At 42.2% G+C, this 288,358-nt stretch overlaps 3 protein-coding genes and 1 long non-coding RNA gene across 14 annotated transcripts; 2 read left to right on the plus strand and 2 right to left on the minus strand.

The window, feature by feature from the left end:
• Positions 1 to 24,214: 24,214 nt before the first annotated feature.
• Positions 24,215 to 151,508, minus strand: LOC132381535 (uncharacterized). 3 transcript variants are annotated; one of them, XM_059951023.1, is made up of 29 exons: positions 149,786 to 151,508; positions 148,274 to 149,168; positions 140,745 to 140,988; positions 137,777 to 137,881; positions 129,184 to 129,336; positions 127,540 to 127,665; positions 119,574 to 120,028; positions 114,399 to 114,513; positions 111,574 to 111,959; positions 104,395 to 104,527; positions 98,438 to 98,734; positions 97,749 to 97,973; positions 94,017 to 94,798; positions 84,754 to 84,827; positions 83,292 to 83,340; positions 81,215 to 81,376; positions 79,706 to 79,817; positions 78,511 to 78,953; positions 76,792 to 76,953; positions 66,966 to 67,077; positions 64,817 to 65,262; positions 63,288 to 63,373; positions 60,968 to 61,019; positions 57,046 to 57,204; positions 50,752 to 50,863; positions 41,633 to 41,721; positions 37,790 to 37,844; positions 35,869 to 36,006; positions 24,215 to 25,034 (listed from the first exon to the last, which is right to left on the minus strand). In XM_059951023.1, exons 2-29 carry the CDS (start codon positions 148,946 to 148,948, stop codon positions 24,220 to 24,222), a joined length of 6,762 nt encoding a protein of 2,253 aa, XP_059807006.1. In that variant the 5' UTR covers positions 148,949 to 149,168; positions 149,786 to 151,508; the 3' UTR covers positions 24,215 to 24,219. The 3 variants fall into 3 exon arrangements, with proteins under 3 accessions (XP_059807006.1, XP_059807007.1, XP_059807008.1); XM_059951024.1 differs by having other exon boundaries at positions 129,184 to 129,333; positions 148,274 to 151,508; XM_059951025.1 differs by lacking the exon at positions 76,792 to 76,953 and having other exon boundaries at positions 148,274 to 151,508.
• On the plus strand, positions 119,171 to 128,844 carry LOC132381539 (uncharacterized). The gene is made up of 3 exons (XR_009508071.1): positions 119,171 to 119,414; positions 124,346 to 124,567; positions 128,484 to 128,844. It is a non-coding gene; the product is annotated as an uncharacterized LOC132381539 (long non-coding RNA).
• A 127-nt stretch (positions 151,509 to 151,635) lies between the features above and the next one.
• On the minus strand, positions 151,636 to 190,165 carry LOC132381536 (THAP domain-containing protein 5-like). 9 transcript variants are annotated; one of them, XM_059951028.1, is made up of 5 exons: positions 189,975 to 190,165; positions 178,752 to 178,944; positions 166,421 to 167,518; positions 154,422 to 154,517; positions 153,534 to 153,669 (listed from the first exon to the last, which is right to left on the minus strand). In XM_059951028.1, the coding sequence occupies exons 1-4, from the start codon at positions 190,055 to 190,057 to the stop codon at positions 154,470 to 154,472; spliced, it is 1,422 nt and encodes a 473-aa protein (XP_059807011.1). In that variant the 5' UTR covers positions 190,058 to 190,165; the 3' UTR covers positions 153,534 to 153,669; positions 154,422 to 154,469. The 9 variants fall into 9 exon arrangements, 7 of the variants coding, with proteins under 7 accessions (XP_059807010.1, XP_059807009.1, XP_059807015.1 ...); XM_059951029.1 differs by having other exon boundaries at positions 153,535 to 153,669; positions 154,436 to 154,517; XR_009508068.1 differs by having other exon boundaries at positions 153,616 to 153,669; positions 154,422 to 155,419.
• A 44,129-nt stretch (positions 190,166 to 234,294) lies between these two features.
• Positions 234,295 to 242,095, plus strand: LOC132381541 (galectin-9B-like). The gene is made up of 4 exons (XM_059951036.1): positions 234,295 to 234,338; positions 238,931 to 239,019; positions 241,234 to 241,426; positions 241,568 to 242,095. The coding sequence occupies exons 1-4, from the start codon at positions 234,309 to 234,311 to the stop codon at positions 241,715 to 241,717; spliced, it is 462 nt and encodes a 153-aa protein (XP_059807019.1). The 5' UTR covers positions 234,295 to 234,308; the 3' UTR covers positions 241,718 to 242,095.
• Positions 242,096 to 288,358: the final 46,263 nt, after the last annotated feature.

Below are 288,358 nucleotides of genomic sequence, written 5' to 3' on the forward strand. Positions count from 1 at the left end.
AGTAAGAAACTGGAGAATGGTGCATGGGGACACAAACATATGAGTGGACGGTTTAATCACAGATCAGAGAGCAGACACTAATATGAATTAGGCGCAGGAGTCGGTCACTCAGCCCCTGGGTCTGTTCAGCCATTTAATAAGACCATTAGTGTTAGGAATGTGAACTCTGCTCTACATTGCTTCCCATCTATGGGAACAAAGGGGTGAAAGGTTATTATGTATCTATCTGCCTCCTGCTTTTTGTTCAATATTCTGCATCTACCACCCTTTGAGGAAGAAAATTCCAAAGACTTGTGTCCCTCTGGGAAGAAAAAAAAGCCTTTCTCTCCTTTAAATGGCCATTCCCTGTATCTGTTAAACACTGATCCCTAAATCGAGATTCTTCTCCAAGTGGAAAGATGATCTCCAACCTATTAAACTGTCAAAAGTTTGGTCTGGTGGGCAAAGAGAGAGGGAGGGAGATGACAGAGACAACAATTTCAGTTTTTAATCTCAGTCTTAGTGTGACTTGCAGGCTCCTGAGGGGTGATTTGTGAAAGAAATCTGTGGGAAGAATATTAATCCCTAGCCCAGAGGTTACAGGCATGTTGCATTTTGCATTTCACAGGGCAGTGCCTCACATGCCCCACCCAGGAAGAGATTTTTTTTTGCAAGTCCAGATATATCAGCAGAGCAAGGAAAGCACACATTAGCAACAGACAGAATCATGTTTCAAAAACATAATTGTGCCAGAATGTGTTCCAATTAGATTCCAACTCAATTTCCAATTATAGCTCATCCAAAACAGTGACAAAAATGGAGTTCTTCATTCTTTTCCACAGTTGATGAGCCTTGTATCCAAATTCTAAATACATAAAAACACAAAAAAGTCTCTCTGTGTGTTGATTGATTCAGAAAGGCAAACAGAACTTAGATGACTGTATGAGTTTGCAAACAGCACTGGATCACAAAGTGAGAGTGATCCAGTTTCTGGACTGTAGTACTTATGTGACGTTTAGTATAAAACTTGCTGTGTACTGGTTATTTATTTTGATAAGCCAGTAACAGGGCCAACTCTGAATGTATTCCTGGAAGTCCTATCGCATGACCATCTGCCTCGAACTTCCCTAACCCACAACACTGAAAATATAATTTTCTGTGCTCTGTATATCACCAGGACTTACTGCCTTTGGGAAGGCGAGCCAAAATTTTGAACCACTGCCTTACTTCTGGCTAAAATGCTTCCAGTAGTACCTTTGGGTGGGGGGGGGGGGGAAGCAGATTCCAGGATTTAATCTCATCACAGTTGCAAGAATAGTGATTGATTAGAGAGCTTTAACATCAATAATCCTTAGGAAACAGTGATCATAATAAGACAGAATTCACTCTGCAATTTGAGAAGGTCAAGTTAAAGTCAGATGTATCAATATTAGAGTGGAGTAAAGGGAATTACAGAGGCTTGAGAGAGGAGCTGGCCAAAATTAAATTGATTGGAAAGAACACTGGCAGGGATGATGGCAAAACATCTGTGGAGAACTACATATACCTGTCTGGTCAAGCCCCCTGCTGACTGCTCCTGTGGCTCCTCCCACAGACCCCTGTATAAAGGCAATCAAGGCCTGAGCCCGGCCTCTCAGTCTCCAGGATGTAGTATGGTGGTCACTCACTGCTTGTTCCTTCTTCCAGTCAATAAAAGCCGATATCTCGCCTTACGTCTCAGAGTGGGTTATTGATGGTACATCAACATCAATGACTGGAAGTTCTGGGAACACTTCAGAAGGTGCAGGCTCATCACAAAGAGGAAGAAGTATTCTAAAGGCAGAATGACACAACTGCGACTGACAAGTCAAAGCCAACATAAAAGCCAAAGAGAGGGCATATAATAGAACAAAAAAAAAGTGGGAAGTTAGAGGATTGGAAAGATTTCAAAAAAAGACAACTAAAAAAAAAATTAAGTTAAAGATACGAATACAAAAGTAAGCTAACCAATGATATTAAAGAGAATACCAAAATGTTCCTCAGATGTAAAAAGTGTAAATGAGATGAGTATTGGACTACTAGAAAATTATGCTGGAGAGATAGTAATGAGGGACAATGAAATGGTGGATGAACTGAATTAAGTATTTTGCATCAGTCTTCACTGTGGAAGACACTAGCAGTATGGTGGAAGTTCCAGTTCCAGGGTCATGAAGTGTGTGAAGTTACCATTACTAGGGAGAAGGTTCTTAGGAAACCGCAAAGTTCAGAAGATAGACAAGTCACCTGGACCAGATGGTGTGTACCCCAGGGTTCTGGAAGATGTGGCTGAAGAGATTGTGGAGGCATTAGTAATGATATTTCAAGAATCACTAGATTTTAGTATGGTTCCGGAGCAAAGAAAAATTGCAAACGTCCTCCACTTTTCAAGAAGGTAGAGAGGCAGAAGAAAGGAAACTACAGGCCAGTTAGTCTCACCTCAGTGGTTGGGAAGATGTTGGTGTCGATTGCTAAGGATGTGGTTTCAGGGTACTTGAAGGCACATGATAACATAGGCCATGGTCAGCATGGTTTCCTTAGGGAAAATCTTGCCTGACAGATCTGTTGGAATTTTTTGAAGAAAATCAGGATAAACAAAGGAGAATCAGTGGATATCCTGTACTTGGATTTTCAGAAGGCCTTTGATAAGGTATCACACATGAGACTGCTTAACAAGTTAAGAACACATGGTCTTACAGGGAAGATACCAGCAAGATAGAGAATTGGCTGTTTGGCAATAGGCAAAGGGTGGGAATAAAGGGACCTTTTTTTTTGGTTGGCTGCCAGTTACTAGCAATTTTCCACAGGAAAATTGGGACTGTGTTGGGACTGCTTTTTATGTGATACGCCAATGACTTGGAATTGTTGGCTTTGTGGCCAAGTTTGCAGATGATATGAAGATAGGTGGAGGAGTGGGTAGTTTTAGGGAAGTAGGGAAGCTATAGAAGGAAAGACAAATTAGGAGAATGGGTGAAGTAGCAGATGGAATACAGTTTCATGGACTTTGGCAAAAGAAATAAAAGTATAATATTTTCTAAATGGAGAGAAATTTCAAAAATCTGAGGTGAAAAGGGACTTGGAAGTCCTCATGCAGGATTCCTTAAAGGTTAATTTGCAGGTTGAGTCTATGGTGGGAAAGGCAAAAATGATGTTAATATTCTTTTCAAGAGGACCATAATATAAAAGCAAGGGTGTAATGTTATGAAGTACCGTTGAGATCTCACTTGGGAGTATTGTGAGCAGTTTTAGGCCCCTAATCTAAAAAAGGATATGCTGACATTAGAGAGGGTTCAAAGAAGGTTCACAATAATGATTTCAGGATTGAAAGACTTGTCATTTGTTGGCTCTCAGGCTGTATTCACTGAAATTCAGAATGGGGAGTGACATAGTTGAAATCTATTGAATGTTGAAAGGTCTACATAGACTGGATGTGGAGAGGATGTTTCTTATGGTCAGGGAGTCTAAGACCAGAGGACACAGCCTCACAAGAGAGGGTAATCTCTTAGAATGGAGATGAGGAGAAATTTCTTTAGCCAGAGAGTGGTGAATCTGTGGAATTCATTATAGAAGCCAAGTCATTGGGTATATTTAAGGCAGAACTTGATAGATTCTTGATTATTTAGGGCATTAAAGGATACAGGGAGAAGGCTGGAGACTGGGGCTGACAGGGAAAATAGATCAGCCATGGCGAAATACTGGAACAGACTTGATGAACCAAATGGCCTAATTCTGCTCCAAAATCTTATGGTCTTATATTTCACTATTAAGAATGATGTGCGTCTTGGAGGAGATCACTACTGATGGCTCTCCATGCACCTATTGTACTTTGGCAGTTTAATTTCAGAGTTATTGTTGGAAGAGCCTTGTTGTGAACAATGTATGTACACTCTTAAGGCTATGATGATTGATCTTGGGTGACCACAACCACCTTCTTTTGTATGAGATATCACTCTAGCCAGAGGGTTCCTGCTTTGATGCCCACCAAGTTTGGCTTTACCACGGTGCCTTTATAACACCCTCTGTGAAAAGCTGCCTTGATGTGAAGGGCAGTCACTCTCCGTGGCGGAGGGCAATGGGTGGAACCAGCCTCTGGTGTCTACAACTACTTGTTTGATTTTCATGGCTAATCTGATACTGGGCTCAGTCCACTTCCCCACTTGCTCTCCAATGCCTCTGGTTTCTCTTGAAGTATAACAATCTCTCTACATTCAAACTTGGCTTCTCGGTTCTTAAAATAGAGAATTTCAATTATCCTTCATGAGAAAAGTATCTTCATTTCCAAATTAAAGAAACCAAGGCTGTGCTCTTTTGTTATAGACCATGCACCCCACCCCTTTCCACAAGGGGAAACATCCTTATAGCATCTACCTGATCATGCCCCCTTAGAATCTTACATGTTTCAATGAATGCTCCCCATTCCACTACTATACTCAATCTCTTAAATTAACATTCACCCTCCTGCCCAAAAAGCTACCTAGAGGATGTGATTATATTCAAAACCAGGTCATGTGTACTCCTAACTCACTATGTCAAACAAAGCATTTCTCAGTAGGGAGATGCCCACTATACTTCTATGGTGCCAGAAGGATGGTTTTTGTCAAGTCTTGTAGGAACAAGTCCTCTGCCAGGTTTGGAAGGAATAATTAATTTAGACCATATGCTATTTCATCATGGCTGATCCAATTTTCCCTCTCAGCCCCGATATCCTGCCATCCTCCTGTATCTCTTCATGTCCTGACCAATCAAGAATCTTTCACCCTCTGCCTTATATATACATAAAGACTTGACCTTCACAGCTGTCTCTAGCAAAGAATTTCACAGACTCATCACTTTCTGGCTAAAGAAATTCCTTCTCATCTCCTTTATAAAAGGACACCCCTCTATTCTGAGGCCATGTCTCACCATAATCTCTCCCACCAGAGTAAACATCCTCTCTACATCCATTCTATCAAGGCTTTTCACCATTCAATTGGTTTCAATGAGGTCACCCCTCAAAACTTCTGAATTCCAGTGAATACAGGCCCAGAACCATCAAACACTAATCATGACAAGCCATTCAATCCAGGAATCATTTTCATGACCCTCCTTTAAACCCTCTCCAGTTTCAGCATATCCTTTCTAAGATAAGGGGCCAAGATTGCTCACAATATGCCGTGAAGTCTCACCAGTGCTTTATAAAATCTCAGCATTACATCCTTGCTTTTATATTTTAGTCCTCTTGAAATGAATGCAAACATATTGTACTACATTATATGGTAAGGTTTTAGTTACCTTCCGTTGGGTTTTAAAAAGCTTACTAATCCTCTAACTTCCTACTAATCTTTGCTCTATTATTGCCCTCTCTTTGGCTTTTAAGTTGGCTTTGACTTCTCATTAGCCACAGTTGTGTCAGCTAACCTTTAGACTACTTCTTCCTCTTTGGGGTGTATATATCCTTCTGAATTACTTCCAGAAATTCCAGCTATTGCTGCTCTGCTGTTATCCCTGCCAGTGATCTTTTCCAATCAATTTTGGCCAGCTCCTCTCTCATGCCTCTATAATTCCCTTTACTCCACTGTAAAAGTGATCTATCTGATTTCAGCATCTCCTTCACAGATTTTTAGGGCAAATTTGATCATATTATATGATCACTTTCCCCAAGAGCATTTTTTAGCCTTAAGCTGTCTAATCAATTTTGGCTCATTGCATAACACCCGATCCAGAATAGCTGATCTCTTCGTGGGCTCAAGCACGAGCTGCTCTAAAAGGTAATCTCATAGATGCTTTAGAAATTCCCCCCTCCTGGAATCCAGCACTAACCAGATTTTCCCAATCTACCTGCATATTGAAGTCCCCCTATGACTATTGTATGGGAAATGAATGTACAAGGGTATACGTGCTATCGTAGGGACAGAAATGTGGGCAGAGGGGAATGTGGGGTGGCTCTGTTGGTGAGGAATGAGATTCAGTTCTTTGCAAGGGGGACATAGGGTCAGGAGAAGTAGAGTCTGTGTGGATAGAACTGAGGAACAGTAAGGGCAAAAGGACCCAAATGGGTGTTGTCTACAGGCCACCAAACAGTAGCATGGATATTGGGTGCAAGTTGAATAAGAAGTTAACATTGGCATGTGGCAAAGGTAATATCGCAGTAGTTATGGGGGATTTCAACATGCAGGTGAACTGGAAGAATCAGGTTGGTGCTGGACAACAGGATAGGGAGTTTGTAGAGTGCCTACGGGATGCATTATTGGAACAGCTTGTACGAGAGCCGACCAGGGACAAGACTATTCTGGATTTAGTGTTATGTAATGAACAGGATTTGATAAGCGATCTTGCAGTAAAGGAGCCATTAGGAGGTAGTGATCATAATATGATAAGTTTTTATCTGAAGTTTGAAAAGGATAAGAGCAGCTCGGAGGTGTCAGTGTTGCAGTTGAACAGGGGAAACTATGGAGCCACGAGGGAGGAGCTGGCCAAAGTTGACTGGACGGATAGCCTAGCAGAAACAGCAGTAGAACAGCAATGGCAGGTATTCTAGGGAATAATGCACAAGGTGCAAAATCAGTTCATCCCCCAGAGAAGGAAGGATTCAAAGGGGGGAAAAGGGGCCTCAGTGGTTGACAAAGGAAGTCAGAGATTGCATAGCATTAAAAAAAAGGAAATATGACAGAGCTAAGGTGAGTGGGATGACAGATGACTGGGAAGTTTTTAAGGAACAACAGAACTTAACTGGGGAGAAAAAATGAGGTACAAACGCAAGCCAGCCAGGAATATAAAGGAAGATAGCAAAAGCTTTTTTAGGTATGTGAAGAGAAAGAAGATAGTTAAGAATAATGTTGGGCTCTTGAAGAATGAATTGGGTGAAATTGTTATGGAAAACAGAGAAATGGCATAAGAATTTAATGAGTACTTTAGATCTGTTTTCACTAAGGAAGACACAAGCAATCTCCCAGATGTTTGGATGGGCCAAGGACATAGAGTAACAGAGGAAATGAAACGGATTGATATTAGGAAGGAAACGGTGATGAGAAGACTGATGGGACTGAAGGCTGACAAATCCTCAGGTCCAGATGGTCTGCATCCTAGGGTACTAAAGGAGGTGGCTCTGGAAATTGTGGATGCATTGGTAATCATTTTCCAATGTTCCTTAGATTCAGGATCAGTTCCTGAGGTTTGGAGAATGGCTAATGTTATCCCACTTTTTAAGAAAGGAGAGAGGGAGAAAACAGGGAACTATCGACCTGTCAGCCTGACATCGGTGGTGGGGAAGATGCTAGAGTCCATTATTAAGGATGAAATAGTGGCATATCTAGATAGCAGTGATAGGATTGGGCTGAGCCAGCATGGATTTACCAAGGGTAAATCATGCTTGACTAATCAGTTGGAGTTTTTTGAGGATGTAACCACGAAGTTAGACAAGGGAGATCCAGTGGATGTAGTGTACCTCGATTTTCAGAAGGCATTTGATAAGGTCCCACATAGAAGATTGGTGGGTAAAATCAAAGCTCAGGGAATCGGGGGGAAGGCATTGACATGGATAGAAAACTGGTTGGCAGACAGAAAGCAAAGGGTAGCGGTGAATGGGTGTTTCTCGGAATGGCAGGTGGTGACTAGTGGGGTACCACAGGGCTCGGTATTGGGACCACAGCTGTTTACCATTTACGTTAACGATTTGGATGAAGGCATAGAAAATAACATCAGCAAATTTGCTGATGATACTATACTGGGTGGCAGTGTGACATGTGATGAGGATGTTAGGAGAATTCAGGGTGACTTGGATAGGCTGGGTAAGTGGGCAGATACTTGGCAGATGGCGTTTAATGTGAATAAGTGTAAGGTTATCCACTTTGGGAGTAAGAACAGGAAGGCAGATTATTATCTGAACAGTGTAGAGTTAGGTAAGGGAGAAATACAAAGAGATCTCTGAGTCCTTGTTCATCAGTCACTGAAGGTGAATGAGCAAGTGCAGCAGGTAGTGAAGAAGGCTAATGGAATGTTGGCCTTTAGTACCAAGGGAATTGAGTACAAGAGCAAGGAAATCCTCTTGCATTTGTACAGAGCCCTGGTGAGACCACACCTGGAGTATTGTGTACAGTTTTGGTCTCCAGGGTTACGGAAGGACATCCTGGCTGTAGAGGAAGTGCAGCATAGATTCACGAGGTTAATTCCTGGGATGTCTGGACTGTCTTACGCAGAAAGGTTAGAGAGACTGGGCTTGTATACGCTGGAATTAAGGAGATTGAGAGGGGATCTGATTGCAACATATAAGATTATTAAGGGATTGGACAAGATAGAGGCAGGAAATATGTTCCAGATGCTGGGAGAGTCCAGTACCAGAGGGCATGGTTTGAGAATAAGGGGTAGGTCATTTAGGACAGAGTTAAGGAAAAACTTCTTCTCCCAGAGAGTTGTGGGGGTCTGGAATGCACTGCCTCAGAAGGCAGTGGAGGCCAATTTTCTGGATGCTTTTAAGAAGGAGCTAGATAGGTATCTTATGGATAGGGGAATCAAGGGATATGGGGACAAGGCAGGAACTGGGTATTGATAGTAGTTGATCAGCCATGATCTCAAAATGGCAGTGAAGGCTCAAGGGGCCAAATGGTCTGCTTCTGCACCTATTGTCTATTGTAACATTGCCCTTTAGGCATGCATTTTCTATCTACCATTGTAACTTGTAGGTCATATCCCTTCTACTGTTTGGGAGTCCGTATATAACTCCCATCAGGGAACTTTTACCCTTGCAGTTCTTTTCCTCTATCAACAATGAATCAACACCTTCTGACCCTATGTCACCTCTTTCTAATGATATAATTTTATTATTTAGCAACAGGGCAATGGCGCCCCCTCTGCCTTCCTACCTATCCCTTTGATACAAAGTGTATCCTTGGACATTAAGCTCCAAGCTATAAATCTTCTTTCAGCCATGATTCAGTGATGCCAACATCATACCTGCCAATCTGCAACTGTGCTGCAAGTTCATCTACCTTATTCTGTATTCTACGTGCATTCAGATATAACACCTTCAGTTCTGTCTGCTTTTTACACTGCAACTCATCCTGTTGATGCAATTTTGCCCCATCAACAACCTCTCCTCACTACATCATTGCCTCTGTTTGTAAACCAGCTATCTCATCTTTATCATTATAAATCAGATGTTCCTGTGATATTCTTGCATTGAAATATTTGCAGCCCAGGACACTAGTTGCACCATGCTCCAACTTCTGATTCCTAATATTGAGGTCTTACCAACATCTGCCTCCACAACTGTTCTGGCACTCTGGTTCCCATCTGCCTGCAACTCTAGTTTAAAACCCAAGTGCAGCATTAACAATCCATCCTGCTAGGATATTAGTCTCCCTCCAATTCAGGTGCAAACTGTCCCTTCTGTACAGGCCCCACCTTCCCTGGAAGAGAGCCCAATGATCCAAAAACCTTATGCCCTCACTCCTACACCAACTCCTTAGCCACATATTAAACTGTATAATCTTCCTACTTCTGGTCTTACTAGCATGTGGCATGGGTAGCAATCCTGAGAACACAACCTTGGAGGTCCTGCCCTTTAATTTAGCATCTAGCTCCTTGAACTCGCTATGCAGAACCTCATCTGTCCTACCCATGCCATTGGTACCTACATGGACCATGACTTCTAGCTCCCACTAAGAATGCCCAGGACTCGATCTGAGATATCCTAGACCCTGGCACCCTGGAGGCAACATACCATCTGGAATTACATTCTCGCCCTCAGAACCTTCTGTCACAAATCCCTTATCATCATGGTGTGCAGTTTATCCCCCTTTCCGAGTCACAGAATCAGACTCAATGGCAAAAACCCACTGTGACTTTCCTCTGTTAGGTCATCCCCTGGCAGTATCCAAAGTGATATACTTGTTGTTGAGGAGATGGCCATAGGACTTCTCTACACAGGCTCCTTAACCTGTTTCCCCTTCTTGATTGTCACCCAGTTTCCTATGTCCTGCACCTTGGGTGTAACTACCTCAGCCTCCCAAATGATCCAAAGGTTATCCAGTTCCAGCTCCAACTCCTTAATGCGGATTGTTAGAAGCTGAAGCTGGATGTGCTTCTTACAGTTGTGTCCCTGTTAACAACTGGAGGTTCCCTGCCTTCCCAGATCCTGCAAAAGGAGCATTCAACTATCCTGCCTGGCATCTCCACAATCCCAGCTGAGCAAATATAAAGAAGGGAAGGAAAAAAACTTCACCCTGAGCTTTTCTTCCCTTTGCTTTCTCTGACTAAAGTTTCTCTTTGCAGAAGCCTCGAAGAACTAAAGCCTCAAGATCATCACTCTGACGACAGCCACTGATCCTCTTAACCTCACTCTCCCAACTTCTCCCTGTATCCTTTGATGTTCTTGCTATTCAAGAACCTTTCTTTAAATATACCCAATGATGGCCTCCACAGCCATCCATGGCAAATTCCACAAACTCACCACCCTCTAACTAAAACACACACAAAATGCTGGTGGAACACAGCAGGCCAGGCAGCATCTATAAGGAGAAGCACTGTTGACGTTTTGGGCCGAGACCCTTCATCAGGACCCTCTAACTGAAGTAATTCCTCCTGATCTCTGTTCTGAAGGGACCTTCTGTTTTGAGGCTGTGCCCATTGGACCCAGATTCCCTCACTATAGGAAACATCCTCTCTACATCTACTCTTAAAATCTTTAGCTGTGAGATTATTCCACACTGGCTTGCTATTCCTCATCTCAGCCTTACTCAGTTCTTTGATGCTTGGGTTAGCCAGATGTTAAGTGGTTTTCAGAGCTAGAACAGAGAGAGTAACTGTGCATACTATCTCTCTCGATGGGGGTGTGGTAGTGCCTCTAGTGCTCCTCATAGAACTCTATTCACTTTTCTGGGTAACAATGGCTTCCTGCAATTTGTTTTAAAATGAAAATTAAAATCCTCAGCTAAACATTGTTTGTCACTTTTCTTCACTCAATAGCAAAATTGAGATTCAGAGTGGTGTTTTTAAAAAAAATCCCTATTCACAAGATGGTGGGTCAGAATCGACTTCTCATGCCTAATAAGCACATGCACAGGTGGTGTTGGTATGTGTGGAATCACACACAGGTGACAAGTTGCCTTCTCTGAAAGACATGAATAAAGCAGATTATGCAAATTTGATAGCATCACAATTTTAGGGTTTTATTCCAGATTTATTTAAATTTCCCAGATGCCATGGTATTTATCCCTGGAAGCCTTAAAGACCAGTTCGGTAATGGTATGTGTTTGCCCTGGGCTGGGTTATTATTCTCCAAGGGCTACAGTAAAACACCAAGGGTAAATCTCTACACAGAGTTAGACTGGAAGACTTATAAAGATGGACTGAAAATGTTTGTTATGCCCTTGTCAGAGGTTTGCTTTATGCAGAATTTGGTATGGATAACTGGTCTGATCTATAAACCCTGACAATTTAACAAATACGTTAACAAATATGCCCTGACAAAAACCTACATTATGGTGCCATTACTCCTGAGGTCCAACCAAATGTCACATAACTGACAACCTCCAAGCTGACACTAACATCAGAATCAGAAATGGAAATATTGGGAAGTTGATTAACAATAATCACAATGACAATTATCACAATAATCACAATTAACAATGACCTGAATGTCTGACTTCTACATGCTTAATTTTTCCTGGAAAGGAATCAGGGACAACTTGACTAAGAAACAAAAAGAAAACACAATTCCTTCTTTATGTCATTTCATTACAACCCAGATGATACAGGAACAAACATCAAAGTGCATTATGCACTGTTGGACTAGCGTACAAGATAGAAGGGTGTTAACTGAATCTCTCTAGGAGAGTTCTCAGGAGGCAAGTGGCTAGCTGCCCAATCACCACAAGATGCAGAGAATTATCTTTATGAATAGAGGCTTGGAATACAAATGCAAGTCATTGCTTTAACTGAGTATTAAAATTCTTAGCACCACACGTTAGAACATGATGTCAGGTCTCAGAGTGGGTACGTAAACATGAGGAAGTCTGCAGATGCTGGAAATCCAAAGCAATGCACACAAAATACTGGAGGAATTCAGGTCAGGAAGCACCTATGGAAATGAATAGGTAGTCAACGTTTTGGACTGGAAATTAAGAGGGAAGACACCAGAATAAAAGGGGGGGGGGTGGGAAGGAGGCTAGAAGGTGAGAGGTGAAGCCAGATGGGTGAGAAAGGTAAAGAGCTGGAAAAGGAATCTGATAGGACAGGAAAATGTGCAATAGGAGAAAGGGGACTCGGGATGTAACAGGCAGGTGAGAGTGGAGAATAGAGGAAGGGGAAGGGGGGAAAGCAGATGTTTTCAGGGATGTGGAAATAACAATGTTATTTCTGGAACTTTAAAGATGAAAAGATTTGATAGAGTTGTTCAAAATTGAGAATGGTGGCCGTAAATAAGGAGAAACCAAAAATACATTTAAGACACAAGACACTATTGCTTCTACATCTAGACCAAAATACAACCGCAGGACCTGCAATGTTGACCATATCTTTGCCTTCTCTAATGCCGAGTTCTTCTGGCAGTTAGTTTGACAGGGAGTTTAGGTCTTAACCCCAAAATAGAGCTGACACAATGGGAAAATTTGCTATGACCTGGATTTTAAAGGCCAACAAGATAATGGAAGCTGCAACAGCTACACTGCCACAGTTGGCATCTGTTCCTATGAGTGGACTTAAAAGATTCAAGAAGAATCTTTTCCCAATTCAACTTCAGTGGATTTCTCAGATTTGATTTTTACCTTAAACCCTTGTCAGAAGGGATTAGTAGCTTTTATTTATAATATGATTATGAAGATACAACCAGAAATATCAGATAGAATTAAACAAGAATGGGAAAAAGAACTTCGATATAATATTTCAACAGATAAATGGGAAAAAATTTTACAAATGGTTAATTCCTCTTCTATATGTACTAAACATGCTTTAATACAATTTAAAATTGTACATAGAGCTTATATGTCTAAAGATAAGCTTGCTCGATTTTACTCTTATATTAACCCTCAATGTGACAGGTGTCATCTAGAAGTGGCTTCATTGACCCACATGTTTTGGTCATGTCCCACTTTACATAACTATTGGAAGGACATATTTGTTACCATTTCTTCTATTTGGAATATCGATTTACAACCTCATTTTATTACTGCAATTTTTGGTATACCAAATGAGGATGGTATTCAGTTTTCCCCTTCAATCAGACGAATGATTGCTTTTGTAACATTAATGGCCAGAAGGTCTATATTACAAAACTGGAAAGAAGTAAATCCTCCTACCACGTCTCAGTGGCTTTCCCAAACTATTTCATATCTAAGTTTGGAAAAAATCAGAAGCACTATTTTTGACTCATCAGTCAAATTTGAAGAAACTTGGGGACCGTTTATTCGACATTTTCATATGAATTAATCTGACCTTTTCCAGACCTTCTTTCTGCTTATTCTTGTTCAGGTATGGAGTTCCGGAGTTTTTTTGACACTATCACATACTTATAAACTGTTACTATTGCCCATGTTAGTTTAGTTTAGTGCTTTTTTTTTTATCAATATACATTTTCTTTTACTTATTTTTAATTCTTTTTTCTTTTTTGACAATTATTTTTGTTTTATTTTCATATATAGTTATACAGACTTGATTGATTAATGTACTTTTTTCTGTTGATGGTTTAATAGGATATTATTATCTTATTATCAATGTAATTTCAAGTCTATTGTATTCATAACCTATTCATTATTGTGTTATGTTTTTCTTTATATATATATGAAACTTAATAAAAAGATTGAAAAAAAAAGATTCAAGAAGAATGGTGGATATCATCCACATTCTGGCAAATGTTTGTCATTCACTACATAACATGAATCAACTGGCTAATGCCGAAAGCTCAATCCTATCACAATTGACTGCTTCACTGCTCACATTTCAGAAGTATTTAATTAATTGTGTAACACACACAAATTGTCTCAGGAGCTCAGTAGGCCAGGCAGCATCTACAGAAAAAAATACAGTCAACATTTCCGGCTGAGACCCTTCAGCACAACTGGAGAGAAAACACATAAATAAGGAGTCCAGAGTTATAATAGGTGGGGGAGGGGAGGAAGAAATACCAAGTGATAGGTGAAACCAGGAGGGTGGAGCTCAGAGGCTGATTGCTGAAAGAGATACAGGGCTGGAGATGGGGGGGGGGGGGGGGGGGGGGGAGTCCGATAGGACAGAACAGAAGGGCATGGAAGAAAAAGGGAGGAGAACCACCGGGGAAGGCAATGGGCAGGCAAAGAAATAAGGAGAGGAGGAAAAGGGTACTCCTCCTTCGTTCCAGAATGAAAGACCTCATCTTGAAAGCAAACGTGGCAGAGACGGAAGAATTAAGAGAAGGGGATGATGTTTTTACAAGTAACAGTCTCAATCCTCCATCCACTGCATCTAGGCTTTTCATTCCAGAATGAAGGATAAGTCCTCCTTTTTCAAAGGGGCTTCCCTTCCTCTACCATCAACACTGCCCTCAATCGTAGCTCTTCTATTTCACACGTTTGCTTCCACCTGATCCTCCCATTACCCTAACAGGTATAGGGTTCCTCTGGCCCTCACCTACCACCCTACCAGTCTTCACGTCCAGCACATAATTCTCCGGAACCTCCACAATCTTCAGTGGGATTCCACCACCAAGCACATCTTCCCCTCCTCCCCCCTGCAGGGATCGCTCCCCTAAGCGGCTTCCTTGTCCATTCATCCCTCCCCGCTGATCTCCCTCCTGGCACTTATCATTGCAAGCGAAACAAGTGCTACACCCACGCCCACATCACCTCCTCACTACAAATCAGGGCCTCAGTCCTTCCAGGTAAGGTAACACTTTACCTGTGAGCCTGGTGGGGTCATATATGGTACTTGATGCTCCCAGTGTGGCCTCCTGTATATTGGTGAGACCAGATGTAGATTGGGAGACTGCTTCACCGAGCACCTACTCCGTAATGGCCATCCATTTTTATTCAGAAGCAGAATCAGGTTTATTATCACCAGCGTGTATCATGAAATTTGTTAACTTAGCAGCAGTTCATTGTAATATATAGAAGAAAAAATTAATAAGTAAATCAATTACACTATATGTACAATGAATGGATATGTTTTTTATTGCTGCATCGATATGTTGGGATCAGGTTATGTCCTCGGAGATCTTGACACCCAGGAACTTGAAACTGCTCACTCCTCCACTTCTGATCCCTCTATCAGATCAGTACGTGTTCCTTCATCTTACCCTTCCTGAAGTTCACTATCTGCTTTTGTTTTACTGACGTTGAGTGCAAGGTTGTTGCTGCAACACCACTCCACTAATTGGTATATCTTGCTCCTGTACAGTCTCGTTTCCATCTGAGATTCTACCAATGGTTATATCATCAGCAAATTTATAGATGGTATTTGAGCTAAGCCTAGCCACACAATCATGGGTATAGAGAGAGTAGAGCAGTGGACTAAGCACACACCCAAGATGCACCAGTGTTGACTGTCAGTGAGGAGGAGATATTATCACATTATTGTGGTCTTCTGGTTAGGAAGTTGAGGATCCAAATGCTGAGGGAGGTACAGAGGCCAAGGTTCTGTAACTTATCAACCAGGACTGTGGGAATGATGGTGTTAAATGTTGAGCTATAGTCAATGAACAGCATGGTGTTTGTATTGTCCAGGTGGTCTAAGGCCGTGTGAAGATCGGATCTGACGTTGACCAATTGTGGCAATAGGCAAATTGCAGTGGGTCCAGATCCTTGCTGAGGTAGAAGTTCAGTCTAGTCATGACGAACCCCTCAAAACATTTTATCACTGTAGATGTGAGTGCTACTGGGTGCTAGTCATAAAGGCAGCTCACATTATTCTTCCTAGGCACTGGTATAATTGCTGCCTTTTTGAAGTAGGAACTTCCGCTCGTAGCAGTGAGAGGTTAAAAATGTCCTTGAATACTCCCACCAGTTGGTTGGCAGAGGTTTTCAGAGCCATACCAGGTACTGTCAGGGTCTACTGCCTTGTGAAGGTTCACCACCTTTAAAGAGAGCCTAATATTGACCTCCCAGAGATCACAGGGTCATCAGGTGCAGCAGATATCTTCACAGTTGCAGTTATATTTTTCCTTTCAAAGGAGGTATAGAAGGAGTTGAGTTCATCTGGTAGTGAAGCATCACTGCCATTCATGCTATTAATTTGCTTTTTCTACGGTTTTGCTTTTTAGAAATTAATATCTTGCAAACCCTGGCAGAGATGTCATACATCTGATGTTGCCTCCAACTTTGATTGAAATTGTTTCTTTGCCCTTGAAATAGCCTTCTGCAAGCTATACCTGGTTTTCTGGTACAGACCTGGGTCACCAAACTTGAATACCACAGAGCAAGCCTTCAGTAGACAATGTACCTCCTGGTTCATCCACGGCTTTTGGTTTGGGAATGTACAGCAAGCCTTTGCAGGCATACACTCATCCACACAGTAATGAAATAGGCAACAACTGCAGCATACTCAACCAGGTTTGAAGTTGAATCCCTGAATATAGTCCAGTCCACCAAATCAAAGCAGTCCTGTAAATGCTCCCGTGCTTCTCTTGTCCATATGTTCTTGGTCCTCACTGCTGGTGCTGCACATTTCAGTCTCTGCCTATACTTAGGGAGAAGTAGTACAGCCAGGTGATCAGATTTCCCAAAGTGAGGGCATGGAATAGTATTAGCAGCATTCTTGATGGTGGTATAACAATGGCCCAGTGTGTTGGTTCCTCTGGTATTGCAAGTGACCTGTTGATGTTAATTGTTTAGTTAAATTTTTTCAGACTGGCCTGGTTAAAATCCCCTAAAATGATGGTGAAGGTGTTAGGATGTGCTGTTTCGTGTATGTTGATCCACTGTTCAGATATCTAAAGCCTGATTGACCATTGGCCTGAAATGGAATGTATACCGCTATCAAACTGATCATAGAAATCTCCCGCAATAAGGTAAAATGGACAGCACTTAACTGCAAGATATTCCAGACCTGGTGAGCAGAATTGGGACAGAATTTGTGCACCAAGAGGAGTGGATCATGAGGCATACTCCACTTCCCATGTCAATCCATGGCCTCCTCTACTGTCACAATGAGGCTATTCTTTTTTGGAGCAAACCCTTGTATTCCATCTGGGTAGCCTCCAACCTGATGGCATGAACATAGATTTCTCCACTCCCCTCCTTTCCTTGCCAGCCCATCACCTCCCTCTGGTGGTCTTCTCCCCCCCTTTTCTGTCTTTCATAGCCTTCCGTCTCTCGTATTAAGATTTCCTCTTCTCCAGCCCTGAATCTCTTTCAGGAATCAATTTCCTAGCTCTTTACTTAATACCTCTCCTTCCCAGTTTCACCTATCACCTTGTGTTTCTCTCCTCTCACCCCACCTTTTAACTCTACTCATCTTTTGTTCTCCAGTCTTGCAGAAAGGTCTCAGCCCAAAATGCCACTGTACTTTCTTCCCCACCCCCAAAGACACTGCTTGGCCTCCTGAGTTCGTCCAGCATTCTGCGTGTGTTGCTTGGATTTCCAACATGGATGAATATCTCGTTTGTAATTAATTGCGTAAGGAGTTTTCTGGGGCAGTGAAAGGTAGGCCATCAATAAAGTCTCTTGCTTCAGTTCTTTCACATAATGCCTTTTTATACGGCAAATCTAAAAAGTTAAGGTGATGCCAAATGGCTGCTACTTTGAGCTCATCTGCAATAACAGCTTAATCTCTTTAACGTCTTTTTTTCTTTTTCAGGGTGGTGGGGTTCTATTGAGGTCCTGGTCTTCAAGTGGCACACAAATGTGTTTTTTTTTCAAATGGTAGATGAATTCCCATTTGTTTAAAGACATTCTCCAGGCCTGGCTTGGAAGTTGGCTTCTCTGGGGTGCAGCCCTGTGGACGACTGATTTCAGGCCGGTGTTGCCAACTGAGACATTGCAGAAGATGGAACATCAGGTTTTGGCTATGACGGATGTATGGACAGAGTTTTCTGTAGGTGAACGGTTGCCCACTCACTCTTTCTCTCGATGAGGAGAGAACTTGTTGCTGATTCTTGGATTGGGAACCTCAGAGTAAAAAGCCTTGCAGAAGACTGTAACACACAATTGACATTTTGGTTTAGTGTCACATGCAAATGAAGGGAAGGAAGCCTTTTCTTGTAAAATAGGACCAGATGGCATACAATGCTGATGCAGAGAGCCAGATAAAGTACTGGAATTCAGATGGTAACGGGGAGGAAAGCAGGTCTTTGTGATTCAGGGACCGATAATCAACAATGGAGTTAAACTGACAAAACAGAGTCACAGAGCACAAAAACAGCCTTTTGGCCCATATAGCCTGTATGTAACAACGCTTCGTGTTATGTTACTGAGCAGACAGTTCTTTAATTCCATTCCCTTCATATCTGCAATAAATGAGCTCATCTTAAAAATCGAACCTCAGATTTAAATTTCAAATGATCAAAGTCCCTGAACAGCTTGCAATTATGCCACGGTGCTTTGAACTTCTCCACCTCAGGAGTGCTTCTCTTACCAAACCGTTTAGTCATAAACATCTCAACTAGGTCATTCACTACGTGTACAGAAGATAAGCTTGGGTCTATAGTCCTGAAGACTAGGACCAACAGCCCAACTACTTGAATGGACAGAAGTCTGTCATTTTCCAGTCAAATCTGTCCACAGGCCATCTTTTCATTTTAAGCACATGGCATGGAATAACAAGAATGGTGCTGTAAGTGCATTAGGGATGTGAAATTAACAGGTATGACTAAAACTGAACAAATGGATTAAACATAGGGAACAGAAGTTATGTTTAAGAGCACGAAAGAGAAGGTGGAGAAGTCAAAACTTGTGATTACTAATCAGATGTTAAGCTTCATCACCTGTATTCACACACGACCATCTAACCAAATGAAACACTGCAGCAAACAGGCTTTTTAATCAGTTTGCTGTATTTACAGAGTATTCATACTAAAAATAATTCTCATCAATTGTTAGGTGATGCACCTTTCATTGAAAAATATTAAAATACAAATAACACTGGTATAACTTTACAAACAGGTTTCGATAAATTCATTAGCAAATCATTGCTTGCCATTTAAAAAAGATATCCTTTAGTCACAATGAACCACAAGATGATAGGAAAAGTTCCATTATGGAGACAAGCACTTGAACACACCATGAGTTTTAAAATTGGTAAGTCATGTTTTCTACATTTTATGAAATAACATTAAGAAAATTTTCCTCATTAGCTGTTTCAGTCATGCTCTGGAGTCTTCACAGTCCAGCTTACATCCATATTTACAGAATTCTTGCAACACAATTAGTTACATTGATAAATACCTTGTTATGTTACAATAATAAAAAAATTGCATTCACATAGCACCTAATTACATCTCCTGAATGTCTCGAGCTTCACACTTACAATTATATTGAAATGCATTGATTGTTATGTGGGTAAATAAAAGCAGCCAATTTATGTAACTAACAATGAGTGTGACACACAGGAAAGAGAGGAATGTTGGCCAGGTCAGCCTATGATCCACTCTAAAGTCTTTAAAGCATACCTCAACAGACTTACAGTACACCTTGCTTAAAGCCCTGACCGAGAAAATCAACCCCATAAACATCACTTGGGTCAGCCTAAATTATGTACTAGTTATAAAGTAGTGATTGTCCATAATTTTCTCACTCGCTAACAGTGTTAGTAACCAAACTAACACAAGCACCATTTTCCTTCAAATCTAAATGTTGTGCTCATGATTAAACAATTATTGAAATTCTAGTACTTGGCCAAACATTAGAGAGGACGGTGCACTTGTTTTTTTAAAATGGACTATGCAAGTTTGTCTCCCAACTACAGTCACTAGTACAGCACAGCAAACCCGTCCTGTGGCCCACCATCTCTGTACACACAGCCTATCCCATGGCCCACCATCTCTGTACACAACAATCTGTCCCATGGCTCACTATCTCTGTACACAACAATCTGTCACGTGGCCCACCATCTCTATACACAACAATCTGTCCCGTGGCCCACTATCTCTGTACACAACAATCTGTCCCGTGGCCCACCATCTCTGTACACAACCATCTGTCCCGTGGCCCACCATCTCTGTACACAACCATCTGTCCCATGGCCCACCATCTCTACACACAATAATCTGTCCTGTGGCCCACCATCTCTGTACACAACAATCTATCCTGTGGCCCACCATCTCTGCACCGATCATGGTACCAGTGGTTGCAGTTTATGAAAAGAAAATCTGGCCTTAAGATAAATGCAAATAAAATGGTGGCCACCTACGTGTTTGTGTAGTTTTAAATTCCATTAGCTGATCATTTAATGACTGTGTACTCGACTGTATTAGTCCTGGTAAGTTTGAAAAATACCCGACAGCAGGATTGACCGATGGAACAGGATGATCAGGAGTGGAAGGTGAGTAAAATCTTGATGTGGAGTGAAAAAAACTTCATTAAGGATGTCTTTAGTCTGCTCAAAAAGTGCAGATAATCAAAATGTATTTATTACTTGGATTTTACTATTCACTTGTTTTGGGAATGCAATCCAAAATTATTTCCCAATTAAAATTCACATATGATTAATCACTGACATAACTGACAGCTTCCATAATGGATGTGTTCACTCCCTCATCTAGTATATCAACTAAACCATCTAAAGATTAGCTTAAAAATAAAAGTATAATTGTTGAAGTCAGACCAGGTTATCTGCCACAGTGCAGATTTACATTTAGCTCTGCAGTTTAAGCCAGGTGCCCACATTTTCTCAACCTGTAATTTTCCAATCTTCACCTTTTCTGTAAGCTGCAGCAAGGTTTAATTGAAATGGAAGTGGAAAGTAACAGAGGCACCATCTGCATGAACAGAGGAAACAGCAAAGGTTTGGAATGCTATAGGTCAAAAGGGAATGCATGTGTGTGTGTGTGTGTGTGCGTGCGTGCGTGCGTGCGCGAGCACACAACACACCATTTTTGGAGTGACCATCAAAACCAAGTTAAACAAAACAAGGTTTTAATCTGAATTGAGAAACAGACAGTAATGACCAGGTAAGCTTGGTCTTACCAGGAGTCCCCCCCCCCCCCGCCCAACTTTAAAATTATTAATAACAGATTTATTTTGCATGCAGCTTTTCATGAGAGGAAATCTGAACTTAAGTAGTGTGCTGGTTAACAGTAATTTCCTCACTGCAAGAAATCACAACCAGTAACAATCAGAATTCATTTACAGACACATTAACCTGGATCATTCCATTTTGAAATCCCTGGTCCTTGCAATTGTTGGTTTTTAAATTCTGATTTCTACTTTTCTATTCTAACAAATACATCTTTCCTGCAATCAAAATATTTTCTTACTTCATGTATTGCATTCTGGTATGAATGGAATTACAATCTGTTTACTGTATTTTTGCTTTTGGAACAGGGAATAGGAATCCTTGCAGACCTTAATCACAAGTACATCCTCCCACTGGACATGGAATACTTACAAACGTTTTCTTTTCATTTACCAAAATTACAAGCCAATTCTATTACAACTGCTGTGGTTAGTAAATGAATAGATGCTGTTAAAATAAAAAGCTATTTTCTAATTAAAGTTTGCTAATTAGCCCTACCAATTTCCATTGATTAAGTTCTGCTCAAGCTATTGAAGAGAGTATTAATTTTCTATCTATTATGGACAACTAACCCTTAGTGTTATACACATTCAACCCAAGAGGTTATGGAGCCTAGGATTTAATAAATGTAGTGTTATCAATCTATTTAATGCAGCATCTTCAACATACTAGTCCCATTCAACAGGCTGAATTCTGCAGGTACATTCCAACCTGATGAATATATAACATACACTACAGAATTTCAGAAACTGTACATAGAGCCTTGATCTTCTTTCTGTACGAAAAACTCTTCAACGATACATAATGCCATACCTCTGACTTTAAAGCACTGTTAAATTAGGCAGAAAATTTCAAAAGCATTTAAACAGAATATGAAGCACAAGTGTCAGAGGTGGCTGTGCACACACACACTGTGAAAATATGCAACAGGTTGCTGGGCTATGTGGCTGCAAGGGCCTCTTCCACTCTGTATCATTAAATAAATAAAATTTTTAAAAAAGTGCCTGAGGACATTACCTCAGGGCAATGAAAGGCTGTATCATGAGGAGGTAGAACATTGGTGGCCCTTCAAATCCATTATGGCACAGTGTGAAAGTATACAGTACCAAAAAATATGCATAAGTATTCACCTATTCACCACTTCCAGGATCCATTCTAATCTGATATCACACCACTGTGTTCCCACATACTCCCCATAATCATGTCATATAAAGGAGTGGAGTTTCCTACAACTTACAGCAACAAGTGATCCTAACCAGATGTTCCAGTGGATTTTCTGGGCTGCATACTGTATGTGTGTGTATATATATAGACAGACTGGAAGCCCAGAGCACATGGACTAAATCCATGTTCCCATTTCTAGCCACTTGTTATGTTCTCTTTCAAGATTTGCCCATCACGAAGGTAATTGTCTTAAAACAGACTTTTGCAAACTGCTTAACCTACAAATGTTAAACCAACACAAAAAACTGTGGCACAAACTGAACACTCTGAAGTACAAGTGCTGGACCACGTGAGGAGCATCGTAACCTCAGCCAAGTATTGGTTAGAGAAAAAGCCTAAGCTGTATGGAGACGGCACTAATACACCCAAGTGATAAGAAGCTTATAAACTTGCTATTCACATCCAGAGTTAGCAGTGAAAACAGCAAAAGGGAACTCCTGCATCCTTGTGGATAAAAGAACACAGCATATCTGATCAGACAAGATAATTCTGGATGAGGCAACCATAGGGCTTAATTTAAATTTATTTATCCAGAATGACAGAGGTCCACTCAAATATTACAGAAGAGTGCCTGGTTTTTTCCCCTAGACTACTGTACAGGAAGTTTATTCCAGGATTGGTTTGTTCAGAATGTGGAAGCAGGGCCTAAACTAGCTCTCAGCTAGAGGACAATGAACATCCAGCACAGGAATCATGAAGAAATCTTTTCAAATCTTCTTAGAATTATAATAAAATAACTCACCTTGTAGTCAAACCAAGTGTTCACATACTGCCCCATGGTGAGAGCTGCTGTGAGTGACAAGCCTGAAGAATTACAACTTTGAAATTTTTAACTGTTTAACTTCGTTTAAGTGTAGCCCATAAATGGATAATTTGCAAAAGACCAGATATCCTCTCAGGCATTTTAACATTAGTGTAAGATTGTAAAACTTTTTTTGAAATGTCAAATACAATTGGCAAATGCTGCACAAAAGTAACACCCACACAAGGGGAAAAATAACCTTTTGTGAATGTTTTTGTGCAATATGTTCCCATGTTAAAAATGGAAGATCCAAACCTATAAGCTTAGTGAGCACTTAAAACTTGAACGATTTAACCCATATCTCAATGCTTTATGCTCAACAAATAATCCGGATGTCATGTCTTCCAGAAGTTCAGAGTTTGATGTGTAAAGTGACCCCATTCCTACAGATTTTCAATAACTTGTAGAATTAGGGCCCCCTCATTCACATTTAAAAAAACATTCTTATGGTTTATTTTTGCACATTAAATATTCACTTCAACTACTAACCTACATAGGATGGGAAGGAGCGCTGTTTCTGCTGTTTAGTATCTCCATAAATACAACATTTTGCTAGAGTCCACTTGGGATGCAGTCTTCACATAGGTTATTGTAATTTCACTGTGGTTTGATTTCCCTGCCCATATTTGCACCCAACAATCATCTTTATTGTGTAAGTACTAATATTGCAACAAGAGCTGCGGGGCTTGCAGTTCTGTCCACTCATAAGAGCTACTCACCTCCTGCTGGCAGGACAGTAAACTTGGAGGGCAGAAAAAGGAGAGCTTGGGCTTTAGTTTGGCCAAGAAAGCAGCATAGCAAGACTTTCTTGAGTAGTTTAAAAAGGTTGTGTGTAAACATCAAGTCAAATCCAACATCAGCACAAAGTGCAGGTAGCCCTTGCTATTAGTTTCATAAACTCACCTCGGGCAAACACAATCCCTAGTCATTGCTCCTCTGTCCAAAAAAAAAAGAAGTATGCTTATTGGTTTCTCAGCCAGTCTTCCATTAAGGCGTGGAGAGATCTTCAGCACAGGAGTGCAAGAGAAAGAGAGAAGACAGTAACACTTGTTTTGGTCAGTTACTTCAATCTGGACTTTTTCCTACTATTGTGTGGAATCCAGGACCAAGTAGCCTCCATTTGCATTTGCTTCATTGGCTGAATGAATATCTATGGAAGATATGAATATTTTGGGTTCTCTGACTGCATGTGCTGCTGTGGTAGAATCCATGGAGGAGGCAGAGTCCATGTCCAGTTCAGATTCCATTTGCCCCTCTTCTCCTCTATTCAGTGCTGGACCCTGCTTCAATATTTGGTCTGGCAGAAGTCTATGCAAGCTCTTACCTTCTCCAAAGACCTTTGTTGTATCTGCATATTCAAATGGAGCGATGGGAGATTCACTGTCAGAGACGGTGGAAGCCTTTTGGAAACACTGGATTAACTTGTTACCACTTTCAAACAATGTTTGTGGAACATTCTCGGAATCTTCTCGCTTTGATTTCCATACCCACGGTTTAATTGCTGCCTCCTGCACTTTCTTGGCCAGTTTTTGAAGAATATCCTGTCCCTTTGTTGATCTCATTACCTGCAACTTCCCTTTTCCTGCCAATCTTGGATCTGACTGATCTTTTGTCAGAGGGACTGTCGTACTGCCATGGCTTGGTGACATTGACCAAAACAAAGGATCCTGTGCATGCTTTGCGAGTTGACTTTCATTTATTGGCATCAACTCTGTTGTCGCTTTGAACTTCTGGCTCAATGAGTTCACATGCTCTTCTTCATCATTCACAGTCTTAAGCTTCTTGGATGCTACATTTACAGCTCTTGGTACCACATCACAAACTTGTCCGGAACTTAATACCTGCCTCTGTAGGACCACTCCCTCTCTTGATTGGGCTGGTGACTTATGCATGTAATCCTCTATGTAAACAAAAATTGAAAGAAATTTTAATACATTTTAAAGCAACAATTTTGCAGCATATTTAAAAATAGCATAAATCACAAAAAGTGGATTTTAATACCATGTCAATTATACTAATAAGAGTAAATTCAACTTAAAACTAAAAATGAGCTCCAAAAATGTTGTTTTCTTCATACAAACAGGACATTGGCAACCTCAAAAGGGTGAAGTCCACCCTGCCCCTCTGCTGCTGCTAGACAGGGTCAGAGTTGCTAGTTTCCAATCATATGCTAATATTAAGCTGCAATAGAAAGAATAACACAGGCAATGAGCACAGGAATGATTGAATAATTTTCATGCTGCAAACTGACTAGCTGTGCATGTGAAACTCACACAGAACCATCCCATTACCCACTACATTTTATTGAAGAAATTAACATACCTTTATCAGGAGAAGTTAATATGGTTTTATTTCCTCAGCTCTTTAAATGACTGCTATTGCAGTAAATAAGTTTAAAATTTTGCTACTGGGTAGACATATACTCAGTGGTCAGTTTATTAGTCATTATTCAAACTGAACATCAAAATAAAGGTGAAATGTAATCTAAATGAATTTGTCTGTGGAATGATTGTTCTTGCCAGATGGGGTGGTTTCACTATCTCAGAAGCCGAACTCCTAGGATTTTTAAAAATCTATTTATTTATTTACACACAACAATCAGAGCATAGTGCAAAAAAAAACATCCAATGAGTGGCTAAAATGCCTTGCTAATGAGAAATAAGAGGAGAAAAGACAGACTGATTCAAGCTGACAGGAAGGCAAAAGTAATTCAAATAACCACACATTATAACAATGGTACATAGAAGAGCATCTTTGAATACACAACTTGTTGAACTTTGAAGTGGATGGGCTACAACAGCAGAAGACCACGAACAATACACTTAGTGGCCAGTTTATTAGGTACAGAGGCAAAGTGGCTACTTTGTAGTGCCTCATCGTCAAGCTTTCAGTTAATCCAGTGTGTAAATGGATGCTTTGGTCATACAAAGGTAGGACACTGAAGAGTGCAGTCGGACAGAGGGATCTAGGAATACAGATACATAATTCCCTAAAAGTGCCATCACAGGTAGATAGGGTTATAAAAGAGAGCTTTTGGTATATTGGCCTTTATAAATCAAAGTATTGAGTAGAAGAGTTGGAATATTATGGTGAGGTTGTGTAAGACATTGGCGAGGCCGAATTTGGAGTATTGTGAGCAGTTTTGGTCACCTAATTACAGGAAGGTTATTAATAAGGTTGAAAGAGTGCAGAAAAGGTTTACAAGGATGTTGCCAGGACTTGAGAAACTGAGTTACAGAGAAAGGTTGAATAGGTTAGGACTTTATTCCCTGGAGCATAGAAGAATGAGGGGAGATTTGATAGAGGTATATAAAAATTATGATGGGTACAGATAGAGTGAATGCAAGCAGGCTTTTTCCACTGAGGCTAAGGGAGAAAAAAACCAGAGGTCATTGGTTGTGAAGGGGAAAAGTTTAAAGGGAATATTGGGGGGGGGGGGGGCTTCTTCACACAGAGAGTGTTGGGAGTATGGAATGAGCTCCCAGATGAAGTGGTAAATGCAGGCTCACTTTTAATATTTAAGAAAAATTTGGACAGGTACATGGATGAGAAGGGTACGCAGGGATATGGTCCAGGTCAGTGAGACTAGACAGAAAAATGGTTCAGCACAGCCAAGAAGGGCCGAAGGGCCTGTTTCTGTGCTATAATGCTCTATGGTTTTAGATGATACTGTGCTTAACTCTCTGAATTACTGTTTAGAAATTGCCCCCACATACATGGAACATAGAAATCTACCGCACATTACAGGCCCTTCAGCCCACAATGTTGTGCTGACCATGTAACCTACTCTAGAAACTGCCTAGAATTTCCATAGTTATTAGCCCTCTATTCTAAGCTCAATGTACCTATCTAAGAGGCTCTTAAAAGACCCTATTACATCCACTTCCACCACCACTGCCGGCAGTGCATTCCATGCACACACCACTCTGCATGAAAAACTTATCTCTGATTTATCTCTGACGCGCCCTCGGTACCTATTTACAAGCACCTTAAAACTATATCCTCTCACTTTAGCCATTTCAGCCCTGGGAAGAAGTATCTGGCTATCCATACGATCAATGCCACTCATCATCTTATACACCTCTATCGGATCACACCTCACCCTCCGTCGCACCAAGGAGAAAAGGCTAAGTTCACTCAACCTATAAGGTACGCCTTCCAATTCAGGCAACATCCTTGTAAATCTCCTCTGCACTCTCTCTATAGTATCTACATCCTACCTGTAGTGAGGTGACCAGAACTGAACACAGTACTCCCAAGTGGGGTCTGACCAGTCTTATATATTTGTAACATTACCTCATGGCTCTTGAACTCAATCCCACGTTTGATGAAGGCCAACACACCATACGCTTTATTAACAATAATGTCAACCTGCACAGCAGCTTTGAATGTCTTATCAACAAGGACCCTAAGATCTCTCAGATCCTCCACACTGCCAAGAGTCTTGTCATTAATATTATATTCTGTCTTCAAATCTGACCTACCAAAATGAACCAGTTCACACTTATCTGGGCTGAAGACCCTCTGCCACTTCTCAGCCCAGTTCTGCATCCTGTCAATGTCCCGCTGTAACCTCTGACAACCTCCAGGTTATCCACAACACCCCCAAACTTTGGGTCATCAACAAACTTACTAACCCAAACTCCTACTTCATCATCCTGGTTCTTTTATAAAAAAATCACGAAGAGGAGGGGTCCCACAACAGATCCCTGCAGAATACCACTGGTCACCAACCTCAATGCAGAATACAAACCATCTACAACCACCTTTTGCTGTGGGCAAGCCGATTCTGGATCCACAAAGCAAGGTCTCCTCAAATCTCATGCCTTACTTTCTGAAGGAGCCTTGTATGCAGAACCTTATCAAATGCCTAAATGAAATCCATATACAGTGTCATGAAAAAGTTTGGGCACCCCTGGTCAAAATTTCTGTGAAAAATTTCAGCTATTTCTGTGAATAGCTAAGCGAGTAAAAGATGACCTGATTTCCAAAAGGCACAAAGTTAAAGATGACACATTTCTTTAATATTTTAAGATTACTTTCACAGTTTCAAAATAACAAAAAGGGAAAAGGGCCCGAAGCAAAAGTTTGGGCACCCTGCATGGTCAGTACTTAATAACTAACACCCCCTTTGGCAAGTATCACAGCTTATAAACACTTTCTGTAGCCAGCTAAGAGTCTCTCAATTCTTGTTTGGGGGACTTTCGCTCATTCTTCCTTGCAAAAGGCTTCTAGTTCTGTGAGATTCTTGGGCCATCTTGTATGCACTGCTCTTTTGAAGTCTATCCACAGATTTTCAATGATGTTTAGGTCGGGGGACTATGAGGTCAATGGCAAAACCTTCAGCTTGCACCTCTTGAGGTAGTCAATTGTGGATTTTGAGGTGTGTTTAGGATCATTATTCTGTTGTAGAAGCCATCCTCTTTTCATCTTCAGCTTTTTTACGGATGGTGTAATGTTTGCTTCGAGAATTTGCTGGTATTTAATTGAATTCATTCTTCCCTCTACCAGTGAAATGTTCCCTGTGCCTTGGCTGGAACACAAGCCCAAAGCATGATCGATCCACCCCCCTGCTTAACAGTTGGAGAGGGGTTCTTTTCATGAAATTCTGCACCTTTTTTTCTCCGAACATACCTTTGCTCATTGCGGCCAAGAAGTTCTATTTTAACTTCATCAGTCCACAGGACTTGTTTCCAAAATGCATCAGGCTTGTTTAGATGTTCCTTTGCAAATTTCTGACGCTGAATTTTGTGGTGAGGAAGCAGGAAAGGTTTTCTTCTGATGACTCTTCCATGAAGGTCATATTTGTGCAGGTGTCGCACCACCACTCCAGAGTCTGCTAAATCTTCCTGAAGGTCTTTTGCAGTCAAATGGGGGTTATGATTTGCCTTTCTAGCAATCCTACGAGCAGTTCTCTCGGTAAGTTTTCTTGGTCTTCCAGACCTCAAATTGACCTCCACTGTCCCTGTTAACTGCCATTTCTTAATTACGTTACGGACTGAGGAAACAACTATCTGAAAACGCTTTGCTATCTTCTTATACTCTTTTCCTGTTCTGTGGACCTCATTTATTAGAGTACTAGGCAGCTGCTTAGAGGAGCCTATGGCTGCTGATTGTTAGGACAAGGTTTGAGGAGTCAGAGTATTTATAAAGCTTTGAAATTTGCATCACCTGGCCTTTCCTAACGACAACTGTGAACAAGCCCTAACAAGCTAGTTAAGGTCTGAGACCTTGGTAAAAGTTATCTGAGAGCTCAAATCTCTTAGGATGCCCAAATTTTGCATGGTGCTCCTTTCCTCCCCCCCCCACTCTAAAATTGTACAAAACAAAAATAATACACTAATCTTGCTTAAAATGTTGAAAAGAATGTTTCATCTTTAACGGTATGATTTTTGGAGATTAGTTCATATTCTACTCACTTTTAACTATTTTCAGTACCAGAAATTTTGACCGGGGTGCCCAAACTTTTGCATGCCACTGTACACTACATCCACTGCTCTACCTTCATCAATGTGTTTTGATTCTTACTCAAAGAATTCAATCTGGCTTCTAAGGCATCACCTGCCCTTGACAAAGCCAAGCTGACTATCCCTAATTAGATTAGTCTCTCCAAATGCTCATAAATCCTGCCTCTCAGGATCTTTTCCAACAACTTGGCCAACAATGAAGTCAGATTCACTGGTCTATAATTTCCTGGGTTATCTCTACTCCCTTTCTTGAACAAGGGAACAATATTTGTAACCCTCCAAATCTCTGGTACTTCTCCCATCCCTACTGATGATGCAAAGAATATTGCAAGAAACTCAGCAATTTCCTCCCTCGTTTCCTACAGTATTCTGGGGTATATCTCATCCAGTCCCAGTGACTTATCTAACTTAATGCTTTACAAAAGCTCCAGCACATCCTCTTTCTTAACATCTATATGCTCAAGCATTTCAATACACTTGCAATTCTCCAACATTCCTATTACCGCTCCCAGATTCTACCAACTGACTACCCCCTAATCACAATCTACTGTGACCAATTAACCTGTTAACTTGCATGTCCTTGGACATGAGAAGAGACCTGAGCACCCCAGGGAAACCAACATCGGCAAATTCCATTCTGTACGTATTTCACAAGTTCCACCTGTTTTTAATCTTTGAACACAGAAATCTGTCACAGCATAGCAATAAATCCTGTTGATACTCTTCCTATCTCATTACAAATTATTTTAAATAACACACAGAAAGTAGTTCAGCTTTCCTCATCAGCTTTAGGTGTGTTAAACGTTATTTGCAGCCCAGCTGACACCTCTCTGGTGTTGGTCTTGGAAATATTTTCTGGTTCAAATTCCACCCTGGTTACTTGATGCATAATCTGTGCTGACATTTTAGTGCAGAACTGAGAGAGTGTTATGTTCCCCCTCAATAGATCTTAACCATCCCATGGCACTGTTTAAGAAATAGTATAGGAATCATTACTCTCCGAACATCACTAAAGCACATTCAGTGGCCACTTTATTAAGTACAGGCAGACCCCAGGTTAAGTACGAGTTCCATTCCCGAGTCCATCTTTTAAGTCGGATTTGTACGGAGTTGGAACAAGTACATCTGGTATTATTTAGCATCAGTTAGTCAAACGTTTGTCTTAGTATATACTTTACCTTTCTATGCATATAAAACACTTAAGAAACGTATGTATTCCAATAATTAAACCACTGCGTTGCTTAATAATAATTGTAGCTTTCATCAGGGCAGCGCCTTTCACATGCTCCAATATTCTCACTTTATCCGTTATCCTTTAAAATTGTTCTGATTGTTGACCGACTGTAGCCTAACGCTTTTCCAATGACTGATGGTATTTCACCTCTTTCCAAACGCTTTATTATTTCCACTTTATTTTCAACCGCGATCGCTTCCCATCAATGGAACAGGAACACTGTGGGCAGCAGGTCCCAAGCTCTGCCAACTCCCGAGGTCCACTGGATCCTAAGGACCACCGCATTGAGACTGGCTAAATGGGACAAGTGGGGGCTGTGCTGGGTTTGGGTATTTGATCCTCCACAATATTCCGCATGGGAATTTAAACTGGAGGTGGCAGTGTTTCTTTTTACAAGGTCGGGTGCAAGCTCGACATCAACCCAGCATGGATGGTACGGGAGTCACTGGATTGACATCAACCCGGCATAGGAAACTCCATTCTCCAGCCCGGCGCTGATCTCACCACCAGCTGACTGGAACTGGGGGGTTGGGGGGAAGGACAGGGTCAGGGTGAATCTTACTCAGAAAAATTTAAGCCAAACACAAAATTAAACACTCAAGACAGTGTCAACGGCAACAACTTAAAATGGCGGACAGCGTCGCCATCCGACTTAAAATGGCGGATGACGTTCTCCTTCCTCGGTTCGTAACTTCAAGTTGTCCGTAAGTCAGATGTTCGTAACTCAGGGACTACCTGTACAGGAGCACTCAATAAAGTGGCTACCAGGGTATGTTCATGGTCATCTGCTGCTGGAGTCCATCTACTTCAAGGTTTGATGTGCTGTGTTCAGAGATGCTCTTCTGCACACCACTATTGTAACAATTGGTTATTTGAGTTACTGATGCCTTCCTGTCAGCTTGAACTAGTCTGGCCATTCTCCCCGATCTCTTAATACCAAGGTGTTTTTGCCCATAGAACTGCTGCTCACAGGATATTTTTTTGCTTTGCACACCATTCTCTATAAACTCTAGAGACTGTTGTGTATAAAAATCCCTGGAGACCATCAGTTTCTGAGGTACTCAAGCCACTCCATTTGGCACCAACAATCATTCCAGTCAAAATCACTTAGCGAGCAAACACGAGGAAATCTGCAGATGCTGGAAATTCAAACAACAACACACACAAAATGCTGGTGGAACACAGCAGGCCAGACAGCATCTATAGTGAGAAGCGCTGTCAACGTTTCGGGCCGAGACCCTTCGTCAGGACTAACTGAAAGGAACGATAGTAAGAGATTTGAAAGTAGTGGGGGGGAGGGGGAAATGCGAAATGATAGGAGAAGACCGGAGGGGGTGGGGTGAAGCTAAGAGCTGGAAAGGTGATTGGTGAAAGTGATATAGAGCTGGAGAAGGGAAAGGATCATGGGACTGGAAGCCTCAGGAGAAAGAAAGAAGGTGGAGGGAAGCACCAGAGGGAGATGGAGAACAGGCAAACAACTAAATATGTCAGGGATGGGGTAAGAAGGGGAGGAGGGGCATTAACAGAAGTTAGAGAAGTCAATGCTCATACCATCAGGTTGGAGGCTACCCAGCCGGTATACAAGATGTTGTTCCTCCAACCTGAGTTTGGATTCATTTTGACAATAGAGAAGGCCATGGATAGACGTATCATAATGGGAATGGGACGTGGAATTAAAACGTGTAGCCACTGGGAGATCCTGCTTTTTCTGGCGGACCAAGCGTAGATGTTCAGCGAAACGGTCTCCCAGTCTGCGTCAGGTCTCACCAATATATAAAAGGCCACACCGGGAGCACCAGACGCAGTGTACCACACCAGCCGACTCACAGGTGAAGTGTCGCCTCACCTGGAAGGACTGTCTGGGGCCCTGAATGGTGGTGAGGGAGGAAGTGTAAGGGCAGTGTAGCACTTGTTCCGTTTACAAGGATAAGTGCCAGGAGGGAGATCAGTGGTGTTATGAATGTGCCACAACTCTGAGGGGCTGAAGGGTACAAAGTAGCCCCCTCCTTTTCGAGAATCGCAAGATCGCTATTAATTCGGGTCTGGGACCCAGGAAATGAGAGATAGACGTCCAGAATACACAGGCTTGGAATGTGTCCTGGCCTCAGCAAGGCGGAACCCTTGATAACGGCTATTGTCTCTTGGAGACGGAATTGTGTATTGAGTACTATACTATTCATTGAAGCCCTCAAGGAATGACCAGAGTGGGCTGGTTGAGGGATTGCATCACCCCAACCTGATTGACATCCGAGACCCGTGAGTAAGGATAAAAGAGGGTCTGGGAACAACCCCTTTAGACGCACCAGGGGATATGCTAGAAATCCCGTGACAGCGTTTAATAGCGACAGCCAGTGGGGGGCTCGCGTGTGTCCTTTCCCTTTTTCTGGGATTGGGGCTTAGCTAAAGAAGAGACCCACACCAACGAAATTTCGAAGGATCGACATCATAAAAAGGAAAAGCTGGCAATTTTTAAAATCTCTCTCTCTCTCTCCAACAATTGAAAACCCAGCGGTCCCCAAAGGCTGAAGCCTGTATGAACTGAGTGACTTCTATATTTCCATCGGACAATACAGTATCCCCTAGACAACGATAGAGCTGTTTCTTATTGATTATTATTATAATACCTGCACTTTTAGATTTAGTATTGACAACGTTTATTACCTGCATGTTTGCATTGATATTTTTTTGTGTATTTTTATCAATAAATACTGTTAAAAATAGCACCATCAGACTTCAACGGACCTCTCTATCTTTGCTGGTAAGTGACCCTGTTACTGGGTTCATAACAGTGGGAAAGGATGGGGGGGGGGGAACGAGTGGACAAGGGAGTCATGTAGGGAGCGATCCCCGCGAAAAGCAGAAAGGGGGAGGGGGAGGGAAATGGACCAGGTAAATTTGAGGGCAGGGTGAAAGTTGGAGGCAAAGTTAATGAAGTTGACAAGCTCAGCGTGCGTGCAAGAGGCAGCGCCAATGCAGTCGTCGATGTAGTGAAGGAAAAGAGGGGGATGGATACCAGTATAGACTTGGAACATAGACTGTTCCACAAAGTCAACAAAAAGGCAGGCATAACTGGGACCCATACGGGTGCCCATGGCTACACCCTTGGTTTGGAGGAAGTGGGAGGAGCCAAAGGAGAAATTATTGAGAGTAAGAACTAATTCCGCTAGACGGAGGAGAGTGGTGGTAGAGGGGAATTGGTTAGGTCTGGAATCCAAAAAAAAAGCGAAGAGCTTTGAGACCATCTCGGTGAGGGATGGAGGTATATAGGTAACTGAACTCATTTCTGCATACCTTGACACTGTCTTATCCCCCCCCCCCCCCACTCCGTTCAATCTCTTCCCAGCTATGTTCATGACACTTCTCATGCTTAGAATTTTTTTCAATGATTTTAAGTTCCCTGGCCCCCACTGTCTTATTTTCACCATGGACGTCCAGTCCCTATATACCCCCATTTTTAAACAAAGGGGCTTCCCCTTCGTCCACCATCAACTCTGCTCTCAAACGCACCTCTCCCATTTCCCGCACATCTGCCCTCACCCCTTCCACCTGCCACCCTATTCGGGGTAGGGTTCCCCTTGTCCTTACCTACCACCCCACCAGCCTCCAGGTCCAACGTATAACTCTCCGTAACTTCCGCCACCTCCAACGGGATCCCACTACCAAATACATTTTTCCCTTCCCCTCCTTTGGCTTTCCACAGGGATCGCTCCCTACGCGACTCCCTTGTCCACTCGTGCCCCCATCCCTTCCAAACCAATCTCCCTCCTGGCTCTTATCCTTGTAAATGGAACAAGTGCTGCACCTGCCCTTATACTTCCTTCCTCACCACCATTCAGGGCCCCAGACATTCCTTCCAGGTGAGGCGACACTTCACCTGTGAGTCGGCTGGTGTGGTATATTGCGTCCGGTGCTCCCGGTGTGGCCTTTTATATATTGGTGAGACCCGACGCAGACTGGGAGACTGTTTCGCTGAACACCTACGCTTGGTCCGCCAGAAAAAGCAGGATCTCCCAGTGGCCACACATTTTAATTCCACGTCCCATTCCCATTCTGATACGTCTATCCATGGCCTCCTCTATTGTCAAAGTGAATCCAAACGCAGGTTGGAGGAACAACACCTTGTATACCAGCTGGGTAGCCTCCAACCTGATGGCATGAACATTGACTTCTCTAACTTCTGTTAATGCCCCTCCTCCCCTTCTTACCCCATCCGACATATTTAGTTGTTCGCCTGTTCTCCATCTCCCTCTGGTGCTTCCCCCCACCTCCTTTCTTTGTCCTGAGGCCTCCCGTCCCATGATCCCTTCCCTTCTCCAGCTCTGTATCACTTTCGCCAATCACCTTTCCAGCTCTTTTTTTTTTAGCTTCATCCCACCCCCTCCGGTCTTCTCCTATCATTTCGTATTTCCCCCTCCCCCCACTACTTTCAAATCTCTTATTACCTTTCCTTTCGGTTAGTCCTGACAAAGGGTCTCGGCCCGCAACGTCGACAGCACTTCTCACTATAGATGCTGCCTGGCCTGCTGTGTTCCACCAGCATTTTGTGTGTGCTGTTGTTTAAAATCACTTAGATCACTTTTTTCTCTCATTCTGATATTTTGCTATATACAGCTGAACCTCTTGACCAGGCTTGCGTGCTTTTATGCATTGACTAGCTAATTAGATTATTTGCATTAATGAGCAGGTGCACAAATGTACCTAATAAAGTGGCCAATGTGCCAGCATTACTGTCTGTGGGTTTATGTGAAATTTTGTTTCATGTTCCCATTTATGCAAAAATGTCTCTGTCATTGATTTCATCATGATTTAGAATGCCTCACTTCATTGTTATTCCATAATTTTTCAAATATCGAGCAAATTATTAGCATGACTTCATTAACAAACACAAAGTCCCTTTAGCTGCTAAACATGATAAATTAAAAGAGCCATCTGTCCCAACAACTGTGCTGCAATTTTGGACTGGACTGCATTTCATATTTAATTGTAACATTGAATTTCAAAGTATCTTGACAAATTCTTTAAAGCTACTGTACCTGGAAAAGTTAAATGCGTCTCCTCTTGATGGCATACCAAAGCACTCTCTGACATCAGTTGTTTGGTGCCACGTCCTTCTGGCTCTTCACCATGAGGAGGAACTGCAATTTTCTCACGGAGGAGATGAAAAGGAGTTCCTGCAACAGGTAAATTGCATTAACAAGCTAAAAATGCCATATTTAAACAATGATGATTAAAAACTGATGTACAAGAAAATTGACATTAATTTCACTGATGCTTTGTGATTACGTGATTCATCTCTTTTTATATAGCAATTCTACAGTAATTTTTGGAGTGGATGTGTTGGACGTATTTATCTGTCAGCTGATTTAATTCTTGCCTCCTTGCATCTTTAAATTTGGGCTTTTAAGTTCTCATAGTTATGACATAGATCTCTGCCTAACTTAATGTTGTCAAGTATATCTCATAATCTTAGAAAAAAGGTCAGCACAACATCACAGTGCGAAGGGTCTGCACTATGTTCCGATAAGGTGCAGTATTTTCACTCTTTACTGTTGAATGATTTCAATCCTGTTCAACACGTGCAGACAAACAAACACTGATCGGAAATAGTTTTTTTTAATGTGATCACTTGTACATTTCGGATTGCCATGGGAGCTGTCATCAGATTCATAACATATATGTGTTAAGTACTGCATAGAAAAAGAACATGAGCCTTTAGCTGAATGATACTGAGTCACTCTCTGGAGATGTTGCCTGACCTTGAGTATTTCCAGCATGTTGACATTATGCTTTAGAAGTACTGTGTTGTTCAGTTGTGACTCTGAACTCTCCAACTGCTAGCATCATACTTTTATCTAATAAGCTCCTCCAACTCCCATCTCTCAGTTGGATGCCCCTTCCAAATTATATTTAACAGCTGCATTTAAAATTCATACCCAAATTCTGACCATCATGTGGAACACCTCTACTATAGCTACCTGGTCAATCCCATTAGTTATCTAGAATGAAAAAGAACGCATCTGTTCCATCTTCCCTGTGACTAATTTTTTCGCTTTTATCCTATTTACTCTTAAAGATCTTCTTCAACATCTCTGTATCTATGAATTCTGAGCTGCTGACAATAATGGAACATGGCATTCACATTTCCCCAACACCTCTATCACAGATTCTGAACTGTTTGCAATAATGGAATATGCTGTCCCCAATTCTCCAATTTGGATATTATGTAGTATAAATTGAAACTTTGAAAACTCTCTTTATAGGCTGGGGGGAAGGGTGAGAGAAAATGAAGAGCTTTGATCCCTATGCCTGAAGCTATGATCAGGGATGTCCAAGGATTGCCAAATCACTGATCTGAAAGATTAACACAGTTTCTCTCTCCACAATCACTGCCTGACTTGCTGAATATACCCCAAACTTCCACATTCATTCAGAATTTACATGATTTTGCTTGGTCTTCAAACATCATCAGCGGTTATAAAACAGTCCAGGAAGTCAAAGTTGAGAAAATGCCATAGAAAACACAATTATATTTTAAGTGATATTTGTGTAAATAGAACAGCATATTAATATGGCAGTCTTCATTCCCAATAGGGCGGCAATTCAATTCTGAACTGTCTGGACAATCTTTTTCTAAAGACCAATTAACCCTGTTATATTACCTCTGAACAGAATTGGCTCAATAATCCTACTCCTACGTTTGAAGGTTAGTCCCAGCTAATGTTTTAGATTTTCAGGAAGGCATTTTTGTGGAATAGTGATAACTTGATCTTGAAGGGACAGGAAGTGATGCAACTTTTCCTCTTCAAGTTTCTCTTTCATTATCTTACTTCAAATAGTTTAATAGTTGGTTCTCAATCAGTATCAGGAAGATCAAAAAGAGATGTAGTTTTGTTACGTGCTACTGAAGGGTGGAGGTGGGGGGAGGGGGGGGAAGAAAAACAAGATAAATCTTACCAGCTATTGGTACAAGTGTTGATTCTTCACTAGTCTCCTTTGCAGCAGATGACAGCTAAAAAAAAAGTGCAAGTCATTTAATGTAACTGATGGTCTTTGGTTATTTTAACAGCTGAAGGTGATTCCATACCTTTTTTCAGCGATAGGCTGGTAGAGGCCGATCATTTTTATGCCAGGACAGGAGACCATAAGACATAGCAGAATTAGGCCACTTCAAGTCTGCTTCACCATTCCATCACGGCTGATTTATTATCCCTTTCAAACCAATTCTCCTTCCTTCTCCCCATAACCTTTCACACCCTTACTAATGAAGAACCTATCAACCTCTGCTTTAAATACACCCAAAGACTTAACCTCCACAGCCACCTGTGGCAATCAATTCTACAGACTCACTACCCTCTGACTAAAGTAATTCCTGGTCATCTCCATTCTAGAGGCTGTGGTCCTAGACTCATCCACTATAGGAAACATCCTCTCCACATCCATTGTCTAGGCTTTTCACTATTTGATAAATTTCAAGGTGATTCCCTCTCATTCTTCTAAAGTTCAGTGAGTAAAGACCCAGAGCCATCAAACATTAACCCTCATATGTTAATCCTTTCATTCCGAGGATCATTCTTGTGCACCTCCTCTAGATCCTCCCCTAAGCCAGCACATCCTTTCTTAGTAGGAGGCCCAAAACCTGTCTAATCATTTTTATCTTCATCAGCAGCGACTTTCCCCACCATAGTCTGCTATGTATGTTTCATTTATGAAAGCTAATAAATCCCCGGGTCCAGATGGTCTGCATCCGAGGGTTCTAAAAGAGGTGGCTCAGGAAATTGCGGATGCATTGGTAATCATTTTCCAATGTTCCTTAGATTCAGGATCAGTTCCTGAAGATTGGAGAGTGGCTAATGTTGTCTCACTTTTCAAGAAGGGAGGGAAGGAGAAAACGGAGAACTATCGCCCTGTTAGCCTAACGTCAGTCGTGGGGAAGATGCTTGAGTCCATTATTAAGGACGAAATAGTGGCACATCTAGATGGCAGAAATAGGATTAGGCCGAGCCAGCATGGATTTACCAAGGGCAAATCATGCTTGACTAATCTGTTGGAGTTTTTTGAGGGTGTAACAAGGATGTTAGACGAGGGTAAGCCAGTGGATGTTGTGTACCTAGATTTTCAGAAGCCATTCGATAAGGTGCCACATAGGAGATTGATGAGTAAAATCAGAGCTAATGGCATTGGGGGCAGGGTTTCAACATGGATAGAAAACTGGTTGGCAGATAGAAAGCAAAGGGTAGCAGTGAATGGGTGTTTCTCAGACTGGCTGGAGGTGACTAGTGGGGTACCACAGGGCTCTGTATTGGGACCACAGCTCTTTACGATTTATGTCAATGATTTAGATGAGGGCATTGAAAACCATATCAGCAAGTTTGCTGACGATACTAAACTGGGTGGCAGTGTGACATGCGAAGAGGACGTTAGGAGAATACAGGGAGACTTGGATAGGCTGGGTGAGTGGACAGATACTTGGCAGATGTCATTCAATGTGAATAAATGTGAAGTTATCCACTTTGGAAGCAGGAACAAGAGGGCAGAGTATTGTCTGAACGGTGTAGAGTTGGGTAAGGGAGAAATGCAAAGAGACCTAGGAGTCCTAGTTCACCAGTCAATGAAGGTGAATGAGCAAGTGCAACAGGCAGTGAAGAGGGCAAATGGAATGTTGGCCTTTGTTACAAGGGGAATTGAGTACAAGAGCAAGGATGTCCTTTTACATTTGTACAGGGCCCTGGTGAGACCACACCTGGAATATTGTGTACAGTTTTGGTCTCCAGGTTTAAGGAAGGACATTCTGGCAATTGAGGAAGTGCAGCGTAGATTCACTAGGTTGATTCCTGGGATGGCAGGGCTGTCTTACGCAGAGAGATTGGAGAGATTGGGCTTGTACACGCTGGAATTGAGGAGATCGAGAGGGGATCTGATTGAAACGTTTAAGATAATTAAAGGATTTGATAGGATTGAGGCAGGAAATATGTTCCAGATGTTGGGAGAGTCCAGTACCAGAGGGCATGGATTGAGAATAAGAGGTCAGTTATTTAAAACAGAGTTGAGGAAGAGCTTCTTCTCCCAGAGAGTTGTGGAGGTGTGGAATGCACTGCCTCGGAAGACGGTGGAGGCCAATTCTCTGGATGCTTTCAAGAAGGAGCTGGATAGATATCTGATGGATAGGGGAATCAAGGGATATGGGGACAAGGCAGGGACTGGGTATTGATAGTGAATGATCAGCCATGATCTCAGAATGGCAGTGCAGACTCGAGGGGCCAAATGGTCTACTTCTGCACCTATTGTCTATTAACACTTCAGATAATGAAGCAGTTAATGTATGCATGCAACAAGACTTGGACAATGTTTGGAATCAACCTAGTGGATGGGAAGTAACATTTAAATTACACAAGTGGCAGGCAATAACACTGAAACCGAGTCTAAGCACTTCCCACAATCTTCAAATCCATTCCCATGATGGTCTAGGGCTTCATCATTGACCAGGATTATTAACCTGCATAAAAACAAGGCAGGATGTTCCACAATGAATGATTTGTCTTCATAAATTATACAGTCAGATTATTGATGGAATACTGGACTGAATAGCAGCAGTATCAATGAAGAAGCCTGACCTCACAGAAAACAGCAGCTCATTGGAAGGCATTTAAAATAGTTAATGGAAAAAGATAGCACAGATTACAGTACTGAACTGATGTAGGATGAACTTTCAGGACATTAGCCAGGATCTAGGCCAGAAGGAAGGGGGAACTGCAAAGTACCAGATGACAAATGGGAGGCTTTGAAAAGGGTCACATCAAGAATCAAAGGGCACAAGAGCAACAAGTTTCTGTTAGGGTGAAGTAGACATATCACATTCAGAGAACCCTGGCTGAAGACTGGTTTTGAGGGTGCAGAAGAGATTTGGAGATGCTGCCTGGAATTGACAGCCTGAGTTATAGGGAAAGATTGGCCAGGCTGGACCTTTATTCCTTGGAGTGCAGGAGAATGAGAGGTGAAAGCAGAGAAATTTATGAAATTATGAGGGCTATAGCTAGGGAGGACAGCAATGGTCTTTTCTTGAGGGTCAAGGACTCCAAAACAAAAAGGGACAGATACAAGGGGAAAAAGAAATCTCAGAGGTAACTTCTTTACACATAAGGAAGTGAAGACCTGGAATGAGCTGACAAAGGAAGAGGTCAAAGCAGATACAACTGCAACATTTAAGAAGCACTGAGGGGAAGGACTTGGAAGGTTATGGGCTGAACAGAGACCACTGGAACTGGCACAGACAGATGAGCAGATGGACCTGTTTAATGTCATACTACTCAGACTCCACCTCCTGCAAACCACAAATGCAGTATACACCAGTAGGGTAAGGAACACACCCCGACCCCACAATCCCTAATACTCAGGAAAGCTAAAGCAGAACATATGTGAGAGGACCACTATTTAAAGGATCCTCCAAGTCATATACTATCTTCAATCACCATTCCTTCATCCTTGCTGAAGCAAAGTCCTGCAACACCCTGTCCAACAACACGATACCACATAGGCAGGTTGTTTCTGGAGGCTTGTTCATTATTGTGCTCCCAAGAGCACTCAAGGCTAGACAAAATAAAAGTGCTGATAAGATTTAAAGTTAAAATTAGCTCTGTCACATGTACATTGAAACATAATGTGCCGTTTGTGATGCCAGTACCCCCATCTCCCAAGGAAGAACAAAAACAGCCAACACAGGGTATACTTGAGAGGAAAATACTTTGCTAGACTCCATATGTATTTGTGGGTCAATTTAAGAGTAGAACACTACATACTTACAGGCTGTCCTGTAGAAAGAGTGGCTCCGTTATGTTCATAGTCCTCAGAATTCTTCTCACAACTTTTCTGATTCCTAACTTTCTTCTCAGCTGTTAACATACGTGAAATTCACAATTAGTCTGCGAAGACAGTGTTTGCACCAGATGCTGTTAACAACAATGTTCCTAAGCTTGCCTCTTGAACCATGTGGACTTAGCTGATCACAACTTTGCGATCCATGGTTCCAGAAAGTTGACATACAAGGACCTTTACTTGCACATTGGCCACCGGATTTCAAAATGTGTGCACATAGGCAAATTTTGATAGACACACACAAAATACTGGAGGAATTCAGCTGGTCAGGCAGCATCTATGGAAATGATTTAACCCTAGCCTGATCACAGGACAATTTACAATGACCAATTAACCTACAAACCGGTACGTCTTTGAACTGCGGGAGGAAACCTATGCAGTCACAGCAAAAACATTTGTAGGAAAGGAAAACTAGAGGTCCGTGAGCCAGTCCTCATCGGATGATCAGAGGTAGAGAAGGGTAGCAACTTTAAGTATCCGGAAGTTACTATTTCAGAGGACTTGTCCTGGACCCAGCATATAAATACAACTGCGAAGAAAGTATGGCAGTGCCTCTACTTCCTTAGGAGTCTACATTAAAATGAATTTCAGGGTTGTATGTGGAGACATATATGTGCTCTGATAATAAAATTTTCTTTGTACTCTATCATGCTTACTACTACTTACTACTAGCTTAAATATTAATTAACAGAGGATGAATTCATAAAAAGCCGAATAATTCTCACGACTTTGGCATAAATGTTTGTGCAGATTATCTGCATATTATTGGCTACTGAAGTTTAGAGGCTTACGCACATTGAAAGCTTGTGGACAGGCACTAAAAGTTAATGAAAGAGAACTATTTTTGCCTTCAATTAACCATGTTGCACAAGGTACCCATGAACTCACTGGTGTGTATTTATTATCATGACTACCAAAGAGTACCAGCTCACTTCACCTCAGCAAGTACAGTACAACGACAGGCTGCCTCAGGGCTTCAGTGACTACGGTTCAATCCCGACCTCAGGGGCCATCTGTGCAGAGTTTGCAAGCCCTCAGACACAATTGTTAGCATGTTTGTGCTGGTGGGCTTCAGAAGAATCAGAGTGCAAGGTGAAGTGGATGCTGGAAGGGAATTACTAAGAAGATCAAGTAGTGCAGGACTATCCCATCAGTTGCTTGATAGTAACTGAATTGGACTTATTGCATCAGGCTGTTGTGTTGTGTAACATTGTGCTGAGAAGGTGCACAGTGTGAGTGATTGCCTTGAATGTTTTTATTCTGATCGTAAGACCTTGTTGGACATTGATGACAAAGAATACTGCAAGTCTGATTCACTGGTTCATTGGTGAGAATGACAGCTGGTGAGTTGTTTTGCCTCAGTTGTGGCAAGGTCTAGGCCTGGGCTGAGGCTGCAAGGTTGTCTGTGGCAGCCAACCAGGGGAGGGGACGCTGAGGGGACTGCCTTCCAGTGTTCATTTGGTAGAACAAGCTGGACCAGGTGAACTTGCCATGAATCGAGTCATGCCACAGAACCTGGCTATATTATTTTTCTCTTTTTGACTATGTTTTTTCTGAAATAGTAACCATATGTGCTACTTGTGCTATGTGCAGTGCAGTGTGGGTTGTTGCTAATGTGTTTTGCACCTTGGTTCTAAAGATATGCTGTTTCATTTGGCTGTTATCACGTATGGCTAAATGATAATTAAACTTTAACCTTAATTGGACTGCTCAGAGAAACAGCACTGACTGAACAGGTTGTAAGACCCCATTATCCACCATAGAAAATATACAAGGATGAATTCTCACATTTTGGCCATGGTTAAAGGGGAAAGAGGAGGATAGTTGCGGTGTGAGGAAGAAGTGCAATGAAGATCAAAGTCAAGTTTAAAGTGCAGTTAAACTGTACACCTTGTATAGACAGAGGCGGAGTTAAGATGGCACTAAACAGCAACTCCTTTGCTTGCATCTTCAGAAACAGCTCTATTTCCATCTTTAATATCTTTATTTTTCCATTTCAGGTTCTTTCGAAAACCTAGAGTTACATGATGACTTCGGTTCTTTGCGGGACCTGTTCTTGGGGTTTCAGGACAGGCTGATGTTTGGCAAGCCAAGGGTTAGGCCTGAGAGGCGGCCTAATGTTCGGAAGCCTAAGATCTTGGGGCTCTGGAGATGGGTGGATCGAGGGTCTGTGTCATGGCAGGAGACTCGTAAGAAGCAACGAAATGGACTTTCTCACATCATAAACTAGCAGGTTGTTATGTCTGCAGCTCACTGTGAAAATGGGCGGGGAAGGGAATACTTCCCTCTCCCTTATTAGGGAGAGAGAAAATCATTTGGGTTGCTGAATGGCGGATGAATTGCAATAGTCTTTGGGGTATCTGCAAGGTCTGTGGCTTTGCTATTGCTTAGCTCATGCTTATGCTCGGTAGTGGGTGTGCTTTTCGTTTTGCTGGAGGGGGGAGCTGGGGGGGAGGACTTTGCGGGTTCTCATGTTCATTCCTGAGGCACTTCTCTGTTTTGCGAAGAATAAGTATTTCAGCATGTATATTGTATACATTTCTGACATTAAATTGAATCTTTGAAGCTTTGAGTTGATTGTCATATGCACAAATACATATGCGCACAGGTACAGTACAAAGGTAGGATAAATTGCATATAGAATAATTTAGTCAGGAGTCAGCGGGTGATGCTCATGCAGCGAGTACTGTTTTAGATTCGCTTTACTTTTACTTTTTTTAACCTTTGATCACCCTTATTCAACTTATTTTTACCTACACCAAAAGACTCTTGCTATTTTTTTGGACTTATCGTTAAGAGTTTATTGTGAATTTTTGAGGATATGCAATCAGAAATGTCTCTTAGATCTAAAGAACGACAACCTGGGCAGAACCCGAACGGTAACGGAAAGAAGCAAGCTCATCCGCAACGCACTGAATTAACTTATGAACTGTTTCTGGAGGTTTTGGATAAAAAGTTTCATAAACTACAACAAATTTTTAAACAAGATATAAAGGCTTTTCAAGATTATATGGTTAAGACGGATTCAGTAATTGACCAACAGCAAGTTCTTATCACATCTCTACAAGAAGACGCTCGGAAACGAGATTTGATAATTGAAAAATTGCAACAAGATTTAATTTCGACCACTAAACTGGTGGAAACACTTAAAGCCAAGAGTGTCGACTTTGAGAATCGGTCCAGAAGACAGAACCTACGTATACTTGGTCTCCCAGACAGCATAGAAAAAGGCGACCCTTCCAAATATTTTGCTCAACTTTTAAAAATTGCGTATTTCCAGATAACCCTCCGTTACTTGATCGCGCACATAGAATTATGCGTTGATCATCGAGTGCTTCAGCTAAACCTTTGGTTGTAATTGTCTGGTTTCATTACATACATGACAAAGAGCAACTTATTCGTGTGGCTCGGCGGGTAGGAATGGCTAAATTTCAGGATTACTATTTCCATTTGATAGAAGATTTTAGTCCTGAAGTAATGAAGGAAAGGCTTCTTTTTAAACCACTGATGTCTGAATGTTATGAGAAAAATCTAAAACCTGCGCTCTTATACCCTGCGAGGCTTAGAATCTCTCTGCCGAATGCTCCACGCCGGATTTTCCTTTCTACATCTGAAGCGAGAAGTTTTCTGAAGGAGAACTTCCCTACTGCTACAGACACTCATCATCTCTAATAAATGAGTGATTTTGATCGTGTAAGATGGTTTTCGATTCCTCAAACCAGATTTTGTTTCTGGCTATTGGTGTAGTTTATCCTATACTTTATATTTAATTTAAAGTGTTCTTTCGTCATATTAATCGGTCTGTTTTATACACTTTAACCAGTATGCTATATTGCTGACTATTATTTTTGTTCCTTCAAAGATGTATTTTTAACCCTTCGAAGGTGAATTCTTTTTTTATTAAGATGGTGGTTTTTTGGAAAAATATTTTTGGTTTTTTTTAAGATGGCATTATTTTTTATTCTCTCCTTCTTCCTACAATGCATTGCTTATCACAGTTTAAATATTTTTTGATTTGTTTGTGTTATAACCAGATTTATAAGCTTTTAGTGATTATATTCTTTTTGTTTTTTTTTACAACCAAGTATATTAAGAAGTGTGGTTTTAGTATAGTGATCATAATTTTTAAAGTCTGGGTGGATTTTTTTTTAATATATATCCTTTATATACTGAGTGGTCTTCCGCTGATATGGGGGTAGAGTTAGTCTCATTTTTTCTTTTCCTAGCCTTATTTTGGCATTTTCTTTTCTTTTTCTTGTGGGGGTGGGGGGTGGTCTGTTTTCTAACTCTATTTTTCTTTTATCAGCTTGTTTTAGTTTTCTCATTTGGGCTGTTTTTGAACTACAAATATGTCTACGATGTCATCACTTCCGGGTCCACTCTCTATTTTTGTTCCTCTTCCGCTTGCATGAGTTTATCATTTGGTTAACCCTTTTTATACCAAAGGGTTGATTTTAGAAATATGGCTCAGACCATCAATTTTGAGTCTTGGAATACTAATGGTTTAAACCATCCGATTAAACGAAAGAAGATTTTCAAAGTATTCCAAAGACTTAATGCTCATATCATTTTTGTACAAGAAACTCATGTGAGCAAGGAGGACAACTATCCCTTTTTTAGGTCTTGGCGGGGTCAACAGTACCATTCGAATTCGAATGCCAAAGTAAAGGGAGTTTCAATTTTTATTGACTCCTCTATTGCATTTGTCCAACACGATATCTTTTCTGATCCGAATGGTAGATTTTTGTTAATTATGGGCTTACTTTGTAATAAAAAGGTTGCTATGGTTAATGTTTATGCTCCAAATGTGGATTGTCCTGATTTTTTTAAGTCCTTATTTACTTCTTTACCTAATCTAAATGAATATAAGTTGATAATGGGCGGTGATTTTAATTGTTGTTTAAATCCTTCGATGGACAAATCTATATCTACTCAGACTTTACCCAATAAGTCGGTCACTTGAATCAACTCTTTCATGACTGATAATGGACTTTTTGATATTTGGAGATTTCAGCATCCTAAGGATAAGGAGTTTTCTTTTTTCTCACATGTTTATCGTTCTTATTCGAGAATTAATTATTTTTTTATTGACTCTTGCTTGATTCCTTTGGTAAATGGTTGTGATTATGATACTATAGCTATTTCTGACCATGCTCCATTAAAACTTTCTTTTAAATTTATGGATATAGTTCCTAATGCTAGACAATGGCGATCTGACTCTACCTTATTGCAAGATCCGGACTTTATTAAATTTATGAATGAACAGATCGACTTCTTCTTTTCAACCAACTCCACAGAAGATATTTCTTACGGGACACTTTTAAAGCATATATACGTGGACAGATTATTTCCTATTCTGTTGGTCTGAGAAAACGCATAAAGAAGGAAGCTCTTTTATTGGTTGATAAAATTAAAGAGATTGACAAGAAATATTTGATTACTCCTAGTAAGGAGCTTTACAAGCAAAGGGTTGAACTTCAAACAGAATATAGTTTATTACTTACATCTTCGATTGAAAATCAACTGATGAAGTCCAGATCTGATTTTTATATACATAGTGATAAATCGGGTAAACTATTGGCTAGTCTACTGAAGAATGTTTTGGTTAAACATCAAATTACTAAGATCCGTCGGCAAAATCGGGACTTGACAGTTAATCATGATGAGATAAATGAATCATTTCAAGATTTTTATACTTCCCTATATCATTCGGAATTTCCTCAGGATTGTGGTACCATGTGTGATTTTCTTGGGAAATTGAATTTCCCAAGATTATCACCAGAGGATCTTGCAATATTGGAAGCTGCTATGACTGATGCAGAAATTAAAGGGATTACTTCCTCCATGAATTCAGGGAAAGCACCTGGTCCGGATGGGTATACAGCAGAATTTTTAAAATGTTTTTCTGCTACTCTTTCTCCTTGGTTATAGAAGGTTTTTGAAGAAGCAATTAGATTGGGAAATTTGCCACAATCTTTTTATAGAGCTTCCATCTCTTTAATATTGAAGAAAGATAAAGACCCTACTGATTGCGCATCCTATAGACCAATATCCTTATTGAATGTAGATTCCAAGATTTTTTCCAAGTTACTTGCATCCAGGTTGGAGAAGGTATTACCCCAAATTATCTCGGAAGATCAAACCGGCTTTATTAAAAACCGTTACTCTTTTTTTAATGTTAGGAGGTTATTGAATATTGTGTATACTCCTTCACATAATATTTCAGAATGTGTTATTTCATTAGACGCGGAGAAAACACTTGACAAGAGTTGAATGGCCTTACTTAATGTGTTGGAGAAGTTTAATTTTAGTCCGCCATTTATTTCCTGGATTAAATTGATTTATCACACTCCAGTAGCCTCGGTGTTTACTAATAATCAAAGATCTCCCTTTTTTCATTTATTTCGGGGCACTAGACAAGGCTGTCCTCTTAGCCCATTATTATTTAATATTGCTTTAGAACCTTTGGCAATTGCCATCAGAGAATCACAGGATATTTCTGGTATTAATCATGGGACAGATATTCATAAGTTATCTTTGTATGCAGATGATTTATTATTATTTATTGCTATCCTGAGAAATCTATTCCAGCAGTTTTATCATTGTTGGCTCAACTTAGTGATTTTTCTGGGTATAAATTGAATCTTAATAAGAGTGAATTGTTTCCTTTGATTAGACAGGTCCCAATTTATGGAAACTTGCCTTTTAAATTAGTTAATGACTCTTTTATTTACTTAGGGATTAAAATCACAAAAAACCATAAAGGGTTATTTAAGGTTAATTTTGTACCCTTAATTGATCAGATTAAACGCTTGTTTACTAAGTGGTCACCATTATCTTTATCTCTGATAGATAGGATTAATGCTATTAAGATGGTTATTTTACCCAAGTTTTTATATATTTTTCAAGCGGTACCAATTTTTATTCCGAAATCTGTTTATTACTAATGTTGATTCAAAAATTTCCTCATATATATGGCAGAATAAAAATCCCAGGTTAGGTAAACTATACTTACAGAAGGCAAAGAAGGAAGGTGGGTTAGCATTGCCTAATTTTAGATTTTATTATTGGGCAGTTAATATTAGATATTTGATATGTTGGTTGAAAGATTGGGATGGATCTTTTAGCCCTCATTGGGTGAGCTTGGAAATTAAATCGGTACCAGGTTATGCACTGGGTTCTATTTTAGGGACTTCTCTCCCTTTTGCTCTTTTTAAATTGCCGAAACGAATTGACAACCTGATAGTTAAACATACTTTACATATATGGTTTCAATTTCGGAAATTTTTTGGGTTGACTCAGTTTGTTTTAAATATTCCTATTGTATCCAATTGTTTTTTCCACCCTTCAATTATAGACCAAGCTTATTCGGCTTGGAAGACTAAGGGATTACTACGATTTTCTGATTTATTTTTGGACAATTGTTTTATGTCTTTTGAGCAATTATCTAATAAATATAATTTGCCTAGATTTCATTTTTTTAGATATTTACAGATTAGACATTTTTTAAAAAAATACTGCACTTCCTACTTTTCCAAATTTTGTGTCTTCAGGTATTTTGGAGAGTTTGTTTGAATTAAACCCTTTCCAAAAAGGGCTTATATCAAAACTTTATAATTATGAAGATATGTTCAGAGCCCCTTTATAAGACAAAAAATGATTGGGAAAGAGAGCTTAATCTTATTATTCCTATTAAGAATTGGGATAGAATTCTTCAATTAGTTAATACATCATCTATATGTGCCAAACATTCATTAATACAGTTTAAGGTCATACATAGGGCCCATATGTCCAAGGATAAATTAGCTCATTTTTATTCTTATATAAATCCTATTTGTGATAGATGTCAATCTGAAATAGCATCTTTAACTCATATGTTCTGGTCGTGTCCGCTTTTGAAAAAATATTGGAAAGATATTTTTGATATTATCTCTGCGGTATTGAACATTGATTTACAACCCCATCCTATTACCACAATTTTTGGTTTATCAATGATGGACTCATTTATCTTCTTCCGCCTGTCGAATGATTGCGTTTCTTACTCTAATGGCTAGAAGATCTATTTTGCTGAATTGGAAGGAAATTAATCCTCCCACTGTATTTCATTGGTTTTCTCAAACTATGTTATGTTTAAATTTAGAAAAAATTAGAAGTGGTGTATTTGATACTACTATTAAAATTGAAAAGATATGGAGACCATTTATTCAATATTTTCATATGATGTAATATGACCCTGTTTCAAGCCTATTTGATTTTCCAGTTTTAATTTTATATATGTTGAGAGGATCGGAGTTGACGACACTGATGATTATGTATTCTTGTGAGATATTATAAACAGCCCCCCTTTTTTTCTTTTTCCAGTTTTTCTCTTTCTTTTTTTGCTTTTTTTTCTTTATTAGCTATTAGATTATTAGTTTAGTTTTTTTTGCATAATAATTTTTTTTCTTTTTTGTTTTTTTTTATTATATGTTATGATATACCCAGATTTACCTTGTTCATCTATATACTGTATCGTTCATGATTTGGGAATACTCATTTATACTGTAATCATTGCTTATGTATTCTTTCATGTGCAATGGAAATGTGTATGTTTGTAATCCCATTACCTATATATCAATTGTATTTTGTTGATATTAATAACAATAATAAAAAGATTGAAAAAGAAAGAAAGAATAATTTGGTCAAACCTATCACAGATCCGACAATGTCCTGACATATTGAATGGCGTCTATCATTCGGTTTGTCTGGTCTCAATGCTTCTTCAGTTCCTTTCTACGTTTGTGCAAAGTTTACACGTCTTAGCAAAATGACATCCTTGCAGTGAATAATTCGGTAAACAAATCCATCTCACATCTCTCACAGAGATACTTTTAACGTTCTGTATTGAGAAGTTTACACAATGCAATCAACGACAAACCATCACAGGCCAAGATTTATAGCATTACTGGATTAACTAAATGTAGCACAGCTATTGTATCTACAAAGTAGTTTGGTCTTTCCTAACTCTTTTAAGAATTAAAATTAAAAAATATTTATAGACTGTATACCTGAGAGGACTGAAATTATTTTTAACAACGCCTTGTGCTTTTTCATCAGCAGCTTCTTCTCCACACACAGTTTACGGCTTTGTTGACACAAATTATGGATTTCATTGATGCTCTGTGGGGAATCAACAAAATGATGTAATGAAAAGCTTGATATTAACGCTGGTGTACATCAGTGCAAGCCACAACAAAAAAAAAGTTATAACAATACAAAATGTTATAAATATCCATAAATTTACATATTTTAATATCCATAAAATTCAGCGTTTTTCTGGCTGCACGTCATTAATAATTTATGTAGATTGCCAAACTCTGGACAGCACATGAACTGTATCAGATCAATTGCAAGAATACAAGTGTGCTTGGAGCCAATTGACCATGTGGTGAATTGACTGGGCCTCCCACATGTGGAAGACGCTCTTTTTGGTGCAGGCTTTCGAGTGCTCATGTTTTGGTCTCAGTGGGTTTGGGTTCATCACAACTTGCCCAGCCTGTACCATTACCAACAATCATACTACTCTGTTGGCATTCTTGCTTCTCACATAATGAAATCAGTGCAGCAGCAGATTCTGAAACACTCCAACCAGCATCTGTATCAACACAACTTTCTGGTATTTTTGCCTATGATAATGTTATCAGCAAATATTCATCAGGAACAAGTGAGTACCAAGTGGTGTTTTCTTTCCATCACTCCTACAGCCCCTTTGACTTTTTAGTAAGGTTGGTATACATACTTTATTTTCTTATGGAAGGTACAAGAGTAACTCCAAATATCCTGACAGGCTGTATCACGGCAACTATGGAAACATGCCCAAGAATGACAAAAAGTAGTGGATACAGCCCTGTCCATCACAGGAAAAGCCCATCCACAAGGAACATTGCTACAAGAGAGCAGCATGTATCAAGGACCCCCACCACCCAGACTGTGCTCTCTTCTTGCTGCTGCCATTAGGATGGCGATACAGGAGCCTCAGGTCCCAGTTTGTCTTCTCTTGCACATTGATTGTTTGTCAGTCTTGGAATTTTTCATTGAATTAAGTTTTTCATTGAATCTATTGTATTTCTTTGTTCTGTGAATGCAAGAAAATGAATCTCAAGATTGCATGTGGTGATTACACACTGATAATAAATTTACTTTGAACTATGAAGCATCAATTATACAATTATCTGTTGGAACTTCCATTTCTACAGAAAACTAAATTTAGATATGAAGGAAAATAAAGGGGATATGAAGTTTCTACAGGAAAATGCACTGAGGCATTAAGTGAGGCAGACACGAGGCACCAACTGGCCCACTCCTAATTCTATATATTATATACTCTGCAGAAGATAAAACATCACGGCTGGCTGTGCCTGTGTGTGTATACACAAAGAGGCAGTGTCCTATTTGCAGAATGAAATGCTAATTGTTAAGTCAGTAGACAGTGCCAACAGTTCATTGCTTTGTTTTAATTGGTTTATTCTGGGTCACAGGATGTCAACTCTTGGGCTCCCTTAAACACACCAGGGGCACATTCCCCATGTTGCGAAGCTGGTCAGGTCCTCCTCTGCTGAACTCCCTGGGATCCTGTTCCCTATGCTCTCTTTAAATTAATCAGGTTCATTGTAGAAGTTATACTACTGCTAAATGTTAAAAAGTATTAATCAATATCCAATAGTCTCAAACATCTAAAGTGCCTATAAGACATATATTTAACACCCCCCAGAAGTTTTCATGTTTTATTGTTTTACCACATTGAAACACAGAGGATTTAATTTGGCTTTTTTGACACCGATCAACAGAAAAAGACTCTTTCATGTCAAAGGGAAAACAGATCTAAATTAATAACAAATATAAAACAAAATGATGTGCAAGTATTCGTGCGCCCCCCCCCCCCCTTAAGGCGCCACATCATCACTGATGCATCCAATTGGTTTTAGAAGTCACATAGTTAAAGGGGGATCTATTTTTGGAGACCTGTGTGCAGTCAAGGTGTTTCAACTGACTGCAGTAAAAATAAACCTGTATCTGGAAGGTCCAATTACTGGCAAGTCAGTATCCTGACAAAAACTACACCGTGAATACAAAAGAACACTCCAAGCAACTCTATGAAGAGGTTATTGAAAAGCATAAGTCAGGTGATGGATACAAGAACATTTCCAAGTCACTGAATATCCATTAGAGTAAGAAATGGAAAGAATAGGGCACAGCTGTAAATCACCTAAAGCAGGCCATCCTCAAAAACTGAGTGACTGTGCAAGATGACTAGTAAGGGAAGCCATCAAGAGACCCATGTTACAAGCCTCAGTAGCAGAGTCGGGAGAGACTGCACATACAACTGTTGCCCAGGTGCTTCAACAGTTGCAGTTTTATACGAGAGTGACAAAGAGAAAGCCACTGTTGGAAAAAAAACTCACACGAAATCTTAGCTAGAGTTTGGCAGAAGGCAGGTGGGAGACTCTGAAGTCAGCTGGAAGGTTCTATAGTCTGATGAAACCAAAATTGAGCTTTACGGCCAGACTAAACACTACATTTGGCGCACATCATCAAAAACACACCATCCCTACCATGAAGCATGGTAGTGGCTGCATCATGCTGTGGGGATGCCTCACTGCAGCACACACTGGAAGGCTTGTGAAGGAAGAGGGTAAAATGAATGCAACAAAATACAGGGAAATCCTGAAGGAAAACCTGATGTAGTCTGCAAGAGACATGGGAGATTTACAGACAGACAGACATACTTTATTGATCCCGAGGGAAATTGGGTTTCGTTACAGTCGCACCAACCAAGAATAGTGTAGAAATATAGCAATATAAAACCATAAATAATTAAATAATAATAAGTTAATCATGTCAAATGGATATTAAGTCCAGGACCAGCCTACTGGCTCAGGGTGTCTGACACTTCGAGGGAGGAGTTGTAAAGTTTGATGGCCGCAGGCAGGAATGACTTCCTATGATGCTCAGTGTTGCATCTCGATGGAATGAGTCTCTGGCTAAATGTAGTCCTGTGCCTAACCAGTACTTTACGGAGTGGATGGGAGTCATTGTCCAAGATGGCATGCAACTTGGACAGCATCCTCTTTTCAGACACCACTGTCAGAGAGTTCAGTTCCACGCCCACATCATCACTGGCCTTACAAATGAGTTTGTTGATTCTGTTGGTGTCTACTACCCTCAGCCAGCTGCCCCAGCACACAACAGCAAACATGATAGCACTGGCCACCACAGACTCATAGAACATTCTCAGCATCATCCGGCAGATGTTAAAGGACCTCAGTCTCCTCAGGAGATAGAAAATTTGTTTTCCAGCAAGACAATGACTTCAAGCAAAAAGCCAAAGCTGCACAGGAATGGTTTAATACAACAAAGTCTATGTCCTGGAGTGGCCAATTAGGAGCCCAGACCTCAATTCAATTGAGAATTTGTCGATTGACTTGAAAAAGGCGGTTCACTCATAATCCCCATGCAATCTGACAGAGCTTGAGCAGTTTTGTAAGGAAGAATGTGGAAAAATTGTAGGGTCCAGATGTACAAAGCTGAAACAGAGCTACATACACAGACTCAGGGCTGAAATTGTTGCCAAAGTGCATCTACTAAATACTTATGCAATCAATTATTTTGTTTTATATTTGTAATTAATTTAGACCACTTTGTAGGGATCAGTTTTCACTTTGACATGAAAGAGTCTTTTTGTTGATCAGTGACAAAAAAAGCTAAATTAAATCCACTGATTCAATGTTGTAAGAAATTAAAACATGAAAACTTCTGGGGGGGGGGGGGTGAATGCTTTTTAATGGCAATGTATGCTGGATTTACAGTTTACTGCATGGTAAACAACATTCACATAATTTAATTGGTACAACTTGTAGAGACAGAATCCAGCTTTTAAAAAAAGTCTGAAACTAGCCAGAGTTGTAATTTATAAGTCAGTTTACATTAACAATGAGATGCTACAAGAAAGTGTGTTGAGTGTAAATGAAATGCAAGTGATTTAATGGCATTGATTCTGAGGCATAGTGAAACAGACTGCAGTTTCAAGGAGGGAAGGAGCTGATCACAATGAGTCCAGAGTCCAGCAATCTACACTGAGGTTTGTATGAGAAGTTTTCCCTTTGGCAGCTTGGAACTGAAAAAAAATTGCATGCAAGTTATAGTTCTGAACCCCACCCAGCTGGCATTGAACTCAATCTGAGTCTGTGTGGGACACAGATGCAAATATTATTTTCTAGGTACAGTAAATCTTAGTGACTGTGGGAAAAGGAATGACCATCGGTTTCAGCACGTGAGGGTCACAAGGAGAAAATAATAAAAAAGGAAATGTTACATAATTCAGGGTTCAAAGACCAGATATTGGAAAGGTACAAAAACAAGGGTTGTTTTCACAACTGATATCAACTTCCCTAATATTGACTGCTGTCTCCTTAGTTCAAAAGGTTTAAATGGGCAGAATCAATTAGATGTGACAGGACCATTTCCTAACACAGTATGCGGATAGGTAGACCACAGAAGAGGCCACACTGGATCTAGTACTAGGCAATGAACCTTGTCAGGTGACAGATCCTCAGTAGGCGACAACAGAGATAGGGAGCACCACAACTCCCTGACCTTAGCATAGCCACGGACAAGGATATGAGCAAATGAAATGGGAAAATATTTTATCAGGGGAGGGCGAATTATGATGTTGATAAACCAGAAACGTAAATTGGAGAAATGCCCAGCAGAAATCTGGAAGCTGTTTAGGGACACTCGCGTGGGGATTTGGACAGATGTATTTGGCTGAGAGAGAGAAAAAAAGGATGGTAAAGGAACCATAGTTGATAAGAGAAGTGGGACATTTATTCAAGAGGAAAAAGAAAGCATACTTAAGATTAAAGAAACAAAAATCAGACAGTGCTCTTGAGATTTATAAGGTAGCCAGCAAGGAGTTTAAGAGACTGAGTAAAGAATAAGGGTACATGAGAAAAACCTTGACAAGCAGGATTAAGGAAAACCCCAAGGTGTTGAACACATGTGAGGAGCAGGAGGGTGTCTAGTGTGAGAGAAGAATACATGTTTGTAGGTGGAAGAGATGGAGGTTCTTAATGAATACTTTGCTTTAGTGTTTACCAGGAACTTTGACAAATGTGAGGTCACTGTAGAATAAGTCAACATGTTGGAGGATGTTAAAGTTAAGAAAGAGGTAGTGTTCAAACTTCTGAGAAACATTAGCATAGATAAGTCCCCAAGGCTGGATGGGATATATCCCAGGTTACTAGTGTAAGCAAGGGGAGAGGTTGCTGGGGCAATGACAATGATGGTTGCATGAAGGATGGCAAATGTTGTTCTAGGTAATCCTGGGAATCAGAGACCAGTGATTCTTACATCAGTGGTGGGCAAACTATTGGAGAAGTTTCTTATGGACAGGATTTACAAGCATGTGAAGAAGCATAGCTTTATTAGGGATAGTCAGGATAGCATTGTAAAGGGCAAATCCTACCTCATGAGCCTAACAAATTGGTGACAAAACAAACTGATGAAGGAAGAGCAGTTGATTTTTAAAAAAATAATTGAGATTCAGCACGAAATAGGCCCTTCTAGACCCTTTGAGTCTTACCACCCAGCAACCCCTGATTTACTCATAACTTAATCATGGGACAACTTACTGTGATTAATTTGGCCTACCAACCAGTACACCTTTGGACAGTGGGTGGAAACTGGAGCACCCAGAGGAAACCCACACGGTCATGGAGAAAATCTACAAACTCCTTACAGGTAGTGGTGGGAATCAAACCCGGGTTGCCTATACCATAAAGTGTTGTGCTAACCACTATACTGCCGTATGCTGTATGTACTGTGTGGTGTATGTGAATTTTAGTAAGGAGTTTGACAGGGTATGTTCATCCAGAAAGTCATGAGTCATGGGATCCAGGGAAATTTGGCTATATGGATTGAGAATTGACTTGTCTACCAAATGCAGAGGGTGATAGTAAATGGGAAGTATTCTGTCTGGATGTCAGTGACAAGCAGTGTTCCGCATGATCTGTTCTGTGAACATCCTATACAGTGCTATTTTCATAAGGTGGATACAAATTTTGTTGTCTTGCCCCATTGCCTTTGGGGATCAGATATTTTAATGCATTATCTTCCTTTGACAGTTTGAATAATTTTTTTTTAAAAAATCGACCTCTTGGTGGGTTACAGCTGGAGTGAGAAGCTCTTACTCCTTCTACAATTGCTTCATTACCAAGATGGAACATAAACCTGAAGGAAACAATAACTGTTAAGATTCTTAGCTAGTCAAAGAAATAAAAGTTATAGAAATTGGTTTAGCCAACCTCAATGAGGATGGCACGCTTTGAAACTCTCTCATCCTGGAAGAGCAGCTCCCTCAGCTCGTTGAAACGTTTCTGCATCTGTTTGCGCCATTCTCGCTCTCTCAGGGTGTGCAGCAGTGGATTCTTCCTGGTCTTCCCTAGCTCAGACTCAATGCAGCTCTTTAAAATAAACATAATATATGTTGCACAGAAATGTAAGATCACATCCATAGGCAATGTCTGTTATGCTTCTAAAGATACCCTGTTATGCTTCTAAAGATACCATACTGCACAGAAAGATCAAACTTTTGCTGAACTGCAGAGGTTAAACAGCCAGAACACTAACATAAGCACACTCAAAGTACTGAATGAAGATCTGAATCTTAAAGGTGATTTGGGAGACAACTTTTTCCACACAGGGGATGGTGAACATCTGGAATGAACTGGTTGAGGCAGGTACAATTGCAATGTTTAAGACACATTTGTACAGGTACTTGGAAAGGGAAAGTATAGAGGAAAACACAAGAGACTACAGATGTTGCAGCAAAGAAATTGCTGGAAGAACTGAACAAGTCACACAGTATCTGTAGAGGCAAAGAGACATTTGATATTTCATGTTGAGATTGTGCAGGAGGACAGCCTGGAAAGCCTAGGGGGATATACGCCTAACATGGGCAAATGGGAATGGTGTAAATAAATATGGTTAACACCAGACCATTCGGCAGAGGAGCAGGATGAGGCAATTCGGAAGAACATGGAGTCTACTCTGCCATTCCATTACACCTTGTTATCCCTCTCAACCCCATTCTCTTGCTTTTTCCCTGTAACCTTTTATACCCTTACTAATCAAGAAGATATTAACCTCCATTTTAAGTATATCCACTGATGGCCTCCACAGCCATACGTGGTAATGAATTCCACAGATTAACCACCCTCTGGCTCAAGAAATTCCTCATCTAATTTCTAAAGGAACACCCTTGTATTCTGATGCTGCGTCCCCTGGTCCTAGCCTCCCTCTCCACACTCACTCCAGCTAGGGCCTAGGCTTTTCAATATTTCATAGGTTTCAATAAGATAAAAACATAGAAAACCTACAGCACAATACAGGCCCTTTGGCCTCCAAAATTGTGCTGAACATGTCCCTACCTTAGAAATTACTAGGCTTACCTACAGCCCTCTATTTTTCAAAAATCCATGTTCCTATCCAAAAGTCTCTTAAAAGACCCTATCATATCCGCCTCCACCACCGTTGCGGGCAGCCCATTCCACGCAAATCACCACTCTGAGTAAAAAATCTTACCCCGACATCTCCTCTGTACCTACTCTCCAGCACCTTAAACCTGTGTCCTCTTGTGGCAACCAATTCAGCCCTGGGAAAAGGCCTGACTATCCACATGATAAATGCCTCTCATCATCTTGTACACTTTTATCAGGTCACCTCTCATCCTCTGTCGCTCCAGGGAGAAAAGGTGAAGTTTACTCAACCTATTCTCATAAGGTATGCTCCCTAATCCAGGCAAAATCCTTGTAAATCTCCCCTGTACCCTTTCTATGGCTTCCACATCCTTCCTGTAGCGAGGCAACCAGAACTCAGCACAGTACTCCAATTGGGGTCTGACCAGGGTCCTATATAGCAGCAACATTACCTCTCGGCTCCCAAATTCAATTCCACGATTGATGAAGGCCAATACACCGTAAGCCTTCTGAACCACAGAGTCAACTTGCGCAGCTGCTTACAAGATACTCCCTTATTCTTATATACTTCAGGGGTTACAGGCCCAGAGCCATCAAACGTTCCTCACACATTAACCCTTTCATTCCTGGCATGTTGGGATCATTCTCATGAACTTCATGTGGACCATCTCAAATGCCAGCACATCCTTTCTGAAATAGAGGACCTAAACCTACTCCCAAGACTTCTATTATGTGATGTGGGCTGATAAGGCCCATTTCTTTGCTGTATACTACAATAATTCAAATGATTTACAATCTGCATTGATTTCAAAGTGAGGTTATTTTAATTTTACACAAAATCTTCTGCTGCCCTGTGTAGATTAGGGGACCACCCTCCATTCCATCTGCAAAAAGCAGTTTCCCGGTGGCCAACCATTTTAATTTCCATCCCTATTCCCATTCTGATGTTGGTCCATGGCCTATTTTTCTGCCACACTGAGGGCAGGTTGGAGGAGCAACACCTCATATTCCATACGGGTAGCCTTCAACCTGAAGGAATCAACCCACAGATTTATCCAACTTTCAGCAATTTTTTTCTGCCTTCCTCGTTCTATAATTCCCCACTCTGGAACCTTGTAATTTCTCCTCACCAGCCCATTACCTCCCCTGGTGCCTTTTCCTCCTTCCCTCGCCCATCATCTACTTTCCTCTCACATCAAGTTCCTTCTTCTCCGCCCCTTTACCTTTTCCAATTATCACTTCTCAGCTTCTTATTTCATCCCCTTCCCCCCAACTACTAGGCTTCACCTATTACCTTCTAGCTTGTACTCCTTCCAGTTCTAATGAAGGGTCTCGGCCCAAAATGTCAACTGTGTATTCATTTCAATATATGCTGCCTGCCCTGTTGAGCTCCTCCAGCATTTTGTGTGTGTTGCAATGGATGTTCAGCATCTGCAGAATTTGTCTTTATAATTCGCTGCCCCAAAAAAAAACACGGTGAATTGTTGTCAAGAAAATCCAGCTATTGGAACTTTCATTTATTAGACAATATAAAAAGTGTATTTTTTTATTAAAGTAATAATTTTCACAACCAGCAATTGTTCAGATCTTGTATGTATGGTTGGCTTCCAAGACCTTAAAAGTATTTAAATAAGGAAAAACCTACAAATGTGTTTGAACTTATGGTCACAATACGTATGCAGCGGGTGGCAAAACAGTAACGAGAGCACAAAGGCCACAAAAAGAACGAAGGGGCAGGTTAGTTCACAAGAGGCTCTGGAGAAGTGTGGCATCTTCTGCAATAATTCTCTGCTAAATGGTCAACTCCTTGGCAGTTGCTGAGGAACTGCTTCCACTGCACTCTGAGTTCCTAGTAGGATGAACAGACGCATATGGATCTGCATGCTCTGCTGAGGTGCTGGAGATCAGCATTTTCCTTGCCCATGCAGGTCCTGGAGGAGACCAAAGTCCCTCAGTGCCTTCCTGGATACTTCTATTCCATTTACTGATTGAGCCTGGACACATTTTTTGCAAGGATGTTCTGAGACAATGCTCGACATCTGTCTTCACTGTACTTTGCTGTGATAAACTTCAATGGAGTGTAGCTGTTTCCAGTACTTGGTGTCAGATATTCAAATGATATGGCCTGCCCAATGGAGGATGGCTTAGTGTAACTAGGCTCTCAGTGTTGGGGATGCTGGCTTGGGGAGGTTACTGACATAATGCTCACTTTTCCTGTCAGTAGACTTGGAATATTTTATACAGACAGCATTGATAGAGTTTTGGGTAGTTACTGTCAGGAGCACACGTGTATCTATTTATTTATTCAGCTATACAGTGCAGAGTAGGCCCTTTGAGCCACACCAACAAAATGGATTAACCCTAACCAAATCATGGAACAATTTACAACGTCTATTTGACCTACCTGGTACGTCTTTGGACTATGAGAGGAAACTGAAGCACCTGGAGGAAACCCCACACATTTCAACGGGAGGACGCACAGACAGTATTGGAATTGAACTCCGAACCTCTACACTATCGTTATGTCTTTAAAACTACTGGCGGATAGGACTCCAAATAATAATATTCGCTGAAAATGGGAAGAGGCTGGCCACTGGGTTTATACTAGCTGGATAAGGATAATATTCTCCAATATTTTATGATTTTATCATTCTATTTTCAAAACACTTTATAAAATAAGCATCTTACTAGAATAGCCACAACTTAAATAAATACAGGACATAATTAAATCAACACTATCAGGGCTTACCCTTTTCTTGCGTGGAGCCTTATGCGATTGTGAATAATTATGAAAATGCCACCTAAACAAAATAAACGTTCAATGATTACAATGCACAATTATGGAGCATCGCAGTCATACAGCCACAGAAGACTACAAAATGGAAACAGGCCCTTAAGCCCATCTAGTCTATGCTGAACCCTTAATGTGAACAAAAGAAATGGTTGTTGACTTCAGGACGGCAAGGAGCAACCATTCCCCGCTGAACAGTGACGGCTCCTCGGTAGAGATCGTAAAGAGCACCAAATTTCCTGGTGTTCACCTGACAGAGAATCTTATCTGGTCCCTCAACACCAGCTCCATAGCAAAGAAAGCCCAGCAGCATCTCTACCTTCTGCGAAGGCTGAGGAAAGTCCATCTCCCACCCCCATCCTCATCACATTCAACAGAGGTATCGAAAGCATCCTGAGCAGCTGCATCACTGCCTGGTTCAGAAATTGCACCATCTCGGATCACAAGACCCTGCAGCGGATGGTGAGGTCAGCTGAGAAGATCATCGGGGTCTCTCTTCCCGCCATCACGGACAATACTGTTTTTCGCAAAGGCAACAGCAATATGAAGGACACCACGCACCCCTCATACAATCTCTGCTCCCTCCTGCCGTCTGGGAAAAGGCTCTGAAGCACTCGGGCTCTCACGACCAGACTATGTAACAGTTTCTTCCCCCAAGCTATCAGACTCCTCAATACCCAGAGCCTGGACTGACACCTTGCCCTATTGTCCTGTTTATTATTTATTGTAATGCCTGCACTGTTTTTGTACACTTCATGCAGTCCTGTGTAGGTCTGTAGTCTAGTGTAGCTTTCTCTGTGTTGGTTTTTTTTTTAAAAACATCGTTCAGTCTAGTTTTTGTACTGTGTCATGTAACACCATGGTCCTGAAAAACACTGTCTCATTTTTACTATGTACTGTACCAGCAGTTACGGTCGAAATGACAATACAAGTGACTTGACTTGATTAATCTGCCTAGTTCCACTGACCTGCACCCACAACCCTCCATATTCCAACCATCCACATACCTATCCAAATTTCTCTTAAGTGTTAAAATCAGAATCATATCCACCACTTGCACTGGCAGATTGTTCCATAATCTCAGTACCCTCCAAGTGAAGTAGTTCCAACTCATGTTCCCATTAAGCATTTCACCTTTCACCCTTACCCTGAGATCTCTGTTGTAGTCTCACCCTCAGTGGGAAAAAGCCTGCTTGCATTTACTCTATCTATACCCCTCATAATTTTGTATACCTCTATTAAATCTCCCTTCAATCTTCTGCATTATAGGAAATAAAGTTCTAACCTATTCATCCTTTCCCTACAACTCCTGTTCTCAAGACCCAGCATAATACTTGTAAACTTTCTCTGCACTCTTTCACTTTATTTATATCCTTCCTGACCGACTGCACACAATACTCCAAATTAGAGCTCACTGACATCTTATACAACTTCAATATAACATCGCATTCCTAATTTCAGTACTTCGATTTATTAAGGCCAATGCACCAAAAGCTTTCTTTCCAACCCTAGACATTTGTATTCCCAGATCCCTCTGTTCTACTGCACTCCTCAGTGGCTTACACTCACTGTGCAAGACCTACCCTGATTGGTCCTCCCAAAGCACAACACCTCAAACTTGTCTGCAGTAAATTCCATCTGCTCCAGAAGCCACTGCAACCTCTGATAGTCTTTCTTGCTGTCCACTAAACCCACAATCTTGGTGTCATCCACAAATTTGCCGATCCAGTTTACCATATTATTATCCATATTGTTGACATAGATGACAAACAATGGACCCAGCAATGAGGCCTGCAGTACTCCACTAGTCAGGTAGGCAATCCTATTACCACTCTCTGGAATCTCTCACAAAACCAATGTCTCATTCAATTTACTACTTCATCTTGAATGCCAAGTGACTGTACTTTATTGACCAACCTCCTATGTGGAACCTTGTGAATGGCCTGCTAAAGTTCATGTAGACAATACTTACCACATTGCCTCCAATTTAACTGGTAATTTCCAGAACAGTAAGATTGGTTAGACATGACCTACTATGCACAAAGTCCTGCTGACTATCCCTAATCAGTCCCTATCCAAGTACTTGTACACCCAGCCCATTAGAACACCTTCCAAGAACTTTCCCAATACTGATGTTAGGCCTTATAAAGAAGCCTCCTAAAAGGAGCACATCTTAACCATGACTTCTTCCAAGAACAAAGCTGTAAATGCATACACTAATTTCAAAACTTTTTCTAGAAAACAGAATGATAGCAATTGTTAGAATCTCTGCACTGACCTGGGAGGTGCACATAATTTCTCACACACTGAGAGGTCATAATCATCCTCCACCTCAAAGTCCACATTTTCACTCTCCGAATGAGTCTGCAGGGATGGTGATAATAATAATAATAATTAGGGTTACTGTATTAAGAATAGTTGAATTATCCACAACCAACTTACTCAACCAACACTTTACAGATGGACAAGTGCTCTATCCACAGCAGCTTCCTCCAAAGCAAAACTTCCTCCAGCACCCACATACACATTGGTCTAATAGGATGACATTATAACCTGTGACAATCCCTTTATCTTTGGAATTTGTTGCCACAGGCAACTCTGGAGGCCAAGTCATTAGGTATATGGGGAGAAGGCAGGAGATTGGGGCTGAAGGGAAAAACGATTAGCCATGATGAAATGGTGGAGCAGACTTTATGCTCCATATGGCCTAATTCTGCTCCTACACCTTATGGTACCAACCAACTCCAGAGCCCAAATACCAGTTTATCTGAGATCAGTGTACTCTCATCAGTCTGCACACCTCAGTTTTGCCAAGTGCCTTCATCCATCTGAAGAGGTATAGTTAACCAGTGAAAGCTGATTTTGAGGAAAAAGAGCCCTGAAGGTGGCTGCACAGATAGGTAAAGGAATGAAACCTGCAAACACTTGCCTACATTAGACTGAGCAGACTTAAAAAGTAAGGTGGTTATATATTCTAAAAACACTAGCTGGAATAGTCTGTGCATTTGTGTATGCCATGCTATAGGAAAATGGTGACTACATTAGAAAGGATGCAGTTTTACCAGGAGTTTGGCTGGGTTGGGCGTCAGTTATAGACAGAAACTGGATAGGTTGGGTGTTTTCTCTGAGGAGTGCTGGAGGCAGAGGGAACCTGATAGGGGTTTTACAAATTTATGAGTATAGGTATGGTTTGTTTGTGCGTTATGTGCCACGTCATAATGTGGGCGATCTAAGACCATGATTGCTCTTGGCAAATTTTTTCCTACAGAAGTGGTTTGTCATTGCCTTCTTCTGGGCAGTGTCTTTACAAGACAGGTGACCCCACCCATTATCAGTACTCTTCAGAGAACAGGTAGGGTAGATAGCAAGAAATACCTCCAGTAACACAGGTGTCTCATAGGTTTTGGATAAAGGATGGGATTTAAAGAGGATTTATTTTTCAGCCAAAAGATTGGTATCTGAAAAGCACTGCCTTGGGGGTAGAGGAGGCAGGAATTCCTTAACCTCTACAGCTATTCTGACAAGGACTTGAATCACAAAGGCAAAGGCGCCTATGGACCAAGTGCAGATTGAATGAGATGAACACATTACAACCCGGGCCAATCTCTTTCATGACATTAATGAGCTCTGGAACCCTAACACCAGTCTATCTGAGACCAGAGCACCCCCTTCGGTCTGCATATCTCAGCTTACTTGGTCAGTACTGACATGGTGGGCTAAGGACAGGTTATATGACTGAATGAAAATAAACCTACACCTGGATATTTTTAAGAAGCATGTTCATTTCAACAGCATCCCAATACATACCAGTATTTCCACATCAATTTCATTTACTTCATCCATATTTAAGTCGAAATCAGAATGACTGCCAAAATCAGAGCTGCCAATAGACGATGCTTTCCCTACAGAGAAGAAGGCATCTTCACCTTGACCATTACAAGCCTTTTGTCTTATTGCAGAGAGGTCATAAAAATCAGTGCTCATAACTTCTTGGTAATTCTCTTTGGTGTTTCCTTCCATCTTGCCGGTATTTAAGCTGCTGACCTTCACTTCATCTTGCTCCCATTGAATTCCTTTATCACTCTGATGTTCTGACATGTTATTGTTAATTACCGCAGCTTCAGAAGGATCACTGTTTTTACGCCAGTGAGGATCAGAAGGTTTCTGAAAGGTTAATGCCTGTACGTCAGAGGTTCCCTCTGCACTGAATTGTCCATCATCTGTCTGTTCCTGAAGTACTTGAGATCTCAAACCTACAAAAGGAAGCAGCTGATCAGATCGTCAGAACTGACCCTTCCATAATAGTTCTGGAGCACTTTAGATGTCAGGTAAAAGTCCACCACACTACCATGCATGCCAGCCATTTAAAGTTTTACGTGACCCAGCTGCTTTGTGATCACATCATTCCACACCTGCATCTGAACAGAATTCAAAGTTTCAAACAGCTGGGATGAGATTTGAATGCATACTTCTGAATTTCAAGGCCAGTTACTCCTCCAAGAGGACCACAACCCTGTTGTGGTTTAGAGGCTTGCGTGCCACAATGACCCAGAGGGCTATATTGGCAGGTCTTTGTGCTTTGGCTCTCGGTAAGGTCACCTATGCCAAACAGGTCAAAGACCAGGCTAAGTGTAGAGACTAGATTAAGAGTGGTCTACTGGTCCTCCAGGTTCAGGGGTTCAGCGCAGGGCTAACAACCCTGACAGGACAAACAAAATTATTATACGGAGACATGAAGAATCCTTCTACCTCTGAGTGTGGCAGTACTCCTGAGGTCTCCACCTAGAACTTGCATGACTGACAGCAGTGAAAACCGAGGAAAAGCTACTGACATGGTGAAGGAAACCCTGTGATGGAGGACTTTCATTGCTGCCCTAAACACCAGCGGCATAATGGGCTTAAAAAAACATGTTACTACACTGATCCTGGATTTCATTTGCTGTCACAAAGATCAGAAAGAAGGACAAACTATTTTCTTTCATTCTAGAACATGAATCTCTCTTCTTGCTCAAAATGTCGACTCTACTTTTTCTCCCCCTTAGTTGCTGCCTGGCCTGCTGAGTTCCTCCAGCATTTTGTGTGTGTTGCTAAAATTTACATGGATGATGTCAGGTCTAGAGGACTTGAGTTCTGAGGAAACATTGAATAGGTTAGGACTGTATTCTTTAGAACGAAGACAGGAAATTTGATAGTATACACACAAAATTATGAGTAGTATAGATTGGGAAATGACAACACACTTGTTCCACTGAGGCTGTGTGAGGTATTACAACCAGAGGCTATGGCATAGGGGTGAAAGGTGAAAAGCTTAAGGGGAAAATTCTTCAGTCAGAGGATCATGAGAATTTAGAATGAGCTGCCAGCACATTCTATACAAACTCGATTTCAGCGTTTAAGAGAAGATTGGATAGGTACATGGATAGAAGGGGTATGGAGGGCCACGGTTCAGTGCAGGTTGCTGGGAGTAAGCAGTATAAGTGGTTTTAGCATGGACGAGGTGAGCCAAACGGCCTGCTTCTCTATTCTACTTCTGAAAATAATTTATGAACTCACTTTCAATTACTCTGTAATTCATGCTCTCAATATTAATTGTTCTCAGTATTACCTAATTATTTATCGATTAATTGATTAGGGTGTTTGAATGCCTGCAAGAAAATGAATCTTAGGATGTACAGTAGTGCTTTTATAATAGATTTGCTTTGAACTTTGAATTCTCAAAACAAGGATTACTTCAATTTATTTCCAGCACAGCAACCCCATTGCAACCAAATGGTTTGGGCATCATATCCATGAGAACACAACAGAGTGTTATCTTCTTCACTGACTTTCAAAATGCAGTAGCACAGGACACTTACTGTGCAATCCCTCACCAAATGAGAAAAATTGTACAGTTAAAAATTACAAGAGTCTGAATTATTTCGTTACCTCACAAAGGTAAAGCAAAAGCCCCTCTTACTTGAAAGATGTGAAATTTCCGCTAGCAATTTACTCTGCTTTTTCATTAACAGTTCCTTTTCCATGGAGAGTTGATCTGATTGTATATCTAAATCGCTGATTACATTAATGGCCTGTGAAGATAAAACCGAGATAACAATGCCTGATCAAGTAGTGCCAGAAATTATCCTGTCAATTCTCTGACAGAATTACAATCCAGATGGCAAATCTACCCAACATGCTGGAGGAGCTCCACAAGAAAATTTGTTTTCAAAATGCTCAAACACATCTCCTCCACAATCCCCATCAGCACAAGTGCACTACAAAGCTGTGTGCTCAGCTCCTTGCTCTACTTACTTTATACTTATGACTGAGTGACTAAGCACAACTCCAACACCATATTTAAGTTTGCTGACAAAACCACTGCCAATTGGACGAATCAAAGGTGGTGACAAATCAAAAATAGGAGGGATTGAAAATAGAGGGGGTGGCGTGGCTTTAATGGTAAGAAATGATATTAAATCATTAGAAAGAGTTGAAATAGGATTGGAAGGTACAGAATCTTTATGGGTTGAGCTAAGAAATCGCAGGGGTAAAAGGACCCTGATGGCAGTTATCTACAGGCCTCCAAACAGCTGCAGTGTTGTGGACTACAAATTACAACAGGAAGTAGAAAAGGCTTGCCAGAAGGGCAGAGTTATGATAATTGTGGGGGATTTTAACATGCGAGTGGATTGAGAAAATCAGGTCAGCACTGGATATCAAGAGAGAGAATTTGTAGAATGTCTACGAGATGGCTTTTTAGAACAGCTTGTTGTTGAGCCCACTAGGGGATCGGCTGTACTGGATTGGGTATTGTGTAATGAACCACATTAGAGAGATGGAAGTGAAGGAACCCTTATGAGGCAGTGATCAGATGATAAGAGTTTGCTGTGAAATTTGAGAAAGAGAAGCCAAGATCCGATGTGTTGGTATTAGTGGAGTAAAGGAAATTACAGTGGCATGAGAGAGGAACTGGCCAAGGTTGACTGGAAAAGGACAACAGCAGAAAGGACAGCAGAGCAGCACTGGCTGGAGTTTGTGCGAGAAGTGAGGAAGGTGCAAGACAGATATATTCCAAACAAGAAGAAATTTTAGAATGGAAAAAGGATGCAACCGTGGCTGACAAGAGAAGTCAAAAGCCAAAGTAAGAGCAAAGCAGAGGGCATACGTTTTTAAAAGCTTACAAAAGGAAACTAAGAAGGTAATTAAGAGGGAAAAGGTGAACTATGAAAGGAAATTAGCAAATAATATCAAAGAGGATACCAAAAGCTTTTTCAAGTATATATAGAGTAAAAGACAGATATAGATATAGGAATAGATATAGTATAGTATAGATATATAATATAGTAGAGAGTAGATGTAGGACTGACAGAAAATGATGCTGGAGAAATTGTAATGGGAGGTAAGGAGATGGTGGAGGAACTGAACGAGTATTTTGCATCAGTTTTCACTGAGGAAGACATCAGCGATATACCGGACATTCAAAGGTGTCAGGGAAGAGAAATATGTGCAGTCACAATTATGACAGAGAAAGTACTCAGGAAGCTGAATAGTCTAAGGGTAGATAAATCTCCTGGACCAAATGGAATGTACCCTCGTGTTCTGAAGGAATTAGCAGTGGAGATTGCGGAGGCATTAGCAATGACCTTTCAAAAGTCGATAGATTCTGGCCTGGTTCCGGAGGACTGGAAGATTGTAAATGTCACTCCGCTAGTTAAGAAGGAGGCAAGGAAGCAAAAAGGAAATTATAGACCTGTTAGCTTGACATTGGTGGTTGGGAAGTTGTTGGAGTCGATTGTCAAGGATGAGGTTACAGAGTACCTGGAGGCAAATGACAAGATAGGCAGAACTCAGCATGGTTTCCTTAAAGGAAAATCCTGCCCGACAAACCTAGTGCAATTTTTTTTTGAGGAAATTACAAGTAGGCTAGACAAGGGAGATGCAATGGATGTTGTGTATTTGGATTTTCAGAAGGCCTTTGACAAGGAATTGCACATGAAGCTGCTAAACAAGAGCCCATGGAATTACGGGAAAATTACATATGTGGATAGAGCACTGGTTGATTGGCAGGAAACAGTGGGAATAAAGGGATCCCATTCTGGTTGGCTGCCGGTTACCAATGGTGTTCTACAGGGGTCCATGTTGGGGCCGCTTATTTTTACATTGTACATCGATGATTTGGATTATGGAATAGATGGATTTGTGGCTAAGTTTGCTGATGATACAAAGATAGGTGGAGGGGCTGATAGTGCTGAGGAAACAGAGTCTGCAGAGAGACTTGGATAGATTGGGGGAATGGGCAAAGAAGTGGCAAATGAATTACAAAATGTCATGCACTTTGGTAGAAGAAATAAATGGGCAGACTATTATTTAAATGGGGAGAGCATTCAAAGTTCTGAGATGCAACGGGACTTGGGAGTCCTCGTGCAGGATACCCTTAAGGTTAACCTCCAGGTTGAGTCGGTGATGAAAAAGGTGAATGCAATGTTGGCATTCATTTCTAGAGGAATAGAGTATAGGAACAGGGATGTGATGTTGAGGCTCTATAAGGCACTGGTAAGACCTCACTTGGAATGCTGTCTGCAGTTCTGGGCTCCTTATTTAAGAAAGGATGTGCTGACATTGGAGAGAGTTCAGAGAAGATTCACTAGAATGATTCTGGGAATGAGAGGGTTAACATATGAGGAACGTTTGACCGCTCTTGGACTGTACTCCTTGGAGTTTAGAAGAGGGGGGACCTCATAGAAACATTTTGAATGTTGAAAGGCATGGACAGAGTGGATGTGGCAAAGTTGTTTCCCATGGTGGGGCAGTCTAGTATGAGAGGACATGACTTGAGGATTACATGGCGCCCATTCAGAACAGAGATGCTAAAATTTTTTTTTTTATAGCCAAGGGTGGTGAATCTATGGAATTTGTTGCCACGGGCGGCAGTCATTGGGTATACTTAAGCCAGAGATTGATAGGTATCTGAGTAGTCAGGGCATCAAAGGTTATGGTGAGAAGGCGGGGGAATGGGACTAAAGGGGAGATTGGATCAGCTCATGATGAAATGGTAGAGCAGACTCGGTGGCCGACTTCTACTCCTTTGTCTTATGGTCTAAAATCTGGCTGAGTGGTGCCACAACAACAACTCACTCAATGCCAGCATGACCAACAAGCTGATTATTGACCTTAGGAGGAATAAAATAAACAGAGGTCCATGAGCCAGTCCTCATGGGGAGGTGTGGGGGAAAATGATCTGCAACTGATTTTCTTAGTGTTATTATTTCAGAGAATCTGTCCTGAGTCCAGCACACACGTGCAATTACATAGAAAGCACGGTAGTGCCTCTACTTCATTAGAAGTTTGCGAAGTTTCTGCATGACTCCTAAGACTTTGACAAACTTCTATAGATGTGTGGCTGCATCACGGCTTTCTATGGAAACAGCAATACCCTTGAATAGAAAATCCTACAAAAAGAAGTGGATACAGCTCAGCCCATCATGGATAAAGCTCTCCACACCAAGCACATTTATATGGAGAGCTGTTACAGGAAAGCAAGAATCATCAAGGACTCCCACCATCCAGGCCATACTCTCTTCTTGCTGCTGCTGTCATCAGGAAGGTGGCACAGATGCCTCTGGACCCACTCTACCAAGTTATTACACCTCAACCATCTCGAACCAGAAGGGACAACTTCACTCACCCCATAAATAAACTTTTCCTACAACCCATGGACTCATTTTCAAGGACTCATCATCTCAGGTTCTTAATATTTATTGTTTATTTATCATTACTTTCCTCGTGTATGTGCACAGTTTGCCTTTTGCACATTGGTTGTTGGTCTGCCTTTGTTGTGTGCAGTCTTTCATTGATTCTATTGTGTTTCTTGTACCTACTGTGAATGCCTGCAAGAAAATGAATTTCAGGCCTGTATACAGTGACATTTGTACTTCAGTAAATTTACTGTGAACAAGTCTGAAATATTTATATTGTTTACAACCTTTGTGATATGCTACGCACTACACTGAAATTCAATTAAACAGAATGACTGTTTTGCTTATAGTCTGGTCCTGTATTATTGATTACTTAATGTTTTCCTAGTGTCTGCCTTGCAGGTAACTCCAGTGAGATCAACTTTTAACCAGTTTGGGAGAATATGGGATAAATTCCAGGGATGTCTGTCCCCATACGCAAAACTGTGGGAAACAGCAGACTTTATGTTCAGCAACCATGATGAGCAAATATGCAACAGCACTTTTCAGGTGGGGAGTCTTATCTGGTTGGCTGTCAGCGACCAGTGGTGATCCTTAGGGGTCAGTGTTGGGACCACTACTTTTCACATCAGTGTTCAAAGAATTGGAAAATGCATGATTATGCATTTTGATAAAAGGAACAGAAGTGCAGACTATTATTTAAATGGGGAGAAAATTCAAACATCAGAGGTGCAGGACTTGGGAGACCTTGTGCAGGACTTCCAGAAGGTTAATTTACACATTGAGTCTGCAATAAAGGTGGCAAATGCAATACTGGCATTCATTCCAAGGGGAACAGAATATAAAAACAAGGAGATAATGTTGAGCCTTTATAAGACACTAGTCAGGTTGCACTTTGGAGTATTATCAAGAGTTTTGGGTTCCATATCTCAGAAAGAATGTGTTGTCATTGTAGAGAGTCCAGAGGAGGTTCACAAGGATGATTCTGGGAACGAAGGGAATATCATGGGAGGAGCATTTGGCAGCTTTGGGTATCTACTCACTGGAATTTAGAAGAATACCGGGGGGGGGGGGGGGGGGGTGGAGAAGAGAGCTCAATGAAACCTGCCGAATGTTGAAAGTTCTAGTTAAGGAGGATGTTTTCTATGGCAGGCATGTCCATAACTAGAAGCCACAGCCTCAAAATTGAGGGGTGACCTTTTAAAACAGAGATTTTTTTTACCAAGTCTGTGGAATGCTTTGCCACAGACAGCTGTGAAAGCCAAGTCCATGGGTATATTTAAAGCGAAAGTTAATTGTTTCCTGATTGGTCAGGGCATCAAAGGATATAGTGAGAAGGCAGGTGTATGGGGTTGAGTGGGATCTGGGATCAGCCATAATGGAATGGCGGAGCCCCCTCGATGGGCTGACTGCCCTAATTCTGCTCCTGTGTCTTAACTGAGGAGGCAGGACAATGGATTTCCTTCCCCAAGATGGAATTCAAAAACAATAGTTTCATGGCCATTATTTTGTTTAAATGATGACAGCAATGTTTTAACAGGAGCACTCAACCTCACAATGGAGGTACTGAATGAGAATCAGGTTTATTATCACAAACAGTTGTGAAATTTATTGCTTTGCGGCAGTATAGTATAATACACAAAATATTGTAAATTACAGTCAGAAATATATATTAAAATTACTTTAAATTAGTGCAAAAAGAAAACAAAAATATTGAGGTAGGGGTCATGGCTTGGTTCATTGTCTGCTCGGAAATCTAATGGTGAAGAAACATTAAGTATGGGTCTTTAGGCTCCTCTACTTCTCTGAATTAGCAATAAGACAGCAAGTCCTGGTGGTCTTCAGTAATGGATGCTGCCTTTTTGAGGCATCGCTTTTAAAAGAAATCTTTGATGGTGGGGAGACTGGTGCTCATGATGGAGCTGACCAAGTTTACAACCCTCTGCAGTGAACGAGGGTTGAAGTGTCACTGCAAAGCCACATCTGGAGCAGTATCATCTAGATTGGGCTTTGCAACCTGGGTTGTTTAATAGCATTGGTCTATGACATAAAAAAGTTTGGGAACCCCTGATTGAGATTATACGGTTTACATGAGGCTTGCAGATTTGCCTTGAAAGGACCAATAGCATGTTAAATGAGCTGCATTTTTAAACACAAGTATCAACAGCTGCACAAGGCCACAGAGATCTCAGAGGAGGTTGTTCAAATCAGAAAAGCTGGTGGAAATGATTGATTTAGAAACAAGAATGCGAACTTTAAAATCAAAGCCTTTTTGAATCAGAAGTTAAGGTGGGAAGTGGTCTTGGCTATGATATAGATAGAAGGTTAATAATTAAAAATTAGATTTATTTGACATATTTACAAACCCCATTTCCAGAAAAGTTGGGATATTTTCCAAAATGCAATAAAAACAAAAATCTGTGATATATTAATTCACGTTAAACTTTATTTAACTGACAAAAATACAAAGATTTTCAATAGTTTTATTGACCAACTTAATTGTATTTTGTAAATATACACAAATTTAGAATTTGATGGCTGCAACACACTCAACAAAAGTTGTGACAGAGTTAAAATAAGATTGAAAAGTGCACAGAATATGCAAGAAACACTGGTTTGGAAGGCTCCACATTAAGCAGGCTAATTGGTAGCAGGTGAGGCATCATGACTGGGTATAAAGATAGCTTCCATCAAAGGCTCAGTGTTTGCAAGCACCCCTTTGTGCCAAAATTCGTAAGAGAATTGTTAGTCAGTTCAAAAGGAACATTTCCCAATGCAAGATTGCAGAGAATTTGGGTCTTTCAACATCTACAGTACATAATATTATGAAAAGATTCAGAGAATTCAGAGACATCTCAGTGCGTAAAGGGCAAGGTCGGAAACCACTGTTGAATGCGCGTGATCTTCGAGCCCTCAGGCGGCACTGCCTAAGAAACCGTCATGCTACTGTGACAATTACTCGGGAGTACTTTGGAAAACCATTGTCACTTAACACAGTCCGTCGCTGCATCCAGAAATGCAACTTGAAACTGTATTACGCAAGGAGCAGGCCATACATCAACTCTATGCAGAAACGCTGGCGAGTTCTCTGGGCCCCAGCTCATCTCAGATGGACCGAACGGTGTGCTGTGGTCAGATGAGTCCACATTTCAGCTGGTTTTCAGAAAAAACGGGCATCGAGTTCTCCGTGCCAAAGATGAAAACGACCATCCTGATTGTTACCAGCAAAAGGTGCAAAAGCCAGCATCTGTGATGGTATGGGGGTGCACTGGTGCCCACGGCATGGGTGAGTTGCATGTATGTGAAGGTACCATTGACTCTGAGGCATATATTAGGATTTTAGAGAGACACATGTTGCCATCAAGGCAACGTCTCTTCCCCGAATGTCCATGCTTATTTCAGCAGGACAATGCCAGACCTCATTCTGCACAGGCTACAACAGTGTGGCTTTGTAGACACAGAATGCGTGTGCTTGACTGGCCTGCTGCCAGTCCAGAGCCATCTCCTATTGAAAATGTATGGCACATCATGAAGGGGAGAATCAGACAACTGAGACCACGGACTCTTGAGCAGCTGAAGTCTTATATCAAGCAAGAATGGACAAAATTTCCAATTGCAAATCTACTACAATTAGTATCCTCAGTTCCAAAACGATTAAAAAGAAAGGTGATGTAACACAGTGGTAAACATGCCTCTGTCCCAACTTTTGTTCAGTGTGTTGCAGCCATCAAATTCTAAATTTGTATATATTTACAAAATACAATTAAGTTGGTCAGTAAAACTATTGAAAATCTTTTCTTTGTACTTTTGTCAGTTAAATAAAGGTTCACGTGAATTAACATATCACAGATTTTTGTTTTTATTGCATTTTGGAAAATATCCCAACTTTTCTGGAAATGGAGTTTGTACATAGAAACAGTGAAATACATCATTTGTGACGACCAACACGGTCTGAGAGTTATGCTGGGGGTAGCCTGTAAACCAACACAGCACGCCTACAACTCACTAACCCTAACTGCACGTCTTTGGAGTGTTGAAGGAAACCAGAACTGCTAGAGGAAACCCAGAGAGAGAACGTACAAGCTCCTTACAAATAGCAGCAGAAACTGCATCCCAATCAGTGATCTGTGGCCTTGTAAAACATTGCAGTAGCCACTATGCTACTGTGGCCAGTAGGTAGCATGTTTATGGATTTTTAAAAAAAATGGATGTTTCTAGATGGAATAATCAGCCAGAAAACCATTGGAATGGTTAGCCAGTAAATGGAATGGGGAAGATTTATGCAGACAAACTATGGTCTGAAAATTGTAAAGTATTTTTAAAAAAAACTGTGGTCTGAGTAGAATTTGAGGTGGAAACAGGTGGTCTTAAGGTAATCTGAAGCCTCCATTATAACCAAACAGAATGGCAAGGCTGCAGTGTCAGTATCTTGTAACAAATATGCAAAGGTAAAATCGAGTGGATTCAATCATGTCACTACCTAGCTGGCTAGAGTTCCTGCTCAACTAATTTTAGACTCTTGCCACACACCTCTGCAATTCAAGAGGCATGGAAAACTGATGGCAAGTACAGGTGGAATACATTCCACTCGGCCTATTCACTTATGGCTGATTTCTATTCCCTCTTAACCTGTCTTCTTCCTTCAGCCCATGACTCTTGATGCCTTTACCACTCAAGAAACAATTCATCTCCGCAATGAATATACTAAGTGACTTGGCCTCTATAGCCGCCTGTGGCAATGAATTCCAGATTCACTCAGCCAGTATGCATGTGCAATATGATTTAGCTTTGTATGACTTTTTGATAGTGACGTAGATAGCAGAACTACTGCTTCACCATGCCCAAGAGCAGTACAGACCCTGACCTGTCTGAAGTTTGCACCTTTTCTACAGTTAATGGTAAGAGTCCACAGCATAAGAAAGGCTGGGAACCCCTGCTCTAGGTATTCTGGTTTCCTCCTACATCTCAAACACAAGCAGCTTGGTAGGTTGAATGAATGCTGTTTTCTTGTGTGTAGGTAAATGGTGAATCTGCGCATATTGATGAGAATATGGGGAGAAATAAAGGATTTATATAGATTTAGTGTAAATGGGTGGTTGATGATTAGTCCAAACTCAATGGAGGCTTGAGTTTAGGCCCTGTTTTTGTGCTGTAGGGGTGGACCACATGATACCCTTTATATTTTAGAGGCAAGTATGCAGCAACACTTACTTGCTGGCAGCCAGTGCAATACAGATGAACATGTTGTAGCTACATCTTCTGGTGGACTACTTAGCTGCTGCTGAATCAACAACTTCACCATCCTTTAATAGGATCTACTGAAGATAAAAGCAGCAGCAAATGCTATCCTGTAGCCCGCCCCAGCCACCTGAGCCACTGGTTAAGGGAAAAGCACATTTATGCAGACATTCCACCCTGCAAAAACTCATTTCATGGAGGTAGCACCATCAATTTGCGGGAGACTCCCAGAACTTCCAGGAGAGGTGGGATGTCTGCAATAGAGCAGCTCCTTAGCAGCTAGCCAGCCAGTTTAAATAACATTAGCTATGCTAACGAACGAATGACACCTGTTAAATTCACCTCAACATCTCATTTAATCCAACGTGGGCAACAGAAAAGTCACTATTGAAAACAGTGCAGTGAGCAACACCGTCATTATTTTTGACTCCTATTAGGCAGGGGTACACTTCAGTGTAGTCTGGGGTGAAGTACATTTTATATTTTCTTTTTTAGGAACACTCTCGCCTTCTCTCTTGCTCGCTCTCTTTCTCTCTCACGCACTCTCTCTGTCTCTCTCGTTCTCAAAAATTTTTTTTCCAGGATATTGTATGTAATTTGTGGACGTCAGGGAGCCACTATTAATATGCGGGAGACTCCCAGAACTTCAGGGAGAGGTGGGATGTCTGCTTATGGGGGAGGGAGTAGAGTTGGAATTGCTGTGAGAAATTCAAATTATTACACAGAAAAATAGATCAACAAATCACACTTCAAACAGCAATTAAACCATCAAAATGAAATCAGTGGTCATACTTCAAGCTCAGACAGAATGTGAAATGTTTCTTCTGTGCACAAATAAGGAAATATAGCTCAGATTTTTCCTAAACAAACCTTGAGGAGAATGGCTCCTTTTGGGGCCTTTTTGTCATTAAAAACTGTGCTCTCCAATAATTTAAACCGATCTTCCATCAAAGTGCGTGATTCTTTCTCTTCCCGTTTATGATGTGTTCCATTCCCCCTGGCTGTCCAACCAAACTTTGGTTCAACATACCTCTGGAAAAGTGAAATTTAAAAAGTGGGAAAAAGACGAGCCTGAGTGAAACCAAAGCGTTACTAAATTATGCACATTTTTGCTGAAAAATGCCCCTGCATTACCCATTCAGCTTGAATCTTTCATTACTTTTCTGGGCATTAACAGAGTAAAAAAAACTCATGTTGACTTATTACTCCGGATTCTTTGCGAACTCAGCTCAAGTGAAAATGGAGAACAAGAGGATTTTTATTCATCACTAAATCACTCTTTGCCCACCCATGTTTCATACCTCATTGTTTTCTGGTGTATTCACTTATTTTGCATGTCTCTAACTACTTAGAATTCTTTAGCTCCTTAATTCCTTTAGAATTCAGGTATGCTTCTTTTCCTGGTGGTACAAGTCTGATTTCATGAGCAAAGAGTCAAACCATTTATATGAAAATATTGTTCCACAATGTTCTTATAGGCTCAAAGGCAAATGGGATTGGAAGATGCATGGCTTACTATTGAGTGTCAGACACAAGAGAGTTTGAGCATTAAGTCAATATACACTTGACTTATTTCTCATCACATCTTATGGTCAATGGGACAGCAGTATTAATTTGTCTTTTTTCATTTAACATTGCTGTATTTTGGTTTGTTAGGTAGTGTGTTACACTGAGTGCTAGTCCCAGCATAACTAAGATCTGGGTTCACTAACATTCCACAGATGCTTGGTGACACTTTACTGATTTTACAATTCCAAATCACTTTTAATGCTTATTCTCATGATCTTGCAACTTACAACATTGCGTTTTCATGTACAAAACTTAAAAAGCACTGAATAAATGCTTCACATTAAAAAAAAATGCACTGCAGGGATTCAGGGAAAGGGCAGGAAAATGGAAGTATTGCCAGTCAAGTTTTAAGTGTCTATCAGGTCTATGTGTATAAGCTAATCTTGTGTATATACAGCCATACTCAGTTACTTGTAGATTGTGTTTTATGTTGTGCTTTTTAAATCTGCATTAGATCCAGAGTAATAATAATTTCATTTTCTGTTACACATGTTCTAAAGACTGACAATAAACAAGTTTGTATCTTGAGTTTGACAGAAGGGGTAAACACTTGATGGGTTGAGTAGGTGATACAGTCTCTGAGCTGGGCAAATCTGCAACAGTGCTGACTGCCCAGCTGGCCCCAGAGTACAACTTTACCCCAATTCACCCCCTCTCAGGTGTAAAAAACCCTGTAAGCAATACCCAAAAAGCAAGCATTTCTAGTATAGAGTTATAAAGTGAAGTTACAGTCAAACTTGTGTAGTGTCTGGCCCTTCCCTAGTCCCTACCTTCTCTTCAGATTTACTGGTTGAAAACATTACAACTGTCACAATGGGAAGGAAAGAAACAAAAGAGGCCATGCAGAAATTACAACTAAGATCAGGCTGGTACTACTTATGAATATAGGTTTCCACAATATCTTGAAAATCTTTTATACATTTTAAATTTGGGCAATAATCATTATCAATTATAGTCAAACTGACTACAATAAAATTATAAAGAGCCATTCAATTATCTATAGTTGATTTTGACACATACCTGTGTACCCATGTTAAGTTTATTCAATGCTTCCATATCAGTGCTGAAATCTGAAAAGCTACAGAACCTGGAACTTCCAGAACAATGTTCCTTTGGAGAATCAAAGGCAGAGCATTCACCATCGTTAATATTCTCTTCTTTCGCTTGAAAGGTGCCAGTCCCATCAGGATAGTCAAGCTGATTGTTATATTTCTCACTTAAGTAGTCACCAACTTTAACAGCAACTATATCATCAGAATTAGCTGAATTCATCTCGTATTTCAGAGTCACTCCAGTTTCTGCCCTGCGATCAGGCATGCCTTCCAAAGGACTACGTTCTGAATACCATTTCATTCCAAAGGAATTCTGAGAAGGGTCTCTCTCCCTTGAGAAATTCAAAGTATCTCCAGATTCAATTATTTCACCAGCTTCAACGCCGCCTTGTGTTATAGTTGGTTCCATTTCTGTTGGAGAAAACACTGCACTTCAGCTGCTGCTCATCAATTCAAGCTGATAAAGTCACAATAAAATCGATCAACTATGAATAAACAGTATATTCCAAAAAAGTTAAATTACATTGAAACATTCAGTTCATCTAGAGAAATTAAAGGATTCATTTCTGAATATTGTCTTATGGCAGCAATCCTTAAGAGATGTGCTCAAAGATAGGGAGGGCTATGCCTGTGACAGGCCCACTTTTTACAGGATTTTCCTTTCAAGGGCATTGGTGTTCCCATACCAGGCCATTACGCAACCAGTTAGGATACTCTCCACTGTGCATCTATAGAAGTTTTGTCAAAGATTCAGATGACATGCCAGATCTTCATAAATTTCTAAGAAAATAGACATGCAGGTTGTGCCTTCTTTGTAATGGGACTTACATGCTGATGCCAGGGCAGATCTTCTGATATGATAACACCAAATAATGTAAATATTACTGTCCCTCTCCAATCAGATCAAATATAAAATTGTACATCCAGGTCTCTTACCATGACTTTGATTTTTATGGTGCCAAAATTCAGAAGTTTAATGACAATACAGAAATGTCATCACCTTTCAAGCCTACACAGGGCACTCTTAATCCAAGTGTACAATCCTTAGTTTAGCCAGGGAAGGCATTCACCCTCTTTAGCCCTCTATGAATTTTGTTTCAATGGAGATCAATAAGCATATTTCACATTGGTCTGTCTGTGGAATTCAACAGAAATGGTCTTACCAGATAAGAGAGAAAGCTTCTCTAACAGAATTTTTTGTTTCCCCAGAAGGAGTTCCTTCTCCATTGTAAGATTTTTAAACTGTTTATCCAAGTTAGTGATTACATCAATGGCCTGCAGATCAGAAGCAAAAACATGAAATACAAAAACATTATCAATACCTGGTTTAAATGTTTGGTAACATTAAACAATGAACATTTATTTCTATACTCAACATTAACTTCAAAAAGTTCTGAGCAGAACTAACTGCTGGACGTGAAGAAGTGATACATCTGAATCTTCTTTCTGATTTTCCAATCCAACCCTATCATCATTTCAACATCAGACCACTTGCTGCCTTCTTGTTGCTATCTATTCTAGGATGAGTAACCCCTGTGTCTGGGTAGCCTCCAACCTGATGGCATGAACATTGATTTCTCTAACTTCCGGTAATTTCTCCCCCATCCCCTTTTCTTCAATTCTCCACATTCACTCTTACATTTTTCTCTTCTCCTCACTTGCCTATCACCTGGTGCCCTCCTCCTTCCCTTTCTCCCAGAGGGTCTACTCTCCTTAGATTTCTTTTTCTACACCCCTTTATCTTTTCCACAACTTCTTAAGTTCATTCCCCCCCCCCCCACCCCCCACCACACCTGGTTTCAGCCATCACCTTCCAGCTTATACTTCTTCCAAACCTTCTTATTCTGGCTTCTTCTCCCTTTCTTTCTAGTCCTGATGAAGAGTCTCAGCCCAAAACGTCAACTGTTTATTTCCACAGATGCAGCCTAACCTGCTGAGTTTCTCCAACAGTTTGTGTCTTGCTTGAGATTTCTAGCATCTGCAGAAACTCATGTTTATGACTTAAGCAAATTTTTATAATTTTAATGATTGTTCAGAATCAGAATTGGATTTATTACCAGTGACATGTCATGAAATATGTTTTGTGACAGCAGTACAGTGCATGGTGTAAAAAATCATTAACACGAGATTCTGCAGATGCTGGAAATCTAGAGCAACATACACAGAATGCTGGATGAACAGAGCCCGTCAGACATCATCTATGGAAGGGAATAAATAGTCAACGTTTCAGGCTGAGGTTCTTCATCAGAACTGGAATAGAAGCAGGTGTAAGTCAGAATAAGAAGGTGGGGCGGTGGGAAGGAGTACAAACTAGCAGTTGAGTGAGACCAGGTGAAGGGTAAGGTAGGTGGGTGGTGTGGGGGGAACGGGGTAAAAGAAATAAGTTGGGAGGTAGTAAGTGTAATAGGAGTACAGTGGGAGAAAGGAGAGGAGGGGATGAGAGGGAGGTGATGTGCAGGTGAGGAGAAGGGGTGAGAGAGTAACTAGAATTGGGAATAGAAAAAGCGAGAAGGGCGAGGGGGTGTTATCAATGGAAGTTTATGCCATCAGATTGCAGGCTTCCCACACAAATTTGAGGTGTTGCTCATCCAACAGTATGTTGTATCCAACATACTCATCCAGAGTACGAGTAATGCCTCATACTCTGTGCATTAACTAAATCATAAACAAACCTCATCAAGGATAACACCCTTTGAAGCCATTTGTCTGTCATCAAAAAGGTTGTTCTTCAGTATTTTAAAGCGATTTTCCATCATCTTACGGGACTCGCGTTCTCTCAAGTTATGCAATATTGCCTTCTTTCGAGCTTCACACAACTCTGTGGGCTGAAATGCCTAAGAATTGAATAAACCATAAAGAAGAAAGCTGAGCTTCCATGAGAGATCAAGTACAGTACAATGACCACATCAACTAATGAAAAAGATTCTTAGGTCAGATTCTTTATATTTTAATGACCTCAACCGTATAATTTGGAAGCTTGTGTGCCTCAATAACCTGAAGAGTTATGTTGTCTGGAGTCAGGGCTTCATGCTTTGGCTCTTGGTGGAATCATCCATGCCAAATGGGTCAAAGCGTAGAGGGTAGACAGAGTGGTCCACTAGTCCTCCAGGTTCGGGGGTTCAGCTCAGGGCTCGTAACACTGACTGATAAAGCAAAATTATTACGGAAACAGCAACAAAGAATGCTTCTACATCTGAGTGCAATGGTATTCCTGAGTCTTCACTTGGGACTTGCATGACTGACAGTAGTGAAAAACAAGAGGAAGCTACTGACACAGTGAAGGAACACCTGATCACAGATAGAGATGGAGGACCTTCATTGCTGTCCTAAATGCCAACGGCATAACAGGCATGAAGAAGACGCACAAGACCATAAGGCACAAGAGCAGATTTAGCTTATTTGGCAATTCCATCATAACCGACATCCCCTTCAACCCCTTTCTCCTGCCTTCTCCATGTAATCTTTAGCACCTTTTCTAAACAGGAACTTATCAGGCTCTGAGATAGATAGAAATATAGTCATGAGCTCTTTGTGGGATCATCCATGCCAAATGGGTCAAAGCGTAGAGGGCAGACAGAGTGGTCTACCAGTCCTCCAGGTTCAGGGGTTCAGCTCAGAGCTAATAACACTGACTGGTAAAGCAAAATTAAGATTTCTAGCACCTAGCTCATGACTTTCCTCTGGACCCTCTCTAATGCCAGATAAGGGCCCAAAACTGCTCACAATACTACAAGTGTGGTCTGACCAATGCCTTATAAAGCCTCAGCATTACATCCTTGCCTTTATATTCTGGTCCTCTTGAAGGGAATGCTAGCACTGCACTTGCCAACCTTACCATCAACTCAACCTGCAAGTTAACCTTTTAGAGAATCCTGTGCAAACTACAAATTCTCTTTGCAGCTCTGATTTCTCATTTTTCAACCCATTTAGAAAATCATCTAGGCCTTTATTCCTTCTACAAAGTAGATGACCATACTCCTGCCCACAGTTTTCCATCTGCCAATTCTTTTCTGTGACAGATCTCCTAATCCGTCTAAGCCCTTCTGCAGACACCTGCTTCCTTAACATTATCTGCACCTTCACTTATCTTTGTATTGCTCACAAACTTGACCTCAAAGCCACGAATTCCATCATCCAAATCATTGACATACAAGAGAAGTGGTCCCAACGTTAACTCAGTGAAACACCACTAGTAACTGACAGCCAACCAGAACAGGTCCCCTTTATTCCCACTCTTTCTCTCTTGCCAGTCAGCCAATCTTCTATCCAGCCTAGTATATTTCCTATAATACCATGGGCTTTTATCTTGTTTAGCAGCCTCACATATGGCACCATGTCAAAAATCTTCTGAAAATCTAAGTCAACAACACCCACTGACTCTCCTTTATCTACCCTGTGTTATTTCATCAAAGAATTCCAACAGATTTGTAAGGCAAGATTTTCCCTTAAGGAAACCATGCTGACTATGACCTATTTTATCATGTGCCTCCCAGTGCCCTGAAACCTCATCCTTAATAATAGACTCCAACATCTTACCAATCACTGAAGTCAGTCTAACTGGCGTATAATTTCCTGTCTTTTGCCTCCCTCCCTTAAAGGGATACTTGCGTTTTCCCATCCTCTGGAATTATTCAAGAATCTAGTAATCATTACAATTGCCTGCTAGTATCCCCTTTCAATCACTTTTGGCCAGCTCATCTCTCTGGAGCTTCCATTTTGCAATATAACAAAACGTTGACTTAAACTCACCTTTCTTCTAGTGGAGTGGGTGATTGATTGTGAACTCTGGAAAAATCCCCTAGAAAACAGGGTTTGCAAGTGCTTACAAAAAATTGAAAATGCTGCGTGCAATCTCCCAAAATCTTACTACAGTGAAATCCCACCTGCATATATAGCAGACCGAGTCTTACAACCAAGATTCAAGGTATCTCACATAACAGAAATGGTCATTTCTCCCCTATTACACATCACTACAGAGAGTGGAGACTGCACCAATGTGATGTGAGCTGGAGAGAAGACTACAGAGGAAGCTGTTGAGGATGTTGTCTTCCATCATTATTAATTAATTCACACGTTTAGTATTTCCCTGTTTGCTCAGTTCCCTTCACTTCACAGGCATGTCTGTTATCTTTTGTTGCATCCCGAACATGCCCCAAGCACCAGTGTGGACACCCTTGATAAATGTAAATAATTAACTAACCACTGATCAACGTGTGCTCAATGCTTTACTGTAGAAGGTGTTGTGTCAGAGAAGTGGTGCAAGCAGTACTGGGGGGTTCAATCCTGCACTCCAGTTCTAACTGGAGTTTTGAGTTCTTAGCTTTTCAGGTGCTTCAGTATCCTTCCACACCCCAGTGAAGTTTAGATTGGGAGCTTAATTGGTCACTGCAAATTTTCCTAGTGGCAGGTAAGTGCTGGAATCTGGAAGGGGGTGTTGATGGGAACGTGAGAATAAAAGGAGATATTGTTTCAAAGACTTGGCCCCCACAGCAGTCTGAGGCAATTAATTCCAAATTTCTTCCTCATCTCTGCGCTAAAGAGACATCCTTGTATTCAGAGGCCAATTTAAATAATCTGTGAAATGTGGACAGATGAAAAAAAAGTTTTGAACATCTGACTTTTAAAAAGATTCAATGTTTTGATGGCCATAACACCAATTAAAGCTCAACCAGCTGTTCAAGCTTATATCAACTGTTCTGCACCTTGTTATGCAATGAATCTACGTTACAAGGAAGGCTGGGAATCAGGTCAGCTTTATCCAGGAAATTCTCTGTACCACTATAACCTGCAAATTACTGTTCTAACAATTTACCCAGGGTGCTGCTGTCTTAATCACTAAAACCTTATGACACATATGCTCAAGGAGCCCTCATGTTCCACACAAACTTAACTTTCAATTTTGTAGTTGAAGATAAAATACAATACAACTTCCTCACATACACAAGGTTCAGGATAAATGTCATTCTCTCAGAACGTACAATGAAAATGGAAATTAAAGATTATTCTGAATGAAGAAATGTTCAATTTCACTTTCTTGGAGTACAACTCTATTGATTATTACTATGGCACTAGGCTCTCTCTTTAATGTGCCCACGATAGAAATACATCAAAATACATTACAACTCCTGATTCTTTAGCTGACTGTTGTAGGCTTATATTCACTTTATAACATACTTAGAACAAACTTTTACTGTACTTAACTGTTACTGACCTGTGAGGCACATCAGGCATATGGTCAGTTAATGAGTTTCCAAATCCAATTCGACCTCTAGTATTTGAATGAGTCTACAGGGAGGGAAAAAAAATCAATTGTTACAGGAATGGCACGAAATGACAATTGTCATTAGATGGAAAACATACTTCAAAACAACAAATGATCACTTGAAATCATGTGCTGCCACATCAAGGTACAGGTGTCCCCCGCTTTACAATTTTTCGCTTTATGCCACTTCGCTTTTACAAAAGACCTGCATTAGTAACCGGTTTTCGCATTACAAAGAGGATTTCTGCTTTCACGAAAATTTTTCCCATATAAATTAATGGTTCTATGTTTTATGCCATATTGGCTTAAGAAAAGTTTCACAGGAACACACCTTTGTAAAGGGGGAGTGGGGAGGACACCTGTACTCATACCAACACTTGAGTCAGATATTTCTCCAATTAGTCTGCCAACAGTTTGTCTAGCTTAATAAAATCTTCTAACAAATAACAACTTGCTTTTAAAATGGGTAGAAACCTTCACAGTGCTAAACCAAGAACAGCTTCCTTCAAGAGGCCCCAGAGAGTACACACAATTCTAGCATGGCTAAGTTGCAGAAGTGGAAATGGATATGCACAGCTCTAATATTTAAACTCAAAAGTGCAAATGTTGGTTTCTGTCACAGAGTACACAATTGTCTGACTGCCTGGTTCCTGGAGTTCAAGTTCCCATCACTGGCTAACTCAAGGACTGGAGCCCAAAGGTTGATCCAGCCTGAAAGCTGAAGACTGATGGCAGAGACCTGGATACTAGAGAGTGAAGCCTGTGTTTGGATTTGATGACTGTCCGTGTGTGTGGGAGGGAGGAAAGTAAGAGGGGTTGCTTTGTTGGTGTTGTTTTATTATTTGTGGTGTTATAGTGTCAGAGAACATAACAGCACTGAGAAGAGCCCTTTGGCCCATCTAGTCCATGATAAACTATTAATTTGCGAAGTACCTTTGACCTGCTCCCAGACCCTAGCCCCCTATACCCTCCCTTCCTTCCAAGTTTCTCTTAAATGCTGAGATTGAAACCACATCCACTACTTATGCTGGCAGTTCATTCCACACTCTCATCACTGAGTGAAGAAGCTCCCTATGCACTGCCCCATGTTCCTCAAACAGTTCACCCTTAACCATGACCTCTGGCTATAGACTCAACCAACCTCAGAGGAAAAAGTCCGCTTGCATGTATTTTATCTATGCCTCTATCAAATCTCCCCTCAATCTTTTACATTAGAAACACAGAAAACATACAGTACAATACAGGCCCTTCGGCCCACAATGCTGTGCAGAACATGTACTTTCTTTAGAAATTACCTAGGATTACCCATAGCCCTCTATTTTTCTAAGCTCCATGTACCTATCCAGGAGTCTCTTAAAAGACCCTATTGTATCCGTCTCCACCACAGGCACTGGCAGCCCATTCCATGCACTCACCAGTCTCTACATTAAAAAAACCTACCCCGATATCCTCTCTGTACCTACTTCCAAGCAAAAAACTGTGCCCTCTCATGTTAGCCATTTCAGCCTTGGGAAAAAGCCTCTTACTATCCACACGATCAAAGCCTCTCATCATCTTATACATTTCTATCAGGTCACCTCTCCTACGTCGCTCCAAGGAGAAAAGGCTGAGTTCACTCAACCTGTTCACGCAAGACATGCTCCCCAATCCAGGCAACATCCTTATACATCTCCTCTGCAACCTTTCTATAGTTTCCACATTCTTCCCATAGAGAGGTGATTAGAACTGAGCACAGTACTCCGTGGGGTTTGACCAGGGTCCTATACAGCTGTAACATTACCTCTCAGCTTTTGAACTAAATCCCATGGTTCATGAATGCCAATGCACCATATGCCTTCTTAACCAATCAACCTGCTCAGCAGCTTTGAGTGTCCTATGGACATGAACCCCAAGATCCTTCTGATTCTCCACACTGCCAAGTCTTAACATTAATACTATATTCTGCCATCATATTTGACCTACCAAAATGAACCACCTCACACTTACCTTGGTTGAACTCCATCTGCCACTTCTCAGCCCAGTTTTGTACCTTATCGATGTCCCGCTGTAACCTCTGACAACCCTCCACACTATCCACAACACCCCCAACCGTAGTGTCATTAGCAAATTTACTAACCCATCCCTCCTCTTCCTCATCCAGATCATTTATAAAAATCACGAAGAGTAGGGGTTGCAGAACAGATCCCTGATGTACACCACTGGTCAACGACCTCCGTGTAGAATATGACCTGTCTGCAACCACTCTTTGCTTTTCCTGAGCAAGCCAATTCTAGATCCACAAAGCAATGTCCCCTTGGATCCCATGCCACCTTACTTTCTCAATAAGCCTTGCATGGGGTACCTTATCAAATGCCTTGCTGAAATCCATATACACTAACTTTACTGCTCTTCCTTGATCAATGTGTTAAGTCACATCCTCAAAAAACTCAATTAGGCTCGTAAAGCACAACCTTCCTTTGACAAAGCCATGCTGACTATTCCTAATCAGTTTATGCCTCTCCAAATGTTTATAAATCCTGCTTCTTGGGATCTTCTCCATCAACTTACCAACCACTGAAGTAAGATTCACTAGTCTATAATTTCCTGGGCTATCTCTACTCCCTTTCTTGAATGAGGAAACAACATCTGCAACCCTCCAAACTTCTAGAACCTCTCCCGTCCCCAATGGTGATACAAAGATCATTGCCAGAGGCTCAGCAATCTCCTCCCTCGCCTCCCACAGCAACCTGGGGTATATCTTTTCTGGTCCTGGAGACTTATCCAACTTGATGCTTTCCAAAAGCTCCAGCACATCCTCTTTCTTAAGGTCTATATGCTCAAGCTTTTCAATCTGTTGCAAGTCATTCCTATAATCACATGGTCCTTTTCCATAGTGAAAACTGAAGCAAGGTATTCATTAAGTACTTCCGCTATCTCCACTCAGTCCTGACAAAGGGTCTCGGCCTGAAATGTCGACAGTGGAGTCCTGACAAAGGGTCTCGGCCCAAAATGTCGACAGTGCTTCTCCTTATAGATGCTGCCTGGCCTGTTGTGTTCCACCAGCATTTTGTGTGTGTTGTTTGAATTTCCAGCATCTGCAGATTTCCTCTTGTTTGCTCCTAAACTCAATACTTTGATTCATGAAGGCTAATGTGCTAAAAGCTTTCTTTATGACTCTACCACCTGCTATGCCACTTACAAAGAATTATGCACCTGTATTCCCAGATCCCTCTGTTGTACCACACTCCTCAGAATCTAAGATCCACTCTAGTTGGTCTTTCCAAAGTACATCACCTCATACTTGTCTGCATTAAATTCCACCTGCCATTGTTCAGCCCATTTTTCCAGATCCACCGGTCCAGATCCTGTTGCATACTTTGATAGTCTTCTTCACTGTCCACTGTACCCTAATCTTGGTGTCTTCTGCAAATTAGCCAATCCAGTTAACCATATTATCATTCAAATTGTTAATATAGATTACAAATAACAACAATCCCCTACAATGATTCCTAAGGCACAGCACTAGTCACAGGGCTCCAGTCCAAGAGGCAACCATCTACTATTACTCTCCGACTTCTCCTACAAGCTAACATCTAATCCAATTTACCACATTCTGAATGCTGAGCAACTGAACCTTCTTGACCAACTTCCCATGCAGGACGTTGTCGAAGACTTTGCTAAAGTCCATGTAGACAGCATCCATTGCCTTGCCTCCAACTTTCCTGGGATCTTTCTCGAAAAACTAAGATTGGTTAGACACGACCTACCATGCACAAGGACATGCTGACTATCCCTAACCAGTTCATGTTTATCGAAATATTTATAGTCTGAGGCTGGACCTATCTTCCAATAACTTTCCCTTTGGCCTATAATTCCCTGGTTTATTGTTACAGCCTTTTTTAGTCAATTGAACAACATTGGCTTTCTGCCAATCTTCTTACACCTCACCTTTGGCTAAGGGTGTTTTAAATATTACTGCTTGAGTCCTTGCAATTTCTGCATAAACATCCCACAGGGTCTGAGAGAACCTGAGGATTTCTGAGAGAAATCCTTCCTAATTTGTTTCAAGACTGCAAATACCTCCCTCCTCTGTAATCTGTACAAAGTCTATGACCTCATTTCTAAAGAATGTATCCATCTCCCAAGTAAATACAGATGCAAAAACATCAAGATCTTCCCCCCCCCCCCAACTCTTTTGACTCCATGCATAGATTACCACTGTTCTTCTAGGGACCAATTATGGTCTTTGCTATTAATCTATCTGTAGAAGCCCTTAAGGTTCTCCTTTACCTTGTCTGCTAGAGCAAACTCGTGTTTTCTTTTAGCTCTCCTGGTTTCCTTCTAAAGTGTTCTCTTGCATTTCTTATATTCAAGTACTTCATTTGCATCTTTTGCTTATACCTACTAGATCAGGGATTCCCAACCTGGGGTGCGAGATAGAATTTCAGGGGGTACGACAAAGAGTGGCTTGTGTGCTTGAGTGACGAGCCACGAGTCATCACTCAGCCAGCTGCCAGTGTGCCTTAAGAAGTGGTAGTAACGTTTGTCCCAAGCACACTCCAGTCTCCCACTGCCTGAGTCGAGAGAGATGTAAACTCACTCCAGTCTCCCACTGCCCGAGTCAGCGTTGAGGATTCTCATCAGTGTTACCTGGGAATTTACACCTCAGAGTTGAGGAGTCTCATCAATTTACTGTTTACAACTTTTTATGAATAAATTAGAATCTAATTGCTCAATTTATATTTACATTTTATGCACTGAGTTAAAAGCTTATTTTTTTTTAAGTTCAATTTGTTCACCCGCAGTATTGTATGTGGTTCAATTTGTAGTTCAAAAATTAGAAATTAGACTTCTTCATCTTCAAATGTGATATTACTTTTGTAGGGGGTGCGAACATTGATCAAACATTTCCTAGGGGTGTGGGGCATAGAAAAGGTTGGGAATCACTGTACTAGATAGATTTGGTGCATTTAAGGCAGAGATAGATAGCTTCTTGATTAGCCAGGCAATAAAAGAGCAGGGGAGTGGAGATAACAGGAAGAATTGGATCAGCCAACGACTGAATAGTGGGACAGACTTAATGGGCTGAATGACCTACTTCTGCTCCTATATCTTGTGGTCTTGGAAAAAAAAGGGCCTCAATATCTTTCAAAAATCAAGGTTCACTAGCCCTGTCATTCTTTCCTTTTATTCTGACAGAAACATACAAACTCTGTACTCTCAAAATTTCTCTTTTGAAGGCCTCCCACTTACCACGTATACCTTTGCCAGAAAACAGCTGCCCCATTCCACATTTGCTAGATCCTTTCTGATACCATCAAGTTTGGCCTTCCTCCAATTTAGAATCTCAGCCTGAGGACCAGACCCACCCTTTTCCATAATTACCTTGAAACTGATGGCATTATGATTATTAGATGCAAAGTGTTCCCCTACACAAACTTCTGTCACCTGTCTCATTCCCTGATAGATCTAGTATCACACTCTCTATCTAGCTGGGCTTCTAGGGTCTGATTAAGGAAACTTCCCAATACATATTTGACAAACTCTTTCCCATCCAGCCATTTTACAGCATAGGAGCCCCAATCAATATGTGATAAGTTAAAAACACCTACCACAACATTATTTTCTTTCATCAGTCTGTGATATCTCTTCAAATTTCCTCCTCCAAATCCAATGGATGTTGAGTGGTCTATGACCCCACTAACATGGCTGTACCTTTTTAATTCCTTATTTCTACCCATAGAGCCTCACAAAACCAGCTCTCCAGTCTCTCCTTACTGGGCACTGCTATTTTCCCTGACTACCATTGCCACCTCACCCTCTTTAATCTCTTCCATTCTATCAGGTCTAAAACAACATGATCCCAGTACAATGAACTGCCAGTCTGCACTTCCTGCAACTAAGTCTCACTAAAGGCTACAATGTCGTAAGTCCTTGTGCTAATCCATGCCCCAAACTCACCTCCTTTTCCTACAATACTCCTTGCATTGAAATATGTGTAACTCAGAACATTAGTCTCAGCATGCTCAACCTTTTGATTACTAACTTTGTACGCAAGTCCCACCTTCCCTGGAAGAAAGCTCAATGATCCAAAATTCTTTGTCTTCCTCCTGCACCATCACCTTAGCCACATTCTAAAATGTACAACCTTCCTGTTTATGACCTCACTAGCATGTGACACTGGTTGTAATCCTGTTATCACAACCCAGATGTGAAGGAAGTTACCACCTAACTCCCTGAACTCTCTTTGCAGGACATGGTCATCCCTCCTATCCATGTATTGATGTGGATCACAAACTCTGGCTGCTCAGCCTCCCAGTTAAAAAGGTTGTGCACTCGACCTGAAATATCCCTGACCATGGCAAACAGGATGCAACATACATCCAGGAACCTCATTCTCACCCATAGAACCTTGTTGGCCATGGCAGATTTAAAATATGAAAGAAAATGTCAAACTCAAATGGATCAAGGCCAGTAGGACAGTGAAAGTAGTCAAACCAATTGTCTGTGTTTCCCCACCCCATCCTGCCTCCCCTCTCCCAGTTTGGGGACTCTGAACTGATTTTTGCTCTGGACTAATCTAATCAGAGCAACTGAATGTGGACACAAGAAGCTTCAGCTAATGATCTGCTGAACCTGAGACCATTTTCAGACGAGTAGTTATTTATTATATTTACTCCAGTGACAGACCTACCCAATAAGCAATCTGTAATCTTGTTAGTGTCTGGATCGCCTAGTTTGACTGGTTTAAACCAATGCGGGTTGTAGCCTTGAACCAGATACAATAAAAAGGCATGAAGGGCCAATCAGATTTTATATATCCAATGACACTGGAACACTACATTTGAATTGATAAGGAATGCGCTTACAGCTATAACTCTTTCCAGATAATTATCATCGCAACGAAGAAGCACCTTGCCAGGGGCTAGGAGAAGGAAGGATCAATCATCTGGCCAACTGAAATCCCCTTTTTCAGTTTTATAAATAGGAAAACTGGTCTGAGTGAGCATTGGCACAGAGGGTCAGTAGAATTAATGTTTTAAGTTGTTGGCCTGGGATCAACATACTTTACATGTTTGTGCAGAGACAATAAACTGCGAGCTTTGATTAATTACGAGTTGCGGAGTGTATTTCCTAACTTAGTTCAGTTGACGGATGGTCAACAACCTCCTTTCTGTTCTCCTAATCAGCAAATCCCCTATCATTACAGCTCGCCACCTTTCACCCTTCCCTTCTGAGCCACAGAGCCAGGTATCTGACCACAGTGGTTTTTCTTTTCTAGGCCACCCCTCCACAAGAGAATCCAAAATGGTATACCTGTTGTTGAAGGGAACAGCCACCCTGCACTAGCTGCCTTTCCCCTTACCCCCTCCTGATGATCACCCAGATATCTGTGCTGTCCGAGTGCAACTACTTCCCTGTACATCTTGTCTATAAAGCTCTCAACCACCCAAATGATCCCTATTTCATCCAATTCCAGCTCCAACTTCTTAACACAATCTGTTAGAAGCAGCTGCTGAATCCACTTCTTGCAGGTGTAGTTGTCAGGACCACTGGATGTTTCCCTACCTTTCTATAACCCGCAAGAGGAAAATTTCACTATCCTACCTGGCATGCTTACTCCTCTATATGTGCAATAATAAGTAATGAAAAGAAATTCTATGACCTACACCTCAACTCCCCACTCCAACACTCACACAATGGCAACTCTGCTTAATCGCAGCTTTTTTTATTGGATCTTGCTAAGTGCCTAACTGTGCAATCCAGTGCATCCTTGGGAACTGTGGCACGCGAAATATTGTCCAGACTGCCCCCATTCATTTCTTTTTAAACCCACTTTCCCACTATGCAATCGAATGTTCTGCTTTGTTGTATTCGATGTTGATCCGCTGAACATTGTGGATATGCTATGTTGACTCCGGAATGTGTGGCGACACTTGTGGGCTGTCCCTGAGTACATCCCCATGTCACTGATGCAAACGACACATTTAACCGCACGTTTCAATGAACACGTGGTAACAAAATCTGAATCTAAATTATTGAACTTCCTGCTGCCCAAGGTACTCTAGGTGGGCTGTTGCAGTGACAAGATTCAAGTCAACTTGTCACATGAGAAATAGGTTCAAGCACTTAGAAACTAAAAGTGGACAGCCTTACCGATCCCGGAAGAAAGTCTGCCACCTTCACCATCTTGGCTGCTTACTGAAGAAGACTCCTAATCTTAGCCTAATTTCAGAAAAAGTCACCCCAATCCTTGGATACAGATTTCCTCCCTTCTCCTCAGCAACCACATTGCCCATTTGTAGCAACACAGTTGCCTAAACAGAAAGAATCCTCAATTTTTATTAATGGCCATTATCTCAATGTAATTTTTCCCCTTGACAAACCAATCTAATCTGACATAATGCCATCCAAATGCTTCTGGATAATGGCACCCACTGAAGTTATGAATTATGCTCAGAGAAGGAAGTGAATCTCATATCAAACCTAAACTCATCCTTAGGTTAGTATGACTAAATGCCATCTCAATGCTCTGAGGCATCTAATAACAAGACTGCAGTTTATTTTTTCCATTTAAAACTGATATTTAAGGCAAGACTTGAACATGTCACTCCGTTAAGGAACTCTTGGACGATTGTTTAAAAATTATCACTTGGTGCCAGGGGATCAAGCAATTACAGCTCGGGACATTATGGAGTTTGGAGTTCAATTCTGGTGCCATTTGCAAGGACTCTGTAAACTGTCCCTGTCACCACGTAGGTTCCTCCAGTTTCCTCCCACACTCCATAGACAAACCTGGTTAAACAGACACCATAAATTGTCCTGTAATCAGGCTAGGGTTGGCTGCTGGGTGGTGCGGCTTGTTGGGTCAGATGGGCCTGTTCTGCACCACATCTCTAAATGAAGCAAATAAATATCCTTACTTATAGACTGTAATTTTCTTCCACAAAAGTGAAGGAAAAGGAAAAACTATCACAGAGTGTGCTCTGTTTAACCACTTACTAAACTGATTTTTTTTTTGTACCTAGGTACGTATAACTACTTTACATGGAACAAGCTTCTTTCCAACTGGCAATTAATGTCAAATGACCACTTTTAGTCAAGGGCATTTCCACTGAAATATAAACACTGGCCAATTTAAGTTCCAGATTTCTCTTTCTACTGTCATTATGGCAAAACCAATGAATTATAAAAATATATAGTTTCTTCATAATTATTTCATCCACACTCACCTGTACACCTAATTCTGCTTCAGTCACAGCTTCTGTGTTCAAATTGAATGACTGGTTCCACAACTTGGAGCTTCTAAATGCATCATCTCTTAATGTAGTAAAACTATCATCTTCTTCATTATTCAAAGGTTCCTCCTTTACTTTCATAGTGCATATTTCAGAACTATCAGGATCAACCAGTTCACAGGTATTGATTTCCGATACTTCCCTCTCCACCTTAACAAATGTTTCTCTAGGGTTGTGTATATCAAACTGTGTGAGATCAGTCCTTTTGTGATACTCTTCAAATCTGTTTGCTGGCACCCATTGAGTTTCATAAGCTTCAGTGACAGCAAAGCCTCTACCTTTCATAGGAAAGGCCCTGACATTACCAGTAATGTCATTGTATTCTTCAGGCTCGGGAGATTTCACTGGACCCATTTCTGTTTTTAGGTCAAGTACGTCATTGCTTAATTCATCAGTATTTGGTTTGGATTGGCAATCAGCTGAAGGAATGATAGCATAGGGCCTGTTGAGCTGTCTGACCTCTGTTGGGGTGGTTTCTGGGAAGAAATGCCTCGAATGGGGTGGTGAAACTTCATCCACCAATTTCCAAGTTGTCGAACTGCTCTGAACTGATGGTGTTATTGGATCACAGGCAACAGCATCATGAAGAGATGCAGAGGTGCAAAAACCTGTCCTGTCTGACGGTCGATGTTTGGCATCTGATTCTGAACTTGTAGCAGCCGTTGTGCAATGAGAAGTGATACCATCACTTTCCAAAGTAGCAGCAGGTGGTGTTTCTGCAATTTAAACAATATTAATCTTCAAAATTATCTACTGTTCATGGTAAAGGGCAAGATAGTATTTAAATAAAACAATGAACTAGCAGTCATCACAGGAGTTTCATGTGAACCCATCAAAAAGATTAAAAAACTTCTTAATGAAAGATACTTCTGCATGGCAACTACGATGTGCTTTAACAAACCCACGGCTTTCAATTTACCCATACCCAATCTCAAGAAGTTAGACCAACCTCTGGATCTTTGAATTGAAGCATAACTTAAGGAACCACATTTTCAAATCTGAAACACATAATCAAAAGGTGCAACGCAGATAAACAGATAAGATGCTCTGTTTACCCGCAATACATTTTCTCTGTCTTGTTTCCTTTTTCCTACCTTGCTGTCCTGATGTGTGGCATGATCTGCCTGGATGGCACACTCAAACTAAGTTTCTCCATTGTATCTTGGTACAGATGAGAATAATAAACCAATCAGCAGTTTAAAAGAACAATCATATTTCTGAGCAACTATGAAGATGCCAAGAATGAAAATATTGCTTTCAGAAAGAAAAATGTTATTCAATAAAAAATAGAATATAGAACACAATAATACAGCAGTGGAACAGGCCCTTTGGCCAATGACATCCTGCTGAACTGATTAAATTGCCTAAACTTGATAATCTCCTCTGGCTAGGTTTAAATCCCACCTTTTCCCACACGTTCTATGTATTTATCCAAGAGCTTCTTAAATAGCTCTATTATACCTGCCTCCACTACCACTCCTGACAGTGCATTCTGGACTGTGTAAAAACAAAATGTGCACATCTATCCCCTTTGAACATAAATTCTCCCATATAAAATGCATACCACCTAGTATCAGACATACTGAATTTGGAATAAAAATACTGGTGATGTACTCCATCTATGCCTTTTATATAAACCTCTCAGACATTCCCTCAGCCTCTGTCACTCCTGAGAAAACAGTCCAACCTTTCCTTGGAGGCACATGCCCTCTAATCCAGGCAGCATCCTGGTAAACCTATTCTGAACCCTCTCCATAGCTTCCACATCCCTTACTCTAATAGGTTGAACAGAACTGAATGCAATACTCCATACTGATGCAGCTTAGTTTAAGAAAGCTGCAACACAACTTCTCAGCACACGAACTCAATGGCCTGACTAATAACATCAAGCATGCCAAGTGCCCTCTTCACCACCTCAACCTGTGTAACTACTTTCGGTGAGCTATAGACAGGGATTCCAAAATCCATTTGTACAAAAGTACTATTAAGGGTCTTGCTGTTAACAGTACACAGTACATTTACGTGTACTCTCCCAAAGCACAGCACTTTATTTTTGGCTGGCTTAAATTCCAAGGCATTACAATTTCAAGGTATAATATGAAATTATTAATTATCATACATTTCCCCTGAAATCTTTTATCAACAGTACCTTTGCCTCATGATCAACCTTCACTCAACCTAGATTTATTAGGTATTTTGTACCCATACACAATGCAGGATTATAAACATTCCCTAGATACTGAAAGACTAATCTCCCACCGTATTGCATTAATGGTGAAAAGTGTTCTTACTGGAGTTCTTTTGAGAAGCTAACAAGCGCAGTGGATAGAGGGTAACAAATGGATGTTATTCACTTGGATTTCCAGAAGGTATTCAATAAGGTGCTACATAAAAAAAACTTATCCATAAGACGGATGCATAGAGTTGGGGTAATGTATTAGCACGGATAGAGGATTGGTTAACCAATAAAAAGCAGAGACTTGCACATACATGGGTGCTTCTCTGGTTGGCAATCAGTGGAGAGGGGTGTGCCACAGGGGGCAGTGCTGGGTCCGCAACTGTTCACAATATACATTAACGATCTGAAAGAAGGGACTAAGTGTAGTGTATCTAAGTTTGCTGAAGACACTAAATTAAGTGGAAAAGCAAATTGGGCAGAGGGTATGAAGAGTCTGCAAAGAGATATAGGTAGGTTAAGTGAGTGAGCAAGGGTCTGGCAGATGGAGCACAATGTTAATGAAGGTGAGGTCATCCACTTTGAAGAAAAAAATGGAAGATCAGATTATTATTTAAATGGCAAAACATTGCAGCATGCTGCTGTGCAGAGGGACTTGGGAGTGCTTGTGCATGAATTACAAAAGGTTGGTTTGCAGGTGCAGCAAGTGATCAAGGTGGCAAATAGAATGTTGGCTTTCACCGGTAGAGGGACTGAATTTGAGCGGGGGGGGGGGGGGGGGTTATGCTGCAACTGTACAAGGTATTGGTGAGGCTGCACCTGAAGTACTGCATATAGTTCTGATCTCCTTACTTGAGGAAGGATATACTGGCTTTGGAGGTGGTGCAGAGGAGGTTCACCAGGTTGATTCCAGAGATGAGGGGATTAGACTATGAGGAGAGATCAAGTCACCTGGGACTATACTTGCTGGAATTCAGAAGGAGGAGAGATCTTATTAAACATGAAATTATGAAAGGGATAGATAAGATAGAGGTAAGGAAAGTTGTTTTCACTGGTAGGTGAGACTAGAACTAGGGGACATAGCCTCAAGATTTGGAAGTGTAGATTTAGGATGGAGATGAGGAAAAACTGCTTTTCCCAAACAGTGGTGAATCTGGGGAATTCTCTGCCCAATGAAGCAGTGGAGACCCTCTCAGTAAATACATTTAAGGGTGAATAGATTTATGTATACAATGGGAATTAAGGGTTATGGGGAAAGGGCAGATAGGTGAAGATGTGACCAGATCAGCCATTATCTTATTGAATGACAAAGTAGGACTCCTGCTCCTATTTCTTATGTTCTTATGTCACGATGTGTAATTCAGAAGCCGTATTTTCCCCAATGACAGTTTTCCCTCAAATACTGCAACAAAAACAAACAGAGATACAGACTCTGAATGCCAAATATAATTTACTGGACTGAAGATAGCGTACTTTTCTACATTACATACCTAAAACAGGTGACTGAGGGCTGTCAAACTTTTTTACTGGGATTTGTCCTGCAGTCTTTCTGTAAACTAGTTGGAAAACTTTTCCACTGGAGTGTTTGTATAATTGTCGTCCATCCAAAGACTTAACAGGATGAAGTATTAGACTGTCTCCTGGCGGTATCTTCAAAGTGCTTGGGACGGTGACACAGTACCGTCGGCCATCTTGATCAAGAGAGTCAGTTGGTCCTAACAAAAAAAAATGGTGAACCATTAAAACACTGGAAGAGAAGCCACAACTGAATGCAGCCGAACTAAAAATTTAAAGATTAAAGACAATATGTGCCAAGGAAGACAAGTTGTACAGAAATTATTCTTGCTTATCCCTGCCAATATATTTTTAATGTTATGATGACAGCAGAACGTTTTAGTATATTACATACTGTTTAAAATATTTAGTATACTGCATACTCCGCAAGTTCAAGCTGACACAATGATTTAATCTAAGGTTTAAATTATGTTTTGACTGAATCATGTTAATTTGAACTTATTTTTCAGGGAAGATTTCATTTTTTTTATTATTATGAATTGAAATACTCAAGTCTCCATTCCTCTCCATGACACATCTTTGTTGATTCTGCACTATCCAGACTTTAGAACTTAAAATTATTTTCAAGCAGGTAATGTTAATAAATCACAAGCACCAAGCCTACCTAAAGGCAATCCAGAATATTTTGTCTTACACAACAGGTAACGAGTTGGAGCAGAAGAGGTTTCAGTTTTTTTCTGTGATGCAATGGGATTCACAAAGCAGCTTGAAGTAGGTGCTGGAGTTGTACTGGTCACCAATGTACTCAAAGCCCCTATCTTCTGGAATGTAGTGACAGCAGATTTAATGGAAGAGGGGGCATCTGTAACACTTTTCACTGTAGTGTCAGTGGTTGACATAAAGACATCTTGTTCCCTTTGCTGGGCAATCAACATGGGAGGAGACTGAGCTGGATCTTCTGCTGCAGATAAAGAAGGAACACAAAAGTAAAGCACCTCAGATTTATTATTATTTTGTATGACATGAAATTTGTTTTGTCGCAGCAGTACAGTGGAAAGACTTAATTATTCTCATTATTCATATCATCAGAAGAGAAACATTTTATTAGCTTTCTGTTAAAAATAATTATATTTACAGTGGTGCTAGAAAGTTTGTGAACTCTGTAGAATTTCTCCATTTCTACATAGATATGATCTAAATTGTGATCAGATCTTCACACAAGTCCTAAGAATAAAGAAAACACAATTAAATAACACAAAGCATTATACTTACTTATTGGGAAAAAAATGATCCAATATTACTTTTTCCAACAAATAAATGTATGTGAATCTTTGTTTTCAGTAACTGGTGTGATCCCCTTGTACAGCAATAACTTCAACCAAATGACTGCTTTATCTCTAGCATGTTGGTGGGCATCCTTGCATGAACTGCTTGTTTCAGGTCCTTCCATAACATTTCTATAGGATTGTCAGGATTTTGACTTAGCCATTCCAAACCACAAGTTTTCTTCTAAAACCATTCTGTTGTTGATTTACTCTTGTCTTTTGGATCACTGTCTTGTTGCATTACCCAACTTCTATTAAGCTTCAGGTGATGGACTACTACCTTGATTCTCCTGAAAAATGTCTTGATACAATTTTGAATTCATTGTTCCCTCAACGATTGCAAACTGTCCAGGCCCTGAAGCAACAAAGAAGCCCCTAACCATGATGCTCCTTCCATCATGTTTCACATTTGGGATGAGGTTTTGGTGTTGGTGTGCGGTGGATGCCTTTTTCTCTTCAAAGATAGCAATGTGCATTACTGCCAAAAATTTCAACTTCTGTCTCATCTGTCCACAGAACATTGCTCCAGAAGCATTGGAGAGAATACCCAGCTGGTCTTTTGCAAACTTGAAACATGCAGCAATGTTTTTTCTTTGGAGAGCAGTAGTTTCCTCTGCAGTGTCCTTTCATGAACACCATTTTTGTTCAGTGTTTTTCTTATAGTGGACACATGGACAAAGTTCTAGAGATTTCTACCATGTCTTTTGCTGTTAACCTTGGGTTCTTTTACACCTCCTTCAGCATCGCACATTATGCTCTTGGTGTGATCTTTGCAGGATGACCACTCCGAGGGAGAGTTGCAACCGCACGGAGTTGTCTCCATTTGTCTTACCATGGAGTGATGGACACTAGGGTCTTTAGGAATGCTTTTGTAGTCTTTTCCAGTTTCATGTATCTCTACAATTCTTCTTCTTCTACTAAGATCCTTTGAAAGGTGTTTTGATCGAGGCATGGTGCACATAAACAGATCTTTCTTGAGAAGATCAGGCTCTGTCAATAACCTGTGTGTCTTTTTTTAAAAATATATAGGGCAGGGCACCTCTACAATCTACACCTCCAATCTCATCTCATTGATTGGAATACTCAACTCCAAAAAGCTTCTGTAGAAGGCATTATTCCAGAAGTTTACATATTTTTCCAACAAATACATGAAAGTGTATGATGTTTTTCATGTTATATATTTAGTTATCTATCTAATTTTAGGACTTGCATGAAAAATTGATCACATTTTAGGTCATATTTATGAAGAAATAGAGAAAATTCTACAGGGGTTACAAACTTTCTAGCACCACCGTATATTCTGTTCACATCTGTATTATGCAACTGATTCACTGCTGGTATTCAGATGTTAACAGCATGGGCATGATTACTGATTACACAGACAAGGATGCTCATGTAGAATAGAAAACGTTAAATAGAAAAAGTAGTCCATTCCAAGGACCAGAGATAATCTTGTTCTGCTTTACTGCTTTTTCTTGTCCTTTAACCTACACTGGATTCACTAAAATATTTTCTTGGGCGAAAAAGGGAAAGTGACTGAATATCTTCTTCTTTGCCATAACTATCATATAAAATAGTCCATTACCAAAAGATAAAACAAGGGGACTGGAATGCAATAGCAAGCAAAATACAAGGGGAAATTTCCTCACTCCATCATTTGGGGGGGGGGGGCATAAAAACTCAAGTGTCAATTTGAGCTCACAGGAACAAAATCAGTATGATGTAACTGAGTTGAATGTAATTTCTTTCTGCAGATGTTTGTAAACCTTGGGAACTCTTTGACAACCATAATTGCTCATTGAGTATTGAGGTCAACTAAACTTTTGGATACTAAAGGTTCTCAAGATGTCAATGGGGATCAAGTGGCAGAATGGATTTAAAGACATTGGTCATCAATGTACTGAAAAGCACAGATTCCAACATCTATATGGCCTACTCTTTTAAAAAATAGGATGATCAACCTATGAAGCATTAACAAAAAAAAACCTGGCACATTAGTTTTCCATTAAGTGTGAAAAATAAAATTGAACAGTTATTGCAGTGAAGTTCAGCTCACTAGATTCCTATCTGCTACCAGGTCAGATGTTGTCAGCTACCCCACACCAGTCCTGTAAACATCTCCAATCCCTTCATTTAATTGTACATTCATATTTCAATTTTTACTTAGACTGTCCCAACTACTCTAGTTTGTGTCTTGCAGTTTAAACAATTTAAAAATGACCAAATTGTTTCTATGCCAACAGAATTCTTAACTTCAAAACCTTACCTAACAAACCTAAGTAACCTATCGACTTGTTTGAAAAAACTGAACTGATACTGTGCCTCAGCTTTCTGTTGAACAGATTTCCCCTTCTTTTTGTGTAAAGAACTTCCTCTGGTTAACACCTTTGAACAGCCAAGCTCCAGCCCTATTTTACTGCATCCTTGTTGACTGAAACACCTCAAATTTAATGATTTTTGAATCCACAACGCTAAAAAATCTGCAACTTGTCCTTTTTTATGTTTTGGATTGTTGTTGTCACATGTACCAAGACACAGTGAAAAGCTTGTCTTGGATACTGATCATACAGATCAAAGCACTAGATAGTGCACTTTGGTAAAACAAAGAAAACAATTACAATGCTGAATAAAGTGTCAGGGAGGAGTCTCAAATTCTCTTCTAATTGTGCCATAGATTCCTTACATTCATGCTGATCTCATGCTGGTCAGGTCCAAGTGATAAACAACACTCAGTGGCCACTTTATTATGCACACCTGCTCATTATGCAAATATTTCATCAGCCAATCATGTAGCAGCAACACAATGCAGAAAAGCTTGCAGATATGGTCAAGAGATTCAGCTGTTGTTCAGACCAAACATCAGAAATCTGATTTTGACCATGTTGGTTATAGAAACTATTGATTTCCTGGGATTTTCACACACAATCTCTAAGTTTACAGAGAATGATACACACAAAAAAAAACAAAACATCCAGTGAGCAGCAGTTCTGAGGACAAAAGTGGCTTCCCATTTAGCTCAGCATTTAATACCATCAGTCCTACAATCCTGATTGAAAAGTTACAGAACCTCCCTCTACAACTGGATCCTTGACTTCCTAACCGGAAGACCACAAACTGTGCAGATGATCAACACTGATGCATCTCAAGGATGTGTGCTTAGCCCGCTTAGCCCACTGCTCTACTCTCTCTGTACCCATGACTGTGCGACTAGGCAGAGCTCAAACACTATCTATAAATTTGCTAATGATACAACTATTGTTGTATTGTCTGTAACTATTGTTATAGAATCTCAGATGGTGACGAGAGGGCATACAGGAGTGAGATATGCCAACTAGTGGAATGGTGTCACATCAACAACTTGGCACTCAAAATCAGTAAGACGTAAGAGCCAATTTGAACTTCAGGAAGAGTAAGACGAAATAACACATACCAATCCACAGAAAGAACCGAAGGAGAGAGTAAGCAGTTTCAAGTTCCTGGGTGTCAAGGTCTCTGAGGATCTAACTTGGTCCCAACATATCGATGCAGTTATAAAGAATGCAAGACAGCGACTATACTTCATTAGGAGTTGAAAGAAATTTAGTGTGTCAAATGTACTCAAACTTCTATAGATGTACCATGAAGAGCATTCTAACAGGCTGCATCACTGTCTGGTATGGGGGGGGGGGGGGGGGGCTACTGCTGAGGACTGAAAGAAGCTGCAAGGGTTATAAATCTAGTCAGCTCTATCTTGCGTACTAGCCCTCAAAGTACCCAGGACATCTTCAGGGAGTGGTGTCTCAGAAAGGCAGCTTCCATTATTAAGGACCTCTAGCACGTAGGACTTTTCTCACTGTTACCATCAGATGAGGTACAGAAGCCTGAAGGCACACACTCAACAATTTAGGAACAGCTTCTTCCCCTCTGCCATTTGATTCCTAAATGGACATTGAATCCTTGAACACCACCTCACTTTTTAAAATATACATGATTTTTGCCCGATTTTTAATCTATTCAATATACGTATACTGTAACTGATTTACTTATTATTTTTAAATTTTATTTATTTCTTTCTCTATATTATGTATTGCATTGAACCGCTGTTGCTACGTTAACAAATTTCACATCACATGTCAGTGATAATAAATCTGATTCTTAACAAGGGAGATCAGAGAAGAACAGCCAGACTGGTTCAAGCTGACAGAATAACCACACATTACAACAGTGGTGTGCAGAAGAGTATCTCTGAATGCACAACACATTGAACCTTGAATTGGATAGAATACAGCAGCAGAATACTATAAGATTATACGATATAGGAACAAAATTAGGCCACTTGAGTCTGCTCCGCCATTTCATCATAGCTAATCCAGTTCCCTCTCAGCCCCAACCTCCTCCCTTTTCCCCATATTCCTTCATGCCCTAACCGTGAATTATCAACCTCAGCCCTGAATATACACAAAGAATTGGCCTTCACAGCTGCCTGTGGCAAAGAATTCCACAAAATTCACCACTATCTGGCTAAGAAATTTCTCCTCAGCTCCAGTCTAAAAAGACACCCTTCAATTGAGGCAACATCCTCTCCACATTCATTCTATACAAACATTAAAACATTTGATAAGTTTCAATGAGATTCCTACCCCCCATTCTTCTAAATTCCAGTGAATACAGGCCCAAATGCTCATATGATAAGCTTTTCAATCCTGGAATAAAGTTCATGAACCTTCTTTGCACTCTCTCCAAAGTCAGCACATTGTTTCTTAGACAAGGGGCTGAAAACTACTCACTATACTCCAAGTGAGCTTCACCGGTGGCTTATAATGGCTGAACATCACATACTTGCTTTTATTATCTAGTCCCCTGGAAATGAACACTAATACTGCATTTGCTTTCCTCATAACCAATTCAATCTGCAGATCAACCATTAGGGAATCTTACATGAGGACTCCCAAGCCCTTTGAACCTCAGATTTTGGAATTTTCTCACCATTTAGAAAATTTCTAGCAAAGTACATGACCACAAACATGCACACAGTGGCCACTTTATGGTACAGGAGGTACCTAATAAAGTGGCCAACTGTGTAAGAATGACACCTTCACTAATGAGGAACTATGACTGCAAATGAATACACTTATGCAAATATATAAGACAGACTTTAAAGGGTCAAATGTATTCTCGGTTTTAACATGTTACATTCACAGATGTTTTGAGTCTTCAACTGTGCTTTAAAAAGCTACCATACAAATTTAAATTAGTTAATGAAAGAAAAGGATGAAAGGTATTCAGATGTAGATAGTTTACCATAAACTTTACTTACGAGTCAGTCTATCGGTAGTAGTGCCACTCTGGGGCTTTTCAGGTGACGATACAATCTTTTCTAAATCCATTACAACATGGACTGGGGAACTAATCTGTTTGACAGGTGGTGGGTCGGAACCACCCTTGGAAGCCTAAAGCACAATATAGAAATCACAGACAAAAACTTTACAAATTTCATGCAAAGACATTAGTTTTCTTCCATACTGCAGACATTACAAACATAGAAGTGAAAAACTTCCACGGTTGGGGAACAAGTTCCAAATGTGCTATGGATGAATACTGGATATGCAAAATAAACACAATGAATTCCAGTTAATTAGGATACATTGGGATCAGTACATTTTGGCCCAATTAGCCAAACTTCCATAGAAATAGTTAAAGGTATATAAAAAAGGCAAACAACTTATTTAAAAATAGAACACTACCAATGCTAGTATAAAACTGTAAACATGAGGAAGTCTGCAGATGGTGGAAATCCAAAGAAACACAAACAAAATGCTGGAGCAACTAAGCAGATCCGGCAGCATCTACGGAAATGACTAAACAGTCACTGTTACGGTCCAAGACCCTTCTTCGGACTGTATTAGTTCCTAATACTTATCCACATCACACTTGACTGAATAAACAAAATCAGCAGACACCTAGCATAGATAATGGACTGCATCACAGAACACTATCAACAATGGCATCTTCCAAATTTTCACCTTCATTGTAACATTCACTGGTCATCCATCCACTCTGCAGTGAGATCAAGAAAACAAATCGCAGAGTTTTATATGGTGACATACATGTACTTTGATAATATATTTACTTTGCAAGTTCAAAGTTCAGTACCTTCAAAGTACGTCAATATTTTCAAGTTTCTTCTAGTATAACTTGAAGGAGTGAAATCATTTCATTTTCACTCCCAGCAGTTTCTGGCATCTCCAAGCCCGAAAGCTTGAACTGAGGTGAGCAGAACAGTTCTGAGTTGTCTTACTCAGCAAAACACACAAAATGCTTGAGGAACTCAGTAGACCAGCAGCATCTAGGAAGAGTACAAATGACATTTCGGGCCAAAACCTTTCAGCAGGACTTGTTTGTGAATTGTCTTACTGCTCGTTTCTCACCAACTATCAGTGATAAAAATCACCGTTTTGAACACAAACACACAATTGACACTATTTAAAAACTGTTCACTCTAATTACAAACCCCATTTCCAGAAAAGTTGGGAGATTTTCCAAAATGCAATAAAAACAAAAATCTGTGATATGTTAATTCACACAAACCTTTATTTAACTGACAAAAGTACAAAGAAAAGATTTTCAATAGTTTTACTGGCCAACAATTGTATTTTGTAAATATACACAAATTTAGAATTTGATGGCTGCAACACACTTAACAAAAGTTGGGACAGAGTTAAAATAAGATTGAAAAGTGCACAGAATATTCAAGTAACACTGGTTTGGAAGACTCCACATTAAGCAGGCTAATTGGTAGCAGGTGAGGTATCATGACTGGGTATAAAAGTAGCGTCCATCAAAGGCTCAGTCTTTGCAAGCAAAGATGGGTCCTGGCTCATCCCTTTGTGCCAAAATTCGTGAGAGAATTGTTAGTCAGTTCAAAAGGAACATTTCCCAACGCAAGATTGGAGAGAATTTGGGTCTTTCAACATCTGCAGTACATAATATTGTGAAAAGATTCAGAGAAGTCAGAGACATCTCAGTGCGTAAAGGGCAAGGCCGGAATGCACGCGATCTTCGAGCCCTCAGGCTGCACTGCCTAAGAAACCGTCATGCTACTGTGACAATTATAGCCACCTGAGCTCGGGAGTACTTCGGAAAACCATTGTCACTTAACACAGTCCGTTGCTGCACCCAGAAATGCAACTTGAAACTGTATTAAGCAAGGAGGAAGCCATACATCAACTCTATGCAGAAATGCCGGCGAGTTCTCTGGGCCCGAGCTCATCTCAGATGGACTGAAAGACTGTGGAACGGTGTGCTGTGGTCAGATGAGTCCACATTTCAGCTGGTTTTCAGAAAAAACAGGCGTCGAGTTCTCCGTGCCGAAGATGAAACCGACCATCCTGATTGTTACCAGCGAAAGGTGCAAAAGCCAGCATCTGTGATGGTATAGGGGTGCATCAGTGCCCACGGCATGGGTGAGTTGCATGTATGTGAAGGTACCATTGACTCTGAGGTGTGTATTAGGATTTTAGAGAGACATATGTTGCCATCAAGGTGACGTCTCTTCCTGGGACATCCATACTTATTTCAGCAGAACAGTGCCAGACCACATTCTGCACGGGCTACAACAGTGTGGCTTTGTAGACATAGAGTGCATGTGCTTGACTGGCCTGCTGCCAGTCCAGAGCCATCTCCTATTGAAAATGTATGGCACATCATGAAGAGGAGAATCACAATGGAGACCACAGACTGTTGAGCAGCTGAAGTCTTATATCAAGCAAGAATGGACAAAATTTCTAATTGCAAATCTACTACAATTAGTATCCTCAGTTTCAAAATGATTAAAAAGTGTTATTAAAAGGAAAGGTGATGTAACACAATGGTAAACATGCCTCTGTCCCAACTTTTGTTGAGTGTGTTGCAGCCATCAAATTCTAAATTTGTGTATATTTACAAAATACAATCAAGTTGGTCAGTAAAACTATTGAAAATCTTTTCTTTGTACTTTTGTCAGTTAAATAAAGGGTCATGTAAATTAACATATCACAGATTTTTGTTTTTATTGCATTTTGGAAAATCTCCCAACTTTTCTGGAAATGGGGTTAGTATATTGCAATGTCTGTCATCCATGCAAGTGCACACGACTGCTACTAGTTAGAAACTGTTCAGCAAGTCTCCTGCCCCAATTAAGCAGCATAGTGCCCCAAAATAAATGAAGAAATCCTGACTACTTTCTCAATTAGTTTTTTGTTCTTTAAGAGATGCTCCAAATAAGCAGCTGCCCTGACTAACTGACGGCCTAATTAACCGGAATCTGCCATATTCATCTGAACAACACTAATCAGTGAAGAAGCGGATGATTTAAGAGAACAATTCCTCACTTCCTCATCATGCCCAATTCTTCAGCCCACCCACCCCACTCCCCACCCCAGTCCCTGCTATCTTGCCATCAATGAAACTTTCTTATAGCACAGACATTTGTACTCAAGTTAGGTAATCAAAATTGAAGTTTCCTCAAGATCAGCACTGAACTATTCTGCAACAAGTCAGAACCTAATCACTCCACTGTTGAATGAAGATGTCATGTTATACCTTGGAACTACAATACACACTCAGTGGCCACATTATCAGGTACACCTGTTCTTTAATGCAAATATTTAACTAACCAATCCTGTGGCAGCAACTCAGTGCATAAAGGCATGCACACATGGTCAAGAGGTTCAGCTGTTGTTCAGACCAAACATCAAAATGGAGAACAAATGTGATCCAAGTGACTTTGATTGTGGAAGCAGACAGGATGGTTTGAGCACCTCAGAAAACTGTTGATCTCCTGGGATTTTCACATATGACAGACTCCAGAGTTTACAGAGAATTGTGTGACAAACATTAAACACCCTGTGGACAAAAATGTCTTGTTAATGAGAGGTCAGAGGAGGAAAGATTGTGCCAGTGAACAACAACGGCATTCTGCAGGCTATGTACAATACTTCTAAATATATCTCCTTTGAATTCCTGTCACTGCAATCTGCAGCATGTAATTTTCCTTTAAGCAAAGTACTTTTAAATTCCCTTAATAAACTACAGATTTCACGATCCTCTGAAGGACTTGGCAGACTAACTCTCAAGAAAGCAGGTACAGCACCTTTAAGTGAATGAAGCAAGCCAGTGGGGGGTGGGATGCTCCAAGCCAGGCTGAAACACAGAGGAATGAGACCCCACTCTACCCAGCGCCTTGTTAGCAAATGTGCATTTGCTGGGAACAAAATTGAAGACCTGAGGGCAAGATTGCTGTTATGGAGGGAAATGAGAGATTGTTATGATCTGTGAGTAATCATGACATGGCTTATTCCCACGCAAGCCAGAAATGACTATCAGTCCTGAAGGCTTGTCGATTCACATGATGGAACAAACTGCTATATTCGGAAAAGGCAAAAGTAGGAGGTATTTGTTTCACAATAAACTCTTGCTTGTGTTCTGATATGGAGGTTTTGTCAAACCCACGTTCTCCTGACCTTGAATAGCTAATGGTCAAATGACATCTGTTCTATTTACCTAGGGAGTTCTCTTCCATAATCCTAACCACAGCTTACATACTACCAGCAGCCCACAATCAAATGCATGTCATCATCTCCAGGCAAGAAACAGACCATCGCAATGTATTTCAAATCATAGTTGGGGACTTCAACAAAGCTTGTTTGAAGAAAACCCTGCCTAATCAGCATCAGCATATAACCTGTAGCACCAGAGGACCCAGCACTCTGGACCACTGTCATAAGAAATGCCTACTGTTCCATGCCCAGGTCACATTTCAGTAAATCTGATCACTTGGCTATCCTTCTCCTACCTGCATACAAGCAAGGCTAAAGAGCAAAGGTCCAGAAATATGGACAACTGAGGTGGTCGCAGGAGGCAGAAGGGTGGTTGAGAGATTGCTTCGGGTTGGTGGACTGGACCGTGTTCAAGGACTTACCTGTGGATCTGAATGAATACACCATGGTTGTCAAAGACTTTATTAAAACAGTTGTAGACTAGCATGTCCCCACAAAATCATTCAGTCTTCCCAAACCAGAAGCCCTGGAAGAACAATGAGATCCGCAGTCTGCTGAGGGCAAGATCAGATTCATGTCTGGTAACCAAGAAAGTTATAAGAGGTCCATGTATGATCTCTGGAAAGCCACCTCATGGGCGAAGTGGCAATTCTGTACTAAACTTGAATCAACAAAGGATGCTTGACTGTTGTAGTAGGGCTTGAATGCTGTTACCTCTTAAAAGCAAAATCAAGCGGCATGGATGATAACAGGGTTTCATTTCTAGATGAGTGCAAGAATTCCTGTGCTCGCTTTGACTGTCAAAACATGAAGAAGCAATCACAAACTCCCACAGCCCAGAATGATCCTGTGATTTCAGTCTCCCAGGTCTGATATACGAGCAGCCTTCAGGAGGGCGAACCCAGGAAAAGCATCCGGCCCAGAAAGGATACCTGGCAGAGTGCCAAAGACCCGTGCTGATCAACTGGCTGGAGTGTTCACTGAGATTTTTAACTACTCACTTTGGCAGTCTGAAGTACTCACCTGCTTCAACAATACTTCATTTACACCAACGCTTAAAGCAGAATGTGGCAACCTGCCTCAATGACTATTGTCCAGTAGCACTTACATCCACAGTGATGAAGTGTTTTCAGAGGTTGGTGATGAAACATCAAATCCTGCCTGAAAAGGCACTTGGATCCACTCGAATTTGCTTATCAGAGCAACAGGTCCACATCAGATGTCATCTCATTGCCTCTTCACTCAACCCAAACATCTGGACACCAAAGATGCAGACATCAGGATGCTTATCAACTGCAGCTTGGATACAGTACTATCATCCCCTCAAAACTAATCGATAAGCTTCAATATCTTGGCCTCAACAGCTCCTTGTGCAATTGAATCCTCAGTGTCCTCACCTGTAAACCCCAGTCAGTAGCATTGGCAACATTTCCTCCAAAACCTCCATCAGCACAAATGCACCATAAGGTTGTGTAATTAGATTCCCGCTCTACTTGCTTTATAATTGTGAGTGTGAGGCTAACAATACCATATTCGGGTTTGTTGACATAACCACTGTCATAGGCCATATCAAAAAGTGGTGATGTAGCAGCATATAGGAGGGAGGGGGCAAATCTGGCTGAGTGGTGCCACAGCAACAATCTCTTACTTAATGTCAGCAAGACCAAGGAGATGATTACCAACTTCAGGAGGAGGAAACCAGAGGTCCATGAGCCAGTACTTATTGAAGGCTCTGAGAAGGAGAGGGTCAGCAACTTTAAATTCCTCAGAGTTATCATTTCGAAGTGCAATTACGAAGAAAGCACAGCAATGTCTCTACTTCCTTAGTGGTTTTCAAAGGTTCAGCATAACACCTAAAATTCTGACAAACTTCTATAGATGTGTGTTAGGGAGTATATGGACTACTGCATCACAGATTGGTATGGAGACACCAATGCCCTTGAAGGGAAAATCTAACAAAGAGAAGTGGATATGGCCCAGTCCATCAGAGGTAAAGCCCTCCACACCACTGAGCACATCTGATTGAAACACTGTTGTAGAAAAGCAGCATCCATCATCAGGGACCACCACCAACCAAGACATGCTCTCTTCTTGCTGCTGTCATCAAGGAGACGGTAAAGGAGCCTCAGGACTCCCACCACCAGGTTCACGAAGTTATTACACTTCAACCATCAAGCCAATGAACCGAAGGAGACAACTCCACATAACCCACTGAACTGTCCACACACCTATGGACTCACTTTCAAGGACTCTTCAGCTCATGTTCTTCATACTTACTGCTTATTTATTTTTTATTATTATTATTAATTTTTGAATTTGCACAGTTTGTTGTCCTTTGCGCACTGGTTGAACACTCAAGTTGGCGTGGTCTTTCATTGATTTATTATTGTTATTATTCTATTATGAATTTACTGAGTACACCTGCAAGAAAATGAATATCAGAGTTGTATATGGTGACGTATATGTACTTTAATAACAAATTTACTTTTGAACTTTGAGAAAGACCAGACTGGTTCAATCTGACAGGAATGCAACAGTAACTCAAAATAACCACATGTTACAACAGTGGTGTGCAGAAGAGCATCTGAACACTCATCAAACCTTGAGGTGGAAGACCATGAGATATCTATTAAAATGGCCTCTGAGCGTAGTTGGCTAGGCAATGATACCCAGTGTGAAATGCTATAATTCCTCATCTGCACCAGCTTGAATCATATCCACTGATGAAAGTCACACAATGTCTAAAACACTTTGTAATTTTAACCTTGTTAATATAACACATGCTGTGCCTCAGGAGAATCTAACACAGGGAACAATCTCTTACTTAAATATCTTTGGAGTCACAACAACTTAAATCTTAACTCAGGTTAGAACACTGCACACTTTTAGATGGCATCACAAATGACAGAGATCCCACTGATCACTCTCAGGAAGGAACATATAAAAACAGAAGCTCTTACCTTGGATATTAAATGACTCAGTTTTGCTTTAAAAGCAGAGTTGCCAACCACGGCTTCGATCACCATGGTTTGCATCATTGGCTTGTCAAAGACGCCCTCAGAGTCAGAGAAATTCTGGATGGTTGCTCTTAAATCAACACACTTTTTAGGGGAGAACAGCGAAGTGCCTTCTCTTTTCTCCAAATGGATTTCATACTTGTCTAGCCGCTGTGTACAGGGAAGTCTATTAGCCATAGCACACTCTGCAATCAGCTTAATAATCTTAACACGACTCTCATTCCATGAACAGTAGGATATTATTTCAATGGTTTTAGAGTCTGATGATCTGTTTGTTGTCGCTGGTAGCTGCTTACATCTTTCTTCTAGCTCTTCACCATTTTTATAATCTATTGAAGAGGAAAAAATGCTTATGAAAGTGGAAAAATACTTAGCAGTGGGTGAGGGGGAAGAAACTATTACAGCAATAAAAGTAACATTAAATGAATTAAAATTTTATACTGGCTCCTTATCTATGCCAAAATACTTCACATAGTGTTAAAACAGAAATAGCAGAAATAACCATCGGCCCTTCAGTGAGGTGGTGGATTAGTCATGAACTGCTACCTTCATACAGTAGTGTCGACAGACGGAAAACAAAGCAGAAGCCTCAAAAGAGGCAGAAGTGGTTACAAAACACTTGTTTTCCGAATTGGTGAGGAAAGCATGCATAGAATGAACGAGCTAGTAGAAAGAAGATGAACAAAAAAAATACAATTGCCACTAGTCAGAACAGCTCAAAGAGCACCGACATCAAAGCAACAACCTTCCACCCTCTTGTCAGTAAAAGATGAGTGACTGGGTCATGTTTAGATTTAAAGAAACACAGTCACATAAATATTATTGATATTTAATGTACAGTTCTCATCAGGTTTATAAAGGTTTGACTTGTTAGCAGTTCCTCCCAACTCCCCCAACTATCAGGAGTTTGGTCAAGCTGAGCAGTGCTTCAATAACTGAACAAATTCATTAACCCAGTCAGTGAGGCCAGATGGCAACCACTTTTCCTATGCCTGTTTGCTCTCCTGTCACAGCTGTTGCTGTTAATTTCCAACTTGTGAACTGTTTGCAGGAAAGAAATGCTGTTGTAACCTAGAGACTTACTGCATGGAATTTAATTCAAAGAAAATTTATTATCAAAGTACATACATGTCACTATATACTAACTTGAATTCATTTTCTTGCAGCCATTCACAGTAGAACAGAGAAATACAATATAAGTAATGAAAAACTACCGTATTTCTGTTCTACTATCTCAAGATAGCATTTATTTAGCTAAATTAGCAATGAAAGTATAGCACTGAAGAAAAGACAATTGATGCAGAGCTTTCCATCAAGTTTAACATCCACACAGAGTAAGACAAGTTGACTTACACCATAAGAGGAAATTAAGATTTTCATGTCTCTGCATATTACTATTTTTTTAAAAACCAAATGAGTCAGAAAGGCTGTCTTAATAAAACCTGGCTCTCAAATAGGTTGCTCATGTGCTCAATATAAAGTGTTGTACATCTTGCTTATGAAAATCTAGAGCCCAGATTCATGCTTAATTTCACTATCACAGATGTGATTGAAGGCAGGGAAGGACTTGTAAATCAACATGCTAGACTACAGAAATTTTCAAGCATAACAGCAAAGGTGGTGGCAGGGGAGGAGAATACTAAAGCAGCAGTATTGTAATTCAGGATAAACTGCCAAAAATAGAATTTCCTGGTGGCTAACCATTTTAATTCCTATTCCAACAAGTCAGTAAATAGCCTCCTCTTTTGCTGTGATAAGACCACTCAGGGTAGAGGATCAAAACCCTTCAACCTCATGGAATGAACACTGATTTCTCCTTCCAGTAACTATCTTTTTCTCCCACTTCCCTCTTTTCTACACCTACCTATCACCTCCCCCAGTGCCCCCCTTCCCTTTCGTGCATGGTCAATTCCCCTATCAGATTCCTCCTTGCCCACCCACATGGGTTCACTCATCTCCATTTAGCTAGTCCTCCTTCCTCTCCCCCCATCTACCTTTTTAATCTGGCCCCCTTTCTTTCCAGTCCTGAAGAAGGGTCTCGATCAGAAATGTCAGCTGTTTATTCCCCTCGGTAGATGCTGCCTAACCTGCTGAGCCCCTCCAACATTTTGTGTGTGTTGCTTTGGATTTCCAGCACCTACAGGATCTTGTGTTTGCTATTGCAATCAATGAGTTTGTTATTGCAGGAATGAGGGAAGATGAGGGCCTAAGGTGTGGAATACGGAAACAAAATCAGGATGATGGTTTTATCATCTTAATAGCAGATAACAGACGAGCAGTGATGTATACAGATCATATAAATAGGTTAAAGCTTGAAACTATTAATTTTAAAATTTTTACTTCCCAGTTGAACTGCCTTAGTGTGAAAGGTTAAGAGAAAATTAAATTTTGAAATTAAGAGGAAGCATTTTAGTTTTTTTGAGCCTATAGAGATAGTCCAATCGCCAATGCTAATTAATATTCAATTATCAAATAATGAATATTGTCTGAATAATAGCCAACATAAATGACAAGCAGGATCCAAATACAGGATTTTTAAGTCCCTTTATCACTGGTAAGGCTCACCTCCAATTTAGGTATATGAGGATTTTCAACCTTATCAGTTCAAGCTTTCAGCAAATACAAATTCAATTTGTGTGGAAATAAATAAATTTTTCATGATATAGACCGATTTTCACATAAATACTCATTTAAAAGCATACTGTTTTAAGATGCTGCATGAGGTCTATGATGCCTTCCATTTTGTAGGTCTTCTTTCACCATCTCACCTGAAATGTACACTGCTTTATTTTGACTTCCTGAACCACCAGATTTCTTTCCACCTTTGGAACCTGATGCCACACGCACAACTTTAAGATTCGTAGAACTTGTTTTCAACTTTTTCTAAAATATAAAAACACAGTACAAGAATCAGAGTTCAGGAGAAAAGACGTGGCCAAAGACTGCTGAACAGACTGTAGGTACAATGAGTAGAGAATGCTTAGTGTTGGATTGGATGCCTGTCAGGTGGGCTGACCTGTTAACTCTTGAGTGAGGCTTGACAAAGCAGCAACCATGTAGGAAAGTGGGCAGCATTTCATTCTACTGACATAGGAAGTTATGATGTTTCATGGAAGATACGGTTATAGATTAACTCAATCAAGAGTAGACACAAAAGACATCACATCTGAGAAGCTGTCAGAGATGGAGTGATTCCCCCACTCCAAACCCATAATGAAAAAGCTTCAGGAACAAAGCGGGGGGGGGGGGGGGTGTTGTAAAAAGAACATCAATCACCAGAGAACCCCCAAGCTTTGATGGTCTTATGGGACAACAGGGTTTTCCATCGCTGTCAGGACTCGTACCTTTCAATGGCAAGGAGTAGTTCTACTTATTTGAAGGAGATAGTCTGTCTGATAACACACATTAATTGAAAAGTCTTAATTTAAATATTGTCCAAATCAAGCTCCATATGAGCAAATACTGATTCAATAGCAAAGGCATGCAAATAGAAAACAATCCCCATCTTAGCCTAATAATGGAAGAGAATTCTATGATGGATCGCTGAATGTTGAGTAGAGGACTATGATCTGAGGAACTGTACCAATGCCTCAACTACCTTTGTACCAAGCTTGACCTCAGCTAGTGCAGAAACCCCCAAACCAATTCTCCAAATGTCACAACCACTGAATGTCACATTTTAAACATTACCCTGATGTGAGAGCAATCGCTCTCACTTTGTCTCTCAAGTTTAACTTCTCAATCCTTGTTTTAATCAAACCAGCAGCAAGATCTAGATCCAAGCAGTGCAGGTTAAAATCCAAAGTAGGCACTGTCGCTTGACAGTAGGTTAGAGAATAACTTATATCATATTGTGTAGACCAGGTCACTGGCTACATTTAAAGTGAAGGTTGTTAAGTTCTTGATTTCTAAGGATATCAAGGATACCAGGAGAATGCGAGAGAGTGGGATTGAGAGGGATAATAAAACAGCCATGACGGAATGGTGGAGCAGACTTGATGAACCAAATTGTCTCATTCCACTCCTAGGTTTTATAGAAAGTAAATGACCAAACTGATTTGCCTTGTTTTCTTTTGATTTTCTGCTGTCAGGTAAAGCCCATGAGACCGTAAAACGTAAGAGCAGAATTAGGCCATTTGCCCATCAAGAATGCTCTACCTTTCCATCATGGCAGATTTATTATCCCTCTCAACCCCATTTGACTGCCTTCTCCCCGTAACCCATCAACCTCCGCCTTAAATATATCCAATGAGTAGGCCTGCACAGCCATCAGTGACAATGAATTCCAAAGAGTCATTACCCTTTGGCTAAAGAAATTCCTCACTGCTGTTCTAAATGGAAATCCTTCTATTCTGAGGCTGTCCTCTGGATCTAGACTCCCCCACTATAGGAAACATCCTCTCCATGTCCACTCTACCCAAGTCTTTCAATATTCGATAGGTTTCAATGAGATCCTCCCTCATTCTTCTAAATTCCAGCAAGTACAGGCCCAGAGCCATAAAATGCTCTTCATACCCTTTCTCATGAAGGTGTACCTCAGAATCATTCTCATGAACCTCCTCTGGACCCTCTCCAATGCCAGCATATCTTTTCGTAGATAAGGGGCCCAGAACTTCTCACAATACTCCCAATGCCAGAGCATTACATTTTTGCTTTCATAAAGTCCTCTTGAAATGACTGCTAACATTGCATTTGCCTTCCTCACCACCCACTCCACCTGCAAGTTAACCTTTAGAATCCTGCACAAGGACTCCCAGTTCCTTTACACCTCTATTTTCTAAGCGGATAGAAAATTCAAAAATCAGTTTACATCTTTATTTCTTCTACCAAAGTGTGGGGCCATACACTTCCCGACACTTATTTGCCACTTCTTTGCCCATTCTCTGAACCTGTCAGGTTCCCTCGATCTACTTTCGTATCGCTACAAAGCAATCAATGCCAGTATAGCAGTTGTATTAGAACAGCTTAGACAGAGCTGCAGCCAGTTCTGTGGTGTAGATCCTATCATTAATTCCAGGATGTTGTCCAAGCCCATAAGGAGTTATACTCTTGCCTGTGACTCAGCATTTAGTCATTTGTTCAAAGCTGCAACGCAGGACAGGCCCTTCTAAGCCAACGAGCTACCCAGCACCCCAACTATATTTAACCCTAGCCTAATTCTAGGACAACTTATAAGGACCAATTAACCTTCTAAACAGTACTTCTTTGTACTGTGGGTGGAAACTGGAGCAATCAGAGGAAACCCATGTAGTTACGGGGAGAATGCCCAAACGCCTTACAGACAGTGCTGGAACTGAACCAGATGGGATTAGTGAAGGATAGCACGAAGGCAAAAGAGCAGATATGATCTGCTATGATGAGCAGATAAGAGTGGAGCAAACATAAGTGGCCAAACTGATTTTGTTTCTAATGTACACATAAAAGGTACAAATTCATATACACACATACACCATTTTATACATGGCTCAGAACAACACATTTTTCATTTACCGTAGATTCCGGACTACAGAGCGCACCTGATTAAAAGCCGCACGCTCTAATTTTAGAAAGAAAATCAATTTTGTACTTGTACAGGCCGCACCGGATTTTAAGCCACAGGTGTCCTACGTTGTAATATGAGATATTTACACAGAAAGATATTACACGTGAGGATTTTTTAACTTTTAATTAAACCCGTATGGTAACATAAACAAATACATATTGCAAATGCTTTTTTTCAAACAGTGCCTGTAACACAGCTACTTTTAAATATACATACGTATCGGTAACACACAAATTACGTTGCGTATACTTTTTTACTGAACAGTGCACGAACAACATTCCAATATCTCCTAACGACTGGTAAAAAATATATATATACTGCAGCCTACCAGGAAAAGTTATTGATCGCCTTCTTCATCTTCCTCCTGCGCACTAAAACCATCAAAGTCCTTCAGTGTCCAAATTAAACAACCTCAGGATCTCGTCACTCACTTCAGTCTCTTCGTTGTCGCTCTCACTTGAGCGCACGCGGTCCTCTTCATCACGCAGCAGTCCAGCCTTTCGAAACCCGTTGGTGATGGTGGATGTTGTGACACGGCTCCACGCATTTAGGATCCACTGGCAGACTTGAGTTAAAGATGCTCTTCGCATGCGTCCTGTTTTGGTAAAGGATTTCTCGCCGCTCGTCATCCAAGCCTCCCACTCAATGCGCAGCGCCACTTTAAATGCCCGGTTCACGCTGATGTCCAGTGGCTGCAAATACTTCGTGGTGCCCCCAGGAATCACAGCTGGAATTGAGTTTGTACTCTTGATGGCAGCTTTCACTGAACTTTCATTGTCAGCCGCTTAAAAATCACCATCAGTGGAAGCTTTAGTCCGGATGCTGTGCAGCTCAGAACACAAGTAAAATGCGTTCTCTCATGGCCACTTGTTTTCAGTGTGATCGACAAGTCACCTTTTTTATTAACAGTCCGAGTGAGAGGCAGGTCAAACGTCAAAGGTACTTCATCCATATTTATGATATCATCTGGCCAGATGGAATTCTCCGCTATCTTTGTTTAAGTGAATGTGCGGAAGTTAGCAAGTTGTTCCTCGTGGTCGGGAGGGAGCTGCTGACACAGAGTCGTGCGTACCCTGACGGACAGGCCTTTTTGTCTCATAAATCTAAAACACCACGATGGCCCACCTCTAAAATCTTCGATTTTCATTTTGGTGGCGATTGCTTCAGCCTTCAGTCTGATCTGCACGGTGGAAACACTGCGGCCGCCTGCTCTCTGTGTGTTAACCCAGTCTTCAAGAAAGTTTTCAAGTTCGGGCCATCTGCTATGATCACCTCTGAAAGCTTTTGTAGTCTTTTTGCATTGACTCAGTTCTTCACGCTGGCGTCTCCACCGTCTCACCATCGATTCATTTATGCCAAGATTATGTGCAGCAGCTCGATTTCCTTCTTCAACCGCCAGATTGATCGCCTTTAACTTAAAAGCTGCATCATATGCTTTTCTTCGAGTGTTTTCCATGTTGATGAGGGTGAGTACAAATGACTGATTTACAATAATTTAATTGTGAAAGTGCGCTTGATTTATCGTACAATTTCATTGGACCTCTGTGAACTACTCATCAATTTTATTGGTCTACTGTTACGAGGCAAAATGTTTTTGGCAGCATGAAAAAAAAACATGCATTAGCTGCACCGTAGTATAGGCCGCAGTTTTCAAAGCGTGGGGAAAAAAGTAGCGGCTTATAGTCCGGAATTTACGGTACACACGAAATGCTTCTTTACGAAAGCTGCAGAAGGGCCAGTTTCCATACAGTTCAGTCTCCAATTAACCACGTTGCTTTACAGTAAGTAAGCTGAGTACTAATCTAACAACTTTAAAAAGGAGACAAAATCCCTGTTAAATTACCTTCCTGGAGATCATTAACTCCAGCCATGGCAAAAGCATATCCAAACTAAAAATGATAATGTGATTATTTATGTTGCCAAGGTGTGTTGCCGCGTGGCCTAGTGGATAAGGCATCGGTCTAGTGATCTGAAGGTCACTGATTCGAGCCTCAGCTGAGGCAGCGTGTTGTGTCCTTCAGCAAGACAATTAAGACACATTGCTCTGTGTCGACACCGGTGCCAAGCTGCTTGGGTCCTAGTGCCCTTCCCTTGGACAACAGCGGTGGCGTGGAGAGGGAAAGACCTGCAGCATGGGCAACTGCCAGCCTTCCATCCAACCCTGCCCAGGCCTGCACTCTGGAAACCTTCCAAGGTGCAAATCCATGGTCTCATAAGACCAACGGATGCCAATGTTGCCAAGGTAATTTTTAAAATCCTTTTTGCATTGGTGTACAAGATGATGATTTGTCCAATACTGTTAGGATAGTATTGAAGAAATTTACTTGTTTCTCTAAGCCCTTTTACCTGGTGAACAAGATTCATCAAAAATTACGAAGAAAGTCATGATTAAATTGCTCACCTTTTGTTGGGATGTAGCATGAAATCCAGACTGGCTACTCTTATTCGATAATCGCGAAGCTTTCTTATATTTAGTGGATATTTTCGACCTTTTAGTTGCTGAATTGCTGTTCTGCCTTCTCCTCCTTGCCTTCCTATTCATGCTGTTGCTTTGAATATCTCTGATAAATATCCCTTTGTTAGTAACGCTGAAGTGTTTCTCTAAGACAGGTGACATATCCAATGGTGAAGATTTAATTTTTGGGGGCACAACAAAGTCAGGTGAACTGATGCTAGAGTTTTGTTGAATATTGCATGGTGAATCGAACAGGTTAGGAGTACCACAACCAATTTCAGGCATATCATAGTCGTACAGTAGAGATTGCTGCTCGATAATCTTCCCTTCCTTCTCCAAATATTCATCCAGCAGATCACTAACAAATGCTGATCTATTTTTAAGAACTGTAGTGGTGGCACCTATTAAATGGGAGAACAAACAACTATCAATTTTTAGGAAACAAAATTACTGAGATATTGCATTACATTCTACTTGCACAAAAATCAACTAATCTGATCAGCAAGCTCCAAGCTTTTCCCAATTCAAACTTAAAGGGTAAGTTCACATGCTCTATGTTTTTTTGGTTCCTAAGTTTGACATAGCCAGGGGTGGTAGTGTGGATAAGCTCCCACTACCTATAAAGTACACCAAATGGTGTGCAACTCTAACAACCAAGTTGAACTCTTGGCCTTCATGTGCAGTTTAGCTACTTGGCCCGGTGAAATTGTTTCTACTGACAAAGACAAAGGCAGACCATTGGCGCCTCTAAGCCGGTTGCTTCAGGTTGTGGGACATGTCAGCCTTGGATGGCAGCCCACCTAGTAGAAGGGAAACTCTTAATTTTAAACCTCCGCTGCCGCACAGCTATACCCACCCATGGTAAACCCAGACAAAGAAATCTGGAGCCAGGGTCCCTCAGGTAGTTTGATGTTGATTACAACTTCACTCTGGTAACCTCTGCGATGAAACTGGTGCCAAGCTGTATCATCACTTGCCCTTCCCTTGGACTACATCAGTGACGTGGAGAGAGGGAATCTGCTACGTGGGCATCAGCTGATTCTTCAAATCTTCCTGCCCAGTCTTGCGCCTTGAAGAGTCCACCAGAGGAGCAAACCCATGATTGTCTGGGCTCGAAGGCTGCCTACCATTTAGGGATACAGTGCAGAACAGGACCTTCTGTGTCAATAAGCCACCCTGCCCAGAATCCCTATTTAACCTCAGCCTAATCACAGGAGAATTTATAATGACTAATTAACCTAATAACTAGCATGTCTTTAGACTGGAAAGAAACTGGAGCACCCAGGGGAGAACGTGCAAACTCCTTACAGACAGTGCCGGAACTGAACTCTGAAACACTCCCGAGTTGTAAAAGCATTGTGCTAACCACTATGCTCCCGTGTCGCCCCATTTTCTAATTGGAATTATCCCTGATCCTTTTTAAAAAAATATAAACTCAGGATTAAATCAAAAGCCCCCCCACCTACATCTCTCACTGACATCCAGCAGGGCCCATGCCCACTCGATTCTTATTTAACAAATTATTGACCAGGGGTTCCCAACCTTTTTTTATGCCATAGACCCCTTACTGTGTATGAGGAGTCTGTGGACTCTAGGTTGGGAACCCCTGCCATAGGGTCCAAAGTCTGCTAAGCAGTAATCACAGAATTGGAAACAATGAACTGATTACCATTAAAATCCATCATTACTGACCCCAATCTCCTTCCAAGCAACTATGCAGAACTGATCACAAACGTGGCATCATCTTTAATCCCCAAATGAGTTTCAAACCTGACCAGACTTGCATCATCAATAACATTTAAATTCACAGCTACACTCTTCACCAGTCTCAACTTATGTGCTATTGAAAGCGTCAATCTGTTGCACTGACAATAAACTCCTAGCCAAGCTCTCCATTCTGTCAACTCTAGGCAAGGTAATGAAACACTCTGCTGTTAACTTGCATCCACCCTCAATCATGCTTTGCTTCTGTGCTCACCGAACTGTAGTCCAGTCAGAGATGCTGATCTGATTGATATTGAAGCTGTTATGGCTGCTCAGGTACTCTACTATATCCTGGACAATTGACTAGTTGCTGGCCAGTGGTGTAGTGGCATTAGCACTGAACTTCGAGTCAAATGGTCCTGGGCTTGATTCTGGCTGGCTCCTTGCACGCTTTCCATCTGTGCTGGGTTACCAACTCGGACTCACGAAGAACAGACAAAAGCTAAGGAAACAGCAAAAATGCCGCCCAATGCGCCACATGGTGCAAAAGGGAACAATAGCACTTGACTAGGACTGATAACCTGGGCCTCAACTAAGGTGGACAGGAGATTGCAGGACATGTCTGGGACACCTGAATGGTATGTTGCTTCCCAGATGCCAACATCAGGGAGTCTTGGATCACGTCCACAGCATTTCAAATGTATGTTGTATACATTTCTCTGACATTAAATATACCTTTGAAATCTGAGAGGCAGGACCTCCAGGGTAGCAATTCCTGGATTGCTGCTTGTGCCACTCGCCTTTGGCAGATTAATGCATGGCGGAGAAGCTGGGTGCAGGGCACAGGCTTTCAGGTTCTTGGACCATTAGGATCTCTTCTGGGGGAGGTACGACCTTTAGAAAAGTGATGGGTTGCACCTAAACTTGAGGGGGACCGATATTCTTATGGGCAGGTTTGATAGAGCTGTTGGGGAGGGTTTAAACTGATTTAGCAGTGGGGTGGGAATGAGAGAGAAGGGAGTCAAGATAGGATAGATGGTTTAAAAAAAAAGCAAAGATATCATGCAGTCAGGCTGTTAGGAAGGGCAGGCAGATGATAGGATACAATTGCAGCCAGCAGGGTGGGTATCAGTGCTTTAAGGATGCAGAATCAAAAAGGGTAGCAAATACAGTACCTAAATGTTATATCTCAATGCATAGTATAAGAAATAAGGTGGACAATCTTGCTGCCAGTTTACAGATTGTCTGGTATGATGTGAACATCACTGAATCATGGCTGAAAGATATTGTAGTTGGGAACTAAATATGCAAGGTTACACGTTATATCGGAGGGACAGGAAGGTAGGCAGAGAGGGTGGCGTGGCTCTGCTGTAAAGAATAGTATCAAATCAGTAGAAAGATGTGACATCGGATCAGAAGATGCTGAATCTTTCTAGGTTGAGTTAAGAAACTACAAGGGTAAAAGGACCCTGATGGTAGTACTATACAGGTCTCCCAACAGCAGCTGGGATGTGGACCAAATATTACAAAGGGAAATAGAAAGAGCACGTCAAAAGGGCAATCTCACAAGTCAGGAGAGATTTTAATTGCAGGTCGATTGGGAAAACCAGGTTAGTAACGGATCTCAAGAGTGAATTTGTTGAATGCCTATGAGATGGCCTTTTAGAACAGTTTCTTGTTGAGCCTACTAGGGCATCAGCTATACTGGATTGGGTGTGATGTAATGAACTGGAGGTGATTAGGGAGCTTAAGGTGAAAGGATGGTGGCAGAAAGTAAAGTCTGCTGTAGCAGTATTTCAGTAAAGTAAATTGCAAGAAGATGCTGGCAGGGATGACAGCAGAGCAGCAATGGCATGAGTTTCTGGGAACAATGTGGAAGGTGCAGGATGGATGTATTCAAAAAACAAAGGAACATTCAAATGGCAAAATAGCACAACTGTGGCTGACAAGGCAAGTCAAAGCTAATGTAAAAGAGAGGGCTTGTCAATTGAGTCAATGTGGATAACAAAGCAAAAATTAGTGGGACAATAGAAGATTGGGAAACTTTTAAAACTCTAGACAGCAACTAAAAAAAAAATCATTCAAAGCAAGCTAGCAAACAATATCAAAGTGTTTAAAGACTTTTTAAAATAGTAAAAAATAAAATAGAAAGGAGAGTGGATATAGGACCACTAGAAAATAAAACAGGAGAAATAATTACGATGGCCAAAGAGATGACAGATAAACTGAGTATTTTGCATTATCCTTCAAGGTGGAAGACACTAGCAGCATGCCAGTTGTTGAAGGGTGTTAGGGAAGAGAAGTGAATGCAGTTACTATTACAAGAGAGAAGGTACTCAAAAAGCTGAAATACCCAAGGGTACACAAGTCACCCAGACCAGATGAACTGCACCCTAGAGTTCTGAAAGACTAAGGTTGCAGATTAATTGGTGGTGAGGAAGGCAAATGCAATATTAGTATTCATTTCAAGAAATCTAGAATACATGAACAGGGATGTGATGCCTTGCTTTTATAAGGCACTGGTGAGGCCTCACCTTGAGTATTGTGATCAGTTTTGGGCTCATCTAAGAAAAGATGTGCTGGCATTGGAGGTGGGTTCAGAAGAGGTTCACAAGGATGACTCCAGGACTGAAAAGGTTATCATACGAGGAACATTTGATGGCTCTGGGTCTGCACTCGCTGGAATTTACAAGGATGAGGGGAGATCTCATTGAAATTCTTCAAATGTTGAAATGCCTAAACAGAGTAGATGTGGAAAGGATGTTTCTCATGGTGGGGGAGTCTAGGATAAGAATGCACAGTGTGGAGCTTGTTACCACATGCAGCTGTGGAGGCCAGGTTGTTCGGTGCATTTCAGGCAGAGATTGATAGGTTCTTGATTGGACATGGCATTAAAGATTATAGGGAGAAGGCTGCGGAGTGGGGCTGAGGAAGGGGAAGAAGGATCAGTCATGATTGAATGGCACAGCATGATTTGATGGACCAAGCAGCCTAATTCTGCTCTTATGTCATAGGTCAATCCAGAGATGAGTTGAGATGTTTTGCATCGCAGGTGATCCTATACTGTTGCAAACGGCCAACGGCTCACGAGGAGTCATCCAGCAGAGATCCAAACAACCTTCACCACTCAGCTGCTGGGCAGCTGTGACAATTCATGCTGGATAATTTAAACATGAAACAGACAGTACGGATTTACAATGGAACACAGCAGAAGAGGAACTTGAACTCTCCATTAAGTAATCACCTTGTTTGCAAATACCTCCATAGCTTTGTCTAATCTTTCAATTTCTGCAACCTTACGACCTTTTCAAATATTTTACTCTCTGCCAATCTTAGCCCTTTCATCACCTCTGATTTCTTGTCTTGCCTGGGTACAATTGAAGCAGAGGTTGATATGTTCTTGATTAGTAAAGGTGACAAAGGTTATAGGCAGGCAGGAGAATAGGGTTGAGAGGGAATATTAAATTAGGAGTGACCAAACAGAGCAGACTCATTGGACAAAATCTTCTGAATCTGCTTCCTTGTCTTGTGGCCTTCCATAGTCAAAATCTCAAGTTCTGGAATTTCAAAAGATTTTTCTTCTTGTCTAAAGCCACCTCTGTTCTCAGGCATCTGCCCCAATAACTCCTCTCTCAGATTTTATTCAATAAATGGAAGGCATTATTATTTTATTCAATAATGTTCCTCCATTCAAAAAGATGATGTGAACCTACTTTTCTTCAACTCTATTGATCACAAATTTAATCAGATTTATAATAAATGATTCAGCATTGAGGAAGAGCTCAAAGCTTCACGCATAATTGTCTCTTGCTTTTCATCCTGAATGGCACATCCCCTGAACCTAGACTCGCCAAAAACAGCAATAACTTCTATCTTTACTATCTTCAAAACTTTAATAAATCACCTCTTAATCTTCTGAATTCCAAAGAACAGCTTAGAACTTATCCTCTGAGCATGGTATCAAATTTGTAAGTCTGCCTTGAACTCTACAAATCCACACTATTGCCTTCTAAGGTGACACATGCAGAATTGCTCACAGTTCTCCAGGTGCTGTATGAAAGGCTACGTGTATAGGGTAGTACATAGGTATAGGTATTGCACAACCTCACTGCAGTTGTACATCATTCCATTACATACGAAGTCCATAATTATATACATCTATTTTCTAAACCCATCTTTAACATTTTAATGCCGTATCTATTCAAACTTTCTTCCTGGCATTTCACTATTACATAGTCTGTCCCTTTTTGCCCAATGTTCCTATAAACAAGCTTGGACTGCTTAAAATACTACTGACATTATATAGTTGTGACTATGCTGATATTGTTTATTAACCTTCCTATCAGGAATGAAAGATTATTACAGTCAAAAAGAGAAAAAGGCATTACCAAAACGCAAGATGTGATTTACAAATATTATTTAAACAGGCAAATGTTAGCAAGTTAACATCCATCAAATTAATAAAACCAAAAAATGGAAAACATTGAGAAGCTTGCAATGCAAATAGATATTGCACAGGAAAATAATGGAATTTAAAACTGTTAAATGCAATGCCCATAATTTATTTCAATTTTAAAAAGAAACTGATCTGAACCCCAGTGATTTCTGTTCATGTGGGAAAGCTTAATACATCAGCTTGAGGTGGTGTTTCTACATTATATCCAACCACCAGGGCCACAGAACTTCAACAAGCTGAATTACTTTTTCCACAGAATTTTCCTTTTGTTAAACCAATTGGAGGCAGCCTTTACAAAGATATCAAATAGAGGCAGAGGACTGAAGTCACAATGCAATTTCTCAGATTTGTGGTTACTGCCACACTGTTAATGGTCTAGCACTGGCACTGGTCTTGAAGTAACTTTACTAAGAGAACTTGGGATAAGGACAGAAGTGATTTGAGTAACTACAGTGAACAGCATGAAATGTATCCTGCACTAAATGCTTAAGAGATTCACTACACATTTTCTTCATGTTTCACCAGAAACTGGTTAGGAATTTAATATTTTGTACTGATAGTACCCAAGTATCAAAAATGTTTCACTCCCTGAACATTCCCAAATGTACATATACATAGCATTTACTACCAGCATTCCCACAATCCTGATTGAGAAGTTGCAGAACCTGGGCCTCTGTACCCTCTCTGCAATTGGATTCGATTTCCTAACTGGAAGACCACAACCTGTGCGGATCGGTACCGTCTCAATAACAATCAACACTGGCACACTGCGTGCTTAGTCCACTGGTCTACTCTCTATATACACATGACTGTGTGGCTAGGCATAGCTCAAAATCTATAAATTTGCTGACGATACAATCATTGTTGGTAGAATCTCAGATGGAAACGGGAGGGCATACAGGAACAAGATATACCAACTAGTGGAGTGGTGTCGCAGCAACAATCTGGCACTCAACGTCAGTAAGGCAAAAGAGCTGATTGCGGACTTCAGGAAGGGTAAGACAGAGGAATGCATACCAATCCTCATCGAGGGATCAGAAGTGGAGAGGGTGCAGTTTCAAGTACCTGGGTGTCAAGATCTCTGAGGACCTAACCTGGTCCCAACATATCGATGCAGTTATAAAGAAGGCAAGACAGCGACTGTACTCCATTCAGAGTCTGAAGCAATTTGGTATGTCAACAAATACACTTAAATTTCTGTAGATGCACCGTGGAGAGCGTTCCAACAGGCTGCATCACTACCTGGTATGGGGAGGGGGAGGGGGAAGAAACTGCACAAGACTGAAAGAAGCTGCAGAAGGTTGTAAATCTAGCCAGCTCCATCTTGGGCACTAGCCTACAAAGTACCCAGGACATCTTCAGGGAGCAGTGTCTCAGAGAGGCTGTGTCCATTATTAAGGACCTCCAGCACCTAGGCCATGCCCTTTTCTCACTGTTACCGTCAGGTAGGAGGTACGGAAGCCTGAAGGCACACACTCAGCGATTCAGGAACAGCTTCTTCCCCTCTGCCATCTGATTCCTAAATGGACATTGAATCCTTGAACACTACCTCACTTTATTTTAATATACAATATTTCTGTTTTTGCACGATTCTTAATCTATTCAATATAGGTATATTTATTACTATTTTTATTTTCTTCTTCTATATTATGTATTGTATTGAACTGCTAAGTTAACAAATTTCACCGTCACATGCCACTAATAATAAACCTGATTCTGATACAATTTTCAAGGAGAACAATTCTTACTCACTTGTAGTTAATGGATTTGGTTTGTCATCAGGTGACCCAGGTTGCAGATTAAACTTGTTCTTCCAGCCTTTAATCTTGGTGAGGTCATTTGTTTTTCCTGTCCGGGAAATAAAGGGAATCCCGGTTTCTGCAAGTAATACAAGATATGTAAACTTAAGGGAAAGTCACAAATTTAGCATATATGGAGAGGTTACATGGATATTGCATTTAGAACTCCCACTGCCAATATCACTTTACTAAACCAGAACTGTGTGTGACCAGTGTAAAAATTAGCAGTTTCAAATAGAAAAAAAAATTGTGGTTTTTAGGGCACACAATTCTAAGATATACTGAGCAGTTATTTGCTTACAGATAACTTTATTAACAATTACTTACATAAACTCTCAAAGATTAAGGAGGCCTTAATCAATGGAAACACCCCTTAAATTGAGGCCAAGTTACAAATGGGATTAAACGTTATCTTCAAAGTTCACCAATGTTTGGGGGCCATAGTTTTAAGATGCTTGGAAGAAGATACAGGGGATGCCAGGGATAAGTGTTCAGACACAGAGTGGTGGGTACATGGAATGCACTGCCAGCAACGGTGGTAGAGGTGGATGCAATAGGGTCTTTTAAAATACTCTTATATAGGTATGTGGAGCTTAGAAAAATAGAGGGCTATGCAGTAGGGTAATTAGTTTCTTGAGTAGGTTATATGGTCAGAACAACACTGTGGACCAAAGGGCCCATAATGTGCTGTAGATTTCTCTGTTGTTTATTTTTCTCTTTTTCTTCCTTTCCTCAAAATATTAGCAGCAGAAACAATTAAAACTATGGATTCAGCTAAACTGACCAGTAAATATTGGACAAAGGTTCTTTGACCTAAAATATATCTTCTGCTATGAGTACAAATGCCGCCTGACCTGCTCAGTCTTTCTACCATTTTGTTTTTTTTCCCTATATCAGAACAAATTTTCCACCCGATGACAGGATATACCGGTGGTTCCCTGACTGGCAGTGCTGGGAGTCTAAATCAGCAAAAGAATTTTCCATCCTGGCACATGCTCACGTGCGATTTTGAAGGACTCCTTGTGGAAAAAGGAAATGATTTTTCACAGATGCCTCAAGTGTTTCCGCTAGGAAAAGTGTCTTTGAACATGTACCAGATTCAACTTGCTACATGCCCAGCAGTCTTCGTTCAAATGAATGGGAGAAATAATTTTAATTCTATGTATTTAAGGTAGCATTGATTTGCCTTGGTTTTTTTTTAAATGTAGTTGTGCTTTTAAATTTCTTTAATGTAAAAAAATTTAGTATAGCGCTGATAAGACTATCTGGTGATTTTGTCTTCTCTCGTGGAGTCAAATAATGTTACATCAACACTTGGTGTTAAATGCAAATACATAATATTAACAGAATCCTCCAGGTTTCCTTAAGATGCACCAAATTAGCCTTTGAAGTTAATGCTTTATGCCTAGAATCCTATATTGTCAAGATAATTCACTCTCTAGACATCACCAAACTAATGTATACAACTCAGCTGCCAAATTCACACGGGCAATGCAAGAATGGAATTGTTATCCTTTCAGTAATACTTCCTCTTACAACACCAAAACCTTGACTTCAGTAACTGGATTATCCACATCAGGTGGAATGCTTTACTTACCTCGAATTGTATGTGTCTCAGATCCAGTAATAAAATAACTCGATTCAACATTCTGCTCACAGCTGGGAACAGAATGCTCATGGATCAAAGCTGGTCCCAAATGTTTCAAGTTTAACCATTCGGTGGAGTGAAGGCCACTTAGCTTTACACCTGCTAGAAAAATAAAGAGCAAACATAAGCACAATTATTTCAAAGATTTGAATTATGGCTATGATTAAAAGACCAGGGATTATTAATGTGGAGCATCACTGCAGAAGTACTACACAGTATAAGCAGTGAGCAATATGCACCAACTTTCTGACATAGGTCACTGCACTAAAGAGAGGAATAAGGAATAACATTAGACAGATTTGCTCACTTTTGAGGTGTACTACTACACACTTTGCCAGAGAGCACAAGTGGTTTAAGCAAATACAGAAATTGGGTGGAGTGGTGAAAAGTGCTAAGCTGTTGTTATAAGAACAGTATCATTCTCCAAGTCCCCCACTGTCTCATAACTCACTGTATTCTGTTATATAATCCCAGCCATCAGACTCTTGTTAATTTCACTCTTCATCTTATGTTCTCAAGTTATTGCTTATTTATTATTTCTTTTATATATGCACAGTTTGTTGTCTTTTGCACATTGGTTGTTGGCCTGTCCTTATGGGTCTGGTCAAACATTGATTCTATTGTGTTTCTTTTATTTATTGAGTATACCTGCAAGAAAATGAATCTCAGGGTTGTATATGGTGACAATAGGCAGGTAGATTGGGAAAATCAGGTTGGTACAGGATTCTAAGAGAGGGAATTTCTAGAATGTCTACATAATGGCTTTTTACAGTAGCTCACAGTTTAGCCAACTATAGGATAAGGTGTTCAGGTCTGGGTGTTGTGCAATGAACTGAAATTGATGAGAGAGAGATTTTTTTAGCCAGAGGGTCGTGGATTTATGGAACTCGTTGCCACATACAGCTGTGGAGCCCAATCAGTGAGAGTGTTTACGGAGGAGACTGATAGGTATCTAATTAGTCAGGGTATCAAGGGATATGGGGAAAAAGCCGGAAATTGAAACTAGATGGGAGAATAGTTTAGCTCATGATGGAGTGGAAGAGCAGACTCGATGGACCGAATGGCCTACTTCTGCTCCTTTGTCTTGTGATCTTGTGAGAGCTTAAGGCAAAAAACCCTTAATGGAAAGTGATCATATGATCAAATTCACCCTGAAATTTGAGAAGGACAAGCTGAAGTCAAATGCATCAGTATTACAGTGGAGTAAAATATAGAGGTATGATAGAGGAGTTGGCTAGAATTGATTGGAAAGAACACTAGCAGGGATGACAGCAGAGCAGCAAAGGCTGCAATTTCTGGAAGCAATTCAGAAAGCACAGGATATATACATTCCAAAGAGGAAGAAGTATTTTAAAAGCAAGATGACACAACCATGGCTAACAAGGGAAGTCAAAGCCAACATAAAAGCCAAAGAGAGGGCATATAATAAGTTAAGATGATTGGGAAATGATGGACGAACTGAATAAGTATTTTGCATCAGTCTTCACTGTGGAAGACGCTAGTAGTATGGTCGAAATTCCAGGTGTCGGGGGCATGGAGTGTGTGAAGTTACCATAACTAGGGAGAAAGGTCAGAAGGTAGATAAGTCACCTAGACCAGATGGTGTTCACGCAAGTTTTGAAGGAGGTGGCTGAAAAGGTCGTGGTGGCATTAGTCATGATCTTTCAAGAATCACAAGATTCAGAAGACTGGAAAATTGCAAATGTCATTCCACTCTTCAAGAAGAGAGAAAGGCAGAAACAAGGAAATTATAGGCCAGTTAGTCTGACCTCAGTGGTTGGGAAGATGTTGGAGTCCTTATTTAAGGATGTGGTTTCGGGGTAAATGATAAAACAGGCTGTAGTCAGTATGATTTTCCTCATGGAAAAATCTTGCCTGACAAATCTGCTGGAATTCTTTGAAGAAATAGCAAGCAGGATAGACATAGGGAAGTCAGTTGATGTTGTGTACTTGGGATTTTCAGAAGGCTTTTAAAACCACCTAGCAAAGCAGTCATTGTGGAAGTGGTCGTCATTGGAGTATATTGAGTCAGTAGTAAGGCTTTGGCTCAAACAGAGCTTCGGCGAGAACAGGTAGAGGTTAGTTAAGTTCTTTCCTTATTTCTTATTCAGCTCGAGAGAGAATGGGGGTTTGTCTACAGACATAGTGTTCTGTTCTGATGTGGGATGATGTCAGATGTTGGATTGCCAGGATACTCCCAGCTTCCCCAATGGCCACATTATTCAAGAAAGGGAGTAGGGATAGCCCAGGAAATTGTAGACTAGTGAGTCTTTTTTCAGTGGTTGGTAAGTTGATGAAGATCCTGAGAGGCAGGATTTATGAACATTTGGAGAGGCATAATATGATTAGGAATAGTCAGCATGGCTTTGTCAAAGGCAAGTCATGCCTTATGAGCTTGATTGAAATTTTTTGAGGATGTGACTAAACACATTGAATGTAGAGCAGCATATGTAGTGTATATGGATTTCAGCAAGGTATTTATTAAGATACCCCATGCAAGGCTTATTGAGAAAGTAAGGTGGCATGGGATCCAAGGGGACATTGCTTTGTGGATCTAGAATTGGCTTGCTCAGAAAAAGCAGAGTGATTGTAGACAGGTCATATTCTACACGGAGGTCGGTGACCGGTGGTGTACATCAGGGATCTGTTCTGCAACCCCTACTCTTTGTGATTTTTATAAATGACCTGGATGAGGAACTGGATGAATGGGTTAGTAAATTTACTGATGACACAAAGGTTGGGGGTTTTGTGGATAGTGTGGAGGGCTGTCAGAGGTTACAGTGGGACATTGATAGGATGCAAAACTGGGCTGAGAAGTGGCAGATGGAGTTCAACCCAGATAAATTTGAGGTGGTTCATTTTGATAGGTCAAATATGATGGCAGAATGTAGTATAGACTCTTGGCAGTGTGGAGGATCAGAGGGATCTTAGGGTCCGCGTTCATAGGACACGCAAAGCTCCTATGCAGGTTGACTCTGTGGTTAAGAAGGCATACAGTGCATTGGCCTTCATCAACTGTGAGATTAAGTTTAAGAGCCAAGAGGTATTATTGCAGCTATATCGGACCGTGGTCAGACCCCACTTGGGAGTACCTTGCTCAGTTCTGGTCACCTCACTACAGGAAGGATGTGGAAACCATAGAAAGAGTGCAGAGGAGATTCACAAGGATGTTGCATGGATTGGGGAGCATGCCTTATGAGAATTCAAGCCTTTTCTCCTTGGAGTGACAGAGGATGAGAGGTGACCTGATAGAGGTGTACAAGATGAGAGGCATTGATCATATGGATAGTCAGAAGCTTTTCCCTGGAGCTGAAATGACTAGCACGAGAAGGCACAGTTTTAAGGTGCTTGGCAGTAGGTACAGAGCAGGTGTCAGGGACAAGTTATTGTTTTTTAAAAAACGCAGAGAGTGGTGAATGCATGGAATGGGCTGCCGACAGCAGCAGATCTGGAAACAATAGGATCTTTTAAGAGACTCCTGGATGAATACATGGAGCTTAGAAAAATAGAGGGCTATGGGTAAGCCTAGGTAGTTCTGTCATGTTTGGTACAGTTTTGTGGGTCAAAGGGCCTGTATTGTGCTGTAGGTTTCCTATGTTTCTATTTCTATCTGTGCTAGGTGCATCGAGATATAGCTCCTTAGAGACCATGTTATGGAACTGGAGCTGCAGCTCAATAACCTTTGGCTTGTTAGGGAGAGTGAAGCAGTGCTAGACAGGAGCTACAGGGAGGTAGTCACCCCAAGGCTACAGATGACAGATAAATGGGCGACTGTCAGGTGAGGGAAGGGAGAACTTCAAATACTGGCGAACACCATTGTGGCCATCCCCTTCGACAACAAATACTCCATTTTGAGTACAGTTAAGGGGTAAAATGACCTACCTGGGGGAAGAAACAGCGGCTATGCACCTGGCACTGAAACTGCCTGTGGCTCAGAAGGGTAGGGAACTAAACGGGATGGTAGCAGTAATCTGGGACTCTTACAGTCAAGGGGACAGACAGGTGATACTGTGGGTGCAAAATAGCAGATGGGAACCAGTATGATAGAGCTGAGGATCAGCCAGGTTTACAAATAGATGATGAGTGCAACATGAATGCAAGGACGGACAAGTCAATGATTGGGTATAAATGCAGACAAAGCAAACAGTTAAATTATACCATAGAGGAAAAATTCAAAAGGCTGAAGAACGCAGGACCGAAGGTGATGTATTTAAATGTGCGTAGCATTCAGAATAAGGTGGACGAACTTGTGGCACAATTAGACTGATTGGTATGACATTGTGAGCATCACTGAGTCTGAGTCGTGGCTGAAAGCAGTTCAGAGTTGGGAGCTTAACATCAAAGGATATACTTTGCATCAAAGCAACAGGTAGGAAGGCAAAGACAGTGGTGTGGCTCTGTTGGTAGGAGATGGAATTACGTCTTTAGAAAGAGGTGACATAGGGTCAGAGAATATTGAATCTTTGTGGGTGGGGTTAAGTAATTGCAAGGGTTAAAAAAAACCATTATGGGAATCATATATAGGCCTCCAAATTGTCAAGATGTGGGGTTGAGGTTGCAGAGGGAACTGGAAAAAAAACATGTAATAAGGGTAATTACACAATTGTAGTGGGAGACTTCAATATGCAAGCAGATTTGGAAAATCAGGGTATTGAGTAATAACCCAGACCTTAGTGAGGAGCTTAATGTAAATGAACCCTTTTAAGGAGGTAGTGATCATATGATCAAATTCATACTGCAATTTGGAAGGGAGACATGTATCAGTATTGCAACGGAATAAACAGAATTAGAGGTATGAGAGAGGAGTGGATTGGAAGGGGATACTGACAGAGAAAGCACAAATGACTGAAGTTTCTGGGAGCAGTTCACAAGCCGCAGGATCACTATTCCTCAAAGAGGAAAAAGTTCTCAAATGGCAAGGGTAGGCAAATGTGGCTGACAAAGGAAGTTAAAGACTGCATAAAAGCCAAGGACAGGGCATACAAGGTAGCAAAAATGAGCGGGAAGTTGGATGAGTGGGAAGTTGGATGATTGGGAAGCTTTTAAAATCCAACAAAAGGCAACTAAGATAAAATTAGAGGGCCGACTAACCAATAATATAAAGCAGGATACCAGAAGTTTTTTTCAGTTATATCAAGAGTAAAAGGGAAGTGAGTGTTGATATTAGACCACTGAAAAATGATGCTGGTGAGGTAGTAATGGGGGATAAAGAAATGGCAGACAAACTTAATGGGTGCTTTGTATCTGTCTTCACTGTGGAAGACACGAGCAGTGTGCCACAGTTCCACGAGTGTCAGGGAGCAGGAATGAGTGCCATTGCTATTACAAAGGAAAAAGTGCTAGGCAAACTCAAAGGTCTTAAGGTGGATAAGTCACCTGGGCCAGCCGGACTACATCAGAGTCCTGAGAGAAGCTGCAGAAGAGATAACGGATACATTGGTTATGATCTTTCAAGAATCACTTGATTCTGGCACGGTCCCGGAGGACTGGAAGATTGCAAAATGTTACTCCACTTTTCAAGAAGAGAGGAAGGCAAAAGAAACAAAATTATAGGCTAGTTAGCCTAACCTCAGTGGAAAGTGTTGGAGTCTATTATTAAGGATGAGGTTTCAAGGTACTAGGAGACTAATGATAAAAGTCAGCATGGTTACTGTAAAGGGAAATCTTGCCTGACTAATCTGTTAGAGTTCTTCGTGTAAGTAACAAGCAGGGTGGACAAAGGAGAGGCAGTGGACATCACTTACTTGGATTTTCAGAAGGCATTTGATCAGGTGTATGAGACTGCTAGACAGATACTGGCAAGGATAGAGGAACGGCTGACAGGCAGGAGGCAGCAATTGGGAATAAAAGGGTCTTATCTGGTTGGCTGCTTGTGAATAATGGTGTTCCTTAGGGGGTTAGTATTGCTTGTCATTGATTTAGATCACGAAATTGGTGGCTTTGTGGCAGAGTTTGCAGATGACACGATGATAAGATAGATGGGTAGTGCTGAGGAAGTAGTGTGATTGCAGCAGGACTTAAGACGAATTGGAAGAATAGGCAAAAAAGTGATAGATGGAATGCAGTGTTGGGAAATGTATGATAATGCATTTTGGTAAAAGAAACAATAAGGCAGACTATTATCTAAATGGGGAGAAGGTTCAAACATCAGAGGTGCAGAGGGACTGAGGATGCCTTCTGCAAGACTCCCAGAAGGTTAATTCACAAGTTGAGTCTGAGGTAAAGAAGGCAAATGTAATGTTGGCATTTATTACAAGGGAAATAGAATATGAAAACCAAGGAAATAATGTTGGGACTTTACAAGACACTTGTTAGGCCCCAGTTGGATTATTGCCAACAGTTTTGGGCCTCACATCTCAGAAAGTATGTATTGTTATTGGAGAGAGTCCAGAGGAGGTTCACGAGAATGATTCCAGGAATGAAAGGTTAACATATGAGGAGCGTTTAGCAGCTTTAGGCCTGTACTCACTGGAATTTAGAAGATTGCGGGGGAATCTCACTGAGCTAGTATGTGCAGAAAAAGGCACAACAGCGCCTCTTTCACCTCAAACGGTTCAAGTAGTTTGGTACGGTCCCACCAAATTCTATGAACTTTCTATAGTGGCACTATTGAGAACACCCTGACTGGCTGCATCACTGCTTGGTATGGGAACTGTACTTGCCTCAATCGCAGGGCTCTGCACAGAGTAGGGCGGACAGCCCAGCGCATCCGTAGATGTGAACTTCCCACTATTCAGAACATTTAGAAAGACAGGTGTGTAAAAAGGGCCTGAAGGATCATTGGAGTCCCAAGTCACCCCAAACACAAACTGTTCCAGCTGCTACTATCCACAGGAAACAGTACCACAGCGTAAAAGCCAGTACCAACAGGCTCTCGGACAGCTTCTTCTCCCAGGCCTTCAGACTGATTAACTCATGCTGACGCAACTGTATTTTTATGTTATATTGACTATCTTGTTGTACACATTTGTGTTACAATTCTGTATCACATGTGTTGTGATACAGAATTGTGTTCAATTCTGGTCACCTCATTATAGGAAGGATGTGGAAGCTATGGAGAGGGTACAGAGGAGATTTACCAGGATGTTGCCTGGTTTGGAGAACAAGTCATATGAAATAAGGTTAGCAGAGCTAGGATTTTTCTCTTTGGAGCGTAGAAGAATGAGAGGGCACTTGATAGAGGTCTACAAGATTATGAGAGGCATAGATAGGGTGGATAGTCAGTACCTGTTTCCCAGGGCACCAATAGCAAACACCAGAGGGCATATGTACAAAATTAAGCGAGGGAAGTTTAGAGGAGACATCAGGGGTAAGTTTTTTTACACCGAGGGTTGTGAGTGCCTGGAATGACTTGCCAGGGATGGTGGTGGAGGCTAAAACATTAGGGGTATTCAAGAGCCTCTTGGACAGGCACATGGATGAAAGAAAAATGGAGGGTTATGGGGTAGTGTGGGTTTAGTACTCACTTTTTAAGGATTATATGAGTCAGCACAACATGGAGGGCTGAAGGGCCTGTACTATGCTCTAGTGTTCTATGGTTCTATATTTGTAAATTACTGTAATTGCACATTTGATCGTAAAGATTTTTACTCATGGACATGAAGTATGCAAGTAATAAAATCAATTCAATATACACTTTGATAATAAATTTACTTTGAAGTATAGAACCTGACCCTGATTCTTTCAGGTTCTGAATTTTATGCTGAGATGTCACAAATGTGAAATCAGTTCAAAGTTATTTGGGGTTTATGAGACTCCACAATGGGAGTGTCTTGGAACAGCCTCTTAACTTGAGCTGTTACCGATGCTGTGTTTGTATCTTAGCAACTAACCAGATAATTTTAAACTTACTCTAATTAAATTCTGCATTCAAAGTTCAAAGTAAACATCAAACTACATATATAACACCATATACAACTCTTGAGATTCATTTTCCTGTGGACATACTCAATAAATCCAGAATAGCGATAATAGAATCAATGAAAGGCCACACCAACTGGCCGTTCAACTAGTGCACAAAAGACAATAAACTGCAAATACTAAATAAATAAATATCAGCAGATAAGATGGAGTCCTTGAAAATGAGCCCATAGATTGTGAGAACGGTTCAGTGATGACGCAAGTGAAGTCATCTCCAATTTTCAGAAACAACAAGAGCAGCAACAAGAAAATTACAGCTGAAGGAGTACATATATCACAAGGCTCTTGATTTGGTATCCCATATTAAGACTTCTAATCACCACTGAAGATCATATTCAGAAGGGTCTGTAACAACATGAAACAATGCCTTGTGTTCCAATTTTCAGTAAAGCATGCCTCATTTCACTAGCATTGCATTTCCCCACAGCTTTAAATACCAATCACCCTCTTTGCCACGCATGCAAACATAAAATGTCAGAATCCAGTTAATGTGAAGTTTAAAGTGAACATTGAAGTCTCTCTCTGCATGCCTTTTTGCCCACCTGCAAAAATGAAAAAGGATAAAAGACTAATGGAACTACAAAAGGATTATTGCATATAAAACAGCAGAAAATGAACTAACATCGCTGTAGCACTGGATGCAGTATTTCATGCGATCCATTCCATCTCAGCTCTTCCCGTAGTTTCTCTTCAAGCTTTTCAATTTCTCCAGTCTGGTCCTGAAGATCTGTTGGAGAGTTTTTGCAGTTAATCCATGGAATACTCTTTATGTGGATAAATAATTCCCCAAGAATTACAGGAAAATATTCCTTAATTTACTTTTCAACTTTGCACTTTCCCACCCAGCTTTACCCCATGATCCAGTAATCCTACCCAGATGCCTCTCTGCTTTGACCACCTCCACTCCCCAACCCATCCATCTAGTTTGTGACCAACCAGTGCCTACTACTCATTTCTTCCTTACTCTTGTTTGACACTGTCCTACCAGGCAATGCCCTTAATAAGGAGACAACAGTGAAAAGCAGCATTAGGACATTTTGTACACTCTTCTGCTCTTACTCAATCATTACAACTCAAGAAGTTCAGAAAATTTGTTGTCAACTGACTCTGTGATAACAAATGAAATGGGATTAAATTTCATGGGATGTTTGTTAACAGAAAACTATCAACAAAATAACAACTCTATATTTCTAGCAGATGAACAGATCTTTATGAGAACACAGTAGAATAATTACAGATGCACTGGTGCTGGGGCTCTCAACCTTTTATATGTCATAGACCAATAACATTAAGGGGTCTGTGGTCCCCAGGTTGGGAATCTTTTGCTCTAGGCCACATCTGAAAGATGCAGCCCTTTTAACAAGATAAAGTACCCACAAATGAAGCATTAATTAAGTTATACAACCCGATTTCTGACATCAAATTAAATATAAGCCCCATTTTATTATTTTAAGCTTACTACATGTGAACTATTGTTTAGATTTATTAATCACATGTACATTGAAACATACAGCAAAATGTGTTGCTTGCATTAATGACACAATCTGACAATGTGCTGGGGGCAGCCCAAAGAGTTACCACACATTCTGGCACCAACAATGCATGACCACTATGATCAGCAGAACATACAAAGAGCAACACCCCATCCAGCACACAGATGATCTTTCAACCCAAAGACAGGCCTCCAACCTCCAGATGGGAACCCAGACTCAACAACAGTATTAAAATTTTATTATTTTACTTTATTTGGAGATATAGCATGGAATAGGCCCTTTGAGCCACGTTGCCCAGTAACGCTCCCAACAACCACCGATTTAACCCTAACCTAATCTCGGGACAATTTACTATGACCAACGAACTGGTATGTCCTTTGACTGTGGTAGGAAACCTACACATTCCATGGAGATGATGTACAGCCTCCTTACAAAGGACACCAAGATTGAACTCTGACACCCTGGGCTGTAATACGTTACACTAAACTACCATGAAATCCAAGTCTTCAATCCCTAGACCAGCCAACTCCTGGCCTCCAGTACCAAGGACATGCAAACTACAGGGACCACTAGCCCTCATTCTTGGGGGCTCTGTCCTCAGATTGCTGGCCCCTGACCTCAGAGTGCTCTGATCTTAACTCCAACTTCCATGTCCTTCCCTCAACATTTTTTTATATATAAAAACTGCCCCTGACATCTCACTCCCTCATCCTTACCCCTAACTTCATACACTGTCCCCAAAAAAACTATCTTTACAAACCTGAAGAACTGTGGGCCACAAACCTAATGCACAGACCCATTGAGAAATGTATGATGATGCATTTTGGTAAAAGAACAATCGTGAAGACTATTATCTACATGGGGAAAAGGTTCAAACATTAGAGGTGCAGAAGGACTTAAGAATCCTTGTGCAAGACTCCCAGAAGGTTAATTCACAGGTTGAGTCTGTGGCAAAGATGACAAATGCAATGTTGGCATTCGTTTCAAGGGGAATAGAATATAAAAGCAAGGAGATAATGTTGAGGCTTTACAAGACACCAGGAAGGCCATACTTGGAGTATTGTTATCAGTTTTGGATCCCATAACTCAGAAAGGATGTGTTGTCATTGGAGAGTCCAGTGGAGGTTCATAAGGATGATTCTGGGAATAAAGGGGTGAGGAGCAACAAACATATGAGGAGTGTTTGATAGCTTTAGGCCTGTACTCACAGGAACAGAATGTTGGGGGGGGGGGGCGGTGGAGGGAAAAGAGATATTTGAAAACTACTGAATGTTGAAAGGGCAAGACAGGGTTGATTGAGAGGGTGTTTCCTATGGTATGGTGGGGGTGTCCAGAGCCTCAAAACTGAGGGGCAACCTTTTAGAACAGAAGCAAGGAGAAATCTCTTCAGCCAGAGAGTAGTGAATCTGAAACGTTCTGCTACAGACTGCAGCGGAGGCCAAGTTCATGTGTATATTTAAGGCAGAAGTTGACAGTTTCCTGATTGATCAGGTCATAAAAGGATATGGCAAGGTAGGTAGGTGTATGAGGTTCAACGGAGTCCAGGATCAGCCATGATGGCATGGTGGAGCAGACTTGATGGGCTGAATGGCCCAATTCTGCTCCAATCTCAAATGGACATGGTACATTATAGCTTGGCATCCAAGTAACATATAATAAACAAGTAATATTTTTATTTAACTTTGCAAGTCACAACTTAAAACTGGAACATTTACAAAATATTACAAAATTTACAAAGAATGGCTTCCATCTGAAGGAAGACGAGTTAAAGAACACTACAAAATTCTAGACTCAATATCTAGTGTTCTACTGGATCTCATGGATGCAGTGAAAATGCAGCAAGATCAGATCAGCCTGTCATACTGGTGCTACTAATATAATTAGCCTCAGAGCAAACAAATGAGAGGAGTTGAAAAGGCCACACAAGCAAGGTACAACATGGCATCAAGGACCAATGAGACCTTGCCCCAATAATGAAGAAACTTTAAGAATAAGAAATAAATTACAATAACCAGATTGGAGAATTAAATCAGCATTCAGGAGCATAACAGGCACATATGCAGAAGTATTCTATGAGTGAAGAAACAAATTACTTACCTTCAAAACTAAACAACTGTTTTATTTGCAAGTCACTTTCTGCATGCATAATTGTTCTCATTTGTTTCAAAGGTTCTTCATTATTTGTAGATTCCTGGATTTTTCCTGCTCCATCCTTTAAGGGAATAATTGCCTTCAGTTTCTGCTCCGACTCTTGATCATTTGTGGTGCCATGTATTTCAACTACATCAAAGAAGGGCTTCTTTTCACATCGCCTCCGAGGTCTTCGGCTATTTGCAACATCCTGTGGACAAGTAATGGATTGAAGTTCAATGCTTTGTAGGAAGAAACTTCAAACAATCACACACAAATGTTCATAGTAAGTTTATCATCAAGGTATGTATATGTCACCATATACTACTCTGAGGTTCATTTTCTTGTGCATAATCACAGAATACAATAGAATCAATGAGAAACTAGCTACACATACACACACTCAAAGACTGACAACCAACATGTAAAAGAAAAACTTTGCAAATACAAAACTAATAAATAAAAAGTAAATAATATTGAAAATACAAGTTGTTGAATCCTTGAAAGGGCGTCCTTAGGTTGTGGAATCAGCATTATTAACATCCATTTACTTGATTATTAGTAAAACTTTCCAGACAGGAATGCCCCAATTTTAACTATGGCTTGAAAATAAATAATTTGGTACTTTCCAAAATAAAACAATCTGTTCAAAAGATCACTCTAAAGAAGATTTCCTTTAGAACAGACAAAGGATTTGTCACAGACTGCAAAACCCCAACAATGACAAAAGAACACATACTTCTTTGACTATACCTAATCTCCTGTAAAAATGCTATTGCCTTTTTTCAGTACCTTTATCTCTGCCATATCTGATCCCAGAATGAGGCTATCCTTTCCAGGACATCAGAAATTACCTCATCGTTCAAATATTGGGGGTTTCCCTTCCTCCACCATTGATATTACCCTCACCTGCATCTCCTCCATTGTCCAGACATCTGCACTCATCCCATCTTCGGGCCGCCTTAGCAGTGATGAAGTTCCTCTTGTCCTAACCTACCCTCCATATCCAACACATCTTTCTCCGCAACTTGTCATCTCCAAAGGGATCTTACCACCAAACGCCTGTGAATGTTTAGGAGTCATCTATTGTATCCAGTACTCCCAATGCAGCCTCATCATAAAGCGAGGGACCACTTTGTCGAGCATCTCCACACCATCTGCCAAAAGCCAAATTTCCCACTGGCCAATCATTTAATTCCTACTCTCATTATGACATGCTGGTCCATAGCCTCCTCGTGCCACGATGAGACCACTCTTAAGGTGGAGGCGGAACACCTCATATTCCATCTGAGTAACCTCCAACCTGATGGCACAAACATCAATTTCTCCTTCTGGTAAAAAAAAATTCCCCCCCACTTCTCTCTTCCTCTAATCCCCCACTCTCACCTGCCCATCACCTCCCCCGGTGCCCTTCCTTCTTCACTTTTTCTCTTGGTCCACTCTGTTCTCCTATCAGATTCCTTTTTCTCTAGCCCTTTCCCACCTGCCTGGCTTCACTCATCACCTTCTAGCTATCCTCCTTCCCCTCCTCCCACCTTTCTACCCCCTTCCTTTCCAGTCCTGAAGAAAGTCTGAAGGATCAACCATTTATACCTATAGATGCTGATGACCAGCATTTTGTGTGTTGGTCTGGATTTCCACCATCTGCAGAATTTCTTGTGTTAAATGATGAAGGCCATCTCTAAGCCAATGCTTTCCCCAGCTGACTATTCTGCATCATCCTTCTTGATTAACTTTTAAGTGACAAGAATTCAGTTTTTTTTCTAAACCAAATCTTTCTTCCTTAGTTTCCTCCTTTACTTTCAAAGGAAAAACCACGAAGCAAAGAAAACCATCTTTTCCTTCAGAACAAATTTATGTCAAAACTTTTAATATCTGACTTTCCTCCTAATCTTTGCAAGAAAGGAAGTACACTCCCATCTGGTGTGATAAATACATTGCACTGCTCTTACCCTGGAAGCTTATTTTTTGAAGGGAGTCAAGAGGTAGAGAAAATACTCAGGACTTATGACCAATAATCAGTAACTTCCTGGAAATGCTCCATTGGATATCATGAGGTTAGGACTAGTTTCAGGAAATTAGCTACCTTCATCTCATTCTACACCAAATTTATTTCTTAATCCAATCTCATAATCATTACAAATGTAACTATTTGAGAACTGCTCCAACATCAAGACTGTTGGAGTAATTGGTCCTGTAGGAACCTCAATTATTTAGTCAAAAGGTACAGACACAGGCTATGGACCCACAACTCAGCACCTTTTGCACTAATCGTTGTGTGTCTGTGTGTGTGGGAGTGGGGAAGTGGAGGATCCATAGTAAACTCCTACATGCAAATTCCACCCAGACAGCACAGATCACAACTGAACTCAGATTGAGGCAGCACCTCCACTAATAAGAATGGGTCCCATCAAAATTCCAGCTCGTGTTTTTCCCCATTACTCAATTATAAAGTTTAAATGTTCTGACTGAGTAAACAGTTTCTGATTAGCTAAATCCTCCCTAGAAGGAGTGATAATTAAAGTGAGTCATAAATAAATTTTTAAGGATTTACATGGCTTTCGTACACCAGCTGAAAATCTGACAAAAATATTTAATCATTATGATCAGAGATTAAGGGAGCTAGGACTTTACTCTTTGGAGAGAAGGAGGATGAGAGGAGACATGATAGAGGTATAAAAAAAAATTAAGAATAGATAGAGTGGACAGCCAGCACCTCTTCCCCAGGGCACCACTGCTCAATACAAGAGGACATGGCTTTAAGGTAAGGGGTGGAAAGTTCAAGGGGGATATTAGAGGAAGGTTTTTTTTACTCAGAGAGATGGTTGGTGTGTGGAATGCACTGCCTGAGTCTGTGGTGGAGGCAGATACACTAGTGAAATTTAAGAGACTGCTAGACAGGTATACGGAGGAATTTAAGGTGGGGGGGGGGGGGTTAAATATATGGGAGGCAGGGTTTAAGGGTCAGTACAAAATTGTGGGCCGAATGCCCTGTACTGTTCTATGTAGACAGTGAGTGGTAGAACTACTTCAGGTACAATTTGTGAGAGGATTAATTTTAGTGGCTGAATTAAATCAGAGTAAACACCATTGGAAATATGTTGTTAGTTTTTTAATATAACAAATATTTTATATCTCGGTCTGCATCTAAGACATATCCTATCTAGCATTATGTGCCATTTGGAACAATGTTATGAGACTTCAAAACATATGTTTATTCGGCCTATAGGGTGCAACGTTAGCTAGTGGTTAGCACAAAGCTATTACAGCTCACAGCATAGGAGCTCAGAGTTCAATTCCAGCACTATCTGCAAGGAGTTTGTATGTTCTCCTTGGGACTGTGTGGGTTTCCTTCGGGTGCTCCAATTTCCTCCAAAGGCACACTGGTTAGTAGGTTAACTGGTTATTGTAAATTATCCTGTGATTAGACCAGGGTTGAGTAAGTGGGTTGCAGGGCGGCACAGCTTATTGGGCCGGAAGGGCTTGTTCTGCACTGTCTCTAAATAAAATTATACATCTAAAGATACAAGGAAACCCAGGGCATTCACTCTGATATCCGTGAAAATTTCACAATATTGATACTGGGAAGAGAATTAAAGTAACTGAAAATACAAATGATCTAACTGAAAGGCATCATAGTCTTTAACAGATGCATCCTTGGCTAAGAGTATTTATTAAAACTACTCAGAGTAGTCCAACACTAAGTATCCTTAACAACGTATTTCTTAGCATTGTGCTTAAATCAGATATTAACAGACTTCCCTTGTCCCAAAGTTGTCACAGGAGGAATAAAAACAAGAATGACCTCCCTACAAAGGAAGAGAAATTATTACAGGTAACCAATAGGAGTAAATAAACATCAAGTTATGCAAAAATTGATTCCGTAAAGGGGTAAATCCAGCCTTCGGACCTACATGATTGAATAGGTCCCTACAAACGATCCAGCTGCCCTGAGATGCCATTCCTCTAAAGTAAAAAGTGCTTGTAGTTTTAACTTAAGTGGTTAGCAGAGATGCATTACAGTTACAAAGGAATTTAAATATAAGGGCAAGAAATTTAAAATGGTGGACTTCAAAACTGGCAAACCATGTAGAACAGTGAGCACTGATGACAGATGTCAGGGTCAATACAAGAATGAATATAGTTTTGCATAGATTTGTAGCAGGAGGAGTCTAGGATAGCACTGGAACAATAAGGTAAGAGAGCAATGTAGATTGTTTGAAATAAGGGCACAGATGAGCCTAACATCTATGAGAGATGTTACTGAATCTAAAGTGCTTCTCATTGCAAACTGTGTAGTTCAGTTTTGGACAGTTACCAAGAACTGATCCCCCGAAAGTGGCTACAGAGTTTGATAGAGTGGTTGAGAACACATGCCTTCATTAATCGAGACACGATTTCAAAAGTTAGGAAGTTATGTTACAACTTTCGAAAAGTCTAGTTGGGCCACATTTGGAGTAATGCATACAGTACTGGTTGCCCCTGTATAGGAAGATGTCAAGTCTTTGGAGAGTGCAAAAGTGGTAGATCGATTTGAGTGCATGTGATATAATGGAAGATTAGGCAAACCTGGGTTATTTTCTCTGGAGCAGTGGAGGCTGAGGGGATATCCCATAGAGGTTTATAGATTATGAGAGATATAGATAATGGAATTGATTGTTCTGAGGCAAAATTTGAAGATGATATGAAGATAAGTGAAGGGGTAGATAGTGCTGAGGAAGCAATGAGATTGCAGCAGGACAAATTAGAAGAATGTGCAAAAAAAGTGGCAGATGGAATACAGGTTTGGGAAATGCATGATAACACATTTTGGTAAAAAGGAACAATACTGCGGATTATTACCTAAATGGAGAGAAGGTTCAAACATCAGAGGTGCAGAGGGACTGAGGAGTCCTCGTGCAAGAATCACAGAAGATTAATTTACAGGTTGAGTCTGTGGTAAAGAAGGCAAATGCAACGTTGACATTTATTTCAAGTGGAATAGAATATAAAAGCAAGGAGATGATGCTGAGCCTTTACAAGACACCACTCAGACCACACTTGGAGTATTGCCATCAGTTTTGGGTCCCATATCTGAGAAAGGATGTGTTGTCATTGGAGAGAGTCCAGAGGTGGTTCACAATTGATGATTCTGGGAATGAAGGGGTTAACATAATGAACATCTGGCAGCTTGGGCCTGTACACACTGGAATCTAGAAGGCTGCTGCGCTGGGGACGGGGTGGAGGGGGAGAGAAGAGAGAGGATTCTCATTGAAAACTACCGAATCTTGAAAGGACTAGATAAGAGTGGACACGGAGACACTGTTTCCTATGGTGGGGTTATCCAGAACTAGAGGGCACGGCCTCAAAATTGAGGGGCGACTCTCCACAACAGAAGGAAGGAGGATTTTTTTTTAAAAAGCCAGAGAGTAGTAAATCTGTGGAATCAGCCAATGATGGAACAGACTCGATAGGCTGAAAGGCCTAATTCTGCTCCTATTCCTTCATAGTTGATAGTACCTTTTTCCTGGGGGGGGGAGAGAGGGGGGGAGAGAGGGGGGGAGAGAGGGGGGGAGAGAGGGGGGGAGAGAGGGGGGGAGAGAGGGGGGGAGAGAGGGGGGGAGAGAGGGGGGGAGAGAGGGGGGGAGAGAGGGGGGGAGAGAGGGGGGGAGAGAGGGGGGGAGAGAGGGGGGGAGAGAGGGGGGGAGAGAGAGAGAGAGAGAGCGCAAGCGCACTGCCTGGGGTGATGGCAGAGGCATGTACGGTAGGTAGCAGGGATTAGTTTAGTTTTAAATCACTAACCTAATTGGTATGGCATCACATTGTGGGCCAAAGGCCAAGTCCCTCTGTTGTACTGTTCTATGTTCTAAGGAGAATGGAATTGCTAGCTAGGGGGAAAAAATGCAGTGAGGGCCAAGGATAAACAGGCTTAATGTATCCCAAATGCTGAACTGGAAGAATTTCCAGTTTACCCAGCCTAATAGACAGTGGTGGGGCAGAGACCTGATATAGAATAGGACATTTTCACCAAATGGATAGAAAATATTTTGTCTTCATACATCTTTGCTGTGGGCGAATAAAATGGGAAAAAAAAATGAATCTCAAGGATGTATATGGTGACATACAAGAACTTCGTTAATAAATTTATTTTGAACTTTGAATGCAGAGTTTAATTGGGGTAAATATTAAATTATCTGCTTTGTGGCTAAGAATACAAACACAGCAATTTGAAAGACATCACAAAGGTGAACTGGCAACTTGGAACTTATTGCCCTGGGTAACAGCACCAGTTAAGAGGCTGTTCCGAGAAACTACCATTGTGCTTCTGGAGTGTTATAAACCTCAAATCACACAAACCCTATAGCTTTTCCTTCATGAAGGCAAAGATGGGCATTTATGAAAATCTGGAGGTACCATTACCACCATTTACTATTAAAAAAATTGCAAAGTTATTTGAATTCCATTTCATCAGCTGCCAAATGTGCAATTCTAACTCTTGCCAGCACAGATCTGAAGTTGCTCACCAAGTAATGTAACCATTTGCTGGAAGTGAATGGAAAAAGATTAAAATTGATGCCATTGTTACTACGGGTCTTTGAGGAGACCTTCAGTGTTTTGATTTGCCTAAGAAAGGAGTACAATAAAAGTACTAGAACTAGAGGTCATGGGTTAAGGGTTAAAGGTAAAATGTTTAAGGGGGAACATGAGGAGGAACTTTTTCCACTGAGAAGGCAGTGAGAAGAGTGGAACAAGCTACCAGAAGAACTGGTGAATAGGGGTTCGACTTCAACATTTAAAGGAAGCTTGATAAGTACATGGATGAGAGGAGATTGAGGGCTATGGTCCAAGTGCAATCCAATGGAACTAGGCAGAATTATCGACTAGAAGGGCCAAAAGGCCTATTGCTGTGCTATAGTGTTCTATGACTTCAAAGCTCTTAATCCAGCACTGCTGGGTCTTGGGAGCAAGACTGGTAGGTTTTCAGAAGTACTGGATATTAATTCTATTAATTCACCACTTTTACCTCACTTTTCTTAAAGGTACAAATAGTGTCTCCAGTAAAAGAGGTGGATTTAAATGGAACACATGAAAGACCCCCCCCCCCCCACCCAGGTTTAAAGGGAGAATGGAAAACAGAACCAGGCAAGCCCAACAGTAGATTGAATTATACACTGACAATTACAAATGACACCATAATACACCAATTTCTTTAAACATTCAGTTACCACCACATCATCACCAGCATGTTATACAAAACAGCCAAAAACACGGAGAAGTTCTGTGGTGTCTACATTCTTTAATTTGTTTAACTTCACCTACATCTGTCAGAACTTGCATTGTAGTTGTCAATTACTGAGGACAAGTGCCAAGACTTTTAAATATTATTAAAGCTTACAAATGAAAGCCAACTGCTCTCTGATGACTACAGGCTTGACCAAGTTTGTTGGGCTTCCATTAGCAAGGCCACATATTTAACAAAACATGTCTTCACCAAAAATCTACAGCTGATCATTTACCTGTTTGGAGATCTTCATATCACGAAATGCAGTGCCATAAGGATTATAGAAGTGTTTTAGCTGCCTGATAAACTTATTCTCATACTTAGTCACAGCAAAAAACTCAGTTTGTTGAAAGACAAATGTGTAGACACGAGGATCGTTCAGGTTCAGCTTCTCAATGATTCCATCAGCCACAATAATGTGTAATTGGGGGATATATCGATGCATTGAATGAAGGATTGCACTGCCTTCAGCTGCAGTAGGGCAATTGGTTAATCTGAGTTTGGCAAAAGACAATGGCCTTACCATCCACTCTTTTCCAGAAACACTGCCATTTGGATGGAAATAAAGCCTCCCCATCACATGTGGTGTTGCTTTCCCATTTATCTGCCATTTGCATCCATTGTACCTATAGCGATAGTTGTCCACTGGAGAGATGTCCATTGCCATGATGTAGTTTTTCTCAGGATCCAGCCCAGAGATAGAATATTCACAGTATGGAAACATAAACCTGCCCCTTTTGGACATTCTCATCTCGGTCCCCAAGTTGTAAAATTTATCCCAGATGCTCCACTTTTTGAGATAGACCTTGACGTTGCCAGACTTGAGGCAGGATGGTGGAGACTTCATCACGTCACTGTCTTCAAGCTGAAGATGATGGGGAGCGATGGCATCAGTTTCTGTTCCGTCCATGGCGATGTGTGTATGAGTGTGAGTGTGTGCGCGCGTGTTATTAAACTACAGAGGTCTGCGCTTGCAATCCGTTGAGTAGCCTGCAGTTCGCAGCGACGCCTCAATCAATGCACGGCCATGGAGCAGAAAGGAGGGCGAGAGAAGCCCGGCAGCTCCTGGCTGCCGTCAGCCATCACCGAGGCTCAGGCGTCCTCTCCACACTCGGCTCGGCAAGGACATCCTGGAAGGGAAGCAGCAACAACTCCCATTTATATTAATAAAGCGGCGGAGGAATAAATGGGGGATTTAACGCGCTGTTTTCGCGGCGGCCAACTTCACATGGACCGATTCTGCAGCGGGATTTTATTTGTGGTGCTTGCCTGATAAAGAGAGAAGGGAGTCGGGATGCGTTTAGGAACGGCTGTCAGGGCAGATCGTTCAAGGTTCGCAGACAATGGGCGCAGCCGGACATGTGATTGCTCTCCATTGTGGGAGGCGGCCGGGCTGGGGCCCTGTTCTCCCCGCCGGACGAACCAGGCTGGCCCGGGTCCGGTCAAGCCAAACGCAGCCGTGGTTGTCAGAGGTCCCGCGCCCCTCACCGCTCATCTCGCCTGTTCCTCTCTCTCAAGTGTTTGGGCAGCCCGTGGGTGGGAGGGAGTGCGCAGCCGAGGCCCACGCCAGCCCCCATGCATAACCGAACAAAAGGCGCCTCGGCCTCGAGTGGCAGCCTGCCCGCCTGGTTTTCTCCGCTAGCGGGTTGGTGTTGGTAGTAGTGGTTACTCCCGCGCCCTCCCCCATCTCCATCCCAATCCCACCATTACTTTTTCTCACCGCCGCACACGCCAGTCGATTCATTACCTCGGTCTAGTCGCAGCCTTTAGCGGGCGCGCTGGCTGTCTGCTTACCCACCCCCTGGGGGCAGCCGCAGGTGTCCGTTCTCTGGCTGTCGAGGTGCTGGAGCCCGCTGCCAGGCCTCTAAATAACACACGCACCGCCCGTCCACACCACGTGACTCCCCACCCCCACCCCACGGACCACGTGGTAGCAAATGGTGGCATCGGTGTTCTGTCTGGCTGAGTTGGCACCGACCTCCCGCTCGTTCGACCCACGCCATTCCTAGAGCTGGCCGGACAGGCATTGCTCCGGGCTGCAACCAACAACCGTTCCTTAGACAACGAGTTTCCCGCAAGGAATAGTCAACATGCAGTCGCATGTCTAACGTCTGATCTCTCCCGAACCGCCGACCTGTTCACCCGAATGGAAGTATAGCCAAATTCTATCCAACAAAGGATATCCACGCAACAAAGGCTGCCAGCAAACACTTCTCTTTCGCACCGAGATGATGGCCCATACTCAACCCCCACCCTCCCATTTTACCGTCTGTCAGTTCAGTTCCATACCCCTTGGCTGCAGCACTAGAATAGCAATAGAGTAAGGATACATTATCTCTGAGCCTTTTGTAGTTTTCATATAATTGCTATCGCACTTGGTTCAGAGGCGTACTGCGAACAACAAAGCAATTTTGAAAAGGTTTAACTTTTCCAAAAGGTGAAAATGTGTGTAATTTACTGTCTAAACCAGTTTATGCTTCACTTAAAATTTTAAAAAGTGTAGAGGATATTCAAAAAATAGACTTGCATCACTTCTGATGGCATTCCATTTTGTCTCAGAAAAGGGTTACAAGAGGCAATTATACTTTATAAAACTAATAAAGTATCATTGATTTGGAACATAACCCCATTCTCTTTCCATTACCCCTTTTTAACCTGTCAATTGTCTCCAGTAGTTGAGATTTTCAATTTTGTTTGAAACTTTTCAATTGTGCAACATCTGTATTCTACTGTTGTAATCTGTTAAGATTACACAATTTCCCATGGTGCCATCATTGATTAAAATCCTATGCCTTGGAAAAAAGTAAAAAAATTTTGTCACTTTGGCAATTAAGCAATTTTGCTCAGATGGAATTGCAGAATGAAACAAGCATTTGTTAAAATTCTGGAATACTCATGTAATACAGAAACAAATTCAACAAAGATCAATGTCCTTTAACAGCTCAAATACATCTGAAAATATAGATGCAATATTGTCATGATCCAACACCGTTCAGGATGCAGCAAATTACAAATTTTTAAAATGAGTTTCTGTGCTTTGTAAATCAACAAATTATACAATATTAATACCGTAGTGGTGGCAAGCCTCAAACTCTGTGCCAGTACTCTCATTAAATCTCCCCCTTTACATATTTTACCTATTTAACACTATAAATTCGAAGTGAATAAGTGGAAACTCAACATAGCATCTTTTTTTAAAGAATCCAACTCAGTAAAAGGAGCTGAATAAAAATTGTCACTTTGTCCAAGCATTCAAGAATTTGACATCCAAACGGTAGTGAGCAAAGCCAGCAACAGAAAGATTGAAAAAGCAATACAAAATACATATCAATATGTTTACTTTTAATGTACTAAATTACTTTAAATTCTCTGTACGCTGGCTAAAGTGTTTTAGAATATATTTGTAGATAGTGCCTTTGTGGGAAGAGATGAATTGCCACAAAGGTGGATTCAGTTTTGAATAAAAGAAAGACATTGGAGCCCTAGGATGTCATAACACAAGTTTACACCAAATGATTTACAAAGCAGTCATTGCAAAGTGGAAAATGAGGCAGGTAATTCATACACAGCAAAAACACACACAAAAAGGTGTGAAAATGATCAGTAGTATTTTTAATTAATCATAACTAAACATTGGACGGGACAGCAGAAATAAACCCCTGCTGCTCTTCAAAGTCGTACTATGGCATTTTTTCACATTCACAATCAAAGTCAGAATCCTCGTGCATCAGTCCCTTTGAGCTTCAGACTCAGAAGATAATTTGGTCAAAACTTAATGAAGTATCATTTCTTACTGCACAATTTGGTGAATTCATTGAATAGCCAAATGCTTAATAAAATAGAATGTTTCTAGCTTTCCTTCTACTGGATTGCTTTGCCTAATAGCTTTGAGATATGATTTCCATTATGTTCTCAATTATTTCCTCTGCTACTGTTTCTGATATTGTTTCTGATATTGCTTCTGATATTGTGGTTATCTGAACAGTGAAACTGATGATTATATTTCAGCCGGGTAGCTCTAGAGTTAAGCTTGTTCCTGCCTTTCTAATGAAAATTAAACTGCAGAATATTATTTAGAATAATTTCCTTTACCCTCTCCCCACCCGATGAATTATTGCATCAAAATGCCCGAGAAATTTAACTTACCTGAGTTAGATATAAAATCTTGACAGTCTGGACTAAATATAAATGTCTCTCAAATCTGGAATGTCCTTCAGCATTTTACAGTATATTCAGTTCTTATTTTTAAAAAGTATAATTTGTGAAGTCTAGTTATCATCTTAAATAATTTGCGCATAATGTTCCATAAACTTAGTCATTTTGGATAAAGATTGTCTAGGATGCCAGGAAAAAATCCTCAGCTCTACTTTAAAAATACCAGGTATTACTTTACCTGCAATAGTGAAACAGCTAACATTACAGCCAAGAGACTATCTGCAACAGAACAGCATTGGAATTAAATCTACACTACAACATTGGAATATCAATATACAGCAGATAGGATGGTGGCCTGAATGCACAGACTGAGAATCAGGCTGAGAATGCTACCACTGAGGCATAGCTGAAAAAAGAGCATTGTTTTTCTTTCACAAATTTCTCAATTTTATTTCCATAAAAGAACACAATTTCCTGTGGCAGCTATATTGCCCACTTCAAACCTTTTATATGCTGGGAAATTGTCCCCCACAAATTCAATATTAGCAGCCATCAGGTTAAAAATACTCTAAGGTTCACATATGAGAGTGTGCAAGAAAGAAATCTAGACCTTTAGCTGCAGAACAAACAAAAACTCAAACCAGCAAAGAAAATCAAACTGTGGAATTATAAAATGGTATAAACTACCAATTCAACAAGAGATACATACAAAATGTTGGAGGAAGTCAGCAGGCCAGGCAGCATCTATGGAAAAACAGTAAATAGTCACCATTTTGGGCCAAGACCCTTCATCAGGACTGTCTGGCCTGCTGAGTTCCTCCAGCATTTTGTGTGTGTTGCTTGGATTTCCAGCATCTGCAGATTTTCTCTTGTTTGTAATTCAAAGATAAAAAATTTATTATTCATAGACTGAAATAGGTTTCCAAAGTTAGGTGGTTGGAAAATTATAACCATTGGAATTGTAAACATAGTGATATTTACTATGTGCGGTGGGATGTCATATTGGCACTGGTAACATGGCAATACAGCACAAATTCGGACTGTGTTGACCACTGATGCAAGACAACAAATTTCACTGAATGTTTTGATGTACATGTGCAAAATAAAAAGATAATCTAATTACAAAAAGGCTGAAGAGAACAATATCTCAAAGGTTTCTTCAGTTTATTCAAGCACACCACACTCCATCTAGTCGAGATCATCACTGCAATTGGATTAAGGAAAGCTGATAACAGAGTCATGGTAGAAATAAAACATAATTTAATCTTTTCATTAAAAATACTTTTTTATGAACAAATAACTGTACAATGAATAATAATCAATTATTCTTAAAATTGAACATCTCCTTCAAGGGACATGATTAACATCTTCAATCGGTGACTGTTGAAGTGTGTAAATTAGATTTCCATCATCTTCATAAATGACTGTGACAGTACCAGAGGGATTCATCGCCTGACCATTTGTCTGTGAGCAGGTCTGAAAATTGCAACAACAACAATTAACCAAAAACTCCACAACTTCTTACAACATTGTACACATTGTCAAATTATGAAATACAGCTTATAAAATCAGGACTTATTCCCCAAATTTAAAGAGTAAATTTTGTGAAATTCTCCCAGAACTACACAAGTTCCATGCAGTTTGATAAATAGCAGAACAAAGAGCAAAATTCACCCAGTTACTCTATACTGGTACACCAACTACAGGTTACAAACTCAACACTTAAAATGATCTTACAATGATGTACCAAAAATTTACCCACAAAGTGCACGCCCATAATCTTAGCCTTAATTTCTGAAATGGGAAATGAAGACAAGATACTTCTACTATGTGGGGATATTAAAAGTCAAAGTGCAGGTACTGTATTAAAATTAAATCAAAGTCAGAATTATGTATTCAGCTCTGTCACTAGTTGCTATTCTGACTCCTTTAACAAGACAAATAATTTGTTCAGTGATTTGCCTTTTATATTAGAATATCGTAACCTTTCAAAAAGCTGTATCAGTTTTAATCCCCGACATGCAGACCTTGAGATGATGCACTATTAGCAGCCCACATCATTGTGCAGAAACACTCTGAAACAATTCTATTTCAGACTGATGCTATTTATTATTTCACAAAAGGAAATCATTCTGCTCTGATCCCACTCTATGCTACAAGGATATACATTTCCCTGCTTATTATTCAATATCCTAGCAACTAAGTGCTCCACATAAATTCATACCTACCTTAAGACACCTACCCCATGACATTTCACGGTAAAGCCTTGATCAAGTTTACAACACACAGGAAATGCTGGAGGAACTCAGCAGCTCAGGTAGCATCTATGGAGAGAAATAAACCATCGACATTTCGGACCAGGACTCTTCACTGTGACTGGTAAGAAAGGCAGCAGAAGCCAGAATAAGAAGGTTGGAGAAGGGCAGGTAATAAATGAGATCAGGTGAGGGAGAAAGTGGGATGATGTGAAAAGCTTGAAGTTATAGGTGGAAGCGGTATACAGGGCCCTGAACAGTACTTCCAGGTGAGGTGACACTTCAACTGCAAGTCTGTTGGGGTTATTTATTGTATCTGGAGCAGCGTCCTCTAAATCAGGAAGACGCAACCAAATTGGGAGCCCTATCTGTCACAACAGCTAAGATCTCCTGCTGGCCACTCATTTCATCTTGAGTCCCCACTCTTGGTCTGACATGTCTGTCCTGGGCCTCTACTAATACGTAGACTCTAACTTGATGGCATGAACATTGATTTCTCCAACTTAATCTTTAACCCCCTCCACATACCATTATTTTTATGTTTTTCCTATTCTCATTCTGACCGCCTTCTCACACTTTCTCTTCTCCTGGGTTCGTGACCTGCCCATCACCTCTCTCTGTTCCCCACTATCTTCTCTATATTTCATTGTCCACAGTCCTCTCCTATTAGATTCTCTCTCGAGCCTTTTACCTCTCACACCTATCAGCTTCTAGATTCTCATTATCATTCACCCTCCCCCATTCACCCACCTTCCCCTTCACTAGGTCTCACCAAACACCTGTACTCCTCCTTTCCATACTTTTTTCCAATTTCTGCCCCCTTCCTTTTCTGCCCTGATAAAGGGTCTCAGCCAAAATGTCAACTGTATTTCCCTCCATAGATCTAGCCTGATCAGCTGAGGTCCTCCAGCATCTTGTGTGTGTGCTGCTCAAGATTTCCAGCATCTCTTGATTGAACAACATGCGCAAAACTAAAACAGATACAATGACATTGTTCAATTTGTATTGTGGTACTTGCTATCAGAAATAAAAGTTTTCCTCAAACCCTCAAAATTCTGAGCAAACTTATATTCACAAAAAAAAACTTCGATTTAGAGTTTGTCTTCTATGCAAGGTTGTCAAGAGCATTACGTCCTCTGATAACTGGAATCTCTCATGCCCTTTTGGCACAATTTTAAATTCAAATTCCAGCCCCAATGCTCAATTATGAAATATGGAGCATCACTTAAATATTTCCCATGAAGTTTCTTCCAATATCTGCAAGCTGATTTGAGGAAGAACTATTTGTTATATGCAACAAGAATCTATATTAAAACAGAATATTAAAATGCCACAGCAAATATCCAAGGCTTCAACATAACCTTGAGATTTCGCTATTAGGATAAGGATTATTCTATAAATGTGTTATCACGGGTACAAGCCTTTCCAACGAGAATCAGAATCAGATTTATATCAGTGGCACATGCCATGAAGTTTGTTGTTCTGTGGCAGCAGTACATTACAATACATAATAATAAAGTGTTCAGGCTTGGAAATGTCAGAAATGGCCGGGGCTGATAATGAAACAATTTCACTACTTCAAGTTAGGAACTATGAAGAATTGACAATCATCTTTAAAGTGACAATGAATATGAAGATTTGGAAGATGCAATTGTCAAAAGCATTGTAATGAAGATAGTCCATTACCTACACTAGGTGTCTGCGCTGATTCTGTTAACTTAGTCACAGAACATGGCAACATATACTGGATGAATTCCTCAGTCGAGAACTGTTAGGAACTAGTACAGTTTTATGGTACTGTAATAGTCCTGGTAGTGCCCTAATTTATTCAACATTTCATTTAAATAAATAATTCATTACTCAGTTTATATTTTTCATACCTTTTTAACTATTCCCATGAAAAACCTCGGCTTATCGGGCAGACAGTTAACTGGGCCAAAATGTACTGGTCCCAGTGTGTCCCAATTACCCAGAGTCCACTGCAAAGTACAATTATGTAAGTAGTGCAAGAGAGCAAAAATATAGGGAAAAAGGTAGTGTACATGGGTTCATTGTTCGTTAAGAAATCTGATGGCAAAGGGCAAGGAGTTGCTCCTGGAATGTATGTCTTCAGGCTCTTGTACCTCCTCCTTGATGCTTTTTTGAGGCATTGCCTTTTGAAAGTGTCCTGGATGCTGGGGCGGCTAGTGCCCATGATGGAGCTGGCTGAGTTTACAACTTCCTGCAGCTTTTTTCTGGTCGTGTGTAGTGGCCCCTCAATACCAGACAGTGATGCAACCAGTTAGAATGATCTGTAGAAATTTGCAAGTGCCTTTGGTAACATACTAAGTCTCCTCAAACTCCTAATCAAATGTAGCTACTGTCGTGTCTTGTTTGTAACTGGGCCAGAAAAGATCCTCAGAGATATTGACACCAGGAACTTGATAATGCTCACTCTTTCCACTGCAGATCTCTTGATGCAGATGTGTATGTTCCCTGAACTTTCCCTTCCTGAAGTTCACAATCAATTCCTGTGTCTTACTGATGTTGAGTGCAAGTTTGTGATTCTGCAAGGTGCGGATGCCTCAAAAAGGCAGCGTCCATCATCAAAGACCGTTACCACTGAGGACATGCCTTCTGCTCATTACTATCAGAGAGGAGGTAGAGGAGCCTGGAAACACACACTCAGCGCTTCAGGAACAGCTTCTTCCCCTCCACCATCAGACTCCTGAATGGATAATGAACCCGTGAACACTGCCTCACTATTAGCTTTCTTTTAACTCTTTTTGCATTGCTTATGAATTTTTTATATTTTTATTGTAATTTATAGTATATTATGTATGGCACAGTATTGCTGCTGTAAAACAACAAATTTCACAACAAATATCAATGTTAATAAATGTTAATAATCATTTTCAAATTGTCCAATTGTGTCTCAGATCGGAGTTCTGAGAGGCGGGACTGCGCAGGCACGTGAGGGGGCCTGGGAAGGAGGGAAGATATAAAAAAGGAGATACTGAGTGAGGTAGTTCTCTTTTGGAAGAGGACAGCAAGGCTTTGAGAGGAAGTGCGGCGGCAGCCATTTTCAAATTGTCCAATTGTGTCTCAGATCGGAGTTCTGAGAGGCGGGACTGCGCAGGCGCATGAAGGAGGCCTGGGAAGGAGGGAAGATATAAAAAGAACGCAGCCTTAAGAAGTGGGCAGCTTCGTTTGCAGGCAGCGGAGTGCGCCGGGAGCAGAGTGTAGGGCTTGGGCTCAGGGGGCTTAGGCGGAAGAGGGCACAGTAGGCTTATCTTTTAGTTCTTGTTATTGTCAGTTATTCAGGAAGTATGAGTGTGCGGGCAGCTTGTTGTTCTCGGTGTCGGATATGGGAGGTCCTGGAGTCTCCGAGCCTCCCGGACGTCCATATCTGCGCAAGGTGCACCAAACTGCTGCTCCTGAGGGACTGAGTTAGGGAACTGGAGCTGCAGCTCGATGACCTTCGCCTGGTCAGGGAGAGTGAGGAGGTGATAGAGAGGAGTTACAGGCAGGTGGTCACTCCGGGGCCACGGGAGGCAGATAGGTGCGTCACAGTCAGGAAGGGGAAGAGGTAGGTACTAGAGAGTACCCCAGTGGCTGTACCCCTTGACAATAAGTACTCATGTTTGAGTACTGTTGGGGGGGGGGGGTACAACGAGAGTATAGGGAGTTAGGAAGGCAGTTAAGAAGAAGGACCGCAAAGGTAGTAATCTCGGGATTACTGCCTGTGCCACGCGACAGTGAGAGTAGGAATAGAATTAGGTGGAGGATGAATGCGTGGCTGTGGGATTGGAGCAGGGGGCAGGGATTCAAGTTTCTGGATCATTGGGACCTCTTCTGGGGCAGGCGTGACCTGTTCAAGAAGGACGGGTTACACTTGAATCCTGGGAGGACCAATATCCTAGCGGGGAGGTTTGCTAGGGCTACAGGGCAGACTTTAAACTAGTAAGATGGGGGGGGCGGGAATCAATTTGAGGAAACCATGGGAGAGGAGGTTAGTTCACCAGTAGAGCAAGTAAATAGACAGTGTGTGAGGGAGGAAAGGCAGGTGATGGAGAAGGGATGCGCTCAGCCCGAAGATGTAGGGGAGAAGAAAGAAAAGGATAATAAATTTGAATGCATTGTTAGGGATGAAAAGAGAGGAGGGGGTGGAGAGTATCTTAAATGTATCTATTTTAATGCTAGGAGCATTGTAAGAAAGGTGGATGAGCTCAAAGCGTGGATTGATACCTGTAATTATGATGTTGTAGCTATTAGTGAAACATGGTTGCAGGAAGGGTGTGATTGGCAACTAAATATTCCTGGAGTTAGTTGCTTCAGGTGTGATAGAGTAGGAGGGGCCAGAGGAGGAGGTGTTGCATTGCTTGTCCGAGAAAATCTTATGGCAGTGCTTTGGAAGGATAGATTAGAGAGCTCCTCTAGGGAGGCTATTTGGGTGGAATTGAGGAATGGGAAGGGTGTAGTAACACTGATAGGAGTGTATTATAGGCCACCTAATGGGGAGCGTGAGTTGGAAGAGCAAATGTGTAAGGAGATAGCAGATATTTGTAGTAAACACAAGGTGGTGATTGTGGGAGATTTTAATTTTCCACACGTAGACTGGGAAGCTCATTCTGTAAAAGGGCTGGATGGTTTAGAGTTTGTGAAATGTGTGCAGGATAGTTTTTTGCAACAATACATAGAAGTACCGACTAGAGATGGGGCAGTGTTGTATCTCCTGTTAGGGAATGCGATAGGTCAGCTGACAGATGTATGTGTTGGGGAGCACTTCGGGTCCAGTGATCACAATAGCATTAGCTTCAATATAATTATGGAGAAGGACAGGACAGGACCTAGAGTTGAGATTTTTGATTGGAGAAAGGCTAACTTTGAGGAGATGCGAAGGGATTTAGAGAGAGTGGATTGGGTCAAGTTGTTTTATGGTAAGGATGTAATAGAGAAATGGAGGTCATTTAAGGGTGAAATTATGAGGGTACAAAATCTTTATGTTCCTGTTAGGTTGAAAGAAAAGGTTATAGGTTTGAAAGCACCATGGTTTTCAAGGGATATTAGAAATTCGGTTCGGAAAAAGAGAGATGTCTACAATAGATATAGGCAGCATGGAGTAAAGGAATTGCTCAAGGAATATAAAGAATGTAAAAGGAATCTTAAGAAAGAGATTAGAAAAGCTAAAAGAAGATGTGAGGTTGGTTTGGCAAATAAGGTGAAAGTAAATCCGAAAGGTTTCTACAGTTATATTAAAAGCAAGAGGATAGTGAGGGATAAAATTGGCCCCTTAGAGAATCAGAGTGGTCAGCTATGAGTGGAGGCGAGGGAGATGGGAGAGATTTTGAACGATTTCTTCTCTTCAGTATTCACTAAGGAGAAGGATATTGAACTGTGTAAGGTGTGGGAAACAAGTAAGGAAGTTATGGAACCTATGACAATTAAAGAGGTGGAAGTACTGGCACTTTTAAGAAATTTAAAAGTGGATAAATCTCCGGATCCTGACAGGATATTCCCCAGGACCTTGAGGGAAGTTTGTGTAGAAATAGCAGGAGCTCTGACGGAGATCTTTCAGATGTCATTAGAAATGGGGATTGTGCCGGAGGATTGGCGTATTGCTCATGTGGTTCCATTGTTTAAAAAGGTTCTAGAAGTAAGCCTAGCAATTATAGACCTGTCAGTTTGACATCAGTGGTGGGTAAATTAATGGAAAGTATTCTTAGAGATAGTATTAATAATTATCTGGATAGACAGGATCTGATTAGGAGTAGCCAGCATGGATTTGTGCATGGAAGGTCATGTTTGACAAACCTTATTGAATTTTTTTGAAGAAGTTACGAGGAATGTTGATGAGGGTAAGGCAGTGGATGTAGTCTATATGGACTTCAGCAAAGCCTTTGCCAAAGTTCCACATGGAAAGTTAGTTAAGAAGGTTCAGTCGTTAGGTATTAATGCTGGAGTAATAAAATGGATTCAACAGTGGCTAGATGGGAGATGCCAGAGAGTAGTGGTGGATAATTGTTTATCAGGATGGAGGCCGGTGACTAGCGGGGTGCCTCAGGGATCTGTTTTGGGTCCAATGTTGTTTGTAATATACATAAATGATCTGGATGATGGGGTGGTAAATTGGATTAGTAAGTATGCTGATGATACTAAGGTAGGAGGTGTTGTGGATAATGAGGTGGGTTTTCAAAGCTTGCAGGGAGATTTATGCCGGTTAGAAGAATGGGCTGAACGTTGGCAGATGGAGTTTAATGCTGAGAAGTGTGAGGTTCTACATTTTGGCAGGAATAATCCAAATAGAACATACAGGGTAAATGGTAGGGCATTGAGGAATGCAGAGGAACAGAGAGATCTAGGAATAACAGTGCATAGTTCCCTGAAGGTGGAGTCTCATGTAGATAGGGTGGTGAAGAAGGCTTTTGGAACGCTGGCCTTTATAAATCAAAGCATTGAGTACAGAAGTTGGAATGTAATGTTAAAATTGTACAAGGCACTGGTAAGGCCAAATTTAGAATATTGTGTGCAGTTCTGGTCACCGAATTATAGGAAAGATATCAATAAATTAGAGAGAGTGCAGAGACGATTTACTAAGATGTTACCTGGGTTTCAGCACTTAAGTTACAGAGAAAGGTTGAACAAGTTAGGTCTCTATTCATTGGAGCGTAGAAGGTTGAGGGGGGGATTTGATTGAGGTATTTAAAATTTTGAGAGGGATAGATAGAGTTGATGTGAATAGGCTGTTTCCATTGAGAGTAGGGGAGATTCAAACGAGAGGACATGATTTGAGAGTTAGGGGGCAGAAGTTTACGGGAAACACGGGGGGGGGGGGAGGTATTTCTTTACTCAGAGAGTGATAGCTGTGTGGAATGAGGTTCCTGTAGAAGTAGTAGAGGCCAGTTCATTTGTGTCATTTAAGGTAAAATTGGATAGGTATATGGACAGGAAAGGAGTGGAGGTTTATGGGCTGAGTGCGGGTAGGTGGGACTAGGTGAGATTAAGAGTTCGGCATGGACTAGGAGGGCCGAGATGGCCTGTTTCCGTGCTGTGATTGTTATATGGTTATATGGTTAATAACCTGATTCTGATGTTTTTTGAAGTATAGTACATTACACCGAATGATATTATTAAGCAAAATTTTGAAAGAGATTTATATAGTCATGGAAGTAATCTTAAAGAGAATTAGAAAGGAAAACAGAACCAAACATATTCATTGATGCAATTCCTGAATTTAAGGTTAGGCAGGTAAAGGTGAGGATGTTAATCATAAGATGGCACAGATAGATAAAAAGCTGGAAGCACTCAACATTCCAAGCTGCATCTGTGTATAGAATAACAGTTAACTTATCAGGTCCAGAACCACAATCAGATTCTGCATCAAATAAAAACAGGGTCATAAAGAATGGTTTTGCCACATTGGAGATGGGATGTTATGTTGAATTTGTTTAAGACAGTGTTGAGGCATAATTTTGGTCAGTTTTCATCACCTAACTACAGGAAATACGCAAATAAGGTTGAAAGAGTACAGAGAAAATTTACAAGGATGTTGCTGAGACTGGAGGGCCTGAGTTATAAGGAAACATTGAATAGGTTAGGACTTTATTCCTTAGAACACAGAAGACTGAGTGGAGATTTGATAGGGTATACAAAATTATGAGGGGTATAGACAGGGTATGTACAATGTACTGTGTATGTAATCAAAATGGCTTCTTTGGTTTGCTAGAGACGGGTCCCTAACCTGGGAATGGATACCGATTCGGAAGATTACGACTCAGATGAGTGGCCCCTGCTCCCATTCACTGGTGTTTCAGTACCAGAAGAGGAAGCTCCTGGCCCTTTCCCTACTGAGTTGGGCGAGAGGAGGGAAGGTGTTGATAGTCAGATGGAGAGGCAGCCAGCGTTGGGGAGAGAGAGGGTGGAACCCGAACATGAGCCAGAGAGTTCTCGGGTGAAGGGAGAACCCCATGAGGAAGGGAGTGAGGATCTGACAGGTAGGCCTGGGGTGTCCGAGGCAGAGGGTTCGCGGGTGAAGTGGGAGCCTAGTGAGGCGGAAGGGTCAGCAGAAGGGGTACGGAGATCTCAGAGGAGTAGGCGTCCCCCAGAGCGGTTGACATATGTGATGCCAGGAGAACCAAGTGTGATTTCTACTGCTCTGGGTAGTTATGTCGCTGCTTTCTGAACCTGGGTTGGGTTTTGTGTGTTGCAAGAAACCTTGGGGAACTCTGGTAATGTCATGAGGGCATGACATTTGCTGGTAGGGGGAGAATGTAATCAAAATGGCTTCTTTGGTTTGCTAGAGTAGGAATGCTTTTATGCCTAATAAGTGTTTTTTTCTCGCAGTTGTTTAGCTTTGGACTTGCTGATATGGGGATTGTATTCATTTGTTAACCAATGGGGAATGTTATTTTGTCTTGTGGGGCTGGGAGCTTGGGGGGTTTCGCGGTCTTTTGAGGGGAGGCGGGAAGGAGATGCTGAGGAAGGTGGACGTGCACTGCACTGCTCGGTCGACCACCGTGGGTGGTCCCAGGTGCGAGGACGTGGGGGTCGGAGGCAAGCGGCGAAGGGTCGAATGGTTCGATGGTTGATCTCCAACGATGTGCACTAAACTTTGATAAGTTGGCGCCTTTTGCTTTATTTTGTTTACCTTCATATATACTGTATTGCATAGTACACTTTTAGTTTTAGTAAAATCTTTAAAGTGTGTTCTGTAACGGTATCTGGTGTGAGTTTGATATTGTGTGATACGCGTGGCATAAACTTGATTCTCACAGCACCTGCGTGTACGGGAGGTGGAGTTGGTGAGTGGCTGGATCGTTGGATGGGACCATAACTAGAATTCATGCGTTAAGGGTGAAAGGTAAAAAGTTTCAGGGGAACTGAGGGGAAACTTTTTCACTCAGAGAATCTTGATTATATGTAACAAGCTGCCAGCACAAGTAGATCACGCAAGCTCATTTCAACAGTTAGGAGCTTAGATAGCTACATGGATAGTAGGGGTCTAGGTGCAGGTCGATGTGACTGGGTAGTTTAAATGGTTCATCACACACTAGATGGGCTGAAGGGCATGTGTGTACTTCACTTTTCCATGACTATGACTCTAACTTATTTTTCAGTAGTGGAGAAGGTAGGGGTGTGATAGGTAAAACAAAAAAAAATGGGCAAGTCTCTGGTAGGGTGAACCCAGATGAGCTAATGTAAGAGCAGCTTCTAGGACGAGATAATGCAACTTGGTCTGTGTGCAGTGTATGTAACAGGAAGATAGGTCCTCTGACAACAGTGATAATTCACTGATAGTGTCTCATGTATTGAGAACACTCATGCCCAGCAGGTCAGACTATAAAAACGGGGAAAAAACGACGACAGGCATAAATGACCAGTCCTGATATAAACAGAAAGAAAGCTTGAGAGGGCCCTCACTATCTGGACTACACAGCATGTCTTATGAAGATAGGTTCAGCGAGTTAGGGTTTTTCTTTGGACTGAAGGAGGATGAGTGGTGACTTGACAGAGGTAAACAAGATGGACAGCCAGAGACTTCTCCCCAGAACAGAAATGGCTAACACAAGGGTGTAATCTTAAGATGACTGGATGAAAGAATAGGGGGAAATGGCAGAAAGAAGATTTAAAAAACACATACAGTGGTACATGCTTGGAATGCCCTGCTGGGGTGGCAGTAGAGGCCGATATTATGTTACAGGCATTTAAGAAACTCATAGGTAGGCGCATGGATGATAGAAAAGTGGAAAGGTATGTAGGAGGGAAGGATTGTATTGATCAGTGGTGTAGCAGTTAGCACTTCGCTATTACAGCTCGGAGCATTCCGGAGTTCGGAATTCAATTCCGGTGCTATCTGTAACATGTTTGTACGTTCTTCCCATGAACCATGTGCATTTTCTCCAGATGCTTCAGTTTCCTCCCAAAATACAAAGGCACATTGGTTAGCAGGTTAATTGGTCATTGTAAAGTGTTGTGTGGTTAGGCTAGTGTTAAATAGGTTCGTTGCTGGACAGTGTAACTTGTTGAGCCAGAAGGGTCTGTTCCATGCTATATCTCTTAAATCAAATTAAAACTTAGATTAAAATGTCAGTACAAAATCATGGGCTGAAGGGCCTGTACTGTTCTACATTTCTCTTGCAGTATTTGGTCTGGAAGGCTACAACACGTGGAATTATAAATGTAGTTTTTCAGATACATGTTGGGGCTCTGGATAATAGTGCAACAAGCTACAGTTAGAAAAGCTCAAAATAATGGTTGTCTGCTGAATCAAAGTGGCAGACAAACAGAAGCTCAGCGTCACTCCTGCATATAAACAAACATCAATGTGATCACCCAATCTGCGTTTGGCTTTTCTGATGTAGAGAAGGCTATACACTGTGAACACTGAATGCAGTGCTCCTGAAAGGAAGAAATGCTGTTTCATCTGGAAAGGCTGCTTGGGTCCCCACATGGAGGAAAAGGAATGAATGAAAGCACAGATATTATATTTTCCCATGGTTGCAAGGGAAAGTGCCACAAGACAGAAAGCACAAAGTGTGGAAGAGCAGGTTGGATGGCTTGGGACAATAGAGGCCTCAGAGTTACAGGCTTGAGCAAGCTACAGAAGTAGGAAGGGAGGCCATTGAGAGTTTTAAATGCAAAAATGGAATTTAAAACTTACTTTGTTAGATTTAGAGCAAATAAATGTTGGTGAGAAGAGCCGAAGGGTGAGTGGGACTTTGTGTAAGTTACAATGAAGACATACTAACTTTTAAACATACATAGAAAATAGGTGCAGGAGTAAGCCATTCGGCTGATCATCCTACTCAGAACCCTGTACCTGCTTTCTCTCCATACCCCCTGATCCCTTTAGCCACAAGGGCCATATCTAACTTCCTCTTAAATATAGCCAATGAACCGGCCTCAACTGTTTCCTGTGGCAGAGAATTCCACAGATACACCACTCTGTGTGAAGAAGTTTTTCCTCATCTCGGTCCTAAAAGGCTTCCCCTTTATCCTTAAACTGTGACCCCTTGTTCTGGACTTCCCCAACATTGGAAACAATTTTCCTGCATTTAGCCTGTCCAATCCCTTTCGAATTTTATACGTTTCAATAAGATCCCCCCTCAATCTTCTAAATTCCAGTGAGTATAAGCCTAGTCGATCCAGTCTTTCTTCATTAGAAAGTGCTGCCATCTCAGGAATCAATCTGGTGAACCTTCTCTGTACTCCCTCTATGGCAAGAATGTCTTTCCTCAGATTAGGGGACCAAAACTGCACACAATATTCTAGGTGCAGTCTCACCAAGGCCTTGTACAACTGCAGTAGAACCTCCCTGCTCCTGTACTCAAATCCTTTTTGCTATGAATGCCAACATACCATTTGTCTTTTTCACCGCCTGCTGTACCTGCATGCCCACCTTTAATGACTGGTGTACAATGACACCCAGACAAAGGTAAACAAGCTAGCCAGGAAAGCAGGTGGTTTACTAAACCCTTTCCATAAGCCCTTTGGCCCACTAAATCCACTCTGCCATTCCATCATGGATGAATTATTATCCTGCTCAACCCCATTCTCCTGCCTTCTTCCTGTAACTTTTGATGCCCTGACTAATCAAGAACCTTATCAATCTCCACCTTTTGTCTTATCACTATTAGTCTTCACAAGTTTGACAATCTCTATTAACCTTTATGACATTGTATGTTGTTTATTTATTAGGGTAGTGGCTAATGTAACACTTTGCAACAAGGGCTTGATTCCCACTGCTTTCTATAAGCAATTTGTACATTCTCCCCTTCACTGTGTGGGTTTCCTCCCACATTCCAAAGATGTATAGGTTAGGATTAGTGAATTATGAACATGCTATGCTGGTGCAGCAAGTGTGGTGACATTTGCATGCTACCCCCAGCACATCTTAGACTGTGTTGGTCTTTGATGCAAAACAACGCATTCCACTGTATGTGACAATAAAACTAATAGAATCTCTCGATAAACACAAAATTAATTCCACCTACCATCTCCATTATTTTCAATTTCTCCTCTGATATAATATTTTCCTTTCTCAGTTGGTCCACAAGACTTTCCATAGCTTTTAGACGGGCTGAATTCCTCCTCTCTCGTTGCTGTATAACTTTCACTTTCCTCTGCAGCCTAGCCACAATCTTTTCAAGCTGTTCAACGGTGAAGTCATTTTTGTAATATGAATGTTCATCTTGCACTTCCTGTGTATCACATTGTGTGGTCACAACTGTTTCAACTGCCGCAATAATTGTCTCCGGAGCTATAGCTGAATGGTTTGGGTCAACTGGTAGAGCTAACATAATTGGCATAATGAATGTAGAGGGCAACATCAGCATTGTTTCAAAAGCAGGCACAGATTTCAGAGGCTCAGTTACTGCAGTCAGTAAATATGGTGTCTGAGAAGGTAGGTTTGTGGGCGATAATGCTTCTGAAGTTGACTCTACAGCTAAATAAGCCACATTCTCAAAAGCAGGTGTTGCAAAGGCAGAAAGGACTAGTATAGGAGGCTCCTGTTGGGAGGATGACAATGTTTCAACATCTTGTTGGTCTTGTGCCGGTAGTGCAATTTCAATTGATGTAAATGTTGACTTTGGTTCATCACATGGCTGCAATGGTGTACACTGTAAAGTTTCAACAGATGGGAGCATTGTAGTGGCTCCTACAGAATCAATTGATGCCAACATTGATGCAAGTTGCACAGTTTCAATGGCTGCCACATTTTCAGATGGTAACACTGATTGCTCTTCTTGAGAAATTTGAGATGGTTCCACTTTGGCTATCTGTAGTGAACCAAAGGAATTCACTGCCATATTTGGTAAAGATGTGGTACTTGGTGTCATTCTTTGGGATATAGAGTCATCAAATGGTTCAACCTTAACAAATTCAGTTACTGAATTTGATGTTGTTGCCCTTGTTAAACAAGTTGATTCAGTTGGTATGGTTAGGACAGTAAGAGCATGTGACTCGGTCAATGCAGGAGACTGATCTGGAACAGTTTCCTTTGGCTGCAAAAGTTCTTCTTTGCTTTGAGCTTCCAACTTCTGTTTTTGACGTTTATTTCCATTTGATCTAGCAATTGCTTTCCTTTTCTGCTGAAAGTTTTTTTTTGGAAGAGTTAGAAACTTTCATTAAAATTTTCCATTTCAGAAGTTCAATTTTGATGCTGCCCTCACCTGCATCTCTTTCATTCCATCTACCCACCGTCTTAACAATGTTAATTGTTCCTCTTGTCCTTACCTATTAACTCAAGAGTCTCTGCAGCTTCTGACACTTCCAAGGGGATTCTACCACTAAACAGATCTTTACTTTCACCCTTCACTTCTTTCTGCAGGGGTTTCTCTCTCTCTGATTCTTGTTCATTCATCTCTCCCTACTAATCTCCCTCCCAATGCTTATTCTTGCAAGTGGCCAGTGTGCTACACCTGCCCATTCACTTTTCCCCTCACTTCCATTCAGGACTCACACAGACCTTCACCTGCAGATCTGTTGGGGTATTGTATCTGATGCTCCCGATGCAGCCTCCTATATATTGAGGCCCGTCGTAAGTTGGGGGAACCGCTTTGTTGAGCGCCTCCGCTCCATCTGCCCAAAGCAGAACTTTCCAGCAGCCAAACATTTTAATTCAGATTCCCATCCCATTTTGACATGTTGGTCCATAGCCTCTCCTCAGGGTGGAGCAACACCTCATATTCTGTCTGGGTAGCTTTCAACCTGATGGCATGAATATTAATTTCTCCATCTGGTAAAAAATATTTCCCCTACTCCTCTCCTTTTCCTATTCTGCACTCTGACTTCTTACCTCTTTTCGCCTGCCTGGGTCCCCTCCTCCTTCCCTTTTTCCTATGGTCCATTCTCCTCTCCTATCAAATTCCTTTCTTCCAGCCCTTTAGCTTTCCTACACACCCAGCTTCACCCATCACCTTTGAGCTATCCCGCTTCACCTCCCCCCATTTTTAATGTAGCATCTTCCCCCTTCCTTTCCCGTCCTGAAGAAGAGTGTCAGCCGGAAACATCAACTGTTTATTCATTTCCATTGATGCTGCCAAGCCTGCTGAGTTCCTCCAGTAATTTGTGTGTGCTATTTAAAACTATATTTTAAAAGAAAATTATATAAGCTGTCTTCATGCCCTAATTGACATGGGTAAGATGTGGAAAATTTTGACACCTTGGACAAGAACTTCCAAGTATTATTACTGAATTACATAGAACTTTACAGAACAAGAACAGCCCCTACAGTCCACGATGTCTATAATACCTATCTAAACTAATCCCACCTACCTGCACATGGTCTATATCCTTTTATTCCCTGCCTATTCAAATACATCTTAAATATTACTATTGTACCTGCTTCCACTCCAGGAGAACATTCACACACCTAGTAAAATAAAAATAAAATCCCTCAAACCTCCTTTAAACTATATTTATGTCTTCTGATCATTTACATTTGCACCTGATTATCTACTCTATAAGTACCTCTCAATTTGATTTTGTGTTAGGTTATCCAGGTAACATCTGAAGCACTTTACCACTTGACCACATCACTTTAAGGGACGGAGATGAGAGAATCATTGAATTTCTGTTTATTATCTCCTTTATTTCCCCCACCCCCCAAAAAAAACTTATTTTACATCTTTTATGACTTCAGAACAGAGCTTTACAACTTATTATTTTCTTTTAAATTGTGGTTACTGTTATATTGGATATGAAATGGGGGCAAAAAAAATCAAGGCTTTCCAATTACAAATTTAACTTGGTGGAAAGTGCTTGTGCTTAGATATGAAAGATTAGAACCAAGTTCAATCACAGTGAACTATGGTCCATGGTCTATGGAGCTGATATAATAGATACTACCATCCACTATTTGCCTCATAAATGAAGAATAACTATCCAGTAGAGACCAAAAAAATATACCTCACACTACTGGAGCTTTCATTCAAACAGCTACAGTATTATAGAATTCTGATTGCATCAAAGCTGAGGCAGAAGCTCTCTGCATATATACAGCGCCTATAAAAAGTATTCACCACCCCCCCCCCCCCTTGGAAGTGTTCATGCTTTATTGTTTGACCAGACTGAATCACAGCGAATTTAATATGACTTTTTTGACACTGACAAAAAGACTCTTTCATGTCAAAGTGAAAACAGATCTCTACCAAAGTGATCTAAATTAATTGTAAATATAAAACACAAAATAATTGATGCACAAGTATTCACCTCCTTTAATATGACAAAATCATCACTGGTGTAGCCAATGGGTTTTAGAAGTCACATAATTAGTTAAATGGAGATCACCAGTGTGCAGTCAAGGTGTTTCAATTGATGTAGTGAAAATACACCTGTATCTGGAAGGCCCAACTGCTGGTGAGTCAGTATCCTGGCAAAAACTACACCATGAAGACAAAAGAACACTCCAATCAGCTCCTCGAAAAGATTACTGAAAGCATAAATCAGGAGATGCAAGAAAATTTCCAAGTCACTGAATATCATTTGAAGTACAGTTAAATGAATCATCAAATGGAAAGAATATGGCACAGTTGTAAATCTGCATACAGTAGGCCACCCTCAGAAACTGAGTGACTGTGTAAGAAGGGGTCTAGTGAGCCAGGAAAAGACCTATGACAACTCTGGAGGAGTTACAAGCTTCAGTGGTTGAGATGGGGGAAGACTATGCTTACATCAACTGTTGCCCAGGTGTTTCACCAGATGCAGCTTAGTGAGACAGTGGCAAAGACAAAGCCACCATTGAAAAAAAAACTCGTATGAAATCTTAGCTAGAGTTTGCCAGAAGGCATAGGGGAGACTCTGAAGTCAGCTGGAAGAAGGTTCTTTGGTTTTATGAAACCAAAATTGAGCTGCATAGCCATCAAAATAAATGCTATGTTTGGTGAAAGCCAAACACCACACATCATCAAAAACACCCCACCCCTACCATGAAGCATGGTGGTAGCTGCATCATGTTGTGGGGATGTTTCACTGCAGCAAGCCCTGAAAGGCTTGTGAAGGTAGAGGGTAAAATTAATGCAGCAAAATACAGTGAACTCCTGCAGGAAAACCCGATGCAGTCTGCAAGAGAACTGTGACCCGGGAGAACATCTGTTTTCCAAGCACAAAGCCAAATCTACGCAAGAGTGGCTTAAAAACCATAAGGTTTTGTTCTGGAGCGGCCAAGTTGGAGTCCAGACCTCAATCCTATTGAGAATTTGTGGCTAGACTTGAAAAGGGCTATTCACTCACAACCCCCATGCAATCTGACAGAGCTTGAGCAGTTTTGTAAAGAAAGGGAAAAATTTGCAGTGTCCAGATGTGCAAAGCTGATAGAGACCTATCCACACAGACTCAAGGCTGTAATTTCTACTAAAGGTGCATCTACTAAATATTGACTTGAAGCAGGCGAGTAATTATGCAATCAATTATCTTGTGTTTAAGAATTGTAATAATTACAATAAATTTAGACTGATTAGTAGAAAATTGCTTTCACTTTAACACAGGAGTCTTTTCTGTTGATCAGTATTAAAAAAGCCAAATTAAATCCATTGTGATTCAATGTTGTAAAACATTAGATCATGAAAACTTCTGGGTGGGGGTGGGGGGGGGGAAGAGGTGGTGGTGAATACTTTTTATAGGCACTGTACACTTGGTTGGGCACATTTTGCACCAACTACAAGGCTACAGACCACTAACTGGAAGATGGGATTATTTAGTTAATGAGGTGGATATAAAGCACCTATTTGCCTCCTGAAAGTATACTTCCTCAATTCTACTCTGCAATGTGTATAATTTCCTCAGTTTTTCAACTGCAAAGTTCAAAGTAAATTATCAATTTTTTAAATTTTAAATGCATTAACAAATTTAAATGTCATCACATACTACCCTGAGATTTATTCTCTTCCATGCATTCACAACTGAACAAAGAAATACAATAAAAAAAAATCGATGAAAAACTACAAATGAAGACTGACAATCAATGAGCAATAAATAATTTTGAGAATATAAGTTGCAGTCCTTGAAAGCAAGTCCATAGGTTGTGGCAATTTACAGTGACACAAGACAATTGTTAGCCTGAACTTTTATTATTTTTCTAATCACACATGGGAGTTGTTTATCCAAACAGGGGAAAAAATTCACATACAAACAACCCTTACAATTCTGCATCATTATCTAGATTCTGCCCTTAAAGCCACCACCTGTCCAGTAGGCAAAATCAGGGCACCCAAACGGAGGTGCCCACAACTGCACCCAAGAGAGTGAAAGTCAGTGCCTTCAAAAGAAATGTGGAGAAACTATAAAATATGAAATTGGAGTTACTGTATTTCAAATACCATACAAACATAAGAATACCAGCCCTTTATGACCAAAATGAATTGAGAATGTCAGGAAGTTATGTACCCCTGCTATTCCTCAGCAAGCTTTATTTCATCATTAACAGCTGAGATATGCAATACGACAAACTAACATTGGCATTACAATAAATCAAAAGTGGACACACAACACGTACAAACACGCTGGAGGAACTCAGCAGGTCGGGCAGCATCCATGGAAACAAGCAGTCAACATTTCGGGCTAAGACCCTTCGTCAGGACTGAAGGAGGAGGGGGCAGGGGCCCTGTAAAGAAGGTGGGGAAGGAGGGTGGAAGGTGCTAGGTGAAAAAACCAATCAGAGGAAAGATCAAGGGTTGGGGGAGGGAAAGCAGGGAGGGGATAAGCAGGAGAGGTGAAGAAGGAATGTAAGGGTAGTGGATAGTGGAAGACAGAATCATGAGAGAGGTGATAGGCAGCTGGAAGAGGAGGCAGAGTGGAAGCGGGATGGGGGAAGGGAGAGGAAGGGAATTACTGGAAGTTGGAGAATTCGATGTTCATACCAAGGGGCTGGAGACTATCCAGGTGGTATATGAGGTGTTGCTCCTCCAACCTGAGTTTGGCCTCATCATGGGCAGTAGAGGAGGCCATGTATGGACATATCCAAATGGGAATGTGAAACAGAGTTGAAGTGGGTGGTAACCGGGAGATCCTGTCTGTTGTGGCGGACGGATTGGAGGTGCTCGATGAAGCTGTCCCCCAATCTGCGTCGGGTCTCGCCGATGTAGAGGAGGCCGCACCGGATGCAATAGATGACCCCCAACAGACTCACAAGTAAAGTGTTGCCTCACCTGGAAGGACTGTTTGGGGCTCTGAATGGTGGTAAGAGAGGAGGTGTAGGAACTTACACTACACTTGCAGGGGTAAGTACCAGGTGGGAGATCTGTAAGGAGGGACGTGTGGACCAGGCAGTCAAAGGTGGAACCAGCTCCTTTAAATATGCTGCTGAGCTTTAGGTATCAGAAGATTTTTTTTAAAGCTAAACATCCGTAAATATTAATTATCACCTACCGAAGAGCTCAGTGAAGGTTGTTGTACTGGGACATGAACCTCTCTTGAAACATCAACTGTTCGCACAAAAAATCCTTTATTATTAGCTGTGATCAAACACATCGACAGTTCTGACACTTTCAAAACCCCTCACCTTTTAATTTTATAGCTGTGTTCACAAAAAAAAGCTTGACATTGACTCTAAACTTGGGTACAGTGCACTACTTTTCTATTGGATTATTTTCACAAAGCTGAGAATTAATACTGAATGAGAGGTATTTAGCACACATTATAGTAATTGATTTACATTTAACTGCTTTCACACCTCTGCCTGTAATTAATTAACCAGTTATAGTCAATAATTAACTAGTACCTGCATAAGTTCCCAATGTACAAACACAAGTTTTGATACCAAGGAACACATTTAGAAAACTGGCATCACTGTCATTCTACCAAATCCTGCGAATCCCTCCACAACAACAGTGTTGCAGCAATAACCAACGCCCTCCACAACAGCATTGCAGGTGTACCTAGTGCTCTCCATAACAACATTGTTGGCATACTCAATGCTTCAAGGACTGTAGTGTTTTAAAAGGGCAGTTCACCAGCACCACCTGCACAAAGACAGTTAATAATGGGTGTTTAATTGTTGGCTCAGCCTGCAAAGTCCACTTCCTTTGAATAAATATTTTAAAAATCAACACATGGAAGATGTGTATTGGAAAGTTGTTAAGATACTATGGATTAAGGAGTTGTCACATTATATCTGAATATAATACAACAAGAATGCCTCCTTTATTCAAAGTCACACAGGAAAGAATTGGGCTGTTGGCCAACCAAAGCTCAAAGTAGATTTATTATCGAAGTGCATATATGACAACATAAACTACCCTGACATTAATTTTCTCTACAACTGTATCAATGGAAAAGCTACACAACCAATTAACATGCAAAAGACAAAACCGAGCAAAAAAAAATCAAGAATGCAAGTTCCATGTCCATCAAGTACCTATTCATCATTGTATCCATACTAACCTCACTTACCAGTAGTTGATCCTTGGCAATTCAGATGCTCTTTTAGATCTTCCTTAAATCTAAAAGAGGTAGAGCAGTTGATGTAGTGTATATGGAATTCAGCAAAACATCTGATAAGGTACCCCATGCAAGGCTTATTGAGAAAGTACGGAGGCATGGGATCCAAGGGGACATTGCTTTGTGGATCGAGAACTGGCTTGCCTACAGAAGGCAGAGTGGTTGTAGACGGGTCATATTCTGCATGGAGGTTGGTGACCAGTGGTGTGCCTCAGAGATCTGTTCTGGGACCCTTAATCTTTGAGATTTTTATAAATGACCTGGATGACGAAGTGGAGGGATGGGTTAGTATATTTGCTGATGACAAAGAGGTTGGAGGCGTTAGTGGACAGTGGGACATTGATAGGATACAAAACTGGGCTGAGAAGTGGCAGATGGAGTTCAACCCAGATAAGTGTGAAGTGGTTCACTTTGGTAGGTCAAATATGATGACAGAATATAGTATTAATGGTAAGACTCTTGGCAGTGTGGAGGATCAGAGGGATCTTGGGGTCCAAGTGGATAGGACACTCAAAGCTGGTGCGCAGGATTGACTCTGTGGTTTAGAAGGCATATGGTGCATTGGCCTTCATCAACTGTACGATTGAGTCTAAGAGCCGAGAGGTAATGTTGCAGCTAAATAGGACCCTGGTCAGATCCCACTTGGAGTGCTGTGCTCAGTTTTGGTCGTCTCACTACAGGAAGGATGTGGAAACCATGGAAAGGGTGCAGAGAAGACTTACAAGGATGTTGCCTGGACTGGGGAGCATGCTTTACGAGATAGGTTGAGTGAACTTGGCCTTTTCTCCTTGGAGCAGCAGAGGATGAGAGGTGACCTGATCGAGGTATATAAGATGATGACAGGCATTAATTGTATGGATAGTCAGAGGCTTTTTCCCGGGGCTGAAATGGCTAACACGAGGGCAGTGTTTTAAGGTGCTTGTAAGTAGGTGCAGAGGAGATGTCAGGGGTAAGTTTAAAAAAAAATGCAGCATGGTGAGCGCATGGAATGGGCTGCCAGCGATGGTGGAGGAAGCAGATACGATAGGGTTTTTAAGAGACTCCATGATAAGTACGTGGAGCCTGGAAAAATAGAGCGCTATGGGTAGCCCTAGGTCATTTGTAAAATAAGTACTTGTTTAGCACAGCATTGTGGGCCGAAGGGCCTGTATTGTGCTGTAGGTTTTCTATGTTTTAAATGTTATGAGTACTCGCTCTTTCCACGTATGCCAGATTCCAATGTTCTCTGGGTGAAAGACTTATCCTAATCTTTTACTTAAGCAGCTTGTCTATATCCGTTTCCCTCTAGTTTTAGTTGCCTTTCTATCAGGAAAATTTACCTTTGCCTGGTCCCACTTCAACCTCCTTCACTCCAACAAAAACAGAACCCTCCAAAGACTCTCCTCCTAACATCAACATTGTGGTGAATCTCTCCAGTGCAATCATCGTAAATGTACATGTTGTTCCTTAACCTCCCTGTTCTTGCATTCCACATCCAGACAAGGCACGTATCCTTGTATGCCTTCTTTACCACCTATCTATCCATGCTACCATCTTCAGGGATCCTTGGCACTTGTACAGCTTCCTCTCTCCCTCCTTACCCTTGGGGGCCCCACCATTCACTGTGCTTGTCCTACCCTTATTACTGCACTATTTTACACTTACCAGGATGCCTCTTGTAAACTTAAAAAATGCAGGACCAAACAACCACAGCACAACAGATCCTTACTTATCTTTTTACCTGTTTATTTCTTCAAGCTCAGCCAGCGAGTGAACTTGGTCCCAACATCAGGGGGAGAAGCATTCTCATCCCTCTGGTGGTTCAATAAGTTCACTGCCTGATGTCAGAATTATTAGAAGTTATAAGGCCACCGATACAAAAGAACAGTTTGTTAAGCATTCCAGCCAAGTCAATGGACTATTGATACAAAAGAATAATCAGTTGGATAGATACTCCAGACACTTTAATTAAGAAAGGAATGTCCTGTCTAATTTCCATAAGGTACCACCTTTTGTCGAAACCAAAACAAGTGAAGAATCAGGAGACATCTTATATGGATCTGTGTGAACTTCAACCCTTATCTTGCTCCAAAGAAGCAGCTATGAGACATTATTCAAAAACACTGCAGTCACAGACATAGTCGGTACTTAACTCATTATTTACAGGAATCTGAGAATCTCCCAATTCCCTTAAACAATCACTCTGCTCCGTCCATTTTACCAACTCATCAATATCAACGTCTTCACTGTCAACAGCACCATCAATTTTCTTGAGATAACTCAGTTCCTCTGATTAATTTGATCTACAAAATACCCAGCAATAGGCAAAGAATTTGCAGGTGCCTTCATAGAACAGTATAAGACCTTCAGTGACAATATTATGCCAACTTGCACTAAGATCATTTTAACCCTTCCCTCCCACATAGCGCTCCCTTTTCTACCAGTTATGTTCCTATTTACGAGTCTCTTAAATGTCCCTTGTGTATCTGCCTCAACCACCACCCCGGTAGCCCATCGCACACACCATCCACTGTGTAAAATATTGCCTTCAACATCCCCCTATTTTCCTCCAATTACCTTAAATTTACGCCCTCAGATATTGGCTCTTTCCGCCTCAGGAAAAAGGCTTCTGGCTATCTACTCAATCTATGCCTCTTATCATCTTGTACACCTCTATCAAGTCACCTTTCATTCTCCCTAGAAAAGCTTTAGCTCGCTCAACCTATCCTCATAAGACCTACTCTCTAACCCAGGCAGCATCCTGGCAAATCTCCTCTTTCTAAAGCTTCCTCATCCTTCTTATGAGGTGAAACTGAGCAAGCACAAAACTCCAAGTGTGGTCTAACCAGAGTTTTATCGAGCTGTAACATTACCCAGATCAGTTAGCAGTTCCCATCTCTGTTATTAGGAGAATAAAAGTATTTATTTTCAAAGTGTTGTCAGGAATGGTATAGAAAGGCATCTTACAATTTGCAGATTTTGTTTTGAAATGGGATTTATATAATCAGTTTAAAATTAATAGCTACACTATGACAAATCAAATGAACCTTATGTAATTCTATTAAGACTATAAATGATTAAACTTTGAAGCAAAAGACACAAATGAACTAGCACACTTTACAATATTGTACTCTTTGCTCTTGCATGTCAGTATTTAAACCCAGTGGGAAATGCCAAATAAAATGCTAGTTTCCTAGCAGTCTAAATTAACCATGACCGTAATAACTCTGTATATCCAAATTTTACTGACCTACATAGTTTTAGTTTCTCAATGTTACCTTGTATTCACATGTGATTCAGGAGTGGAGTCAGTCTCTCCAAATTACATGTAGCCTGTTCTTCAGTAAAAGAGCTGTGAATAAGACTGATAAGCTGGCTGTTAACAGATATAAACCCAGATTGTATTTGCCTGAACGTACAAGAAACAAAAAGGCTTTGCGTCTCTCAGCTGTTCTCCAGTCATCAAAAGTGTAAATTGAAATAGAATGTACAATTGAGCAAGATATTAAGTCAGATCTGTGCATAGACCATAAGACAACCTGCAGAATTAATTGAGAAACCATTCAACACACCTACCTCAATCTCAACCTGTTTTCATATTTGAATTCTTGATAAATTCTCTTTTTTTTTTAAACTTCCATTTCCCTTGATTATTTGAGGTAACAGTTCTGTTTCTTTCTTCTATTTCTGAATTTGTTCTTTTCACTTGTTTATATGCCTGTCTTCTTGTGCGAAATACTGATCTAAAATCAAATTTAGTTCTTATCAATGATTCATTTTCATAAGCTCTTTTCAAGAAGTCTTTTTGAACTGCTCCTCACCTCTGTTCTTCCTTCACTGATTATGGGCAAATCTGTCTGCAATACAAGCTAATATTCTTCTGTAGCATTACAAAGTTTCAACAGACCAACCAAAATTTATACTCTACTGACTCTGAACTGTCCACTTTGGCCCAGATATTTCATGGAGCTCAAACAAATATGATGAACAATCCCTCAACATTCGATTCAGGGGTCCAACAAGAAAGGAGTTTGATTAATCTCAACTCTTGAGGATACCATATTATGTGCACAAAATTTCAGTTCTTCATTGTTCCCACTCTTCTTCAAAATCAAAGCTGCCTTACTTCAGAACTTGTGCTTTCTGGATTAAACACACTTTATAAAAATATACCTTGAGTTATCTGTAAGGCTAGCCTCAGAAATATGATAATCACACTTTGCTGCAGACTCTTGTTACATCAAAATAGCTTAACCTGGCTGTTTTTCAGCTTGTTTTTTTGGAATCCATCTGATTATCAAAGTTCACTGATTCTCCAACAAATATCCTTTATACAAAAGGCTAAAATAATCTCAAAAAAGTAATGTTTCTTGATATAATGTCTCAGGTTATAAATTCTTGTACACATTTCAGACTGGTTTATTTAGTGGCTATACCTGATTTTTTTTTAAAAAAGGCCATAAAATTAATTCTCTGGATTTGGCGATCAATGGAGATGTCAGTTCTTAGATCAGAGGCACCCCATGATGCACTGAACTATGAACAACTGGGTCTAATACAAAGCAGGTAGGGCAATATAGCTGAGATTATAAAAACAGTCAGGCTGGCAGGAAGTTGCCTTTTATTTCCAGCTTAATAAACAAAAGACTTCAAACTGTCAATGTATGGTGGGATTTGAATTCACATTTTCAGGTTTATTAACCTAGGCCTTAACCCACTTAGGAATCACTCTGCAGTAACAAATTCACTTAGATAATGAGGTCAGAAGACACTAAAGCTTTAACGTGTACCTTCTCCTTTGATGCACTAGTGTTCAATTACACCATGCACTACATACGAAGCTAATCAGATCCATTTGCAGCAGTATTCCAGCTTTTGGAGTAAGCAGCAAATTGCCAGCAAACATACCGTAGGCTGCTCCGGAAAAGAAAAAATTGTAGGTACAGCATCTGCCTTCAAGTATCGTGTTCCCCACCTCCATTCAAAGTTTTCAGTAGTAAAATGTTCACTGCAGATGTACTGGTACTGCGATGGAACCCATTTCTCCCTTCTCATATTTGAAAGCCACTGCGCGAGTCTTTCTTTGTCATTCGATGGAAACCTCAATCAAAACAAAAATGTTGCTTCTGTGAGAGTCAAAAAAAAATAGGACTCTTCCTGCCAGTGTAAGCAATAGTTTATTCAAATCTTTTATCGTTAAAGAAACATTTTCATTCGCTCTTCTGCACTCACTCTTAAGACTTCATTTATACATTTACTGTAAGGATTTCTCTATGATTCAATCCCACTCTAATGTTCAAAAAGTTCAAAGTAAATTTTTTTATCAAAGTACGTATGTCACCCTACACAACCCTGAGATTCATCTTCTTGTGGACAAACTCAATAAATCCATAATAGGATGATAACCATAATAGAATCAAAGAAAGACCACACCAACTGGTCATTCAAAGAATGCAAAATACAACAAAGTGAAAATACAAAAACAAAGAAATAATAATAAATATGCAATATCAGGAACATGAGATGAAATTATAATTTAATCAGATGTTATTATTTTATTAGAACATTGGCATGCAAGTGAAAGATCTCCAATCAAGCATCAACTATGCAAATTATAAGCAACAGGACTGCAGACAAAAAAAAATGAAATCTAATGCAGCAAATGTCATAAGTGTGAGTCCAAATGAAAAATAAATTTTTACTGGGATTATGAAAGTGGTGGGACATACTAACAATACATTAAAGGTTATAGAAACCTTTATTGCATTAAAAGTTATAAGAATGCAGAAACAAGTTATGCAAATAATCAATTATTAGTTTGGCTCCATCTGTTGAATCTTATCCAATTATGGGCACTGCTTAAAAATGCAAAGATTTAGAGAAGGATTCGAAAGTGTCCAGTCCCTAAGAGCTGACTTAATGACTATCTCCCGGTAGCACTCACTTTTACAGTGATTAAATTCTTTGAGGCTGGTCATGACTAGACTGAACTCTTGTCTCAGCAAGGACCTGGACCCATTGCAATTTGCCTATCGCCACAATAGGTCAATGGCAGATGTAATCTCAATGGCTCTTCACATGGCTTTAGACCACCTGGACAACACAAACACCTATGTCAGGATGCTGTTCATCTACTATAGCTTGGCATTTAATTCATCACTTCCACAATCCTGATTGAGAAGTTGCAGAACCTAGGCCTCTGTACCTCCCTCTGCAACTGGAGAGTGCAATGTCTCAGGTTTGTGGTTACTGCCACACAGTTGACAGTCTAGCACTGGCACTGGTCTTGAAGTAACTTTACTAAGAGAACTTGGGAGAAAAAAAGGACAGAAGTGATTTGAGCAACTACAGTAAACATCATGAAATGTACCCTGGTCTAAATACTTAAGAGATTCACTACACATTTTCTTCATATTTCACCAGAAACTGGTTAGGAATTTAATCTTTTGTACTGATACTAGCGGAATATCAGCAATGCGTCACACCCCTAACTTTCTCAAGTATACATATACATAGCATTTAATATCATCATGGCCACAATCCTCATTGAGAAGTTGCAGAACCTGGGCCTCTGTACCCTCTCTGCAACTGGATCCTCGACTTTCTAACCGGAAGACTACAACCTGTGCGGATTGGTACCTTCACACTGACGATCAACACTGGCACACTTCAGGGGTGTGTGCTTAGTCAAATGCTCTACTCTCTATATACACATGACTCTGTGGCTAGGCATAGCTGCCATCTATAAATTTGCTGACAATACAACCATTGTCAGTAGAACCTCAGATGGAAATGAGAGCGCGTACAGGAGCAAGATATACCAACTAGTGGAGTGGTGTCACAGCAACAACCTGGCACTCAACGTCAGTAAGGCAAAAGAGCTGATTGTGGACTTCGGGAAGGGTAAGACGAATGCATACCAATCCTCAGAGGGATCAGAAGTAGAGAGAGTGAGCAGTTTCAAGTTCCTGGGTGTCAAGATCTCTGAGGATCTAACCTGGTCCCAACATATCGATGCAGTTATGCAGAAGGCAAGACAGTGGCAGTACTTCATTTGGAGTCTGAAGAGATTTGGTATGTCAACATATACACTCAAATTTCTATAGATGTATTGTGGAGAGCGTTCTGACAGGCAGCATCATTATCTGGTATGGGGAGAGGGGAGAGAGACTACTGCACAGGACCGAAAGAAGCTGCAGAGGGTTGTAAATTTAGTCGGCTCCATCTTGAGTACTAGCCTACAAAGTACCCAGGATATCTTCAAGGAGCGGTGTCTCAGAAAGTCAGCATCCATTATTAAGGACCGCCAGCACCCAGGACATGCCCTTCTCTTTTCTCACTGTTACCATCAGTTAGGAGGTACAGAAGCCTGAAGGCACACACTCAGCGATTCAGGAACAGCTTCTTCCCCTCTGCCATCTGATTCCTAAATGGACATTGACATTGGACATTGAACCCTCACTTTTTTAATATATATTATTTCTACTTTTTGCACAATTTTAATCTATTCAATACGTATACTGTAATTGATTTATTATTTTATTGTTTATTTTCTTCCACATTATGTATTGCATTGAACTGCTGCTAAGTTAACAAATTTAATGACACATGCCAGTGATAATAAACCTGTTTCTGATTTACAATGATGATTTCATGAATTGAAGAATCTCCTTTCATCAATCTCCTTGTCACCTAGAAAGTTCTTTCTCCCCCTGCCTAGTTTCTTTATCTTATCTATTTCTGTGATAACTCACTTGCCCTCATCATTTCCCTCTCTCCAACCAACTACTTATCAACATAGATTTTCGATCTCTCATCACAACCAGGGTAGTCTTTGGCCCTTCACTTCTTCAGTGAGCAAAAGCCCAGGCTGTCCCCATTCACCACCATCTCTGTCCAGATGAACACACTTCCACATCAAACAACTTAATTTAATGACTTGCTTCAAATATGAAAGCAAGCTAGGAAACAATATCAAAGTGGACAGTAAAATAGTTGTTTAAAAAAAGAGTGGATATAGGACCACTAAAAAATGAAGCCAGAGAATAATAATGGGGCCAAGGAGATGGCAGATGAACTAAATGAGTATTTTACATTATTCTTCATGGAGGAAGACACTAGCAGTTGCCAGATGTTGAAGAGTGTGAAGAAAGTAAGTGAATGCAGTTACTATCACAAGGGAGAAGGTGCTCAAAAGGCTCAAAGACCTAAAGGTACACAAGTCACCTGCACCAGATGAACTGCACCCTAGGGTTCTGAAAGAGGTAGAGATTGTGGAGGCATTAGGAACAATGTTTTAAAAAATTATTGGACTCTGACATGGTGCCAGAGGACTGAGAAACTGCAAACATCTCTCCACTCTTTAAGAAAGGGGGAAAGCAGCAAACAGGAAATTATAGACCAGTTAGCCTCACCACAATGGTTGAGAAGATGACAGTCAATTGTTAAGGATGAGGTTAAGCAGTACTTTGTGACACAGAACAAGATAAGACAAAGTCAACATGGTTTCCTCAAGGGAAAATCCTGCAGATGAACCTATTGGAATTCTTTGAGGAGATTACAAGCTACATAGGTACGTTGGATGCAGTGGATGTTGCATATTTGGACTTTCAGAAGGCCTTTGACAAGGCTGCTTACCAAGTTGAGAGCCCATGGTATTGCATGAGAGTTACTAGCATGGGTCAAGCATTAGCTGATTGGTAGGAGGCAGCGAGTGAGAATAAAAGGATCCTTTTCTGGTTGGCTGCCAGTGACCAGCGGTGTTCCAGAGGGGTTGGTGTTGGAACCAATTCTTTTTATGCTGTATATCAATGATTGATGGAGGGGCAGAAGTGTTCAGGAAACAGGTAGGCTACAGAAGGACTTGGATTAGGAGAATGGGCAAGAGACTGGCAAATGAAATACAATGTTGGGAAATGCATGGTCATGCACTTTGGTAGTAGAAATAAATGTGCAGACTATTTTCTAAATGGGGAGAAAATCCAAAAATCTGAGATGCAGTGGGACTTGGGAGCCCTTGTACAGAACAACCTAAAGGTCAACTTGCAGACCGAGTCAGTGGTGAGGAAGGCAAATGCAATGGTAACACTCATTTCAAGAGCTCTAGAATACAAGAGCAGGGAGATGATGCTGAGACTTTAGAAGGCACAGGTGAGGCCTCACCTTGAGTACCGCAAACAGTTTCGGGCTCTTCGTCTAAGAGGAGATGTGCTGGCATTGCAGAGGGTCCAGAACCGTTGGTATTTAAAAATCTGTATTATTGCCCAGAACCACAGCAAATGAGTGACCTCAGTACAGAAAATTAAGCTTTGAACTAACTGACATTAAGATGACTATATTCATCTGGTTTCATGATGCTAATAAAATGAAGGGAGGAGATTGCTGGTGGCCCTAATGGAGAGTTTTGCATCTTCATTAGCCACCAGTGGTGTACCAGAAGATCAGTCAATAGTGAATATTGTTCCTTTGTTTGAAAAGGGATGAGCCTGCAAACTACGTCAGTTATTGGAAAAGATACCAAGGTACAAGATTTGTGTTGATTTGGAAAGGCAGGGAGTGATTAGAAGTCAGCATGGATGACACACACAAAGTACTGGTGGAACACAACAGGCCAAGCAGCATCTATAAGGAGAAGCACTGTCAATGTTTCGGGCCGAGACCCTTCATCAGGACTAACTGAAAGGAAAGATACTAAGAGATTTGAAAGTAGTGGGGGGGGGGGGGGGGGGGGAGGGGAAAATGCGAAATGATAGGAGAAGATCGGAGGGGGTGGGATGAAGCTAAGAACTGGAAAGGTGATTGGCGAAAGTGATACAGCGCTGGAGAAGGGAAAGGATCGTGGGATGGGAGGCCTCGGGAGAAAGAAAGGGGGAGGGGGAAGCACCAGAGGGAGATGGAGAACAGGCAGAGTGATGGGCAGAGAGAGAGAAAAAAACAAACTAAATATTGTCAGGGATGGGGTAAGAAGGGGAGGAGGGGCACTAACGGAAGTTAGAGAAGTCAATGTTCATGCAGCAAGTTGGAGGCTACCCAGCCGGTATACAAGGTGTTGTTCCTCCAACCTGAGTGTGGCTTCATCTTGACAGTAGAGGCCATGGATAGACATATCAGAATGGGAATAGGACGTGGAATTAAAATGTGTGGCCACTGGGATCCTGCTTTCTATGGCGGACTGAGCAAAAGTGTTCAGCAAAATGGTCTCCCAGTCTGCCTCGGGTCTCACCAATATACGAAAGGCCACACCGGGAGCAACGGACGCAAAATACCACACCAACTGACTCACAGGTGAAGTGTCGTCTCACCTGGAAGGACTGTCTGGGGCCCTGATTGGTGGTGAGGGAGGAAGCGCAAGGACAGGTGTAGCACTTGTTCCACTTAAAAGGATAAGTGCCAGGAGGGAGATCGGTGGAAAGTGGGACAAGTGGACAAGGGAGTCATGAAGGGAGCGATCCCTGTGGAAAGCTGGGGGGGGGGGGGGCAGGAAAAGATGTACTTGGTAGTGGGATCCCGTTGGAAGTCAGCATGGTTTTGGGCATGGGAGATCACGTCTCACAAATCCAAATGACGAGGGAAGTTTGATGAGGGCAGAACAGTAGAGCTGGTTTACATGGACTTTAGTAGGGTTGGTCCACAAAGTTAAGGTCCAAAGGAAACAGAGCACGCTGGTAAACTGGATCAAAAATTAGCCTGGTGATAGGAGGAAAAGGGTAGTAATGCAAGATCATATCTTTTGCCTGGAAATCTGTAATAAGTAGAGGACTGCAGGGATTACTGCTGGGACTCCTGTTGTTCTAATATATACAGTCACATTCAAGCCAATAGTACTGTAGGCAGTATGATTATTAACCTTTGCACACAACACACGCAGCTGGTGGACTCAGACAGTGAAGAGGGCTGACTAAACATTGGAAGGAACATAAATCAGCTGCAGAGCTTTGTGGAGAAATGCAAGATAATGCATCTTGGAAGATCAAATTCTATTAGAACGTACAGAGTGAACGGGCAGGGACCTTAGGTGCAATGATGGATGGAGAGTTCTTGGGCTGCAAGTCCACAGCTTCTTAGAAACATAGAAAACCTACAGCACAATACAGACACTTCAGCCCACAAAGTTGTGCCGAACATGTCCTGACCTTAGAAATTACTAGGCTTACCCATAGTCCTCTATTTTTCTAAGCTCCATGTACCTATCCAAAAGTCTCTTAAAAGACCCTATCTTATCTGCCTCCACCACCGTTGCCAGCAGCCCATTCCTCACACTCACCACCCCCCGAGTTAAAAAAAAACTTAGCCTTGACATCTCCCTTGTACCTACACCCCAGCACCTTAAACCTGTGTCCTCTTGTGGCAACCATTTCAGCCCTGGGAAAAAGCCTCTGACTATCCATGCGATCAATGTCTCTCATCATCTTATACACCTCGATCAGGTCACCTCTCATCCTCTGCCGCTCCAAGGAGAAAAGGCTGAGGTCACTCAACCTATTGTCATAAGGCATGCTTCCAATCCAGGCAACATCCCTGTAAATCTCCTTTGTACCCTTTCTATAGCTTCTACATCCTTCGTGTAGTGACGTGACCAGAACTGAGCACAGTACTCCAATGGGGTCTGACCAGGGTCCTATACAGCTGCAACATTACCTCTGGACTCTTAAATTCAGTTCCACAATTGAAGGCCTTCTTAACCACAGTCAACCTGCGCAGCTGCTTTGAGCATCCTATGGACTTGGACCCCAAGATTCCTCTGATCCTCCACACTGCCAAGAGTCTTACCATTCATGCTATATTCTGCCATCATAAATGAAACTCTTCACACTTATATGGGTTGAACTTCATCTGCCACTTCTCAGCCCAGTTTTGCATCCTATCAATGTCCCGTTGTAACCTCTGACAGCCCTCCACACTATCCACAACACCTCCAACCTTTGTCATCAGCAAACTTACTAACCCATCCCTCCACTTCCTCATCCAGGTGATTTACAAAAATCTCAAAGAGTACGGGTCTCAGTACAGATCCCTGAGGCACTCCACTGGTGACTGAACCTCCATGCAGAATATGACCCATCTGCAACCATGACCTACTGTGGGCAAGCCAGTTCTCAATCCACGAAGCAATGTCCCCTTGGATCCCATGCCTCCTTACATTCTCAATAAGCCTTGCATGGGGTACTTGATCAAATGCCTTTCTGAAATCCATATATGCTACATCTACTGCTCCACCTTCATCAATGTGTTTAGTTGCATCCTCAAAAAATTCAATCAGGCTCAGAAGGCACGACCTGCCCTTGACAAAGCTATGCTGACTATTATACCTCTCCAAATGTTCATAAATCCTACCTCTCAGGATCTTCACCAGCAACTTAGCAACCACTAAGGTAAGACTCTCTGGTCTATAGTTTCCTGGGCTATCTCCACTCTCTTTCTTGAATAAAGGACAACATCCACAACCTTCCAATCCTCTGGAACTTCTCCTGTCCCCATTGATGATGCAAAGATCATCATCAGAGCCTCAGTAGCCTGGGGTACTGCAACTTATCTGGTCCCAGCAACTTATCCAACTTGATGCTTTCCAAAAGCTCTAGCACATCCTCTTTCTTAATATCTACATGCTCAAGCTTTTCAGTCTGCTGCAAGTCAACACTACAATCACCAAGTTCCTTTTCCGTAGTGAATACTGAAGTATTCATTAAGTACCTCTGCTATTTCCTCCGGTTCCATTATCACTTTCTCACTGTCATACTTGATAGGTCCTATTCTTTCATGTCTTATCCTCTTGCTCTTCACATACTTGTAGAATGCCTTGGGGTTTTCCTTAATCCTGCCCGCCAAGACCTTCTCATGGCCCCTTCTGGCTCTCCTAATTTCCTTAAGCTCCTTCCTGTTAGCCTCATAACCTTCTAGAACTCAAACATTACCAAGCTCTCTGAACCTTTTGTAATCTTTTCTTCTTGACTAGATTTATTACAGCCTTTGTACACCACGATTCCTGGACCCTACCATAACTTCTCTGTCTCACTGGAACTGATCTATACAAAACTCCACACAAACATCCCCTGAATATTTGCCACATTTCTTCCGTACTTTTCCCCGAGAACATCTGTTTCAAATTTAAGCCTCCAATTTCCTGCCTGATAGCCTCATAATTCCCCTTACTCCAATTAAACGTTTTTCTAACTTGTCTGTTGCCAACTCTCTCCAATGCTATTGTAAAGGAGACAGAATTATGATCACTATCTCCAAAATGCTCTCCCACTGAGAGATCTGACACCTGACCAGGTTCATTTCCCAATACCAAATCAAGTACAGCCTCTCTTCTTGTAGGCTTATCTACATATTGTGTCAAGAAGCCTTCGTGAACACTAACAAACTCCACCCCATCTAAACCCCTCGCTCTGGGGAGATGCCAATCGATATTTGGGAAATTAAAATCTCCTATCACAACAACTCTGTTATTATTACACCCTTCCAGGATCTGTTTCCCTATCTGCTCCTCGATATCCCTGTTACTATTGGGCGGCCTATATTAAAAAAAAAACACCCAGTTAAATGAATGACCCCTTCCTCCACCCAGAGACTCCGTAGACAATCCCTCCATGGCGTCCACCTTTTCTGCAGCCGTGACACTATCTCTGATCAACTGTGCCACGCCCCCAACTCTTTTGCCTGCCTCCCTGTCCTTTCTGAAACATCTAAAACCTGGCACTTGAAGTAACCACTCCTGTCCCTGAGCCATCCAAGTATCTGGAATGGCCACTACATCATAGCTCCAAGTACTGATCCACACTCTAAGCTCATCCGCTTTGTTCACAACACTCCTTGTGTTAAAATAGATACACTCAAACCTTCGGTCTGAGTGCGTCCCTTCTCTGGCACCTGCCCATCCTCCCTCTCGCACTGTCTACAAGCTTTCTCTATTTATATAACCATATAACAATCACAGCACGGAAACAGGCCATCTCGGCCCTCCTAGTCCGTGCCGAACTCTTAATCTCACCTAGTCCCGCACTCAGCCCATAACCCTCCACTCCTTTCCTGTCCATATACCTATCCAATTTTACCTTAAATGACACAACTGAACTGGCCTCTACTACTTCTACAGGAAGCTCATTCCACACAGCTATCACTCTCTGAATAAAGAAATACCCCCTCGTGTTTCCCTTAAACTTCTGCCCCCTAACTCTCAAATCATGTCCTCTCGTTTGAATCTCCCCTACTCTCAATGGAAACAGCCTATTCACGTTGTGAGCCAACTTCCTCTTCCCCAGTCTCTTCAGTTCGGTTCCCACTCCCAACAATTCTAGTTTAAACTCTCCCCAGCAGCCATAGCAAACCTCCCAGTCAGGATATTGTCTACCCTGGGATTCAAGTGCAACCTGTCCTTTTTGTACAGGTCACACCTGCCCTGAAAGAGGTCCCAATGATTCAGACATCTGAATCCCTGCCCCAATCCCTCAGCCACATTTATCCTCCATCTCATTCTATTCCTATTCTCACTGTCACATGGCACTGGCAGTAATCCCGAGATTACTACCTTTGCGGTTCTGCTTCTCAACTTCCTTCCTAACTCCCTGTAGTATTTTTTCAGGACCTCTTCCCTTTTCCTACATGTGTCATTGGTACTAATATGTACCACAACCTCTGGGTGATCTCCCTCCCACTGATCTCCCTCTTGGACGCGATCTGAAACATCCCGGACACTGGCACCTGGGAGGCAAACTACCATCCGAGTTTCTTTCCTACATCCACAGAATTGCCTGTCTGACCCCCTAACTACAGTCGCCTATCACTACTGCCTTTCTCTTCCTTTCCCTACCCTCCTGAGCCACAGGGCTGGTGGCTCCCCCCCCACCAAACAGTACTCATTCTTGAAAATGGTAATATCAAAGGATAAAACAGTGTAAAAGGCATTCAGAACACTTGCTTTCAGATGCCAAGGCAATAAAGAAAAAATCTGGGATGTCATGCTGCACCGCACAAAATGTGTGTATTACAGATAAAGTATCAAGTACACTACAGGAAGGCTGTGTAATCAAGAGAGAGAAAAATGAAAGAGATTCACCAACATATTAATAAACAATTTGCTGGAGAAACTCAGCAGGCTGAGCAGCATCTGTGGGGTGGAGAGTAATTTTTGCCTGGAATTAAGGGCAGTAGTTTAAGGAGAGATACTCACTGAACTGAGGAGACTTTGCAGGTTTTTAAAAAATTGAGGGGTATTGTTAGGATAGACAATCAGACTCATCCTCCCTGGGTAGGGTAAGATGGAAGAAACGTAGAAGAGAACTGAGTGGTAATGTTTTGCACACAGAGGGCAATAGTAATGGCTGATATAATTTCTAAGTTTCAGAAGCTTGGAGAAACATGGGCCTTGTGTAGGCAAATGTGATTAGCCTGGATGCAGTGGGTCTAAAGGTCTGTCAGCACTGCACAAAAAAAGTTGTCAAAAGATCCCAGCAAGTCAGACAGCATCCATGGAGGCAAAGATATGATCAGCATTTCAGTTCAAGATTGGAAGCATTATGGCTACACACCAACCAATGTGTACTCAGCAAGATCACAGGGCAAAGAAGTTGATATTGGTGGAGGAACATAACAACAATCCAGTATCCATTTGGAATTCCTGATGATCCAGCATCTGACTCTTTGGTCAGCCTGGAAAATAGGGCAGACCTCCACAAAACAAACAAGGTATTGGTCAGCATGCCCTGACAAGCTGACCAAGAGGTTTGCTTCCGTGCAGCAAACTATCATGCCCGAGGCCAGACCCGTTGTGGTCGAGACCAAGACTGGTATCCTGAGCAAGTAGGGGCAGGGACATTGGCGCATTTTGTGGCCAGACAGGGGTTCAGGGTCCTTTAGTATTTTAAACTCCTTTTAAACTTACCGGATCCTCTGAAACATTTATAACACAACTGTGCAACATATAAGAATGAAGTAGAAAGCAGCAGAATAAGGTTGCGAGGTATAACATGGTATGGCGAAGCAGATGGGCTGATTCTGCGCCTAGGTTCTGGAATCTAATTGGCCAGTACACTAGCCGCAGGATGTCGGAGTAGGGCTGAGCGTTCTCCTGTTGTCAGCCAGCTTTGCCCTCCGCCCAACACCGGCCCGGGCCCAGCCGCCAACACAACTCACTTATAGAAGCTGATCTTCCTGTTGTCGGCCGCCAGCTGCCCCGCGTTCCGCGAGCACTCGGTCACCGCGCAGTTCTTGGGCATCACGGCCAACGCCTGTTCAAACTCAAATTCAAATTTAAATTTAAACCAACGGTCGATCTCCGGCAACGCAATCTCGCCCTCTGCGCCTCAACCACCCCCTCACACGTGATCCGGAACACACCGCGCGTCGCCGCCTACTGAGGCCCTTATCAAATATGGCGACACCCAACGTGCCGTATGGCAAGTGTAGAGACCAATTCGCCATATTTACTCCTGGCGCTCATTGCCACTGTTGGCCAGCTTCAACATATCGTTAATTCACCATTTCATGGCTTTGTGTTTTCAATGAACTATATCAAATATGTTCAGTTGTACCTGTGTGTACATGTGCATACTATAGAGCTGTCATTTGATATATTTAAGGCAGAGGTTGATAGATTTTGACTGGTGAAGGTGTTAAGGGTAATGGGGAGAAGGCAAGAGAATGGGGTTGTTAAAAAATTACTCATGATTGACCAGCAAGGCAGACTTGATAGGCAGGGCTTAAATGATATCACCTCTTATAAAGTAAAATCAGGTGACAGGGATTCACTTTCAAAGTATGTATATATTACACAGCCTTGAGATTCATCTTTTAAAAGGCTGTCACAAAACAAAGAAATCCAAATGAACCTATTTTAAAAAAGACTCAAACACCCAGTGTGCAGAGGGAGTTAAGAAATAACTCATGCAAACAATAAATACAAGCAAACAGTGTTCTGAACTGAAGTCCACAGAGAGTCCATCCACAGTTCGTTCAGCGCAGAGCCAAGTAATTGTCACAGAGCAACAATCTGAACCGGCCCGTACCTCACCCTGGCCTTTTCAAATGGCCCGTCACCTAAAATGACATCCAAACATTGGGTTTGGTCGCTTTGATATGCTCTGAGGTCTGGACCCCACCGCTTTGATTTGGCCCTGGACCTGACCTTTCTAATTTGAGCTGGACTCCACTGCCTCTACTCGGCCTCAACCCGACCATTCCAATTCGGCCCAGCGGTTAAATCTTTATCCAAGCATCGGGCCAGTCGCTTTGATATCTGTGAGCCTGAAGATGGTTAAGTCCCCTGGTCCTGACGGAATGCATCCCAGGGTACTGAAAGAAATGGCAGAAGTTATAGTAGAGGCTTTGGTGATCATTTACCTGATCTGGACTCTGATCAGGTCCCAGCAGATTAGAAGACAGGGAATGTCAGGTCCCTGTTCAAAATAGGATGTAGGCAAAAAGCACGTAATGATAGGTCAGTTAGTTTAACATCTGTAGTTGGGAAAATGCTTGAAGCTATCATTAAAAAAGAAATAGCGAGGCATCTGGAAAGAAGTGGATCCACCAGGAAGACGCAACGTGGATTCAGCAAAGGCAGGTCCTGTTTGGCAAACTTACTGGAGTTCTTTGACCATATAATGTGTGCAGTAGATAGAGGCAAACAGATGGAAGTTATTCACTTGGATTTCCAAAAGGTATTCAATAAGGTGCCGCATAAAAGACTTATCCATAAGATAAAGATGCATAGAGTTGGGGATGATGTATTAGCATGAATAGGGGATTAGTTAACTAATAGAAAGCAGAGGGTTGGGATACATGGATGTTACTCTGGTTGGCAATCAGTGGTGATTGGTGTGCCACAGGGGTTGGTGCTGGGCCCATAACTGTTCATGATATACATTAACGATCTGGAAAAGGGGAATGAGTATAGTATATCTAAGTTTACTGATGATACCAATTGAGTGGAAAAGCAAATTGTGCAGAAGATAGTGAGAGTCTGCAGAGAGGTATAGATCGGTTGAGTAAGTGGCAAAGGTCTGGCAGATGGAGTACAATGTTGGTAAATGCAGGGTCATCCGCTTTGGAAGGAAAAATGGAAGGACAGATTATTGTTTAAATGGTGAAAAATTGCAGCATGCTGCTGTGCAGAGGGACTTGGGAGTGTTTGTGCATGAATCACAAAAGGTTGGTTTGCAGATGCAGCAAGTGATCAAGAAGGCAAATGGAATGTTGGCCTTCATTGCTAGAGGAATTGAACTTAAGAGCAGGGAGGCTGTTCTGCAACTGTACAGGGTACTGGTGGGGCCGCACCTGGAGTACTGTGTGCAGTTCTGGTCTCCTGACTTGAGGAAGGATATACTGGCTTTGGAGGCGGTGCAGAGGAGGTTCACCAGGTTGATTCCAGTGATGAGGGGATTAGACTATGAGGAGAAATTGAGTGTCCTGGGACTGTACTCACTGGAATTCAGAAGAATGAGAGATCTTACAGAAACACAAAGTTATGAAAGGGATAGATAAGATAAGAGGGAGGAAAATTTTTCCATTGTTAAGTACGACTAGTGTTACAAATGAGGAGCAACTCTGATGGGCAGAAGGGTGCAAAATCACCCCCCCCCTTTTTTGAGAATAGCAAAATCACTACTATTTTGGGTCTGATACCCAGGAACTGAGAGGGAGACAACGCAGAGATACACAAAAGTGGAATGTCTCCTCCTAACAAAAGCGGAATGGAACCTCTGATTACTGCTATTGTCTCTTGGAGAAGGATTGTGTATTGAGAACTGTACTATTCATTGAAACCTCTCAGGGGGCAACCAGAATGGGCAGGTTTGATGGGTTGCATCATCCCAACCTGATTGACACCTGAGACCCCGTGAGTGGGGATAAAAGTAAGGTCTGGGAAACACCCCTCAGACGCACCAGGAGAAACGCTATGAGACCGGTGGGGGCCTGTGTGTGTGTCCACCCTTGCCTGGGTGACGAGTCCACCATGGAAGAACGGTCTAGCTAAAGGATGGAGGGGTCATATGTGAATGGCCACAACAACAACGCATCAATGGATCAAGATCGTAAAGGAAAGTCAGCAAGTCAATAGCTGTTACTCTCATTCTCTTTCTCCAACAATTGCAACACAGCGACCAACAACTACCGCAGCCTGCATTACATTATCCTCTAGACAACGATAGAGCTTATTTCTTATTGATTAATATTATACCCGCACTTTTAGGTTTAGTATTGATGATGTATATTATCTGTATATTTGCATTGATATTATTTTTGTGTATTTTTACTAATAAATACTGTTAAAAATAGTATCACCAGACTCCAATGGATACTCCTATCTTTGCTGGTTCGTTATGGGGTTCGTAACACTAGAAGTAGGGGATTAAGCCTCAAGATTCGGAGAGTAAATTTAGGATGGAGATGAGGAGGAACTGCTTTTCCCAAAGGTTGGTGAATCTGTGGAATTCTCTGCCCAATGAAGCAGCGGAAGCTACCCCAGTAAATATATTTAAGACAAGTTTGGATAGATTCTTGCATAATAGGGGAATTAAGTGTTATGAGGAAAAGGTAGGTAGGTGGAGATGAGTCCATGGTCAGATCAGCCATAATTTTATTGAATGGCGGAGCAAACATGACAGACCAGATGGCCTACTCCTGCTCCTATGTTCTATTATTTTCTAACATTGTATTTCATTTTCCACTCTCTTGCCCCTTCTAATCCAAGTCCTTCTGCAACCTTTCTGTTTCCTCAACACTACCTACCAGTGGAAACAGCTTTCCTGCTTCTATATTATTTATCCCTTTCATATTTTTATATGTTCCTATAAGATCTCCGTTCATTCTTCTGAACTCCAGCAAGTGCAGTCTTAGGTGACTCAATCTCTCCTGATAGTCTAACCCCTTCATCCCGGGAATCAACCTGGTGAACCTCCTCTGCACTGTCTCCAAAGCAAGTATACCCTTCCTCAAGTAAGGAAACCAGAACTGCATGCAGTACTCCAGGTGTGGCCTCACCAGTACCCTGTACCATTGCAGCAAAACCTCCCGGCTCTTAAATTCAATCCCTTTAGCAATGAAGGCCAACATTCCATTTGCCTTCTTGATAGCCTGCTGCACCTGCAAACCAACCTTTTGTGATTCATGCACAAGCACTCCCAAGTCCCTCTGCACAGCAGCATGCTGCAATATTTTACCATTTAAATAATAATCTGACCTTCCATTTTTCTTTCCAAAATGAATGACCTCACATTTACTGACATTGTACTCCATCTGTCAGACCCTTGCCCACTCATTTAACCACTCATTCTATACTTCTCTGCAGACTCTCTGTATGAGGGGTGATTGATGTTCATTGCCTAAGGTAGAAGGAGTCAATTTTAGAAAACCATTTATTTTTTTAACATAGTCCCCTCCTACATTTACACACTTAATCCAGTGGTTGTGGAGCATACGGATCTTGGACCCCCAGAAGGTGTCCACAGCAGGGGTGATTGATAAGTTCAAGGCCTAAGGCTTCCAGGGAGGTGAGTTATACAGTTCTCATTACATGCACATGCAGTTTAACTCTGTGATTATGCAGAAATGTTGGAGTTAATAACTCATCGGGGTGATTGTTAAGCTCGTGGCCTAAGGTAGAAGGAGATGAGTTATTAACTTCAAACTTTCTGCATAATCACTCAGAGTTGAACTGCATGTGCATATAATGAGAACTGTATAACTCATCTCCTTCCACCCAGGCCACGAACTTATCAATCACCCCTCGTATCTACTGCGCAATTTGCTTTTCCACTCAATTTTGTGTCATCGGCAAACTTAGATACACTACATTCAGTCCCCTCTGCTGGAAAATGCATGATCGTGCACATTGGTAGTAGAAATAAATGTGCAGGCTACCTTATAAACTGGGAGAAAATCCAAAAATCTGCGATGCAAGGGGACTTGGGAGTCCTTGTGTAGAGCATCCTAAAGGGTAACCTGCAGGTTCAGTCGGTGGTGAGGAAGGCAAATGCAATGTCATCATTCAGTTCAGGAGGTCTTGAATACAAGAGTAGGAATGTGATGCTGAGGCTTTATAAGGCACTGGTCAGGCCTCACCTTGAGTATTGTGAACAATTTTGGGATCCTCATCTAAGAAAATATGTGCTGGCATTGGAGAGGGTCCAGAGGAGGTTCACAAGGATGATTCCGTGAATGAAGAGGAACATTTGATGGCCCTGGGTCTGTACTCGCTGGAGTTTAGAAGGATGAGGGGCCTGCATTGAAACCTGTTGAATGTTGAAAGGCCTAGACAGAATAGATGTGGGAAGGATATTTCCCATGGAGGGGGAGTCTAGGAATAGCAGGTACAGCCTTAGGATAGAGGGATATCCATTTAAAACAGAAATGTGGAGAAGTTTCTTTAGTCAGAGGATGGTGAATTTGTAGAATTTGTTACCACAGGCAGCTATGGAGGCCAGGTTGTTGGGTATATTTAAGACAGAGATTGATAGATTCTTGATTGGCCACAGTAGCAGAGGTTACAGGGAGAATGCCAGGGAGTGGGGCTGAGGAGGTGGGAATAAAGGATCAGCCATGATTGAATGGCGGAGCAGACTCAATGGGCCAAATGGCCTAATTCTGCTCCTACATCTTATGGATGTCCAACAGTGAAATGTATTGTTTGCACTAATAACCAACATGCCCAAAGGATGTTTCATGAGCAGACCGTAAGTGATGCCATGCAGCCTTGTGCCAACACAATGTGCCTACTGTGTTTGCAGAACACACAAGCAACAACAGCAAAACAAGACCCTTGCCTGCCTTCCACCTACCCACGAGGCAAGATAGTCCTCTAACTCCAGAGCCAGCTATCTCCGGGCCTCCAGTGAACTCATAGACTCACAGACATTCAACCTTCAACCTCCCTTGTGGACTCTCAGATCCACTCTCAGATGGTGCAGATCCCCAGGTTAGGGTTAGGGTTAGGGTTGGGGTGTATTCATACACCCTTACTCATGTCAGGGCTTAAAAACACAATTGGTTTTAGTTGCAGAGAGGGCAGGGGAAAACTGGAAGCCAAAATAGAGATGGTTGTCATGTGACTTGGCAGCGGTTCAGGAGGACACAGAAGAAGAGTTTGCCATGGATGGGAATCATGATTTAGGGGACTTTGTATTTGCCAGTAGCATGAGTGTCAGTCTTATAATGCTGGTAATTTTGAACCACAAGAGGTTCTAGAAGGCACCACACACTTCAGAACAAGTGTATGTACATCATTACAGATAAAAATGTATATTAATGTCACCAGTATAATGATGACATTACACACTTCCATGACAATTCTACAGAGTGTGGAAGGGTGTAGTGATTGTGGATGGGGGGAGGCCAGCAGCTGAATTGGTTAGGAGTGTCCCGGTCCAGGAAAGGGGGAAGAGAATTGTGACTGGGAGGGAGAGTGATAGGGCATTGATGAACAGATCTCTGGTTAGGTGGATTCAAAGTTCAAAGTATATCTTATTATCAAAGTACAGGTATGTCACCATATACAACTCTGCGATTCATTTTCCTGTGGGCATACTCAGCAAATCTATAAAATAGTAACTATAACAGGATCAGTGAAAGCTCAACCAGAGTGCAGAAAACACTGTGTAAATAGCAATAAATTACAAGAACGTGAGATAATGAGATATAGAGTCCTTAACTTAAAGTGAGATCATTGTTTGTAGGAGCATTTCAATGATGCGACAAGTGAGTATAGTTATCCCCTTTTATTCAAGAGCCTGGTGGTTGAGGGGTAGCAACTGCTCCATCTGTTCCTTTGAGTCGGGTAAGACTCCCGGAAGCGACGGCTTACCGGTCGAGTTGTATTCGGCTCTGTGGAACCGGATGGGCCCCGACCTGCTGGAAGTGTACAACGCTACGCTCCTGGCGGGCAGCATGACAGAATCCATGCGGAAGGGCATCATCACCATCATCTACAAGCAGAAGGGGGAGAGGGAAGACAGAAATTGGAGGCCCCTCTCACTCCTGAATATGGACTACAAGATCCTGTCAAGGCTATCGCCAACAAGGTCGAGTCTGCACTGGAGCAGGTGATCCACCTGGACCAAACCTGTGCTGTGCCAGGCAGGAAGATCTCAGACAGCCTCGCGCTGCTGAGGGACACCATCGCCTACGTGCAGGACAGGGGGTGGACGCCCGTCTGATCGGTTTGGACCAGGAGAAAGCCTTCGACAGAATATTGCACATGTGCATGGTGGATGTACTCTTCAGAATGGAATTTGGGGAGGGAATCTGGAATTGGGTCAAACTGCTCTACACGGACATCTGTAGCACAGTCCAGGTCAACGTGTGGGAAACAGACAGCTTCCCCACCAGGTCTGGAGTCAGGCAGGGCTGCCCTCTCTCCCGTCTTGTTCGTGTGCTGCATAGAACCCCTTGCCGAGGCCATCAGGAGGGATGAGGGCATAAGAGGGGTGATGCTGCCAGGCAATGGAGGGACCCAAGTCAAAACCACCCTATACATGGACGACATAGCCGTCTTCTGTTCTGATCCGAGGTCAGTTCACAGGCTGATCAGCATCTGCGAACAGTTTGAGCAGGCGTCGGGGGCCAGGGTTGACCGGATGAAGAGCAAAACCATGCTCTTCGGCAACTGGCCCGACTGATCCAGCGTCCCCTTCACCATCAGGGCTGATCATGTGAAGGTGTTGGGGATCTGGTTCGGAGGGGCCGAGGCGTGCAACAGGAACCGGCAGGAGCGGACTGCCGAGGTGAAACAGAAACTGGGGCTGTGGGGAGGGCGCTCCCTATCGATAGCAGGCAAGAACCTGGTCATCAGGTGTGAGGTGCTCTCAGGGCTGCTGTACTTAGCGCAGGTGTGGCCAGTCCCCCGCTCCTTCAGCTCGGAAATCACCCAAGCCGTCTTCAGATTCGTCAGTTCCAAGATGGAGCGGGTCAGACAGACCACCATGCACAAGTCCCTGGACAACAGGGGCAAAAACATCCCCAATGTCGCCCTCACCCTGCTGGCCAGCTTTGTGTGTGGCTGCATCAGGTTGTGTATGGATCCCAGGTACGTGGGCACCAAGTACCACTATGTGCCCAGGTTCTGCCTGTCGCCCTGGCTACGAAGGATGGGTCTGGCCCCTTTCCCGCGCAACACCCCTGTCAGCTGGTCGTTGCTGCCATACCCGTCCTTCGTAGAGAAGTCCTTTCAGGTCAACGCCTTTGACCACAGGGCCATCAGGCAGAGGTCAGCACGTAAGGTCCTGCAGGCACTGCAGGAGAAGGACGTGATGGACACAGTGGGTTGGTTCCCTGAGCAGACCGTCCAGTTCATCTGGCAAAATGCCTCATTGCCAGACCTCACCAACAGGCACCTGGCTGGCGGTGAGAGGGGCCCTCCCAGTCCGATCCCTCTTGTACGCCCGGAACGTCGTCCCCACACCCCTCTGCCCACAAGAGGACTGCTGTGAGGAGGAGTCGGTGACCCACCTCTTTGCACACTGTGGGTTCGTGGAGAAGGTGTGGAGGAGGATGGAAGGGGCAGTGTCGAGGTTCATCCCCAGCAGCTGCATAACAGAGGACTCTGATCTACGGGCTGTTCCCAGGGACGCACACCGAGACCAACATCTGGTGCTGCTGGCAGATCATCAACTCGGTCAAAGGCACTCTTTGGTCGACCCGAAACTTGATGCCAGCACACATTTGGTCTGCCAGCACACGGAGTTGTCCGTGGGGGAATGCTGCCGACTGGCACATTCTCGGCTGCAGGAGTACATGCTGAGGGACGCACTCAAACTCGGTGCAGCCACCGCAAAGGCCCGTTGGGGAAGGACCACAGTCTAGGGTCCTTCCCCTGTGGGAGTTGAGGGGTAGGGGGGTTGGGGGTATAGTCCCTGAATGTAAATATGAAAGAACAGAGTGCCACATGGGTGGCAAAACTTCTGAACTTTGAAAATGTAAAGACAGTAATGGTACCAACTGTAAAGAATTGAAAGTCTCTGAATGGTTATTGTATATAATTTTATTTTTGAATAAAGTATATTTTGTTTACTAAAAAAAACTGTTCTTGAACCTGGTGGTGTGAGTCCTGAGGCTCTTGTACTTCTTACCTGCTGACAGCAGCAAGAAGAGAGTATGATGGTGGGAATAACTGATGATGGATGCTACTTTCCTACGGCAGCATTTCACGTGGATGTGCTCAATGGTTGGGAGGGATTTACCCGTGATGTACTGGGATAACTTGGGATTAAATTGAGAATAATTAGTAGCAGAAAAAAGGGAGAAGAGATCCAGGTTTGATGCCAGAGGTGACAGTTGCTCCTGGAGATTGGGAGGATTGTGGAAGAGGAGTTGCAATGGCATGTATTTCAATAAATTGAGACCCCTGCGAGGTGGATTCCCAGTGCTGTAATCTATGGGCTCGGCCTGCTCCTGGACATTGTTGAGTCATGTGTGCTGGATGAAAATGCTGTTCTTTTCTATCCCATCACTCACAGATCTCCCATAGGCCATAGAATTGATCCTTCTACTCCCTGCTCTGACACGGCAGCTTCCCTGTAACAGTTAGCCTCCAGATTCTTTCATTCTAATTCCCTTTCCTTACCAGTTCAAGTGGTTGTGTTTCGATTTCCTTTTCTCCGGCCTAGCATTAGTCAACTTTCCAAGCTACCCACACAAACAGCTGGAGGAACTAGTGTTTGTGTTAACTTTCCACTGGCTCTGCTCCAAGGGAGTATTATTTCATTGCTCTCTCCCAAATAAGGACTTGTGCCTCATAAACATGAGATTCTGCAGACGATGGAAATCTTGAGCAACACATCCAAAATGCTGGAGGTAGCATCTATGGAGGGGAATAAACAGTTTAAGTTTCAGGCTGAGACCTTTTATCCTGATGAAGTGTCTCAGCTCAAAATACTGGTGGATTATTTCCAACCTGACTGAGTTCCTCCAGCATTTTGTGTGTTGTGCCTCAGGTTCCTTTTTTGAGTCGGCCCAGTTCAAAGCAGTTCAGCCACGTCAGTCAGCTGCTGGTCTCAGATTGTTCCAGTTCATAGACACTTACAGCCTTTCCATTAATCTGCAGCTCAAACCTTTCAAAGAAATATGATCTCTGCACTAACAGGTTATAATCACTAGAGGTCTCACTGCATCCATTTTCATTTTCAATTCTTAGATCCAACCATCCCTGAGCAAGAACCCGTTCATAAAATGGTAGCCTCTGTTTCTTCCACCACATGGCAACAACAAAGGCTTAAGTCTTGTCTATTTCCAATACTTGGCACGCACACAGAATGCTGAAGGAACACAGCATAGAAACATAGAAAATAGGTGCAGGAGTAGGCCATTCGGCCCTTCGAGCTTGCACCGCTATTCAGTATGATCATAGCTGATCATCCAACTCAGAACCCTGTACCTGCTTTCTCTCCATACCCCCGATCCCTTTAGCCACAAGGGCCATATCTAACTCCCTCTTAAATATAGCCAATGAACCAGCCTCAACTGTTTCCTGTGGCAGAGAATTCCACAGATTCACCACTCTCTGTGTGAAGAAGTTTTTGCTCATCTTGGTCCTAAAAGGCTTCCCCTTTATCCTTAAACTGTGATCCCTCGTTCTGGACTTCCCCAACATCAGAAACAATCTTCCTGCATCTAGCCTGTCCAATCCCTTTAGAATTTTATACGTTTCAATAGGATCCCCCCTCAATCTTCTAAATTCCAGTGAGTATAAGCCTAGTCGATCCAGTCTTTCTTTATATGAAAGTCCTGCCATCCCAGGAATCAATCTGGTGAACCTTCTTTGTACTCCCTCTATGGTAAGAATGTCTGTCCCAGATTAGGGGACCAAAACTGCACACAATACTCTCACCAAGGCCTTGTACAACTGCAGTAGAACCTCCCTGCTCCTGTACCCAAATCCTTTTGTTATGAATGTCAACATACCATTTGCCTTTTTCACCGCCTGCTGTACAATGACACCCAGGTCTCGTTGCACCTCCCCTTTTCCTAATCGGTCACCGTTCAGATAATGATCTGTTTTCCTGTTTTTGCAACCAAAGTGGATAACCTCACATTTATCCACATTAAATTGCATCTGCCATGAATTTTCCCACTCACCTAACCTATCCACGTCACCCTGCATCCTCTTAGCATCCTCCTCACAGTTAACACCGCCGCCCAGCTTCATGTCATCCAGAAACTTGGAGATGCTGCATTTAATTCCCTCATCTAAATCATTAATATATATTGTAAACAACTGGGGTCCCAACACTGAGCCTTGCGGTACCCCACTAGTCACTGCCTGCCATTCTGAAAAGGTCCCGTTTACTCCCACTCTGCTTCCTGTCTGCCAACCAATTCTCTATCCACATCAATACCATACCCCCAATACCGTGTGCTTTAAGTTTGCACACTAATCTCCTGTGTGGGACCTTGTCAAAAGCCTTTTGAAAATCTAAATATACCACATCCCTATTCACTCTACTAGTTACATCTTCAAAAAATTCTGTAAGAGTCATCAGACTTGATTTTCCTTTCACAAATCCATGCTGACGTTGTCAGATGATTTCACCTCTTTCCAAATGTACTGTTATCACATCTTTGATAACTGACTCTAGCATTTTCCCCATCACCGATGTCAGACTCACCAGTCTATAATTCCCCGGTTTTTCTCTCCCTCCTTTTTTAAAAAGTGGGGTTACATTAGCCACCCTCCAATCCACAGGAACTAATCCAGAATCTAAGGAGTTTTGGAAAATTATCACTAATGCATCCACTATTTCTTGGGCTACTCCCTTAAGCACTCTGGAATGCAGACCATCTGGCCCTGGGGATTTATCTGCCTTTAATCCCTTCAATTTACCTAATACCACTTCCCTACTAACATGTATTTCCCTCAGTTCCTCTGTCTCACTAGACCCTCGGTCCCCTACTATTTCTGGAAGATTACTTAAGTCCTCCTTAGTAAAGACAGAACCAAAGTAGTTATTCAATTGGTCTGCCATGTCCTTGTTCCCCATGATCAATTCACCTGTTTCTGACTGTAAAGGACCTACATTTGTCTTAACCAATCTTTTTCTTTTCACATATCTATAAAAGCTTTTACAGTCAATTTTTATGTTCCCTGTCAACTTTCGCTCATAATCTTTTTTCCCTTTCCTAATTAAGCCCTTTGTCCTCCTCTGCTGGTCTCTGAATTTCTCCCAGTCCTCAGGTGTGCCACTTTTTTTTTGTTAATTTATATGTTTCTTCTTTGGACTTGATACTAACCCTAATTTCCCTTGTCAGCCACGGGTGAACTACCTTCCCTGGTTTATTCTTTTGCCAAACTGGGATGAACAATTGTTGTAGTTCATCCAAGCAATCTTTAAATGCTTGCCATTGCATATCCACCGTCAACCCTTTAAGTATCATTTGCCAGTCTATCTTAGCTAATTCACGTCTCATACCTTCAAAGTTACCCTTCTTTAAGTTCAGAACCTTTGTTTCTGAGTTAACTATGTCACTCTCCATCTTAATGAAGAATTCCACCATATTATGGTCACTCTTACCCAAGGGGCCTCGCAGGACAAGATTGCTAACTAACCCTTTCTCATTGCTCAATACCCAATCTAGAATGGCCTGCTCTCTAGTTGGTTCCTCGACATGTTGGTTCAGAAAACCATCCCACATACATTCCAAGAAATCCTCTTCCTTAGCACCCTTACCAATTTGGTTTGCCCAATCTATATGTAGATTGAAGTCATCCATTATAACTACTGTTCCTTTATTGCACGCATTTCCAATTTCCTGTTTAATGCCATCCCCAACCTCACTAATACTGTTAGGTGGCCTGTACACAACTCCCACCAGCGTTTTCTGCCCCTTAGTGTTATGCACCTCTACCCATATCGATTCCACATCCTCCAGGCTAATAATCTCCTCTCTAACCAGCAATGCTACCCCACCTCCTTTTCTTTCCTGTCTATCCCTCTTGAATATTGAATATCCCTGGATGTTGAGCTCCCATTCTTGGTCACCCTGGAGCCATGTCTCTGTGATCACAACTATATCATATTCATTAATAACTATCTGCACATTCAATTCATCCACCTTGTTACGAATGCTCCTCGCATTGACACACAAAGCCTTCAGGCTTGTTTTTACAACACTCTTAGCCCTTATACAATTATGTTGAAAAGTGGTCCTTTTTGCTTTTTGCCCTGGATTTGCCTGCCTGCCACTTTTACTTTTCACCCTACTACTTTTTGCTTCTACCCTCATTTTACACCCCTCTGTCTCTCTGCACTTGTTCCCATCCCCCTGCCACATTAGTTTAAATCCTCCTGAACAGCAGTAGCAAACGCTCCCCCAGGACATCGGTTCCAGTCCAGCCCAGGTGCAGACCGTTCTGTTTATACCGGTCCCACCTCTCCCAGAACTGGTTCCAATGCCCCAGAAATTTGAATCCCTTCCCCTTGCACCATTTTTCAAGCCACGTATAAATCTGAAATATCCTCCTATTTCTACTCTGACTAGCACGTGGCACTGGTAGTAATCCAGAGATTATTACCTTTGTGGTCCTACTTTTTAGTTTATCTCCTAACTTCCTAAATTCACCTTGTAGGACCTCATCTATGGAGGGGAATAAACATCGGTGTTTTAGTCCAGGACCTGCCTGATCTGTTGAATTCTGCCAGCATTTGGAGTGGGTTGCTCAAAGTTTCCAGTATGTGCAGGATCTATTGCGCTCAGGCCTTGACTTGTTCCAGTTAGTTGTGTTTCATTTGCTAATTCTTATGTGACCACCTGGATAGACCCTCTGGACCATTGAGTGTTCACTAACCATTTACACTAGTCCTTGCATTCATTACAGTTTTTATTCCTCCCCCCCCCCCATATTCCCATTAATTTCCCCTCTGAGTCCAGCACTTGCCTATTTACTGGGGCAATTTAAACCAGCCAATTAACTGACTAACCTGCATGTCTTTGGCACCCAGGCTCATTGGGAGAATGGGCAATTTGCTCACATTTGGACTGGTTAGGATCAAACCTGTGCCTCTGGTGCTGTGAGGCAACAGCTCTACCATCTATGTCACAATATCTCTCCCATCCAAGTTGAAAAAGCAATATTACAGCTGAATTTAAAAAAAGAGCCTTGAGAGCAGACAGTATCGTTCTGATGTTTGAAATGGTGGTTCCGGTTCAGTGAAATGGAAACAGAAACAAATAATATGAGCAAGAGCAGTCTATTCTGCCTTTCTAATCTGCTTTACTATTCCACATGATGACAGCCCTCCCATGATTGAGACTGTCAAAAGGAAAGCAGCATCCTTCATCAAGGGCCCCCACCACCCTGGCCATGCTCTCTTCTCACTGCTGCAATCAGGAAGCAGGTACAGAACCCTCAGGGCCCACACCACCAGTTGAGGAACAGTTACTAGCCCTCAACCATCAGGCTCTTGAACCAATCTTCACTCGCCCCATCACTGAACTGTTCCCACAACCTACAGACTCACTTTCATGGACTCTTCACCTAATGTTCCTAGAATCCTGTTTTCATTGATGAAAATATATCGTTAGAAATCTTATCTGACTGTTGTCTAAATGTTTTATGTCTGTTATTCCTATTCCTCCTCCTTACCTAGATAGTGTTAATCTGAGTGTGTTTGAGTGCACACAGTGTTTTCTAGAGTTGTCACGTCAGTTCTTACTTTTCTCAGTAAATTCTCCAGGTTGGTTTTGGACCAAACTATCATGTCAAAAGAATACATTAATATGGGTATAGCGAAAGTGTTGACTGCCTTTCTTATATTTTGACAATTGAGTTCTGTTTGGCAGACTTTCTAAAGCCTAAAAGTAAATTCTGTCGAAGTTGGTGTGATCTATTTTTTATGCTTGTTGATATCCCAGATGGTCACATGTTTCATGTTCATCAATCAGTTGTATCGTATCAGTTGTATTTGTATTCTATTTGCTCTATTTCACCTTTCTTTGTGCTTAATGTTCTGTACTTATCTAGTCCAAGGTTCATGTTTACATCGTTGGATAAAAATCTACAATTTGAATTCATTGCTTTAGCTTTACTGATAAAGGAGTATATAATTTCAAATTGTTCACAGGTATGCCGATAGTTTGTTTGGTTCTCTCTGATTAGATACCATATTTTCATCCAATTCAGTAAATTAGAGTGGGTTTAAAGCTGGACAAAACCATAGTGGGCTTAGAGAGTTGCCCTGGAAAATGTCTTGGTTTATTTTGATAGTTATGGTTCTTTTTAACAGTTCTCGTTTGTATGTTAATAAGGTAATTATAGTACATCAATGCTTCATCAGATGTTGAAGGAATTTCATAAGTATTTGGTGTAGTTTATATGTATTAAGAGCTTCTATTAAGCGTAAGTGTAGAACAGAATTAAATACTTTTTGGTAGTCAATATTGTAACATTGAAGATCTCTGCTTTTCCACTGGACTTGATTTAGAGTTACAGAATCTATTATCAGTTGTCCTTTATATCCTTTCTGTTCTTCTATATTATATTGTGGTTATCTAAGTGAGTGCTGATTTATTGTGAGATGTATGATGTTTTATATATAGTTTGTGAACAAATAAAGGGACAATATTTCGATGGGTAATTTGTGATTTCTCCTTTATATCAGAAATGGGTATTTTTTTTTACTTTCTGTCAAAAATTCAGGCAGTTTTCAGAATTTTGATGAAAATCCCTCGAGCAAGGGGTTTAGATGGTGAAGTTTGTTAGGTGTGTTCAGGAAGGTTTGTAGATCTACACGATATGTAGATAAGCCTACAAGAGGAGAAGCTGTACTTGATTTGGTGTTGGGAAATGAACCTGGTCAGGTGTTAGATCTCTCAGTGGGAGATAGTAATCATAATTCTATCTCCTTTACCATAGCTTTGGAGAGATTTAGGAACAGACAAGTTAGAAAAGTGTTTAATTGGAGTAAGGGGAATTATGAGGCTATCAGGCAGGAAATTGGAAGCTTAAATTGGAAACAGATGTTCTCAGGGAAAAGTACGGAAGAAATGTGGCAAATGTTCAGGGAATATTTGTGTGAAGTTCTGCACAGGTACATTCCAATGAGACATGGAAGTTATGGTAGGGTGCAGGAACCGTAGGCTGAAATAAATCTGGTCAAGAAGAAAAGAAAAGGTTCAGAGAGCTAGGTAATGTTAGAGATCCAGAAGATTATAAGGCTAACAGGAAGGAGCTTAAGAAGGAAATTAGGAGAGCCAGAAGGGGCCATGAAAAGGCCTTGGCAGACAGGATTAAGGAAAACCCCAAGGTATTCTACAAGTATGTGAAGAGCATAAGACATGAAAGGATTAGGACCTATCAAATGTGACAGTGGGAAAGTGTGTAAGGAACTGGAGGAAAAAGCAGAGGTACTTAATGAATACTTTACTTCAGTATTCACTATGGAAAAGGCTCTTGGTGATAATAGTGATGACTTGCAGCAGATTGAAAAGCTTGAGCATGTAGATATTAAGAAAGAGGATGTACTGGAGCTTTTGGAAAGCATCAAGTTGGATAAATCGCCGGGACCAGATGAGATGTACCCCAGGCTACTGTGGGAGGTAAGGGAGGAGATTGTTGAGCCTCTGGCGATGATCTTTGCATCATCAATTGGGATGGGAGAGGTTCCAGAGGATTGGAGGGTTGTGAATGTTGTCCTTTATTCAAGAAAGGGAGTGGAGATAGCCCAGGAAATTATAGACCAGTGAGTCTTACCTCAGTGGTTGGTAAGTTTATGGAGAAGATCATGAGAGGCAGGATTTATGAACATTTCGAGAGGTATATTATGATTAGGAATAATCAGCACAGCTTTGTCAAGGGCAGGTCATGCCTTATCAGCTTGATTGTAATTTTTGAGGATGTGACAGACAGACAGACGTACTTTATTGATCCCGAGGGAAATGGGTTTTGTTACAGTTGCACCAACCAAGAATAGTGTAGAAATATAGCAATCTAAACCCATAAATAATTAAATAATAATAAGTTAATTATGCCAAGTGGAAATAAGTCCAGGATCAGCCTATTGGCTCAGGGTGTCTGACGGTCTGATGGAGGAGTTGTAAAGTTTGATGGCCACAGGCAGGAATGTCTTCCTATGACACTCAGTGTTGCATCTCGATGGAATGTACTCCTGTCTCTAACCAGTACATTATGGAGTGGATGGGAGATATTGTCCAAGATGGCATGCAACTTGGACAGCATCCAAACATAACTAAACATATCAATGAAGGAAGAGCAGTAGATGTAGTGCATATGAATTTCAGCAAGGCATTTGATAAGGTACCCCACACAAGGCTTATTGAGTAAGTAAGGAGGCATGGGATCCAAGGGGACATTGCTTTGTGGATCGAGAACTGGCTTGCCCACAGAAGGCAAAAACTGTTTGCAGATGGGTCATATTCTGCATGGAAGTCGGTCATCAGTGGAGTGCCTCAGGGATCTGTTCTGGAACCCTTACTCATCATGATTTTTATAAATGACCTGGATGACGAAGTGGAAGGATGGGTTAGTAAGTCTGCTGATGACACAAAGGTTGGAGGTGTGGATAGTGTTGAGGGCTGTCAGAGGTTACAGCGGGACATTTATAGGATGCAAAACTGGGCTGAGAAGTGGCAGATGGAGTTCAACCCACATGAGTGTGAAATGGTTCACTTTGGTAAGTAATATATGATGACAGAATATAGCATTAATGGTAAGACTCTTGGCAGTGTGGAGGATCAGGGGGATCTTGGGGTCTGAGTCCATTGGACGCTCAAAGCAGCCACACAGGTTGATTCAGTGGTTAAGAAGGCGTACGGTGTATTGGTCTTCATCAATCGTGGAACTGAATTTAAGAGCCGAGCGGTATTGTTGCAGCTATATAGGACCCCGGTCAGACTCCACTTGGAGTACTGTGCTCAGTTTTGGTTGCCTCTTTACAGGAAGGATGTGGAAGCCATAGTAAGGGTGCAGAGGAGATTTACAAGGATGTTGCTTGGATTGGGGCGCATGTCTTATGAGGTTAGGTTGAGTGAACTCGGCCTTTTCTCCTTGGAGCGATGGAGGATGAGAGGTGTCCTGATAGAGGTGTATAAGATGCTGAGAGGCGTTGATTGTGTGGATAGTCAGAGGATTTTTCCCAGGGCTGAATTAGTTGCCACAAGAGGACACAGATTTAAGGTGCTGGGGTGTAGGTACAGAGGAGATGTCAAGGGTAAGTTTTTTACTCAGAGAGTTGTGAGTGCATGGAATGGGCTGCCGGCAACGGTGGTGGAGGCGAATACGATAGGGTCTTTTAAGAGATTTTTGGATAGGTACATGGAGCTTAGAAAAATAGAGGGCTAGGGGTAAGCCTAGTAATTTCTAGGGTAGGAGCATGTTCGGCATAACCTTGTGAGCCGAAGGGCCTGTATTGTGCTGTAGGTTTTCTATGTTTCTATATTAATAGATATGGATGAAGGCAAGTAAATTTTTCATATCAATAATTATATTCTCACCACCGGCACTTTTCCAGATTGGGTATTTTTATGACTGCTTTTAGCATATCCATTGTAACTTTAGGAGTTAATTGTCTTCAACTGGGTGAGTGCGTTCTTTTACCTCCTTAATTCAGCTTGCCGCTTCTTATTATTATGGCTATGTTTTTTTCTTTTTTTATTTGCACATTTTGTTGTTATTTATCGCCCTTTGGTTCTTTGGTCTGTACTGCTGGGTGTGGTCTTTCACTGATTCTATTGTGTTTCTTGTTTTCACAAGAAAATTAACCACAGGATTGTGTACAGTGACTTGCATGTTCTTTGATAATAAATTAACTTTAAACTTCACTTTCAATAATATATCCTCCTTTACCGCTTGATGCTTTTTGTACCTAAAAATTTAACTATCTCCTTCTTAAACTCAGCAGCTTAGTCTCCACAGCTTTTACTGTTTGAGAATTTCACAGCTTCACTACCCACTGAGTGGAAAGAAACATTTTTTCATCTCCATCCTATCTGTCTTTCTCTGTGACTGTCATTTCCCATTCTAGACTATACATCCTCACCATATCTAATTTAATCCCGTGCTGTCAGAATTTTGTGTGGTTCAATGAGATTTTCTCTCAGTTTTCTTAACAATAGAAATGTCAATTTGATCTCATTCAACAGACTTGCCATCCATGGAATCTGACTGGTGAACCTTTCCTGCAGTCTTCTTATCGAAAGAATGTGCCTTCTGCAATTGTACTTTCACCAAGGACCCATATCATTGCAACACACATAAAATGCTGGAGGAACTCAGTGGGTCAGGCAGCATCTATGGAAGTGAATAAACAGCCAACATTTCAGGCCAAAACTCTTCATCAGGACTGGAAATGAAGGTGGAAGATGCCCGACTCAGGCAAGGAGTACAACGAAAAGGTGATAGGTGAAGCCAGGCAAGTGAGGATAAAGTAAGAATCTGGGAGGTGATAGGTGGAAAGCATAAAGGGCTGGAGAAGAAGGAATCTGACAAAAGAAGATAGTGGACCATGGAAGAAAGGGAAGGAGGAGGAGCAACAAGGGCATGTGAGAGGCAGTTGAGAAGAGGAGAGGAGAGAAGGGAGACAGAGTGGGGAAATGAAGATGAGGTAAGGAGGAAGGGAAAACCTACTGGAAGAATTGACATAAGATATAGGAGTAAAATTAGGCTAATTGACCCATTGAGTCTGCTCCACCATTTAATCATGGCTGACTCTTTTCTTTTTATTTCCTCCTCATTCCCACTCGCCAGCCTTCTCCCCATAATCTTTGATGTCATGCCCAATCAAGAACCTATCAATCTCCAACTTAAGTAAACCCAAATGAGGATGTGCCCTCTTGTCCTAGACTCACCCATCATGGGAAACATCCTTTCCACATCTACTCTGTCTAGACTTTTCAACATTCGAAAAGTTTCAATGAGATTCTCTCCTGCCCCCCCCCCCACCCACATCCTTCTAAATTCCAGCGAGTGCAGACCCAGAGCTATTAAACGTTCCCTGTATGAGTCAAATCAAGTCAAGTCAAGTAAACTTTTATTGTCATTTTGACCATAACTGCTTGTACAGTGCATAGTAAAAATGTTTTTCAGGACCATGGTTTACATTTCACAGTACAAAAACTAGATAGAACTACGTAATAAAAAAAAACAGAGAAAGCTATACTAGACTACAGACCTACACTGGACTGCATAAAGTGCACAAAAAAAGTGCAGGCATTACAATAAATAGTAAACAGGACAGTAGGGCAAGGTGTCAGTCCAGGCTTCGGGTATTGAGGAGCCTGATAGCTTGGGGGAAGAAACTGTTACATAGTCTGGTCGTGAGAGCCCGAATGCTTCAGAGCCTTTTCCCAGATGGCAGGAGGGGGAAGAGATTGTATGAGGGGTGCATGGGGTCCTTCATAATGCTGCTTCCTTTGTGGATGCAGCGTGTAGTGTAAATGTCTGTGATGGCAGGAAGAGAGACCCCGATGATCTTCTCAGCTGACCTCACTATCTGCTGCAGGGTCTTGCGATCCGAGATGATGCAATTTCCGAACCAGGCAGTGATGCAGCTGCTCAGGATACTCTCAATACAACCCCTGTAGAATGTGATGAGGATAGGGGGTGGGAGATGGACTTTCCTCAGCCTTCGCAAAAAGTAGAGACGCTGCTGGGCTTTCTTTGCTATGGAGCTGGTGTTGAGGGACCAGGTGAGATTCTCTGTCAGGTGAACACCAAGAGATTTGGTGTTCTTTACGATCTCTACCAAGGAGCTGCCGATGTTCAGCGGGGGTGGTGCTCCGTGCCCTCCTGAAGTCAACAACCTTCTCTGATAACCCTTTCATTCCCAGAACCATCTTTGTGAACTGCCTCTGGCCCTCTCCAATGCCAGCACATCTTTTCTAAGATGAGGGGCCCAAAACTGTTCACAATATTCAAGGTGAAGCCTCACCAGTGCCTTATAAAGCTTCAGCATCACATCCCTGCTCTGTATTCTAGACCTATTGAAATGAATGTGATCATTGCATTTGTCTTCTTCACCACTGATTCAACCTGCAAGTTAACATTTAGAGAGTTCTGCACAAGGATTCTCAAGTTCCTTTGCATCTCAGGTTTTTGAATTTTCTTCACATTTAGGAAATAGTCTGCACATTTATTTCTTCTACCGAAGTGCATGACCATTCATTTTCATCTGTCTAAGCCCTTCTGCTGCCTACCTGCCCCTCCACCAATCTACAAACTTAGCAACAAAGCCAATTATTCCACCATCTAAATCACTTTTAGAACAGCAGTCACTGGCAGCCAACCAGAAAAGGATCCTTTTATTCCATCTCACTGCCTCTTACCAATTAGCCAATTCTCTAACCATGCCAGAAATTTTCCTGTAATACTCTGGGCTCTCAACTTGGTAAGCAGCCTCATGTGTGACCCACATCATTGTATCAAGATGATCTTGCTCAAGTATTCAAAACCTTTTGTTATAAAGGCCAGCGTTCCATTTACCTTAACTGCTCATTTCCTTGCCATGACTCACATAGAGTTCACCCTTTAAATTTCTCATTCACTCACCATTTCAAAAATATACACTTCTCTGTTTTTTATTTTGGAGATGGATTATCAGCTGTAGTCAGATGTATCAGTATTACTGTGGAGTAAAGGGAATTACAGAGGCATTAGAGAGGAGTTGGCCAGAATTGATTGGGAAAGAACACTGGCAGGAATGATGGCAGAGCAGCAATGGCTGGAATTGCTGGAAGCAATTCGGAAGTCATAGGATATACACATCCAAAAGAGGAAGAAGTATTCTAAAGCCACGATGACACAACCATGTTTGGAGCCCTTGCCCATTTATCCCTCCCAACAGATCTCCTCCTGGCACTTATCCCTGCAAGTAGAACATGTTCTAGGCTTGCCCCTACACTTGCTCCCTCATGTCAATTCAGGACCCCAAACAGTCCTTCCAGGTGAGGCAACACATCCACCGCTTTGCCATTCACCTACATTCCGTCTGCCATGAAAAGTGGGATTTCCCAGTGGCCACCCATTTTAATTTCACTTCCCATTCCTGTTCTGACACGTCAATCCATGGCCTGCACTACTGTTGCGAAGAAGCAACACTCAGGTTGGAGGAAAACCACCTTGTATTTCGTCTGGGTAGCCTCCAACCTGACGGCATGAACATTGATTTCTTGAACTTTTGGTAATGCCCCCCTACCCCTTCACCATTCCACATCCCCTTTTCCCTCATCTCCTTGCCTGTCCACCTCTGATGCTTCTCCCCCCTTTCCTTTCTTGCAGGGCCTTCTGTCCTCTCCCATCACTTTCCCCTTCTCCAGCCCTGTAGCTCTTTCACCAATCAACTTCCTACCTCTTTACTTCCTCCTCCTGGTTTCACCCTATCACCTTGAGTTTCTCCCTTCCCTACCCCCACCTTTTGACACTACTCCTCATCTTTTTTTCTCCAGCCCTACTAAAGGGTCCTGGACTGAAACGTTGCATTCATTATTTCCATGGTTACTCCTTTCATTATGTTGGGATGCAGATGATCAGGCTCTGGGTCAAGAGTTTTACTTTTTACTTGGCTCCCTTGTTCATGCCGAACTGTTGTAATCATCAGGCTTCTGAACGAGTGAGGATAACATCACTCACCTCAACACTGAACTGATTCCACAAACTACAGGCTCACGTTCAAGGACTTAAACATAGAATAGTACAGCACGTTACAGGCCCTTTGGCCCACAATGTTGTGCCGACCTTCAAACCCTGTCTCCCATATAAAACCCCACCTTAAATTCCTCCATATACCTGTCTAGTAGTCTCTTAAACTTCACTAGTGTGTCTGCCTCCACCACTGACTCAAGCAGTGCATTCCACGCACCAACCACTCTGAGCGAAAAACTCTCTAATATCCTTCCTCTAATATCCCCCTTGAACTTCCCTCCCCTTACCTTAAAGCCATGTCCTCTTGTACTGAGCAGTGGTGCCCTGGGGAAGAGGCGCTGGCTGTCCACTCTGTCTATTCCTCTTAATATCTTGTACACCTCTATCATGTCTCCTCTCATCCTCCTTCTCTCCAAAGAGTAAAGCCCTAGCTCCCTTAATCTCTGATTATAATCCATACTCTCTAAACCAGGCAGCATCCTGGTAAATCTCCACTTGACAACTCATGTTCTCAGTATTATTCATTTATTTATAGTTGCACAAATTGTCGTCTTTTGCACATTGGTTGTTTGTCAGTTTTTGTTTATGTATAGTTGTTCATAAATTCTGTTCTATTTCTTTATTTTCCTGTAAATGCCACAAAAAATGCTTCTCACGATCATATATGACGACATAAATGTACTTTAATAATAAAGTTTGAACTTTGACGTAAATACTGAAATTGAACCTGCTTCTGCCGGCAGCTGGTTCCACAGTCTCACCACTGTCTGGGGAAGAAGTTCCACCTCAGGTTCCCCTTGAACATTTCACCTTTCACCCTTAACCTATGAGCTCTAATACTAATCTCACCCAACCTCACTGGAAAAAGCCTGCTTGCCTTTACCCTATTTATACCCCTCATGAGTTTTTGTACCTCTATCATTTCCCCTCATTCTCCTACACTCCTGGGAATAAACATAGAAACATAAAAATGTAGAAAACCTACAGCATAATATAGGCCGTTTGACCCACAAAGTTGTGCCGAACATGTCCCTGCCTTAACAATTACTAGGCTTGCCTTTAGCCCTCTATTTTTCTAAGCTCCATGTACCTATCCAAAAATCTCTTAAAAGACCCTATCGTATTCGCCTCCACCACCGTTGCCAGCAGCCCATTCCATGCACTTACAACCCTCTGAGTAAAAAACATCCCTGACATCTCCTGTGTATCTACTCCCCAGCACCTTAAACCTGTGTCCTCTCGTGTTAGTTATTTCAGCCCTGGGAAAAAGCCTCTGACTATCCACATGATCAATGCCTCTCATCATCTTATACACCTCTCTCAGGTCACCTCTCATCCTCCGTCACTTCAAGGAGAAAAGGCCGAGTTCGCTCAACCTGTTCTCATAAGGCATGCTCCCCAATCCAGGCAACATCCTTGTAAATCTCCTCTGCACCCTTTCAATTGCTTCCGCATTGTTCCTGTATTGAGGCGACCAGAACTGAACACAGCACACCAAGTGTCCGAGCAGGGTCCTATGTAGCTGCAGAGTCCGAACCAATTCAACCTTTCCCTATCACTCAGGTCCTCAAGTGCTGGCAGCATCCTTGTAAATTTTCTCTGCGCTCTTTTAATCTTATTGATGTCTTTCCTTTAGGTCGGGAAGAATAGATAGGCATTTGGAGCTATTGATTTTTTACAGAGTGATCTCCTATTTGTTTATCGTCATGAGTACCAAGATACAGATAAACTTTGTTTGCCATCCAGGCAGTTCATGTTGTACGTAAATACATGGAGGTCACAAAGTAAAAGAATTGAATGTACAATCTGGTGTTGCAGTGATCGAGAAAGAGCTATGCAGGTAGAGAAATGGAGTGGAAAGATGAAAACGAGGTAAACTGGGGGAATCAAGAATTCCTCTTTAGTGTAGCTGTCCAAGATTTTGGCTACAGCAGGATTGAAGCTGTCCATGTGTCTATTGACACGTGTTTCAAAGCTTCTATATCTTCTGGCTCATGGGAAAGAGGAGGAGAGGGACAACCAAGAAGGGGGAAGTCCTTGATTATGTTGGCTGCTTTTCAAGAAATGTAGGCACAGTTAAAGGAGGAGAGTCTGGTTTGCATGATGGACTGGGCTGCAAACACAACTCTCAGTCATTTTTGAGGTCTCGGACAAAGCAGTTGCCAAATCAAGGCGTGATTAATCCAGGCATGATATTTCTTTAAAATCAGGAGCATCCCAAACTTCCTTAGCCTTTTGAGGAAGTAGAGGCACAATGTCCTTTCAGGGCCATAGTGTCGAAGTCTCTGTATCAAGACAAAGTGTTCGTGATATTTACACCTGGGTTCTTGAAGCTATTCCTCCTTGAGGACCTCAACGTTGTCTTAAGGTTTGGAAGCTTGCATGCCTCAGTGACCCAGAGAATTATGTTGGCTGGATTCAGGACATTATGCTTTGGTTCTTAGTAGGGTCACCTATGCCAAACAGGTCAAAGTATAGTCAAAGAGTAGACTGCTGATCCTCCAGATTCAGGTTTCAGCTCACGGCTAACAACCCTGAGCGGTAAAATAAAGTTGTTATGGAAATAACAATGAGGAATCCTTCTACATGCAACAATGTTTCCAAGCCTCCAGTTGGGACTTGTATGATTGACAGAAGTGTAAATCAAGAAGAAAATAAGAAATAGGAGCAGGAGCAGGCCATCTGGCCTATCGAGCCTGCCCCGCCATTCAATAATCATGGCTGATCTGTCCGTAAACTCAGCTCCATCTACCTGCCTTTTCCCCATAACCCTTAATACTTCTAATATGTAAAAATCTAACTGTATCTTAAATATACTCAGTGAAGGAGCCTCAACTGCTTCCCTGGGCAGAGAATTACACAGATTCACCACTCTGGGAAAAATGGTTTCTCATCTTCTCCATCCTAAATTTTCTCCTCTCAATCTTGAGGCAATATCCCAGCTACTGATATGATGAAGGAAGCCCTGAAAAAAGCTAGAAAGGAGGACCTTTATTGCTGCTCTAAACAGCAGCCGCAGTAAGTAAGTCATGAAACTGTTAACCTCAGCACCATTGATACAGTGGGTGGTACAGCTTCTGGCTGTTTATGACCATCTATCAGCCATCTCCACCTCAGTTCCATCAATGCATACTGGGAAGTGTAATAACCCATTTCTTGGCTGTTGATGGCTATCTCTGCCTCAGTTCCATTACACACTGGGAGGTGGAGCCACCCAACTGCCAGCACACAGCTGTTGATGACCAGCTCATTTTTTTGCTGGAATTGAGAGATTTTCTCTTGGTATCACGAGGGCCACTGTCTCCTTCCTGTACTTCTTTTCATTGTTGTTTGGGTGTGATTTCTTTTTGTTCCTCATTTTCAGTATGGTTTCTTCCCCACCATTTTTACGAATTGATTTGTGTTCTGTCAAACCAAAACCAAAATAGTTGTATAATTTCTCTGCCACTTGTACTTGTCGAGTTGTGCCATTGAGTGTATCTACATGGAGCGCTGCCAAAAGAAAGTAGCCTTAATGGTCAAGAACCCCCATGATCCTGATTATGGAAAGGAGGGAAAAGAGCTTCATGTTCCAGTCCACCATTTTCAGAAATAGTTATTACCCCTCAACCATCAGACTCCTGAACTAGTGTCAATAACTTCACTCACCTCAGCTGATTGTACAACCTACAAATCTGATTGAACTGATTGTACAACCTACAAATCTGGCTATATCTCCACCTACCTGCCTTTTCCCCATAACCCTTAATTCCCCTACTTTTCAAAAATCTGTCCAATCTTGTCTTAAATATACTTACTGAGGTAGCCTCCACTACTTCATTGGGCAGAGTCCACCAGGCTCCTGAACCAGTGTTGATAACTTTACTCATCTCAACTCTGAACTGATTCCACAACTTATGGATTCACTTTCAAGGACTCAACAAACTTTTTTGCTCAGTATTATTTATTATTATCAAAATTACTTTTGCAGAAGTGGTTTATCTTTTGCTCATTGGCTGCTTGTCATTGATTCTATGTAACTTTTCATTGATTCTATTGTACTTCATCCTAAATCTCAGGGTAATATAAACTGATATACACATACTTAGATAACAAAATTACTTCAAACTTTGATTTATTTGTTACATATTTCAAGTTCTTGTATTTATGACTCAAACAGACGTACATCTGTAATGGCATTTGAAAATGTTGTTACATATATATAGATGTAGTTACGGTGTATTTTATGTACTTTGTAAACGCACTCATTTGTTGAAATGTTTCCACTGCTGTACAGGCTTGAGAGTGAAGATGGATATCAGAACGTCTCAAGTCCTACTGAAAACTCCCTGGAAGGACTGCAAACAAAATTGAACAGTATTTTGTCTCTCTTTCACACAAGTGTATGACTGGGTGAGGGACCCTTTCTCCGAACCTTCTGCTCAGTCTGAGAACTTCTATTTGAGAGAAGAAGAAGAATTTTGTGAGCTGGAGTGTTCGTGCACTCAAGGTGAGATTTACTGACCTTCCCTTGGACAAGTTGTGGATTTCTGTGCAAGAAGAGTATCTTGCTATTCATAGGAAAGCACTGAACATTTCACTACAGTTTTCAACTTCTTACATGTGTGAGCAAGCTTCCTCTTGTTTAACAAGCATGAGGAGAAAGAATAAAAATCATCTCATTTCAGTTGAAGGTGAAATCCATGTGTGCTTATCTCAAGTTCAACCCAGAATTGAGAATTTGTGCAGCAAAAAAAACAAACATAGGTTTTATATGCTAGGCCTATAGTTGAGCCTGATTATATCATTTAGTAAGAAAATGATTTTTCAGAGTCTTGTATAAAATTGTGTTTGGCTAGATTTTTATTCGTATTGCTCGACTTACGATTTTTAGTAACTTTACTATCCAAAATTGTCAATAAATTTCCATGCTGTAAATAGCATTAATTAAAATCAATTTACAACCTTTATTTAAATTAAACTACTTGAGCCTACCTTTGGAAAAATTAAACCTATTTTGTCTTATGAGTTTTTAAAATTTATGAAAGGGAAAGAAGGAAATTAATTTCAAGAAAGGTAAGCTAATCTTAACTACCTGTTTTTGTTCTCTACAAAGGTTGGCTAAAAATTAATTCTCTACTTAAAAGAGCATTGACAATTATTTTTGGATCACGCTCATGTACCATGATCTATAGATATAATACATTTCATCCTCTTGAAATGAATGTTAGCGTTGCATTTACTTTCCTGACAGTTGGACAGGACAGGTCTCAGAGCTTGTTAAGCAACCTCACGTTTGGCACCTTGTCAAAGTCCTTCTGGAAATCCAAATACACAACAAGAAGTGTTTTTTTTTTGCCATCCTTTGTCTATTGTGCTTGTCATTTCTTCAAAGAATTTGTCAGGCACAATTTTCCCTTGAGAAAACCATACTGACTACTACCTATCAACTCCCAGCATCTTCACAACCACAGAGGTCAGACTAACTGGCCTATAGTTTCCTTCCTTCTGCCTCTCTCCTTTCTTGAAGAGGGGAGTGACAGTTTCAATTTTCCAGTCTTCTGGAGCTATTCCAGAATCTGTGAAAGATCATTACTAATGGCTCTATGATCTTTCCAGCCACCTCTTTCAGTACCCTGGGGTGTACACCATCTGGCCCAGCCGACTGTCTACCTTCGGACCTTTCAGTTTTCCAAGAACCTTCTCTCTTGTTATGGTAACTTCACACACGTCATGACCCCAGACACCTGGAACTTTCACCATTCTGCTAGTGTCTTCCACTGTGAAGTCTGATGCAAAATACTTATTCAGTTCATCCGCCATTACTACCTCTCCAGCATCATTTTCCAGGAGTCTGATATCCACTCTCACCTCTCTTTTACACTTTATGTGTCTGAAGAAACTTTAATGTTATTGGCTAGTTTACTTCTATATTCCATCTTTAACATTTTAATCACCTTTTTGGTTGTTTTCATTTGTTTTTTTATTTAAATTTCCTTAATCTCTAACATCCCACTATTTTTTGCTCTATTATATGCCTTCTCTTTGGCTTTTATGTTGGCATTGACTTCTCTTGTTAGCCAGTTGTGCCATCTTGCCTTTAGAATACTACTTCCTCTTTGGGATGTACATTCCTGTGTCTTCGCAATTAACTGTTTATTTTAAGTTTTGCAGTTACTTAACATAAGAACACAAGAACATAAGAAATAGGAGCAGGAGTGGGCCATCCGGCCCATCGAGCCTGCTCTGCCATTTATTATCATGGCTGATCTGTCCATATACTCAGCTCCATCTACCTGCCTTTTCCCCATAACTCTTAATTCCCCTACAATGTAAAAATCTTGTGTAAGTTTTGAAGGAAAAACAGTACACACATGGATTTCTGTTCTGCCTTGTCTATGTTTTTTGGTTTGGGATTTTTAATTTGCTTTCGCTGTAACTGATTTTAGAGAATCCCAAAATTTTACACTGTTCATGTCAAATTCGGATTAATCTCTACTCCAAATACAATTGTAGAAGGAAATAGGCATTCTCATTAAATTGCTCATTAATTGGGAATTTGAAGTTAACAATTTTGGAAAGATTGGATTATTTCAGGGGCAATACTAGAAGTTGTTTTATTAACAAGACTGCTTTCTTTGATAGAACATAAAAAATGTTGCTCAAGAGTAGGTATCCCATGATACAAGCTCATTGGCTAAGAGTCTGTTGAAGCTATAATCAAAACCCTGCAGCCAACAACTCACAGGAGAATGAAGTATTTCGTAGGGATGACTGGATATTGTAGACAGTGGATTTTAGATTATGCAGCTATTGTTAGGGCCATCCAGAATAAGCCTGTCCTCCATTGTAAGGAGTGGAGGTGGACTTTACCTTGCAAGTAATAAACATGGTTTTGAATAGATTTACTCTGTATTTTTAGTTCTTTGTTATAAAACCTAGCAAAAGGTACGTGAGCAACCTTCCCTCCTCCCCACTTTCTGCTTTCCACAGGGATCGCTCCCTACACAACTCCTTGTCCATTCGTCCCTCTCCACTGATCTCCCTCCTGGCACTTACTCTTGCAAGCAGAACAAGTGCTACACCTGCCCCTGCTGCTCCTCCTTCATTACCATTCAGGGTCCTAAACAGTCCTTCCAGCTGAGGGAACACTTCCCCTGTGAGTCTGTTGGGATCATATAATGTTTTCAGTGCTCCGGTGTGACCCCCTGTAGATCAGTGAGACCCGACGTAGATTGGGAGACTGCTTCGCTGAGCACCTTCGCTCCATCCGCCAGAACAAGCGGGATCTCCCAGTGGCCACCATTTTAATTCCACTGTCATGATGAGGCCACACTTAAGTTGGAGGAACAATAGCTTGTATTCCATTTGAGTAGCCTCCAACCTGATGGCATGAGCATCGATTCCTCAGACTTCTGGTAATGCCCCCAACCCCCTTCCTTCCCATTGCTTCCCTCTGGTGCTCCTTCCTCCTTTTCAAACTTCCATGTCTTTCACTAATCAACTTCCCAGCTCTTTACTTCATCCCACCCCTTCCAGGTTTCACCTATCACCTTCTATTGCTCTCTCCCCTCTCCCCACCTTTTAAGTCCACTCCTCAGCTTATTTTTTTTTTGCCACATTTCTGTTGTGCATTTCCCTGAGAACATCTGCTCTCAATTTAAGTTCCCAAGTTCCGGCTTAATAGCATCATATTTCCCCCTACCCCAATGAAATGTTTTACCCTAATTTTCTGCTCCATTGTTATGCTGAAGGAGATAGAGTTGTGATCACTACCTCCAAAATGCTCTCCCACTGAGAGATCTGACACCTGACCAGGTTCATTTCCCAATACCAGATCAAGTACAGCCTCCGCTCCAGTTGGCTTACCTACATATCGCATCAGGAAACCTTCCTGCACATACCTAACAAACTCCAACCCATCTAAAGAGACGCCAGTCAATATTAGGAACGTTAAAACTACTCATCACAATAACCCTGTTACAATAGCACTGTTCCAGGATGTGCCTCCTTATCTGTTCCTTGATGTCTCTGTTACTACTGGGGGGGGGGGGGGGTCAATAAAAAACACCCAGTAGAGTTATTACCCCTTTCCAGTTTCTGTCTTCCACCTACAGTGACTCAGTAGACAATCCCTCTATGGCTTCCCTCTTCTCTGCAGCTGTGACACTATCCCTGAGTGGCAGTGCCATTCCCCCACCTCTTCTGCCTCCCTCTCTGTCCTTTTTGAAACATCCAAAGCCTGGCACACTCAGCAGCTATTCCTGCCCCTGAATCATCCAAGTCTCTGCAATTGCTACAACATCATAGTTCCATGTATTGATCCACACTCTAAGTTCATCCACCTTGCTTATGATACTCGTTGCATTAACCCTTACATACTGTTCGGGTCAAATTTGATTTGTTTGACATTTGAGAACAGTAAAAACACCCTGAATGCCATTTTTTTAGCTGAATTTTGATGACTTTTTCTAAAGTAACCCAAAATTTGCAAAAATGAAAATATTTAAAAAATTTTTACTTTTATACAGGCTCTACAAATTTTTGTACATTGAGGCTGTTCCGGGTCCAATTTGACCCTTATCTATGAAATGGATTTTAGATCCCCAAAACATTAATTAAGGATTAATCACCCATTTATTAATGTCAGATAGGCTGCTTATACATTCTAAATAGATCTGTGATTCAAAATTTGGTATAGACACTTGTTATGAGGGGATTCTTGGGCCGGGTCAAAATTGAAACCCTTGCCCCCTACACCATCTCCTCAGCCACTCATTCATCTGCATTATCTTCCTGTTCTGACCTTCCACTAGCTTGTGGCACTGGGAGAAATCTGGAGATTACCACCTTAGAGGTCCTGCTCTTCAGCATCCTTCCTAACTCTCTAAACTTACTGCGCAGGACCTCTACTTCTCTCTACCTATGTCATTTGTACCAACATGACCTCTGGCTGCTCACCCTCCCCTTCAAGAATATTTTACAACCACTTAGAGACATCCTGGACCCTAGCACCCAGGAAGCAACACATTATCCTGGTGTCTCTTTTGCTGCCAAAGAATTTCCTCTCTGCTCCCCCTAACTATTGAGTCCCCTATGACTATTGCTAAACCTGACTTCACCCTACTCTTCTGAGGCTCAAAGAAGACCACAGTGCTATTGGTCTGGCTGCTGCTGCCTTGCCCAGATAAGTCATCTCCCTCAGTAGTATTCAAAAGGGTACAGCTGTTGCTGAGGGGAATGGCCACAGGGGGCCCTACACTGACTTCCTTCTCCCTTTACCTCTCTCAGTGCCCACCCATCTACTCCCCAAATTCTGCACTCTGGATTTAACCAGCTGCTGAAAGTCATGTTTATCAACTGCTCAGGCTTCCAAATGATCCCAAGTTCAACCAACTCCAACTCTGGCTCTTTAACATGGTCCTTCATGAGCTGGAGTTGGCTGCACTTCCCACAGGTGTAGTAATCAGGAAGACTTCTCATTATTTGAAATAAGGCCAATCAGTGTATTATCTTTAATGATACAATAATATTAGATTTACTTGGATTTTGAACCTACTGTATTTTATCTTTCATAGTCTGATTATTCCACTAAACTTTGGTAGAAATAAACGCTTTCCTTGTTTATTAATCTCCCTTTATCTGTTTGCATTGAACTTTGGTTTTATTGTTGGTTTCTCAGTAAATCTGTTATCTGCCATATACCTAAAATAAATACTGTACATTCTTAACTCAGGTTGCTTTTGAGAAATAGAACAGAGAATGCAAGAATTGTCCACGAAGTCAAACAGTATCTATGGTCTAAAAGAAGACTTAATATTTTAGATTGAAGACCCTTCATCAGGACATGGAGAAAGTTAAAATAAACTCAGTAGCCACCTTATTATTTGGAGTACCACTTGTACCTAACAAAGCGGCTGCTGAGTATAAGTTCATGGTCTTCTGCTGTTGTAGGCTGAAGACAGGACTGAAGATGTTACATTTGAATGTGCAGAGTCAACAGAATGAAATCGATGAACTTGTAGCACAGTTACAGATTGGCAAGTATGATGTTGCATACATGGCTGAAAGATTATAGCTGGGAGCTCAATGTCCAAGGATACCCATCATATCGAAAGAACAGGCAAGAAGGCAGAGGGGCAGTGTTGCTCTGTTAATAAAAAAATGAAATAAAACAGTGATTTAGACCCTAAGACAAAGGAGTAGAATTGGGTCGTTGGGCCCATTCATGGCTAATCTTTTTTCCCCTCCTCAACCCCATTCCCAGCCTTCTCCCCATAACCTTTGATGCCATGACCAATCAAGAATCCATCAATTTCTGCCTTTAATACACCCAACAACCTGGCCTCCAGAGCTGCCTGTGGTGACAAATTCACTACCTGTGACTGAAGAAATTTGTCCACATTGCTGTTTTAAATGGACGCCCCTCTATACTGAGGCTGTGCCCTCTTGTCCTAGACTCCCCCACCATGGGAAACATCCTTTCCACATCCACACTCTCTAGGTCTTTCAACATTCAAAAAGTTTCAATGAGATCCCCCCCTCATCCTTCTTAAGTCCAGTGAGTACAGACCTGGAGCCATCAAAAGTGGTTTTGTTAACCCTTTCATTCCCGGAATTATCCTTATGAACTGCCTTTGGACCCTCTCCAAAGCCAGCACACCTTTTCCTAGATGACGAGCCAAAAATTGTTCACAATACTCAAGGTGAGGCCTCACCAGTGCCTTATAAAGCCTCAGCATCATATCTCTGCTCTTATATTCTAGACCTGTTGAAATGAGTGCTAACATTGCATTTGCCTTCCTCACCATCGACTCAACCTGCAAATTAACTTTTAGGGTGCTCTGCACAAGGACTCCCAAGTACCTTTGCACCTCAGATTTTTGGATTTTCTCCCTGTTTAGAAAATGGTCCGCACATTTATTTCCACAACCAAAGTTCATGACCGTGCATTTTTCAACATTGTATTTCATTTGCCACTTTCTTGACCATTCTCCTAATCTTTCTAAGTCCTTCTGTGGCCTATTTGTTTTCTCACAGTACCTGCCCCTCTACCAATCTTCACATCGTCAATCTTTGTAGGGGTCCAAGGCAGAAAAAAAAGGTTGGGAACCCCTGAAGTAGAAGGATGTCCCTTTAGAACAGGAAAGAAGATAAATTTCTTTAGTCATTGGGAATCTGTGGAATTCAGAGCCACAGCCAAGTCTTTGAATATATTTAAAATTGAGTTTGATAGGTTCTTGATTAGTCAGAGACGCAAACATTCTTGGGAGAAGTCAGGAGAACGAGATTGACAGGGATAATAAATCATATTTATTTGTTGGCTATGAACACAAATGGTGTAGTTCACAGTGTGTTTTGATTTCCACATGATGTATGAATATGTAAAGGAATCTGAAATGGCGGATCAGACTTGGTGGGCAGAATGGCCTAATTTTGCTTACAAGTCCCATGGACATGTTTGTTTCATCATCATCATCTTCATTCCCTCCTTTCCCAACTTAATGAGTTCTGGACCCGGCTTGGCAATGATATCTTTCATCCTTAAGCTGTAGTGTCAAATTTCAAAGTTCAAAGTACATTTATGATCAAAGTATGCATATATTATAGAACTGTGAGATTTGTCTCCTAACAGGCAGCCACAAAACAAAGAAATCCAAAAGAACACTTTTAAAATCGACAGTCAGGCCAAAAACAAACCGTGCAAACCATGAACAAAGAGTTTCAAAAACACAAGAAAATCTGCAGATGCTGGAATCCAAGCAATACACTCAAAATGCTGGAGGTCTCAGCAGGCCAGGCAGCATCTGTAGAAAAGAGTAAACAGTCGAGGTTTCGGCCCAAGACCCTTCATCAGGACTGGGAAAAAAAGATGAGAAGTTAGAGTAAGAAGGAGGGGGGGAGGCCAGGAAGAAGTACAAGGTCATAGGTGATCAGTGAAACTGGGAGAAGGGGAAGGGTGAAGTGAAGAGATGGGAAGTTGGTTGGTGAAACAGATAAGGGGCTGGAGATGGGGGAGTTTTTCCATGGTCCCTGAGTTCTGCAGAGAGCCAAATAAATGTGAGGAGCTCAAGCTGAACTGGCCCAACCCTCACTTCCAGCTCCAACACCATGATGTTTTCAATCTAAACTGCCGCCCAAACATTGGGTTCAGTTGTTTTGAAACGCTCTGGGGCCTAGACCTCACCGCCTCAATTTGTACTGTACCTGACTTTTCAGATTCGGTCTGGCGCTTAAATCTTCATCCCAGCATCGTGCTCGGTTACCACAAAACGCTCTGGGGCTTGAATCTCAGTGCCTTGATTTGGCTTGTACCCGACCTCTCTGATTTGGAACAGTGCTTGAATTGATCAAACCTCTCTGCAATGGTGATGCACCATCAATAACTCACACTGAGACGTAAGGCGAGATATCGGCTTTTATTGACTGGAAGAAGGAACCAGGAGTGAGTGTCCATCATACTATGACCTGGAGACTGAGGCCGAGCGTCAGGCCTCAGATCGCCTTTATACAGGGGCCTGTGGGAGGAGCCACAGGAGCAGTCAGCAAGGGGCGTGTCCAGACAGGCACATAGTTCACCACAAATGGTCCCACTGTTTTGTTTTGCCTCAGTTCTGCCACATTGGACTGCCTCCAAATGGAAGGTACAGACTATTGCTTGCAATGGTCATTTGGCAGAAAAAAGAGTGAATAAAAAAGTTTAGCTGTTTTCCTTCTTTCATTAGCCACCAGCCAGAAGTTGCTGAAATTCACCAGCACTATTTTAAACTGTAATTATGTAACTTGGAGAAAAGTTTCTCAGCCTATCTTAGTTAATGAAACATGACTGAACAATCCCTCCCTGATCAGCACCTACCACTCCCCCAATAATGCGGTGCTTCTACATGCTAACACCATCTGGAAGAAATTGTCGAAGGTGCACGTAGGAGTAGAAAAAGGTTATAATGTTCTCAAAAGCACATCAAGTACTGGGAGCTGCTCCAGGACTACTGGTCGTATGATTTTCACGAGTAAGGTATTGGCGGTGGATAGCGTGATCGTGCGGTTCCTTATTGGCCTAGTAGCATGTGTGAGGAGAATTCACTTCAGGGTCTAGTATATGCATGTTTGGAAGCTAAACTTGTGTGTGCCAAAGTAAGTATAACCATATAACAATCACAGCACGGAAACAGGCCATCTCGGCCCTCCTAGTCCGTGCCGAACTCTTAATCTCACCTAGTCCTACCTACCCGCACTCAGCCCATAACCCTCCACTCCTTTCCTGTCCATATACCTATCCAATCTTACCTTAAATGACACAACTGAACTGGCCTCTACTACTTCTACAGGAAGCTCATTCCACACAGCTATCACTCTCTGAGTAAAGAAATACCCCCTCGTGTTTCCCTTAAACTTCTGCCCCCTAACTCTCAAATCATGTCCCCTCGTTTGAATCTCCCCTACTCTCAATGGAAACAGCCTGTTCACGTCAACTCTATCTAACCCTCTCAAAATTTTAAATACCTCGATCAAATCCCCCCTCAACCTTCTACGCTCCAATGAATAGAGACCTAACTTGTTTAACCTTTCTCTGTAACTTAAGTGCTGAAACCCAGGTAACATCCGAGTAAATCGTCTCTGCACTCTCTCTAATTTATTGATATCTTTCCTATAATTCGGTGACCAGAACTGTACACAATATTCCAAATTTGGCCTTACCAATGCCTTGTACAATTTTAACATTACATCCCAACTTCTGTACTCAATGCTTTGATTTATGAAGGCCAGTGTTCCAAAAGGCTTCTTCACCACCCTATCTACATGAGACTCCACCTTCAGGGAACTATGCACTGTTATTCCTAGATCTCTCTGTTCCTCTGCATTCCTCAATACCCTACCATTTACCCTGTATGTTCTATTTGGATTATTCCTGCCAAATGTAGAACCTCACACTTCTCAGCATTAAACTCCATCTGCCAACGTTCAGCCCATTCTTCTAACCGGCATAAGTCTCCCTGCAAGCTTTGAAAACCCACCTCATTATCCACAACACCTCCTACCTTAGTATCATCGGCATACTTACTAATCCAATTTACCATCCCATCATCCAGATCATTTATGTATATTACAAACAACATTGGGCCCAAAACAGATCCCTGAGGCACCCCGCTAGTCACCGGCCTCCATCCCGATAAACAATTATCCACCACTACTCTCTGGCATCTCCCGTCTAGCCACTGTTGAATCCATTTTATTACTCCAGCATTAATACCTAACGACTGAACCTTCTTAACTAACCTTCCATGTATACATCTTAGTCAAGATGAGATGTATTTATTCCTGTTTTTGATTTTGTGTATAAGGTATTCTAATGTTGCTTGTATTGTTTGTTAGAATTGCCACTACCATATTAGTTTTGTATATTTTTGTTCATTTATTTTTATACTGCACACATAACTAGTTGATACACAAATATGTGGATAGAAATAAAGCTGAGATTGTAACAGTAGGAAGTGTGTTTTTTAAATTCATATGGTTGTTTAAATTTTCATACCCCCTTTCTGCATTAAAACATCTAAAACAGAAACCCGAAGAACTATTTGTTGCCCTGAGTGTGTATTTTTCCCAGGCTACAAAACATGTAAAAAATTCAAGGTAAAATATATTATCAGAATACATATATGTCACCAGATACAACCAGACAGTGATGCAGCCTGTCAGAATGCTCTCCAAGGTATACCTGTAGAAGCTCTTGATTGTTTTTGGTGACAAACCAAATCTCCTCAAACTTCTAATGAAATGTAGCCACTGTCTTGCCTTGTTTATAGCCGCATCAATATGTCGTGACCAGGTTAGATCCACAGAGATCTTGACACCTAGGAACTTGAAACAGTACAGTGCAAAGAGGTAACATTACTATAAATCACAAAATATATAAAAAGTAATATTGAGATAGCATTCATGGGTTCATGGACCATTCAGAAATCTGATGGCAGAGGGGAAGAAGTTGTTTTTGAATCATTGACTGTGGGTCTTTATGCTCCCGTACCTCCTCTCCAGTGGTAGTACTGTATTCTGAGTATCCTTGGTGAGGGATGCTGCCTTCTTAAGGCACCACCTCCTAAAGATGTCCTTGGAGGACGGTTGAGTTTGAACTGAGGAATTTATAACTCTCTGCAGCCTCTTGTGATTCTCTGCACTGAAGTCTCAACGAAAGGCAGTGATGCAGCCAGAATGCTAACCATAGTCTATCTGTCAAATTTCCAAGAGTCTTTGGTGACGTTCCAAACCTCCTCCAGACAGCATGTCATCTTCATGATTGCATCAATGTGTTGAGCCCAGGAGAGATCCTTTGAGATGTTACTGCAAGAGTAAAAAGACCATGATATAGTTATATACAGTAGCCAGGATGTGGGGTACAAATAACAATGGGAGATAGAATAGGCATGCGAACAGGGCAAAATTATGATGATGATGGGGGATTTCAATATGCAGGTAGATTTAGAATAGAGATGAAGAAGAATTTCTTTAGAAAGAGGGTGGTGAATCTATGGAATATTAAAAGTATATTTAAAGTGGCGGTTGATTAGATCCTTGATTAGTTAGGGCGGCAAAGCTTACAGGGAGAAGGCAGGAGAATGGAGCTGAGAGGGAAAATAAATCAGCCATGATAGAATGGTGGAGCGGACTTGATGGGACAAGTGGTCTAAATCTGCTCCTATGTCTTATGGTCTGATTGTTTTAAGTTCAGTCTGACCAATGCCCTATAAAGACTCAACATTACATCTTTGCTTATATATTCCAGTTCTCTTGGAATGAACACTAACATTGCATTTGCCTTTCTCACCAACAACTCAACCTGCAAGTTAATCTTTAGGGAATCATGCACGAGAGCTCCCAAGTCTCTTTGCACCTTGGCTTTATCCCCATTTAGAAAATAGTCTAAACTTTAATTCCTTCTGCCAAAGTGCATGACCATACTCTACTCTACGCTATGTTCCATTTGCCACTCCTTTGCCGATTCTCCGGATCTGTCTCGGTGCTTCTGCAGTTTCCCTGCTTCCTCAACACTACCCGGCCGTCCATCTATCTTTGTATCATCTGCATACTTGGCCACAAAGCTGTAAGTTCCAAATCACTGGTATACAACATGATAAGTATCTGTCTCAAAACTGACCACTGTGGAACACCACTAATTACCAGCAGCCAACTAGAAGAGGCCCCCTTTATTCCCACTCTTTGCCTCCTGCCAGTCAGCCAATCTTCTGCCCATACTAATATCTTACCGGTAATACCATGGGCTCTTATCTTGTTTGGCAGCTCAGTTAAAGGCTGGAATAAAATGAATCATATTTCCACTGGATGTTCGGCACTTAGATTTCTAGAAGTTAATTAATAAAATACTACTTGTCCTGCAGAAAATTCTAGATTAGTATGTCGGAGTCATGGAGAGAACGTATAAACTCCATATAGACAATGACAGGAATTGAACCCAGTTCACTGACTCTCTAATAGCGTATGCTAACTAGTAAGCTAACACGGTCAGTGCACGGCCTCCTCTACTGTTGTGATGAGGCCACACTCAGGTTGGAGGAGCAACACCTTGTATTCCGTCTGGGTAGCCTCCAACCTGATGGCATGAACACCGATTTCTTGAGTTCCAGTAAAAATGCCCACCCCCACCTCACCACCCTCCATTCCCATTTCCCTCTTTCACCTTATCTCCTTACCTGCCCATCACCTCCCTCTGGTCTCCTGTTCCTCTCCTATCAGATTCCCCCTTCTCCAGCCCTGTGAGTGACGGAAAGCCCACTAGACCCTCTCTTTCACTAATCAACTTCCCAGCTTTTTACTTCACCCCTCTCCCTCTCCTTCTCCCGGTTTTACCTCTCACCTACTACCCTGTACATCTTCCTCCACTCACCCCACCTTCTTACTCTAACTTCTAATCTCTTTTTCCAGTCCTGAAGAAGGGTCTCAGCCTGAAAGAGGCTGGAAGAGCAAATGTGTAAGGAGATAGCAGATATTTGTAGTAAACACAAGGTGGTGATTGTGGGAGATTTTAATTTTCCACACGTAGACTGGGAAGCTCATTCTGTAAAAGGGCTGGATGGTTTAGAGTTTGTGAAATGTGTGCAGGATAGTTTTTTGCAACAATACATAGAAGTACCAACTAGAGATGGGGCAGTGTTGGATCTCCTGTTAGGGAATGCGATAGGTCAGCTGACAGATGTATGTGTTGGGGAGCACTTCGGGTCCAGTGATCACAATAGCATTAGCTTCAATATAATTATGGAGAAGGACAGGACTGGACCTAGAGTTGAGATTTTTGATTGAAGAAAGGCTAACTTTGAGGAGATGTGAAGGGATTTAGAGAGAGTGGATTGGGTCAAGTTGTTTTATGGGAAGGATGAAATAGAGAAATGGAGGTCATTTAAGGGTGAAATTATGAGGGTACCGAATCTTTATGTTCCTGTTAGGTTTCAGATGTCATTAGAAACGGGGATTGTGCCAGAGGATTGGCGTATTGCTCATGTGGTTCCATTGTTTAAAAAGGGTTCTAGAAGTAAGCCTAGCAATTATAGACCTGTCAGTTTGACATCAGTGGTAGGTAAATTAATGGAAAGTATTCTTAGAGATAGTATTTATAATTATCTGGATAGACAGAATCTAATTAGGAGTAGCCAGCATGGATTTGTGCGTGGAAGGTCATGTTTGACAAACCTTATTGAATTTTTTGAAGAAGTTACGAGGAATGTTGACGAGGGTAAGGCAGTGGATGTAGTCTATATGGACTTCAGCAAGGCCTTTGACAAAGTTCCACATTGAAGGTTAGTTAAGAAGGTTCAGTCGTTAGGTATTAATGCTGGAGTAATAAAATGGATTCAACAGTGGCTAGATGGGAGATGCCAGAGAGTAGTGGTGGATAATTGTTTATCGGGATGGAGGCCAGTGACTAGCGGGGTGCCTCAGGGATCTGTTTTGGGCCCAATGTTGTTTGTAATATACATAAATGATCTGGATGATGGGGTGGTAAATTGGATTAGTAAGTATGCCGATGATACTAAGGTAGGAGGTGTTGTGGATAATGAGGTGGGTTTTCAAAGCTTGCAGGGAGACTTATGCCGGTTAGAAGAATGGGCTGAACATTGGCAGATGGAGTTTAAAGCTGAGAAGTGTGAGGTTCTACATTTTGGCAGGAATAATCCAAACAGGGTAAATGGTAGGGCATTGAGGAATGCAGTGGAACAGAGAGATCTAGGAATAACAGTGCATAGTTCCCTGAAGGTGGAGTCTCATGTAGATAGGGTGGTGAAGAAGGCTTTTGGAACGCTGGCCTTTATAAATCAAAGCATTGAGTACAGAAGTTGGGATGTAATGTTAAAATTGTACAAGGCATTGGTAAGGCCAAATTTGGAATATTGTGTACAGTTCTGGTCACCGAATTATAGGAAAGATATCAATAAATTAGAGAGAGTGCAGAGACGATTTACTCGGATGTTACCTGGGTTTCAGCACTTAAGTTACAGAGAAAGGTTGAACAAGTTAGGTCTCTATTCATTGGAGCGTAGAAGGTTGAGGGGGGATTTGATCGAGGTATTTAAAATTTTGAGGAGGATAGATAGAGTTGACGTGAATAGGCTGTTTCCATTGAGAGTAGGGGAGATTCAAACGAGAGGACATGATTTGAGAGTTAGGGGGCAGAAGTTTAAGGGAAACACGAGGGGGTATTTCTTTACTCAGAGAGTGATAGCTGTGTGGAATGAGCTTCCTGTAGAAGTAGTAGAGGCCAGTTCAGTTGTGTCACTTAAGGTAAAATTGGATAGGTATATGGACAGGAAAGGAGTGGAGGGTTATGGGCTGAGTGCGGGTAGGTGGGACTAGGTGAGATTAAGAGTTCGGCATGGACTAGGAGGGCCGAGATGGCCTGTGATTGTTATATGGTTATATGGTTATATGGTTACTTGTAAAGTTACTGCAGAAAATTCTAGATTAGTATGTAGGAGATAGCAGGAAATGGAAAGTACATTGAACTTGTCATTTTCTGTTTGACAACGTGTCTCAGGAACAGGTGCTGGTGCTTTAGCTTCTTTAGCTCACTGCATCATGGCTAAAACCCTTCCCATCAATGAGCACATCCACATGGAGTGTTGTTACAGGAAAGCAGCATCCATCTTAAGAGTCACCCCCACACAGGTCATGGTCTCTTCTCACTGTTGCTATTAGGAAGAAGGCAGAGGAGCCTCAGGACCCACACCACCAGGTTCAGGAACAGTTATTATCCCTCAACCATCAGGCTTTTGAATTAAAGGGGTAACTTCACTTGCTCTGTCACCAAAATGTTCCCACAACCTATGGATTCACTTTCAAGGACTCTTCATTTCACATTCCTGATATTTATTGTATGCTTGCTTATATATTTATTTTTTTATCTATCCATTCATCTATCTATCTATCTATTTCTTTCTTTTTGTATTTACAGTTTGTTGTCTTTTGCACACAGGTCGAACATCCTGTTGGTATGGTCTCTCACTGATACTATTATGGTTATTGGATTTAATGAGAATGCCCATAAGAAAATACATCTCAGGGTTATATCTGTTGATATTATGTACTTTGATAATAAATTTACGTTAAACTTTGATCAAGTTATACAAATGAAGGCATTGTTTGCTAAATGAAGGGAAGGTATTGTTACTAAATTTGCAAATGGTAGGAAATTTAGTTAAAAAAGCCAAAGGTAGCTTTAGTGTGTTTTGTAATTGGGTACAAAAATATAAAAAGATATCCATTGAACTCATTTTGTGTGTTTGTTTTTATTTTATTTAGAGGTACAGCGCGGAACAGCCTTTCTGGCCCGATGAGCTGTGTTGCCCAGCAACCCACCTATTTAACACCAGCCTAATCACAGGAGAATTTACAATGACCAATTCACCTACTATCCGGTATGTCTTTGGAGTGTAGTAGGAAACCACAGCACCCTGAGAAAACCACACACTCACAGAAAGAACGTAGAAACTTTCATACAGAGAACGCTGGAAAGGAACTCTGAACTTCGACAACTCGAGATGTAATAACATATTGTGAACCTCTGCACTACCATAGTGCATAGCTTCTATTGCACTGTTATCAGAGACATCTTGCACCAAAATGATATATTCTTGTTCTCACATTCTACCTGCTCTTGCTCTTTAGGTATCCACCTGCACTGCTCTCTCTCCATTACTATGCATGAAAAAGTTAAATTTGCTTCCTCCTTGGTATATGCTAAAATGTGTAACACAAACTGGAAGTTTGAAAGAGAAAATGTTGTTAGTCTGGGATGTGGGAAAGTTCTGAGAAAGTCCATACAATGCAATCTACAGCAATATTTTGAGAACTTAGTGTTACAACTGGTCTACAGCCTTGAGTGTAGATAATGGTGAGATAATGTTTGTCTGGACCAGCACTGGACCAACCACATATGATATATGTGAAGGGGTCCTGAAGAGTATGAAAAGAGGCAATTTCTTTGTGCAAGTTGGGGATCTTTTCTTAGACTGGGTTGTGACTGGTGCTAAAAGTTGGAGATAAAGACAAGGAGATAGAGAGAGACAACTGATTGGAGTACTGTGCAGATGCAGTAGAAGTGCTCCCACACAGGTCCAGCTAAGAGTTTTAAAAGGCAAGAAGCTTTTTCAGCAGGAGTCATTAATTTGAGTGCTGTGCAGATGCAGTAGAATTGTTCCCATACAAGTGTAGTGAAGAGCTTTAAAAACCCAGTCTCCATAAAAGAGTAGTTCCGTCTAGAGTAGCGTCTGGATTGGGAGTGGTCTGAGTCAGAGTGGTAAGGCTTTGTTTCAACAGAGCTTCAGCAAGAACAGGCAGAGGCAAGGTAAGTAGGTAAGTTCATTCCTTATTTCATATTTATTTTTTTCTTATTTAGCTCTTGAGAGAATAGGCAGTATGTCTACAGGGCCAGTGTTCTGTTCTGAGTGTCAAATGTGGGATTTCGGGAGACTACCAGCCCCCCGATGGCCACATCTACACCGGTTGCATTGAGATGTAACTCCTTAGAGACCATGTTTAGGAACTGGAGTTGTAGTTTGATGACCTTCAGCTTGTTAGGTGACAAACAGGAGCTACAGGGAGGTATTCACCCAAGGCTCCAGGAGACAGATAAACATGTGACTGTCAGGAGAGGGAAGGAAGAACTTCACATAGTGAAGAGAACCCCTGTGGTCATTCCCCCTCAAGAATAAGTACTCCATTTTGAGTACAATTGTGGGGGGGGGGGGGTGTGGAGGAAGCCACATTGGCTGTGCCTCTGGCACTGAGTCTGGCCCTGCGGCTCAAAAGGGTAGGGAACTGAAGAGAATGGGAGCAGTAAATGTCTTATGGTCTAAGTAGATGAGAGGGAGAGGGAGAGGGAGATGTAATCCTGATCCACTTTAACGATACACTTTGCTTAATGATACAGCAAGGCAAACTCCTTCTTTCCTTCTATTACTCCTTGGGAGTAACACCTCGGGGAGAAAGCAAAGGTTAGGGTTCATCCTTGCAACAAAAGGAATCCCCGCGCTCCCTTACAGAGAATGGTTAGGAAGCCTTTTATGCATGGATGCTGCTCTGCTTGATTGAGCAATCTCTTGGATCTTGGGTGTCGAAAGCTAATGGGTTAAGTGGTAATAAACAAGAAGTAGCTGATAACTCTTGTGCAACAATAAATGTTTATACTCACAAAGTAAGTGATTTCTGAAGGCACTGAAGTGAGGCTGGGAACAGTCGGTTAGGTGTTACTTTGACAAACCGCAACCAATAAGCTTTCGTCATTGGGTTGAGACTCATTCTATTTATTTCTCGCTGTTAGTTTGCTAATCTCAATAACTCAGGATCTCACCCAGTTTCTGTCCCAGTGTCCGGAGCAGAGCTACCTGAGAACCAGCAAGATGATGGAACAACTGCCGATCTACGACCCGGTAGGACCCAGAAGACCTGCCCGATTAGACCGGTAGCGGGTCCTCGTCTGCTCCTTTACTATTTTGTCGTTTTTCCAGACAATATCTGCTTGTTTCTCTCATTCTTTGCCTTGTTTCGGGGGGGGGGGGGGATTGAGCCAATGATCAGGGGGTGGTGGTGAGAATGTGGGAAGAGCTTTTGGTGAGAGGTTGCAGATAACAGGAGAGGGACTGGAGGAGGGAAAGGGACTGGGAGGGAGGGAGAATGAGGTTTTAGGGTTAGAGGAACCAAAAGGGTGAGGCAGAGGGATAGATACAGAGACAGGGTCGTACAGGCTGGGAAAAGTGGAGAAACTGAGGAAGAGTAAGACAAGCTGAGAGAAAAGGAGAAGGAGAGGGATTGGGGGAGCGAAGTGGACTCGGGGAGTAAGGGCAAATGCAAGGAGACAGTACACTGTTGAGGGCAAGGTGCTGTAGAGCAGAGAGATCTTGCCATCAAAATTCATAGCATGTTGAAGATGGCTACACAGGTTGATGAGGTGGTTAAAAAGGCTTAAGGAATGGCTGTTTTTATTTGTCCAAGCACTGAATTCAAAAGTTAGGAGGTCGTATGCAACTTTAGAAAACTCAAGTTAGGTCACATCTGGAGCATTGGACCATAAGACATAGGAGCAGAATCAGGCCATTCAGCCCATTGAGTCTAGTCCTCCATTCCATCATGGCTGATCCTGGATCCCACTCAACTCCATATACCTGCCTTCTCGCCATGTCCTTTGACATCCTGATTGATCAGGAAACGATCAACTTCTGCCTTAAATATACCCACTGAGATGGTCTCCACCACAGTCTGCGGCAGAGCATTCCACAGATTCACTACTCTCTGGCTAAAAAAATTCCTCCTTACCTCTGTTTTAAAGAGTCACCCCTCAATTTTGAGGCTGTGCCCTCTAGTTTTGGATTCCTCTACCATAGGAAACATCCTCTCCACATTCAGGAGGTTTCAGAGATTCTCCTGCATTCGAGTGAATACAGCCCCAAAGCTGCCAAACGCTCCTCATATGTCAACCCTTTCATTCCTGGAATCATCCTCGTGAAACTCCTCTGAACTCTTTCCAATGACAACACATCCTTTCTGAGTTATGGGACCCAATACAGTTGACAATACTCCAAGTGCAGCCTGACTAGTATCTTATAAAAGCTCAGCATTATTTCCTTGTTTTTATATTCCATTCCCTTTGAAATGAATGCCAACATTGCATTTGCTTTCTTTACCACTGATGCAACCGAAATATTAACCTTCTGGGAGACTTGCATGAGGACTCCTAAGACCATCTGCATCTCTGATATCTGAACCTTCTCTCCATTTAGATAATAGTCTGCACTATGGTTCCTTTTACCAAAATGCATGATCGTATATTTCTAAAACTAGAGTTCAGGTTGCCCCACTACAGGAAGGATGTTGAGTCTTCGGAGACAGGTTTCCTTGTTATTATTTACGTGTTTTGTCTCATCTGCATCCGTTACGTAAATCTCTGAAGAATCACATTTTCTTTTCCTTAAAAAGAAAAACAAATAACAACATTGACCAATAAACAAATCTATATCAGCTAACTGAAACTCTGAAGTTGGCTCTTCCCTATCTGTGCCATGATTCTTCTTGTGCTGCTTCTTTTCTGCTTTAAGCTGTTCTTCATGTATCTCAACTAAACTTTTTGGTATACTCTCACATGTCTCCTGGTTAGAATCTGGAATTTCAGGGAAGCAGTTCACACTATCCTCCTCAGCAATCTGCTTCCCTGTTTCTGCTTGGTCTGAATCTTTCCTAATTTCTTCCGCTTCCATTTGTAATGAAATACCGATCTTCTTTTCATCTAATTCATTCATTAGCTGTGTAATTCTCTTTTTTATGCTGAGACTTCATCATTTCAATAAAACTTCTTAATTCCATTACTTGTGCTTTCACTTCTTGCTGATACTGTGCCCATTGTGAGCATTCTTGCTCTGGACAGTGATTCTCTCAGTGTCTCTTTCATTATCGCTTGCATTGAAGCAATTTCTTCCTGTCATTGCTTTTCCACGTCAATTACCTCCTGTTTGGTCGTCTCAGACACTGCAGCTACTGCTTTTATATTCTCCATGTCAGCATTTTCATAAAGCACATCTATATAAAATTCCGTACGTTCATTTTCAATCACTGCATTACTTGTTTCATCTTATTTTCCTTCTTTCTACTTCTACAACAGCGTGAAAAATGATTAATCTTGCTACAGTTGCAACAAAGTTTGCCAAATGCCAAACACTGATTTGGACGGTGTTCCCGCGCACAGCGATCACATTACTTTTATTTCAAATGCCGTCTTGCTCTCCGTTGGTTTTGTCGATGTTGTAGCGGTGTGCTACACGCAGCGCTAAAATAACGACACGGAGTCGGTAAACTGCAGTTAAAGAAAGAATTTATTCGAACTTCACAGCCTTGCTTTAAAGCCTCCCTCATTCCGCCCGGGCGCGAGCAGCAGGCGTAAGTCCTCGGGCAGCTGCTCCAGGAATGCCTGCTCAAACATGAGGCAGGGGTTGTGTTCGCCGGCCAGAGACAACATCTCATTCATTAAAGCCAAAGGAGGTCTGTCGCCCAAGCCATCCAGGTGCAGTAAACGGGCAGCCCGCTCGCGCCGTGAGAGTCCGAAAGTCCTGAGGAGCAGGGCTTTGAATTCCGTGTACTTGCCGTCTGCCGGGGCAGACTGTACGAACTCCGCGACCTGGGCCGCTGTGTCCTGGTCGAGGGAGCTCACCACGTAGTAGTAGCGGGTGTCCTCCGAGGTTATCTGGCGAACGTGGAATTGGCTTCTGCTTGCTGGAACCACAGGTGAGGTCGCAGCATCCAGAAGCCTGGCAGTTTCAACGAAATCGCATGAACAGATGCGGCGTCGGTCATCTCCGGTCCAAAAATCGTTTGGACCGTCGGGGTCACCAATTGTAGCGGTGAGCTACACGCAGCGCTAAAATAACGACACGGAGTCGGTAAACTGCAGTTAAAGAAAGTATTTATTCGAACTTCACAGTCTGGCTTTAAAGCCTCCCTCATCCCGCCCTCCCCGGGCGCGGATGCCGTAAGGAGCTCGTACTCACAAACCCCCGCAGGCTTTTCCCTTTGTTGGTGAAGCAGACCTGGCCTTTGTGCCGGTGAGCCGGTTCGAGTGCGCTAGGAAGTGGGTCGCCACAATGTATTATTTTATCTCTCGATAAATTTGTGCTTTTTTACAGTGTTTATATTGCAGTTTTCAACACAAAGCTCTTCAGCCTGCGACATTACGGTCTTTGCAGAGCACGAAAGTTTTTTCAAAATTTAAATCTTGCTCACACAGAAGCCTTTCTCTCAGAGCATTATCTGGAATGCCACAAACCAGTCTATCTTTAATAAGAGTGTCTGTGAGCAATCCAAACTCACATGTTCTACTATGCTTTCTTAACTCAGCAATTCTTAACACACTGATCAATTGTTTCAGAAGCCCTCTGCGCACATGTGAAGAATTTATACTGCTCATATGTTAAATTACGCTTAGGTATACAAAATAGTTCAAATCTGTCCATTATCAACTTTAAATTGAAATTGTTTCCATCTTCAAAGACAAAATTATTGTATACTTCTATCATGTCATTTCCGATTACATGGAGCAGGATTGCCGCTTTGGTTTTGTCCGCTTTTCTGTCAACTCCGATCGCCGGTAAATATATCTCAAACTGTTGCTTGAATATCAATTCTCAGCTACATTCCCAGTCAGCTGCAGTCTTTGTGGGGGTAGTAAACCTTCCATTTCACCGATTACCGTTTGAACTTTTTTCTTCTTTATTTTCGATTATCTTCGGTTCTAAATTCTCTCGTAATACTCTTCCAAAAGCACTTCTGACACCATGTTATGTTCGCATTCAGTGGGATAATAGTAAGGAATCATATTCTGGAAGAATTAGAGAACTTTTGTTTACAGAAATAAACAAACACATCTTAATCCCGCCACTTGCTGATACACGCTGGCAAACCCCACACATGCTCAGTGTTCTCCAGTCAGGTGATATCACCACAGTGGTAGAGGCAAATACATTGGGGGCTTTTAAGAGATAGGCACATGGATGTAAGGAAGATGGAGGGATATGGACATGGTTTAGGTAGGAAGTGATTAGTGTTTTGGTGTTTTAGATTTGCTTTTTTACTGGTTTGGCACAATATCAGGATGACAAGTTCTTGTGCTGTACTGTTCTAGGTTTAATTATACTCAATGACTTGGCCTCCATAGCTGTCTGTGCTAATGAATTCCACAGATTCATCAATCTCTGGCTAAAGAAATTCCCTCTCATCTCTCTAATTCTTATATTGAATGTTGTTTTAATCTACTTGCTCATGGTAACCAAAGTTTTGGAGTCACAACCAACCTCTTTTCCAGTTGTTTATTGATGATGTTTTGTTGGCAAAGAGATTGTCATCAGTTGCAAATGTTCTTTGGAGGAACTTTGGAAATGGTATTTTTGAGAAGGAGGATAATGTTCACATGACAACCACAGAATCAAGAGGAAATATGGTGTCCTTTGAGTATTCTAAGCATATTTATTCCTTCTTTCAGCGTATCCCCTTCAGAGGAAGTATAATTAATGGACTTCAAGATGGAAAGCTGATGATAATTCAAGGACAGGTGCCAGAACATGCAAAGAGGTAGGACATCTAGTTCTTTGACAGTTCAGGCCAGACAAAGGAACAGAATCTGTCCATTCAGCCCATCAAGCCTGGTCCACCATTTGGTCATATTTTCTCCATCATTTGGTCTTTATATGTTGGAACATATTAAATTTCTAAAAACATATTGAAATGAATCAATCCGTATTTGATTGGAACATTAACTTTATTTTTCCTCTCCACAGATGCTGAATAAACTGTTGAGTGTTTGTTTATGTTTCAGATTTAAGGAATCTGCAGGCTTTCTTTTGCTTTCCTAAGTTTTCTCCTACATCCATTCCAATCCCTATACTTCCTGACCCACCAGATGTTTGTTATTAAACACAACATCAAAACTTACCTGAGTACTGAGCCAAGATCAAAACACTGCAGATGCTGGAAACCTGTTAATACAGAGAATGCTGGAAATCCTCATCAGGTTAGGCAGCATCTGTGGAGACAGAAACAAAGTTGATGTATCAGGTCAATGAGCTTCCTTAGGAGAGCAGACAATTCAGTTTTTAAGATACAAATATAAGAAAGATATCTACCTTAATACAAAAGCCTGTAAGTATGTACCACCAGACTCAAGGACAGCTTCAATCCCACTGTTAACTCACTCTTGTATGATAAGGTGGATGCTTGATCTGACAATCTACCTCGTAAAGATTGTGCACTTTATTGTTTACTTGCTTTGTATTTTCTCTGTAGCTTTTGATCATTTAGTCTGCATCGTTATCGTTTGGCCTTGTTCTAGCTCAATGCATTGTGTAATGATCTGATCTGTATGAACAGTATACAAGATAAGCTATTCATTGTGTTCCACTACATGGAGAGTACATTGACTGACTGTATGGAAACACCAATGCCCTTGAACGGATACTGCGCAGCCCATCATGGATGAAGCTCCCCCCTCTGTACACTAACACACATTGAGCACATCTATAAGGAGCATTAACACAGGAAAGGTGCATCCATTAGCATGGACCCCCACCAGCCAGGCCATGCTTGCTTCTCACTGCTGCCATTGTCGTGGTTTCTCGTGCCCCACAAACGACCAGGAGACGCAGAAGATTCTTCAAGAAGTATTAAACTTTAATTTGCAAATCAAAGCTGAGACAGTCATTGAGCTAGTTGCTGATTGCCCACCGATTCCTGTACATAGCATTTTTTATAGCAATCTCCTGGTTTAGTTGTATTAGCATATCCAATCGGTCTATAGTTGCGTATCACAAGTACATCTACCACTATTGTTTCTACCTATTGACTTAATCATGTTCTAATCTACATCTGTTAGCTACCTCTCATTACCACACCATTATCTTCTACATTCAATTGGATACATGCATAGCAAATAGCAAACTCAGACTACATAATCCACATCTTTTAGCTACCTCTCATTATCACACCATTGTCTTCTACATTCAATTGGATACATGCATAGCAAATAGCAAACTCAGACTACATAGTTTTGGTTACACAGCAAACAATGCAATTTTTATACTCCAATACCATCAGGAAGAAGGTACGGCATCCTCAAACTCACACCATCAGTTCAGCAACAGTTATTATCCTTCAGCCATCAGGCTCTTGATCCAGAGGGGTAACTTCACTCATCATATCACTGAGATGTTCTCATAACTGATGGACTTCCTTTCATTTCACACAAACTCATTTTATGGACTTAAGGACTCACTTTCCCATAGACTGTGGTATCCTCCACCATTGTGTGTGTGTTTCACTTTCATGGACTCTTCATCTCATGTTCTCAATACTTATTGCTTATCTATCTATCTATTCATTTATTTATTTATTATTGGTTTTTTGTGTGCGCACAGTTTCTTGTCTTTTGCACACTGGCTGAATGCCCAGTTGGTGCAGTCATTCATTGATTTTATTATGGTTGTTATTCTATTAAGGATTTTTTGAGTTTGCTTGCAAGAAAGTGAACCTCAGAGTTATATCTGGTGACATATATCTACTTTGATAAAAACTTTACTTAGAATTTTGAACTTCAAACAAGTGACAACCATAAGCCAATACCAATAGTGCACATCAGCTTTTTTAAGTCCACAGATGCTCCTTTCAAACTACACAATATCTTTCAGTTAAAACCATGTTTCTGTCATGACTGGTTCACATGCTACTCTGGTGACACAGACTGTTGGAGGTTTACAGACAAAAGAAGCTCACTGTCTGAACTTTGTTCTTAAGGTTTTCCGTGAATTTCATGTGTGGCTCCAGTGACATTGCCTTTCACTTCGCTGTACGCTATGATGAACCTGCTGTGGTCTGCAATACGCTGCAGTGCGAACGCTGGGGATGTGAAGAGAGGAAAAAGGAGATTCCCATCAAAGTCGGGATGTACTTTGAGCTGATGTTTAAAACACAGAATCATGGTTTCCAGGTATGAGGATTGGCCTCAGTTACAATTACAGCATAATCAGTGTTAAAGGTTGGCAGGGGCTTAGTGGGCCAAAGGGCCTGTTTCCATGCTGTTCAACTCTATGACTTGAGATGTTGTAAGTAACCTTCCTATCTTCCACAGGTTTATGCGAATGGACAACACTTGTTGGATTACAACCACAGGCTGCCCCTGACTGGAGTGGACACCCTGTCAATTAGGGGAGATGTTCATGTGAAAACCATCACTTTTAAAAACCCAAATGTAGGTAGCACACAGCAGCTTGCCTGTTAAGAGTTTCTTAAATGTCTGTAATGTATCAGACTTGAGCACCAACCTCGGCAGCGTGTATTGGAGTATAAAAGTTGCATTATTTGCTGTGTAACCAAAACTATGTAGTCAGCTTTGAAACTTGTTATTTGCTATGCATGTACCCAATTTAGTAGGAGAATGAAATCTTAAGAATGTAGAAGACGATGGTGGGTTAATGAGAGGTAGCTAAGAGATGTAGATTAGAACATGATTAAGTCAATGGGTAGAAACAATAGTGGCGGATGTGCTTGTGAAATGCAACTATAGACCGATTGGATATGCTAATGCAACTAAACCAGGAGATTGCTATAAAACATGCTATGTCCAAGGATTGGTGGGCAATCAGCGACTAACTCAATGACTGTCTCAGCTTTGATTTGCAAATTAAAGTTTAATACTTCTTGAAGAATCTTCTGCGTCTCCTGGTCGTTTGTGGGGCACGAGAAACGACGACAAGTGTACCATACACCCACCACTCTCTGTGTAGGAAAAATACTGTTATTACTCCAGTAACCCTGAGGTCTGTGCAAAATATCCTAAATTCAAAAACCCACAACAGTGGCTGTGGAAGTTAATTTGAGTTGACTATATCATGCAGGTTTAGAACGAGGTCCTGTCACTAATAGTTCCCAAGAAATTGGTGTCTGGTAATCCAGATTTTTATCACAATATCCTTCAGGGAAAGGGTTCTGAAGGAGACTGCAGTATCCTTAGGGGTGGGAATGAACACATTTTTCTAGCAATCCCCACTCCTGTAAATTAGTTTGAAATACCTTGCCCTTCTCCATCCCAATCTTCATCAAACCCTCTGAGATTTCTGCTCTCCTTGTGAGAATATCTCCAGCCAAACCCCACCAGCTCTTGCTCCTTTCTTGAAAAAGCTGAGCTCTTTGACTGGCCCCAACATGCCCCTCATTGTTGAATACTACCTGTGTGATGGACACCATGCAAATGCGATGGGTTTTGCTCCTGGTTTCCACCAGTCTGTCACTGACTGTCTTTCTGTTTTAGGTTGCTCCAGCGTATCCTCCTCCTGTTGTTGTTTTACCTTGTTCTGTAAAATACCTTCTGCCGAGTGTTAGCTGCATGCTTCTTTGTTGTTGACAATAGATTATCTCATTTTCCCTGGTGAGATACCTGTCTCTCTTGATGTCCTATCATTATTATTATTCATTGAAATGATGTGGGCATCACAGCTCAGTGTTGTAGTCTCAATGGAAAAGCTTGGCCAAGGACACTCCAACTTCCTGAGCACCAGCATTAAATATTATTGCCAGAAGCACAAGAGATTCTGCAGTTGCTGGAAATCCAGAACAACACACACAGAATGTTAGGGGCAACTCAGCATGTCAGGAAGTATCTATGGAGAGTGTAACACTTACCCAAAAGGCTGGTATATGTCTAGGGGAAACGGAGATCCAGCCACTCACCAACCCACCTCCCGTTCGCGCAGGTGCTGTGAGAATCGAGTTTATGCCTCGCGCCTGCCCACAGTATCAGACCCACAACAAATACAGTTATGAAATACGCTTTAAAGAGTTTACTAAAATTAAAAGAGTATTAGACAATACAATATATATTGTAAAAAAACAAAAGGCGCCAACTTATCAAAGTTCAGTCTGTTTAGTGCACTCGTTGGAGCTCAACCATCGAACCAACGACCCATCCGACCGCCACGCCATCGCACCTGCGACCACCCCGGTGGTCTTACGAGCAGTCCAGCGCACGTCCACCTTCCTTGGCGTCTTCCTCCCGAACCCTGGTCGAAACACTGGATGCACCGAGAGGGTCTCCAGAAAGTCTTCCCCCCCTTTCTCCTTACAAGCTCCCAGGAGCCGTCGCACCACAGGGGAGTTAGTCCCCACCAGGAGGGCAGCACCACCGGTTTCCACTGGGTCAGGACACACCAACACCAACGTCTCAACAGCTTCAGATACTCCCACATCGCCCTCCGAGAACTCCAATCTCACCGATAGGTACCCATCGTACGGGTAGTCACCCTCGCTCACACTCCAAATCTGCAGGGCGTCAAATGGGGTTACGGGCAAGTGCTTTAGATATTGGTTGTAGAAAGACCGGTACAATAAGGTCACCTGCGATCCCGTATCAAGAGTGGCTTTTGGGTAAACTCCCTCTATCCATAGACCCACACTGGCACGGGGTCCTACCAGCCCATCTGGAATAGAGGCGTGGGCACCCAGTGGTCTTCTGGCTGATCTCTGGGAACGTGTTCCTCCAGAGGCTCCAGTCCATTCCCTCACTGAGCCTCTCCTAAGTTTCCCGACACCTCTCCCTTTTTAGTCGTAGGGGGGTTTGTCCTCCGCGGGACTCCTTGTCTCTCACAATCCCAGCTAAAGTGTCCCTCCTCTCCACAGCTATAGCACACCCTCGGCCGCCCACAGTCCCGCCTGAAATGCCCCTCTTTCCCACAGTTAAAGCACATGCTGCCTGCCGCCCCTCCTCTCCTAGGACGGCTCCCGCTCCCAATCCACTGCACTGATTGCCCCTGAGAATGGGTACCTCCCCTGTCCCTCCCCTCCAGAGGGGGTCCCCTACTCCCCTGGGGATTGTCATTCCACCCAGCCACCACTTCCTGTATCGCTGAGGATCGCTCCCATAGGCCCGCGCCCCTTTTCTGCCCCAACGCTCTCTCTTCCTCCCGCACCTCTCTAATCAGTTGACTGAACGATGGAGGGGGGCCTTTCCTATAAGCCTGCCGGATAGTCCACGCCACCTTGTCCTCCTCCAGAGAGCCACTGAATATCTGACTCATCCTCACGCTAGCCACGTCAGTCGCCTTCACTACGCCCCGCAGCCCCAAGAGCATCCCCTCCATCCTAAATATGTACTCGGAGAGCTTTTCCCCTCTACATTGTTCCAGGCGTTGGAACTCTGCTAAAAGCAGCCAGGGTTCCCCTGACAACCCAAACGCTCCCTCCAAAACTTCTATACATTCCTCCACTGAGGCCCCAGGCTTCTCAGCTTTCAACTCCCGGACGGTTTTGGCTGCTAAACCCCTCAAACTTCCCACCAATCGCTGCCTCTTCTCCTCCTCCGAGCCTGGCCACTCCTCTAACATCAAGGACGTATGCTCGATCCAGGTCTCATAGTCCACCTCCCCATCCAGAGTAGGCTTGGCTCCGGAGAACACCCCCAGCTTCAGACGTGGCCTCTTGGCCACCCCCACCAAAGAGTTAAGTGCGGCTGCCAGCTCCGAGGCTTCCAGTGTACCTGGGGGGCGGGGCCTAGTCACGATTCCCTCTTCCCACCTTCCTTTACTAGTGCCGGCCACCTCTCGGGGGTCCACCTCTAGCTCTAGCTCCTCCTCCGATGTCTCCTCAGCCTCATCCTTGGAGAAGGAGTGGAGCCCCCACAGCCCCTCCTCCCCCGGTACACTGACCGTCGCTGGCTGTTCCACCGTCCTGGCGTCAGCACTCGTACTAGCCAACACCCAGCTAGACTCCACCTCTTTACCACACCGACTAGCTACCAATACTACCTGCCCAATACCTTTTAGCAAACTTAACCCCCGTACTACCGCGTCTCCCGAAACTCGAAAATCCACTCCGCTCACTAGTGCAGGTGTGTTCGTACTACACCAGTACACCTTCAAATTCGCACCAACAAGCAATCTTATCTCTGTCCATCTTCCTCTGCTGCCTACACAGAGGAAGATGATTCTGATTCCACAGCCCCTGACAATCCAATCCCGGATGAGCCCCCACAAATGTAACACTTACCCAAAAGGCTGGTATATGTCTAGGGGAAACGGAGATCCAGCCACTCACCAACCCACCTCCCGTTCGCGCAGGTGCTGTGAGAATCGAGTTTATGCCTCGCGCCCACCCACAGTATCAAACCTACAACAAATACAGTTATAAAATACACTTTAAAGAGTTTACTAAAATTAAAAGAGTATTAGGCAACACAATATATATATAAGGAAAAAACAAAAGGCGCCAATTTATGAAAGTTCAGTCTGTTTAGTGCACTCATTGGAGCTCAACCATCGAACCAACGACCCATCCGACCGCCACGCCGTCGCACCTGGGACCACCCCAGTGGTCTTACGAGCAGTCCAGCGCACGTCCACCTTCCTCGGCGTCTTCCTCCCGACCCCCCTCAGACCAAAAACCCGTGAAAACCCCTCCCCCAAGTTCCCAGCATCACAAGACACAATAACATTCCCCATTGATTAACAAATGAATACAATTACCATATCAGCCATTCTAAAGCGAAACAACGGCGAGAGAAACACTTATCCGACAAAGAAGCATTCCTGCTCGTAACAAACCAAAGAAGCCATTTTGAGTAACATACACAGGACATTGTACAAGAGGAATAACAGTTGACATTTTTGGCTGAGAAAAGAAAATGACAAATGACAGGGTGGGAAGATGCTACTCTGAATTAACTCCTTTTCCCTTCCTGATTGTCATCCATTTTCCTGGGTTTAACTACATCTCTATATGTCCTGTCTACCATGTCCTCAACCTCCCAAATGATCCGGAGTTCATCCAGTTCCAGCTCCAACTCCTTACTGCAGCTGCAGCTGGATGCACTTCCTGCAGTTGTAGTCATCCGGGACTTGAAGCCTTTAAGAGCTAAAAATCTTCCCTCTGGAGATCTCTGTCCACTCTGACGATGGCTGCTCCATTTGCCTCTGCCTTACTTTAATTTGTTCTTTTGCAAATCAATCCCAATTGCCAATTGGATGCCAATCAAAGTTCCAAATAACTATAGTGCCTTTAATATTCGATAAATAACCTGAGTGAGATATGTCCTCTCAAGCTTCTGATCACTCTATTGCCTATTCTCCTCATCTGTCCAGGTCCTTCTGTAACCTGCCCACTTGCCTCTCCACCTACATGGTAGGAAAGGATTGGATGTGATGATCAGGGTCAGGTCCAGGATGTGGTGCCAAGTAGACTGCGAAGCCTGGGCTGTCAGAAGTGCCGGATGTAGGGGCGTTAGCTGCATGCGATTTCAGGAACATTATCCTCTTACCGTGGTGTTGGGTGTTCTGGTGGAAATTCCAATAGATATAGACAAATACAGTACAAGAATAAGCTGTCCTACAATGTTGTGCCAAACCAGCTAAAAAAGTGATCAACTATATCCAAACACTGATGCCTCCTACTTACACCATGTCTACATCTCTCAACTTCCTTATATCCATGTGCCTATCCAAACATCACTTAAAATCCCGTAATGTATTTGCCTCCACCACCATGCCAGGCAATGCATTCCAGGCATTCACAACTCTGAGTAAAACACTTACCCCTTATATCCCCTTTGAACCTACCCCCCTCAACTTCAGTGAATGCCCTCTGGTCTTAATCACCTCAAACTTGGGAAACAGATACCCTCTGTCCACTCTATCTATGCCTCTCATAATCTTGTAAACCTCTCTCAGATCTCCCCTCAGTCTCCAACACTTCAGAGAAAGCAACCCAAGTTTATCCAGACTCTCATGATAGCACATGCCCTCTAAACCAGACAGCACCCTGGTAAACCTCTTCTGCACCCTCTCCAAAGCCTCAACGTCCTTCCTATAGAACTGTACATGATACTCCAGGTGTGGCATAACCTGGGTTTTATAAAATTGCAACATAACCTCAACTTTTGAACTCAGTGCTTCAACTAATAAAAGTAAGCATTCAATAAGCCTTCTTAACTCCCTCATCGGCCTGTGTGGCCACTTTCAAGGAGCGATGAACTTTGATCCCAAAATGTGTCTGCTCAGCAACACTGTTCAGGACCTTTCCCTTAACAGTGTACTGTCTCCTTGCATTTACCCTACCAAGCTGCAACACCTCATATTTATCTGGTTAAACTCCATCTGCCATTTCTCAGCCCATATCTACAACTGCTCGATATTGTGCTGTATTCTTTGCCAGTCTTCTGCATCATCCATAACTCCACCAGTCTTGGTGTCACCTGCAAATTTACTAACCCACCCATCTACATTTTTATTTATATACATCACAAGCAGCAGAGGTCCTCATTCAGATCCCTGCAGAAAACCACGATTTACAGAACTACAACTTGAAAAAGTCTCTTAAACTACTACCCTTTGCCTTCTATGTGCAAGCCAGTTCTGAATCCAAACAGCCAATTTACCAGGGATCCCGTGATCTTAATCTTAGCCTCCTATGAGGGACTTGCTCAAATGCCTTCCTAAAATCTATGTGGACAACATTCACTATCCTACCCTCACCAATCTTTCTTGCCACCTTGTCTTAAAGCTCAGTTAAGTTGTACAACAGGACCTGCCACACACAAAGCCATGCTGGCTCTCTGTCATTAGGCCATGAGTTTCCAAATGTTCGTATACCCCATCCTGAAGAATTTTCTACAGCAATTTCCATATAACTGACATGAGACTCACCTGTCTATAGTTTCTAGGATTTTTCCATTTTCCTTTCTTAAACAAAGATACAATATTAGCCACATGCCATTCTTCCAGGATCTTGCCTGTGTCTAGAGAGGACACAAAGAATCTCTTATTGCATCCCTCTGCATCCTGGTAATGGTATCTGGATATTGTGGGTTTGTTGGAGCGGTATGCCAAATGTAATCCAGGAAAGAAGTACTAACATTTTTAAAAAATTCTCTTACAGGGTACATCTCCCCCAGTGACTATATTTAATCCGGTTAGTGTTTGTTTAGATTTTGTTAAAGTACCTCTTGTTCTTTTCTGCCATAATTGGTGTAGTTTCTTTGTTTTGCCTTGACCTGTCTCCTTTAGTTCACATCTTTTCCCACTTCTTACTCCACTCCACGCTTCCCACAAACCTTTCCCTAGTTCTCACCCCTTTCCCCTGTTCTCACCTTGCTTTACCCTCTTCCCATCCTGCCTTCCCCTGTTAGAAACCCCTTTCCCCCTTCCCACTACCCTTTCTCTTCTTCCCCCTCATCCTTTCCCTTCTTCCAATCCCCCTTCCCCTCTTCCCCCTCGCCTTTCCCCTTTTGCCACTCCTCCACTTCCCCTCTTCCCTCTCCCCCTGCTTTCCTGCTGCTCAGAATAACTCGAATGGCTGCCAATCAACAACTGGCACGGGGCAATTTTGTGCATTGTCTAGAAGGAATACAGACAATACAATGCCAATCTCCACTCTCACCACCTCCATGGTGAGGGTTGGTGAAGCCTTTCTCTTAGTGACGCCTCGAGGAACATGAATAGGGTTTGCAAAGCACAACAGGGCTTTGAGGAACGTGCACATGATTTGGAAAACACGACAGGGCCTTGGGGAACACGACAGGGCCTTGAGGAACACGACACGGACTTCAGGAACATGACACGGCCTTGGGGAACATACACAGGGTCTGAGGAACATGACACGGCCTTGAGGAACACGACAGGGTCTTGAGGAACACGACAGGGTGTTGAGGAACACACACAGGGCCTTGAGGAACACGACACGGCCTTGAGGAACACACACAGGGTCTTGATGAACACGACACGGCCTTGAGGAACACGACACGGCCTTGAGGAACATGACACGGCCTTGAGGAACATGACATGTACTTGAGGAACATGACAGGGTCTTGAGGAACACGACATGGCCCTGAGGAACACGACACGGCCTTGAGGAACACGACAGGGACTTGAGGAACATGACAGGGACTTGAGGAACATGACAGGGACTTGATGAATACGACAGAGCCTTGAGGCACATGACACGGACTTGAGGAACACGACACGGCCTTGAGGAACATGACACGGCCTTGATGAACACGACACGGCCTTGAGGAACACGACACGGCCTTGAGGAACATGACATGTACTTGAGGAACACGACAGGGTCTTGAGGAACACGACATGGCCCTGAGGAACACGACACGGCCTTGAGGAACACGACACGGCCTTGAGGAACACGACAGGGACTTGAGGAACACGACACGGCCTTGAGGAACACGACAGGGACTTGAGGAACACGACACGGCCTTGAGGAACATGACACGGCCTTGATGAACACGACACGGTCTTGAGGAACACGACACGGTCTTGAGGAACATGACAGGGACTTGAGGCACATGACAGGGACTTGAGGAACATGACAGGGACTTGAGGAACACGACAGGGACTTGAGGAACATGACAGGGACTTGAGGAACACGACAGGGACTTGAGGAACATGACAGGGACTTGAGGAGCACGACACGGCCTTGAGGAACACAACATGGCCTTGAGGCACATGACACGGCCTTGATGAACATGACAGGGTCTTGAGGATCACGACACGGCCTTGAGGAACATGACAGGGACTTGAGGAACACGACATGGCCTTGAGGAACATGACACGTCCTTGAGGAACATGACAGGGACTTGAGGAACATGACACGGCCTTGAGGAACATTACACAGCCTTGAGGAACACACACAGGGTCTTGAGGAGCATGACACGGCCTTGAGGAACACACACAGGGACTTGAGGAACACGACACGGCCTTGATGAACATGACAGGGACTTGAGGAACATGACAGGGACTTGAGGAGCACGACACAGCCTTGAGGAACATGACAGGTCTTGATGAACATGACAGGGTCTTGATGAACATGACAGGGACTTGAGGAACACGACAGGATCTTGAGGAACATGACACGGCCTTGAGGAACAAGACAGGGACTTGAGGAACACACACAGGGACTTGAGGAGCATGACACGGCCTTGAGGAACATGACACGGCCTTGAGGAACACGACACGGTCTTGAGAACACGACACGGCCTTGAGGAACATGACATGTACTTGAGGAACACGACAGGGTCTTGAGGAACACGACATGGCCCTGTGGAACATGACAGGGTCTTGAGGAACACGACACGGCCTTGAGGAACACGACACGGCCTTGAGGAACATGACAGGGTCTTGAGGAACACGACACGGCCTTGAGGAACACGACACGGCCTTAAGGAACATGACACGGCCTTGATGAACACGACACGGTCTTGAGGAACACGACACGGCCTTGAGGAACACGACAGGGACTTGAGGAACACACACAGGGTCTTGAGGAACATGACACGGTCTTGAGGAACACGACACGGCCTTGAGGAACACGACAGGGACTTGAGGAACACGACACGGCCTTGAGGAACATGACAGGGTCTTGAGGAACACGACACGGCCTTGAGGAACACGACACGGTCTTGAGGAACATGACACGGTCTTGATGAACACACACAGGGCCTTGAGGAACATTACACGGCCTTGAGGAACACACACAGGGACTTGAGGAACACGACACGGCCTTGATGAACATGACAGGGACTTGAGGAACATGACAGGGACTTGAGGAGCACGACACAGCCTTGAGGAACATGACAGGTCTTGATGAACATGACAGGGTCTTGATGAACATGACAGGGACTTGAGGAACACGACAGGGTCTTGAGGAACATGACACGGCCTTGAGGAACAAGACAGGGACTTGAGGAACACACACAGGGACTTGAGGAGCATGACACGGCCTTGAGGAACACGACACGGTCTTGAGAACACGACACGGCCTTGAGGAACATGACATGTACTTGAGGAACACGACAGGGTCTTGAGGAACACGACATGGCCCTGTGGAACATGACAGGGTCTTGAGGAACACGACACGGCCTTGAGGAACACGACACGGCCTTGAGGAACATGACAGGGTCTTGAGGAACACGACACGGCCTTGAGGAACACGACACGGCCTTAAGGAACATGACACGGCCTTGATGAACACGACACTGTCTTGAGGAACACGACACGGCCTTGAGGAACACGACAGGGACTTGAGGAACACACACAGGGTCTTGAGGAACATGACACGGTCTTGAGGAACACGACACGGCCTTGAGGAACACGACAGGGACTTGAGGAACACGACACGGCCTTGAGGAACATGACAGGGTCTTGAGGAACACGACACGGCCTTGAGGAACACGACACGGTCTTGAGGAACATGACACGGTCTTGATGAACACACACAGGGCCTGGAGGAACACGACAGGGACTTGAGGAACACAACACGGACTTGAGGAACACGACAGGGACTTGAGGAACACGACATGGTCTTTAGGAACACGACACGGCCTTGAGGAACACGACAGGGACTTGAGGAACATGACAGGGACTTGAGGAACACGACACGGCCTTGAGGAATACAACAGGGACTTGAGGCACATGACAGGGACTTGAGGAATACGACAGAGCCTTGAGGCACATGACACGGACTTGAGGAACACGACACGGCCTTGAGGAATACAACAGGGACTTGAGGCACATGACAGAACTTGAGGAACACGACAGGGACTTGAGTAACATGACAGGGACTTGAGGAACATGACACGGCCTTGATGAACACGACACGGTCTTGAGGAACACGACACAGCCTTGAGGAACACGACAGGGACTTGAGGAACACGACAGGGACTTGAGGAACATGACACGGTCTTGAGGAACACGACACGGCCTTGAGGAACACGACACGGCCTTGAGGAACATGACACGGCCTTGATGAACACGACACGGTCTTGAGGAACACGACACGGCCTTGAGGAACACGACAGGGACTTGAGGAACACGACAGGGACTTGAGGAACATGACAGGGACTTGAGGCACATGACACGGCCTTGATGAACATGACAGGGACTTGAGGAACACGACACGGTCTTGAGGAACACGACACGGCCTTGAGGAACACGACAGGGACTTGAGGAACACGACACGGCCTTGATGAACATGACAGGGACTTGAGGAACACGACACGGTCTTGAGGAACACGACACGGCCTTGAGGAACACGACAGGGACTTGAGGAACACGACACGGCCTTGAGGAACACGACACGGCATTGAGGAACATGACACGGCCTTGATGAACACGACACGGTCTTGAGGAACACGACACGGCCTTGAGGAACACGACAGGGACTTGAGGAACATGACACGGCCTTGAGGAACACGACACGGCCTTGAGGAACATGACACGGCCTTGATGAACACGACACGGTCTTGAGGAACACGACACGGTCTTGAGGAACATGACAGGGACTTGAGGCACATGACAGGGACTTGAGGAACATGACAGGGACTTGAGGAACACGACAGGGTCTTGATGAACATGACAGGAACTTGAGGAACACGACAGGGACTTGAGGAGCACAACACGGCCTTGAGGAACACGACATGGCCTTGAGGAACACGATATGGCCTTGAGGAACATGACACGGCCTTGAGGAACATGATACGGCCTTGATGAACATGACAGGGACTTGAGGAACACGACAGGGACTTGAGGAACATGACAGGGACTTGAGGAACACGACAGGGACTTGAGGAACATGACAGGGACTTGAGGAGCACGACACTGCCTTGAGGAACACAACATGGCCTTGAGGCACATGACACGGCCTTGATGAACATGACAGGGTCTTGAGGATCACGACACGGCCTTGAGGAACATGACAGGGACTTGAGGAACATGACATGGCCTTGAGGAACATGACACGTCCTTGAGGAACATGACAGAGCCTTGAGGAACATTACACGGCCTTGAGGAACACACACAGGGTCTTGAGGAGCATGACACGGCCTTGAGGAACACACACAGGGACTTGAGGAACACGACACGGCCTTGATGAACATGACACGGCCTTGAGGAACACACACAGGGACTTGAGGAACACGACACGGCCTTGATGAACATGACAGGACTTGAGGAACATGACAGGGACTTGAGGAACACGACATGGCCTTGAGGAACATGACACGTCCTTGAGGAACATGACAGGGACTTGAGGAACATGACACGGCCTTGAGGAACATTACACGGCCTTGAGGAACACACACAGGGTCTTGAGGAGCATGACACGGCCTTGAGGAACACACACAGGGACTTGAGGAACACGACACGGCCTTGATGAACATGACAGGGACTTGAGGAACACGACAGGGACTTGAGGAACATGACAGGGACTTGAGGAGCACGACACGGCCTTGAGGAACATGACAGGGTCTTGAGGATCACGACACGGCCTTGAGGAACATGACAGGGACTTGAGGAACACGACATGGCCTTGAGGAACATGACACGTCCTTGAGGAACATGACAGGGCCTTGAGGAACATGACACGGCCTTGAGGAACATTACACGGCCTTGAGGAACACACACAGGGTCTTGAGGAGCATGACACGGCCTTGAGGAACACACACAGGGTCTTGAGGAACATGACACGGCCTTGAGGAACAAGACAGTGACTTGAGGAACACACACAGGGACTTGAGGAGCATGACACGGCCTTGAGGAACATGACACGGCCTTGAGGAACACGACACGGCCTTGAGAACACGACACAGCCTTGAGGAACATGACATGTACTTGAGGAACACGACAGGGTCTTGAGGAACACGACATGGCCCTGAGGAACATGACAGGGTCTTGAGGAACACGACACGGCCTTGAGGAACACGACACGGCCTTGAGGAACATGACAGGGTCTTGAGGAACACGACACGGCCTTGAGAAACACGACACGGCCTTGAGGAACATGACAGGGTCTTGAGGAACACGACACGGCCTTGAGGAACATGACATGTACTTGAGGAACACGACAGGGTCTTGAGGAACACGACATGGCCCTGAGGAACATGACAGGGCCTTGAGGAACACGACACGGCCTTGAGGAACATGACAGGGTCTTGAGGAACATGCACAGGATTTGAAAAACACAACAGGATCTTGAGAAACGTGCACAAGGCCTTGAGGAACACTCACAGGGTTTTGAACACATGACAGGGCCTTGAGGAACATGGACAGGGATTGGAACACATGACAGGGTCTAGAATAGAATAGAATTGAATTGTCTTTTCTACTTACATCCTTCATATACATTAGGAGTAAGAATTTTTACATTATGTCTCTGTCTAAATGTGCATTGTGGATTTTATAGTAATTTATAATAAATACTATGTACAACAGGACAGTCAATTTAACATAGAAATACAGTTGTGTAAGCGTAAATTAATCAGTCTGATGGCCTGGTGGAAGAAGCTGTTCCAGAGCCTGCTGGGCCTGGCTTTTATGCTGTAGTATCATTTCCTGAATGTTAGTAGCTGGAACAGTTTGTGGTTGGGGTGACTTGAGTCCCCAGTGATCCTTTGGGGCCGTTTTACACACCTGTCTTTGTAAATATTCTGAAAGTGGGAAGTTCACATTTACAGATGCACTGGGCTGTCTGCACCACTCTCTGCAGAGTCCTGTGATTGAGGGAAATACAGTTCCCATACCAGGCAGTGATGCAGCCAGTCAGGATGCTCTCAATTGTGCCCCTGTAGAAAGTTCTTTGTACTTGGGGGCCCACACCAAACTCCTTCAACCATCTGAAGTGAAAGAAGCACTTTTGAGCTTTTTTCACCACACAGCCGGTATGTATGGACCACGTGAGATGCTCAGTGATGTTTATGCCGAGGACCTTAAAGCTGTTCACCCCTCAACCCCAGATCCACTGATGAACATGCACAGGATTGGAAGACACGACAGGATCTAGAGAAACCTGCATGGGGATTGGAACACACGATGGAGCTTTGAGGAACACACACAGGGTTTTGAACACGTGACAGGGCCTTGAAGAACACAGACAAGAATTGGAACACATGACAGGGTCTAGAGGAGCATGCACAGGGACTGGAGTAGATGACAAGGCCCCGGAAAATACGCATAGGGATTGGAACACACAAAAGGGTCTAGAGGAAGAAACACAGGATTTGGAACACACGGCAGGGACTTGAAGAAGACGCACAAGAATCAGAGCACGCATCAGGGCCTGTTTCCGTGATATATGACTCTTAACACAGGAGGTGGTGGACAACCCTAACCCCCATACATGTTACTCAATGCTCCCCCCACCAAAACCAATGGAAGGAAGGGATCACCAAGCCAGATTGTGGAGGTGTTCTCCCATGTGATGAGCTGGTGATCTGTTAGCCACTGATGGAGGTAGTGGGTTGGGTCAGTGGTCTATCACATCCACATTACTGAGCGGTGACAGACCTGAGTGTAGGTTGACATCTTACTCAGGTATTCATTGGCCAACCGTGGCCTTCAACTATAAGTCTTGTGCCAGCATTTGTGTTTTAACTCTCTCCATGACCCCATCTCTCCATCTCTCCATGTTGTTGGAATCTCCTCCTGCCCTATAGACCTCAGCCATCTAGAACTACATTGATGAGACTAGAACCATGGGTTAAGGCTGGTAAGTGAAATGTTTTAAGGAGAACATGAGGGGAACTTCTTCACTCAGAGGATGGTGAGAGTTTGGGGACAAGCTGGGTTTGGATTTGGCATTTTGGATTTTGGATAGGTACATGGATGGGAGGGGTATGGGAAACTATAGCCCAGATACAGGTTGATGGATCGTGCCAGAATAATAATTTGGCATAGAATAGATGAGCTGAAGGACCTGTTCCTGTGCTGTTTGCTCTTTGACTCCATCTGTACACTTCATCTGTCATTGACAGACTTCTCATTTCATTCCTCAGGTTGTTCCATACCAGGCCTATATCGGAAGCATCCGGCCTCAGCAGCTGATAAAGTTTATTAGGACTGTGAAGATTAACTCTTACCGGTATGCATTGTATTATGTGTCTCTTAATCTCATAAACCTCGGTGAGGTCACATCTCGGACACCTTCACTCCAGGGAAAACTCAACCTTTCCAAACTCTCCCTATAACTAGAATATTCCACTTCAGGCAACTTCCTGAAGAATCTCCTCTGCACCCTCTCCAATGCAATCATTCTGTTCCTATATCTTATGGTTGCATGGTTTTGTGGCCTATGTGGGAGCTCAACATGGGGGATTGAGACCCTAGATCACACCAGGATATGGAACTTAATCTGGGTAATCTGTGAAGTGGGAGTTCCTTCAGAGGAACACTTAGAGCCGTTGCCCACAGCGGCAGTGACCCTGATGTTGGCTGCTTTCTGCGTGGAGTTTGCATGCTCCCCTGGCACACTGATTTTCTCCCACATTCCAAAGGAGCGCAGGTTGGTAGGTGAATCAGCCATTGCAGATTGGTCCTGGTGTATGGGTGAGGGGTTGAACGTGGGACAGGTGGTGATTGAGAAAATAAAACAGGTACCATGATCCACATGGATTGTCTTCGTTTCAGGTTTACTGTGGATCTGATAGCGAGTTATTCTGACAACATTGCCCTCCACATCAACCAACGATTCGATGAGAACGCGGTAGTGCGAAACACCAGGACAAACAAGAACTGGGGAACTGAGGAGAGAGGCCTACCATTTCTCCCATTTGTACCTGGCCAGACGTTTGAGGTATGACGTCCACCTGGATGCAGAATGAAGTGATCAGAGTCAGGCAGCTGGCATTTGCTGCAGGTTAGCTGTGGGCACCTCAGTGGAGTAGTGGGTAGCACGATGCTCTTACCGCTCGGGGCGTTGAAGTCGGAGTTCAGTTCCAACGTTATCTGTAAGGAGTTTGTATGTTCCGTCCCGCAAACAATGGCTTTCCTCACGCAGTCCAAAGATATTACGATTAATTGATCAATGTAAATTGTCCAGCTGTAAGGCTGAACAGGTGGGTGTCTGGACGGTGTGGTTCGTTGGGCCAGAAGGGCCTGTTCTGCACTGCATTTCTAAATAAATAATTCAGGTCACTGCTGTTGTGTGTTGCTTGAATTTCCAGCATCTGCAGGTTTTCTCGTGTTTGAGGACTTAGACAAATTGGAAGATTGGGCAAAAAAGTGGCACATGGATTACAGTGTTGGGAAATGTATGATAATGCATTCATACTGGTCTCCATCTCCCTGCCATAATGGTGTGGACTATTATCCAAATGGGGAGGAGGTTCAATCATCAGAGGTGCAAAGGGACCTAGGAGTCCTCGTGCAAGACAACCAGAAGGTTAATTTACAGGTTGAGTCTGTGGTAAAGAAGGCAAGTGTAATATTGGCATTTATTTCAAAGGGAATAGAATATAAAAGCAAGGAGATAACGCTGAAGGTTTATAAGTCACTAATCAGGCCACACTTGGAGCATTCTCAACCATTTTAGGCCTCATATCTCAGAAAGGATGTCTCGTCATTGGAGAGAGTCCAGACAAGGTTCACAAGGATGATTCTGGGAATGAAGGAGCTAATGTACGAGGAGCGTTTGGCAGCTCTGGGCTGAATAAAGGAATAACATCTGTAACCGTCCAATCCTGCGGAACTTCCCCAACTTCCTCTTCCCCAGTCTCTTCAGTTTGGTTCCCATCCCCCAGCGATTCTGTAATACCATTACTGCAATCTGCAGCCTCTAATTTCCCTCTAAGTACAACTTGTTACCTTTAGCACATTAGTTGTTTGTTCATTTTTGTGTGTGGTTTTTCACTGATTCTATCGTGTTTCTTTGTATTCACAGTGAATGCCCAGAAGAAAATGAATCTCAGGGTAGTATGTGGTGATACGTATACACACTTTGATAAAGGATACGTCTGAATGAGCATTCTTCTGGGGCCAAGCACAATCAAAATAGAGAGAAAATAACACATCATCACAAAAAAAACATGATTTACACGTCCCTCAAATTGATGGTACAGTTCCAAGCAGATCAGCCTATCATCCCAGTGATTGAACACTGGAGAGCAGCACCAACATTAGAGGCCATCCCTCAACCAAATGCCTCTCTATACCACTTCCAGTCTCACCTGGACTGCAGCAGCAGGCAAGCCCATGGCTTCAGGCCTAGTCCTCGTGACAACCGAGCCCATTCTGCTGCCTTGACAGGTCTGTAGCATCTTACAGTAGCAATCACCAACAGGGCTTTACGATTGCAAGAGAAGTATCCAAGACAGTCACTCGTGGTTACTCTGCATGCTGCCTTTGTCCACCAACTTCGAGTGGTAGGCAGTGACAGGGTCTGCCTCCAGGTCAGCTCCTCTGAACCCAGTCTGGCTCCTCCAAGCTGCCGGATTGACTACTGCTTCTCCAACCACCCACCGACTCTTACAACACCCTGGCCTGCTACTCACTAATGGGGTAGGCCTGCTGTACCCATAGTTCTTGAAGTCCTGTCTCCTCTTACACAGTTAACAAGGAAAAGCACATCTTTGGTTGGTCTCTAATAGGCCACAGCAACACCTTACGGGAAGTTATAAGACCATTTGACATATATGTTACATATGTGATATATGTTCCCAGGCTACAATAGTTTGTTTATTGTTCCATCGTCTTCTTACCACGGGTCTTTAGAACACCTGTCTATACCAAAGCTTAGGTTTGAAGGGCAAGTCACTCCTGATGCACAGTTGATAATTTCCTTGCAGTTTAAAATAGCTGGCCTGTGCCACATCTGGGGTAATGACTTGTCTTTACACCTGGTCCATTTGCGCCCTCTAGTGGTGCTGAGTAGATGCTCAGTTAACAACAACACACACAAAATGCTGGTAGAACACAGCAGGCTAGGCAGCATCTATAGGGAGAAGCGATGTCGACGTTTCGGGCAGAGACCCTTACTTGCTGGACGGGGGGTATTTCGCCAGAGGCTGAGAACGTCGATTCAACCTTTCGCTTGATGTTTGTGCTGCCAGGCTAAACCAGAGCAAAGAAAGTGTCCGTAACGCTTCAATGTAAAGAGATTACTAAGAAATTCCTGGTTAAGAAAATGTTTTATCTCTTTATTGCTGAATGGCTTTTAAACAAATACATGATTGCAAAAAAATCCTGTGTTTTATTTGTTTTTGTTTGCCAAGTGAATGAAATCCGCTCAAGTCAGTCAAGAGAACTAAAACGTGTTGGAAACCTGTGCTTAGGGTGCTGGTCAAGCACGTCTCTTGGTGTTCACAGGAGATTGAGCATGGGAGATTGCAGAGTGGCATGTTACCATATCTTACAGTGACAATGGTCAGCTACTCTGGTGATTTCTGGTGCTGTCAGCCTGGGGAAGCTACTGTCCCATTGCAAAGCGGAGCTCTCTGCAATAAGAAGAAATGCCATTCACATCTAGCTGATTTCACATTTCACAGTAGAACAGAGAAATAAAATAGGACCAATGACAAACTACACACAAGCATCCAATGTGCAAAGAAGACAAACTATGCAAATTATACATAACTAAATGAATGAGTAAATAAATCATACTGAGAACGAATTGTAGAGTCCTTGAAAGTGACTGAGACAAGAAGAAAGCCTCAAAAAGCTCCTCAAGGAGCTGGCTAACAGTATCTACTGCGACATTTCCCCCACTGGTCCTCCAGCACATTCTGTGAAATGCCGTCTTAAACTGATCATCTGCACAAACTTCTCTGTGAGAGACGGGTGGAATAACAACATGTGGAGTGTTAAAATGGCAGTTTTCAGGGCATATGCATAAGTATATTCACAATATTCTGCCAAAAGACTTGTCCAAAGATTTGGGACTCTTGGTGCATGAGTCCGTTCCACGTTCTGCAAGGAGGCAGTCATAAAGCAGTCAGAGATCTTTTTGCTGGTGAAGTGACAGGTCTAATCTGACTGAATCATCAGTCCGTGACAGATTTAATTTAAATAGCTACAATAAACAGTGTGATGAGCTGCTAATTTCTACATTACATGAAGACATTGATAAACCATAAGGCTATATAGGAGCAGAATTAAGCCATTTGGTCTATCAAGCCTGTGCTGTCATTTCATCACAGCTGATCAATTTTTCCTCTCATCCCCAATCTCTAGCCTTCACCCCATATCCCTTCATGCCCTGACGAATCAAGAATCTATCAACTTCTGATAGAAATGGATGCGGAGGTGAAGTTAAGATAGAACTAAATGACAACTCCTTTGCTTGCATCTTCGGAAACGGCTCTATTTCTATCTTTAATATCTTTATTTTTCCCTTTTAGCTTCTTTTGAAGACCCTGACCTGGACACCCCTGTATTCTGAGACTGTGTCCTCTGGTCTTAGACTCTCCCACCATGGGAAACATGCTCTCCACATCCACTCAATCAATGCCTTTCACTATTTGATAGGTTTCACTTAGGTCACCCCTCATTCTTCTGAATTCTAGTGAATACAGGCCCAGAGCCAACAAACTTTTTATATGGCAAGGCATTAAAAACCTGGAATCAGTTTTGTGAATCCACTCCAGTTTCAGCACATCCTTCCCAAGGGGCCTGAAACTGCTCACAATACTCCAAGTTTAACACCTCACCAGTGCTTTATAAAGGCTCAACATTACACTTTTGTTTTCATATTCTAGTTCATATTCTGACATTGCATTTGCCTTCCTCATCACAGGCTTAATTTGTAAATTAACCTTTCGGGAATCCTGCATAAAAACTTGCTACTCCTTTTGTGCTTCAGATTAAGCTTTTGCCTTCCTCCCTTGCAGTCCACCGAGACCATGGCCAGAATCGAGTGATTCTTGGAAGACCACGACCAATGCATCCATTATCTCTTCAACAACCTCTCTCAGGACTCTGGGATGTAGTCCATCTGGCCCAAGCGACTTATCTACCTTAAGCCCTCTGAGTTTGCCTAGCAGTTTTTCCTTTTCACTTTTTCCTAACACTTTTTTTGCTATTAAGCAACGGCACTCAGTCCTGCTCCCTGACACTCACAGGCACACTGCTAGTGTCTTTCACATTGAAAGCAGCTGCAAAGCACCCACTAAGTTCGTCTGTCATTTCTTTATCCCCCCTCACCAGCATCATTTTCCAGTGGTCCAATATCAACTCTCACTTTTATTCTTTATATAAATGGAAAAACTTTTAGTATCCTACTTTATATTACTGGCTAGTTTGCACTCATATTGCATCTTTTCCCTTCTTATAGCTTTTTAAGTTGCTTCTTGTTGGCTTTTAAAAGCTACCTAATCATCGAACTGCATGCTCACTTTTTCTACCTTATATGTCCTTTCCTTGGCTTTTATGCAGTCCTTAACTCTCTTTGTCAGCCACGGTTGCCTACACATGCTATTTGAGAACTTCTTCCTCTGTGGGACTTATCTATCCTGTGCCTTGTGGACCATTCCCAGAAACTTCAACCATCTCTGCTCCATATCATCCCCACCAGTATCCTCCTCCAATTCACCTGGGCAAGCTCCTCTCTCATGCCTCTGTAATTCCCTTCATTCCATTGTGATACTGAAACATGTGAGTTATGCTTCTCCCTCTCAAATTGCAGTATGAATTCAATTGTATTATGATCTCTGCCTCCCAAGGGTTGCTTTACCTTAAGCCCCCCAATAAGATCTGGGTTACTACACAACACACAATCTAAGATAAAAAACACAAAATGCTGGCAGAACTCAGCAGGCCAGACAGCATCTATGGGAGGAGGTAATAACGACGTTTCGGGCCGAAACCCTTCATCAGGAGGGTTTCCTGACTCCTGATGAAAGGTTTTGGCCCAAAACGACGTTATTACCTCCTTCCATAGATGCTGTCTGGCCTGCTGAGTTCTGCCAGCATTTTGTGTTTTTTATTTATTTCCAGCATCTGCAGATTCACTTGTGTTGCCTTTGAATACACAATCTAAGATCGTCTTTCCCTGAGCAGGCCGAAGGACAAGTTGCTCTAAAAAGCCAACTTGTAGGCATTCAACAAATTCCCTGTCTTACGATCTGACACCAACCTGATTTTCCCAATCCCCTAGCATATTGTCGTCCCCCATTACAATTGTGTCATTACCTTAATTACATGCCTTTTCCAGCTCCCTTTTTTCAATCTGAACCCCACATCTTGGCTGCTATTTAGTGGCATATATATGATTCCCATAATAGTTTTTTGCCCGTGCAGATTCTCAACTTAAACAAAAAAGATTCAACACTCCCTGACTCTATGTCACCTCTTTCTAAAGGTGTAATTCCATCTTTTACCAACAAAAACTCACCATTGCCTACGCCACTTGGAGATCTGCTTTTTGTGGTGGATGGAGTATAGGTACTCGGGAAAATGGTATCCCAATCTACCTCAGTCCCAATCTAACTCTTCTTTTCCCCAATCCTTTGTTCTACAGTATTTTAGATACAGTTGTATCTCATCCTTCAACACATAGCTCTTCGGTGGTGTGCTTTTAGTCGGTTTTTATTTATCTGTCATGTTCTTTTATTCTAAATTCTACAGAACAGAGGGTCAACTCTTCAAACTCCACTGATATGACATACATGCTGTTGAAGGGACCAGTTTTCACTCCATTCCCAAGTGTTCCTATTGGTCTACTGGACAACCAATCACTGCGCACTCCAACTTCAGAAAGTGTCAGCCGAGGAAAAGCTCCAATTCTCACTGGGACTCGAGGAAGGGGTGGGGGGGAGGGGAGGGGGTGTTGAGGGGCAGGGAATAGGGTGAGGCAAGTGGGAAGGGGTTGGGAGGGGCAGGGGTTGTGTTGTGGGTTGTGAACGGATAACTGCAATGCTCTTCGCCAACAACTATCGACCTGAAACCATGGGATTCAGGATTAACCTGTGCTCGCTGCTAATGTTCACCCCGCTGATGTTTCAGGGAGCGACCCCCAAAAGTTTTATAATTTAGTCGCTGACAACGGTCGCGTCTTCAATGGCCACCGAGTATCACTGGACACAGTCATGTGATAACAGCTAAAGCTCCCTCTAGTGGTCTGGATGACTCAAACCTTACTTCATCCCACCCACTATGGATTCGGAGGCTGAACCACCCTAAAACTTTGCCTCAGTGATTTCCGGTCGCTATTGAGGACAACAGTGTCCTCTGGCGACCAGAAAGGCAAGACCATAGGATGCCTGTTCAATTCTCTCCTGTGTTAACGGTAACAGACATTTGCTGGATTGAATGTTGAAACAGTGTTCTCTATAACCTTAGGGAGATCTGACTGTGTTTATACGATTATGAGAGGCATAAATAGGGACAGTATTTTTTTCCCAGGGTTGAGATGTCTCATACTAGACAGAATGCATTTAAAGTGAGAGGGAGTGATTTCAAAAGAGATACAAGAGGCCAGTGTTTTTATACAGAGGGTGCTGGGCAGCTGGGATGTGCTGCCTGGGTGGGGGGGGGGGGGGGGCTGTAGCTGCATTTCTGTCTGGACCCGGGTGTATAGCACAGTATAGCACACAATAACTTAGGAAAGTAGAATGCAATCTACAAATTAATTATGCATATATAACCATATAACAATTACAGCTTGGAGACAGGCCATCTCGGCCCTTCTAGTCTGTGCTGAACGCTTACTCTCACATATAAACAAAGTAAAATGAATAAATTAAACATTGTAGGGTACAGTACAAATCAGCTGAATGTGATGCAGCAGGGAGTTGAGAAGCCTAATGGCCTGAGGGAAGAAGTTGTTTCTCATCTGGACCATTCCTGTCTTTCTGCACTGGCGTTTCTCATACTTTGTGGGAAAATGTTGATCTTCAAGTTCCCTTTAAATCTACACCCTGTACTTTTAGACTCCCTTACACTGGGAAAAAGACTGACTATTCATCTTCTCTATGGTCATGATGATTTGACATACCCCTGTAACGTCACCCTTCAGCCTTATATGCTCTAGGGAAAAACTGCCCCAGTCTATCCAGACTCTTGTTATAACTCAAGCCCTCCAGTCCAGAACCTGACACCTCATTAAATGCTCTGGAACTCTGAGGTAGTATGGACATCCAGAGCACAAAGACTGCAGTCTACTCCTTAGGATAAAAGAGACTGCTATACAATAGAGACTGTTCTTGAAATAGTAGATACGTATATTTGACAGAGAAAACACAGTACAGAGCTTGTTCATGATAACACCTGCCCTTGGGTGAGTGGTAGTGAACAGTAACTATGCATATTGTCAAGATTACACAGGACTACAAAGGTTTTCCTTCCTGAATATTTCTGGGTATATCTTGTAGATCCTGGGCTGCTGACCGCCACAAAATGTCCCTATCACACACCATTTAAAAAAAAACCTATGTAAAGGGGGTTTCTTCTTTTTTATTCTTTGTTACTGTTGGGAAAGGGTTTCTTTGTTTTGTTAAAAGCAGGAATGTTTCTTTGTTGCGAGAGAGTGCTGGAAGCTTGTTTGTTAAAATTTACCGATAACGAGAATGGTATTCCTTTGTAAACCAAATGGGGATTAATGTTCTTTCTTCTGAGTCTGTAAGCTTTTGTTGACGGGCTTTTGGGGAGATCGGCGCGAGGGGGTCGAGAGAGAGGACGCAATGCTGTAAACTGGGCGAGGATCGGACCCCAAGCGGGGGTCCAAGGCCGGGAGGTACTCCGAGAAGGGGGGATGAAGCTAGATGTGCTTGGTTGACCACTCGGAGGGTCCTGAGCTGCGAGTCGAGGAGTTCGGAGGGTCCTGAGCTGCGAGTCGAGGAGTTCGGAGGGGATCGAATGGTGGCCTGAAGACTTCAGAAATTGAGCTCCAACGGCTGTGCACGAAGTGGTTTGGACTTTGATAAGTTTGGCGCCTGTTCTTTATTTTTTCTCTTCATATATACTATATCGTTCTTAATCACTTAGTTATAGTAACCTTTATAAATTGTACTCATTTAATCGCTTATGGTGTACTGGCTGTTTTTGGGTGAGGCGGGGACATCACACAGCATCCACACCAGCGGATTACCCAGTTTGGCGGGGCCGAAGGCTGCTCCCCTTAGACGATAACGAGCTGAGCCAGCCTGAGGCGACCCAGGGGGTTACACCTATATTTGATATTTCACTTCATAATTAAAGTCAATTAAAATATTTCTCACAAAGCAAGCTGAAAAATTTTCCATCTTCTCCAATAATGCTTAGGCAGGGGGGATGCTGCATGGTAGGACAGGTCTAAAGGCTATAAATTTCCATGAAAACTTTCGGTATCTGAAACAGATTTTCCCCAGAATAAATGAGGTCAAGATTAAGGAAGGCATTTTTTGTTGGTCCACAAATTGCAGCGAAGCCATCTTGGAAAGGACTTCATAGAATGCATCCGTGATGGCTTTCTTGAACAGCATGTTACTGAACCTACAAGGGAACGTGCTATCTTAGATTTGGTCCTGTGCAATGAGACAGGTAAAATTAGTGATCTTGTACTTAGGGATCCTCTTGGAAAGAGTGATCACAGTATGACTGAGTTTCTCATAGAAATGAATCCAAAACCTGTGTATTCTGCCTAAACAATGGAGACTACAATGGGATGAGGAGGATTTATCGAGTGTAGACTGGGAACACAGGCTAAATGGTGGGACAGTTGAGGAACAGTGGGAGACTTTCAAAGAGGTTTTTCACGGTACTCAACAAAAGTATATTCCAATTAAACACAAGGGCAGTAAGGGTGGGAAGAGCCAGCCTTGGATAACTAAGGAAATAAAAGAAGGCATCAAACTAAAAGCTCATGCATACAAAGTTGCCAAGACTGAAAGATTGGGAAAACTTTAAAAAGCAACAAAGAACCACTAAAGCATGCAATAAAGAAAGGGAAGATATGAAAATGGATAGTAGAAGTTTTTATAATTATAGAAAGTGGAAACTGGTGGCTAAAGTGAACATAGGTCCCTTGGAGGACGAGAAGGAGGAATTCATATTGGGTAATGAGGAAATGGCTGAGGCTTTGAATGACTATTTTGTATCAGTCTTCACAGTGGAGGACACATCTAACATGCTGAAGAGAGATGTTATAGATGCGATGGGAGGTGAGGACCTCCATACAATAGCAAACACTAAAGAGGTAGGGCTGAGCAAACTTGTGGGCCTGAAAATAGAGAAGTCCTCTGGTCCTGATGCAATGCATCCCAGGGTACTGAAATAAATGCTATAAGTTATAGTAGAGGCTTTTGTGATGATTTGCCAAAATTCTCTGGACTCTGGGAAGGTCCCGGTGGATTGGAAGATGGTGAATGTCACACCACGGTTCAAAAAAGGATGTAGGCAAAAGGTAGGTCACTGTAAGCCAGTTGGTTTAACATCTGTAGTTGGGAAATGCTTGAAGCCATCATTAAAGAAGAAATAGAAAGGCATCTTGAAAGAAATGATCCATCAAGCAGACACAGCATGGATTCAGCAAAGGCAGGTCCTGTTTGACAAACTCACTGGAGTTCTTTGAGGATATAGCAAGCGCAGTGGATAGAGGGGAACAGATGGATGTTATTTACTTGGATTTCCAGAAGGTGTTCAATAAGGTGCCACATAAAAGACTTATCCATAAGATAAGGTTGCACAGAGTTGGGGGTGATATATTAGCATGGATAGAGGATTGGTTAACTAATAGAAAGCAGAGAGTTGGGATCCATGGGTGTTACTCTGGTTGGCAATCAGTGGTGAGCGATGTGCCACAGGGGTCGGTGCTGGGCCCATAACTGTTCATGATATACATTAACGATCTGGAAGAGGGGACCGAGTGTAGATGACATTAAATTGAGTGGGAAAGCAAACTGTGCAGAGCATACAGAGAATCTGTATAGAGATATAGATAGGTTAAGTGAGTGGCAAGGGTCTGGCAGATGGAGTTCATTGTTGTTAAATGTGAGGTCATCCATTTTGGAAGGAAAAATGAATGAGCAGATCATTATTTAAATGATGAATAATTGCAGCATGCTGCTGTGCAGAGGGACTTGGGAGTGCTTGTGCATGAATCACAAAAAGGTTGGTTTGTTGGTACAGCAGGCTATCAAGAAGGCAAATTGAATGTTGGCCTTCATTGCTAGAGAGACTGATTTTAAGAGCAGGGAGGTTATGCTGTAACTGTACAGGATGCTGGTGAGGCCGCCCCTGGAGTACTGTGTGCAATTCTGGTCTCCTTACTTGAGGAAGGATATACTGGCTTTGGAGGCAGTGCAGAGGAGGTTCACTGGGTTGATTCCAGAGATGAGGGGCTTAGACTACGAGGAGAGATTGAGTTGTCTGGGACTGCACTCGCTGAAATTCAGAAGAATGAGAGGAGATCTTATAGAAAAATATAAGATTATGAAAGGGATAGATAAGATAGAGGCGGGAAAGTTGTTTCCAGTTGTAGGTGAGACTAGAACTAGGGAACATAGCCTCAAGATGTGGGGGAGTAGATTCAGGATGGAGATGAGGAGGAACTGTTTGTTCCAGAGAATTATGAATCTGTGGAATTCTCTGCCCAATGAAGCAGTGGAGGCCCTCTCAGTAAATATATTTAAGAGAAGGTTGGATAGATTTTTGCACAGTAGGCAAATTACGGGTTATGGGGAAAAGGCAGGTAGGTGGAGATGAGTCCATGATCTTATTGAATGGCAAAGCAGGCTTGATGGGCCAGATGATCTACTCCTGCTCCTATGTTTTTTATGTAAAACCATGAAGTGTGATATGTCAGTAAATATTTATTTTCTGCATTCCCATTGAGACTTCTTCCCTACAAATCTTGGCGCTGTCAGTGACAAAGTAGATGAAAGTTTTCACCAGGTCATTGTGGTCATGGAGAAACAGTATCAGGACATCTGGAATCCATCAGTGCCGGCTGATTACTTAAGTGAGAAGCCTCAGACACTGCGTACGAATGAAATATCATCAACAAAATATCTTCAGCTTAGATGAACTATTGCAAAGCGTCAGCACCGTAATGAAAATAAATGCATTATATTCAATAAAAGTTAATTTCTTGCTTCTTTGAATTCCTATGTGGTACAAGTAATCTGAAATTATATTTGTGTTCAACTTCAAGTGGTCTATCAGAAACAGAAAAAAATTCTGAGGAAAACACTTTCAAAAAACAATTGCTTCCCAGTGTAACCAACACATCCTAAGTAAGTTCTGTGGGTAGCCCACCATTGCCACCTCACATTCTGACACCAATGTAGCAACATGGAATATCGTAACATTGGAACAATGAGTTGCTGGTCTTTACCCTCATTGTTGCAGGGGTGATCTCTCTCCTTCATTGGGGAGGGGGAGCCTGTCTGACATACTGAAGTGCTGGGTTATGGACCGTAGCTTTGACCGACTCTAGCTCAAGGTCTCTATGGGGGTGGAATTTTGCTATTGCTTAGGTGGGGGTAGGGGGGATTGGTCGTTCTGCTGCTGAAGGGGAGAGGGGCTGTTTTGGGGGTTCTGATGTTTCTATCATTTAATCTATGGGGTTTCTTGTTTTGTGGATGACTGTGGAGAGTAAGAATTTCAGTTTGTATACTGTATACATTTTCTGATATTAAATTAAACTATTTGTACAGTTTGGGTTCTGATGGCAGCAGTGAGAAGAGAACAATACCAGGGTGGTGGGGATATCTGATGGTAGATGCTGCTTTCCTACAACAGCATTTCACGTGGATGTGCTCAATGGTTGGGAGGGATTTAGCCTGATGCACTGAGATAACTTGGGATTCAGTTGAGTATAAATAGTAGCAGAAGAAAGGGAGAAGAGATCCAGAAGTTGCAATGGCATGTATTTCAATAAATTGAGACCCCTGCGAGGTGGATTCCCAGTGCTGTAATCTATGGGCTCGGCCTGCTCCTGGACATTGTTGAGTCATGTGTGCTGGATGAAAATGCCGTTCTTTTCTATACCATCACTCACCGCTAACCTCTGTGGACCCCTGGCTAACTAATGAATGACACTGAAATAGGGGATCTGCCATAGGCCATACAATTGATCCTTCTGCTCCCTGCTCTGACATGGCAGCTTTCCTGTGACAGTTAGCCTCCAGAGAATCTCCAAATTCTTTCATTCTAATTCCCTTTCCTTACCAGTTCAAGTGGTTGTGTTTCGATTTCCTTTTCTCCGGCCTAGCATGAGTTAACTTTCCAAGCTACCCACACAAACAGCTGGAGGAACCAGTGTTTGTGTTAACTTTCCACTGGCTCTGCTCCAAGGGAGTACTATTTCATTGCTCTCTCCCAAATAAGGACTGTGACTTGAATTGAATTGACTTTATCTCTTACATCCATCACATACATGCGGAATAAAAATCTTTACGTTACATCTCAGTCTAAATGTACAATGTGCAATCATAGAACAGTCAATGTAACATAGAAATACTCTCAAATCAGACTGAATTAATCAGTCTGATGGCCTGGTGGAAGAAGCTGTCCCTGGCTTTTACGCTGCGGTAACACTTCCCAGATGGAACAGCTTGTGGTTGGGGTGACTTGGGACCCCAATGATCCTTCAGCCCCCTTTTTTTACAGCTGTCTTTGTAAATGCCCTGAATCATGGGAAGTTCACAACTACAGATGCACTGGGCTGTCCGCACCACTCTCTGCAGAGTCCTGCGATTGAGGGAGATACAGTTCCCGTACCAGGCAGTGATGTAGCCAGTCAGGATGCTCTCAATTGTGCCCCTGTAGAAAGTTCTTAGGATTTGGGGGCCCATACCAAAATTTCTCAACTGTCTAAAGTGAAAGAGGCGCTGTTGTGCCTTTTTCACCACACAGCCAGTATGTACAGACCACGTGAGATCCTCGGTGATGTGGATGCTGAGGAACTTAAAGCTGTTCACTCTCTCAACCCCAGATCCATTGACGTCTATAGGGGTCAGCCCGTCTCCATTCCTCCTGTAGTCCGCAACCAGCTCCTTTGTTAACACAGAAACATTGAAAACCTATAGCACAATACAGGCCCTTCAGCCCACAATGTTCTGCCGTACATATACTTACTTTAGAAATTACCTAGGGATACCCATAACCCTCTATTTTTCTAAGCTCCATGTACCTATCCAGGAGTCTCTTAAAAGAGACATTGCGATATTGAGGGAGAGGTTGTTTTCTTGACACCACTGTGTCAGAGAGATTACTTTTTTCCTGTAGGCCACCTTGTTATTGTTTGAGATTAGGGCAGTTAATGTAGTATAATTTAATTAGCAGATTAGATCTGTGGGTTGCAATACAGTCATGGGTATACAGGGAGTAAAGGAGTGGACTTTGTACACGACCTTGATGTGCTCTGGTGTTGAGAGTCAGAGGGGTAGAGGTGAGGGAGCCCACTCTTACCACTAGCCGGTGGTCTGACAGGAAGTCCAGGATCCAGCTGCACAAGGCAGGGTCAAGGCCGAGGTCGCTGAGCTTCTTGTGGAGCCTGGTGAGAACTATGGTGTTGAATGCTGAACTGTAGTCCAAGAACAGCATTCTCACATAAGCACCCTTCTTCTCCAGATGTATAAGATTGCTATGTAGAGCTGTGGCTATTGCATCGTCTGTCAATCATTTGTGTCGGTAGACAAATCGTAGGCGGTCCAGTTTGGGTAGTAGCATACTCTAGATGTAGTCCATGACCAGACTCTCAAAGCATTTGCTTATTATTGTGTGACAGGATGCCAGTCGTTACCCTGGTCTTTTTCAGTACAGGGACAATGGTGGGTAATTTGAAGCAGGAGGGCACTCTATACTGGGAGAGGGAGAGATTTAAAATGTCTGTAACCACACTTGCCAGTTGTGCTGAGCACATCCTGAGTACCCGCCCTGGGATGCTGTCCGGTCCCGTAGCCTTGTGCCTGTCCACTCATTGGAAACATCTGCATACCTCAGCCTCGGAGGTGAGCAGGTTGTCGCGGTGGAGGCTCAGAGTCAGTAACTTCCAACTGAGCGTAAAGGCCATTGAGCTCATCTGGGACAGAGGCTGCGGTGTTGGCAGCACCACAATGTTTGGCTTTGAAGTCTGTGATGGTATGCAGCCCTCACCACGTCATGTTGCTATTCGTAGTGAATCTTGACTCAATCTTGTCCCTGTATTGTTGTTTCGCAGTGTTGATAGCTTTGTGCACATCATAGCTGCTTCTCTCGAGCTCCTGCTGATTACTGGCAACTAAAGCTCTCTGTCGCGCGGTAAGTACTGCTCGCACAGAACTATTGATCCAGGGTTTCTGGTTCGGGAAGACCCTGACCAACTTCTGGGGGACAGCATCATTGATGCACTTCCGGGTCAAGCACGTGACTCCATCCGTGAACTCGGAGAATTCCTCATAATGGAAGACATTCCATGTGCCTCATAAACACAAGATTCTACAGACGATGGAAATCTTGAGCAACACATCCAAAATGCAGGAGGCAGCATCTATGGAGGGGAATAAACAGTTTAAGTTTCAGGCTGAGACCTTTTATCCTGATGAAGTGTCTCAGCCCAAAATATTGACGGATTATTTCCTACCTGACTAACTGAGTTCCTCCAGCATTTTGTAAGTTGTGCCTCAGGTTCCTTTTTTGAGTCGGCCCAGTTCAAAGCAGTTCAGCCATGTCAGTCAGCTGCTGGTCTCAGATTGTTCCAGTTCATAGACACTTACAGCCTTTCCATTAATCTGCAGCTCAAACCTTTCACAGAGCCATAACACAAAAATACAACTGCAGATGCTGTGGATCAAAGAATACTTACACAACGCTGGAAGAACTCAGCAGGTCAGGCAGCATCCGTGAGAAAAGAGTAGCCAACGTTTCGGGCCGAGACCCTTCATCAGGAATGGGGGGGGGGGGGGAAGAGAGGGCCGAAATCTAGTAATAGAGATAAGGGAGGGGTTAGGGCCTAGAGGCGCCAGGTGGAAAACCAATCAGATGAAAGATAAAGGGGGGAGGAGGAGGGGATAAGCATGAAAGAACTGTAGAGATAAAGATTCTTAGCCAATGGTTAACCAATTATGGCTAATCCTTTCTTTTTCTCTCCTCCGCTCCCTGGCTTGCTCCTCATAACCTTTGATGTCATAGCCAATCAAGAACCTATCAATCTCCACCTTAAATACGCCCAACGACCTGACCTCCACAGCTGGCTGTGGTAATACGTTCCACAAGTTCACCACCCTCTGGTTAAAGAAATTTCTTGGCATCTCTGTCAATCCATGGCCTCCTCTACTGCCACAAAGTGGCCACACTCAAGACTGGAGGAACAACACCTTATATTCCTTTCGAGGAGCCTTCAAGCTGATGGCATAACCATCGATTTCTCTAACTTCCTATGAAGTTCCCCCCTCCCCCCTTCACCGTTCTATTTCGCTCTCTGACATTATCTCCTTGCCCGTCCATCTCTGGTGCTCCTCCTCCCTTTTCTTCCCTCCAGGGCCTTCTGTCCTCCCCTATAAGATTCCCCCTTCTCTGTCCTTGTACCTCTTTCACCAATCAGCTTCCCAGCTCTTTATTTCACCACTTCCTCTCCAGGTTTTACCTATCACGTTGTGGTTCTCCCTCCTCTACCCCAACCTATTCACTCTACTCCTCATCTTTTTTTCTCCAGTCCTCCTGAAGGGTTCTGGAGTGAAATGTTGACTGTACTCTTTTCCACAGATGTTACCTGACCTGCTGAGTTCCTCCAGCATTTTGTATGCGTTGCATTCATTATTTCCATGGTTACCCTTTTCATTATGCTGGGATGCAGATTATCAGGCCCTGGGCAAAGAGCCATAGAGCACTACAGTGCAGAAACAGGCCATCTGGACCATCCATTTTATGTTGAATGTTATTTTGCCTCATCCCATCAACCCCCCCCCCCACGGCCCCCACCTGGACCACAACCCTCCATACCCTGCCCATTGATGTACATACTTCTCCAAGGCCATAGCCTCTTTCATTGCTGCCATTGGGGAGGAGGTACAGCAGCCTGAGGTCCCACACCACTGGCTTCAGGAACAGTTACTACCCTATAACCATCAGGCTCCTGAGCCAGTGAGGACAACATCACTCACCCCAACACTGAACATTCCACAAATTACAGACTCTGTTCAAGGACCTGACAACTCATGTTCTCAGTATTATTCACTTATTTATATTTGCACAAATTGTTATCTTGTGCACACCGGTTGTTTGTCAGTCTTTGTTTATGTGTAGTTGTTCATAACTTTGACGTAAATACTGAAATTGAACCCACATTCACCTTGTTCTACAGTCTCACCACCCTCTGGGGAAGAAGTTCCACCTCAGGTTCCCCTTGAACATTTCACCTTTCACCCTTAACCTATGAGCTCTAATTCTAATCTCACCCAACCTGCTTGCATTTACCCTATCTATAAGCCCCATGAGTTTGTATACCTTTATCAAGTAGTCACTCATTCTCCTATGTTCCAGGGAATAAAGTCCAAACCAATTCAACCTTTCCCTATCACTCAGGTCCTCAAGTGCTGGCAACATCCTTGTAAATTTTCTCTGCATTCTTTTAATCTTATTGATACCTTTTCTCTAGATAGGGAAGAATATATTGGTGTTTGGTGCTATTGATTTTTACATATTGGTTTATTGTCATGGATACCAAGCTACAGATAAACTTTGTTTACCATCCTGGCAGCTCATGTCGTAATAGACGAAGGTCACAAAGTAAATAGAATTGAATGTAGAATCTGGTGTTGCAGTGACTGAGAAAGGGCAGTGCATGTAGAGAAATGGAGTGGAAGGACAAAGATGAGGTAAACAGGGAGATCAAGAATCCCCCTTTAGTGTAGCTGTCCAAGATTTTGATTACAGCAGGACTGAAGCTGTCCATGTGTCTATTAACACGTGTTTCAAAGCTTCTATATCTTCTGACTCACGGGAAAGAGGAGGAGTGGGAAAGAACAGGAAGGGAGAAGTCACCTATGCCAAGCAGGTCAAAGGTTAGAGGATAGACTAAGAGTGGACTGTCGAGCCTCCAGGTTCTGGGGTTCGGCTCAGGGCTAACAATGCTGAGTGGTAAAACAAAAGTGTTATAGAAACAGCAATGAAGAATGCTTTTACATTTGAGTGTGATGGTATTCCTGAGCCTCCAGCTGGGACTTGTATGACTGACAGTAGAGTAAATCAAGAAGTAGCAACTGGCATGATGAAGGAAGCCCTGAACACCACCAGAAATGGAGGACCTTTATTCCTGAACACCGCCAGAGATGGAGGACCTTTATTCCTGAACATCGCCAGAGATGGAGGACCTTTATTCCTGAACACCGCCAGAGATGGAGGACCTTTATTCCTGAACATCGCCAGAGATGGAGGACCTTTATTCCTGAACATCGCCAGAGATGGAGGACCTTTATTCCTGAACACCGCCAGAGATGGAAGGCCTTTATCCCTGAACACCGCCAGAGATGGAGGACCTTTATTCCTGAACACCGCCAGAGATGGAGGACCTTTATTCCTGAACACCGCCAGAGATGGAGGACCTTTATTCCTGAACACCGCCAGAGATGGAGGACCTTTATTCCTGCTCTAAACAGCAGCCGCATAACAGGCAGCAAGTCATGAAGCTATTAACCTCAGCACCACTGATACGCAGTGGGTGGTATAACTTCTGACTGTTGATGACCATCTCCGTATATCAGCCATCTCCACCCCAGTCCCATCGATACACACTGGGAGGTGGAGTCCATACAGCTCCTTTCTTTTGCTGGCATTGAGAGAGGGGTTTTCTCTTGGTATCACGAGGGCCTCTGTTTCCATCCTATACCTCTTCTCATTATTTGAGTGTGATCTCCTTTTGTTCCTCATTTTCATTACGTTCTTCCCCACCATTTTTAGGAATTGACTTGTGTTCTGTCAAAATGAAAGCAAAATAGTTGAGTAATTACTCTGCCATTTGTACTTGCAGAGTTGCGCCATTGAGTGTATCTTTATGAAAGTAGCCTTTATGGTCAAGAACCCCCATGATCGTGATCATGGAAAGGAGGTAAAAGAGCTTCATGTCTCACACCACCAGGTTCAGAAATAGTTATTACCCCTCAACCATCAGACTCCTGAACCAGTGCCAATAACTTCACTCACTTCAACTCTGACTGATTCCACAACCTATGGACTCACTTTCAAGGGCTCTACAAACTCTTGTTCTTGGTATTACAGTACTTACTTATTGTTAACATAATTATCAATGCCTATGCAGTTTGTCTTCTTTTGCTCATTGGTTGCTTGTCAGTCTTTGTAACTTTGATTTTTTTGTCCTAATGTAAATGCCTACAAGAAAATGAATCTCAGAGTATTATATACTGACATATACCTACTTGGACAACAAAATTATTTTGAACTTGGATTTCTTTATTACATATTTCAAGTTCTCGTATTTATAACTCGGATATATATCTGCTTTGATGAATCATCGACTTCATCACTTTTGCCTCCCACTTGCACACTGCCCTCAAATTTACATGGTCACCTTTCCAAATATGCTGCTATCCCATCTTTGATAACCAACTCTAGCATTTTCCCCATCACCGATGTCAGACGAACCAGTCTATAATTCCCCGGTTTCTCTCTCCCTCCTTTTTTAAAAAGTGGGGTTACTTTAGCCACCCTCCAATCCTCAGGAACTAAACCCGAATCTAAGGAGTTTTGAAAAATTATCACTAATGCATCCACTATTTCTTTGGCTACTTCCTTAGTACTTTGGGATGCAGACCATCTGGCCCTGGGGATTTATCTAACTTTAATCCCTTCAATTTACCTAACACCACTTCCCTACTAACATGTACTTCCCTCAGTTTCTCCATCTCACCAGACCCTTGGTCCCCTACTATTTCTGGAAGATTATTTATGTCCTCCTTAGTGAAGACATAACGAAAGTAGTTATGCAATTGGTCTGCCATGTCCTTGTTCCCCATGATCAATTCACCAGTTTCTGACTGTAAAAGACCACATTTGTCTGAACCAATCTTTTTCTTTTCACATATCTATAAAAGCTTTTACAGTCAGTTTTTATGTTCCCTGTCAGCTTTCTCTCATAATTTTTTTTCCCTTTCCTAATTAAGCCCTTTGTCCTCCTCTGCTGGACTCTGAAATTCTCCCAGTCCTCAGGTGTGCCACTTTTTCTGGCTAAGTTTTATGTTTCTTCCTTGGAATTGATACCATCCCTAACTTCCCTTGTCAGCCACGGGTGCACTACCTTCCCTGGTTTATTCTTTTGCCAAGCTGGATGAACACTTGTTGTAGTTCATCCATGTGATCTTTAAATGCTTGCCATTTCATGTCCACCATCAACCCTTTAAGTATCATTTGCCAGTCTATCTTAGCTAATTCACGTCTCATACCTTCAAAGTTACCCTTCTTTAAGTTCAGAACCTTTGTTTCTGAATTAACTATGTCACTCTCCATCTTAATGAAGAATTCCACCATATTATGGTCACTCTTACCCAAGGGGCCTCGCACGACAGATTGCTAAATAACCCTTTCTCATTGCTCAATACCCAATCTAGAATGGCTTGCTCTCTGGTTGGTTCCTCGACATGTTGGTTCAGAAAACCATCCCGTATACGTTCCAAGAAATCCTCTTTCTCAGCACCCTTACCAATTTGGTTCACCCAATCTATATGTAGATTGAAGTCACCCATTATAACTACTGTTCCTTTATTGCACGCATTTCTAATTTCCTGTGTAATGCCATCCCTAACCTCATTACTACTGTTAGATGGCCTGTGCACAACTCCCACCAGCGTTTTCTGCCCCTTAGTGTTATGCAGCTCTACCCATATCAATTTCACATCCTCCAGGCTAATGTCCTTCCTTTCTATTGTGTTAATCTCCTCTCTAACCAGCAACGCTACCCCACCTCCTTTTCTTTCCTGTCTATCCCTCCTGAATATTGAATATCCCTGGATGTTGAGCTCCCATCCTTGGTCACCCTGGAGCCATGTCTCTGTGATCCCAACTATATCATATTCATTAATAACTATCTTTACATTCAATTCATCCACCTTGTTACGAATGCTCCTCGCATTGACACACAAAGCCTTCAGGCTTGTTTTCACAATACTCTTCGCCCTTATACAATTATGTTGAAAAGTGGCTCTTTTTGCTTTTTGCCCTGGATTTGCCTGCTTACCACTTTTACTTTTCACCTTACTACTTTTTGCTTCTACCCTCATTTTACACCCCTCTGTCTCTCTGCACTTGTTCCCATCCCCCTGCCACATTAGTTTAAATCCTCCTGAACAGCAGTAGCAAACGCTGCCCCTAGGACATTGGTTCCAGTCCAGCCCAGGTGCAGACCGTCCTGTTTGTACCGGTCCCACCTCCTCCAGAACTGGTTCCACCTCCTCCAGAACTGGTTCCAATGCCCCAGAAATGTGAATCCCTCCCCCTTGCACCATTTTTCAAGCCACGTATTCATCTGAAATATCCTCCTATTTCTACTCTGACTAGCACGTGGCACTGGTAGTAATCCAGAGATTATTACCTTTGTGGTCCTACTTTTTCAGTCTTAGTGTGGTCGACATTAGGACCCAGTGGTGGAGCTCTGAATTCGCAGTGTTTCTGTTCACGAAAATAATTACGATCACGATTGAAAATAAAATGGAAATAATAAAGCGATCGTAAAGCGGTGAAATGCCATCGATCATTGGAAAAGCGTCAGGCTACATTCGGTCAACGATCGGAACAATTTTAAAGGATAAAGTGAGAAAGGCCCTGCCCCGATGAAGGCTACAATTATTACTAAGCAACGCAGTGGTTTAATTACTGGGTTTGGGGGATTTGGGTTTTTGATCGTCCACATCAACCAAACTCGGATGAACAGCGCGCTTAGCAGTGATCTGTCACTGGATCGAACTCGGAAACTTCCGTTCCTGAGCCCGGCGCTGAAACATATGTTCTTAAGTGTTTTATATGCATAGAAAGGTAAAATATATACTGTATACTAAGACAAACGTATGACTAACTGACACTAAATAATACCGGATGTACCTGTTCCGACTTAGTAAGAGAACTTCCGATTTTCTTTCAATCCCGATCCATGATAACCTATGCACATCCTCCCGTATACTTTAAATCATCTCTAGATTATTTATAATACCTAATATAATGTAAATGTTATGTAAAATAGTTGTTATACTGCATTGTTTAGGGAATAATGACAAGAAAAAGTACATGCTCGAACAACAAGTGTTGGAAGAGCACTTCCGGGTTTTCTCGACTTGCGGTTGGTTGAGTTTGTGCGTGCGGAACTCATGGATAAGGAGGGCCGACTCTGCTTATTATTCAGGGGACTGGCCACGGGGATGCTCTGCGCTAACTGTCTATTCCCATTTCCATTTCCCCTGACAGTCACCCAGCTACTCGCCTGCTGCAACTTCGAGGTGACTATTTCCCCGTAACTCTGATCGATTATCTCCTCACTCTGCCGTACGAGCCAAGGGTAATCCAGTTGCTGCTCCAGATTCCTAACATGGTCTTCAAGGAGCTGCAGCTGATGGACTTCACACAGATGTAGTTCCCTGGGAGAGCCTGGGTCGCTCAGGACTCCAGCTTCTGGCATGAAGAACACACAGAGTCCATTTACTACACTAGGTAAAGAAAGAGAGAAAAAAAGGGGAACCTTAACAAAAGCTTCCCCAGAGTCAATGCCTCTTTCATGCTGAAGCCTCCCTTGAGCCAAAGCCTAACACTCCTACTCTCACTGCTGTCCTATTCCTGACAATGACCACCCCCCTTTTCCCTTCTGTATGTTTAAACAAGTGTCATTAACCTGCAAGAAACATCATCGTTGTGGGCTGCTCCTGCTGCTGATTGGGCCATTGTCATGAGCATGAATATCCATGAAGCTCTCCTTACAGAGGACAAGGAAATGGTGGACTAAATAAATAAGTATCTTCTTCAATCTTCACTGTGGAAGACACCAACAGTATGGTGGAAGATCCAGGTGTCAAGGGTCATTCCAAGGGAGAAAGTTCTTGGGAAACTGAAAGGTCTGAAGGTAGATAAGTCACCTGGAACAGGTGGTGTACATCCCAGGGTTCTGAAAAGGGTGGCTGAAGAGATTGTGGAGGCACTCGTAATGAATTTTCAAGAATCACTAGATTCTGGAAGACTGGAAAATTGAAAATGTCACTCCATTCTTCAAAGAGGGAGATGGAGGAGAGCATGGAGCGACGACTCTCCACTGAACATCGACGGCTCCTCGGTAGAGATCGTTAAGAGCACCAAATTTCTTGGCGATCACCTGGTGGAGAATCTCACCTGGTCCCTCAACACCAGCTCCATAGCAAAGAAAGCCCAGCAGCATCTCTACTTTCTGCGAAGGCTGAGGAAAGTCCATCTCCCACCCCCCATCCTCATCACATTCTACAGGGGTTGTATTGAGAGCATCCTGAGCAGCTGCATCACTGCCTGGTTCGGAAATTGCACCATCTCAGATTGCAAGACCCTGCAGCGGACGGTGAGGTCAGCTGAGAAGATCACCAGGGTCTCTCTTCCCGCCTTTACAGACATTTACACTACACGCTGCATCCACAAAGCAAAGGACCCCATGCACCCCTCATACAATCTCTTCCCCCTCCTGCCATCTGGGAAAAGGCACCGAAGCATTCGAGCTCTCACGACCAGACTATGTAACAGTTTCCTCCCTCAAGCTATCAGACTCCTCAATACCCAGAGCCTGGACTGACACCTTGCCCTATTGTCCTGTTTATTATATATTGTAATGCCTGCACTGTTTTATGCACTTTATGTAGTCCTGGGTAGGTCTGCAGTCTAGTGTAGTTGTGTGTTTTTTTCTCTTTTTTTTAACGTAGTTCAGCCTAGTTTTTGTATTGTGTCATGTAACACCATGTTCCTGAAAAACATTGTCTCGTTTTTACTATGTACTGTACCAGCAGTTATGGTTGAAATGACAATAAAAGTGACTTGACTTGTCTTGAGAGGGGCAGAAGAATGGAAATTATAGGCCAGTTAGTCTGGCCTCAGTGGTTTGGAAAATGTTGGAGTCCATTGTTAAGGCTTAGTTTCGGGGTACTTGAAGGCACAAGATAAAATAGTTCGCAATCAACATGGTTTTCACAAGGAAAAATCTTAACTGACAAATCTGTTGGAGTTCTTTGAAGAAATAACAAGCAGGATTGACAAAGAAGAATTGGTGGATGTGGATTTTAGGAAGACCTTTGACGAGGTGCCCCACATGAGGCTGCTTAACAAGTCACGAGACAGGGATGATTCTGGCATGAATAGAGCTGTTGCTAATTGGCAGGAGGCAAAGGGAATAAAGAGAGTCTTTTCAGGTCGGCTGCCGGTGACTGGTGGTGTTCAACAGTGGTCTGTGTTGGGGCCGATTCTTTTTACATTATAGGTAACGCCTGCACTGTTTTGTGCACTTTATGTAGTCCTGGGTAGGTCTGTAGTCTAGTGTAGTTGTGTGTTTTTTTTCTCTTTTTTTTTAACATAGTTCAGCCTAGTCTTTTTACATTATTTGGATGATGGAATTGATGGATTTGTTGCAAAGTTCGCAGATGATATGATGATAGGTGAAGGGGAAGGTAGTTTTGCAGAAGTAGAGGGGCTATAGGACAGATTAGAAGAATGGGCAAAGAAGTGGCAGATGAAATACAGAGTCAGGAAGTGTATGGTCATGCACTGCGGTAAAAGAAATGAATCGGTTGACTGTTTCCTAAATGGAGAGAAAATACAAAAAACTGAGGGGCAAAGGGACTTGGAGCCTTTGTGGAGGATTCCCTAAAGATTAATTTGCAGGTTGAGTCTGTGGTGGGAAAGGCAAATGCGATGTCAGCATTCCTTTCAAGAGGACTAAAACATAAAAGCAAGGATGTAATGTAGAGGCTTTATAAAGCAGAGGTGAGCCCTCACTTGGAATATTGTGAGCCCTCTTAATGCTATTTGCAACACAAAAAGATGAGAAGCAAAGAGCCTCTGTTCTGCCTCCCCTTGGTTGTGACATTCACCATGACTTGTTCCCTAGTCTTATTTGGAACACAAGTAAAAAGAAGCAGTACTCAGACACTTCTGCTTACCATGCCACAAAGAATGAAAATAGTTCAACTTTGCTGACCTGTGTCGGTTTCACCAAGGCCCTCATTTTAGAAACTCGAACGTAGAATAGTACAGCACAGTACAGGCCCTTCGGCCCACAATGTAGTGCCGAGCCTTAAACCCTGCCTCCCATATAACCCTTCACCTTAAATTCCTCCATATACCTGTCTAGTAGTCTCTTAAATTTCACTGGTGTATCTGCCTCCACCACTGATTCAGGCAGTGCATTCCACGCACCAACCACTCTGAGTGAAAAACCTTCTTCTAATATCCCCCTTGAACTTCCCTCCCCTTACCTTAAAGCCATGTTTTTGTACTGAGCAGTGGTGCCCTGGGGAAGAGGCGCTGGCTGTCCACTCTTATATATTTCTCTTAATATCTTGTATACCTCTATCATGCCATCTCTCATCTTTCTTCTCTCCAAAGCGTAAAGCCCTAGCTCCCTTAATCTCTGATCATAATCCATACTCTCTAAACCAGGCAGCATCCTGGTAAATCTCCTCTGTACCCTTTCCAGTGCTTCCACATCCTTCCTATAGTGAGGCGACCAGAACTGGACACAGTACTCCAAGTGGATAGCATGTCTTCCTCATGATTGCATCAATGTGTTGAGCCCAGGAGAGACCTTTGAGATGTTGACTACAAGGGGAAAAAGACCCTGATATAGTAATATACAGTAACCAGGATGTGGGTACAAATAACAGTGGGAGATAAATGGTGTTCACCTGGCGGAGAATCTCACCTGGTCCCTCAACACCAGCTCCATAGCAAAGAAAGCCCAGCAACATCTCTACTTTCTGTGAAGGCTGAGGAAAGTCCATCAACCACTCACCCATTGTATTGAGAGCATCCTGAGCAGCTGCATCACTGCCTGGTTCGGAAATTGCACCATCTCGGATTGCAAGACCCTGCAGTGGATAGTGAGGTCAGGTGAGAAGATCATCGGGGTCTCTCTACCTGCCATTACGGACATTTACACTACACGCTGCATCCGCAAAGCAAACAGCATTATGAAATGTAGACAACATAGAAGCATGGAAAATAGGTGTGGGAGTACGCCAATTGGCCCTTCGAGCCTGCACCGCCATTCAGTATGGTCATGGCTGATCATCCAACTCAGAACCCTGTACCTGCTTTCTCTCCATACCCCCTGATCCCTTTAGCCACAAGGGCCATGTCTAACTTCCTCTTAAGTATAGCCAATGAACTGGCCTCAACTGTTTCCTGTGGCAGAGAATTCCACAGATTCACCACTCTCTGTGTGAAGAAGTTTTTCCTCATCTTGGTCCTAAAAGGCTTCCCCTTTATCCTTAAACTATGACCCCTCGTTCTGGACTTCCCCAACATTGGAAACAATCTTCCTGCATCTAGCCTGTCCAATCCCTTTAGAATTTTATACGTTTCAATAAGATTCCCCCTCAATCTTCTAAATTCCAGTGAGTTTAAGCCTAGTCGATCCAGTCTTTCTTTATATGAAAGTCCTGCCATCCCAGGAATCAATCTGGTGAACCTTCTTTGTACTCCCTCTATGGCAAGAATGTCTTTCCTCATATTAGGGGACCAAAACTGCACACAATATTCTAGGTGCGATCTCACCAAGGCCTTGTACAACTGCAGTAGAACCTCCCTGCTCCTGTACTCAAATCCTTTTGCTATGAATACCAACATACCATTTGCCTTTTTCACCACCTGCTGTACCTGCATGCCCACCTTCAATAACTGGTGTACAATGACACCCAGGTCTCATTGCACCTCCCCTTTTCCTAATCGGCCACCGTTCAGATAATAATCCGTTTTCCTGTTCTTGCAACCAAAGTGGATAACCTCAAATTTATCCACATTAAATTGCATCTGCCATGAATTTGCCCATTCACCTAACCTATCCAAGTCACCCTGCATCCTCTTAGCATCCTTCTCACAGCTAACACCGCTGCCCAGCTTCGTATCATCAGCAAACTTGGAGTTGCTGCATTTAATTCCCTTGTCTAAGTCATTAATATATATTGTAAACAACTGGGCTCCCAGCACTGAGCCTTGCGGTACCCCTCTAGTCACTGCTAGGACCCCACACACCCCTCATTCAAACTCTTCTCCCTCCTGCCATCTGGGAAAAGGCACCGAAGCATTTGGGCTCTCACGACCTGACTATGTAACATTTTCTTCCCCCAAGCTATCAGACTCCTTAATACCCACAGCCTGGAGTGACACCTTACTGCCCTATTGTCTTGTTTATTATTTATTGTAATGCCTGCACTGTTTTGTGCACTTTATGCAGTCCTGGGTAGGTCTGTAGTCTAGTGTAGTTTGTTTTTTTTGTTTCAGTGTTGTTTTTTGCGTAGTTCAGTCTAGTTTTTGTACTGTGGTCCTGAAAAACATTGTCTCATTTTTACTGCGTACTGTACCGGCAGCTATGGTCGAAATGACAATAAAAAGTGACTTGACTTGACTTGACTTGAAAAGGCGTGTAAACAGGGCAATGTTATGATGATGATGGGGTACTTCAATATGCAGGTAGATTTAGAATAGAGATTGAAGAAGAATTTCTTTAGAAAGAAGGTGGTGAATCTGTGGAAATCATTGCTACAGATGGCATGAAGGCCGAATTATTACGTATACTTAAAGCAGCAGTTGATAGGTTCTTGATTAGTTAGGGCATCAAAGCTTACAGGGAGGAGGCATGAGAATGGGGTTGAGAGGCAAAATAAGTCAGCTATATGGAATGGTGGAGCAGACTTGATGGGATGTGGCCTAATTCTGCTCCTATGTCTTAGACGATAGGAGAAAAAGTCAGCCATTCAGACCATTGAGTCTGCTCCATTATTCAATCATTGGCTGATCCAGTTCTTCCAGTCATCCCCACTTCCCTGCTTTCACCCCATACCCTTTGATGCTCTGGCTAATCAAGAACCTATCTATCTCTGCCTTAAATACACCCAATGACTTGACCTCCACAGACGCTAATGGCAACAAATTCCACAGATTTTCCACCCTCTGACTAAAGTAATTTCTCTGCATCTCAGTTGTAAAAGGATATCCTTCAATCCTGAAGTCGTGCCCTCTTGTCCTATAATCCCCTGCCATGGGAAATAACTTTGCCATATCTAATCTGTTCAGGCCTTAACATTCGGAATGTTTCTATGAGATTCCCCCCTTATTCTCCCGAACTCCAGGAAATACAGCTCAAGGAGTGCGAGACGTTCCTCATATGGTGACCCTTTCATTCCTGGAATCATTCTCATGGATCTTCTCCGAACCCTCTCCAAGGTCAGTATATCCTAAAATAAGGAGCCCAAAACTGCACAAAATACTCCAAGTGTGGTCTCATGAGTGCCTTATACAGCCTCAGAGCATTCTGGTCTTATGGTTTTAAGTTCAGTTTGACCAATGTCTGATAAAGACTCAACATTAAATCCTAGCTTTTATATTCCAGTTCTCTTGGAATGAACACTAACATTGCATTTGCCTTCCTCACCAATGACTCAACCTGCAAGATAATCTTTAGTGAATCCTGCACGAGAGCTCCCAAATCTCTTTGCACCTCTGCTTTCTCCCCATTTAGAAATAGTCTACACTTTAATTCCTTCTGCCAAAGTGCATGACCATACTCTACTCTACGCAATGTTCCATTTGCCACTCCTTTGCCGATTCTCCGAATCTGTCTCGGTGCTTCTGCAGTTTCCCTGCTTCCTCAACACTACCCGGCCGTCCATTTATCTTTGTATCATCTGCATACTTGGCCACAAAGCTGTAAGTTCCAAATCACTGGTATACAACATGATAAGTATCTGTCTCAAAACTGACCCCTGTGGAACACCACTAATTACCAGCAGCCAACTAGAAGAGGCCCCCTTTATTCCCACTCTTTGCCTCCTGCCAGTCAGTCAATCGTTTGCTCATACTAATATCTTACCAGTAATACCATGGGCTCTTATCTTGTTTGGCAGCTCAATTAAGTTCTGGAATAAAATGAAACATATTTCAGTGGATGTACAGAATTTAGATTCCTAGAAGTTAATTAATAAAATAGTACTTGCAAAGTTACCGCAGAAAATTCTAGATTAGTATGTAGATGATAACAGGAAATGGAAAGTACATTGAACTTGTTATTTTCTGTTTGACAATGAGTCTCAGGAACAGGTGCTGGTGCTTTAGCTTTTTTTAGTCCACTGCATCATGGCTAAAACCCTTCCCATCAATGAGTGTTGTTACAGGAAAGCAGCATCCATCTTCAGAGTCACCCCCATACAGGACATAGTTTCTTCTCACTGTTGCCATTATGGAGAAGGTAGAGGAGCTTCAGGATTCACACAACCAGGTTCAGGAACAGATATTATCCCTCAACCATCTTGAATCAAAGGGGATAACTTCACTCCACTTATGCCTTTACTGAACTTTTCCACAACCTATGGACTCACATTCAAGGACTCTTCATCTCATGTTCTTAATATTAATTGTATGTTTGCTTGTGTATGTATGCATTTACAAGTATGTATTTATTTATCCATCTCTTCATTCATCTGTCTTTTCCTTTCTTTTTGTATTTGCAGAGTTTGTTGACTTCTGCACACTGGTTGTCTGCCCTGCTGGTGCAGTCTTTACTGATTCTATTATAATTACTGGATTTATTGAGAATGCACACAAGAGAATATACCTCAGGGTTGTATAAGACCATAAAATCATAAGATATAGGAGCAGAATTAGGCTATTTGGTCAATTAAGTCTGCTCCACCATTTCATCACAATTTTCCTCTCTGCATTCCCCCTTATCCCCTCATGCCCTGACCAATCAATAATCTAACAATCTCTTCCTCAAAGGCTGGGCCTCCACAGCTGCCTGTGGCAAAGAATTCCACAGATTCACCGCTCTCTGGAATAAGAAATTCCTCATCAAATCCGTTCTTTTATAAAAGGACATGCTTCTACTCTGAGGCTGTGTCCTTTCTGATTTTGTCTTTTACATTGTAACTTAGCCTGTTGACTGGAATTTTTCCCGATCATCAGCCTCTCCTTGTTAGGAGTCTCACTATATAAACCAACTACCTCATCCTCAGCTCTATCACTCCAGTTCCTATCCCTCTGCCAAATTAGTTTAAACCTTCCCAAACAACTCCATTCAACCTGCTTGCAAGGATATTGGACCCCCTTGAGTTCAGGTGTAATACATGGCTTTTATATAGGTTGTACCTCCCCCAGAAGAGATCCCAATGATCCATAAATGTGAGCCCCATATTCTCCTACCAAATCATCCTATTCTTACCCTCACTAGTACGTGGCACATGAGATTACTACATTGGAGTACCTGTTTCTCAGCTTTCTACCTAGCTCCCTAAAATCTCTCTCAGGGCCTCCTCACCTTGTCTGCCTATGCCTTTGGTTCCAATATGATCCAAGACTTCTGGCTGCCATCTGGTGATGTTATGTACTTTGATAATAAATTTACTTTGAACTTTGATCAACTTATACAAATGACTTCGGGGAAGGTATAGTTGCTAAATTTGCTGATGGTAGGTAAGTTAAGTTTAAAATGCCAAAGGTTGCTTTAGTGTGTTTTGTAATTGGGTTCATACATTTTTAAAAGATAGCCATTGAACCCATTTTGTTTATTTGTTTTTATTTTATTTAGAGGTACAGTGCGGAATGCCTTTCTGGCCCAATGAGCTGCATCACCCAGGACAGGGAGGGAGGCAAAAGAGGTGGGGGCATGGCACTGTTGATCAGAGATAGTGTCACGGCTGCAGAAAAGGTGGACATCCTGGAGGGATTGTCTACAGAGTCTCTGTGGGTGGAGGTTTGGAACAGGAAGGGGTCAATAACTTCACTGGGTGTTTTTCATAGGCCACCTAATAGTAACAGGAATATCGAGGAGCTGATAGGGAAACAGATCCTGGAAAGGTGTAATAATAAGAGTTGTCGTGATGGGAGATTTTAATTTCCCAAATACTGACTGGCATCTCTTTAGAGCGAGGGGTTTAGGTGGGGTGGAGTTTGTTAGGTGTGCCCAGGAACGTTTCTTGACACAATATGTAGATAAGCCTACAAGAGGAGAGGCTGTACTTGATTTGGTATTTGGAAATGAACCTGGTCAGGTGTCAGGTCTCTCAGTGGGAGAGTATTTTGAAGATAGTGATCATAATTCTATCTCCTTTACAATAGCACTGGAGAAAGATAGGAACAGACAAGGTAGTGTAACCCCCTGGGTCGCCTCAGGCTCGTTCAGCTCATTTCGTCTAGGGGGAGCAGCCTTCGGCCCCGCCAAACTGGGTAATCAGCTGGTGTGGATGCTGTGTGATGTCCCCGCCTCGCCCAAAAAACAGACAGTACACCATAAGCGATTAAATGAGTACAATTTATAAAGGTTGCTATAACTAAGTGATTAATAACGATACAGTATATATGAAGAGAAAAAAATAAAGAAAAGGCACCAAACTTATCAAAGTCCAAACCACTTCGTGCACAACCGTTGGAGCTCAATTACTGAAGTCTTCTGGCCACCATTCGATCCCCTCCAAACTCCTCGACTCACAGCTCAGGACCCTCTGAGTGGTCAACCAAGCACATCTAGCTTCATCCCCCCTCCTCGGAGTAGCTCCCGGCCTCGGACCCCCGCTTGGGGTCCGATCCTCGCCCAACTTACAGCATTGCGTCCTCTCTCTCTCGACCCCCTCTCGCCGATTTGCCCAAAAGCCTGTCAACAAAAGCTTACAGACTCAGAAGAAAGAACATTAATCCCCATTTGGTTTACGAAGGAATACCATTCTCGTTATCAGTAAATTAGCATTCCTGCTAGTTAACAAAAAGAAGAAACCCCCTTTACAACAGTAACAAAGAGAAAAAAGAAAAAAAAAACCCTTTACAGTAGAAAAGCGTTTAATTGGAATTATGAGGCTATCAGGCAGGAAATTGGAGGCTTAAATTGAAAATAGATGTTCTCAGGGAAAAGTATGGAAGAAATGTGGCAAATATTCAGGGGTTATTTGTGTAGAGCTCTGTATAGGTACATTCCAATGAGACAGGGAAGTTATGGTAGGGTACAGGAACCGTGGTGTACAAAGACTATAATAAATCTAGTCAAGAAGAAAACTTTA

The sequence above is a fragment of the Hypanus sabinus genome, chromosome 26 (genome assembly GCF_030144855.1).
Source record: "Hypanus sabinus isolate sHypSab1 chromosome 26, sHypSab1.hap1, whole genome shotgun sequence".
In the NCBI taxonomy this organism is placed as follows: domain Eukaryota; kingdom Metazoa; phylum Chordata; class Chondrichthyes; order Myliobatiformes; family Dasyatidae; genus Hypanus; species Hypanus sabinus.

Coding starts and splice junctions, on each gene's coding strand:
- LOC132381535 (XM_059951023.1), bottom strand. CDS start 148,948: ATGGACGGAACAGAAACTGATGCCATCGCTCCCCATCATCTTCAGCTT. Junction 114,514..119,573: donor ATGCTACATCCCAACAAAAG/GTGAGCAATTTA, acceptor TTTATATTTTAG/AAAAAGTTGAAAACAAGTTC. Junction 41,722..50,751: donor AATAATTTCAGTCCTCTCAG/GTATACAGTCTA, acceptor GTATGTTAACAG/CTGAGAAGAAAGTTAGGAAT.
- LOC132381536 (XM_059951026.1), bottom strand. CDS start 190,057: ATGCCCAAGAACTGCGCGGTGACCGAGTGCTCGCGGAACGCGGGGCAG. Junction 178,945..189,974: donor AGGAAGATCAGCTTCTATAA/GTGAGTTGTGTT, acceptor GTTTTGATTGAG/GTTTCCATCGAATGACAAAG. Junction 167,519..178,751: donor CTTTTCCGGAGCAGCCTACG/GTATGTTTGCTG, acceptor AAAAACTTTCAG/CAGAAAAGGAAAGCAATTGC.
- LOC132381541 (XM_059951036.1), top strand. CDS start 234,309: ATGATGGAACAACTGCCGATCTACGACCCG. Junction 234,339..238,930: donor AACTGCCGATCTACGACCCG/GTAGGACCCAGA, acceptor TCCTTCTTTCAG/CGTATCCCCTTCAGAGGAAG. Junction 241,427..241,567: donor CACAGAATCATGGTTTCCAG/GTATGAGGATTG, acceptor TATCTTCCACAG/GTTTATGCGAATGGACAACA.